Source organism: Schistocerca nitens, chromosome 2 (genome assembly GCF_023898315.1).
Source record: "Schistocerca nitens isolate TAMUIC-IGC-003100 chromosome 2, iqSchNite1.1, whole genome shotgun sequence".
NCBI classification, from domain to species: Eukaryota; Metazoa; Arthropoda; class Insecta; order Orthoptera; family Acrididae; genus Schistocerca; species Schistocerca nitens.
In genome coordinates, this window is record NC_064615.1 from 1067552216 (window position 1) to 1067771475 (window position 219260).

Genomic DNA, 219260 nt, shown 5'->3' on the forward strand with positions numbered 1-219260 from the left:
TGCACATATACATATGGTGGTAGTATCGTGTACACGAGGTATAAAAGGGCAGTGCATTGACAGAAATGTCATCTTTACTCGGGTGATACATGTGAAGAGCCGGCCGCGGTGACCGAGCGGTTCTAGGCGTTCAGTCCGGAACCACGCGACTGCTGCGGTCTCAGGTTCGAATCCTGCTTCGGGCATAGATGTGTGTGATGTCCTTAGGTTAGTTAGGTTTAAGTAGTTCTACGTTCTAGGGGACTGATGACAACAGATGTTAAGTCCCATAGTTATTAAGACTGGAGTTAACAGACTTTGAACGCGGAAAGGTAGTTGGAGCTTGACACATATTCCGAGATTCACAGCATCAAGAGTGTGCCGAGAATACCAAGTTTCGGGCATTACCTCTCAGCGCGAACAACGCATTGGTCGACGGCCTTCACTTAACGACCGACATCAACGGCGCTTGCGTAGAGTCTTCAGCTTAACAGACAAGCAACACTGCGTGAAATAGTCGCAGAAATCGGCGTGGGACGTACGACGAACGTATCCGCTAAGACACTGCTGCGAAATTTCGCGTTCGTTAGCAATGCCAGCAGACGACCTACGCGAGTGCCCTTGCTAACAGCACGACATCGCCTGCAGCGCCTCTACGTAGCTCATGGCCACATCAGTTGGCCCCTACTCTGCTGTAAAACGGTGGCCACGTCAGATGAGTTCCGATTTCAGTTGGTAGGAGGTTATGGTAGGGTTAGAGCGTGGCGCAGACCCCACGAAATCATGGACCCAAGTTGTCAACATGGCACTGTACAAGCTGGTGGTGGCTCCATAATGGTGTGAGCTGTGTTAACATAGAATGGACTCGGTCTTCTGGTCCAACTGAAACGATCATTGAATGAAAATGGTTATGATCGGCTATTTGAAGACCATTTTCAGCCATTCATGAACTTCGTGTTCCGAAATACAGATGGAATGGTTTGATGCGGCCCGCCACGAATTCCTTTCCTGTGCTAACCTCTTCATCTCAGAGTAGCACTTGCAACCTACGTCCTCAATTATTTGCTTGACGTATTCCAATCTCCGTCTTCCTCTACAGTTTTTGCCCTCTACAGCTCCCTCTAGTACCATGGAAGTCATTCCCTCATGTCTTAGCAGATGTCCTATCATCCTGTCCCTTCTCCTTATCAGTGTTTTCCACATATTCCTTTCCTCTCCGATTGTGCGTAGAACCTCCTCATTCCTTACCTTATCAGTCCACCTAATTTTCAACATTCGTCTATAGCACCACATCTCAACTGCTGTACTCCAGACGTACATCCTCAGAAATTTCTTCCTCAAATTAAGGCCGGTATTTGATATTAGTAGACTGCTCTTGGCCAGAAATGCCTTCTTTGCCATAGCGAGTCTGCTTTTGATGTCTTCCTTGCTCCGTCCGTCATTGGTTATTTTACTGCCTAGGTAGCAGAATTCCTTAACTTCATTGACTTCGTGACTATCAATCCTGATGTTAAGTTTCTCGCTGTTCTCATTTCTACTACTTCTCATTACCTTCGTCTTTCTCCGATTTACTCTCAAACCATACTGTGTACTCATTAGACTGTTCATTCCCTTCAGCAGATCATTTAATTCTTCTTCACTTTCACTCAGGATAGCAATGTCATCAGCGAATCGTATCATTGATATCCTTTCACCTTGTATTTTAATTCCACTCCTGAACCTTTCTTTTATTTCCATCATTGCTTCCTCGATGTACAGATTGAAGAGTAGGGGCGAAAGGCTACAGCCTTGTCTTACACCCTTCTTAATACGAGCACTTCGTTCTTGATCGTCCACTCTTATTATTCTCTCTTGGTTGTTGTACATATTGTATATGACCCGTCTCTCCCTTTAGCTTACCCCTACTTTTTTCAAAATCTCGAACAGCTTGCACCATTTTATACTCTCGAACGCTTTTTCCAGGTCGGCAAATCCTATGAAAGTGTCTTGATTTTTCTTTAGCCTTGCTTCCACTATTACCCGTAACGTCAGAATTGCCTCTCTCGTCCCTTTACTTTTCCTAAAGCCAAACTGATCTTCACCTAACGCATTCTCAATTTTCTTTTCCATTCTTCTGTATATTATTCTTGTAAGCAGCTTCGATGCATGAGCTGTTAAGCTGATTGTGCGATAATTCTCGCACTTGTCAGCTCTTGCCGTTTGCGGAATTGTGTGGATGATGCTTTTCCGAAAGTCAGATGGTATGTCGCCAGACTCATATATTCTACACGCCAACGTGAATAGTCGTTTTGTTGCCACTTCCCCCAATGATTTTAGAAATTCTGATGGAATGTTATCTATCCCTTCTGCCTTATTTGACCGTAAGTCCTCCAAATCTCTTTTAAATTCCGATTCTAATACTGGATCCCCTATCTCTTCTAAATCGACTCCTGTTTCTTCTTCAATCACATCAGACAAATCTTCACCCTCATAGAGGCTTTCAATGTATTCTTTCCACCTATCTGCTCTCTCCTCTGCATTTAACAGTGGAATTCCCGTTGCACTCTTAATGTTATCACCGTTGCTTTGAATGTCAGCAAAGGTTGTTCGCTATACTGTAATTAATACAACGCAGTGGTAATGGTGATGATACAACTGTGTGACTGGCTTCGGAAAGTTAGATGTACCTGTATGTTACAACATTCATTTCAACTGATTCCCGAGTTAATTTCTGAATCCGCGTATGCCATTAAAAGGGTGTAAAGTTTCTTGTATTTTCTTAGCAACCCCTTGTGGAGTGATTTTATTTAGTACATGAGGATAATTGTTCCGATGTCCTTTACAGCCACGATGTCGTATCTCTTCTTCCTTGAAATAATGAACTTTTCTTCTCAGCATTGCTCAGTGAGAAGGCCAAAAGTTAATTTTCTGTCTTTTGCAACTGTATTCTTGATATACGTGGAGCAGCGGTGCATTACGACTGATACACTTTTTCACATCCGCGATGAATTTCTAAGTATTATTCATAAAAAAGCTTTCTGATATAGCAACTTCCATAACGTTCATGACAAGTTGCTCAAATCGTATAAGATACAGTTCCCAATACTTCACGCGATACCACGTCTTTTATTTATGGTGCCACGTCTTTTAATGTGGAGTAAGCTACGGTGTAATCTAATTCTAATAATAATTATTCCATAACACAGAACGTTTATGATTAAAGCACTTGTAACATTTTTCAGATTCAGTAAAAGTAAAATTTAAAATATTATTAGTTGTTTTTGTTTTCTTGCATAATAGTTACTGATTGACCATTTAGTGTTTGTGAAATGGAATCATATAATTTTAGACGTTGTACGATTGAATGATACGCTATATCGCGACTGGCTTGAAGAACATTTTGGGCAATTCGAGCGAATGATTTGGCCACTCTGATTGCCCGAATGAGTCCTATCAAACATTTATGGGATATAATCGAGAGGTCAATTCTTGCACAGACCACAGCCGGCAACAGTTTCGCAATTATGGACGGTAGTAGAAGCAGCATGGCTCAATATTTCTGCAGGGGACTTCCAATGACTTCCTAAGTCCTTGCCACGTCGAATTGCTGCACTATGCCGAGCAAAATGAGGTCCTACGCGATATTAGGAAGCATCCCATTATTTTTGTCGCCTCGTTGTATTTTCTCGAGCAAAGAAATATTAATGTTCAGAAATGTTGAGATCATACTTTTCCTAATCTTTTTGTTCTGAATGTACTATAAGACCACTATGAATTTTATTGCATGTTTCTAATTTCCGGTGTTAATATACACTACTGACCATTAAAATTGCTACACCAAGACGAAATGAAGATGATAAACGGGTATTCATTGGACAAATACAGGGTGTCCCAGCTATGTTGTCCACCCAAAATATCTCTGGAACAATAACAGCTATTGGAAAAAGACTTTCACCGGTATCAATGTAGGGCTGGGGCCCATGAATGTACATATTTGGAAACATTCTAAAACGAAAGCATATGTGTTTTTTAACACAAACTTATGTTTTTTTAAATGGACCTCCTATATTTTTTCTTCAGCAATCCATAGCATGACAAAGCACATACACAATGGCGTTGATTGCATCGCAATATTCCCATTACACCCCGAGATATTGAGACGCGAAGTTGCCGCTTGAAACACCCGACATGCGCTGCTAGCGCACGTCCTGAGGCTCAGGCGTGAACCCTATGCTGCCCGTAATCGCGATGTGATTGACATGTGTAATCACACCTCCATACTTATCAAGAGGTCCGAAACGAATAATACGGTCTGCTGCCATCAACTCTCATAAGCACATAATGGTTTCCCTCTTGCACGTTTTACGTATCTACGTACACAATATGAACCAGTACCGATCGATGTACACCCGTCAGGTTGTCTTATTTATCCTGCACACCCAAAATAAGGTTTATCTAATGCGATATATGACCCATTGTGCCTGTCGCGCAGGGCCTGGCTCTACCTAGTCAAGTGTCCAACGTAGTTCCCACTACTGCCACAGTTACCACTTCGCCTTGTTTATGATTTGCGACCCGTGCAAACTCCTGTACTCCACCACCCTCCGAGCATCCCATTTGTTGTTGCTTTGGCGTGCAGTACACCGCTTGCCAGTGTAGTCGTGCATCAGAGTAATCTAGTGACGGCACGGAGGTAGTACGCATTGTGAATAAACGTTGTGTTGTGGAACTTATACTGTACAGTATAATGTACACACATGAAGATATGATAGAAATGCTGCTGATCTATGGAGAATGTACGTTGACGGGAAATACGTTATGAGATTGCTTGTTTGTTCATAGTACTGTTAGCGAACATTATGATTATTAAGTTAATATGTCTGTTCAGGCAGATTGTACAGAAGACGATTCCCTGACAAGCCATCGCCTTCGCGCCGAATGTTTGGTCGTCTCACATCTCGTCTACGTGAAACGGGAAGCTTAAATCCAAGACCTCGACATCGTCCTAGAACACGCACAGATGAACGTGCTGAAGTTGCTGTGCTCGCTACCATAGCTCTGAATCCTCAAATCAGCACACGACAAATTGAACGTGAAGTTGGTGTGTCGAAATCAAGTGCACAGCATATTCTTAAACGCCATAAATTTCATCCTTACCATGTTCATTTACACCAGGATCTTCATGGAAATGACTTCCGCAATAGGGTAACATTTTGTCGGTGGGCTCAGCAAAAACTTCTGACTAATCGAAATTTTTTTGCAGATGTTCTCTTTACCGACGAGGCATCATTCTCCAACAAAGGAATTGTCAATATGAGGAATATGCATTATTGGTCGGCAGACAATCCAAAATGGCTCCGTCAGGTAGAGCATCAACGTCCGTGGAAAGTTAATGTTTGGTGTGAGATTATTGGAGATACCATTATCGGACCTTTCTTTATAAATGGCATCCAGAATGGTAGACAATACTCCAGATTTATACGACACAATCTTCCTGTTCTCTTGGACACCGTACCTCTGAACCGGAGAATGGTCATGTGGTATCAGCATGACGGATGCCCTGCACATAACGCCTTACGAACACGACGACTTCTGAACCATAAGTTCCCTGGTAGGTGGATTGGACGAGGCGGCCCAGTCAGGTGGCCTGCCCGATCTCCGGACCTTACACCGGTGAATTATTTTCTTTGGGGAGCAGTGAGGGATGCTGTTTACCAACATGAACCAACAACACCAGAGGATATGAAGCAACGCATTATTGATGCTTGTACAGCCATCAAAGAGGAAACAGTAGCACGAAGTAGGGCATCCTTCATCCGCAGAGTGACCCTATGTATGCAAGCCAATGGGCATCACTTTGAGCATGAGATGTGAACGCTATGTTTAGTATGTAGTGCTGGTATCACAGTGGAAGTTTCTACAAAGGGCCATTTTACCCAGTGATGTTAAGAAACATTTGTTTGCAACAATTTGTCATTTAACGCATTAGATAAACATAACATTGATAATTATGTGATAATAAAACTAATTGCTTAAACATGTTTACATTCATCTTCTATGTCCTACCTGAACTTCCCAAATCAAAACATTTTTACCTAAACAACGGTAAAACTTTTAGTCTACTTACTGCCGGCCGCGGTGGCCGTCGGTTCTAGGCGCTGCAGTCCGGAACCGCGGGACTGCTACGGTCGCAGGTTCGAATCCCGCCTCGGGCATGGATGTGTGTGATGTCCTTAGGTTCGTTAGGTTTAAGTAGTTCTAAGTTCTAGGGGACTGATGACCTAAGATGTTAAGTCCCATAGTGCTCAGAGCCATTTGAACCATTTAGTCTACTTGCTCGTTTCACTAAAACCATCAACATGAATTTTACTATTACGCTAGATCTACAGTAAAGTAAAGTCTTAACGTTGAACGGCATTACCTTTTTAGAAACGGATTAACGATAAGCGAAGTTAACTTTGTGACTAACGTTGCGGTACACAGATATGTTACAGAACCGCATCACCCCTAGCCTATGGGTTAAACACCTGCTGGAATGTACGACGTTAATGCAGGACGGCAGCAGACCGTATTATTCGTTTCGGACCTCTTGATAAGTATGGAAGTGTGATTACGCATGTCAATCACACCGCGATTACGGGCAGCATGGGGTTCACGCCTGAGCCTATGGACGTGCGCTAGCAGCGCATGTCGGGTGTTTCAAGCGTCAACTTCGCGTCTCAATATTTCGGGATGTTATGGGAATATTGCGATGCAATCAACGCCATTGTGTATGTGCTTTGTCATGCTATGGATTGCTGAAGAAAAAATATAGGAGGTCCATTTAAAAATACATAAGTTTGTGTTAAAAAACACATATGCTTTCGTTTTAGAATGTTTCCAAATATGTACATTCATGGGCCCCAGCCCTACATTGATACCGGTGAAAGTCGTTTTCCAATAGCTGTTATTGTTCCAGAGATATTTTGGGTGGACAACATAGCTGGGACACCCTGTATATTATACTAGAACTGACATATGATTACATTGTCACGCAATTTGGGTGCATATATCCCGAGAAATCAGTACCCAGAACAACCACCTCTGGCCGTAATAACAGCCTTGATACGCTTGGGCATTGAGTCAAACAGAGGTTGGATGGCGTGTACAGGTACAGCTGCCCATGCAGCTTCAACACGATACCACAGTTCATCAAGAGTAGTGACTGGCGTATTGTGACGAGCCAGTTGCTAGGCCACCATTGACCAGACGTTTTCAATTGGTGAGAGATCTGGAGAATGTGCTGGCCAGGGCAGCAGTCGAACATTTTCTGTATCCAGAAAGGTCCGTACAGGACTTGCAACATGCGGTCATGCATTATCCTGCTGAAATGTAGGGTTTCACAGGGATCGAATGATGGATAGAGCCACGGGTCGTAACACATCTGAAATGTAACGTCCACTGTTCAATGTGCCGTCAATGCGAACAAAAGGTGACTGAGATGTGTAACCAATGCCGGCCAGAGTGGCCGAGCGGTTCTAGGCGCTACAGTCTGGAACCGCGCGACCGCTACGGTCGCAGGTTCGAATCCTGCCTCGGGCATGGATGTGTATGATGTCCTTAGGTTGGTTAGGTTTAAGTAGTTTTGAGTCCTAGGGGACTAATGACCACAGAAGTTAAGTCCCATAGTGCTCAGAGCCATGTAACCATTGGCACCCCATACCATCACGCCGGGTGATACGCCAGTATGGCGATGACGAATACACGCTTCCAATGTGCGTTCACAGCGATGTCGCCAAACACGGATGCGACCATCATGATGCTGTAAACAGAACGTGGATTCATCCGAAAAAATGACGTTTTGCCATTCGTGCACCCAGGTTCGTCGATGAGTACACCATCGAAGGCGCTCCTGTCTATGATGCAGGGTCAAGGGTAACCGCAGCCATGGTCTCCGAGCTGATAGTCCATGCTTCTGGAAACGTCGTCGAACTGTACGTGCAGATGGTTGTTGTCTTGCAAACGTCCCCATCTGTTGACTTAGGGATCGAGACGTGGCTGCACGATCCGTTACAGCCATGCGGATAAGATGCCAGTCATCTCGACTGCTAGTGATACGAGGCCGTTGGGATCCAGCACGGCGTTCCGTATTACCCTCCTGAACCCACCGATTCCATATTCTGCTAACGGTGATTGGATCTCGACCAACGCGAGCAGCAATGTCGCGATACAATAAACCGCAATCGCGATAGGCTAGAATCCGACATTTATCAAAGTCGGAAACGTGATGGTACGCATTTCTCCTCCTTACACGAGGCATCACAACAACGTTTCACCAGGCAACGCTGGTCAAGTGCTGTTTGTGTATGAGAAATCGGTTGGAAACTTTCCTCATGTCAGCACGTTGTAGGTGCCGCCACCGGCGCCAACCTTGTGTGAATGCTCTGAGAAGCTAATCATTTGCATAACACAGCATGTTCTTCCTGTCGGTTAAATTTCGCGTCTGTAGCAGGTCATCTTGGTGGTGTAGCAATTTTAATGGCCAGTAGTGTAGTTCGATGTTTTCGTTATAGAAAAAGGTCCCTCAAAAACTCACTTCGCCTTTCAGGTACCAAACTGCACAGCAGGCAGCTCTCACAACACACGCAGTTCCATAGCTGAAGGGTCAAATGGTTCAAATGGCTCTGAGCACTATGGGACTTAACTACTGAGGTCATCCGTCCCCTAGAACTTAGAACTAATTAAACCTAACTAACCTAAGGACATTACACACAGCCCGCATCTCGTGGTCGTGCGGTAGCGTTCTCGCTTCCCACGCCCGGGTTCCCGGGTTCGATTCCCGGCGGGGTCAGGGATTTTCTCTGCCTCGTGATGGCTGGGTGTTGTGTGCTGTCCTTAGGTTAGTTAGGTTTAAGTAGTTCTAAGTTCTAGGGGACTTATGACCACAGCAGTTGAGTCCCATAGTGCTCAGAGCCATTTGACATTACACACATCCATGCCCGAGGCAGGATTCAAGCCTGCGACCGTAGCGGTCGCGCGGTTCCAGACTGTAGCGCCTAGAACCGCTCGGCCAGCCCAGCCCCTTAGCTGACGTGCAAACGAAAACTGTCACTGGGGAGAGGCTCAGGACAGGAATAAAACGCTAGGGGCGCTGCAGTAGTCCACTTGCCACAACGAGTCGATTGAGACAAGAAACTCGCTCGCGTAAAAGGGCCTTAAGGGCTTGCGGAACTGCGTGATGACGCAGCCAGGTCGGAGGTAAGCGTGGATCCGCCGCTGGGGGCAACGCACGTCCCCGCAAGGCCAGCCGCGGAGTGGGCGTGCCGTGCCAGCGCCACGCGCCATATAAATGGCGAGCGAGCATGCCGGGCGCCAGTGCAGTCCCTCCACCACGCCGCCCGCCGCCGCTGCCCGCCATGTCGGCACTCCTCAAGCTGCTCGTCGTCGCCACCGCAGCCTCCGCCAGCGTCGCCTGCCTTTCCGCCACTCTGTACGCAGGTAAAGTCGGCCGGGCGCGGCCCCTGACGACAGTGGTGGATGCAGTCAGCGAAAGCTTGGGATTCCCAAATTGAAGCGGGAAGTTAATCGGCAACTTTGTATAGTATATACTGATAACGTCACCGAAGTAGTGCGAGGACTGCATCTCACCACTAGATGCACTTATCGTTAGCTCCGACCGCAACTTTGTGACATATTTTGGGGTGGGGCGGAGTGGGGTAGGAAGGAGCTCGTGAGAAATACTGAGCAAGGTTACTGTTTGTGACGTTACAGTGAGTACCAAAAGGATTTGGAGCAGGAGTTAAATGGAATGCACAGTATCTTGAAAAGAGCTTATATGATAAGCATCAGTAAAACAAGTTTCCGGGTGCGATTAGGACTCGCATACTGAAAGTTTCTTACAAACTTAATTATCTATATACGCAGTTCATACATTCCGGAATTAGAGAATGTCGACCATTTTTGTCTGTTATCGACATTGATACTGACAAGACATTGGTCCCAGGGATTCTAAGACTATCGATAGCGTATTAATTTCGAGTTTAATTTCGGCTACCAAATGAGAAAATATATTTTTTGTCGTGTGATATAAATACAAATTAACAGTTTCCAGCTTTTTCCTCGTATTTGTACTGTGAGACCCTGCTTTTCGCCAAATGTCATGATTTTAGGTCAACCGAAAGTGCCCTATAGGTTTTGATGAGTGAGTTTGCGAGTATCAAAATATGTGATACAAATGGCCGTATCTTTTGATTTCATTGCCTTAGAAGCTTACATTTATTCCACAACCAAGGGTTTATAGACCTTAGTGTGAAATGAATTTCAATTTGATATGTCTGTCCGTTCCTGAGAAAAACGGGTCTTTAACAGACGGATGGACCGTCTGATATCAAATGACAAATAATTCTTCTTCGTGTGATATAACTCCAGATTTACAGTTTTAGGATTTTTTCCTTTGGTGTTACTACGAAAGTTCGCTTCTTGTCAAATTTCATGATTTTACGCCAGTGGGAGATACCCTATAGGCTTTGACAGTGACTCTGTGACTATGAAAATATGTGTCATAAATAGCCATATCTTTTCACTGTATTTACTTAGAAGTTTCATTTTTTTCACTCTTCTAAGAGATCGCATGCCTTAGTATGTGACATAAATTTCAACTTGATACGTCAACCCGTTCCTGAGAAAAATGGATTTTAACAGTCGGACAAACCGACTGGTAGGTCGACAACAAAGTGATCCTAAAAGGGTTCCGTTTTTAACGATTGATGTACGGAACCCTAAGCCAGACGATTCTGAGATAATCAGATTAGGAAATGGGACACTAAGAGTAGTAAATTTAAGTCCCTTCCCTATTACTGTCTCGCAGGTACGATTTTCTTCCCCCTTCTGACGTGCGGGCTGCGGAAGAAACGACCTCACAAATTTTATTTGATTGTAGAATATTGTACAGCCAGGTTCAGGGGAGGTCTGTCACGGTCGCTCATTAACACAGAAATGATAACGAAACAGTGTATCACCGCGTATCTACGCAGAAGATACAGGAACATCAAGAGTGGGGCAGGGATGCTTGTAAACCTCTGGAAGAAGTAGGAATTTGCAGCATACCGTGTACTTGTGGAGACGTGTATGTTGGTGCTGCTAAAAGAGCGGTCGCAAAACGATTAGAAAACAGGGGCAACTGTAAAAAGAGAGAAAGTGGCGGATGATCTGTTGCAAAATGTGCTTTGCAGCCAGGAGACAAGTGGATTCAATTTGATAAGACTCAGGTACTGGCAACCACAAGCGGATTCCATGTAAAGCTATACTGAGAGACCGTAAAATTTACTAAACACTCCAACAATTTTAATCGGAAGTAGGAGGGTGTGAAACTAAATGGTATGTGCATTTCGGTGCTGAAAATGGAGTACCCCCACCATGGGGTGATAACAACAGCAGATGACAGCGATTGTCAGTGGCCAATTGCGCTCGAGTTCTCGAAACATTTGACTTCCTGCCTCTGCGCGGGAGCACGCAGAAATGGAATTTTACTTCAGTTAGCAGCTGACCTTCGAAAAGGCTACAACACCGCTTGAATGGGACGAAACTTTTGGTTTCGACAAGTTTTTCATCCGACTATGCCGTAATAGCCTAGACTATTCTAATAGGTGTGACGTTTAAGACTGTGAAAGCAACTGTGTGGCGCACTTTGGTACAGGTGGCATTGTTATGATGAAAAATGTGCGTCGTTTTAGATTGTTTCCTGATTTCAGCGATGACTTGAGGCAAATCTTCATAGTCAGCTCCAAGCATTCACCGCGGGACACAAAGATATTGAGCATCTTTGGTCGGAATTTAGAGGTATTGTCCACCATGTGCCTGAGAAGTATGCGCCTAGCAAAAGTATAGGGGAAGGGAAGGATCCACTTTGGTGCAACAAACATATTAGGAAGTTGCTGAGAAAGTAGGGAATTTTGCACAGTCATTTTAAGCGTAGTCACTGCCCCGCTGACAAACAAAAATTATGCGAAACGAAAGCAGCTGTCAGAAGGACAATGAGAGGCTCTTTTGACGAATTTGAAAGCAATATTTTATCTGCAGATTCTAAAAATAACCCCAAAAAATTTTGGTCGTACGTAAAATCTATGAACGCTACAAATAATTCGATACCTTCTGACAGTAGGGGTAATGTAACTGATGATGATAAACAGAAGGCCGAAATTCTAAACCTAACTTTTAAAAATTCGTTTACGATAGAGGACTGCAGCACCATTCCCCCTTTCAATTATCGAACAAACGAAAGGATGGCAGACATAGTGTTTAGTGTATCTGGGATTGTAAAACAGTTAAGATCCTTAGACGCCAGAAAGGCATCTGGCCCAGACGGTATCCCCGTAAGATGTTATGTTGACTATGCTACAAATATAGCACCATTCTTATCCGTCATCTATCAGAGAAGATTCGACCGGCGGAAAGTTCCACGGGACTGGAAGAAGGCCCAGGTCATAGCAACCTATAAAAAAGGTAGAAAATCGGATGCATTACCGGCCAATTTCACTGACATCGATTTGTTGTAGAATCATGGAACATATTTTGTGTTCAGACATAATGACCTTTCTAGACTCTGAGAAGCTCATCTGCAGAAACCAGAACGGTTTTAGGAAATAGCAGTCATGAGAGACACAGCTGGCCCTCTTTGTGCATGATATACAACAGGCTTTAGATACCGGCTCCCAGGTTGATGCCATATTTCTCGACTTTCGAAAGGCGTTCGACTCAGTTCCGCACTGTCGCTTGCTCCAAAACGTGCGCGCTTACGGTCTATCCGATGTCATATGCGGTTGGATAAGAAGTTTCCTAACAGACAAAGAGCAGTATGTCGTCCTGAATGGAGTGACTTCAACAGGAACAAGCGTAACTTCAAGTGTGCCCCAGGGCAGCGTAATACGTCCTCTGCTTTTTACGATTTACATAAACGATCTGGTTGATGGTATTGATAGCGGCCTGAGACTGTTTGCCGATGATGCTGTAGTCTACAGGAAAGTAGTATCACACGAAAGTTGTGAACAAATCAGTGAGGATTTGCAGAAAATAAATGCGTGGTGTATGACTGGCAGTTATCTCTGAATATTAGTAAGTGTAACCTACTGCGTATAACAAGGCGAAAATCCCCATTAATGTATGAGTACTAAATAAATGATCAGCCTTTGGAAGCGGTAACATCAGTCAAGTATCTGGGTGTGACTATTCGAAATGATCTCAAATGGAATGATCTGATTATACAAGTAACAGGCAAGGCGAACTCTAGATTGCGGTTTATTGGTAGAATCTTGAAGCGATGCAGTCCTTCAACAAAGGAAATAGCTTACAATACGTTAGTTCGTCCAGTCTTAGAGTATTGTTCGTCTGTATGGGACCCTTACCAGTTGGGTCTGATTCAAGAGATTGAGAAGGTCCAAAGAAAAGCGGCAAGATTCGTGACTGGTACATTTAGCCATCGCTAGAGCGTTACAAATCTCATAGTAAGTTTGAAGTGGGAGACACTTGAAGATAGACGGCGCGCTAAACGGAAGGGGCTGCTCACTAAATTCCGAAATCCGATCTTCACCCAGGATGTAGAGCATATATTATTACCACCAACTTTCAAATCGCGCAATGATCACCATTCAAAGATAAGGGAAATAAAAGCTCGTAGTGAGGCGTTCAGACAGTCGTTTCTCCCTCGCGCGATCCGCGAGTGGAACAGTGGTGGTGGGGGGGGGGGATATGACTTTGGCGCGAATTGTGCCCTCCGCCACACACCGCTTGGTGTGTATGTAGAGGTAGAAAGAAATTGTTGTATACCATTCAACATTATCTGTTCGTCGGTCCACCAAAGCAATGGTCGTCAAAACGCGACCCGCGGGCCGCATGTGTAATGTTTGTGAAATCGGACGTAGGCTGCTTACCTCAGGGGTGGAAGGTGGTACGTAGCACGGCCACTGCGGGGTTACAAGATGTGACGGCAGGGAATGTCGTGTTGTTTGTCTCCCCGTACTGACAAGTCACGGGCGTGCGCTACTAGTACCGATATGTTGACATGGTATACATTTTGACACGGAAGTAACACAGATTCATGAAAGTGCGTTTTAGAGACGGTTATCCTCACATGCGGTACATACACTAATCGTCCAAAACGTTATGACCACCTATCCAATAGCCGGTACGTCCACCTCTGGCACGGATAACAGCGGCGACGCGTGGTAGCATGGAAGCAATGAGGCCTTGGTAGGTCGCTAGAGGTAGTTGGCACCACATCTGCACACACGTCACCCAAGTCCCGTAAATTCCTACGAGGGGGGCGATGTGCTTTGAAGCCACGTTCAATCACATCCCATACGTGATCGATCGGGTTCTGATCTGGCGAGTTGAGGGGGTGGGGGGGCATCACATCAATTGGAGCTCACCACTATATTCCTCGAAACACTCCGTCAACTCCTGGCCTAGTGACATGGCTCGTTGTCTTGCTGAAAAATGTCACTGCCGTCGGGAAACATGATCGTAATGAAGCGCTGTATGTGGTCTGCAAACTGTGTGCGATACACCTTGGTCGTCATGGTGCATTGTATGAGGTCCACTGGACTTGTGGATACCCACGTGCATGTTCCCCAGAACATAACGGAGCCGCCGCTAGCTTACCCCCGTCCCGCAATGCAGGTGTCAAGGAGCTATTCCCCTGGAAGACGAGGATTCGCGCTCTTCCATCGGCATGATGAAGAAGGGTATCAGGATTCATTAGGCCATGCAACGCTCCGCCACTGTGCCAACGCCCACTACCGATGGTCACAAGTCCGTTTCAGCTGCAGCTGCCGATGTCGTGTTGAGAACATTGGCTAATACATGGGTGTTGCGGAGGCCCGTCGTTAGGTGTGTTCGGGTCACTGTGTGTTGCGACATACTTGGACTCTGGCCAGCGTTGAAGTCTGATGTTAGTTCCACCACAGTTCGCCGCCTGTTCTGTTTCACCAGTCTGCCCAGCTTACGACGTCCGACACCCGTAATGAGGCGCGGCCGCTCAACCCCACGACGCCTGGACTTGGTTTCGCTACGTGTTGAAGACACTCACCACAGCGCTCCTCGAACACCCGACAAGTCGTGCAGTTTCCAAAATGCTCGTGCCGATCCTCCGCGCCATCACTATCTACCCTCAGCGAAACCAAGATAGATCGCGCGCCTACTCCATTGACTGACTGATACTGCATGCGTCGAGCGTGTGTCTGAGTTGCAGTCATTCCTTGGCAGGTGACGCTGGTATCGCCTGAGCGGTTTTATACCTTTAGTGTTCGGTGGTGTGGCCAACGGCCTTGCCGCATTGGTAACACCGGTTTCCGTCAGATCACCGAAGTTAAGCGCTCTCGGGCTAGGCTAGCACTTGGATAGGTGACCATCCGGTCTGCCGAGCGCTGTTGGCGAGCGGGGTGCACTCAGACCTTGTGAGGCAAACTGAGGAGCTACTTGATTGAGGAGTGGCGGCTCCGGTCTCGGTAGAGCGGTGTGCTGACCACATGCCCCTCCATATCCGCATCCAGTACGCCTGTGGGCTGAGGATGACACGGCGGTCGGTCGGTATCTTTGGGCCTTCATGGCCTGTTGGCAGGAGTTTACGTCGGTGGTCATAATGTTTTGGCCGATCAGTGTATGGTTCAAATTGTTCAAATGGCTCTGAGCACTATGGGACTTAACTGCTGAGGTCATCAGTCCCCTAGAACTTAGAACTACTTAAACCTAACTAACCTTAGGACATACACATAGCCATGCCCGAGGCAGGATTCGAACCTGCGACCGGAGTAGTCGCGCGGTTCCTGACTGAAGCGCCTAGAACCGCTCGGTCACATCGGCCGGCGCTGATCAGTGTACTTGGGACGGTTTATGTCGATAGTAGGTTGGTGGTCATAAGGTTTTGGCTGATCAGTGTATCTGTAGGATGGAATACGTAATTAAATTAAGGTCGTTGTATTACAACACAATGAGTAGAAGAAAAATGACTTATAAAACTTGTACTAAGCATTTATGATCATGCCTCATGTTGCATAATTCTTTTAAATATAAGTGCAATTACTGTTATTAATCAGTGAATCGCCCGCTCACACGGACTACACAACAACACTTCGTCGGGCAGTTTCAGTGTCACAACTTCAGGATCGCTGTGGGTGGCAACAATCTGAAACTGAGAAAAGCCGCCACGAAGTATTCCAAATGGTGCCAGCTTACTGATTTATGTAGGTTACCGACTAATAATAATATGATTGGTACAAATGCCGCTCCAGAAAGTCAGTATTGTTTGCTGAGTAAAAAAAATTTGGTGAGTGCTACACTAAAGCGATGGTCATGACACGTCTACTGTAAACAAAGAAACAAGCGATCTTATTTCTTTTTTACTGCTTTACGAACGAACGACTCTTGTTTGTTTATTTGCGTCTTGGGACATCCAGACAGTTAGTGGCTGCCTGGTTTGCGGCTCTTAAGAATACACCCAATTTTTCTTGTTCCGTTTTCGATAGTGAGTGCGGATTTTGCATTTAATCGGTTGATTTTTTTCTTTGAGCGTTTCCTTACCCCAAATGAAAGGGACGTGTTTTTGAACCTCGGTCACACTGTTCCAAACTCAGAACAGAACATTTTCACAGCTAAATTTTTATGGTGCGAATGTACTGCACTCTTGATACGCCCGAAAATGGCACAAACCCTCTGTAAGTCACAATCGTGCCGATTCAGTCATGATGGCCATGGCATCGATGTGTTTGGGAACAGATTTTTGTTGCCCTCCACGAAATCATCAACAAGCTGAACTTCAGTTTTTCACCCCGTGAGCACACATTTAACAGCCACCTCTAGCGCTATATCCTGCTGTCGATTACGCGAGCTGACTTAGTTTTAATGCAACAGCGCTGTTGGTCAGGTATGAGACTCTCTATACAACGACTGCGTTCAGAGACGCGCCACTGACAGGCAGCCAAGGCCATGATCTCAACGAGAACGTGTCGCGAATACGCAGACGCCAGCGGCTGGGTCGCATTTGTATTGCCGAGCGCGGAAGTGAATAAGAAAGGCAGAGAAAGAATGGATACAGGGTATCGTACGGGGTGATTTTTTCCACCGTGTACAAACTCTAGGGATTGATCGGGAAGAGTATACGGAACAGAAAAGGTATAATGAACTTATGTCCGGAAATGCATGGTTTCCATGCTAGATGCCATTGATTCAATCACAGTTACAGCCATCTAATACGCGCTTTACCACGCAGCCACAGTTACAGTACGCATCGTTTCCTCCTAGAGCTTGGTACTGTTCCTAAACGACTACGTCATGCCCTAGTGCCCGCTCCTGCCGTAGTAATTGGTAATGTAGTGTTCGATTCACTTCCCTTGCTGACTCCCCTTGTAGTGGACGTGATACAGCGTTTTACACAATGGTTCCGTTTCGAATCGAGTGTTTGCCGACATGGTGTTTTCTTACGGAAAGGCAAATGACAACCGGCGGCGGGCAGCAAGATTGCATTAGGAGAGATATCACCTCCGACAGCAAGCAGAGCATCCAATGAAACTTCCTGGCAGATTAAAACTGTGTGCCGGACCGAGACGCGAACTCGGGACCTTTGCCTTTCGCGGGAGAGCTTCTGTAAAGTTTGGGAGGTAGTAGACGAGGTACTGGCAGAAGTAAAGCTGTGAGGACGGGGCGTTAGTCGTGCTTAGGTAGCTCAGTTGATAGAGCACTTGCTCGCGAAAGGCAAAGGTCCCGATTTCGAGTCTCGGTCCGGCACACAGTTTTAATCTGCCAGGAAGTTTCATATCAGCGCACACTCCGCTGCAGAGTGAAAACCTCATTATAGAGCATCCAATGTTTGCAACAGTGTTTCGCCGTATGAGGCAGGGTCGTTTCAGGAAGCAGGAAATGGTTCAAATGGCTCTGAGCACTATGGGACTCAACTTCTGAGGTCATTAGTCCCCTAGAACTTAGAACTAGTTAAACCTAACTAACCTACGGACATCACAAACATCCATGCCCGAGGCAGGATTCGAACCTGCGACCGTAGCGGTCTTGCGGTTCCAGACTGCAGCGCCTTTAACCGCACGGCCACTTCGGCCGGCGAAGCAGGAAATGATGAAGGACGTACGTGAAATATTCGGACACCAGACTTGGAGGAAAATGTGATTAACACCGTGGAAGGCTATTTGCCCACCAGTACAGAGTAAGCCAGACGACCGTGTGGAACATTCTCCATGACAGTTGTTACTACCCTTATCACTTACAGCGTGTGGAGGGCTTGCTAGCGACAGACTTTTCACATCGGGAGCAGTTTTGTCACTGGTTTCTTCACAAGGCAACCACGATTCCGGGATTTGTGTTATCCATCCAAATTACAAATGTGGCCACCTTTGCGCGGTTCTCTGCCTCGTGATGACTGGGTGTTGTGTGACGTCCTTAGGTTACTTAGGTTTAAGTAGTTCTAAGTTCTAGGGGACTGATGACCTAAGATGTTAAGTCCCATAGTGCTCCGAGCCATTTGAACCATTTTTTGCGCGGAGTGGTACCTTCAACTTCCATAACAGTCATCTGTGGGATACTAAGAACTCCCATGGTATGGGGACAGCGAGTCAACAGCATCGATGCAGCTGGGATACACGGATCGGGATAATTGGCGACCGTATTTTGGGACCAGTCTTCCTTCCACGTCGCCTAACAGGCCGGAACTGTCGGCGTTTCTTGCGGGTGACTTATCCTCCCGTGCTGGAAGAAGTACCATAGATGATTCGAAGGGTTATGTGGCTGCTGCATGATGGTGCTCCAGCCCACTTCGCCGTTAACGTCCGGACGCATCTCAATCGTGCCTTTCCTGGTCGATGGATCGGATGATAGGGTCCAGATGCATGGCCTGCTCGTTCACCGGCTGTCAACCCATGCGATTTCTGGCTACGGGGCCATCTCAAAAGTATTGTGTACGCTGCGCCCATTCCAGATGTGGAGACACTTGAGCAGCGTATTCATGCTGAAACTGTTCGGATGCAGCCTGGCCGATGTGAACGTGTGAGACAGAACTTACTACGGCGCTTACACGCATGCGTTGAGGCCCATGGGAACCATTTTCACCACATGCTATAGCTGAGACTGCATGGTACAGCGCTTAGTAGACAGCAGCCTCTGTAACAATATACGATTGAATAAATGATCTCTAGCATGGAAACCATACATTTCCTGACATAAGTTTATTAGAACTTTTTTGTTCCGTATCCTCTCGTCGATTAGTCCGTAGAGTTTATACACGGTAGACAAGCATCATTCTGCACTTTTGTCAACGGGAGGCAGCTATTAGAGCATTGTACATAGTTACATCCTATGTCCACCCTGCTTTACAATGCTTCTTTTTCCTTTCTTAATAGATACAAATATACAAAGCAGACACAATTACGTGAACAAAAGCCGATAATTTTTTGTGTATTAAGTGTTACCCCTTCTCATCGTCACCCCCACCTCCCAACGATAGTAGTGATATCTTAATCCCACAGAATTTTTACACGAATAATCTGTATGTACCAAATTTTGTTGAAATTCCTCCAGGCATTCCTAATTTTTGCTTTTATGTCACTCCTTTTCATACCAAGCTATCAGCGATAGGGGTGCAAGGGGCATTTTACTGTCATAGTATATAAACACGCACTATCAAAGCCCCACAGAAGAATATCAAAGCCGGCCGCGGTGGTCTAGCGGTTCTAGGCACTCAGTCCGGAACCGCGCGACTGCTACGGTCGCAGATTCGAATCCTGCCTCGGGCATGGATGTGTGTGATGTCCTTAGGTTAGTTAGGTTTAAGTAGTTCTAAGTTCTAGGGGACTGATGACCACAGCTGTTAAGTCCCATAGTGCTCAGAGCCATTTGAACCATTGTTTTTTTTTTGTTTTTTTTTTTAAGAATATCAACCATAATTTTCCAGCAAGATGGAGCACCTCAATTGGATTTTGATAGTGTGGTGGATTGGTACTGACTGCAAGAAGGAAGTCAGTACCAAGACTAAGTTATCTGTGCACCGTTCAATCTTTCGACCAACTTTGTTGTATGGGAGCGAAAGCTGGTGGATTCAGGTTACCTTATCAACAAGGTTGAGGTTACGGATATGAATGTAGCTAGGATGATTGCAGATACTAGTAGATGGGAACAATGGCAGGAGGGTGTCCACAATGAGGAAATCAAAGAAAAATGGCTCTGAGCACTATGGGACTCAACTGCTGAGGTCATAAGTCCCCTAGAACTTAGAACTACTTAAACTTAACTAACCTAACGACAACACACACATCCATGCCCGAGGCAGGATTCGAACCTGCGACCGTAGCGGTCGTACGGTTCCAGACTGTAGCGCCAGAACCGCTCGGCCACCAGCGGCCGGCAGGAAATCAAAGAAAAACTGGGAATGAACTCTATAGATGTAGCAGTCAGGGCGAACAGGCTTAGATGGTGGGGTCGTGTTACACGCATGGGAGAAGCAAGGTTACCCAAGAGATTCATGGGTGCAGCAGTAGAGGGTAGGAGGAGTCGGGGTAGACCAAGGAGAAGGTACCTGGATTCGGTTAAGAATGATTTTGAAGTAATAGGCTTAACATCAGAAGAGGCACCAATGTTAGCACTGAATAAGGGATCATGGAGGAATTTTATAAGAGGGGCTATGCTCCAGACTGAACGCTGAAAGGCACAATCAGTCTTAAATGATGATGATGATGGTGGTGGTGGTGGTGGAAGGAACGGTCCAATACCCTGGCCACCCGCTCTCCAGACATTACGCCCCTTTACTTTTTTTTCTGGGGCAATGTCAAGGACAGAGTCTGCGTCACAACAGTTGACGTCGACGAACTGAAGGCTAGGATACAAGCTAGTGTGGGTACTGTGACAGAATACAAGTTACGAAATACCTGGCGGGAACTGGAATACCGCCGCGACATTCTCCGTGCTACCAAGGGAGCACACGTTGAGGTTTACTAACGTATGTGGTCTTAAAAAAACTAGTAAAACTAACCTATGTAACGGCATCAAATGTAACTTATTATGTGAAACGGTTATTCTGTAATGAATTGTTACAATCAGGGTAAGACTTTGTGCTCAGCCTGCATATTCCTAGATTTATCGCGTAAAGTTTGTGCTTGAAACCTTGTGAGTAGGCTTTCTTAGGATAGGTCATGTCTAACTTTAAACGTCTGCCAGTTCAGTTTCTTCAGCATCTCTGTGACGACCTCCTATGGGTCAGATAAACCTGTGACCATTTGTGCTATCCTTTGTATATTTCGTAAACCCTCGTCGCCAGTCTTGTAAAGGCCTCTTCACTACTGGAGTACACCGCTAAGAGATTTTCTCCCTGCCCCTATTACACAGCTATGCCCCAGGGTGAGGTATCAGGATAGGGGAACGAAGGTTCTACTGCACTCCAACAAGTTACTAAGTCACACAAATGAGTTAAAAAGGTTTACTTATCTTTGTGACTTGTCCAATAATTAAGTCTGGAACACTGCTTGTAATATAACACAAAAAGGCCCTCAATGGCTAAGTGCAAATAATCGTAGGCAAACTTCACAGTATATAGCAAATACAATTTACAAGAACCGTCTGTTCACTTCTAAGAGTTCAGTAAACGACGTTCCCTGTCTATGTCTGTAACCAAGTGGGCGAGAGCTGCTCTTCTACCTTCCGAGCAGGCTTCTGTCCGTTGTCGTCCGGCCGTTCGCGGATTGTAGTCGGCCGGCAACTGGCCGAGGCGAAGTCGATATCTTCATCCTCAGTGCCGCTCGTGATCCTGGTGAAACTCCCACGAGTGGCAAGTCTCTATGACACTGTCACCAGCTCGCATCTTTGTGCCTGTGGTGCTTTTGCCCTGGCTGTGTCTTGTTCGGACAACACAGCACTACGTTTTCAGTATGCCCAGTTAATCATATCTGGTACAGGTCCAACACACATATGTCATATTCTGAGATGGGTCGCACAAGTGTTTTATATACATTCTACTTTGCAGTCTTACTGCATCGTCCTGACGTCCCACCAATGAACCAAAGCCTGCCATCTGCTTTACCTACGATTAAGCATATGTGATTGTTTTATTTCATATCTCTACGACTTGTTGTACCCAGGATGTGGTATCGATAGCTACGATGCCACAACGTAGGTGCGCTCTCGTAGGTTGGCGCTACGAGAGTGGACGAACAACGCCGACCACAGTGGTCTCTAGTCGACGCTGCGGAGCTCGAAGAGCGCCGCTCCACATTCAGCCCATTTGATCAAGAGCAGACGACCTAGCAACATTGTTTCTATTTCATAGTGGGCGACCGAATACAGATTTGCCAAATTGTAACTTCTACTAGCTGTTAGCTTTGATACCTGTACAGCTTCGCACCTACGCGCTCATCTCAGCCAAAGTTAAGTAACCATTTAAGTACGCATATTTTTTTTTAGTACATTTGTAAAATCTACAGGCAGCACCGAAGTACTTCATCTTTTCCTGCTCCTACTCGCGTCCTTCACTCTCGGGCTATTTTGCAGAAGCAGTTCACAGGAGCAGATCCACGCGCGCCTATCCAGGCGGGATACAAAACAAGCGGGATACAAAACAGTTGGTCGAATCTTAACTGTGATTCACTGACATTGCAGTTATAGCATACTACGTACGTGCACAATTTTGCATTTTTGAAAATTTAAAGCAAATTTCTAATCTCTGCAGCGCTTTGAAATCTTATCAAGAACCGACCGAACATTTGTGCAGTTTTTCTTCCGTACGCTTCTTCTTTATATAAAAAGTCTGGTGTTATTAAAATTGACCGCAAGGTATCTAATATACGACATGAGCAAGGGTCCCAACAGCTTTCCCTGAGGCGCACTTGAAGCTACTTGAACATCTATCGATGACTCTCTGTCCAAGAAATCGTCAGTCCAGTCACAAATTTCGCTTAATACGCCACACAGTTGTACTTTCGACAACAAGCGGTACCACCCTTTCCGACCGTCTAGGATACACGGTGCAGAACCACTCACAGACTTCCTGCTTTTTATATGTGCAGTCTGTTGTCACAAAACGACTTCCGTGTCTGTCAGACCACTTAAGCATTGTTCGGATGAGCAGCGGCACTTTCATCTTCATGCAGGCGGCCAGCCGCGGCTATCACATCCGCTTCCGTTTACTCTCCATCGCAAGCAGAAATACCTCTCTCTGCCTTTCACTTTCGTCGCGTCATGCGACCCAATAAACCCGCCACGACTCACTGCTCTTGTAGCTTTCTAAGGCCGGTAAACTACTGGTGGCACTGGAAGATTGAAGCAAAAAAAAAAAAAAAAAAAAAAAAAAAAAAAAAAAAAAAAAAAAAAAAAAAAAAAAAAAAAAAAAAAGGCGAGTTGCAAGAAGGACTCGCAAAATAAGGGCACTGTACGAACTTTATTATGTATATAGACAGTTCATCCATTCTGGGAATCGAGAATCACGACCTTTTTTAGCCTATATTGATACTGCCTAAATATCTGTCCCAGGGTTTCCAAGACATTCGAGAGAGCACTAATTGCAAGTTTGTAGTCGGATAATAAATGACAAAGGAATATTTTTCCGTGCGATTCAATTACAAGTTCACACTTTTCTGATTTGTTCCTTTACTCGTACTGTGAGACATTGCTTTCTTAACAAATTTCATAATTCTAGGCCAACGGGAAGTACCCACAGGTTTTGACTGAGTTTTCAGGCATCAAAATATGTGACGTAAATGGCCGTATCTTATGGCTGCATTGACTTAGAAGTTTATATTTATTACACCGATAAGGGCCCATAACTCTTGCCGGCCGGTGTGGCCGTGCGGTTAAAGGTGCTTCAGTCTGGAACCGCGTGACCACTACGGTCGCAGGTTCGAATCCTGCCTCGGGCATGGATGTGTGTGATGTCCTTAGGTTAGTTAGATTTAATTAGTTCTAAGTTCTAGGCGACTGATGACCTCAGAAATTAAGTCGCATAGTGCTCAGAGCCATTTGAACCATTTTTGAACCATAACTCTTAGTGTGTGACATAAATTTCAAAGCGGTGTGTGTACTCGTTCCTGATAAGAGTCGTCTTAACAGACGGACCAATAGGCAGAGTGTAAGATAACAGATGTACAAAGACTTTTTTCCGTTTGATATCATTACAAATTTACAGTTTTCGGATTTTTGCTTTTGGTTGATACTGCGATTCATTGCGTTTTGCGAAATTTCATGATTCTAGGCCTACGAGAAGTACCCTACAGGTTTTGATGAGTGAGTTTGCGAGTATCAAAATACGTGACATAACTGGTCGCATCTTTTGATTGCATTGCCTTAGAAGCTAACGTTAATTTACTGCCAAGGGATGACAGACCTTGCACGTAACTTTAATTTCAGCTTGATACGTCTACCTGTTCCCGAGAAAAAGGGGTCTTAAAAGTCTGAAAACAAATGGCAACTTTTTTTCATATGATATAATTACAAGTTAACCGTTTTCGGATTTTTTTCTTTGGTCGTAGTGTGAGACATTGCTTCTTGGCAAATTTCATGGTTCTAGGTCAAAGGGAAGTACCTTATAGGATTCGACGAGTGCGTTTGCGAGTATCAAATTATGTGACATATATTGCCGTGTGTTTTTATTACATTGACTTAGACACTTCATTTTTTTACATCGCCAGGAGACCGTAGGCTTTAATATGTGATATAAATTTCAACTTGATGTGTCTATTCTTTCCTGAGAAAACTGGTTTTGGAGAGTCGGACAGACAGACAGACAGACAGACAACAAAGGTTTTCATAGGTTCAGGTAGGCAACCCTAAAAAATAGAAGAAACTGAATTATTTTCATCTCAATCAGGCCGGACGGACAACTAAACCAAACGACAGCTAAGCGTTGAATACCAGTGAAGCTAACTAAACGACAGTTGCCATCCTTGACGTCCCCAGACAAGCGACAACTCGCCTCAGTTATCGCCAGCGTTTACTTTGCATTCCGCACAGTAATAACAGATGTTATCGCGCTGACAAGGTCATTCCAGTAGGCTTGGAGTTGCTCCTGTTTTGAGGCTGGTGCGGAATGCATCTTCGCAAGCGTATGCAATCGACATAATCATCAGCCATTTGAAATGCACCGTTCGATGAATACTTGGCTTAGAACTGAGTATCTTTCAGAAATGTGTCTTCAAATGTGTGTGAATTCCTAAGGGGTACTACTGCTGAGGTCATCGGTCCCTAGACTTACACACTACTTAAACTAACTTATGTTAAGAACAACACACACACACCCATGTCCGAGGGAGGACTCGAATCTCCGGCGGGAGGGGCCGCGCAATCAGTGACATGGCGCCTCAAACCGCGCGGCCACTCCGTGGGGCTGGGTACCTTTCTTTCTATTGCTGTATGTTCATGAATTTGTTAATATCTTTACGTCCTGATCTAACATGTTACCCTCTGTTTAAACAGTCGACAATAATTGTAATGCAAAACAAATAATCTGTAAAGATACAAGGGCGTGCAGAAGAGTAATGCCTCCGAACTTTTTTACGTGAAAACGCTTAAAGCTCTTTAAAAAAAAATTAATAAAATCCACGTCTTTAGTCTTCATGTTTACATATTTATTTCTCAACGCAGTCATTTTGCCGACGAGTACATTTCTCCCAACGAAAGACCAGTTTGTTGGTACCGGCACTACAGAACGCTTGACGGTGTTCACGGAGCCACAACCTCACCTCTGCTTCATCACTACCAAAGTGAAGTCCTCGAAGGTGTTCTTTAAGTTTTGGAAACAGATGAAAATCGGATGGTGCCAAATCGGGGCTGTATGGATGATGGTCGATGACTGTGAACCGAAGGCGTAGGATTTTTGCAGATGTCGCAGCGGCCGTGTGTGGTGTGTGGACGAATTCTTGAATTCGTGCTTTCAGTTTTCTGAGGGTCTCACGGTGCCTTGGAAACTTTATGGTGTGCCTTTAGGCATGAACCCCAAATTCACTATACCTTAAACATCCCAGGACACCGTGAGCGTAACTTTGCCTGTTAATGGAGCGATCTTGAATTTTTTTTGCCGTCGGTGAAGGACTGTGGCCGAACTCCATTGGTGCTCTCTTGTTTTCGGGGTCAAAATGGTCAATGCAGCTTTCATCACGTGTCATAGTAATGTTAAGGAACCCATCACCCTCACTGTTAAAAGGCATTTGAAATTGTCGACGCATGTCCAACTTCCTCAGGAGTGAATATTCGAAGCACCCATTGTGCACATAGTTTTCGTGCAACAGTTCTGCAATGATGGCCTGTACACGCTGTCGTTACATGCCTGACTTACCCGAGCGTTATATCTATCTTACCCGACAATTTTCTCTGATGAGTTCATCAACCCGATTCCGGTGAGTTTCGTCAGTTGTCGGACGCGGTCGTCCATTGCGAACTCTGTCAGACGCTTTTAGATTTGCACCACCGTTCCCTTCCAAACGAGCACGAACAACCCAATGTCGCACGTTACTGAAGTCGACACAACCATTACAATACCCAGCTTTCATTCTTCTATAGGTTTCAATTAGAGGCACGTTTTCTGCAGATAGAGGCTCGATTACAGCACGCTGCTTCTCACAATACCGTGATAGTTACGTTACACGCCACCATGTTACACGCTCTAATTGGGAACCCTCTAGCCGCTGAGTGTTGCAATTTGGCGTCAGCGGAGCGCGGAAGTCAACCGAATAATATGCACGACATATACCTCAGCCGATACTGAGGACAGAATAAAAAATTCGGAGGCTTTTCTTTTCAGAACGCCCTCGTACAATACGTTTCCGGGAGAGACTGGAGATGAACTACACTACTGGCCATTAAAATTGTTACACCACGAAGATGACGTGCTACAGACGCGAAATTTAACCGACAGGAAGAAGAAGATGTGATATGCAAATGATTAGCTTTTCAGAGCATTCACACAAAGTTGGCGCCGGTGGCGACACCTACAATGTGCTAGCATGAGGAAAGTTTCCAACCGATTTCTCATACACAAACAGCAGCTGACCGGTGTTGCCTGGTGAAACGTTGTTGTGATGCCTCGTGTAAGGAGGAGAAATGCGTACCATCACGTTTCCGACTTTGATAATGGTCGGATTGTAGCCTATCGCGATTGCGGTTTATCATATCGCGACATTGCTGCTCGCCTTGGTCGAGATCCAATGACTGTTAGCAGAATATGGAATCGGTGAGTTCAGGAGGGTAATGCGGAGCGCCGTGCTGGATCCCAATGGCCTCGTATCACTAGCAGCCGAGATGTCAGGCATCTTATGGGGCATGGCTGTAACGGTTCGTGCAGCCACGTCTCGACCCCTGAGTCAACAGATGGGGACGTTTGCAAGACAACAACCATCTGCACGAACAGTTCGACGACGTTTGCAGCAGCATGGACTATCGGCTCGGAGACCACGGATGAATCCAGGTTCTGTTTACAGCGTCATGATGGTCGCATCCGTGTTTGGCGACATCGCGGTGAACGCACATTGGAAGCGTGTATTCGTCATCGCCATACTGGCGTATCACCCGGCGTGATGGTATGGGGTGCCATTGGTTACACGTCTCGGTCACCTCTTGTTTACGCTGATGTCACTTTGACAGTAGACGTTACATTTCAGATGTGTTACGACCCGTGGCTCTACCCTTCATTCGATTCCTGCGAAACCCTACATTTCAGCAGGATAATGCACGACCGCATGTTGCAGGTCCTGTATGGGCCTTTCTGGATACAGAAAATGTTCGATTGCTGCCCTGGCCAGCACATTCTCCAGATCTCTCAGAAACTGAAAACGTCTGGTCAATGGTGGCCGAGCAACTGGCTCGTCACAATACGCCAGTCACTACTCTTGATGAACTGTGGTATCGTGTTGAAGCTGCATGGGCAGCTGTACCTGTACACGCCATCCAAGCTCTGTTTGACTCAATGCTCAGGCGTATCAAGGCCGTTATTACAGCCAGAAGTGGTTCTTCTGGGTACTGATTTCTGAGGATCTATGCACCCAAATTTCGTGAAAATGTAATCACATGTCAGTTCTAGTATAGTATATTTGTCCAATGAATACCCGTTTATCATCTGCATTTCTTTTTGGTGTAGCAATTTTATTGGCCAGTAGTGCATATACCGATATATGACAAAGTAGAAACAATTTCCTTCCTGAAGTAAAGGGAGATCAACATCCCGATATCTGTCATTACATTCGTATAGAATGCCATTTGGATAAACTAGAATAACTTTAATTTTTTATTTATATTATAAACTACCCATATTAATTGTTAGCGGAACAAAGCGATTTGCATAGCAAAGCATTAAAAAAAACGTTTGAATCTTTCATGATGTCTCTTCTCTTTTCCCCTTCCTGGGGTCTCTTTCGCGGTAAGCTCATGCTTTAATAACAGCCCGATTAAATACCGCTTTCATTCTGCGTGTTTAGTATAAACTAGCGAAGTGACAATAGGCAATGGACGCTCTTGAGGTTACTGCAGTCTAGCGATATGGCACAGCGCGGAGCTCGGTTCATAGTCGAGAGGAGCTTGTTTAGCCACTCACCAGGTGTTCCTTCTTTGACTATTCCTTTTACTGAGTCCCTTCATGTACATCTAGGAGTAACCTCTTATCGTAGCCTTCGTTGTGTTCGTTGGTTTATTCTTCTGGACCAAAGCTACGAGCATTGCTCCCTCTCTAGTAACATCACTTTGGACACTAGCAAACAGAGAAACTATTCTAGCAGCTTCTTCTGTCTTCTTGTTATTTAGTCGTTCACATTTTGATGACGGCCTCGCAAAGTCAATCCCCCCAGCTCTCTGTAGATGTGGGAGCAAGTTCGCATTTCAAAATGGAGCAACAGTCACGTCCGTTTCTGTGGGTCCAAGGGCGACCGCAGTGAGTGAGTCAGACTGGAGAGGCTGCTCGGAGTGGGAGGAAGGTGTATGGACACTGCAAGGCCCGCCATACCTGGCGCTCCTGGTCCTACCATTTTGTACCGGTTTCCCCGACGAAGCTAACGGCAACTCCTCACCCTTACAAGTCTAACGAACTGTCCACAACATGCATTCCTATTGTCTGTAATGTACGAACGCAAAATAATTCAATATCAAATGTCGCATAAGAAGTCACAGTTTTTCGCTCAATGGTGGATGAAAGTCTCTCTTAGATCACGTATTTATGATTTACAGTTGTGCACATGAAAATTAGTTCTGGGCATTTTCTGATGTTATCCATTCATCTCCCATTAGATCGCCGTCCAAGTAATTTCTATTTTTGAGCCATCTGAAAGATATCCTTTTGATCACGAGACCATTTCATCTCCATTTCGATCTGAAGCCAGTATGACGTTCTTAACCCCTTTCTCTACCCTTATCGATATATTTGTTTCCTTACCTCGCTTCATGATTCTCTGCAGGCTCATGCATCTCTACAGTTTTGAATGGTTTGCGTATTTGAATCAGTACACGCTGCCATCCTTTAGAAATAAGCGCTATGCATTGCTTTCATACTTCTACTCCCGGCGTACACAAATTTACCTTTGAAGACGGCATTTGGTACCCAAATCAACTATATCCTCACCAAATGAAGAGTGTCCTTTACGCTGAGAACAGTAACTATGTAGTACTGTGGCTAAGAGGAGAACATATAGGACTTTCTTCGCCTGAGGTAAAATAAATATAATTTCGTATCATCTTGAATCAGGAATACTAGAATAACGTACAAAAAAGCTCTTGACATTCTGCACCTTTAGCTGTTTTAAGATGTAATTCCAGACAAACGCTTTCCCCAGTCTGACTATATATTCATTTTCTGCTATTTATTTCTTCAAATGCACATCTGGTTCAAGTGGCTCAATGACGCCACTATCCTTCATTTTAGCATCATTTAAGTGTGATGACTTACATAATTTTTCTGTCACATAGTTAACTTTCAGCTGTACACTAATTCGCTAAATTAAGTTTTCTAATTCTCTGTTAAAATAACTGTAGTCATAAAAAGAAAAATATGCTATGTACTGTACAATCTGCTCCAGTTTCATGCCACAAACAGTAACCAGTATGAAGCAACTATGATCGTATGACTGAAAGCATAGCTAGTGAATTTAATTTCCTTTAAACATACACAGCTACATACAGTACATACATCCATACAGGCCAGAGAAGATAATATTTATCGAAAAGTCATTTATCCGTTAAATGAACATGGAAAACCTTATGGTCAGATATTTCGTTACATGTTCCGTGAGTCAATACAACAGTCTATATCGATGAGTAGGAACCACTCGGATTAAAGGCTGCTCATCATTCATAAGAGTACTTCAATACTGTCAGTTACAGGTAACTAATATGAACGTAAAAATGTTCAGTTTAACAACAGAAGTGAGCGTGTAATTATTTTGCACACACATTTTCGAAATTAAAATGTCTACTTGGGAATAGAACAAGTTGACCTGAAGACTTTTTTTTCAACTCCCTTTATAATGTTCCTTTTCTGATTGTAATGCATTTTTTCTTTAGCTAACTGGTAAAGCATTATGGTAACCGTGTTCTTAGCCCTTTCTGAATTTAACTGAATTTATGATACGAGTCATGGAGGTCAGTTTTTGTTCTAGTATAGAAACTGTGCAGGTCATTTTTTCTTATTAATTCTGATGAATTATTGATCACAAATATTGTGGTAGCATATATATGTTCCAGTTTCAAGGTGAAATGTCTAACTCCTTAAACCAGCTTTTCTCAAACTGTGTTTTGCAGAACTCTGAGGTCCGGTGGAGATCACTCAAGGATTGAAACATGATTGGTTAGATTACGTATGAAGGTAGTTTACCCGCATCCTACTCGCCTAAAATTTTCGAAATCAGGGGGTCCTTCTAATTACTGGTTGGATCGGAGCAATCCACGGCAGAACTGAAATCACTCTCGCTTTGTTCACGGCAGTTAAAGCTTACCTCTACCTGCAAACTCAAGACATAGAAATTTCAGTTTCAGCGCTAAAAACAAACTGCTGTTTCTCACTGTCATTCATTACCTGAAACTATCCTCACGCTGGCTATACGAACTGCCGCCGCTTTACCAACCGATGAACAGTCCTGGTTGACAGTTGCTTGTAAATTATAGATGCTACTAGCAGATTCCAAATGGGAAGAAGACTGTACTTTAAAAATGGACAAAAACAGTCTCGACCGCAAAAACATTTATTTTGTGGTAACCGGTTTCGGTCAGTTTTTGACAAGCCTCAGATCTTCGTACCATGATGGTAGACGGTGGTGGGGAATAGAGCAGGTTTTGTAACTCCACGAGCAGTTGACATCGTGGAGTTACAAAACCCGCTCCATTCCCCATCACCGTCTACCATCATGGTACGAAGGTCTGAGGGTTGTCAAAAACTGACCGAAACCGGTTACCACAAAATAAATGTTTTTGCGGTCGAGACTGTTTGTGTCCATTTTTAAAGTACTTTTTGCGAAACCGCTGTTCTTCGGGAGAAATGTTCTCAAAAATTACTGAAAAGAGAGTGACAGGCACAAAAACAATAATAAATAAAAAAATCAATACTATAATGAAAATGATGCGGTAACGTAATGTTCCGGCGTAAAGTCAAGCACTGGCGCGCCAGTCGGGAACGACAGAGCTTAGAGGGCTGTGACAAGACATCAGCCAATCGCACGCTGACCAACCCCTCTCTGGGAAGACAACGCGACAGCAGCGGTCCCTATGTGAAGAGGATATAAAGCGCCACGCCAGACTGGCAAGATTAGACAGGCGACTTAGGAATTGTATATACTAAAGAGATTTCTTATTTGCATGTTGCCCTTTGCTTGCGACACTTTTGTGTTATTGTCAATGTAGTGTTGGCAGAAGAGCCAACACCGTGTTGCTAGAGGAGGCCGAAATGCACGCGTTTAAGCTCACGCAGGCTGGCGTGAGGTCTGGAACAAGTCAAGTAATGAATACTAGCAAATAAAGTACGTAGCGTCTGGAATACTTAACTTTAATCCATAATTGGTGAACATCGCTCTTGATGATACATGAATTACAAGATCAATAGCAAATGATAATGGCGCCTTGCTAGGACGTAGCAAATGACGTAGCTGAAGGCTATGCTAACTATCGTCTCGGCTAATGAGAGCGTAATTTGTCAGTGAACCATCGCTAGCAAAGTCGGCTGTACAACTGGTGAGTGCTAGGACGTCTCTCTAGACCTGCCGTGTGGCGGCGCTCGGTCTGCAATCACTGATAGTGGCGACACGCAGGTCAGACGTATACTACCGGACCGCGGCCGATTTAAAGGCTACCACCTAGCAAGTGTGGTGTCTGGCGGTGACACCACAGTCAAAGTATTGTCTTTGTTCATTTCGTAATAAAACTCATTAATACGATTTGCTGGAATTGTTGTCTAGCGCTCCAAGAAAGCAGGTTTCCTAGACACCCCATGTTCGACAACTGGGCAGGATTCATTATAAAAGATTATAAAAATTTCATTTAAATCAGTTAAATGAATAAAAATGATAATGGAAGTCCTTTTATTAGATTTAGAAATAAAATAAATTTCGCCGTGCTACGAATTTTGAACATTTAACCTCCTAGACGAGAGACACAGTCAGTGTGCTCCCTGCCGCCGTTGGATAAGCAGCTGCAGCAGCAAGTCGTATACTCCTAGCTCACTCATTTCTTACATAGTTTAATTCTTAATTTCTTTGCGTGTTTTTGGTACTTGCATTGTTTGATACATAAATTTCGGGCGTATTATAGTACTTGCGAGTTGTAGCATCGCGTTTTAGTACCTGAATAGTGTAAAATCGCGTAGTCTCTTTCCGCTGCCGAGCAGTGTGTCAGCAGTGCGTTAGTAGCAGCATTACTGCGTTTACTAGGCAATCTTGTATTTTAATAACCGTTTAAATTTTGTCGATTTGTTTGCGCTCTCTGTAGATTAGTTCAGACGTTCTTTGCAAAACAGTTTTTAGCATGGATAGGGACTGCAACTGCTGTGTTCGGATGCAGGCTGAGTTGGCATCCCTTCGCTCCCAGCTTCAGGCAGTGTTGGCTTCGGTCACACAGCTTGAGGCTGTTGCCAATGGGCATCACTGTGGGGGTCCGGATGGGGGTTTGTCGGGGACGGCCAGCTCGTCCCACGCATCCCCCGATCGGACTAAGACTGTGGTTGCCCGGGATACTGCCCGCATTGAGGCTGATCCCTCACCTGTGGTAGAGTGGGAGGTAGTCTCAAGGTGTGGCAGGGGGCGAAAGACATTCCGGAGGGCTGAACGGAAGGCCTCTCCAGTTTGTCTGACGAACCGGTTTCAGGTTCTGTCTCAGGCTGATACTGATCTTCGGCCTGACATGGCTGCTTGTCCTGTTCCAGAGGTTGCCCCTCAGTCTGCAAGATCCGGGCGGTCGCAGAGGGTGGGCTTACTGGTAGTTGGGAGCTCCAACGTCAGGCGCGTAATGGGGCCCCTTAGAGAAATGGCAGCAAGAGAGGGGAAGAAAACCAATGTGCACTCCGTGTGCATACCGGGGGGAGTCATTCCAGATGTGGAAAGGGTCCTTCCGGATGCCATGAAGGGTACAGGGTGCACCCATCTGCAGGTGGTCGCTCATGTCGGCACCAATGATGTGTGTCGCTATGGATCGGAGGAAATCCTCTCTGGCTTCCGACGGCTATCTGATTTGGTGAAGACTGCCAGTCTCGCTAGCGGGATGAAAGCAGAGCTCACCATCTGCAGCATCGTCGACAGGACTGACTGCGGACCTTTGGTACAGAGCCGAGTGGAGGGTCTGAATCAGAGGCTGAGACGGTTCTGCGACCATGTGGGCTGCAGATTCCTCGACTTGCGCCATAGGGTGGTGGGGTTTCGGGTTCCGCTGGATAGGTCAGGAGTCCACTACACGCAGCAAGCGGCTACACGGGTAGCAGGGGTTGTGTGGCGTGGACTGGGCGGTTTTTTAGGTTAGATGGCCTCGGGCAAGTACAGAAAGGGCAACAGCCTCAAAGGGTGCGGAGCAAAGTCAGGACATGCGGGGACCAAGCAGCAATCGGTATTGTAATTGTAAACTGTCGAAGCTGCGTTGGTAAAGTACCGGAACTTCAAGCGCTGATAGAAAGCACCGAAGCTGAAATCGTTATAGGTACAGAGAGCTGGCTTAAGCCAGAGATAAATTCTGCCGAAATTTTTACAGAGGTACAGACGGTGTTTAGGAAGGATAGATTGCATGCAACCGGTGGTGGAGTGTTTGTCGCTGTTAGTAGTAGTTTATCCTGTAGTGAAGTAGAAGTGGATAGTTCCTGTGAATTATTATGGGTGGAGGTTACACTCAACAACCGAGCTGGGTTAATAATTGGCTCCTTTTACCGACCTCCCGACTCAGCAGCGTTAGTGGCAGAACAACTGAGAGAAAATTTGGAATACATTTCGCATAAATTTCCTCAGCATGTTATAGTCTTAGGTGGAGATTTCAGTTTACCAGATATAGACTGGGACACTCAGATGTTTAGGACGGGTGGTAGGGACAGAGCATCGAGTGACATTATACTGAGTGCACTATCCGAAAATTACCTCGAGCAATTAAACAGAGAACCGACTCGTGGAGATAACATCTTGGACCTACTGATAACAAACAGACCCGAACTTTTCGACTCTGTAAGTGCAGAACAGGGAATCAGTGATCATAAGGCCGTTGTAGCATCCCTGAATATGGAAGTTAATAGGAATATAAAAAAAGGGAGGAAGGTTTATCTGTTTAGCAAGAGTAATAGAAGGCAGATTTCAGACCACCTAACAGATCAAAACGAAAATTTCTGTTCCGACACTGACAATGTTGAGTGTTTATGGAAAAAGTTCAAGGCAATCGTAAAATGCGTTTTAGACAGGTACGTGCCGAGTAAAACTGTGAGGGACGGGAAAAACCCACCGTGGTACAACAACAAAGTTAGGAAACTACTGCGAAAGCAAAGAGAGCTTCACTCCAAGTTTAAACGCAGCCAAAACCTCTCAGACAAACAGAAGCTAAGCGATGTCAAAGTCAGCGTAAGGAGGGCTATGCGAGAAGCGTTCAGTGAATTCGAAAGTAAAATTCTATGTACAGACTTGACAGAAAATCCTAGGAAGTTCTGGTCTTACGTTAAATCAGTAAGTGGCTCGAAACAGCATATCCAGACACTCCGTGATGATGATGGCATTGAAACAGAGGATGACACGCGTAAAGCTGAGATACTAAACACCTTTTTCCAAAGCTGTTTCACAGAGGAAGACCGTACTGCAGTTCCTTCTCTAAATCCTCGCACAAACGAAAAAATGGCTGACATCGAAATAAGTGTCCAAGGAATAGAAAAGCAACTGGAATCACTCAACAGAGGAAAGTCCACTGGACCTGACGGGATACCAATTAGATTCTACACAGAGTACGCGAAAGAACTTGCCCCCCTTCTAACAGCCGTGTACCGCAAGTCTCTAGAGGAACGGAGGGTTCCAAATGATTGGAAAAGAGCACAGGTAGTCCCAGTCTTCAAGAAGGGTCGTCGAGCAGATGCGCAAAACTATAGACCTATATCTCTGACGTCGATCTGTTGTAGAATTTTAGAACATGTTTTTTGCTCGAGTATCATGTCGTTTTTGGAAACCCAGAATCTACTATGTAGGAATCAACATGGATTCCGGAAACAGCGATCGTGTGAGACCCAACTCGCGTTATTTGTTCATGAGACCCAGAAAATATTAGATACAGGCTCCCAGGTAGATGCTATTTTTCTTGACTTCCGGAAGGCGTTCGATACAGTTCCGCACTGTCGCCTGATAAACAAAGTAAGAGCCTACGGAATATCAGACCAGCTGTGTGGCTGGATTGAAGATTTTTTAGCAAACAGAACACAGCATGTTGTTATCAATGGAGAGACGTCTACAGACGTTAAGGTAACCTCTGGCGTGCCACAGGGGAGTGTTATGGGACCATTGCTTTTCACAATATATATAAATGACCTAGTAGATAGTGTCGGAAGTTCCATGCGGCTTTTCGCGGATGATGCTGTAGTATACAGAGAAGTTGCAGCATTAGAAAATTGTAGCGAAATGCAGGAAGATCTGCAGCGGATAGGCACTTGGTGCAGGGAGTGGCAACTGTCCCTTAACATAGACAAATGTAATGTATTGCGAGTACATAGAAAGAAGGATCCTTTATTGTATGATTATATGATAGCGGAACAAACACTGGTAGCAGTTACTTCTGTAAAATATCTGGGAGTATGCGTGCGGAACGATTTGAAGTGGAATGATCATATAAAATTAATTGTTGGTAAGGCGGGTACCAGGTTGAGATTCATTGGGAGAGTGCTTAGAAAATGTAGTCCAGCAACAAAGGAGGTGGCTTACAAAACACTCGTTCGACCTATACTTGAGTATTGCTCATCAGTGTGGGATCCGTACCAGATCGGGTTGACGGAGGAGATAGAGAAGATCCAAAGAAGAGCGGCGCGTTTCGTCACAGGGTTATTTGGTAACCGTGATAGCGTTACGGAGATGTTTAATAAACTCAAGTGGCAGACTCTACAAGAGAGGCGCTCTGCATCGCGGTGTAGCTTGCTCGCCAGGTTTCGAGAGGGTGCGTTTCTGGATGAGGTATCGAGTATATTGCTTCCCCCTACTTATACCTCCCGAGGAGATCACGAATGTAAAATTAGAGAGATTAGAGCGCGCACGGAGGCTTTCAGACAGTCGTTCTTCCCGCGAACCATACGCGACTGGAACAGGAAAGGGAGGTAATGACAGTGGCACGTAAAGTGCCCTCCGCCACACACCGTTGGGTGGCTTGCGGAGTATGAATGTAGATGTAGATGTAGATGTAGGTTAACGCGGTAACCACTGGGCTACGGCACTACAATGACCAAAGGGAACACTTTCAATTATTTATTGCACAAGAACTATACATTGTACAGATGTCATACATGTTGCATTTTGAAGAGAAACTCTCACATAGTATGAAGGCTTTCACGACCGGATGACATATCTTCTGGTAAACCTTCCGGGATGTAAGGTCGTGGTCCATGAAACTCTTCAGCTCCTAACGTTTCGTCCAGAGCTGCGCTGGACATCTTCAGAGGGGTGTTTCTCCTCCGGTGAGTCTCGCCGACTGACGGGTCGGACGTCTAAGAGGGACTTATATATCGTAGAAAGTGGGCGTGACCATAGTTACACGTGATATGCAGAGATAATCTTTGTCAAAGATAAAACTTAACTATTGATCGTAATCTCGTCACGGAAAAAACTGTCTAGCAATTCTGTAGTGCTACTGTCCAAATATCACTAAGTTTCATGGTGTCTTCTTTCCGATTAAAATTATCCCTATGTTTATATATTTCAATTGCTTCTCTACAAAGCCGTGGGTAATATAGTTCGTCGTCGTAGATAAAATTTTTGTTTCGGAAAACCTCACTTGATGATTTCCTGACTGAAAAGCGTGTTCTGCTACAGCCGATTTATCTGTTTTTTCTAATCAGCAAAGACCAACGAAGAAAATTTGTCATGTTCTCCGGTCTGTAAAAGATAAACGCGCTCCTCTATCAGCCAGTGGCGTATATAAAATTCCGTGCACATGTGGAAAAGTTTATACTGGAACTGTGGTGTCACCGCCAGACACCACACTTGCTAGATGGTAGCCTTTAAATCGGCCGCGGTCCGGTAGTATACGTCTGACCCGCGTGTCGCCACTATCAGTGATTTCAGACCGAGCGCCGCCACACGGCAGGTCTAGAGAGACTTCCTAGCACTCGCCCCAGTTGTACAGCCGACTATGCTAGCGATGGTTCACTGACAAATTACGCTCTCATTAGCCGAGACGATAGTTAGCACAGCCTTCAGCTACGTCATTTGCTACGACCTAGCAAGGCGCCATTATCATTTGCTATTGATCTTGTAATTCATGTATCATCAAGAGCGATGTTCACCAATTATGGATTAAAGTTAAGTATTACACCATCTGCGTCCGTTTTTCTAAGTTCTAATTTCCTTGTCATTTTCCAGACCTCACGCCAGCCTGCGTGAGTTAAAACGCGTGCATTTCGGCCTCCTCTAGCAACACGGTGTTGGCTCTTCTGCCAACACTACGGGAACAACAAAAAGAAGTGTAAATACACGGTTAAAAGATCACAGAAAGCTTTGCCGATTAGGAAAAACGGATAAATCGGCTGTAGCAGAACACGCTTTTCAGTCAGGAAATCATCAAGTGAGGTTTTCCGAAACAAAAATTTTATCTACGACGACGAACTATTACCCACGGCTTTGTAGAGAAGCAATTGAAATATATAAACATAGGGATAATTTTAATCTGAAAGAAGACACCATGAAACTTAGTGATATTTGGACAGTAGCACTACAGAATTGCTAGACAGTTTTTTCCGTGACGAGATTACGATCGATAGTTAAGTTTTATCTTTGACAAAGATTATCTCTGCATATCACGTGTAACTCCGGTCACGCCCACTTTCTACGATATATAAGTCGCTCTCAGACGTCCGACCCGTCAGTCGGCAAGACTCACCGGAGGAGAAACACCCCTCTGAAGATGTCCAGCGCAGCTCTGGACGAAACGTTAGGAGCTGAAGAGTTTCATGGACCACGACTTTACATCCCGGAAGGTTTACCAGAAGAAACTCTGACAGTTTTTTTTTTTTTTTACAAACATTCGATATGCGAACCATGAGTGACCCGGGAGACATACGGTAATCGAATTCTTGCCATACCCGTCCCAGCATGGCATCGTCGACTGTGGCAGCCGCTTCCCGTATTCTCTCACAGAGCTCTGCTGCATCACGTGGTAGAGACGGTACATACACCAGATCTTTAATCTGTCCCCACAGAAAAAAGTGAGATCTGGTGTTTTTGTCGAACCCCAACACACACAAATCTCGCTCCGCACCTGAACTCGGCATGTTTGCGACTAGCGCTGACTTTCAGCAAATTACCAAACTATGGTGTGGCGGTATACGGGGAAAGAAACTTTTAGGGTTTCTCTTCAAAATGACATATGTATGATATCTGTATAAGGTCTGGTTCTTGTGGAATAAATAATTGAAAGTTTTCCCGGACTTTATGACATTCCTGTATTAATGACGTGTGGTTCAAATGGCTCTGAGCACTATGGGACTTAACTGCTATGGTCATCAGTCCCGTAGAACTTAGAACTACTTAAACCTAACAAACCTAAGGATATCACACACATCCATGCCCGAGGCAGGATTCGAACCTGCGACCGTAGCGGTCGCGCGGTTCCAGACTGTAGCGCCTAGAACCGCTCGGCCACTTCGGCCGGCCTATGACGTATGTTCCGGTAGCAACGATGAATGGCAACATTCAAACATTGGGCTTCGCGTAATGTCGTGCGAAATTTTTGTAATATAAGCCGATATCTGAAATAACTGTATATGTGACGCTGATCTGTGTCAAGTGCGGAAGGATGAAGTAGTGTTTGGTTAGCACTGTGTATGAAACGCGCGTATGTCGTTAGCATCGTTGCTCGTGTGTTCAAATGGTTCAAGTGGCTCTGAGCACTATGTGACTTAACATCTGAGGTCATCAGTCCCCTAGAACTTGTTGTTGTGGTCTTCAATCCTGAGACTGGTTTGATGCAGCTCTCCATGCTACTCTATCCTGTGCAAGCTTCTTCATCTCCCACTACCTACTGCAGCCTACATCCTTCTGAATCTGCTTGGTGTATTCATCTCTTGGTCTCCCTCTACGATTTTTACCCTCCACGCTGCCCTCCAATAATAAATTGGTGATCCCTCGATGTCTCAGAACATGTCCTACCAACCGGTCCCTTCTTCTTGTGAAGTTGTGCCACAAACTCCTCTTGTCCCCAATTCTATTCAATATCTCCTCATTAGTTATGTGATCTAAACATCTAATCTTCAGCATTCTTATGTAGCACCACATTTTGAAAGCTTCTATTCACTTCTTGTCCAAACTATTTATCGTCCATGTTTCACTTCCATACATGGCTACACTCCATACAAATACTTTCAGAAACGACTTCCTGATATTTAAATATATACTCGATGTTAACAAATTTTTCTTCTTCAGAAACGCTTTCCTTGCCATTGCCAGTCTACATTTTATATCCTCTCTACTTAGACCATCATCAGTTATTTTGCTCCCCAAATAGCAAAACTCCTTTACTACTTTAAGTGTCTCATTTCCTAATCTAATTGCCTCAGATTCACCCGATTTAATTCGACTACATTCCATTATCCTCGTTTTGCTTTTGTTGATGTTCATCTTATACCCTCCTTTCAAGACACTGTCCATTCCGTTCAACTGCTCTTCCAAGGATTCGAACCTGCGACCGTAGCGGTCGTATGGTTCCAGACTGTAGCTCCTAGAACCGCTCGTCCACTCCGGTCGGCGCAGGAGACAGTATTCTGAAGCGTATTTCAGAAACAGTACATGTCGTAGAGGAGTAGTACGTGATTTTTTCGTTCACGGGATTGTTCATTCACGGCCCTTAGATGCCCGTTGGTGACGCAACGAGACCTTGCATTCCTCCGTCACACGTCCCTACTTTCCGAACGCGCCATGACTCGACTGTAATTGGCTGCAGTCCCGACTCCTGTGTCGCCTGAACGTGTATTGGCAACGCGTAATACGATGACGTCACGGCAGCGCCTAGACATAGCGTGCTTCCGCTCTGCGTGCTGCACGATGCCTCGTGATGTAAGCAGAGTGGCGAAAGGGAACCTTCGGTAGCTGTGGGTGGAGCACGCTGGCCGGTGTAGGCGTCGTGAATGGGCCACAAGGCCGTTCCGTGCCGTGCGCGGTCAGGAAGGCGGGACAGGGAGCTGGTGTGTTTGTGTTGCTGCCGGTGACTCAGGCCGGAACACCCGCTGTAGCGAGAGGAGTAGTAAATATTTAAGGACACGTTTGCACGGACAGTTGCCAGTGCCCATTAAGTGTCATTTTATTCTAATCGTATCTGTAAGACCAAATTCTATCTTACCTACGCGCCCGTAAGTACCTTTTACACAGTCGACACTCCTGTATCAACTAGCCTCCATAGTTTCAGAGGCAGAATTCTTCGTCATAGTTGGAACCCAAAATATCTTGGTGTCATCCTGGATCGTACACTATGCTTCAAACAACACCTTCTTAACTTAGCTCAAAAGCTGAGGACTCGAAACAACATCCTCCATAAGCTATGCGGAACTACCTGGGGATCTTCAGCAACCACCCTGCGATCTTCAGCTCTGAGCTTGGTGTACTCAAGTGCTGAGTATTGTGCACCTGTCTGTATGAACAGTCATCATACAAGGCTTGTTGACATCAAGCTGAATACGACAACGTGCATAATATCTGGTGCAATCAGATCTACTCCAGTTTATTGGCTTCCACTGTTAACCGGTATAATGACTCCTGATCTATGCAGATGTACTGCCCTTATGAGAGAAATCCACAAGATCTCCAGGAATTCTAGCCTACCCGTGCATAGCGACCTGCCACTTTTAAATCGCAAGAGACTGAAATCACGCCATCCAACTCTGTGCGATGCTGCTAAGAATTTCAAACCTCTTGAAGAATGGAAAGGTCGGTGGGGAGCAGTGACAGGTGTGCACCTGCATAACATCTTCTCAGGTGCTAAACTTCCAAGTGGATTTTACCTACCACGCAAGACCTGGACTACCCTCAGCAGAATCCGTACTGGCCATGGCCGATGCAGGGATGCTCTCTTTAAGTGGAAGAAGCTGCCTGATCCAGCCTGTGACTGCGGGGCTCCATACCAGACTGTTTACCACATTGTCAGTGAATGCAGGATTCGAGCCTATCACGGCGCCAAAGAGGACTTCCTGCTAACAACTCCAGATGCAGTGCGCTGGATTGAAGGACTGGATATTCAGTTGTAAAGACAAACTTAAGTTTCTTGTGTGTCAATATGTACATATGTATAGGTAATTTAATTTCATTATATGTCTGTATTAGCCATACGCTAAATAAATAATCCATAGAGTAAATATCTCTGGAGCGAGCATTGCGTGCTGCGCATGTTGTCAACATTAAACTAGGATTCTCACGTGTTTTCGGGACCTCGCTGTGCGTGTGTGTTTTCTGCAGCGTTTGAAGTTTATAATATAAAGAGCTTTTGTTGTGTTTCACCGTTTGTTGATAGTGTAATAACGATGGTGAATCACTGTTGTTGCTACGGATGCAAAGAAAAATATGTGAAAGGAGGGATAGTAACTTTTCATGGGTACATACCATGTAGCTCTAATTATATTTATCATATTAGTAAGAGACACTGTATATGTTTAAAAATTTCAAGACGCATTATAATTAAGGCTTGTTTCTGTAGACCCATTTTTCTACGATTTTATGACTATATAATAGATATTACGGCTCGTACAAAAGCTTACAAACAATCGCTTCCTCTCGTAAATTTGCTAGTGGAACAGGAAAGGGAATGGTTAGTTGTTTCAGCATTTAACAGTGACTTGTCGATTATGTATATAGATTACTCAGTCTACTATTTATTTAATAAACTGGGAGCAAGTACGTAAATTGCGTTAAATAAATACTTCAAAGTGTCACCAGTAAGAAAAATTGTGCTTTAGGTCGCAAAAACGAGAAAATAAATACGCAGAAATAGCAAAAAAAAGGACGAATTAGCAGGGATATAATCGCTAATGTGTTACAAATTCGGTGCTTTTCGGACACTTGCAAAGGTACTAGCGTACTGTCAAGTCGTTTTGCAAGACTATCACTGCAAAAATGTACTTCAGGCTCTGTAATACTAAAAAGTACCGTATCATACCGAAAACTTCCAAAAATCGAGTGCATCTGTACTGTGACACCTATCGCAAAGAAGTAGAATGCAATATCACTTGCCCTTAAAAGTTACGTCGCAGGTTTATTACCGGTATCCAATGGATACTGTTAAAATGTCTGCGCAACCTATATAAATAATCCACGACACGTACGAAAAGAATCCATCTGTATTAGGGATGTAGTTACATTCTAAATATACAGGGCGCTATACGGACAAACATACGACGTCCCGAGAACACGTGCCCAGGCCGGCAATGTATGTTGACAACACAAAATCTGTTCTGCGCATGTGAATGCTCACTCCAGAGGTATTTACTCTATGAGCTACTCGAGATAAGTGCGTCTACAGCAGCGCCTCTGGCGTTTTATTCCCGAACTGAGTCTCGTCTGTTTTGAGTGGTCATTTTCGTTTACACGTCAGCGCCAAAACTGCCGGTGTTGCGAGAGCTATCTGCTGGGCTGTTTGGCACCTGAATGGTGAAAGTGAGGTTAGGGGGACTTTCTACGGAAAAATCGAAATATAGTAATAAAGAATTACTAGTGAAAATTCTTGTCAAAGACCGTGTGGCAAATTGTTCACACTCCTGAGAACTGGAAGAATAGGAAAAATTTCATCCAAACATTTCAGAACATGTACTTTTATTTGCTCCATAAAATATATACTTGCAAACGCATCAGACAATATGTAGAACGCAGTAAACAGCATCTTTTTGTTTTATCCTTTCTATCTTGTTTTCCGGCGAAGTGCCAAATAATAACGAAAATTACCGACCGATGTGGCCGAGCGGTTCTAGGCGCTTCAGTCTGGAATCGGGCGACCGCTACGGTCGCAGGTTCGAATCTTGCCTCGGGCATGGATGTGTGTGTCCTTAGGTTAGTTAGGTTTAAGTAGTTCTAAGTTCTAGGGGATTGATGACCTCAGATGTTAAGCCCCATAGTGCTCAGAGCCATTTGAATAACGAAAATTATTTTTCTCGCCCAATAATTCTGACTTTTTCATTGTTACACTTTTATCTATTTACGTTTATATTTATGCACAGTGTAGGAGTTTTTCTGTAAAGCATAAATGTATTTGCTTTCCGGTATTTTGTCTCTCTTGTAGGAGGACACTAGTAGGAAAAAATAACAGGACCTTGTCTAACTTTCAATGTGCCATGAAAACGAAGTCAACTAGATAATCAATATTAAGAAGACACGAAAGCACAAAATCTATTTGTGTAATAGGAGTGAGCTCGACCAGAATAGGTTACAACTTCCGATGTTTGCTTACACCGCCATAGTCCCTTGTCTCTGCGCATGCGCAGCATGTTCGGAAATTTGTAACTCCGCACTCGGCATCATCTATAGTGCATTGACGTCATAGACACACTCGCCTTGTGGTTGGTTGCTGATTTACACACAGGCACGAAAGGCGCACGCACTTCAAGTACTCAGTTTTGGCCAGAAAGTCGCTCAAGTGCAACAGGCTTTAGGTCAAAACACTGCATGCTAGTGTATAGTGTGCCTGTGAAATAAATGAAAGAAGAATGTGAACAACATAATGGCAATTGAAACTTTCTAACAGATTGAAAGTGTCTGCCTGACCAAGACTCGAACTCGAGACCTTTGCCTTTCGCGGGGAAATGCTGTACCAACTTCTTTTTTTCTTTATCTACTGAGCTACCCAAGCACGACTCACGACCCATGCCCACATCTACCCTGCAGCTAAAGGTGTGAGGGCAGGTGTTGAGTCGTGCTTGAGTAGCTCAGTTGTAGCCGGCACGATAGCTCAGCGTATTCGGTCAGAGGGTAAGCTGTCCTCTGTAACAAAAACAGCTGAGTGAATGGGTCAACGATGAACTGAACTGGTGTCTTGGGACGTCCGACCCGAACAAATACAACGAACAATAACGAACAAAATGATAGTAGGAAAAAGAAGTTGGTAGAGCACTTGCCTACGAAAGTCTAAGGTCCAAAGTTCACGTCTCAGTCTGGCGCACAGTTCTAATCAGCCAGGAAATTTCACAATGATACGCATTCTTCTGCAGAGTGAAAACCTGATCCTGGTAAAAGGAAGAAAGAGAAAATATAAAAAAATGTAGTGAATGAAGCTGGTGGAAGGGACTATAGACGTCTAAAAAATGAGATTGACAGAAAGGGCAAATGCCTAAGCTTGAATGGCTGGATGACAGATATAAAGACATTAGCAGCATGCATAACGAGGGGCAAGATAGACGCTGTCTATAAATAGGAAAATAAAGAGATCTACAGAGAAAAGAGAAGCAGCTGTAGAAATATTGGGAGCTTAAATGGTAAGGTAGTTCTGAGGGGAAAAAGGAAAGCTGGAAGGTACTAAGAGTAAATAGAAAGGCTGTACAGCAATATCATAGAAAGAAAAGAGAAAATATATGTAGAAGAGATGGGAGTAATAATAGTGCAAAAAGAGTGCTGACAGATCTAAGTCATGGAGACCCCTAGAGTAGACGACTTCCCGCAGAATTATTAAGATCCTCGGAAGAGCTGGCAATGACAAAACTATTCCATCTAGTGTAAGACAGGCGAGATACCGTCCAGCTGGAAGAAGAATGTATTATGTCAATTCCAAAGAAGGCAGGCGCTGTCAGGTGCAAATGTTAACTGTCAGTTTAATAAGTCATGGTTGCAAAATAAAGACAAACTGTTAGAAGTCGACATCGGTAAGATCGGTTTGGGTTTCGGATAAATGTAGGAACATGCGAGGCAATATTGACCATATGACTTATCTAGGAAGATGGGTGAAAGAAAGGTAAGCCTATATTTATAACATTTGTCGATATACAAAGAAACTATGGACAATGTTGAGTGGAAAAAAACTTTTCGACAGGGAGCGAAAGGCTACTTACAACTTGCTAAGAAACCAGACAGCAGTCGTAAGAGTCGATAGTCATGAAAGGGCAGCAGTGCCTGATGTTATTTAACTTGTACACTGAGTAACCAATAAAAAAACCATGGAAAAATTTGGAAAGCGATTTACAGTTTAGAGAGAAGACATAAAAACTTTGAGATTTGCTGAGTGCATTATAACTCTTTTAGACACAGCAACTTGGAAGAACCGTTGAACGGAATGAATACTGTCTTGAAAAGAGATTATAATACGAGCATCAACAATAGTAAATATGGGTAATGGAAAGTGTTGTTGTGGCCTTCAGTCCGAAGACTGGTTTGATGCAGCTGTCCGTACTACGCTATCCTGTGGAAGCCTCTTCATCCCCGAATAACTACTGCAACCCACATCCTTCTGAATCTGCTTACTGTATTCATCTGTTTGTCTCACTTTACGATTTTTACACCTCATCCTCCCCCACGCACACTTCTCTCCAATACTAAATAGGCGATCCCTTGGTGTCTCAGAATGTGTCCCACCAACCGATCTTTTCTTTTCTCCCCAATTCTATTCAGTACCTCCTCACTATTTACGTGATCTACTAATCTAATCTTCAGCATTCTTCTGTAGCACCCTATTTCAAAAACTTTTATTCTTTTCTTGCTAAACTGTTTATCGTCCATGTTTAACTTCCATACATGATCACACGCCAGACAAATACTTGCAGGAAAGACTTATAAGCTGTTAAATCTATTTTCGATGTTAGTAAATTTCTCTTCTTAAGAAATACTTTTCTTGCCATTGCCGGTCTACATTTTATGTCCTCTCTACTTCGGCCATCGTCAATCATTTTTCTGCCCAAATAACAAAACTCATCTACTACTATTAGTATTTCGTTTTCTACTCTAATTCCCTCAGCATTACCTGATTTAATTCGACTAAATTCCATTATTCTCGTTTTGCTTTTGTTGATGTTCATCTTGTCTCCTATTTTCAAGACACCGTCCATTCTTTTCATCTGCTCTTCCAAATCCTTTGCTGTCTATGATAGAATTACAATGTCATCGGGCAACCTCAAAGTTTTTATGTTTCACCCTGAACTCTTAATTCCTACTCCAAATTTTTATTTGGTTTCCATTAGTGTACAAATTGAGTATCTTCGAGGATAGGCTACAACCCTGTCTCAGTCCGTTCTCAACAACTGCTTTCCTTTCATGCCCCTCGACTCTTATAACTACCGCCTGGTTTCTGTACAAGTTGTAAATAGTCTTGCGCGCTTTGTATTTTACTCCTGCTACTTCAGAATTTCAGAGTACTGCAGTCAATATTGCGAAAAGCTTTCCGTCAAATGCTATAACGTTGCCTTACCTTTCTTTCTCCTATCTTATAAGGTAAGTCTCAGGGTGAGTGTGGAACGTAGTAATATGAAATGAGTTGACGCTATGGGAAGCAGATTAGGGAATGAGACATTACAAGTTTTAGACGAGTATTGCTATTTGGACAGTGAAGTAACTGATGATGGCCAAAGTAGGGAAAATACGACATGCGGACTGCCTATAGCAATAAAATCATTTCTGTAAAAGACGAGTTTCTTAACATCTAACGTAAGTTTAAGTATTAGGAAGTCTTTCCTGAAGGTATATTTCTGGAGTGACACGGGGCCATACATAAGTAGTTCAGACGAGAAAAAAAGTTGTTTTTGAAATATGATGCTGCAGAAGAATGCTTAAGATTAGATGGATGGATCGAGTAAGTAATGAGTAGATACTCAATCGAAATGGTGAAGAAATAAATTTATGTCATAACGTGGGTAAAAGAAGGGGTCGTTTGACGTCCTGAGGCATCAAAGAATTATCAGTTTGTTAATGGGAGGAAATCTGGGATATAAAAATTACAGGGGGAGACAAAGGCACGAATACCCTAAGCAGTAGGCTGTAGTAGTTATTCAGTGATAAAGAGATTTGCTCAGGATAGACTAGCGTAGAGAGCTGCATGAAACAAGTCTTCAGACTGAGGGTCACAAAAATAATATATGTGGAAAAATGACTTGGAACAGCACAATGCTCAATACTACTACGAAGAGCTTCTGGCTGGAATGAAAGGCGGAAACAGATCCGTAGGTGGTAGGAGAGGAAGAAGGGGGGGGGGGTTGGAGAGATGCTGTAATTGTGCCCCTCCACCCACTGTCCCCAGAACCGAACTCTGGGTATGCACCAGTTGAAAGTAGTGAACCACAAGGAAATTTTTCAATTTATATATTAAAATTAGAAATGTTTCACAGTCCATGTTAAGTTGTGCTGGAGGCCTGTTGATATTGGGATGCAAAGAACAGTGTACACTGCAGTGGCTATGGAAGTATTCCGTTTCAAGAGCTCTGTGGATCTTGTTTTGGAACAGTTAATCATTTCTTGCCAAGTGTTCCCTGCGAGAATGTAACTATATATCAGTATTGAAAGTGTACCCATGTCGAATTTTTCTATGCCCACTTCTGAATACGACTCTTTCTTGGTTCATTTCATTCTTAATATTTATGCATCATTATCTGCACTTAGTGAGGTGGTAAGACATTGGCTTAGCATTGAGATGGACAATGTTTCAAATACCCATACGACCTTCTAGATTCAGGTTAATGGTGATTTCCTTAAATTGCTTAAGGTCAGTATTGGCACAGATAGTTTCAAATGGATTCAGGCGATTTCCTTCCGCAGCCTTCCTCCGTCTGAGCTTCTCCTCTATTTCTATTGACCTCATTGTTGAAGAAGCGTTGACCCCTAATCTTAGTGGTTTCGTGATTGGACAGACAACTACTAATTTTTTTCACACTGTGTCCTTTGCTAAAACAATCACACACACACACACACACACACACACATATATATATATATATATATATATATATATATATATATATATATATATATATATTGAAACGTCCCCTTTTTAACAATTATACAAGACTGTGCTTAAACTGACACACAATATTTTGTTAGCGCAACGCAATCTGACTTTCAATAATCCCTACAAAAGAATGGGCCCTGACTAACATTAAACTATACCTTTCACAAATCACTTACCTCACAAAAATCTTCGCTACTCAAGCTACTGCAATACAGCGAGCGCCACTACTGCCAGCTAAATAAAAGATTCAAAGTACGGAAGGCACTAACTACTGATAGGCATAGTTAGCAAATGAAAGATTTTAATAGAGAACAAACAATGTATTTACCTTAATAATGTTGAAAACTCACAATATACATATCCGTTCATGACATCCAGTTTTAAAAATTTCAAAACTCCGCCATCTCTCTCCCCACATCCACCACTGCTGGCGGCTCACCTCCAACTGCGCAACGCTACGCGCTGTTCACATCCAGCTGCCGCTGCCCAACACTACAATGGCAGACAACAATGCAAACTAGCCACCGACTGCACACAGCACAGCCAGTGATTTTTGTACAGAGCGCTACGTGGCGTTACCAATGAGAAAACCTAAACAGCCTACTTACATAGCCCCCATGCTCCCCACAAAAAATTTTACAAATTGTTTTGGGCAGTGGCCAATAATGATTTGATAAAATTTTTCATAATTACAATAACAAAGAAATCAAATGCACACACTTATTAATACAATGTTGGTCAAAAGCTAAAATTTTCCCACAGTCCATAACGACAGTCCTGATCATTCATCCCAGTAAAATAGCAGTGTTTTTCTCAAAGTCTGAGCACTAAAAGAAAATGCACATGGAAGTAGTGGATTTCCATGCAGTGTTGAAGAGGTAGTGTTGTCCTTCCAACGAAAAGACAGTGCTGACTCTTGACATGCAGACAGGTAATGGGCCACAACAGAGCAAACCCACCGCAGAGTCAGTCGAAGTTTTGAAGAATATTGGTAGGTAGGTCATCACAGAGTAGACCCACTGTAGTCCTGGTAGAGATTACAGTATTGGTGGGCCATCAGAGGTGCCGACCCACTGCAGTCCTGGTAGAGAGTGTGGTATTGGTGGGCCACCAGAGGTGCAGACCCACTGCAGTCCTTGTAGAAATAATGGTATTGGTGGGTCATCAAAGATGCAGACCCACTGTAGTCCTTGTAGAAATAATGGTATTGGTGGGCCATCAAAGATGCAGACCCACTGTAGTCCATGTAGGGACGGCCAGCAGCCATCTGTTGCAACTGTGCAGGTGCACAATCACCATCGAAGAGTCTTGCGGACAATATAGCAAGTCCATAAACCACCACTTGTGCACTCACAAAGTTTTTGGAATTGTCCTCAGAACCAGCAATGCTGTTATCCAGTCCCTTGCTGAATTATTAACACACGTGCAAACACTAACAGTCCCTACTTCTCACATATTGTCCATGTACTATGACCAACAGAAACGTGTGCAGTGAAATGCAACTTACAAGTTACTTAATTTGATGAACTAGTGTCAATTAGAATTTTATAACATAAGAATACAATAACAACGGTACAAAATACATAATTAGAAACATAATAATACAGATAACATTTGTAGTACAGGCTTTACAAAAGAATCGAAATAACATATACATCAGTGTTACAAAAATAATGACATAAGTACATACATAAAGATCAGAATAACTTTTGAAACATCAACATCACACATGAGCAACAAAACAGAATAAATAATGTCTAAACATCTTCACAAAGTAAATAACATATTATAAATGCAAATTATATTTGAGGATAACAGTATTCCTCATCATAGTGAATGTAGCTGAATATTATAAAAAGTCTACAACATAAATCTCATTAGCTAAACACATAAAGACAGGAAGAACACAAATACACAAGGGTACACAAACACATAGGGGGATAACACAAAAGGAAAGTACAGGGTTTGTTGTACTGCAGTATTTTGCAAACAAAACTTTCTTTACTTCTCGGAGATCTCCCTTCGTTCTTCATTATTTCCAAAAAGTCCTATCTATACCTGCTTTCTGTACTTTTCTCGTATAACCTCTCAGTGCATTTCTTCAAATTTATCGCAACTCATTCTCTTATAGGCTACCACCTCTTAAGCTAACTTAAATCTACTGAGCTCAGATGCTAAACTAAAGGACGAGGCAATGCAGCAGCACAAAACAATTAACACAAACAGCAATGATCAAAAATACAAATGGCGAAGCAAGCAGCATAAATTACAACTAATATAAGGCAATGAGCAGCAAACAAGAAAAATAAATCGGTAGTAAACTGGCTTAGCAGAGTAACACAAAGTCAAATTCAGTAACACTATGCCTGGCAAACAGCAGCTTATATCTAAACATGACAAAGCTCAAGCAGAAAAAATAGTATGCTAAAGACAACAATGCATATAAGGGAAACGTCTATTCACATCTTAATGTCTATGTAATTAAAGTGGTGCACCACAAAAACTAATTCTACAAAAATTACCAAGTACTTGAAAAGAAAATTATATATGCAGTTACTGTTATTAGTCCCTCTTTATTGTTCTTTCCTTTCCAAGTGCTCCTTTTTTTTTAAGAATGTGGATTACAAAATTATTTTTTAATAGATCTGTTGACAGAAAGTGTTCACATTAGCAAATGCATTTTATTTTATTTTATAAAACCAATGCTGCAACACAGCTGGAAACTAGATATCAAACGAAATAAGCAACTATGAAAAGCAAAGCATAAAAATATCATTCAATAGTCATGTGACATTTCATAAGTTAGTAGAAATTCTCTCAACTCTCGTAGAAAGACACTTGTCATAATCAGGTGTGCAGATATATCTTTCCAAGTAATGAGCGTGTCGTTTTTGCGATGCTTTCTCTAAAGGAATGTCAATGGCGAGGATAATGGCTTCTTTTTTTTCCTCCACATAATGGCTTTCTTTTGTCAGACGACTACCTCTCAGCTGGGCGCCAAAAACGCATTACGTCAAGGTCACTTACCTTTCTTAACGAAATATTTACGACAGCAGTTTCCGATACAGTGGCAGTCTCATATAAAAAATTTCACAGGTCAAGAATTAGCGTTACAAATCTGTAGAAACAAAATCTTATTGATATAACAGTGTCCAAAAAAATTTTCGTCGGCATTGTGATACATTCACCCATTTACACACATTTCATAACTCTTAAAGTATGATTCTTGGTTTCCAACATCCTTTTTCACAAATCAGAGTCCCTAACCACTACTCATTATTCATATACGTATTCGTCGACACTTCTTCAATATTTCATCTTAATAAATACGTAGCATAATCAAATTCCTCATATACGGTAGCATCATCTTATTGATCATAAACATACCTCAACAGCATAATACACATCGTCGTCGTAAAAATAACATCATAACACCTCAGTCAAATCTCAAAATCGTCGTAGCTTCCTCCAATAATTTCAAAACCTAAAAAAAAGTTCTCTGCTCATGTCCAAAGTGTCATCTGCCTCAAACGTACTTTAAAAATCGTGATCCCATACCAAATATATCATTCAAAGCTCTCATAATATCACAGTGGGTCCAAAAAAAAATGAACATTGCACAAAGTACAGACAAAATACAATTTCATAAGTGTGAAGTTATCCAACTGTGTAATTGCGTAAACATGTGTCACTGAAGTAGTAAAATTGATATTTGTCTCTCTCAGTTAAATGATCAGATAGCTGTGTAATTTGTGTGTTAGAGAAATATGGTACCGATGTGTAAAGTTGTATAAGCAAATACCATATTAGCTAGGGCTCCTTGTGTTTGCCACACACATGGTACACAAAGTAAGCGTGTACCCCCCTGAGGATTAATGTAATTATACCCTCAGGTGTTACAGATTACAGCAATGGAATGAAATGTATCACGGAAAACCTTTGTATCATTGCACTTCAAATATCTTTAAAAAATAAATGTTTTCAGTACAAAATCAATCACTCAAATACGTGTACTGTAGCGCTAAACTGTGCGTCATGTTGTAAGATAATCTCTGTGGAAGTCTCGTAGTTATCGTCCTCCGAAAGCTAAGTTCTGCAGAAGTCAATGTACTTACCTCATGATAAACAAAAGTGAAATGCTTTGCGTATAGATATCGTAGTTATTATGCTTATTGGCGTGATGAAGAAAGTACTGTACAGTAACGTATTGTTGTGCCACGAAAAAGGCTGTCTCATTGCTGCTATACCACAAAAGTTACTACTAAAACATGTTTTACTTTCCAGAATAAAACAGAAAACTGTGCAGATATAAAACAGAAACACTGCAAAAGCAACATTGTAAATTGTCACTCATTAGTAGCGTCGTGATAAAATCGTGTAGCTGTCACATAAACTAACCACTATGTCATCTGGTATCTCACTGAAAGTACTTTAAATCCAGAATGTATTTTCAAGTAAACCAAAATGTTGCATTAGAATCTCATTAGCAGTACCAATATGTGTCCTAAGTATGTAAGCCTGATAGTCGTTACGTAATCGTGCAACTAACAAGCAAGAATGTACAAATACAACACTGTGTAGTCTGTTCACTATAACAATGCATTCGTAATTTCTGTTTAAAAATGTTCCCTAGGTTCTAGGCTGGATATTTAACTTCAAACATTGTTGCATGTTAACAGTTTCTTAAGTCTGACAAAGCATACTAGAAATGTGAAGTGAAAAGTTTTATGGCAAAGACAAAGTTAAAAAGCAGTTTATCTTTCAATAAACGGTTTTACATGTGAAATGTGGTGTAAACCTTTACTCTTCCTAGTACGCAGAGTTTCAACTTCAACGCAATTATCATGTGGTATACGTCGGATTCTGTAAGGTCCATAGTTAGCAAATGAAAGATTTTAATGGAGAACAAACAATGTATTTACCTTAATAATGTTGAAAACTCACAATATACATATCCGTTCATGACATCCAGTTTTAAAAATTTCAAAACTCCGCCATCTCTCTCCCCACATCCACCACTGCTGGCGGCTCACCTCCAACTGCGCAACGCTACGCGCTGTTCACATCCAGCTGCCGCTACCCAACACTACAATGGCAGACAACAATGCAAACTAGCCACCGACTGCACACAGCACAGCCAGTGATTTTCGTACAGAGCGCTACGTGGCGTTACCAATGAGAAAACCTAAACAGCCTACTTACAATATATCTGGATGGATTTCAGCCCAATTTGGTGCAGAAACAGCAGGCCTTACGAGTAGCAGGACTGTGGGGTTTATTAGCTCCTAGCTCTAATAGGAGTGGGGATATGAGCAATAACGTGTTTTTTCAGCCCCTGGCCTGCCCTGCACAACAGGCATTTTATATGAGAACAGTTTTCCTTTTTTTTTGGTCATCAGTCTACTGACTGGTTTGATGCGGCCCACCACGAATTCCTTTCCTGTGCTAACCTCTTCATCTCAGAGTAGCACTTGCAACCTTCGTCCTCAATTATTTGCTTGATGTATTCCAATCTCTGTCTTCCTCTACAGTTTTTGCCCTCTACAGCTCCCTCTAGTACCATGGAAGTCATTCCCTCATGTCTTAGCAGATGTCCTATCATCCTGTCCCTTCTCCTTATCAGTGTTTTCCACATATTCCTTTTCTCTCCGATTCTGCGTAGAACCTCCTCATTCCTTACCTTATCAGTCCACCTAATTTTCAACATTCGTCTATAGCACCACATCTCAAATGCTTCGATTCTCTTCTGTTCCGGTTTTCCCACAGTCCATGTTTCACTACCATACAACGTTGTACTCCAGACGTACATCCTCAGAAATTTCTTCCTCAAATTAAGGCCGGTATTTGATATTAGTAGACTTCTCTTGGCCAGAAAGGCCTTTTTTGCCATAGCGAGTCTGCTTTTGATATCCTCCTTGCTCCGTCCGTCATTGGTTATTTTACTGCCTAGGTAGCAGAATTCCTTAACTTCATTGACTTCGTGACCATCAATCCTGATGTTAAGTTTCTCGCTGTTCTCATTTCTACTACTTCTCATTACCTTCGTCTTTCTCCGATTTACTCTCAAACCATACTGTGTACTCATTAGACTGTTCATTCCGTTCAGCAGATCATTTAATTCTTCTTCACTTTCACTCAGGATAGCAATGTCATCAGCGAATCGTATCATTGATATCCTTTCACCTTGTATTTTAATTCCACTCCTGAACCTTTCTTTTATTTCCACCATTGCTTCAAATGGCTCTGAGCACTATGGGACTTAACATCTATGGTCATCAGTCCCCTAGAACTTAGAACTACTTAAACCTAACTAACCTAAGGACATCACACAACACCCAGCCATCACGAGGCAGAGAAAATCCCTGACCCCGCCGGGAATCGAACCCGGGAACCCGGGCGTGGGAAGCGAGAACGCTACCGCACGACCACGAGATGCGGGCTCCATTGCTTCCTCGATGTACAGATTGAAGAGTAGGGGCGAAAGGCTACAGCCTTGTCTTACCCCCTTCTTAATACGAGCACTTCGTTCTTGATCGTCCACTCTTATTATTCCCTCTTGGTTGTTGTACATATTGTATATGACCCGTCTCTCCCTATAGCCTACTCCTACTTTTTTCAGAATCTCGAACAGCTTGCACCATTTTACATTGTCGAACGCTTTTTCCAGGTCGACAAATCCTATGAAAGTGTCTTGATTTTTCTTTAGCCTTGTTTCCATTATTAGCCGTAACGTCAGAATTGCCTCTCTCGTCCCTTTACTTTTCCTAAAGCCAAACTGATCGTCACCTAGCGCATTCTCAATTTTCTTTTCCATTCTTCTGTATATTATTCTTGTAAGCAGCTTCGAAGCATGAGCTGTTAAGTTGATTCTGCGATAATTCTCGCACTTGTCAGCTCTTGCCGTTTTCGGAATTGTGTGGATGATGCTTTTCCGAAAGTCAGATGGTATGTCGCCAGATTCATATATTCTACACACCAACGTGAATAGTCGTTTTGTTGCCACTTTCCCTAATGATTTTAGAAATTCTGATGGAATGTTATCCATCCCTTCTGCCTTATTTGACCGCAAGTCCTCCAAATCTCTTTTAAATTCCGATTCTAATACTGGATCCCCTATCTCTTCTAAATCGACTCCTGTTTCTTCTTCTATCACATCAGACAAATCTTCACCCTCATAGAGGCTTTCAATGTATTCTTTCCACCCATCTGCTCTCTCCTCTGCATTTAACAGTGGAATTCCCGTTGCACTCTTAATGTTACCACCGTTGCTTTTAATGTCACCAAAGGTTGTTTTGACTTTCCTGTATGCTGAGTCTGTCCTTCCGACAATCATATCTTTTTCGATGTCTTCACATTTTTCCTGCAGCCATTTCGTCTTAGCTTCCCTGCACTTCCTATTTATCTCATTCCTCAGCGACTTGTATTTCTGTATTCCTGATTTTCCCGGAACATGTTTGTACTTCCTCCTTTCATCAATCAACTGAAGTATTTCTTCTGTTACCCATGGTTTCTTCGCAGCTACCTTCTTTGTACCTATGTTTTCCTTCCCAACTTCTGTGATGGCCCTTTTTAGAGATGTCCATTCCTCTTCAACTGTACTGCCTACTGCGCTATTCCTTATTGCTGTATCTATAGCGTTAGAGAACTTCAAACGTATCTCGTCATTCCTTAGTACTTCCGTATCCCACTTCTTTGCATATTGATTCTTCCTGACTAATGTCTTGAACTTCAGCCTACTCTTCATCACTACTATATTGTGATCTGAGTCTATATCTGCTCCCGGGTACGCCTTACAATCCATTATCTGATTTCGGAATCTCTGTCTGACCATGATGTAATCTAATTGAAATCTTACCGTATCTCCCTGCCTTTTCCAAGTACACCTCTTCCTCTTGTGATTCTTGAACAGGGTATTCGCTATTACTAGCTGAAACTTGTTACAGAACTCAATTAGTCTTTCTCCTCTTTCATTCCTTGTCCCAAGCCCATATTCTCCTGTAACCTTTTATTCTACTCCTTCCCCTACAACTGCATTCCAGTCGCCCATGACTATTAGATTTTCGTCCCCCTTTACATACTGCATTACCCTTTCAATATAAAAAAAAATGGTTCAAATGGCTCTGAGCACTATGGGACTCAACTGCTGTGGTCATAAGTCCCCTAGAACTTAGAACTACTTAAACCTAACTAACCTAAGGACAGCACACAACACCCAGCCATCACGAGGCAGAGAAAATCCCTGACCCCGCCGGGAATCGAACCCGGGAACCCGGGCGTGGGAAGCGAGAATGCTACCGCACGACCACGAGATGCGGGCTTTTCAATATCCTCATACACTTTCTCTATCTATTCATCTTCAGCTTGCGGCGTCGGCATGTATACCTGAACTATCGTTGTCGGTGTTGGTCTGCTGTCGATTCTGATTAGAACAACCTGGTCACTGAACTGTTCACAGTAACACACCCTCTGCCCTACCTTCCTATTCATAACGAATCCTACACCTGTTATACCATTTTCTGCTGCTGTTGATATTACCTGATACTCATCTGACCAGAAATCCTTGTCTTCCTTCCATTTCACTTCACTGACCCCTACTATATCTAGATTGAGCGTTTGCATTTCCCTTTTCAGGTTTTCTAGTTTCCCTACCACGTTCAAGCTTCTGACATTCCACGCCCCGACTCGTAGAACGTTATCCTTTCGTTGATTATTCAATCTTTTTCTCATGGTAACCTCCCCCTTGGCAGTCCCCTCCTGGAGATCCGAATGCGGGACTATTCCGGAATCTTTTGCCAATGGAGAGATCATCATGACACTTCTTCAATTACAGGCCACATGTCCTGTGGATACACGTTACGTGTCTTTAATGCAGTGGTTTCCATTGCCTTCTGCATCCTCATGTCGTTGATCATTGCTGATTCTTCCGCCTTTAAGGGCAATTTCCCACCCCTAGGACAAGAGAGTGCCCTGAACCTCTATCCGCTCCTCCGCCCTCTCTGACAAGGCCGTTGGCAAAATGAGGCTGACTTCTTATGCCGTAAGTCTTCGGCCGCCAATGCTGATTGGGTATTCTTCATGAGAACTGTATCAGCCTGCCAAATCAAGGTGCTCTGTAGAGGCAGCAGCCTCTACTTCAGGGGCGAATAAATGATTTTCAATCCCCTAATGTGTAGGTTGCCCTGTATGACAGCTGTATTGTGGGAGTAGTATCAGCTTCCTTCATTGAACTGTATTGCAGGGGCAACACATGCCGATGGGCATGGCTGGGGACAGGTTGTGATCGGTAGAGGACAGGTTGGACAGAGTGAGGAGGATAAGGTAATGGACAGAGACAGGGGAGAAATGGGAGATGCATGATGCAAAGGAAGGTGTAGAGGGATAGTGGACAGGAGGAAAATGGAGTAGGCAGAGAAGGAAAGAAAGAGGGGAAGGAGGATATGTTCAGAGTTGAGGAAGATAAGATCAGAGACATAGGGGGAGGAAATGGACAAACGGAGGGGGAGTTGATGAGACAGATGGGGAGGTGGAGATACACAAAGAGGTGGGAGGATGAGGTGTACAGACAGAGGGAGAAAGAGGGGGAGGAGAAGTGTGTTAAATATACATATGTTGAATGTGTAGGTAGGTGGAGCCACTGAGAAAAGGTTCGTGGTGCGATAAGTGGAAGCTGTCTTTAAATGTGGAGGCAAGAACCCAATATCATTACAAGATTAGTGGTGAACATCTTGTGCCCATCATATACTGTAGGTATTTTGGGATAATACTAAGAAGCAGTATGAAATGGGGCAGTCACGAAATATCAGCATTAGGGAAAGCAAATAAAAGACTTAGATTTGTTGGAAGGGTTCAGGGTTAAGTGCAGTGGATCTGTAACAGAAATTGCATATAAGATGTTAGTGCCACCAATTCTGTTGTTCATGGAATCCTCGTCAAGTGGGCATGACATCCAACAGCCTATTGAGTTCTGCTTGGACTTCTGTTTAAGTGAGTTGTAAGTTCAGTCTTTGAATCCCAATTGACTGTCCAACGATCAGTCGCCAAATAGCGGCTAGCTAGTACGACGGCAACAATTGATTAGTGTAGGCTGGAAGTGTGGACTGGAACTGAAGCACAGAAGAACTGATGAACCGCAGATGGATCCACAACTGTGGAACTGCTGGAACTGTTTGAATGTTATCGCACGTCTCCAGTCATCCGCTAATGTTGGAATAATCTTGCTTTTACGACCTCGTTGACGAAAGCAGAAAGTAATTCCGGGTTTCAGCCGTCGCTGTGGCGGCTGACGAGCTAGCAGCAGAATGGACTTGCGCTTTGAAGGATTCGTTGCTAAAGAAGAAGTTGGTTCCAAATTATGAGCGCCATCTGGGAGGCAACAGATCGGAATTCCGAGGCGCTGTCTGCTTGGTGGCGACCTCTTGTGCTGTCTCTGTGATTTAATTCCACACATATAACAGACGTCAGCACAGAAAATAACAGTACCAGATTGAACTAACAACTGTAAACAACGGGTGTGCATTCGACCAGTGAGTTGTCTTGTGTTCAGCAGTGTACGTGCGGCCCTGGTTTGACGGCGTTGTTGTGTCGCAAATCGACGTGGAGCAACGAACTGAACATCTGTAAACAAATATTCAAGACTTTCTACAGAACGTTCGAAAGAAGAGAAAAATGTGTGCGAAGTTTGTCTTGCACACGTTGACTCCCGAACAAAAACAAAGACGCTTGGGCGCCTGCCGCGATTTGACTGAAATGCAAACTGCGGCCAATTATTCTTGTGGAAAACTCATCACGGCTGACAGCGCTTGGTATTATCAACACAAATCTGCCGCAAAACAACAAAGTGCAGAAACTCAATTGAAGGGTCAACGCTTTAACTACATATGCGACCATTCAAGTCAATGTGACGCGTGAGTTGATCAACATCCCAAAGAAGGACTTTTCTGACAGCTTCAAATGGTTGTGTGCGGAACATCTGAAACCTTAAAACCTCCAACTTGCCTCAGTTTCTGTTTGGACTGACATGTTACATCATAACCATAGACACAGCTGCGCCACTTTGTGAAACTGAATTGGGGGGGGGGGGGGGGTCCTGTAAACTGTATCCGGTCCGACTGACAGTGTTCGAATTGCAATGCGATTATTCTAACGGGTATAAAGGAGGGGAGTCATATTTCCTATAAGAAAAGGCTACTAGCTCAACTTTCTGTGGCAAAAGCATGAAAAATGTCGTCGCCATACGAAGAGAGGATGTCACGATGTTCCCATGATTACGCGCCTCTGTCCTTCACAACCCCTTATGCGCGTCCAAGGAGAACACGGCGGCTTGCGATGCTACCGGTATTGGATGGATCATTTGTTAAGGTGCTGCCTGCACTCGGAAGATTTCAATGCGGTCACAAGCACGTGTGACGCTTCTATAATAATTTCTACGTGATCAGAGCGCTAAGTTCGCAGTCCAGGGGCACACGGTGACAAATAAGGTAAGTAGTACATTAGACGTCTCCATTTTCTGCTGATGTTGCCACCCACTTGCAATGCACGTCGCTGCACCTACATTGGATCAGTAATGGGCGCTTATGCAATGCTCTGGCGTGCAGCGGGCAGTTAAGAGAGACATACGTGGGAATGAGGAAGACCGTAAGCGTAGGACGAGGATGTAATTTTTATTTCCTCCCACGTCTCGATTCTTGACGCATCAATAGACGTACATATTTCATTCTATGACCTGTGTTGTAAGGAGGGAAGCAGGGGAAGAGATGTAGCATAAATCGTGTGATCAAAAGTATACGAACACCCATACGTAATGCAGAATGTCCGCACTCCCTGGTCTAGTGGCTAGCGTTGCTGCCTCGTGATCACGGGGTCCCAGATTCGATTCCCGGCCGGGTTGGGGATTTTCTCTGCCCGGGGACTGGGTGTTTGTACTATTATCATCGTTTCATCATCATCATCATCATCATTCGTGACAGCGGCTAGATTGGACTGTGTAACGAATTGGACTGAGTAAAACTTGGGACTTCGTACGGGCGCTGATGACCGCGCAGTTGAGCGCCCCACAAGCCAATCGCCATAATGCAGAATAGACCACTAGATGTCTCGAGAGGCGGACCCGCCAGCATAAAAGGAAGCGAAGTGTATTGTGTTGTCAGTTCAGAAGCCGTAACAGCACAACGAATCAGTCAGGGTCCGCAGCACGTGGTCTAGGTGTTGCTGCCTCTCGATCACGGGGTCCTGGGTTCGATTCCCGGGCGGGTTGAGAATTTTCTCTGCCCGGGGACTGGATGTTTGTGTTGTCTTCATCATCATAATCATTATTTGCGACAGTGACTAGATTGGATTGTGAAAAAAATGGTGTAAAAATTGGGACTTTATATGGTCGCTGATGGCCGCACAGTTGAGCGCCCCACAAACCAAACATCATCATCATCGAATCAGTCAGGGGAGCTCAGTGGATTAGAGCGTGCATTAGCCATTGGATGTCAATTGAGTAACATAAGGGACATTTCAGACCGTCTAAAGCTGCACAAATCGACAGTTGGTGATGCGATTGTCACACGTGATCGTGAAGGAACAATCACAGCTGGACCAACATCAAGTAGATCTCATATACTAACGGACGGGGACCGTCAAGCTTTCGTGAGGGTGGTTTGTAAGAAATCTCATGAAGTCAGCGGAAGGAAAACTGGCGAGTTCCAAAGTGGTACCAGCAATCCAGCTAGCACAATGACTGTGGGTGGGGAGTTCACCAGAATGGGACACGCTGGCTGAGCAGTTCCTAACGGGGCACACATTTCTGTAGTCAGTGGTAAATAAGGCTTGATGTGTCTTTAGAGAGATACACCACTGAACCTGGGATGACTGGAAATGAGTGATTTGGAGCGACGAATTAGGTTATACCGTGTGGTAACCAAATGGAAGGATCTGGGTTTGGCGAATTCCTGGAGAACATTAGCTGGCATCATCTCTAGTCCCAACTGCCAACAGTGAAGTACTGAGGAGGTGGTGTTACGGTACGGGAGTGATTTTCGTGGTTAGGTTGTGGTCCCCTTATTGCGCTTAAGGAAAAGCTAAATTCGGGAGGACTGGAACATATTTTAGAGGGTCGTGTACTGCGTACAGTAGAGGATCAGTTTGGATGCGATAATTGTTTGTATCAGCCTGACAACGCACGTTGCCAGGAAACGCCATCAGTGGAAAATAAGATTCCTGAAATGGACTACCCTGGCTGGAGAGAGTCCCGATATAAACCCAGAGGAAGACCCTTGGGATGAGTTAGTACTTCGACTTCGCTCAAGACCCCGGCGCCCAACATTTCTTCCTCTTCGGGCTTCGGTTCTGGAGGAAGAGTGGCCTGCCATCCCTCCACAGACATTCGGACGCCTTACTGGAAGTGTCTTCAGCAGAATTCAAACCGTCATACGGGCAGAGTATAGGCACACCATATAGTAATATATATTAATAGATGTTTTGATCAGATAGTGTATTTTAGTGAATGTAAGACAAAATACAGCCCTACTTGAATCGCCAAGTCTTCTACAAAAGGGAACAATAAAAAATGTCAAACCAAAATTCTACAACAGTAACTTGTAAATAAGATTTCAGCTATCAGTCGTCCTTTTGAAATTTTATTGGCACATCTAGATTTCAGCTAGAAACTAGCCATTCTCAATGCACTATCATTTTTGATCAATGCATGTAATGCCTGTTGGTCGGGCTTCATCCACAGTTCGTTGAATACTGAATGGAGGGTAACCTGATCTACAACAGCCTAAATTTCTAGTTTCGTTTTATTTGTGCTGTCAGTTTCAGCGTTACATGACGCCATCTTCAGGCCTGCTAATCGTCTTGTAGGAAGACTCCCACCTTTTTTACAATCGAAATAGGGGCCAGTATACTGTCACTGATATCTGTCTAGACGGATGTCAGTGAATGTATGCTGGCCCCTATTTCGATTGAAAAAAAGGGGGGATTGTTCATTCAAGTCGATTAGCGGGACTGAAGCTGCCGCAATGTATCGCTGAAACTGGTAGTACAACTGAAATAAAATTGCAAATCTATCGGGTTACCGTGTTTTGATTTGGAATTTCATATAGAGCAGCCGAGGCCTCGTAACCATCTCGTATATGAACTTACAGAAAAGGGAATAATATCCAGTCCTCGCGCAGTTTTGTACCTCTACTCATCTTAATGAAGGCCCCCTGCGACAAACGTATATGTGGCTGCAAGAGGCAGACTGACACTATAGTCCTTTTTTTGTTTTTTTGTTTTTTTTTCTTTTTTGTAGAGTAGGCTTTTCGAGTTGATACCATTGTAGAGTCAGAGCGCCTGCAGCCAAATACCAGGCGAGCTGGTAGTGAGACCGAGGGTATCCCAGTTGGGAATATTTGGGAAGGGACTATTGGCATTGGCCTTACATCCGGGGGAAATTCCCCGGAAATGTTGATAAGAACCGGGGAGGGGGAGGAAACTATTTTTAATTCAATTCTGGGACAGCATGTCCCACGTAAAAAAATGATAGCTTTGTGTTTCTGTAGACGGATTTGTCGATGTGTAGACTGCGGAATCGCTGTGAGCCGCTCGAATTACTTGGTGTACCGATGCCGATTTTCTCTGGTGTTTCGGCAGATGTCTGAATTTCGTGTTTCTAGTGTATAGTTGGAGTCAGCCTAAGCAAACACCTCTAGTCACGTATTTCGCGCGAGTCTGTGTCGACGGAAGGCCCCGGTTTGTTACATGTTACCAACAAAAGCGATATTTTTTGGTTGTCATTTGATAGAGCGGTCTCAAAATTCGTCTAGTGCCATATTTATTTTTTCGGTATGTGTTAACAGTGACAGTAGAACACGAAAAATAACCGTTACTTCAGGTGTGACAGCAGCAGTCAACGCAGCCCAGGGCAATGCTGTCCCTGCTGAAGTACCGGTTATTTTTCTTTTTTTTTCTGCGCCCGTAAATACACATTGATAAAACAGCTACAGCACTAGACTAATTTCGGACCGCTCTATCCAATGTGCATAAAATTCCGCTCTACAAATCTTTTGTTTGTAACAGGGAACAAACTGATGCTTTCCGTCGACACTGGACGTCACACGAAAGACATAACGAGCACTACTTGTTTTTGCTGACTCCAGCTACTCGCTGCAACATCGAAATTGCAGATATCTGCCGAAACACCAGAGAAAATGCGTCTGCCGACTCTTAGGAGAGACATCCAGTAGATGAAGCGACTGGTGACGACTTGATTGAATGTGGCTGCAGCCTGGGACGGCCGTTTTTATAGGCTGTCAGCGGTTCAAGCCTTGGCTCTGCGAAATGTCTGGTTACGACGGATAGCAGCGCTGCTGTTCTGTTAAACACATTAACTTTCTTAGTTCTAATCACGTACATTATAACCATTCTCCCATTAATTTTTGGAAATAATTCGAAATTTAATCGCTGACTACGAATTCTTTGACGTCATCTTTATTGGGTGTAGTAGTACCTAGTAGTGACATACTAAAATTTTTGCTCCAACGGGACTCGAACCCGGATTTCCCGCTAATTTGGAGCGGCCACCTGTGACAAACCTTTTGCATTTCTTACTTTTATGTTTTCGCTTTCTTTAAAGGCAAAGAGAACAGATGAGGCGGTAGCCCAGCGTAGAACCTGTGCCTACCGTCATGTATTTTTGATTTTCAGATGTTAAAAAACATAAGATGTTTTTCCTGTTCCTCAGTAAGAGGAAGGATTCGCGCTCTCCCAGTTATCTTAACGCGTAGTCGTAGACCGCCATTTTGGGCGATGTGAATAAGTGAGGAGTATGTATTTTCGATGTGCATCGAACAGAAGAATAAAGTATTATTTTACTAAGTAAAAGGTTGTATGAGTTATTATTTCTAGTAGTACTGTAATAACAAGGGCTGAAGCCCACCTGTCACCTGTGTACTTCGGAAAATTACGAACATCCGATTAACGCAACATGGACACGGTCAAGATTTTGTAGGTGGATACGGTAATCGGACATAATATTATACGCTGGTAATCGAAAACTACAACAAGAGAAGGGCTATGTCATTTATGTGCAACTAATATAAAAAGATTCTTTACCCATTTACAGACATAGCCCAGTTTATTGTGCTTCTCCGAGTGCCGAAAAAATAATCTCGTTAATTACAAGGTGTACAACTTTGCTACCGCCGTTTTCCCCCAACATTTGAGGGTTTAATGAAACAAATTGGTTACACATTTATCACTGAAAGTATTTTCCATCGCTGGCCACTACTTTCTTCCATCTTTCGGGCAGTGTACGAATCCCGCATCGAAAAAATGGTTCATCTTTTGAAGCGATCCACGAATCGATCCAATTTGTAACTTCTTCATGAAATCGGAAGTGTTGGTCAGCCAGGCCATGCGCCATTGATCTAAACAGGTGATGGTCAAAGGGAGCAATGTCTGTCTCCAGACGGAGGGTGGGGTAGGGCTTCCTATTTTAACGTTTTCAAGTACGTTTTGACCTCTTTTGCAACTTGGGGTCGAGCGTTGTCATGCTGAAAAATCACTTCATCGTGTTGCCGTTTGTCTTTTAATGCTCTGCTCAAACGCATTAATCGCGTTCGATAACGAGCACCTGTGATTGTTTCACTTGGTTTTAACACCTCATAGTACACGACGCCGAGCTGGTCCCACCAAATGCAGAGCATGATCTTGGAACCGTGAATATTCGGTTTGGCCGTCGACATGGAAGCATGGCCGGGATATCCTCATGATTTTTTGCGTATAGGGTTATCGTAATGAACCCTTTTTTGTTCCCGATCACAATGCGATGCAGAAATCCCTTCCGTTTTTGCCTCTGAAGCAACTGTTCACAAACACACAAACGCCGTTCAACGTCTCTTGGTTTCAGCTCACACGAGACCCAAGTTCCTTCTTTCTGAATCATGCCCGTAGCCTTGAGACGTTTGAAATGTGTTGCTGTGTTAATCCCACTAATCGTGCCAATTCATCTTGAGTTTGACGCGAGTCTTCACTCAGCAATGTCTCCAATTCTGCATCTTCGAAAACGTTCTCTCTTCCACCCCTATGCTGAACTAGGACGTTAAAATCACCGTTCTTAAAGCGTTGAAACCACTCACGACACGTTCTTTCACTAATAGTGTCCTTACCATACGTACTTGAGAGCGTTCGATGAAACTCAGCCGCTGTTTTCTTCATATTGAAACAAAAGAGTAACACCTCCCGCAAATGACGAGAATTTGGCTCTTAAACTGACATTTTCAATGAAGAACAACTTTATCATGCAGACACAAATCGACTAATGTTTCAATGAGGTTACGTTGTCCGAGATCCAAGCTAACTGCCTGACGTCGACGATCTGTTTCCTTTGACAGCTACTTACCGTTGTCGCCACCTATCGGGAAACGGCGGAAGCAACGTTGTACACCTTGTACATATATCTAAAAGGCCACATTTTATTTTTATTATTCTATTTTTTTATTATATTATAAAGTGTCGGAAATAAGTCTCTTTATTTAGGAAGACAGTATACACCTTAACCACTTCCTTTTTCAGGGCATGCTCCTTGGATCGACCCAAATCTACATATGTCACATCGTTTATCCTTTTGCCGTAGTCCCCTATATTCATCATACAATACTCGCCAACGTTATTAAGTAGATTCCCACACAGAGAGAATGAGACTACGAGGATTCTGGAGCACTGTTATTACTGTCGTATATCCCGCTAGGCTTGTGACACTTTTATAACTAAAGGTAAACGTGTATTGCCTAATTTCAACACTTTACTTGCGTGTCTGAAGGAACAGGCAGTATTTTTTTCTTGCTCCATATTCTGAACTGATGAGCGTGGCTCATCACCCCATTACTCATGAGCGTGTCAAATGAGAGTCCTTCGTGGTAGACTCTTAGTCATGTGGCAGCAGCAGCAAGGCTGAATTCATTAGACCTGCCTGGTTTAAAAAAGGCAGCGTTTGGAAAGCGTCAGTGGTCTTACGACACACATTACTGGAACTGCTCTTTGACTCTGCAGCGGAGAGTACCGTTTTGAAACATCCCACCAGGCTAAAACTGTGTCCCGGGTCGGGACACAGACCCGTGACCTTGCCTTTAGCGGTCAATGGTCTTATTGATTTTGCACGACCAGCCGTGACCCACCATCCGCCTCCAACAGCTTCAATGCCGCCAGTATCTCCCTTCTACTGTTTGGCCACGATAACTTGACCCGTTTTTAGTGTGCTGCTAGTAGCGAAGAAATTCAGCGCTATTTAGAAGATAATCATTTGTCTCCGAGCGCTGCCAATAATTCCGCGTCTGCCAACACTGCTTCAGTATCAGCAAAATGGCTCTGAGCACTATGGGACTCAACTGCTGTGGTTATCAGTCCCCTAGAACTTAGAACTACTTAAACCTAACTAACCTAAGGACATCACACACATCCATGCCCGAGGCAGGATTCGAACCTGCGACCGTAGCAGTCCCACGGTTCCGGACTGCGCGCCTAGAACCGCGAGACCACCGCGGCCGGCCCAGTATCAGCACAAAACGGGAATAATGGTTTCAGCACAGCGGAAAGCAGTCGGCGCCGCTTTCCCCTCAACACTCTTCGCCCCTCGGCAGTCGTAATGTGTGTGTGTGTGTGTGTGTGTGTGTGTGTGTGTCATTACACTTTATGGGCGCTCAACGGCGAGGTTATCAGCGTCCAGTCGTAACGCGGTGGCACGACACGCCTGCCTAGTTTTGCCACGTAAACCGTAAATGTCGTGTGACTAAAGTCCCCTGTCGGGTAGACCGTTCGCCGGGTTGCCAGGTTGAAAATACCTAGGAAAGCCGGACTGGGCGTTATACAGGGTGTTACAAAAAGGTACGGCCAAACTTACAGGAAACATTCCTCACACACAAATAAAGAAAAGATGTTATGTGGACATGTGTCCGGAAACGCTTAATTTCCATGTTAGAGCTCATTTTAGTTTCGTCAGTATGTACTGTACTTCCTCGATTCTGATGATCAAATTGTAAATTTTCACAATCAACATGTGTGGTCTGACGAGAATCCGCACGCAGTTGTGCAATCACGTCATCAACACAGATTTTCTGTGAACGTTTGGGCAGGCATTGTTGGTGATGTCTTGATTGGGCCCCATGTTCTTCCACCTACGCTCAATGGAGCACGTTATCATGATTTCATACCAGATACTCTACCTGTGCTGCTAGAACATGTGCCTTTACAAGTACGACACAACATGTGGTTCATGCACGATGGAGCTCCTGCACATTTCAGTCGAAGTGTTCGTACGCTTCTCAACAACAGATTCGGTGACCGATGGATTGGTAGAGGCGGACCAATTCCATGGCCTCCACTCTCTCCTGACCTCAATCCTCTTGACTTTCATTTATGGGGGCATTTGAAAGCTCTTGTCTACGCAACCCCGGTACCAAATGTAGAGACTCTTCGTGCTCGTATTGTGGACGGCTGTGATACAATACGCCATTCTCCAGGGCTGCATCAGCGCATCAGGGATTCCATGCGACGGAGGGTGGATGCATGTATCCTCGCTAACGGAGGACATTTTGAACATTTCCTGTAACAAAGTGTTTGAAGTCACGCTGGTACGTTCTGTTGCTGTGTGTTTCCATTCCATGATTAAGGTGATTTGAAGAGAAGTAATAATATGAGCTCTAACATGGAAAGTAAGCGTTTCCGGACACATGTCCACATAACATATTTTCTTTCTTTGTGTGTGAGGAATGTTTCCTGAAAGTTTGGCCGTACCTTTTTGTAACACCCTGTATTTAACGTGACATTTTGCCCTAAAATCTGACTATTTTAAACTGAAATAGATTCGCCGGACAGAAAACGAAAATATATTCAATAAATTTGGTCATTTTAGTTCGACATACTTAAAAGGGTTCAAATGGTTCTGAGAACTATGGGACTTAACTTCTGAGGTCATCAGTCCCCTAGAACTTAGAACTACTTAAACCTAACTAACCTAAGGACATCACACACATCCATGCCCGAGGCAGGATTCGAGCCTGCGACCGTAGCGTTCGCGCGGTTCCGGACTGTAGAGCCTAGAACCGCTCGGCCACTCCGGTCGACCACAGACAGACACATTTAAACAAAGAAGTTTCAAATGCATACTTTAAGAGCTATGAGCACTTGTTCAATAGAGAAAATGTGTTTCAGACCAGTGTAGCTGAACCAGCATCTTAGAGCCCATGTTTACATTTTTTCTTATTTTGCTCCATATTACCACCTCTGAAAGTTGCCTGCCCTGCAGTTTTAGCAATACCGGCAGATGTATTCTACTGTCAGGGGTATCAGAACGGATCTGCTTATTACTTTCGACTCGCTCGTTTCTGGCACTGGTATCGTTACCTCAGATTGATACATTTACCCTTCTCTGTCATCCTTGAAAGTCTATAACGTCATCACTGAGTCACCACGTATATACATACTCTTACAGACGCCGGACCCTATATCTCTGTAGCGCCGTTTGATGACGGTTTCGGACATGTGTTCCTGTTCAAAGTATTATGTACTCAGTCCTCTCTACATATCCTAGAAGTCTGTAACGGTAATTTCCGGACATCCTGAACGTATCGTTACGGTATATCCTCTTTTCGTATTCCTCCTTACACTTATTCCTCGCACTTACGACATTAGCTTGGAACGGGCATTAGTTTGCGTTCCCTACTTCATGATGAAAGTCGGACAACCGAACACCTGGTAATCATACCATTGTCGTTTCTGACAGCCAAATTGCGAAGGGTTGACTTACCGTTGCCAAACAATTCTTTCAACACTTCTCAGAAGCCCTTCTGCATTCCTTGCTGGGCTAGCACTGCTGGAAGAAAGGTTTTGCCGAGAAAATAACTTAGCCACGGGCTGCGAATTGTTTCTGGATCTTTTATTCTGCTGCGGAGTGTGTGCAGTTGTGAAACTTCTGTAAATGGACGTTCAAGCCACCTTTTTGACCTTCGTTGACCTTCAAAGACCTTACTGTTACTCATCTTGGATTCGTCTCGATAGCCGCCATCAGAAAATAAGTACCAAACTATAGCATCCCATTTAAAAAAAACAAAGTTGCCCTTCATATCTCTGACGCAACCTCTCTAGCAACAAAAAATCAACGTCATATTAGGCCCCCGTTGTCCCGTGCAACTTTTTTCCCACACATTTTTCAGCTCCTATCATACTTTTGGAGTTATTCTTGATAGCAATACTTAGTGCCTCACCTTTTATATTGTAAACAATATAACAATAATTATTTATATTTTTCTAAAACACCCTATGTTAACAAGAAAACGTAAAATAGCACTAAGTGTCAGAACCAGTACATACCATTTCCTTGCAAAAATAACGTTGACAGGTTGTTCCTTACTCATACATTCACGAACAAAAGATGTTACGTATAATTTAAACTTGGACACCTTTTGGCTCGTGAGTGTATGAGTAAGGAATAAGCCGTAACATCTTTTGGTTCGTGAACGTATGAATAAGGTTCAAATGGTTCAAATGGCTCTGAGCACTATGCGACTCAACTTCTGAGGTCATCAGTCGCCTAGAACTTAGACCTAACTAAACCTAACTAACCTAAGGACATCACACACATCCATGTCCGAGGCAGGATTCGAACCTGCGACCGTAGCGGTCGCTCGGTTCCAGACTATAGCGCCCAGAACCGCACGGCCACTCCGGCTGACTATGAATAAGGAGCAACCTGTCAAGTTATTTTTGTCTATGAAATCGTATGTGTTGGTTCTGACACTTAGTTCCTTTTTGCACGTTCTTGTTAACATTGGGCGTTTTAAAAGAAATGTACAACAAATTATTGTTATATTCTTTATATCAGGAAATCTGATGTCATTTGGAATAAATGCACGAATAAACAACTGGTATCTGTTTGTTTGTGACTACTCAGCTTTTCTAAAACGCAGTCAGTTCTATTAATAATAATGGTCGCATACCTCTACTGGTAGTTTCAGGCCGACCTACGTGACAGGTATTTGTTGTACTGTACTTTGCAGTTAACCAGCCGAGACCGAGAGAGTGCTAGATAAAATGATGAATGTTACGTCAATGTAAACGCATAATTGTCTAACGCAGTGCAACAAAATAGCCGTGCGAGACGCAAGACTCAAACTCGGAGACCCTCACGCTAGAGTCGCTCGCTAGGCCCGGAGCCATACCAAAGTGAATACTTGACTTCGCCGCGCGGAGTGGCCGCGCGGTTTAAGGCGCCATGTAACGGATTGCGCGGCCACTCCCGCCGGAGGTTCGAGTCCTCCCTCGGGCGTGTGTGTGTGTGTATGTGTTTTGTTCTTAGCATAAGTTAGTTTAAGTAGTGTGTAAGTCTAGCGACAGATGACCTCAGCAGTTTGGTCCCTTAGGAATTCACACACACACTTGACTTCGGTTCGGATGATCAGATGCGACAGACCGATAGGCTTTTCCGCTGCACGTGCGGCGGAGTACCTCATCTGGCGACGTCACATGTTCAAAATTTGTCATCCATTTCTGAGGTATTTCCCAACATTTACATACCCATGTGTCTTACATTAATTTACTTGTTGCAGCGCCATAACTTTGATAGATTCTTGGCCTTTTATTTTGTTCTTCTTGCTACGTCTTCCCAGTATAAGTTCTCAGTCAACAAGTCACTCTACAGGTTGGTTATTTGTGTATCAAAAGTTGCCTAAAACGAGTGTTTATGCAGCACCTGTGGCCAGATTGAAGCACACTTGTTCAGAGCTGCTGACCGTGCCCTTCTCGGCTGCAGGAAGACAAACACTCGTGGCGACCACGCATGCCGCCGAAGTGTGCAGCGCGGCAGTGTAAACACACGCGACTGCTGCCGTTAGTCAAGCGAGACAGGAAGTGGCTACTGTTCTGACACGCAGTCGCGCCGTTTGGGGATGACGTGCCGGTTCTGCGGGTTGGTCGAGAGGCGGCCGTAGGAGGACTACCGTTGATTTACGGACCTGTGTGGGTGGGGGCTAGCAGTGACAGAGCATACGACGAGTGGAATTCGTACCTCTCTGCCTCTATGCCTTTAGAAGCCTGGATGTCAGGGACAGTGTCTGCGAGACGGAAAGAGGAGCTGAGAGAATCACGAAACTCTGTTGCGTTAAATATGATGTTGTTGCTCACTGAAATACACGTGCGGCCATTAATATTTGCACCACCAGGAAGGATAGCAAAAAACGATATATTACTTATCGTGCCTACAGCGCAGGCCCAATCACGATGTTCCACATTTCACACATGCGGCGTGTGAAGACCGCGTGCGAGCCACAGGGCCCGGCCTGCCTCAGCTTTCCTTGGTCCTTCTCGCAAGTACCCGGAACAGAGACACATTTCACTGAGTACTGCGGTGTGGCACTCTTCGGTCAGCACTCTCTTCAGTTCGGTAGAATCGCGCACGGAAGGAAGGCACGAGAATTCTCGGTATATATTATGCTGTATATACACTCCTGGAAATGGAAAAAAGAACACATTGACACCGGTGTGTCAGACCCACCATACTTGCTCCGGACACTGCGAGAGGGCTGTACAAGCAATGATCACACGCACGGCACAGCGGACACACCAGAACCCGCGGTGTTGGCCGTCGAATGGCGCTAGCTGCGCAGCATTTGTGCACCGCCGCCGTCAGTGTCAGCCAGTTTGCCGTGGCATACGGAGCTCCATCGCAGTCTTTAACACTGGTAGCATGCCGCGACAGCGTGGACGTGAACCGTATGTGCAGTTGACGGACTTTGAGCGAGGGCGTATAGTGGGCATGCGGGAGGCCGGGTGGACGTACCGCCGAATTGCTCAACACGTGGGGCGTGAGGTCTCCACAGTACATCGATGTTGTCGCCAGTGGTCGGCGGAAGGTGCACGTGCCCGTCGACCTGGGACCGGACCGCAGCGACGCACGGTTGCACGCCAAGACCGTAGGATCCTACGCAGTGCCGTAGGGGACCGCACCGCCACTTCCCAGCAAATTAGGGACACTGTTGCTCCTGGGGTATCGGCGAGGACCATTCGCAACCGTCTCCATGAAGCTGGGCTACGGTCCCGCACACCGTTAGGCCGTCTTCCGCTCACGCCCCAACATCGTGCAGCCCGCCTCCAGTGGTGTCGCGACAGGCGTGAATGGAGGGACGAATGGAGACGTGTCGTCTTCAGCGATGAGAGTCGCTTCTGCCTTGGTGCCAATGATGGTCTTATGCGTGTTTGGCGCCGTGCAGGTGAGCGCCACAATCAGGACTGCATACGACCGAGGCACACAGGGCCAACACCCGGCATCATGGTGTGGGGAGCGATCTCCTACACTGGCCGTACACCACTGGTGATCGTCGAGGGGACACTGAATAGTGCACGGTACATCCAAACCGTCATCGAACCCATCGTTCTACCATTCCTAGACCGGCAAGGGAACTTGCTGTTCCAACAGGACAATGCACGTCCGCATGTATCCCGTGCCACCCAACGTGCTCTAGAAGGTGTAAGTCAACTACCCTGGCCAGCAAGATCTCCGGATCTGACCCCCATTGAGCATGTTTGGGACTGGATGAAGCGTCGTCTCACGCGGTCTGCACGTCCAGCACGAACGCTGGTCCAACTGAGGCGCCAGGTGGAAATGGCATGGCAAGCCGTTCCACAGGACTACATCCAGCATCTCTACGATCGTCTCCATGGGAGAATAGCAGCCTGCATTGCTGCGAAAGGTGGATATACACTGTACTAGTGCCGACATTGTGCATGCTCTGTTGCCTGTGTCTATGTGCCTGTGGTTCTGTCAGTGTGATCATGTGATGTATCTGACCCCAGGAATGTGTCAATAAAGTTTCCCCTTCCTGGGACAATGAATTCACGGTGTTCTTATTTCAATTTCCAGGAGTGTATTAAGCGACGGCTACTGCAATATTGAGCAAAAAATTACATCGATCGGCAGACGGGTTTCATTGTTCTGTACATCAAGAAGCACTACATGCTAAATGTCTTGATGCAATAATTTATCAACAGCCGTATGTATTGTAGAAATTTATTTTATAAACGTTTTATGTGCTACCAGTTTCGGCATTACATTGATGCCATCTTCAGGCTCCACACGTCATAGTCGTAAAATACCTATACACGGAAGGAGCCATATAACTGGATCCGTGAATCAAATCGTTATGCAACAGCTCTTGGTGGCCAGGCGACACAGACTGAGGCGGTTTGCAAACATCCTGACTCACAGGAACGTGTTTAGCCTATCCTTTCGGAACACCGTTAGGTTCTTCGCCAAAATTTCGGCTGAGCTTGTCCCCGGCTTTAGCCAGCTTTCAGTGCCAATAATGAATTGAGCATCAGTGCTTTCTATTAGGTCTTGGAGCTCTGGTACTTTCCCAACACAGCTACGACAATTTGCAACTGTTATACCGATGGTTCCTGTATCTACGTTCATCCTGTGTTCGGCCTGCACCCTTTGTGACTGAAGCCCTTCTTGTGTTTTCCCGAGACCCTCTAACCTATAAAACCCCTCAGTCCACGCCACACAGCCCCTACTACCCGTGTAGCCGCCTCCTGCGTATAGTGGACGCCTGACCTACCCAGCGGAGCCCGAAACCCAACCACCCTTTGGCGCAAGTCGAGGAATCTGCAGCCTACACGGTCGCAGAACCGTCTCAGCCTCTGATTCAGACCCTCCACTCGGCTCTGTACCAGAGGTCCGCAATCGGTCCTGTCACTATGCTGCAAATGGTCAGCTGTGCTTTCATCTTGCAAGCAAGACTGGCAGCCTTTACCACTTCTGTTAGCCGCTCGAAACCAGAGAGAATCTCTTCTGATACAAAGTGACACACATCGTTGGTACCGACGTGAGTAACCCCCTGCAGTTGGCTGCACCCTGTGGTCTTCATGGCATCCTGGAGGACGTGTTCCACATGTGGAATGACCCCACCCGGTATGCACACGGAGTGCACATTGGTTTTCTTTCCCTTCTTGGCAGCCATGTCCCGAAGGGGCCCCATAACGCGCCTAACGTTGGAGCTCCCAACAACTTCCTAAGCATGTAAGATATGTCCTCTTAACCGTTTGCTGAAACGATCTGATCATCGATATAGAAAAGTGTATACATACACTGGTACCCCACTTCAAATCTCATGTCCACGAACTTTCTACACCACAGATCCAGTGTCTCCTGCACATACATGTTAAAGAGTGTGGGAGGCAGAGAGCATACTTGCTTCAGTCCTTTAGTTATTCTGAAGGCCTCTCTAGAAAATTTCTTTCCCTCCTTTAATGACATATTCTGCTGCCTTGTAGAGGTTCATATTAATTCTTCCTCTGACAATAGCCCCTCGAACAATAGCTTTAGTGGCACTGTGCTATATGCTTTCTCAAGATCCATGAAAAACAAGTGACTGCTTATATTCCTTTCTAGTCTCTTCTCCATGATCTGTCTTAGGATAAAGTTGTTATCTACACATGATCTGCCTCTTCTAAAGCCACTCTGTTCTTCCACTTCATTTACAAACTTCTCCATTCTTGATTTTAAAATTCTCCCATACAACCTGCTATTGTACTTGTGACAGTTATGTCACGAAAATTGCTACATACTCTCTTGTTTCCTCTTTTATATATGGGGTTTAAATACGCTAAGTTGCATTCTCCTTGAATTTCCTCCCCACCCCATGCACATTTATTAAATAACTTGCTTAGATATTGATACATAATGCTTAGGCCGTACATCAGTAATTCCGTTGGTACATTTCCAGGTCCTGGTTATTTCCCAATTTCCATTTGTGTAACCGCCTTTTGAAACTCTTTCGTAGTTATTTTCTCTACTCGTTCACCTTCCTGGTTCTCCCGTGTCTCCCACTTTATTTACTTGTACTCTGTCCTTTCTTCTGTTAACAGGTTTTTAAAATGCTTCTCCCACTCTACCAGGCTGACAATCGACAGGTTTGCTCTTTCTTTTCCTTCTTTTCTCAGACCTGCAATCATTTTCCATAATGGCACCACTTTTGTGCCCCTCATGCATCGGTCGACATCTTCACATTTATTCTACCATGTTTCATTTTTCTTTTGCAGATGTCCTTTTCTATTTCTCTATTCATTGTGACATGTAAGGCTCTGTCGTGTTTGTCCTGTGTGCTCAACCAATTATTACAGAACATCTTTTTTAGGTTCACTTTTTCTTCAGTGCTTGGAGTCCACCATTGTGGGCGCCGCTTTCTTTCTTCCTCTTGTCCCATTGCTTCAAATGCTGCTTCATGTATGTATTTTTTAATTCCTTGGTACATATACTCCGCCGTTTCTTCTTCTAAGTGCCTCATTTGTTTGACAACGTTAATTTCTAAAAAAAGAAAAATGTACAGAGTTAGTAATTTTCGTGAGTTAGAATCTCGTCGCTTTATGTGTGAGATCTTGAGACTGAATAGGTGTATGTGGGGGATGGAAATTGATTAATAATTGCTTGAATAATTGGAAAAATTGATTGGACAGAATAGTTGAAAGAAATTTGAAGGTAATTTATGAATCTGTACACAATCCTGGGTGAAGTTTAACTGATAACAATATCAACAGACCTTCAGTATCAATATATTCAAGGTCAATATTCATAATTTGCGTTACGTACGTCTTCAAATTAATTCCATTGTGTTTAATCCTTATTTTGACAATGTCGATGCAGAATCGTTCCCCCAGGATATCGCGTAAATTCTTCTTGTCTGTTCCGAACCTCTTGAAGCAGGATCTCGGCAGCAGCTGAAATGATGGAACAGATAGGAGTGGACGTCGTAAATGTACGAATAAATTTTGCTTTTCTAATAACTTTCTATAACACTTTTAATATACCGTTGAAATACATATTTTTAACAGTGCTGGTACGACGGATGCAAGCATACGTCCGTTCGCGACCACTTATCGAAACAAAAGGGTGAAGATACAGAAATTAATAAATTGAAGAGCGTATTTCTCTTTTTTTTAAACAGATATTTAACAACGTATCATAACGTTATCCTTCCCACAAAACAACTCGTTAATTTATTTTTGTCGGTGTCTATAACCCATTCAGTTTACATATAGCTTATATATAAGAAAGGAAAAGAACGAAAATAAAATATGATTCAATGCAAGACCACGTGGTGAGTGGTTGACTCTTTACGATAGTGGAATTAACCTATAAATATTCATGCTCGCAATAATACTACTTTTGTATTTAAACAATCCAAGAATAGTGTGATAAACTTTCTCGAAACTTACGTAAGATGCGGGTGGGAGGCGACTTTGTTCTTTTACCCACTCTTTATTGAGTTTTTCCTCAGTCTGTCTCCTATCAGTGTGGTATGTATGCTAATAATTCCCATCTCTTTGCAATTTTCATTCCATGACGGTCAAGCTCCCGAACTTTTATCCTTTGGATAAATTCCGAAACGCATCATATGAGCAATAAATTCATTCCTTGCCTGATGTTTGACTTTTACCATAGCGACACAGTCTGAATGGAGAACTACTGATTATTATAATAAAGGTCGCCTGCCTCCGCCATGACTATATGTCACATTTATACTGTAGAACTTAAAACGTTCTGGAAAACCTTGGAATCCAGAGAACGATATCTTGCCAGTATCAGTGTCGATAATGGGCGAAAATGGTCGAAATTCTCGATTCCCAGAATGGATGAACTGTCGATATAGTACACATAAATAAGTTTGTACAGAACTCTCAGTGCGTGAGTCCTATTCGAACTTGGCCAGTTTCTTTCCTGTTATGCCCAGGTTTTGAAGCGTGTTGGTCCACTTGACGGCGTGAGGATAGTGGTTGTAAAACGACCCTGATTTACAGGGCGGGAGACAAGGGTAACGTCTTGTCAATACAATCGGTGCCAAGCCCGACAGGAATTGCTGCTGTAACGGCTTCCGAGCGAACGTTACGAAGGGAACTACACGCAATGGACATTTGGTGTTGTGTATGTCGCAAAAGCTCATTGCTCAGAGTGGCGCATAAAGCTGCACGGTTTCAGTGGGCCAAACTGTGGTATCATATATCGATACCACCCCATGGGCGTCTTTAAGTCGACAACGGAATTGCAAGTTTCCGTCTGATACCGACGGCGGTCGTTCGGGATCTGGCGTACCCAATGGAGCATGCCCACTGAACCAGCCTCGCCTTCAGTGGCACTGAACCACGAGCGCCCTCTGCTGCCGTGATATAGGTTGGCTGGAGGCAGCTGCTCAACCCACTAGCACTTGGAGCTTCTTCGCTACAAGTCGTGGCCCCAGCTCCATTGTTCGTGCTTGGTGTAGAGACATTCTGATAGCTGGACTCCGTTTCTTGCTGCATTATTTGTAATGAGTCTTTGTACACTTGGAGAAATACAAGACAAGTAAATCTTCTGCGTACTGTGTACGATATCGTACACAACATAAACAACACAGAAACCGAACAGCAGCTGACTGGAGGCGTGTAACGTGATCTGAGAAGTCATGACTTCGCCACTGTGATGGCCCAGTGAAGTGTTCACCTGCATTGTGTGAAGGGTATAGTTCTCGCAGGAGACGGTTTTGTGATGTTTTTGGTGTGGTTTTCTTGCCATGACTTGAGCCCATTCATTCTGATTATAATTTTTTTATAACGCGGGGCCACAGTCATATTATGTTTCTCTAAAGTCATTACCGCCATTAGACTGTTGATTTATTTACAGTGTTACATTTACACTTACACAATCATGATTTCGGTTTCAAAGTGCCATTATAAAGTGATTTAAGTGTATGGCACCCCAGGCAATTTATAACACTTAAAACACTTGATAATGGCACTTTGAAGCCGAAATCATGATTGCGTAAGTGTAAATGTAACAAAGTAAATAAATCAACAGTCTAATGGCGGTACTGACTTTAAAGAAAGGCATTCTGACTATCTTGAACATGAACCAGGACGTTTATTCCAACATCCTTGGTGACCAAATGTTGTCCTTCCTTCTACATCTTCTTCGTGAGTACGTTGTAGGCACTTCCGTCTTCCAAACTGACAACAGCCACGTATACAGTTCTGCTCGCAAAAGTTCCTGCCTTGACGCACACTCAGGCACTCTGACGCACCTCTACCGTCCCGCTAAGTCTTAGTTCCGCAAGAAAATGTCTTGGGTTGTTTGGAATAGCGGATGATACATAGCAGCAACATCACCTCAATTAAGTAGCTTCAATGAGCGCCTTCAGCGGGATACCGCATATCTGGAGAAACTTGTGCCCTTTCTTCCTCGCCGCATTAAGGTCACTGTCAACGCCATGCGCGGTTTTTCGCGGTATTACCGTCTTGTCTCCTCAAGGTGACTATTTTTTGCCTGTGTGCTTGTTGGGAAATGACTTTTAAAGGATATCGACTGAGGCATTTCCGCATCCGTAACCAACGTTAACCAAATGTAAGGATTCAAGTTTACGGAACATAATGAGGGATCTGCAGCGCTGTGCAGGCACGAATTACTTTCAGACTAAATGTACTTACTGAATTTACCTACTTACTCCTCATCTGACTCATGATGTAGAGAATACGAATGAGCTCGATTTATTTCTGTCTGCAGTCGTTGTTACTGCCTCTCTCACACACACATCCTCTAAAAATATCTCAAATGGCTCAGAGCGCTATGGGACTTAACATCTGAGGTCATCAGTCCCCTAGAACTTAGAACTACTTAAACCTAACTAACCTAAGGATATCACACACATCCCTGCCCGAGGCAGGATTCGAACCTGCGACCGTATCAGTCGCGCGGTTCCAGCCTGAAGCGCCTAGAACCGCTCGGCTACTCCGACGTTTCGTTGAATGGTTCGCACGCTAACAGTTGTTGATGGCCCAGCACTGAAATCTGCAGCAATTTGCGGAAGGGTTCTGTCACGTTGAACGATTCTCTTCAGTCGTCGTTGGTCCCATTCTTGCAGGATCTTTTTGCAGCCGCAGCCATGTTGGAGATTTTGTGTTTTACCGGATTCCTGATATTAACGGTACTCTCGTGAAATGGTCGTACGGGAAAATCACCACTTCATCGCTGCTTCGGAGATGCTGTGACCCATCGCTCGTGCGCAGACTATAACACCACGTTCGAACTCAAATCTTGATAACCTGCAGCAGCAGTAACCGATCGAACAACTGCGCCAGACCCTTGTTGTCTTATATGGGCGTTACGGACCGCAGCACATCGTATTCTGTCTGTTTGTGGATCTCTGTATTTGAATTCGCATGCCTACACCAGTTTCTTTGGCGCTTCAGTGTACTTCGTGCAGCATGTCATCTGCAACATGGGCAAGATCTGTATCGGGAATTTCAGGGCTAGAATATAACCTGAATTAAGTGTATGTTCAAGTGAGAAAAGTGGCGTATGTCAATTTTGATGCTTAAAGTTTTCTTGTTAGTACTTACTGTTGTTTCTTTGCCAATAGACATATGTGGAATATGGTTTTCACTTTTCAGTGCTTTGTGTGTCTAGAAAGTCTTATACCAAAATTTATTTTTATCTTCCAGACGTGCTCACTGACTGACAAGTGATTCTTTTACTGAATGTATTTGAAGTTGTACAGCGTGTTTAAATTGTACTTTTCGATGCCACCACCTATCATCTCGAATGTGTAATTGAACTTTTCTCTCTCCACCTCACATATTTGTAAAAATTGTCTGGTTATGCCAATTAAGTGAGGAAAGAGTGTATGATAGTTGCCACGTTGTTTTAGAGACAGAGACATTCACACGCATTCCGAGTCGTTTTAATAACAAAATCCACGATGCATTTCTTTTCGCCCAGCCAAAAATTGGTGAGAGGGAGAAAGATCGCGCTGTGGCCAGGCTGTCGGTCGATGTCATCGGGCAACATCTGGCGACTGCTTCTGGCCGGTGGCACCTAGCCGTTGGATGGCCCCTTTGGGCGATTTGGGACATTACCCTGTCACCCTCTCCTTCGACTGTCTCATCACTATAAAAAACAAACATTAAACTGCAATCTGATCTCAAATAGTTTTTAAACCCCCGATGTTTTACCAATCGGCAGCACTACACGCCACTTACATTTTTACATGTACATCTAGGGGTTGTCCCAGCCCTATTGGTTCAAAATGATACGATTGAAAAAGGATTATAAACTGAATGTTGTGAGGTAAGAAAACAATTGTCTGAAATAAATCTTTCAGGCGTACGACCTCTTGAATGAGCAATGCGTGTGAAAAACGTATTGGAAAACTGCTAATACTTCGCGACAAACCAATTCATTCCCCATGGACGTTGGTGGCCTCACCCTGATTAACTATACGCAACCATCTGGGATGTGTCCGCAGTGCAGTTTACAACTGTTTACAGTTCTTGAATAGCTCACGAAAATGGGTTATTACTCATTACAGGAATTTGCAGACATTTTTTCTGTTTCACCTTTTTCATTTCAGAGTAGCACTTACAACCTACGTCCTCCAATCTCAGCCTTCCCCTGCAGTTTTCACTCTTTGCAGTTTCCCCTAGTAGTTATTCCCAGATGTCGTAACACATGTCCTACCGTCCGATCCCTTCATCTTGTCAGTGTTCTCGGCATGTTCCTTTCCTCGACGATTCCGCGGAGGACCTCCTAATATTTTTATCTTTCCAGTCCACCTAATTTTCAACATCGTTCTATAGCACAACATCTCAAACGCTTTGACTCTCTTCTGTACCAGTTTTCCCGCAGTCCATGATTTGGCACCATGCAGTACAGTCTCCAAACGTATATTCTCACAAGGGAAATATGTGACCTCCGATGCTCAGAACCGCAGTAAAATGTGCCTAGAATATAAATCGCTTATCCCGAAAGCAATGGTGTGAGCTATTCGCATTTAAAACTGCCCTTCCTACCACGAGCGGTATTTGAATGATCACTGATCATCCATTCAGTGTCTAAGATAGTATCTTTGGTGACCGGAAGAAAGAAAATATATCACTATAATATGACCAAAAACACACTTATTTCAATGTCGACAATTGCACTGTGTATACTTCAACAAGTAATACAAGTTCTGTATGAGAAGGATCGTTCATTTTGTAAGACTATAATATGAAAAACCACAAGTAAAATTACACGATCGTCATTCCAGCAAAAGACTTTTTACCGAAGTACAAGCCCGTGTCACAATATTCTTGGCAAAAGGCGGGTTATGACAGTTTCATATCATCGTTTGAAAACGTAATTAGTACGGCGTTTGATACTGATGTCGGGTGAGAAAAAGTGGCTTTAATCAGACGTGCATGCTGTAGTGCTCCACTTTGCTTTGAGTGCTTCACTGAAATCCCTTACCTGCCCTTTGAAGACTGAATAGCTGTACAATATTATAAGATCGATGGTAGAAGCCTGTTATTCAGATAGTGCAGTTATTTTAAGCGGAAGGAAGTATAAGAATAAGTCACTACACTGAAATGTATGTGTTTATGGGTGTATTACATCATTTTTTTGTTGTTACCAATGCTCCTCTCTTACACCTGGAAAGGGTTATTATTCAAATGCCTCTCGTCGTAAGACACGCAGTGTTGCGTGCGAATGTCTCGTACCACTATTTTCGGAATAAGCGATTTATATTCTAAGCACATTTTCGTGAGGTTGTAAGCGTTCGATGTCACTCATTTACTTGTCAGAAATTTACATTTGAAACCAGTAGACTCTGAAGCTATCTTTTCTATCCGTCGTTGCTTCTTCGGTGTGTAGACTGTCTTACATCCTTTTTAATCCGAACATTTCGTTCTTTTTTATTTGTTTTATTTATTTATTTATTGTTCCGTGGGACCAAATTAAGCAGAAGTATCCATGGTCATGGAACGCGTCAATACATGAAATTATAACACGATAGTAAAAACAGGTAAAATGAAATATAATAAACATATTCAGGCGACAAGACGTAAGTTTAAATAAAGAAAATCAACCATGAAACACTGGAATTTACTTAATTTTTCCGCTCTTCCAGGAGCTCCTCGACAGAATAGAAGGAGTGAGCCATGAGGAAACTCTTCAGTTTAGACTTAAAAGTGTTTGGGCTATTGTTAAGATTTTGGAGTTCTTGTGGTAGCTTATTGAAAATGGATGCAGCAGAATACTGCACTCCTTTCTGCGCAAGAGTCAAGGAAGTGCATTCCACATGCAGATTGGATTTCTGCCTAGTATTAACTGAGTGAAAGCTATACTGTGAGGGTGATGTCGGAATTCCCAGACTATTGAATAGGGTTCGATAAGAGGTTCTCGAACTTACACCACAAATAGCTCGAACAGCCCGTTTTCGAGCCAAAAATACCCTTTTTGAATCAGAAGAATTACCCCAAAAAATAATACCGTACGACATAAGCGTATGAAAATATGCGAAGTAGACTACTTTTCGTGTTGAACTGTCACTTATTTCAGATACTGTTCTAATGGTAAATAAAGCAGTATTTAGTTTCTGAACAAGATCCTGAACATGGGCTTCCCACAACAGCTTACTATCTATCCGAACGCCTAGGAACTTGAACTGTTCCGTCTCGCTTATAATATGCCCATTCTGTCTGATCAAAATATCCGTTCTTGTTGAATTGTGAGTTGGAAACTGTAAAAACTGAGTCTTACTGTGAATTAGTATCAAATTATTTTCCACAAGCCACGAACTTATTTCATGAACTACATTATTTGATACTGTTTCAATATTACACACAAGATCCTTAAGTACCAAGCTGGTGTCATCAGCAAACAGAAATATTTTTGAATCACCTGTAATACTAGAAGGCATGTCATTTATATAAATAAGAAACAGCAGTGGCCCCAGCACCGACCCTTGGGGAACGCCCCACGTAACAGTGCCCCATTGGGACTGAACAACACTACCACTCTCAATATTGCGGAGAATTACCTTCTGCTTGCTGTTCTTAAAGTAAGAGGCGAACCAATTCGTCCATTCTTACTGTCCTCTCTTGGTTTTTGTACGTAATGTCTATTACCCGTCTCTGGCTACAGCTTTTTCTGAGAATTTTTTCTTCACTGCTATATATTGTCGAACACCTTTACTAGATCGACAGATTCTTTGGACGTCTCCTGGGTTTTCTTAAGCCTTGCTTCTATTGTCAGATGCGTCAGAATTGCCCCTCTGATGCCTTTGCCTTGCCTAGAGTCAAATTGTTCGTCATCTGTTATTCCAGTTAGCTTTTTTGTGGTGTGTGGTGCCTGTTCTGCCCTGTAGAATAAAACCAGGCGGCCAGAGACGTTTTCCTGTTTACGCTTTTCCTGCTCCGTGATTGCCGAGATGAGTCACGAACCGGCCGCCCGCGTTCCCCTATATGAGGACGCTGGTACCACCGTGTAGCACCCACCACCCGACGGCGCTACCGCTTCCCAGAAAGGCGAGAAGCCGTCTTTACCGCCCCCATTGGATGCTCGAACGGCGCCGAACGGCGTGTGGGTGTTAGTAGATGACCACGCATCAGAGCGCTGAACGTCCGGTTCAACGCATGCCTTCGTGACTCAAACTCGTCCACTTGCCATCTATGTCGCTGTAACCGCCCTGCTAATAGTCGAGAAGTGCTTGACAGGTAGCACTTTTCAGGCAGCGTATTATTAAGTGTATCGTGGGCAGCTTAAACTGCTAATACACTTCTGTACGTAAAGCAGTTAACGTAGTCTCAATACAGGGTCTTTCAGATATTTCACAATTTTTAAAAATGCAATAATTAAGTGCAAAATGCATCGAAATAAAACATTCATTTTCATCTACATTCACTCCCATTTAACTGCAGAAAATTATGTTAGGCGTATGTCCACATCAACTGTCTCGGCAGGCAGTTACTCAGTCTGTGAAGTTCATGACGATCCTTTCACATACAGTGAGTCCAAAAATATTCGTCCAGCTGAATATCTGTTAGAAAACAAAGTCTGTGTAACATGAAAAGAAATGTATACAAAATCTAAAGAGCCAGTCATGTAAGAAGTACCTCGGTAAGTCATTTTTGTTGAAAATCATGGAAAGAAATACATCCAGATCGTCAGCAAGGTTAACAAAATAGAAAATGTAATACAAGAGCAAGTTCATAAAGTATTCGCCCACCATCTGAACACGCCGAAATAGAAAATGTAATACAAGAGCAAGTTCATAAAGTATTCGCCCACCATCTGAACATGCCGAAATTATGCGCGCAGTGGTTCAACTATAACGCTGACCCACGGCACACACTATAGTCAACCGTGCGCGGCCCCACTCTATCGCCTGTTGTGGTTATGAAAGGCGCCCATACAGTGCAATTAGCGCCATGGGCCGTAAAGGTAGTGAGACGATGCTAATCGAAAGGAAACTTATTCTACGCTTACATCATGAGTGCAAATCTTCTTACGAGATTGCTAAAGTAGTCGGTAGACCTATATCGACGGTTCAGTCGATAATAGGTCGATTTTGCGCAACAAAATCATTAAGAAACCAACCACGTACCGGACGCCCTCACACTTTGGCTGATGCAGACGTGAGATTTATCATGAGGGAAATGAAGAAGAAACCTAAAATCATCGCTCCTAAGTTGGCTGGGGAGTTAGAGTCCAGAGGAAAGAACGTATATGCCAATACGATCAGAAATACCTTCAAAACGTATGGGTGACATGGCCGGGTAGCGCGCAATAAATTTTGGGTTAGTGAACAGAATCGAAAGAAACGTCTTCATTTTGCGATGGAACATAGATTCAAAAAGGAATACTTCTGGAACAGAATAATATTTTCTGACGAGAGTAAATATAACGTATTCGGGTCGGATGGCACGCGAATAGCGTGGCGTAAGAAGAATGCGGAGATGTAGCCACGCAATCTTATGCCAACGGTTAAACACAGTGGTGGCTCCATGATGGTGTGGGGCTGTATGAATGCTGCACGTGTTGGAAAATTACATTTCATACAAGGTACAATGGATCACCATATGTATATCAACATTTTAAGGGACAATCTGAGTCCTAGCGCCGAAAAATGAAGTCTGAAGGAAATAACATTTTTCAACAAGATAACGACCCAAAGCATGCGACTCTAAATACAAGGCTGTGGCTCCTGTACAATACACCAAAATAAGTCTCCTGAAGTAAGGTCACAAGATGTGGGAGGCCATTCCAAGTCGCCGCGAACTGAAACCACAGGCCGAGGGAATTTTTTATGGTGTGGAGGTTAGGTTAGGTTAGTCTCGCAGGGTGTGTGACACGTAGCCTCGTCCTGCTGAAACCACATATTGGCTCTATCCACTTCGTCCAGAACAGACTACAAGTTGTTTCTGACGGTTTCACGATAACACTGTTACTGCACTACCGTCGAAATCTTCAAAAAAGAAGAGGCCCATTACAGAAAGGGCCCATAAGCCACACCAAACTGTGGTTCGCAGTCGATGCATGTGGCTAGTGTTTTCTTGACCTCAAATACGGCAGTTTTGTCCGTTAACGAACTACAAAGATGAAAATGTGCCACGTTACGGAAGATTATTCTCTTTGCGATATTGTTATCCTCTCCTTGTTTTGTAAGAACCCACTCGGCAAAATTTCTCCGTTTAAGATCGTCAGGGGGCTTAAGATACTGCGTCAGCTGAACCTTGTATGGGTGCATATGAAGATCCTTTTCCAAAATTCTTTGCAAAGAGTGTCGAAATTCCCAGTTGTTGAGAACGGCGTTGAAGCGACTTGTGTGGGGTCACATGCACACTATGCTGCACTAACGCAGTGTTTTGTTCCGTACGAACGGGCGATTTTATGGTTGCGACGGACCCGGTACCTTCGAATTTCTTTATCAACCGCAGAACTGTTGCTTCTGTAGGAGCATTGTTACGTTCTAATAGACCGCGAAGCCTACAAACAGTCTATGCATAACGCTAGCCGGTTCTGTGATGGTTTTTCACAATGGTAACACGTTTCTTCTTTGTGAACCATTCTATGGCAACTGAAATCCTGAAATAAATAAGCAACGATTGATCAAGTAATCGGAATGACAATCGATATTAAAAATAATAAACGTTGTTGTTGTGCTCTTCAGTCCAAAGACTGGTTTGATGTAGCTCTCCATACTGCTCTATACTGTGCAAGCCTCTTCATCTCCAAGTAACTACTGCAACCTATATCCCTCTGAATCTGCTTACTGTATTCATCTTTTGGTGTCCCTCGACGATTTTTACCCCCTACGCTTCCCTCCAGTACTGATTGGCGACCTCTTGATGCCTCAGAATGTGTCCTACCAACCGATCCCTTCTTTTAGTCAGGTTGTACCACAAAGTTCTCTTCTCCCGAATTCTATCCAGTACCTAATCTTCAGCATTCTTCTGCAGCAACACATTGCAAAAGTTTCTGTTCTCTTGTCTAAACTGTCTAAACTGTAGTGCTGTAAACTTGAAAACAAAATTTCACAATCCATTTAAAAATTGCGTAATATATGAAAGACTCTATAGAAGGAAGGATGTCAGATCGATACAAGGTCTTTCACCGAACGAGGTAACACAGTGGTTAAGAAACTGGACTCTTGTTCCCTAAATTGTAACTCTCCTTTGTCTGTGGTTTACCTGAATCACTTAGACAGGTGCCAAGATAATTCTTTCGACCAAATCACAGCAATTTTCCTCGTCCCCGAGTCAGAGTTGTATCACTAATGAGTTTGATGTTGACGGTAAATTACCAACTTTAATCTATAGGTCCCAGCCCCCTGAAAGTGACTGGTTCATAGATCGAAGGAAGGCAACAGCATACCACCTCCAGTAGGTCCATGTCTAGTAAAAGGTTGTGGTATTCAAATCGGTCTTCACATTGATGATAGCTTTCGGGTTTATCTGAGAAGCACAATAAACTCACTTAGACGAGGACAGAGACAAGAATATACTGCAGCTTTCCTAAAGTAATTGTCCTATGTGAAGTTGCGCTCTACCAAAACTTTGGTTCAAATGGCTCTGAGCACGCCGGCCGAAGTGGCCGTGCGGTTAAAGGCGTTGCAGTCTGGAACCGCAAGACCGCTACGGTCGCAAGTTCGAATCCTGCCTCGGGCATGGATGTTTGTGATGTCCTTAGGTTAGTTAGGTTTAACTAGTTCTAAGTTCTAGGGGACTAATGACCTCAGCAGTTGAGTCCCATAGTGCTCAGAGCCATTTGAACCATTTAGAGCTCTGAGCACTATGGGACTCAACTGCTGAGGTCATAAGTCCCCTAGAACTTAGAACTACTTAAACCTAACTAACCTAAGGACAACACACACATCCATGCCTGAGGCAGGATTCGAACCTGCGACCGTAGCGGTCGCGCGGTTCCAGACTGTAGCGCCAGAACCGCTCGGCCACCAGTGGCCGGCACCAAAACTTTGGTTCGGTTGTTTTGGTACAGTAAGTTGTGGCCTGGTAAATGGTAGTACACTGAAACGCCAGAGAAACTTGTATAGGAATGCGTATTCAAATACAGAGGTATGTAAACAGGCAGAATACGGCGCTGCGATCGGCAACGCCTATATACAACAAGTGTCTGGCGCAGTTGCTAGATCGCTTACTGCTGCTACAATGGCAGGTTATCAAGGTTTAAGTGGCTTTGGACGTGGTGTTACAGTCGGCGCACGAGCAATAGGGCACGGCATCTCCGAGGTAGCGAAGGAGTGGGGACTTTCCCCTACGACCATTTCACGAATGTACAGTGAATATCAGGAATCCAGTAAAACATCAAATCTCCGACATCCCTACGGCCAGAAAAAGATCCTGCAAGAACGGGACCAACGACGACTGAAGAGAATCGTTTAATGTGACAGAGGAGTAAACCACCCCACCCGAGAATTGCTGCAGACTTCAATGCTGGGCCATCAACAAGTGTCAGGGTGCGAATCTTTTCAAAGAAACATCATCGATACGGGCTCTCGGAGTCGAAGGACCACTCGTGTAGCCTTGATAACTTTGCGACACAAAGCTTTACGCCTCTCCTGGGCTCGTCAACACCAACATTGGACTGTTGATGACCGGAAACGTGTTGCCTGGTCGGACGACTCTCGTTTCAAATTATATCGAGCGGATGGACATGCGCGCGTATGGAGACAACCTCATGAATCCATGGACTCTGCATATCAGCAGGAGACTGTTGAAGTTGGTGGAGGCTCTGTAATGGTGTGGGGCGTGTGCAGTTGGAGTGATATGGGGCACCTGATACGTCTAGATAGGACTCTGACAGGCGACACGTACGTAAGCATCCTGTCTGATCACCTGCATCCATTCATGTCCATTGTGCATTCCGACGGACTTGGGCAATTCCAGCAGGGCAATGCGACACCCCACGCGTCCAGAATTGCTAAAGAGTGGCTCCAGGAACACTCCTCTGAGTCTAAACACTTCTGCTGGGCGCCAAACTCCCCAGACATGACCATTACTGAGCATATCTGGTATGCCTTACAACGTGCTGTTCCGAAAAGATCTTTACCCCCTCGTACTGTTATGGACTTATGGACAGCCCTGCAGGATTCATGGTGTCAATTCCCTCTGGCACGACTTCAGATATTAGTCGGGTCCATGGCACGTCCTGTTGCGGGACTTCTGCGTGCTCTTTGGGGCCCTACACGATATTTGGCAGGTGTACCAGTTTCTTTGGCTCTTCAGTGTATTACCGGTAGTACTGGTAGCATTGGTAGGAAAAGAAACATATGTGAATGAGTGAGAGAGGATCTGGGAACCGACGCATTATCTTTGTTTTTGTTTGTATGCTTTGAACATAATTAGAACCGTACATCGTTCAGTATTAGCCCACTGTATATTCATACGCCTGAAAATATAAACTTCATTGTATAAGTAATAAAAATTGGCTGCTCGCGTAACTTCTGCACTTTTTGTAACCTTTGATGCAAATAGAGTTTACATGCACAAACACAAAAGAATCTATATAACTATCGTTGTTATTTTGTACTCAATAGTACGTTCTTCATCATGATCAAAGGTAAGATTTTCCTTCCATCACTGGTAAGTGTAAAATTTGTTTATCAAGAACAGAAACATTTTTATAACCTCGACGAAATATTGAACCGATGTTGACATTTAGTGTTTTGCCTTTTTTTCTTATTTCACCTTTTTTTGAGGTGATTGCGTTTTCTAATGCACTGTCATAAATCTGTATTTTTTTACTGTTTTTACTGCAGCGTGTTTCACATTAAAACTCAACAATTCTCACATTGACAATTTCAATTTTGCTATAGATACTGTTTATTTTTAAGTAACAGGCAGGAGAAGGACTATGTAGAACAAATACATTCTATAGAGTTATGAGGCCCTTTGTACATTCTCACTCAGTTTCAGACGGTTTACCTCTTTTGCTTTCAAGCGAAATATAGTACGACGCTGATCGTATATGCAAACAAGACGATCAAAATGTGGTAACACCTAGTAGGTATGCCGGCCGCGGTGGTCTAGCGGTTCTGGCGCTGCAGTCCGGAACCGCGGGACTGCTACGGTCGCAGGTTCGAATCCTGCCTCGGGCATGGGTGTGTGTGATGTCCTTAGGTTAGTTAGGTTTAAGTAGTTCTAAGTTCTAGGGGACTTATGACCTAAGATGTTGAGTCCCATAGTGCTCAGAGCCATTTGAACCATTTGAACCTAGTAGGTATGCAACACACCTAATGTACACGTAACGCGGTTACATTAACTGACCAAAGCTACTAGCAGAACTACCGTAATCTGCGTCCACCTATGACAGTCTGCTGTAGGCTATGTTAGTTCCATAACTCTAGTCCTATCATTTGCTTAGAGGAATTAAGGTAGTTGTCATTTACATAAGTGTCCCGTCTGAAAATTCTTATGATTCCGCGGATTTTATTTTTAATGTTCTCAGTTTAACATCAGGAACCTATTTCCTGAGGTGGTCTTTGTTGTGTCTAATTCATACAGCATAGACACAATGAGGTAGCTAGGTGCACGCTAAACTAACGCAGACGGGCTTGAAGTTCTGGAACATGAGACTTATTAATGAATAAGAAGAAAAGTACGTAGATGCGTTTAATACTTATCTTTATTCTCTTGTTGGAATACATCTCTCTTGAATATTAGTACGCTATAAGCACTGATACAAATGGCGCCTTGCTAGGTAGTAGCTATGGACTAAGCTGAAGGCTATTCTATCTGTCTCTCGGCAAATGAGAGGAAAGCTTCGTACGTCTGGTCGCAAGCTATGTCGTCCGTACAACTGGGGCGAGGTCTAGTCCGTATCTTGTGACCTGCCATGTGGTGGCGCTAGGTTTGCGATTACACAGTGGCGACACGCGGGTCCGACATGTACTACAGGACCGCGGCCGATTTAAGTTACCACCTAGCAAGTGTGGTGTCTAGCGGTGACACCACAGTCTTTGATATGAAATTTATCTTCAAGCGACGGGCAAGATAAACTAGTTTCTTGATGCGTTTGCAGCGGATTTTCGGATATTTTCTCTGCACACTGCATACCTGAGAACTTCCGTTTTCAAACTCAGAACTTCATGCCGAATTTTCTCGCGCCGCAGACAGTAAAAGCTAGTCGCAGTACTGGTAAGTTAATCAGAGCAGTACCGACAGGTGGTGATGCACGGCAACCAGAACTGTCAAAGCTGCGCACCCCCACACTGCCACCCTAACCGGATCTTGTAATTTTGTAGTTGGTTTAATAAAAATGTAGCATTATTGAAAAATGTTACTTCAATGAACTATATTGATGAAAAATACTGCATACAACAAACTAAATATATCACTGCAGTAAGTAAATTGCAGATTCCAGAATGAAATTTTCATTCTGCAGCGGAGTGTGCGCTAATATGAAACTTCCTGGCAGGTTAAAACTGTGTGTCAGATTGAGACTGGAACTCAGGACCTTGGTCTTTCGCAGGCAGGTGCTCTAACGACTTCTTTTTGGCACATTAATGGTACCGAGCAAAATAAAACAAAAAAGCATTATTAACCGTAGGGGGCACCGCCACTTGTGACTCTGCCAAACAAAAATGAACTGATCCCTCTTCAGGCGTTGCCATCCTAACTAGATCTAAACCTCCTCTCCCCTCCCCCCCCCCCCCCCCCACCAAAGAAAATTAAACTAAGATAACTAACAGCGGCAGTCTCCGAGCGCCAGTCCTTAAGGGCGATAGGAATGAGGGACAGGAGATCCCAATAACCATGAAATAAGGATTTTTATGTATCCAATTATTTTTGTTTTTAGTTCTTTTATTTATTTATTCGAATAACGTATATTCGTTGACCTTAACATGTTGCTGTACCATACTGTCGAAGGTCGTCACGGATACGTCATGAAATGGGGAGACAAGGCACACCCCAACCGAGGGGGGACGGTAAAAAAAATGATGTGGAGATATCCTGCGAATGTTCGTCGGTAATGGGCCGATCGGGTGAGTGTACTGTGCGCGATCACAACCCAATTCCAGAATTCGACGACTGTATGTGGACCGTTGCGAAAGAGATATTCTAAAGCCTTTCTTAAAAACAAGATGAGTGCGTGGTTTTTCGCAAGAGGGTAGTGTGAAGTCTGGGGCAACAGCAGGAGCTCCGAGGTAATCGTCGTTGGTGGGACGCGGAGGTAAGAGCCCACGATGATAAGCCAAACGCCCTGCTTCAGGGGGCACGTAAGGTGATGCTTGGCGGTGTCGTCTAGATGGCACTAAGAGCAAAGCAGCGAAGTAGCTAGTCCTGTATGATGAAGTTGACGATTGTTCGGGAATTTTCCGTTGACAACGACATACCAGAGCGTAGACACATTCGATGGTAGAAAGGGTGCGTGAAAGCACCCCCAAACGTCCGGGTGCTGTACGTCAAAGGCAACGGTCAGCAACTAGCGGACCGCGGTCCAGGTTCAGACCGCGGAAGGTCAAAAACTGAAGCGCCAAAAACATTTTCAAAGGCTACTGAAGAATATTATTTAAGAAACATTATTCTGTACATAACAACGCGTTTGAGCGCTACCCTTATCATTTTTAATAGTAGTTCACAAGTAACTGCATGACTGATTCCACTCCTTAATTGTTAGTAGGTAGATATAAAAACATAGCTGCTGTGCTGCTTATTGCAGGAAAGTGTTCTGAAGAGCGAGAGCGGAGAGGAACAAGCTGGCCGGCCGGCGCAGCGTGCTGTGTTGATCCACACACAAGATCTCTACACCCGAAGACAACACGAGAATTATTTTATTTAATGGAAAAGGGAATTTTATGAATCGATCTTTGACTGTGGCAACCTATGAAGCCTCTTTTGGCCGGAACAGGTATGCCTCTTTAAAACCGGAGCAGGCATATTCATTTTAACACAGTTTTTATGTTCCTAACTCGAACGAAAGCTTAACGCCGCTTTATGAAACTTTAATGCGAAATGATAAGTTTATATTTCGAGTGGGAGTTTAACTCCTCTCCCCATGAAATTGAAGTTAAATTATTATGACTGAATAATATGTAGTTATTTGAATAGAAACTTTTGGGCGAGAGAGGTCGTTTCCCTATTATTTTTATACAATTATCTCCCACACTTTCAGGTATAAAATTAATTATTAGCTGAATTCTCAAATGTATCAAACAGAATGATTAGAAGTTCTTAATCATACTCTGTCTGACGGTCGTTGTCGAAGTTAGTACCTTACCTGGAGTAAAATCTCTGTGGCTCTGCAAAATTCCGGCGATCGTCGACTCTAAACTTTCTTAAAATAATCAGAAGCACAATCGTACTCCGTAGGGAAGCTTTCTTGGGTGCTATGATGTACTCACTCTGCAGCATGGGAATCAGTGTCCACGTTGTGTATCAATTTCGGTGAAGTCCAGAATTTAATCTCTTAAAATAGAGCTTGAACGACCGTCGTGCAAATTCTGCTGATTTCCCAGGATACAGAGTTTCCTACGAGTTACGACACATCAAATAATGTTCCGAGCCACAAACAAGGGAGAAGTTAAAATAACCAAAGAATTGAACGTACCTTTTCCTTTCATGAAATTATAATTTTCCATAAACGATTTTCCTAGCTATAGTCTAGTATACATCATCCTCTTGTATGAGATGAAATGTTATCACATTTAAACAAGTTTCATTCCGTATTCAAGATGGCAACTTACAACAATGCCGCTAATAATAGTTCCATTGCGATCCGACTCTCCGCAGTAGTCAGTCGATTATACGCGTAATGTTCCACATTATATCCACAGAGTCTTTAAATCACGAGTCAGAGATAATAAGTTTCTAGCAGCCGTAAGGAGTCTTTGACCCATACAAAAATTTGTGCAACATGACAGAAAATGGGATACTCCAGGTGTACACGGTGGCGGCCACCTGTGACATTGAAGCGGCTCCTCTATGGGGCGCCGGCATGCGCTTTTTGCCGGGCGGAGGTATCTTTATAATGAACGAATCTAAATATCAAATAGACCAATTTTGTCGTCACTTCATCAAGGGTTGTTGCTATCTCGTACGGAGCTGTTATTAATTTGTCTTGTAATAACAAGTTTTTGAGCAAGTGGACTGAACAACAAAAATCTCTAGGTATATGTACCCGATTTTGCTTGCCCTAGAAAGCCAAATCGGTCGAAAAAGTGTTGCTCGTGTGTTAGTCGCTTAACAAAAGCCAGAAGCCATTTTCAGGCTCTGAGGTAGCAAAAAAATTTATGTTGCAAGTGGCTGCGGCACTTTTTGATCAGAAAAAGGATGTTGTTGCCGCAGTTCAAGGTATTCACTGATGTCAAAAAGAAATACAAGTAGAGCAGAAATTTTGGCCGCTGACAGTAAAAATAATTTGCTCAAACTTCTGCAAAAGACCCCTTGCCAAGCCAGAGCACTTGATGAATGGCGTGATATTTTTAACGAAGAACAAATGTCTTCCTTCGTACTGTTTTTCGATAGTGAAAGTAACTTGTTTAGGGAAAACTGCTAGCAATACTGCCGTTTAAAGACTAGACTCGCGGAGAAGATTCATTCGAGACTTTTGATGACTTCATGACAAAATCAACCATTAGCTATGATACAGTAATGTCTCTTTCAACCGACGGGGCAAAGAAAAGGGACTAGCAAAGAGAATCGAGGTTAAGAGTGCTTGGCTATTATCTTATCCAATGTATAATTCACCCGGCAGCCATTTGTGGAAAACTTAGTGCCACTATGAAAGAAGTAATGGGCTGCCTGATCAAGCTGATTAACTTTATGAGGTCTCGTTCTGCTCTTCAGCACATACAGTTAGTTCTGAGTGTGATTCGTCGCATTCTGACTCAACGCAGTACAACCATGATCGTTGACTAAGTAAAGGTTTGAATGCATTTGGCAAACAAAATACGAAGTAATCCACTTTGTAGACAACTTGGATGCACAAGAAGCGAGGAAGTATCTGGAGTTCCAAGCTAACGAATACAATATTCTGCCTCTGGCTTTCCTGAAAGATATTTAAATGTGCTCAATACCGAGCCGCAACGAAATAGGAAATTAATATGTGATCTGATACAAAGTGTGTTTTCTTTCCGTCGCAAACTAGATATCTTCGAAAAAGACATTTCAAGTCAAGAATGTATGCACTTTCCAATAATTCTTGAATATAAAAACAACTATGACATAAACATTGAACTATTTTCAAATTTTACGTCAGGTCTTAGGAAAAAATTAGCATCAAGGTTCCAATACTTCACAAGGGTAGAGATGCTGTCGCGATTCTTAAAATCGCCTTTTGAAGTTTCTCCAGCAGCAAAGGCTGTCATTTTCTCCAAATGGACATGGACTTGAAGGAAGACGTTTCCTTGCAGACGTATAGAACTGCATCACCGAAGAATTTTGGAGAAAACATGTCCCAGAAAAAATACAGAAACTGCAAAAAACAGCCATTTACTATGTTTAGCTCCACATATGTTCGTGAAACTTCATTTTCAGAAATGAATTTTTTGATGAACTAATATCACACAAGATTAACAGCCGCCTGCCTTGAAGACACTTTTGACATAAACTGCGTGAACTTAACTTTAAAAACACTGCCTCAAGACCGCAAATTAAATTCTCCAATTGATGTTTAAATTCAGTTATGCCCTTTTTTCATATTACTTTGTCAGTGAAAATTAAAATTAAAATTAGTAAGGAATATGAGTTGCTTTTTTTTGGATCTCGATGAAAATTTCCAAAGGTCTCCAGACCCCACGTAAAAGTACTTGCCGACCCCTGCTGTATAGAGTTTCGAGGGATGGGCGATGTGGCCGAGCGGTTCTCGGCACTACAGTCTGGACCCGCGCGACCGCTACGGTAGCAAGTTCGAATCCTGCTTCGGGCATGGATGTGTGTGATGTCCTTAGGTTAGTTAGGTTTAAGTAGTTCTAAGTTCTAGGGGACTGATGACCCAGAAGTTAAGTCCCATAGTGCTCAGAGCCACAAAGGGCGATGTAAACAAAAGATGAAAGTCCTTCGCACGGTGAGGGTAGCTGATACGGAGATCGTTTCGAACGTAGCTCCGTTCGACGAAGTAAGCTACGGTATGGTACAATAACAGTGAGGTATGTGCTACGTCGATCGGTGGTTGGGCCTGAGCTACCTAAGCACGACCCACCCTCACAGCTTTACTTCAGCCAGTACCTCGTCTCCTACCTTCCAAACTTCACAGCTCTCTTTCGTATTCCTGGCGGAAGTAAAGCTGTGAGGATGGGTCGTGAGTCGTGCTTGCTAGCTCGATCAGTAGAGCGCTTGCCGGCGAAAGGCAAAGGTCCCGAGTTCGAGTCTCCGTCTCGTACACAGTTTTAATCTGCCATATATTTTCTACATCTAGTTCTTATGGCACCTGCTTTCGTCGCTTTAGTGAGTATCAGAATAGTCGCACTAGAATAACAACAAAATACCTAACATATAATTAAGGCCGTCTTCAAGCGATCTTGTGGCATCAGGTGCTTGAGCAGTGCAGCTGATGACCAATGGCAGAGCATACATTTGCTTATACGAATGTTCACCTTAAATGAACAGAGTATATAAGCAGGACGACTAACGACTCCGGTCATAGTACTAATCAGCCACAGAAGGATTTTTCTTGAATTCTTTCTTATTCATGCAGCAATACTTATTTTTGCTTGCTTCCTACACAGTCAGTTCTCGCTCCATTTCTCAGTCGGCAAAAATTGGAAGCCTTCGATCAAATAGCGTATCTGCTTCAGTAGCCGCTCGGCGACCTTTGAAACACCAAAGCAGCAACGAGAATTTTACTTTGCGTTTGAGATAGGACGTCAAAAATTTAAAAAAATCGATTTTTGACAAATATATTCATTTGATAGCACACATCTTTCTGAAGAGTATGACATATAGTACATATACGTTCGAGGAAATGTAAGACATGTTATTCGGTCTTACGTGTGCCAAAGTGCAGTGCCACGCCTCTTCACACAGCGTTATTCTATCGCACGTCACTGTATTTTGCTATGTGGAATTCAGACGTGTATATTTTGTAATGGAGGCCATCAAACCTACATTCAGCGCAGTGGAATGTCCTGTGGTGCCTCTCCTGCTCCCAGTCGGCTGGTTTGACATCCTACCACCCAAGGTTGGTGTGCTTTCTCGATTTGATTACGTCTATGTTGTCGCTGTCTGCTAGATAAAAAGAAATAGGCCTTTCTAATGTTGCAGGAATTATAGCACACGCCAAATAAGTAAGACTGTTTTGGCACAAATGGTCATTTTTTTACCTCATTTATATAAGGAACACGATAGAACATAATTTACGAAGTACCAATATCAAATGCCTATTAAGCCTACTATATGCAGAAAGTTTCATGTTAGGAAATACACTCCTGGAAATGGAAAAAAGAACACATTGACACCGGTGTGTCAGACCCACCATACTTGCTCCGGACACTGCGAGAGGGCTGTACAAGCAATGATCACACGCACGGCACAGCGGACACACCAGGAACCGCGGTGTTGGCCGTCGAATGGCGCTAGCTGCGCAGCATTTGTGCACCGCCGCCGTCAGTGTCAGCCAGTTTGCCGTGGCATACGGAGCTCCATCGCAGTCTTTAACACTGGTAGCATGCCGCGACAGCGTGGACGTGAACCGTATGTGCAGTTGACGGACTTTGAGCGAGGGCGTATAGTGGGCATGTGGGAGGCCGGGTGGACGTACCACCGAATTGCTCAACACATGGGGCGTGAGGTCTCCACAGTACATCGATGTTGTCGCCAGTGGTCGGCGGAAAGGTGCACGTGCCCGTCGACCTGGGACCGGACCGCAGCGACGCACGGATGCACGCCAAGACCGTAGGATCCTACGCAGTGCTGTAGGGGATCGCACCGCCACTTCCCAGCAAATTAGGGACACTGTTGCTCCTGGGGTATCGGCGAGGACCATTCGCAACCGTCTCCATGAAGCTGGGCTACGGTCCCGCACACCGTTAGGCCGTCTTCCACTCACGCCCCAACATCGTGCAGCCCGCCTCCAGTGGTGTCGCGACAGGCGTGAATGGAGGGACGAATGGAGACGTGTCGTCTTCAGCGATGAGAGTCTCTTCTGCCTTGGTGCCAATGATGGTCGTATGCGTGTTTGGCGCCGTGCAGGTGAGCGCCACAATCAGGACTGCATACGACCGAGGCACACAGGGCCAACACCCGGCATCATGGTGTGGGGAGCGATCTCCTATACTGGCCGTACACCACTGGTGATCGTCGAGGGGACACTGAATAGTGCACGGTACATCCAAACCGTCATCGAACCCATCGTTCTACCATTCCTAGACTGGCAAGGGAACTTGCTGTTCCAACAGGACAATGCACGTCCGCATGTATCCCGTGCCACCCAACGTGCTCTAGAAGGTGTAAGACAACTACCCTGGCCAGCAAGATCTTCGGATCTGTCCCCCATTGAGCATGTTTGGGACTGGATGAAGCGTCGTCTCACGCGGTCTGCACGTCCAGCACGAACGCTGGTCCAACTGAGGCGCCAGGTGGAAATGGCATGGCAAGCCGTTCCACAGGACTACATCCAGCATCTCTACGATCGTCTCCATGGGAGAATAGCAGCCTGCATTGCTGCGAAAGGTGGATATACACTGTACTAGTGCCGACATTGTGCATGCTCTGTTGCCTGTGTCTATGTGCCTGTGGTTCTGTCAGTGTGATGATGTGATGTATCTGACCCCAGGAATGTGTCAATAAAGTTTCCCCTTCCTGGGACAATGAATTCGCGGTGTTCTTATTTCAATTTCGAGGAGTGTAGTTTCACATTCCATTCATACGCTCCAGTTTTTCAAGTATGAGATAGAAAAGTAGTAGTACGAAATTTTTATTTAAATTTGGTATCGTGATATTCTTTCATATACCGGGTGATCAAAAAGTCAGTATAAATTTGAAAACTGAATAAATCACGGAATAATGTAGATAGAGAGGTACAAATTGACACACATCCTTGAAATGACATAGGGGTTTTATTAGAACAAAAAAAAAAAAAAACAAAGTTCACAAAATGTCCGACAGATGGCGCTGGACAGCAAAACGTCAGTGACTGCGCATGACAATCATGTATAAAAGGAGCTGTAATGAGAGAGAGAATTCCTCAAACCCAACAAACCCCCTTCTGCCACCTCTTCCTATCGTCCCATCTGCCTCACCTCCGTCTTCAGTAAGGTCCTTGAATCCATCCTCTCCCACCGTATCCATCAGCACCTTGCTCAACACCACCTCCTCCCCCTTACCCAGTGTGGCTTCCGACCCACCTTCCCTGTTGAAGACCAACTCCTCAACCTTGTTCACCTTCTGTCCCTCCAGCTCAACTCGTGTTGCTCCGCCATTTTTGTTTCCCTTGACCTCCAAAATGCCTATGACCGTGTATTGCATCCTGGTCTCCTCTTTAAACTCCAAACCTACGCCCTGCCTATCAATTTTGTCCGTCTGGTCGCTTCCTTCCTCTCGCACCGTCCTTCCTATGTGACCCTCCACAACACCAACTCCCGTATCTTTTATCCCACGGCTGGCATCCCCCAGGGTTCTGTCCTCTCCCCTCTCCTTTATCTCTTGTATACAGCTGATATGCCCAAGCCACCCCCACCAGTCCACCTTCTCCAGTATGCTGATGACACCGCCTTCCTGGCTCTCTATCCTACCCTTCAACGGTCTCAACGTACCCTCCAAACCCACCTTAACCAGTTCACCACTTGGTGTAACCAGTGGTTCCTCCATCTCAACCCCTCCAAAACCCAGGCAATCATCATAGGCCGCACCACTCGCTCCTTTCGCCTCCATGATTTCTACCTCACCTTTTATGGTCGTTCCATCCAGCTCACCCCCACCCTGAAATACCTTGGCCTCACCCTCGACCGACACCTCACCTGGACCCCTCATCTCCAGACCGTCCAGCAGAAAGCCCATTCCCGCCTCCGCCTTCTGAAACCCCTGTCTGGCCGGACATGGGGATTGCATCCTTCTACCATCCTCCACACCTACAAATCCCTCATCCATCCTATCCTCTGTTATGCCAGCGTTGCCTGGATCTCAGCCCCCACCCGCTTTTACAAGGCCCTCCAAATCCTTGAACGCCATGCGCTCCGCCTTGCCTTCTGTATCTGCCTTCCTTCCCCCACACGGCTCCTGTATGAACTGATCCCCTTCCCCCACCTCCTCCTGTTCCTCCAACATCTCCGCATCCTTTACATTGTCCGCAGGCTTGATCCCCCCCACCCTCTGGTTTCCTCCTTCCTCTCCACCCCCCACCCGTTGCCGTGCCTCTATCGCTGTATCCCTCCTCTCTCCACCTCCACACCCTCCATCTCCTTCATCAGGGCAATTTCCAACGCCTCCCCCTCCCAGACGACGAATTTCGCCGTGACATCTACCCTCTGGCCTTGTTCGCCCCCCCCCCTCCCCAGGGCCCCCTTTTTCCTCTTCCCTCCTTCTCCCAGAGCGGATTTTCCTCCTTCCCCACCCCCTCCCCTGAGACCCTGCACCCCATACTTGCCTCTTTCCTTCCCACATCCCTCCCTACCTGGCCCTCTTCAGCGCGACCCCCGCTCATCTCCCCCATCTCTTCCCCTCCCTCCCTTCTTCAGGTCTCCCTCATCTCCTTGCTCCTGGCAGATCCTCTGTTTTGATCATCGTCAGTGTGCCACATCAGTGTTGTGTTTAGTGCCGTTTCTCCTGTGCGTCAAGAGGTGTGATTTTAATTGTGTACTGCCTTGAGGTTCGCCGTCAGTGTTTGTTATGTGCTATGCCATCCGTCGATACCTTTTATGCTCCAGTCATACTGTGCCTTGTGTTCTTTTTTGTGTGTGCTACTTTTAAACAGTTTTAACAGTTTTTTATATCCATTTTACGGTCACCCCGTTTTTTGTCTATTGCCTTCCATGATGTTCCCCCTTTTTTATATCTATGTTCACCATATTCTCTCCTTTGTTATTTTTAAATATCTTCTATTGTATGTTCTATGTCTTTCGGCTGAAGAGCAGCGCATATGCTGCTGCCAGCCCGCCCCGATGGGGAACTGAAATACAATAAAGAAAAAAAAAAAAAAAAGGAGAGAGAGAGAGAGAGAGAGAGAATCAGATGCTCCAGGAGTCGCAGCATGTTGACGTTACCTGAAAAGGCGCTTTTAGTGAAGCTGTATTATCAGAATGGGGAATGTGCTAGTTCAGCGTTACGATCCTATCGCCATAGAAAGGCGATTCGAACGAGTAAAGGTCCGTTGACAAATCCAGCTGTGGCGAGAATGATTTCTAAGTTCGAAGCCACGGGTTGTTTAGACGATAGACCCCGTAGTGGCCGGCCGAGCACAAGGCGTAATGCTGCTGAGACAGTTCAGGAAGAAATGGAGACTGTAGCGGGATCGTCTATACACGGGGAAGTCAGCGCTCGTGCAGTCGCACGTCGCACCGGGCATTCCATACACTATCGTTTTGTTGGCACTTCGGCGTACCCTCCGACGCTATCCGTATAAAATCCGTTGGCATCATGAACTGTTACCTGGCGATTTAGTGAAGCGGAGGGCATTTGCGGTGTGGGCGTTTCTAAAGATGGCGGAAGATGACGATTGGTTGAGTAACGTGTTGTGGACCGACGAAGCTCATTTCACGCTCCGAGGGTCTGTCAACGCCCACAACTGCAGAATTTGGGCTACCGAGAATCCTAGAACTGTCGTGGAAACTCCATTGCACGGCGAGAAAGTCACGGTATGGGTTGGATTTACCACATCTACCGTTATCGGGTCTTTTTCTTCAAGGAATTGCGTGATTCTGGTTTTGTAACTGCTACCGTGACGGGTGAGAGGTACGCCGATATGTTACAGAATCACATCATCCCCAGCCTGGCTGATAAACACCTGCTGGAACGTACGATGTTTATGCAGGATGGCGCTCCACCCCATATTGCTAGACGCGTGAAAGATCTCTTGCGCGCGTCGTTTGGCGATGATCGTGTGCTCAGCCGCCACTTTCGTCATGCTTGGCCTCCCAGGTCCCCAGACCTCAGTCCGTGCGATTATTGGCTTTGGGGTCACCTGAAGTCGCAAGTGTATCGTGATCGACCGACATCTCTGGGGATGCTGAAAGACAACATCTAACGCCAATGCCTTACAATAACTCCGGACATGCTTTGCAGTGCTGTTCACATTATTCCTCGACTATAGCTCTTGTTGAGGAATGATGGTGGACATATTGAGCATTTCCTTAAAGAATATCTTCTTTGCTTTGTCTTACTTTGTTATGCTAATTATTGCTATTGTGATCAGATGAAGCGCTATCTGTCGGACATTTTTTGAACTTTTCAATTTTTTTGGTTCTAATAAAACCCCATGTCATTCTAAGCATGTGTGTCAATTTGTACCTCTCTATCTACATTATTCCGTGATTTATTCAGTTTTCAAATTTATACTGACTTTTTGATCACCCGGTAGTTTGCGCGATGTTTCTGTTCCTTCTCCTTCAGCGTCCTAACAAACAATCTTGTCATCACTAATTCTGTAACTATTCCTGCCACTGTCAAAACTTATCCTCCCGTTAACTTCACTAACCGTGATAAGATCACAGGTACAGTTATCCCGCGTTTATTCTCCGCTTAGGCATTATTACGTTTTCCGCACAATACCGTTCCGAGAATAGAACGTGAAGCGGCTGCTAACCGGGGACTGCACTACTCGCAGTGTAGCGATATGGCAAAAAATTTTCTGTCTTCTTGGATGCATCGAGAAGATAAACTGTAATCTTTCATACATGTTATTCCTATTAGTCTTTTATTTCCACTCTGATAATCTGAATCTATGGGTTTCGTTAGTAATTATAACAACGCTGATCATTCGCCCACACATTCAAACACATAAACAAAGAGCGATTGGTATTCAACCGTTTGGGTTTATTCAGCTCAGCCCGTATGACCCCGTCCCCTTTTGTCTGCGGTATTTTTTTTTTTTATAGATGCGACGGGTATTCCCCTGGCAGAGACATCACGTACACTATGCAAAAATCTACTAATTATTCGTTCCGAAATCAACTTAGAATGTGATAAAAAATGTTGACAAACCAACTGGGACGCGTTTTAAAAGCATATGAATACTCGACAGACCAATGTGCGCTGGATACTAGACGCTTTGTAAAACGAGGTTTTTTTTTTTCTTCGAGGATATGAATTTGGCGCCCTCTGAAATTGCCGCCCGCGACGATACGATACCACAGCCCTCCTCCCCCCCCCCCTCCCCATCCTAGATCTGGCTTCCCTTCCTAGACCCGGGCTTGCTGTTAAGACCCAAGTAAACAATCAAACATTTTGTCACATTTTACTATGTTTGCCAAATATTTGACCGTGTAAAGCGCTGTTTGACGTGTCTGTAAACTTAGAGAGTTTTTGATGAGTGTTGCCCGAAATTTTGACTGGCAGAAAATTTGACATGGCGGACGTTGTTCGTGTCAGTGTTTTACCAGATACGTTTGGTGAAAAATAGTTTTATTACAATTTATCTCACTCTATCGCGAGTTTCCACAACTATGAAAACTATGATTAAGGATAAAAACAAAACTGCGCTGGCAGTTATCAAAATATGAACACTGAATATAATTTTAATACAATTTGAAGTGGTAATTTTACGATGGTTTCGTAGTAACGTAACTTCCCCCTCCCCCTTTCCTGAAGCTCTAGGGTTAAACGATATATTAAAAAAATTTGGAAAAAGTAAGTACAGTATCCTGAATAAATTCATTACTTTTGGAAACAGTTATCTCACTTAAAAAACAGCACTTCCACGAAATGTAATTTCACGTTTTCTTGCCAACTTTTTCCTTGTGGAATGCAAATGGCCCACTCACTTTCATCACTCGCTTTCATCCATTTCACAGCCATAGTGTGGCCCATATAAACACTTCTGGCCATAAAATGAATTATCGCGAGGATTACGAGACAACAGTGGCTAAAAATGTTGATGTACGTGTAGTTGTATGTCGTGTGGCCGGCACTGTCACCGGTTAACATTTCCTGCGTCTGTGGTGGGCAAAATGCCACTTGTATGTGCTTTGTTAACGTACCTGATTTTGTGTAAGGGTGGGGCCGAACAGGCAAAAGCTGAGCGCTAGTGTCAAACACGGTTGCGGGCATCGGCGAGACTGTTCAAATAAGCTTCGGAATATTAACTGCCACAGAGGCAGGTGGGTTAGTGAGTTTAAGTTTAAAATCTGTGTAGACTGCAGTGTTTTCTTCGACACAAATGTTTCATTGGAGATTCGTTGCTCAGTTACGCCACAGTATTAACCAACACTGGAGTAAACCACACCATTACACACAACGGCTCTCCTTCAGTGTCCGCCACTGGAGCTGACAGAGCATCTCCGTGCTTACTAAACGAACCTGTGACGAAACGTACTGGTCTTCTTTGGTACTCGGCTATTTCCATCAATCCTACCTGCTAAAAGTCCCATACGGAGAAATAACGCTTAATAATAGATCGAACGACGGTTTTGACGGCACATCCTTTACAAGTGGACAACATAATATTCGCGCAAACGGGAAATGTCTTTAAGGTCAGTCCCATCACTCACACTGCTGAGTGTCAACTTAGTTTTGCGCGTAAGGAATTCTTCTAATCTCCCTATCCTAGGATCCGTTTCGCCGGCCTAGGTGGCCGAGCGGTTATAGGCGCTACAGTCTGGAACCGCGCAACCGCTACGGGCGCAGATTCGAATCCTGCCTCGGGCATGGATGTGTGTGATGTCCTTAGGTTAGTTAGGTTTAAGTAGTTCTAAGTTCTAGGGACTGATGACCTCAGAAGTTAAGTTCCATAGTGCTCAGAGCCATTTGAACCATTTAGGATTCGTTTCATGCTTTCGTTCTACTTAAAAGGGCTTCCCACACATATTCTCAGATATTTAGTGGGTCTGACTCCTTCCACAGTTTGTCCGGCAATCCTCTAATGAAACAATGCTAGTAAAGCTTTTGTTTATTTATTACCGGTACATTTGTTTACGTCTAGGGTCAACAGCCAGTCCCCACGAATCAAATGGGAATAGCCTCAGGGAACTTCCGACGTTTTTCAGTACGTCATTTCCGGTATATTGTGCAAAGTAGTTCTATAATCCCCCCTTGCTGTATGTAATAAACATCTTTTATGTCTGCTGTTTCTTCTCCATTAAGAATGACAAACTATATTCTACAAGTATTTGCTAGGAGCTGTTCATTACAATCACAAAGCTGGTCTGATGTTCTGTGCGATCGTATTTTGTTCGTTAGACATCAGTGTGGAATCTTATCGAATGCTTTCCAGAAAAGGCATACGTCAGCCTAAGCCTTTTAGATAGACAGTGTTGCATTAATCCAGACACCAGAGAGTCTACACTGTGGAGTGGCTTAGTGAACAAATACTATGTGTAATAGTGTAGGGCACCATTAGATATGACATGTAATACTTACTCCCAAGTATCGGGGACAGTCTGAACAGCAGCTCTACACCAGAAACGTATTTGAGCACAATGAACTCTCTCTACTTTTAACTTCAAAAATAAAGTTTCAGCACAACAACAATAGGCCACATGCGGTGAAAACGTGAAAACCTCTTCGAAGATAGACTATTCTACTGTTTTCCAGGTCCACACATACATCTGACATATCACCCACTGCCAGTGTCCGTGACATGATTGGTGCACAACTTGTTCATCATGATCCTCCACAGCATTGTGGACTCGCTTAAAAGCTGCCTGTAGGTAAATTCTACAGGGACACATGGAAGTTTTCTTTGATTTCATGCCACAATGTGGAGAGGCTGTGATTACAGCTTAGATGAGCTTTACACCATACTAAATCTGCATATTCTGAAGCCATGTACCTAATCAGTGATGTCACATTCATATGACACACAGCTCTCCCACTAGGTATTGCAATTTATACAGACATTAGTGTAGATTCTAAGCAATAGTGTCATTTTACTGGAGCCAAAGTCTAAAATTCAGTTCTGCATCTGCTTCCCACCAAATAATCCACATGATCATACTTCCATCAGTATGTTCTGTTGATCTGAAGATCAAAGGTTATGAAAAAACAAATAATACAAAGATCTGCTTGGTTAATTTCATCTACGAAACACAGAAAGAGTGAGCCGAATTTCTCATTAGCTCTGCCTTCAGAACCTGTAGCTGTGATCATGACTTTCAAGAATGTTCTCTTATTCAGATTAGAGCAAAACATGTGTCATGGACAGGTATGGGTCCAGGGTTCAATTCTCAGGGGGAGAGGTGGGGGTTACTGTTTGTTACATTCTCTCACCCATCCATCCCCAAAATTAACTTTCTATTACCTCTGTTTTTTGAGGTACCACAGGTAATTTTAATAAAAATAACAATAAAATATATAAAATTTTAATTATATAATATAATAACAACAATAATAATAATTTGTTTATTTTGGTATTTAGTACATTGCTTTACCATAACTTCCAAGAAAATTACAATATTTGAAAAGCATTTGTCTGAAAATTTGAGAAGTACATATGTCATTCAGTGGATTTAAAAATTCTAATACAAACAGATTCTCAGAACTTTGGTAACATCAAAATGTACACAGTATAAAATAATAGTCTGAATTCACCATTATCACTACTTTTACAGCACTACATATGTGAACAAGGTTCTGCAGATTACAGCTCTGTGAACATTTAAGTGAGAGAATTTCTGTTTCTTTCAGTTGTTTCCATCTACCTTCATAAAAGTCAACATTTCTGTAATTTTTTGTTAGGGAGTGTCTGTCTTCACTCAACTTCCTGTGATTTGTCGGCCCTTCCTATATGGCCACTCAAATCATGTCGTACTAGTTGCCGGCAGCAGGTATGCTCTCTCTATGAATGAGCACTTTGACTTCGCTGAAATGTTCTCCACAGGTCCTTCCACGTGAGCAAGGAACTGTAAAGCATCCTGTGTTAAAATGACTTGTAATTTTCTATAATTTTGGTTTTCAGGATGTTCAGTTTTCATGCTAAATACCTTATTCTCCAAAAGCTAGTGAAGAAAATGGAAACTGATACTCCATGAAAAAAAAAAAAAAAAATGAATACATTTACTAAAACAATTTATGGATGGGGGTCATCATGACATCCATGATGCCTCTCCTCTCCCTCCCCCCCTCCCCCATGTCTTTTGATCCACACCCGGTACTAGGACTCTGAATCCAGCAGTACTCATGATTTACTTTGTACTACTGTAAAAAAGAAAAAAAAGTATTATAGTTAAGTTACAAATAATTAAATAATATACTGAATAAAATGGAACTGAAGTTATATTTACTGATGAAAATTGGTTCCCTCTTTACAGTGGATTATGTAAAACATAACAGGCAAAAGGAAACTTAGGTCCTCTGAGAGGAGCAAGATGAAGAAGTTAACCAGAAACACTATGAACATCCTACAGATTAAAGCTGTGTCATATCTAGACTCAAGCAAGATAATATGTTTATTGTGGGTAATTCTCTTAATGTCTGAATTGTCCAGGCTGATGTCATGACCTGCCCTCACATTTTCATACCTATACTCTGTACAGAGCCTGTTGAAAACCAACAAAGGTGCTTAGCTGACTCGCTATGGTGGGTCAGTGTTGTGTACTGCATCTGATGTTGTAATACTCTGTTACATATACGATTTACTCCATTGGCACAGAATGTGATATATGCTCCATTTTTGAAACCTGGAACACCTTTTACACTTTAAAACAAACCCTTTATCACTGTGTATAGGAGTGAAATTTACTGCATGCCACTGTAATAGTATAATAATATTCCTAGCGACTGAGCCAGCATAAGCTATGAAATCCTTAATTATTATTTATCATTTTTTATACTTTCCACAGGTATAGCTGACTTTTTGCCAAAATGTCTGTTCAGTATGTCATTTCCTTTGGAAAATATGATTAGTCAGAAATACCACAGGACTTGCAGTGCGTGAAATGTTAATGCAGCTGCCAGAAAATGAGCTCCAGTGGTAGAAACATTAGGCAGATTATACTGAATTTGACCTTTAACTCTAATCTTCACAGCACTGTCTGTGGCTCCTAATGCTAATTAAGTCATTCCTCAATATTTTGTCACTAAATGACATAAAATCATTATACGACTCAGCGAGCTTAACTGCATGAATTAATATAATTTTATGTCTTACCCAAAGAGATAGCTGTGTGTGTTACAGTGCCACTTCTGGGAAAGGGAGATGTGCTGGTCTCGCATCGAATCCACCTGGTAGATTATTGACGAGGGCCGAGGGCCTACATGTGGTTTTTTGGTAGTTTTTCACATCCTACTACGTGAACTCTGGGCTGGTGCCCATGTCTACCTCAGTTACATGATTCCCAAACATTTAGTAAATCCTCGCTCAATTGCACATGAATAACACCACATGGAAACTGTTGGGGTACACATATTCTGTCCCTGGGAGTAAGGTGGTGGTGACAGGAGGGGCATCTGACCACCTCTTAAATTAACCATGCCAAATCTTTCAGTAACCATGCCAACTGTGCACTAAGGCATGGCGAAGACACAAGAAAAGGAAGAATAAGAAGAATATAATTTTTTGTCTTGAACAGTTTTGTTTTATTCACTATACAAGTTTCTGTTTACGACATCACCAGAATAAAATGAAAGGAAAAGATACTGAAATCCTTTTAATGTGATACTGATGATAATTGAAGCTGAAATGAATGAATCTGTTTAGTTTTTACCATTAAAAGATGATAAAGAGTGAAGAGTATATTACTTCCTCAAAATGTTGTGCAGTAACATTAAATAATCAGCTTAATTAATTTGTTCATTTACAATTAACTTGTTTATTGGTTCATTAGCTTGCTCACTCATTCACTCTCTCCCAAATTGTATTTCATAAATCTCATCATGAAAAAGAACATTTGAGGATATGAAAGAAGGCAAGTTACGCATTAACTGACAGGAGTAGTCACTGCAGGCCATTTCTACCTAGCATACTAACAACAAATTATGGCTAGAACTAATCTATTCATATTGATAATTATAGAAATTACTTCATATTTATATGTATGAGAAATGAGGCTACTCTGGAAAAATGAAGCCACTGCTCTTTCTCTTCCACTGTTGAAATGCTGTTTTTTCTGCTACAGCAACCTCCCCATTATCAGAATTAATACAGACCTGAGACAGCACAGATAATAAAAAAAACACATATAATCAAAAGTACATGTTTTTTTTTACCAGAAATTACTGTTTACTGTATTTACAATTCTTGTTATATGTCACATTTGGAAGCCCATTGCATTACTCACTGGAAAAAATGACTTAGAAATTTTCAACTTGTCTCCATGAGAAAGGGCTAGGCAAATATATCGACAGGAAATCAGCCCACGAACGTGTAACAAGTGCAGAGGCACTCGCTTTTACCAAGATATGAAATGGGATAAAACAAACTTGTTTCAGGGAGGATGTCCAAAGGTGAGATTGGGTCCCATCATTTTCCACCTGTGAAATGTGAGTCACATGTATGATAGTGCATGCTAAATGAAAACATTCATTCTTATTATAATGGAGTACTTCAGACTTTTTCAGTTTTCAAAAATCATTTTACTGTCTGCAGATAATCTACAAACTGGATAAACTGCACCCAGATAATTGGGAGCTTGCTGGACTTCATACTAAACATTAACATTATTTTACTGATTTCAATCTACACAGCTGAAAAGTTAATAACTGTGAATATTAGAGTTATCTGTAAGCATAATTTACATGTATGAGTCCCAGTATTTGAACAAATTATGGAAGTATTCACCAAGCAAGTACTCTTTTACTTTGTCATTGAGTCTGGAGATTTTTAATTTCCTGCCTGATATTTAGACACACTCTGTTATAGACTTTAGCACCACACTATAAAACTTCATTGAGAACCCTTTACAGTGATGCATGGTCTTTTGGAAATAAATATGGAATAAGAAATTGTCACAATGTTAATAAAATTCTAATGCACTCTTGTTATTACCCACAAATGCCGTTAAGAGGTCAGTGTATTAGCATGTAACATAAGAGTTGTTAGGTTACTGTAGAGGCTTCTGCTGGATGTTTTACAACCAACTTTACACGGCACTTTGTAGATATATTTAACATTGTCACTGTGTGTGTTGGGCAGGTGGTGTGTTCCTACCAGAGGCAGATGACGCATGCCTGGGCTGCCTATGTGAGGCGACTTCAGGCTGCAACATGAGCGCCATGTGCCTGCCACAGAGAACGCTGTGTGGTCCATTCCTGGTGGCACCACAGTACTGGAGAGATGCAGGATCCCCACTGCTGCATGGGGACTGGCCTACCAATCCTGGTGGTAAGCCATGCCGGAAGTGTTGACAGCCTAACAACCACAGCACTATCATGGCACATATTCAATAAAATTCTTCTGGATTTGAGGCCACATTGTCAACTATAAAATTCCGACATTTTAGCGACTGTTGCAAGATGCCTTCCTCAGGGTGTACTGCTAACAGAAGAATTTTATTAACAATGAAATGGCCATGGAAGCCTACGTTTACATGGAACATATTGTATATCAAAAGAGATAGGTGGAGGGGTGGGGGACGGAGCATGTAATCTAGATAAAATGCTTAATGATACAGATGATAAGTCAATGCAAGAACGTTTTTTGTTCCATTTTACTACTGACATTCAAGACAATGGGAAGACACATAAGCTTAGCAGAGAACATTCTGTAAGGTGAAAGCTTCTGCTGGAATCATTTTTTAGATAGGAAGACAAGGGTTTGAATAAATTATTTCATAAATCTATTCAGGGAATCGGAGATCTGAATTGTTCAGTGCCACTTGTTTAGAATGTTCACTATCCGATCTGTCTCTAGTTTCCTCACATATTTACAGATATCGTGTGTACACCTGCTTATGATTGTTGTGGATGTGCTGTACTGGCGCTCTCACATAGGCTCATGATGTCTACAGATTACGACTAATTTCTTCTGTTCCACTCTATTCTAAATTGAAACAATTTCAAACCATTTGCCAACTAGACATGTAATACTATTTGGTTGGTTAGTGAACTTTTATGTTAATGTTGGGATGTAATGATGTCCCTTTGTAAACATTTTAAAGAAAAGTTGGTCAGTTATATCTTTAGTTCACTCAAATTATTTATTCATGTACCTATACGGCTAAATGTTACTCTTGTATATCTAAAAACAAAGATGATGTGACTTACCAAACGAAAGCGCTGGCACGTCGATAGACACACAAACAAACACAAACATACACACAAAATTCAAGCTTTCGCAACAAACTGTTGCCTCATCAGGAAAGAGGGAAGGAGAGGGAAAGACGAAAGGATGTGGGTTTTAAGGGAGAGGGTAAGGAATCATTCCAATCCCGAGAGCGGAAAGACTTACCTTAGGGGGAAAAAAGGACGGGTATACACTCGCACACACACACATATCCATCCACACATATACAGACACAAGCAGACATATTTAAAGACAAAGACTTTGGGCAGAGATGTCAGTTGAGGCAGAAGTGCAGAGGCAAAGATGTTGTTGAAAGACAGGTGAGGTATGAGCGGCGGCAACTTGAAATTAGCGGAGATTGAGGCCTGGTGGATAACGGGAAGAGAGGATATATTGAAGAGCAAGTTCCCATCTCCGGAGTTCGGATAGGTTGATGTTAGTGGGAAGTATCCAGATAACCCGGACGGTGTAACACTGCGCCAAGATGTGCTGGCTGTGCACCAAGGCATGTTTAGCCACAGGGTGATCCTCATTACCAACAAACACTGTCTGCCTGTGTCCATTCATGCGAATGGGCAGTTTGTTGCTGGTCATTCCCACATAGAATGCATCACAGTGTAGGCAGGTCAGTTGGTAGATCACGTGGGTGCTTTCACACGTGGCTCTGCCTTTGATCGTGTACACCTTCCGGGTTACAGGACTGGAGTAGGTGGTGGTGGGAGGGTGCATGGGACAGGTTTTACACTGGGGGCGGTTACAAGGGTAGGAGCCAGAGGGTAGGGAAGGTGGTTTGGGGATTTCATAGGGATGAACTAACCCCAAACCACCTTCCCTATCCTCTGGCTCCTACCCTTGTAACCGCCCCCGGTGTAAAACCTGTCCCATGCACCCTCCCACCACCACCTACTCCAGTCCTGTAACCCGGAAGGTGTACACGATCAAAGGCAGAGCCACGTGTGAAAGCACCCACGTGATCTACCAACTGACCTGCCTACACTGTGATGCATTCTATGTGGGAATGACCAGCAACAAACTGTCCATTCACATGAATGGACACAGGCAGACAGTGTTTGTTGGTAATGAGGATCACCCTGTGGCTAAACATGCCTTGGTGCACGGCCAGCACATCTTGGCGCAGAGTTACACCGTCCGGGTTATCTGGATACTTCCCACCAACACCAACCTATCCGAACTCCGGAGATGGGAACTTGCTCTTCAATATATCCTCTCTTCCCGTTATCCACCAGGCCTCAATCTCCGCTAATTTCAAGTTGCCGCCGCTCATACCTCACCTGTCTTTCAACAACATCTTTGCCTCTGCACTTCTGCCTCGACTGACATCTCTGCCCAAACTCTTTGTCTTTAAATATGTCTGCTTGTGTCTGTATATGTGTGGATGGATATGTGTGTGTGTGCGAGTGTATACCCGTCCTTTTTTCCCCCTAAGGTAAGTCTTTCCGCTCCCGGGATTGGAACGACTCCTTACCCTCTCCCTTAAAACCCACATCCTTTCATCTTTCCCTCTCCTTCCCTCTTTCCTGATGAGGCAACAGTTTGTTGCGAAAGCTTGAATTTTGTGTGTATGTTTGTGTTTGTTTGTGTGTCTATCGACGTGCCAGCGCTTTCGTTTGTAAGTCACATCATCTTTGTTTTTAGATATATTTTTCCCACGTGGAATGTTTCCCTCTATTAATAATTGTTACTCTTGCCTACATATGTAGCTAAAACCATGTGCCCCTTATATCAACAAGCAAATTTATAAAATCTGTGTAAGCAGTGAAAAGAGAACATACAAAGGTTAAAGAAATGTGGAGGCTTTCAGGGACAGTGGCTCTTTCTTCCTGCAGAAGGGCTGAAGGGGAAGGAAGACAGATAAAGGAAAAAGACTTGTAAGGAGTAGCAAATGGGAAAAGTTTGGAAAGGCACCCAGAACTTTGGGTCAAGGAAACTTACTGGATGAAAAGACTGATTGTTGAGGACTGCATTGGATGAGATTTGAAAACCTGATAGCTTAAAGCTGGAATATAGGGTAATAAGCAAAACAGAGATTACCGACAAAACATTGTGCAAGTGTTAATACGAAGCAGAAAGCTAAGTGCATTATATGAGGTAGTGGAGGTGGGGGGGGGGGGGGGTGGGGGGGGTGGGGAGGAGAGGGGTGTTTAGGGCAATTGACAGGTAGAAAATAAGAGATAGAAAACTAAAAGAGGATGAAGAAAGGAATGGTTACCGAGAAGAAATGCCGTGGACAAATCTCACAGTGGGAGGGGCCATACGGTAGAGAAATGGAGAAATGGGTGCAGAAGGAGCATAGGGTCTGACCAGGATATTGCAGATATATGTGGGGGGGGGGGGAGGGGGGGGTCAACAAAAAGCTTTTCTAGGCATGGTGGGCAGAATGTTGGACTGAATGTACCTGCTTTCAGGGCATGATTATTTTAGGAAGTCATAACCTTGCTGAAGTAACTGATTCAAGACCACGATAATAATGAGTGACAAACCTCCAGCCTTCACCACTGCCTCCCAGAGCAATGATATTTCATGATCACGAGAACCATTCACAACAGTACAGTGTTCTCAACTTCTTATCTAAGGGACTCTCCCCTCCTGAATTATCTGTATTACGCAAAGGTCTCACATTTAATAATGCTGCTTTGGTGAAGGTCTTACTTTCCTTCACATGTAATAGCAGCTGGAAATATCACTTTGGAACCCAGACCCAAAACCTTTCCAACAGAAAGCTTGACATTAACCCTGCCTTGAACAGTTCTAACCCTGATCCCATATTGATCCACCATCACTACCTCAAAATCACCCCTCACAAGCCTTCCAAGAATTCCTAACATCCAGCATTGCTTCACAACCCTTTCTCTGATTCCTAGAACATGACCCTTACCTGTCCTCAGCAGAACTCCAGGCTCCTTGTTTCCTAAAATCTGATGACCCCATCACTATCCTCCTGGCAGACAATGGATCGATCACTGTGGTACTTGAGCAACAGGAGTAGGTAAGCTAGAGTCCATACCAGCTGTCTGACACCTCTACATACAGCATCTACTCTCAAGATACCATCCCTATGATACAAAATGATCTACAATACATTGTTAAAACCCCAGACCCTCCCAAGGACTAACACCACAATCCATAGAATTTGTTATCTCACTCAGACCACACACTCCCACCTCTTACCTTCTTCCTAAGATCTACAAAACCAGTCACTCTAGTCATCCCATAGTGCTGACACTTCAAAGTACCCACCAAAAGACTGTCTGCCTTACTTGATCAACACCTGCAATCTATATTATAAAGATTCCCCTCCTATATTAAAAACACCAACCATTTTCTAGATCATCTGAAACCTGTGCCTGACCTGTTTCCATCACACACTTTGCTTGTCACCATTGATGGCATCTCCGTCTATACCAGCATCCCCCATGGACATGGTCTGTGTGCTGCTGAACACTAACTCAACCAGCACCCACCTGATTCCAAAACTGTAACATCCTTCCTGTTCACTTTAATCAACTTTATACTACTTTACCTTTGAGGGGCAGACATACAAACAGATCAGGGACATGGCCATGCGATCTCAAGCCTTCAGCTCCTGTTTTGGTTTATATATACATAGTGACATCTTTGCCATTTGGACTCACAATGAGGCTGGACTGTTAAAATGTTTAGTATCTCTTAATACGTTCTCTCAGTCAAATTTCACATGGTCCTATTCTGAATCCCATACCACTTTAATTGATGTTGACCTCATCCTCACCGAGGGTGGGCTACACAGTTCCATTCCATTAAACCTACTAACAAGCAACAGTACTTACATTTTGACAGTTTCCATCTGTATCAAACAATTTCTCCTGTACAGCCTTGGTATTTGCGGCAAAACAGAGATGCGGACTCTTCACAGCAATACATCACCATTCTCACCTCAGCCTTCACTGGATGTAAATACTCCATCAGCCTAGTTCAAAAGCAAATTTACTGGGCCATTGTATCCAATCTTGGGACTGATGATACCTCCAGAAAAACAGCTTAGGAGTACACCTCTTGTCACTTAGTATTATCAGGTCTTGAATGTATTAATCAGCTACTTCAACAGAGCTATATGACTTTCTAACACCAAGTCCTGAAATTAGGTCCATTATGTCTGAGACTTTACCCACCAATCCATGCAATATCCTGGTCAGACCTTATGCCCCTTCTACACTGATTCCCCTAATCTATAGTTACTACCCCCGGGACTGTCCCTACTGTACGATTTGCCCTGTGCACCTTCCTATCACCGCCTATACCAGCCCTGTAAGTGGCGAAACATATACTATCAAAGGGAGAGCCACCTGTGAAATGAGATGTAAACACTGTTCGGCCTTCTACACTGGTAAGACTGTCACCAAGTTATCAGTTAGGATGAATGGTCATAGACAGATGGTGTGCATTGCAATACAAAACATCCTGTTGCAGAGCATGTTCTGCAACATGACAGTCATGACATTGGTGCATCTTTCATCACATGTGCTATCAGGATTCCTCCTGTAGAAACCAGTTGCTCGGAACTCAACAGTTGGGAGCTGGCCACCCAGCTGGTCTTATTCTGCAGCATTTTTTCTCAGTAACTATTCCTTTCTTTGCTCCTTTTTAATTTTCTATGTCTTTTATTTTCTGACCTGTCTATTTTTCCCTGTCCCTCATCTCACATTTCTATCACATATAATGCACTTAGCTTTCTGCTCTTGATCTTATTAACTCTTGAAAGATGTTTTATCAGTAACCGCTGCCTTGCCTATTATCCTATGTTCCTCCTTTAAGCTCCCAGGTTTTCAAATCTCAACGTGTGCAGTCCCCAACAGTCAGCCTTCCCTTCTCTTCCCATCTGGTGAGTCTCCCCTGACCCATGGGTCTGGGCGACTTTTCCACTCCCCCTCCCCCCCCCCCCCCATTTCCTAAACCTCACCAGTCCTTTTCCTTCATCCCTCTTCCTTCCCCTACATCTTTCTGCCAGAAGGAGTAAGATCAGCCTACTTTGCTTTTTTTCAAAGCATTATATCTTATGGGCTTTTAATATGGCGCAATAGCTCACACCTTCAGGACATTTTGGTACTTCAGAAGAAATTAATTAGAATTATCACAAACAGTGATAAACTGGCCCACTGCAAACCACTGTTTATCAACTTAAAAATATTAACTGTTATAAACATGTATGTTTATACTGCCCTACTGCATATAAAGAGCAACTTATCAGAATACCAGTGTAGAAGGGATGTACACTCTCATGGAACCAGAAATAGTAGCCATCTTGACATACCTTACTACAGATTATCCAAGTCACTGAACAGCTATGAAGTGGTGGGTATGAAGATGTTTAACAAAATGCCACAAGACTGGATAGAAACTCCATTTGATTTATTTAAAGACGAATTATTCAGTTGGTTAGCTGCAAATCCTTGCTACTCACCTCAGGAATTTTATGACTGTAAAACATCATAGTGGTACCGGTTTGGAGAGTTCAGCATAATTTCTTTAACTGAGTAGTTTATGATGCAATGTTTTTCATATTATTTGATTTTAAATATAGTATTATATGGAAAACCAATAATGACATATTGATCTTCAACCTATGTATATATGCTGTATAACTTGTATTTATGTAACTTGACTTTGTCAATTGCTGTAATAGCTAAACAACAATAAAATTTCATTCAATTCAATTCAAGTGGAGTCACTGGCTCCAAAAGCTTGCACATTTCCTTAACTTTTATATGTGCTTTCTCCTGCCATTGCTTGAGGAGTTAATTTTTTTTATATATCTAGTTATATTTTCAATAATACATCATTTTCTTGATATAAAATCTTTGTAAACATGGTACCAGGACTGTCAAGTAAAAACTGGTTTAAAAGCATGGCACTCAAAACTAGGTACCAATACTTAAAACTTTGGCATCTGTTCTATGTCAGTATATGGTGAGTCTGCCCTTAACACACTAGTTTCTCAGAACTTGGTATATCTGAGTTATCCCTTTTTAGTAACAATGTAGTTTAAAATGAGACTAGTGTTGATATCTCTTCCTCTTATCTGCATATACACACTGATGTCTCCATCTATAACAGTTCTACATGCTGGCCGCAGTGGCTGAGCGGTTCTAGACGGTTCAGTCTGGAACCGCGCGACCGCTACGGTTGCAGGTTCAAATCCTGCCTTGGGCATGGATGTGTGTGATGTCCTCAGGTTAGTTAGGTTTAAGTAGTTCTAAGTTCTAGGGCACTAATGACCTCAGATGTTAAGTCCCATAGTGCTCAGAGCCATTTGAACCAAGTTCTACATGCCTATGTAATAGATTCTGTTTCCTTCAGCTATCATATCCCATATACGAGTTTTCTTTTGTAAACCATGCCCTCCACACTTTGTTTTCACCTTTGCTATCTATATTCTCATTTGAAAGAAATTCACCTTTGATCATTGCAATACTCTCAAATGTTCATTTTCACATTTTACAAATATTATTTCCATCGGCAATCTTCCTCACTCGGACACAAATTTTACTGACCTGGTCAGTTTCTCCAGTCTCATAATTTGACAGTCTTGTATATCTATCATTTAAGGTAATAACAGTTTCCAGAAGAATGAGACAGTTTATTTCTCATGCTCTAATCAGTGCCTAATATTTTCAGTGAGGGTCTTCTATTTCCTTTAACTTTCATAACTGAGTCTCATGCTATACCTTCACTTAATGTTTCTTTTGTGTATGTGTGCAGTTACCCAACTCCGTGTTACCCCACCAATCCGTGCAATATCCTGGTCAGCCCTTATGCTCCTTCTGCACTGACTTCCCTAACCTATGGCTGCTATCCCCTTGACTGTCCACACTGTAATGTTGTAAGTAGCAAATATACACTATCAAAGGGAGAGCCACCTGTGAACCTTGTATTTACTGGCCTGTTTGAACACTACAATGTTTTTTGATGTATGGTATTACTGGTTGTAATATGATTTAGCCTTTTTTTTTCTTTTCAGCATACTACCGTTGCGTTACAGATATTTTCTGTGCTGCTGCTACTGTTAGAGGGTATCTCAGTAGATATGCACAGGTAAGATGTAGTTTATGTTTTTACATTTCTGACTTTCTTTGGAGCAATTCAGTTTTGACTTTATGGCCATATTAAAATAAGACATCTTAAAGTTGTTTTTAGTCAGATAAATAAAAATATGAATATTTTATGTACAGAATTAATTTATATTGAAAAAAGAATGTCAAGTTACACATTTCCAACAGTTAATAGTTGTGAAGCTATACTGTGAGACTTGTGTACATGACATACAAATGTTGTTTTAACTTGTTGATTTTGCAACAGAATGAACATTATTCAGACTACAGATTACCAACATGAAGTACAAAATTAGCTTCTTAGTCACATGTAAAAGACAGACACCCAGCTCTGAAGTTTTAATAACTATAATCTTCATTGCCTGGAGAAGAGCGGGAATTGTAGGGACTAGATGTTAAACTCACTTATAATTACAGCACAAGAGACAGACAGTAAATGAGGATGAGATGGAAATTAACAGTGCGTATTTGCTCCATGTCATATACCATTTAGTTTCTGTTGACCTAGAATCCAAATTACTTTTTGTCTAGTTACTTAACATGTTTACTGCTGCCGGTGGCCACAGCACACACTGATGCCTAACGCCTGCTCTGGTGGTAAAACATCCATCACTAAGTGTGCAGCAGTCGATGTGTTAAGAAATGTACACACCCTCTTTACCACCATAAGCTAACAACAGAAATTCTGTTCAAATTGGAACGTTACGTCTTTTTACTTACTTCCTAAATAAATGATATTGTAAGAACTAATATATTTTTGTTTCATTATACTATGTTCAAAGGAACATAACATGTACAGTAAAGATGATGACAGTGATATGGTATCACTTATTTATAATTTAAATAAACTGAAAGGTTAAACATAAACTTGTAAATCTATACCCTGCTTGTGTGTCTAGAGTAAGCTGTTTTTACACCATTGTTTTTCTTTTTTTTTCTTTACATGAGCCATCAACTTGTTATTTAAGAAAAATAATAATATTGCAGGACTGCAACTGGGATGGAAGAGTGGACTGCGATGATTATGCTCGCATACATTACATGGGTGGACATCAGTGTACTCTGCCAGTGGAACATCTAGGGTACTATAAGGTGTTCAGGGAGTGCATGGACAGTCTTCAGCAGCTCAACGGTTGAAAAGAAACTGTTGATCTCACTTATTCTTGATCACTCTTACCCACCGACATTTGTATGATATTCTTTGTAAGGACTGTACTCTTCAGCTACTTTCTGAACAACTAGTGTAAGACATTAATTAGAATGTATGAGAGAGTGGCAATTTCTGGATGTCATAAGAAATGTATATGAGAACAAATTAGAGGAAAAAAGTTCGATTTTTTTGTGCAAATAGGACAGTTTTGGAGTAGATACTTAGCGCTTAACCTGTGTGAGTCTGTAAGGAAATTGTATTTACTTGAATTTTAAAAAAATCAGCATGGAGCTGTTATTCTGGCTCTATAGTAATAAACTAGGAGCATAATAATCATGATTTGTTCACACTGATTTATACTTAAGAAACCATTATGCATACTTTTTCCCTGCAAAAGTTACACTAACTAGCTGGTTTCATGGAAGGAATGCACTTTTATTTGAAAAATGAATTTTCACTGAGTATGTCCTGATTTGAAACTTCCTGGCACGTTTAAACTTTGTGCCAGACAGCGATTTGACCTGGAGACCTTTGCGTTGCATGGGCTAGTGATCTACTGACTAAGCTACACAAGTATGGTTCATAACTCATCCTCCCAGTGGACCTGATAGCTCAGACAGAAGAGCACTTGCCTTCAAAAGGCAAAGGCCCCATGTCTGAGTTCTAGTTGAGCACACAGTTTTAATCAGCCAAGAAGTTTTACATTTTTATTTTCACATACCAGTAGCCTAAAATTCTGTTCATTGTCCTGGAATGCAGTAGTGGAAGTGGAATGAGTAAGACAATGGCTCACTGTACAGGGAAGTCTTTGGAAAGTAGATACGCACACAATCAAAACATTGAACACTGTAGCCTACTTCAGTTTTCAACTTGTATATTCTGAAAAGGACCGTGTGTTTGAAAGTTAAATTGCTGCTTTCATCTTCTTTTCCTGTTCCTACCTATTGCCAAACACCTTCCCTATACAGTGAGTGTTACCCTTGCAGATAAAAATTCCTGTATTCCAAATTGAAATATATATTTTCTATTTTAGGTAAATAAGGATACAGAAATTTATAGGCAACAAAGTACCAAGTTGATGATCTCAATGATGTGAATAAATCACCAAATGCTTACAGACGAAAGTGAAACAAGACAGCCAGTCACTTGCAATTGATGAGTTGGTGGTGCACAGATACACACAATAGCCCAAAAATTGTACTAGCTTTCCAGAAAGTCGTTACTCTTTTTAATGAAAGCACACACTTGTACACACAAACACAGACACGCAAATGCACATTCCTGTGGCGGAATAGTGTCTTTGTTGTTTCCGACTTGGAATTACCTGTAAATTTTGCATTTTCTCTCCAATCAGACTAAATATTACAAGTTACATTATTACTCAAGGTATTATTTCCTTTGTATGGTCCTGAAAACTGTGGTGAAGATCAATAATCCTGTTTCATTTCTGTAGTTTTTTATTTCAGATGTATGTGTAAGTTAATGGTCTTTCTTTTTAATATATCCAGTTTTACAAACTATTGACACCATTTTATTTTTTTACAAGATATACCTTGCGCACCCATACTTTATTGACAATGTAATTTGGAAATGTCACTTTTAACTGACATCAAATATTTTTAGTTTGTTGTGTCACTTGATTATATAAACATACTTAAATATACTATATAATACATTATAGAAATATACTTAGTAATAAATTAATCTGTAATGTAACACAACAGTAGGTTACATGAAATAGCATTGTTAAAACAAATTTATATAGTTACTTATGTAGAGCTGGTCTGTAGAATGCCCAACATCACAGTCCAGTTCACATAGGTTTTTCATAACTATGTATAGCAATAGTTTCTGAGCTTACACCCTGTAAGATCAAAAACTGAGACTGGGCTTCACTTTAGTTTTATATGCAGATTTCACAAGACCAGGGCTTAAATTGTAGGTGCCAACACCAAAAATGGAACTCAGAACTGGCAACATAACTGTTCATTAATGAAGGTGCTGGCTGAAGTTTCTGGTAGGCAAAGATAAATATTTGACTAAATGTTTGAAAACTTCAAAAATATTTGATTAATAGAAAGTCAATACCCAAATTGAAGGATTTTGTACTTATGGTCTATTTTTGCTTTGTTATGCAGAAGTTACAGGGTCGTGTTTGTTACAATAGTTGCACATAACGTGCTGAAAAAAACACAATGTCTGTTCACACAGTTGGAAACAATCAGCACAGAACGACAGTTAACACCAATGCTATGATTTGCAGTTATTGTAATGATGTTGACATGATATGTTACTGAGGTGCAAATGTTGAGCTGGCCAGCTTGTTTGTTTGCTGCTTCAATTCCACTTCTGCCGTGGCTGACTACAAAGGAATTGACACTATTGTATTTCAGACAGGTCCGGCATGGAAATAATTGTGGAATACTAAGAGACCAGCTGCATTTCAGAAAGTCTCAAGGCAAGCAAAATCTAGATACTGTAAACACCAAATTGGAATCTCATCAAATATGGATGTTTATGAATGGAATAAAATGAAGTAACATGAATTTTTTACTGACAAATGGAAAAACTGGTAGAACTCAACCTTGGGGAAGATAATTTTGGGTTCTGTAGAAATACTGAAACATGTGAGGCAATACTGACCCTACGACTTATCTTAGAGGATAGATTAAGGAAAGGCAAACCTACGTTTCTAGTGTTTGTAGACATAGAGAAAGCTTTTGACAATGTTGACTGGAATACTCTCTATCAAATTCTGAAGGTGGCAGGGGTCTAATACAGTGAGCGAAAGGCTATTTACAATTTGTACAGAAACCAGATGGCAGTTATGAGTCGAGGAGCATGAAAGGAAAGCAGTGGTTGGGAAGGGAGCCAGACAATGTTGTAACTTATCCCCAATGTTATTCAATCTGTATATTGAGCAAGCAGTAATGGGAACAAAAGAAAAATTTGGAGTAGGAATTAAAATCCATGGAGAAGAAATAAAAATTGTGAAGTTTGCCGATGGCATTGTAATTCTGTCAGAGACAGCAAAGGACCTGAAAGAGCAGTTGAATGGGATGAACAGTGTCTTGAAAGGAGGATATAAGATGAACATCGACAAATGTAATACGAGGATAATGGAATGTAGTCGAATAAAATCAGGTGATGCTGAGTGAATTAGATTAGGAAATGAGACTGTTAAAGTAGTAGATGAATTTTGCTATTTGAGGAGCAGAATAACTGATGATGGTCAAAGTAGAGAGGATATAAAATGTAGACTGGTGACGACAAGGAAAGTGTTTCTGAAGAAGAGAAATTTGTTGATTTCAAGATTTAAGTGTCAGGAAGTCTTTTCTGAAAGTACAGGGGGTCCTTCTCAAACTTCCCTGATTTCAAAGACCCAGGAAAAAATACACAGTAGATATGACAATGAAAAATGCACCACATTGTAGAGCATCTCAAAGAATTTATTTATTTATCATCAATACACCTCTACATGTGAACCATTTGTAGCATGAAGAATATAGAGTCTATATTCAATTTCTTGCCAAGTTCTTTGTAACATTTCTTCTGTTATTTTTGCAATCACATTAGTGATACGATGTCACAAAGCAGGAATATCATCCATTTTGGTCGCATACATGTGTTCCTTCAAGAATCCCCACATGAAGAAATCAAGTGGCATAATGTCAGGTGAATGTGGTGGCCAGGCAATGGGTCCTCTGTGCCTGATCCAACGATTGGGAAATTTCTTATCCACGAACTTGCAAACAGCTGTTGACCAATGCGGCGGAGCTCCATCTTGTTGAAAAATGATGTTGGGTTGCAAGTCTTGTATCTGAGGGTACACAAACTGCTCCAACATGTCCAGATACACTGACCCATTCACTGCTTGTTCCGCAAAGAAGAACAGTCCAACAATCCAGTCATGCATTAGCCTGCACCAGATGTTATTTTAGGGCTATCACAAACATTTTCAATGACAACGTGCAGATTTTGTGAACCCCAAATCCGAACATTATGCCTATTAACCCTTCCTGATAGATGAAAGGTTGCCTCATCTGAGAATAAACATCTTTCCAGGAAGCTGGCATCCATATCAATACGCTGCAGCATATCTGTAGCAAATTGTTGTCACTGTGGCTTGTTGTTCGGTGTCAGATGTTGCAGAATTTGCACTTTGTAAGCACATATAAGAAGACTCTGGTTAACTACATGATGCAATGTTGATCGAGGTACATCAAGTTGCCTAGATGCTTGACGAATTGACTTATGTGGGATTCTGAGAAACATTTGTCTGATGTCCTCTGCTGTCTCTCCTGAAACTCACTAACGTGCACTGCCAAAATGTTTCAGAACAATGCCTGTTGCCAGAAACTTCCTATCCCATTCCTTAATTGTTTTCACATCAGATGAATCACATTCATACATACAACGGTAATTTCTTTGCACAGTAATCAGCGATTTTGTTTCTGCAAACCACGACGACGATAATTTCTTTGCACAGTAATCAGCGATTTTCTTTCAGGAAACCACTGCTTGCGCTTGCTGCTGTGGAGTTGCCATTTTCACTTCATGCAACCATGCTGTACTCTGGTGATGATACTTGGCACTTCTGACATGGGAATATAAATTCTTTGATATGCTCTACAATGTGGTATAGTTTTCACTGTTGTGTCTGCTGCAGTTTTTCTCTCCTGAGTCCTTGAAATCAGGGAGTTTTGAGTGGGACACCCTGTATTTGTATGGAGTGTAGCCATGTATGGAAGTGAAACATGGATGATAAATAGTCTAGACAAGAAGAGACTAGAAGCCTTCAAAATGAGATGCTACAGAAGAGTACTGAAGATCAGATGGGTAGATCACGCAACTAATGAGGAGGTACTGAATCGAACTGGGAAGAAGAGGAATTTGTGGCACAACTTGACTATAAAAAGGAATTGATGGTAGGACATATTCTGAGGCATCAAGATAAAACCAATTTAGTATTGGAGGGCAGTGTGGAGGGTAAAAATCGCAGAGGGAGACCAAGAGATGAATACACTAAGCAGATTCAGAAGGATGTTGGTTGCAGTAGTTACTTGGAGATGAAGAAGCTTGCACAGGATAGAGAAGCATGGAGAGCTGCATCAAACCAGTCTCTGGACTGAAGACTACAACATCAACTGGAACGTTCTTACTTAACACCTGCTTTGTTTAACCTGTAAATCTGAAGGGAGTGGAAGGACTGACCCAATCAAGTGAACATTTCAATTCCAAAGTGTTATGAACCACCAAAACAATCCCTCACAAAAATTGACAGACGCCACTCAGGCAAGATTATTTACAAAACACTCATTGCATAAAATCATAAGCAAGTTATTAAATCATTAACCAACAATCTCCCATAAACATTGAGAAATGCCACTAAGACTGAATTTAAACATAACTTTAACAAAACAACTCTAGTTAAGACACGTTATTTAATACCCTTTCAATTCCAATACTTTAACATTACATGTAAAATAACAGTGGACACATAGCTTCAATTTTAACATGAACAATTAGAACATATTTATTACAATGTAACTTGGGAAAGCTTGCAAATTACTCGACTAGAGAACCTTGCAGAGCAAACCACAAAATAATTCAAATGCCCATCTTCTTCTAAGATGGACTTTTAGGGCATAGAAAGTTACAATTTTGTACAAACATAAATGTGTAACAACAGAAGTAAGGAAGGCCCAAGTTTGTAAGGCTGAAGTTTAACTATGAATGGTGGAGCCGACTGAGGGAAGTAATACTTAACTTCGAACCAAGACGTGGCTCCATTTGAAACCCCACATCGAGTAGGCCACCAAAATGTGAACCCAGCAAATGCTACTGAAGAGGAACACATGAGCTCAGGCGAAGTCCAAAGCCCGTAAGCCAAACTTGTAATCTAAAGGGAAGCTCTGTGCTTCGGTTGTCCGCTGCCTCATCTCACTGAAACACAGACCACACCTGACAATAGGGGGCCAAAAATACTTTCCTTAAATTTAACATTCAAGATTGACCAGTAAATTAACACTATAAAATCAAGGCTAAACAACAACTAATTTCACTTGCAAGTCCTTTCTTTAAGTGAAACAATAGCCAATAAACAAACGCTAAGAGTGGGACATGAACTGGCTCATGAGGACCAACACTCACTAGGACTTAATGACACACATATTGGCCACCTTAAGTGGGTCAGCAAAGCTCAACACGGTAACATTTAGAAATAAAAACTCAGATTACTCGCAGAGGACATATTGATATGGATTAACCAATATTGTAAGCAAATTAAACACTTGCTAATAATAGATAATGAACTAACATTCTGCATTTACATCAATATTATGCAGAAGCAGAGCACACGCGTAGTAAGAGACATCAAATTGAATACACATAACATCACGCGTCCGGCAACGTCTTACTGTACCAAGAGCGATCACAACCGCAGTTAACTAAGTGCTCTCAGTAATTAGAGTACTTAACTGGGTGTCTTGATGCTGGGGCGATTTTGCAAAGATGTCAGACCATCAATTTGCAAGACCTTCACAGCGTGTCCCTCCAACAAAGTGGGTACATCCACAGCTCATGAGGTTGTCGGAGAATGCACAGCACCGGCCAACTCCTGCTGCCTCCAGTATAACCAAGTGATAACCACCGCCCAGCCTCAGGCACACCGTCTTCGCATCTGCCCGCCAGCCAATTGCCAACTCATGCACCGCCACCTTCCATTTTCAAAACATTGTTCCCCTTACTCGCGGTCGGCACTTGCTTATATTCCGAGCTGGCCCGAGCCCCAAGACAAACCTCTGTACTAGTAAATCAATCATATTCATGTCAGAGTCCGCCACGGCTCAATCTCCCCAGCCGCCATAACGCGAACATACCCCCCTCCCTCCGCCCAAACTGTCTTCTAGCAGGACAGACAAGGAAGGAACCATGAATCGAGGGAGAGATCAGGCAGCCTTTATTTGACTTAGGTGAACCCAGAAACACTTGCCTGAGGATATCTCTTTAACCTCTAAATTTACCGGGCTCAAAATCTTGATTATCCGGCAAGGATCCTGGAAATGTGGTGTCAGCTTGTGGCTAGCTACCTTGTCAAGGCCAACCACTAGAACTTTAACGTATACACAGTACCCCACCTTGCCAATAAAGTGTCTCCTCCCTCTGTTATAACGCGCTGCCTGTCGGTTATGCGCGATCTGGATATTATTCCTTGTGCACCTCCAATTCTCGCATATGGTCTCGGGTGTTATGGAGCTTGGCAATAGGTGATTAATCTTCCATAATTTAGATAATGGGGTATTCACTTCATAAGCATACATTAGCTCCACAGGAGATGCATGAGTGGCTTCATGCTTGGCCGAATTGAAGGCCTGATTTAACCAAGGCAATGTCGAGTCCCACTTGCCAGGTGCGTTCAAGTGATAGATTATAAGGGCTGATCTCAAATTACGACTCACCTGCTCCGCAAACGAGGCTTTGGGGTAATAATGGTTGTAATATGTCTGATGCCCGAAGCAAAATCCCCTAAATCTTTTCAAAGTAAAGGCAGTGGTATTGTTGCTGACTAAGACCTTGGGTGGACCAAACCATGACATCATACAGGACGGTTGCTGAATGGTAATGTCCACTGTGAGCCCCTGTGTCAGGAATAACCAACAAAATCTAGTGAAAGCATTGACTGTTACCAGGATATATCTATGGCCCTGTTTAGTACGAGGCAAAGGACCAAATAATCAATTAATACCTTGCCTAAGAAGATGAAGATGAAATGAGAGAGACGATACTGCGTGAAGAGTTTGACAGAGCACTGAAAGACCTGAGTCGAAACAAGGCCCCGGGAGTAGACAACATTCCATTAGAACTACTGATGGCCTTGGGAGAGCCAGTCCTGACAAAACTCTACCATCTGGTGAGCAAGATGTATGAGACAGGCGAAATACCCTCAGACTTCAAGAAGAATATAATAATTCCAATACCAAAGAAAGCAGGTGTTGACAGATGTGAAAATTACCGAACTATTAGTTTAATAAGTCACAGCTGCAAAATACTAACGCGAATTCTTTACAGACGAATGGAAAAACTGGTAGAAGCCGACCTCGGGGAAGATCAGTTTGGATTCCGTAGAAATATTGGAACACGTGAGGCAGTACTGACCTTACGCCTTATCGTAGAAGAAAGATTAACGAAAGGCAAACCTACGTTTCTAGCATTTGTAGACTTAGAGAAAGCTTTTGACAATGTTGACTGGAATACCCTGTTTCAAATTCTAAAGGTGGCAGGGGTAAAATACAGGGAGCGAAAGGCTATTTACAATTTGTACAGAAACCAGATGGCAGTTATAAGAGTCGAGGGGCATGAAAGGGAAGCAGTGGTTGGGAAGGGAGTGAGACAGGGTTGTAGCCTCTCCCCAATGTTATTCAATCTGTATATTGAGCAAGCAGTAAAGGAAACAAAAGAAAAATTCGGAGTAGGTATTAAAATCCATGGAGAAGAAGTAAAAACTTTGAGGTTCGCCGATGACATTGTAATTCTATCAGAGACAGCAAAGGACTTGGAAGAGCAGTTGAACGGAATGGACAGTGTCTTGAAAGGAGGATATAAGATGAACATCAACAAAAACAAAACGAGGATAATGGAATGTAGTCGAATTAAGTCGGGTGATGCTGAGGGAATTAGATTAGGAAATGAGACACTTAAAGTAGTAAAGGAGTTTTGCTATTTGGGGAGCAAAATAACTGATGATGGTCGAAGTAGAGAAGATATAAAATGTAGACTGGCAATGGCAAGGAAAGCGTTTCTGAAGAAGAGAAATTTGTTAACATCAAGTATAGATTTAAGTGTCAGGAAGTCGTTTCTGAAAGTATTTGTATGGAGTGTAGCCATGTATGGAAGTGAAACATGGACGATAAATAGTTTGGACAAGTAGAGAATAGAAGCTTTCGAAATGTGGTGCTACAGAAGAATGTTGAAGATTAGATGGGTAGATCACATAACTAATGATGAAGTATTGAATAGAATTGGGGAGAAGAGGAGTATGTGGCACAACTTGACAAGAAGAAGGGCCCGGTTGGTAGGACATGTTCTGAGGCATCAAGGGATCACAAATTTAGCATTGGAGGGCAGCGTGGAGGGTAAAAATCGTAGAGGGAGACCAAGAGATGAATACATTAAGCAGATTCAGAAGGATGTGGGTTGCAGTAAGTACTGGGAGATGAAGAAGCTTGCACAGGATAGGGTAGCATGGAGAGCTGCATCAAACCAGTCTCAGGACTGAAGACCACAACAACCTTGCCTAAAGGGTATGCTTCCCTACATGACTGGAGGAGTCCTTTCTGGGCCCCATAATTAGGCTTAGCCTTCATACATAAGTGACATTGTGCTACAAGACATCGGATGTCCTTATATAATGAAGGCCAGTAGAATTTCTCGTGGACCTTGGCCAAGGTCTTAAAGAGACCAAGGTGTCTGCCAACCACTGAATCATGGAAATATCTGAATGTGAGTGGGACAAATTCAGCAGGCAAACAAATTTTGCAGTCGGGACCCGTGCCCGACTGTTTGCACAGGACACCTTCCGTAAGGCAATAATCTTTCATGGTTTGTCCAGCAATCAATTTTTCTCTAATAATGCCCCACAAGGTGTCCTGAGCCTGTTTCTCCCTTAAATCAGCAAACAGGCCCGGCAGCTCTGCCAACACAACATTACTGGACAATATGCACTCCCTGGGGTCACTCGGATCTTCACTTCCTTCCGAAAACATGCGGCTGAGAGCATCAGCCCTGGAGTTCTCTGAACCCAGAATGTGCTTGACTTCAAACTGATAGGTGGAAATGTGGACTTCCCAATGGGCAATGCATCTGGCCTTTCTAGGCCTGGCCAACACCCAACTCAGGGCCTGATTGTCTGTCTCTAGCAGGAATTTTTTTATGTTCCAGGTAGAAGTGAAACTTCTTAAGGACAAATAAAACAGCCAATGCTTCACACTCGTACAATGAATAATTAAGCTCAGCTCCCGATACACGACAAGATGCGAACGCCAAAGGGCGTCTCTCTTGCTCAGATTCCTGCAGAAGACTGCCGCTATCCCGCCATGACAGGCATCAGTTTGAAGGACAAAGGTGGCATTAAAATCCAGGATAGCCAAGACCAGCGGATTAGCAATGGCAAATTTTATGGCCTCAAACACCGCCTGTTGGCTATCACCCCAAGAAAACTCGCAGCTCTTCTTGCATAAGTCATTCAAAGAAGCAGCCATCTGCGCAAAGTTAGATATAAACTTGTGAAAAAAATTTGCCATTCCTACAAAATTCTTTCTTACTGCGTGGGCATGGGAAATCCTTCAAAGCCTTAGTCCACTCCTGATCTATCTGGATCCCCTACCCACAAACTAAATGCCCTAAAAAGGAGATTTGTGCCCTATGTAGGGTTACCTTTGAAGGCTTCATGGTGAGTCCCACCAAATGCAACCTAGCAAACACTTGGTCAAGGTATTGTAAATGTTCTTCAAAGGACTTACTGTAAACCACAACATCGTCCAGATAGTTGTAAACACATACAAATTTCAGGTCTCCTAACACTGCATCCAATAACATGGACAATACCGTGACACCCATAGACAACCTGAAGGGCACATGACTGAACTCAAACAAGTTTCAGTCAGCACAGAATGCAGTCACCGAGTTGGAAGATTCCACAAGGGGAATTTGATAATACGCTTTTTTAAGTCGAGTACTGTAAAGCAAGTTGCACTGGAAAACCATGTAAAGCAATTATGCAGATCTGGCAATGGTGCCAACTTCAAAATGACTCTCATATTCAATATCCAGTAGTCCATTACTGTGTGGTAACCTTGACCAGTGACTTTTGGAACAAGGAAGACAGCAGAAGAGTACGGAGATGTCAAAGGTCTTATGACCCCGTCCTGTCGTATTCACTCAATCTTTTGCCTTAGGATGCACATCTTGGGAGGAGACAATCGATACAGTGCCCAGTGCACAGGAATTTGATCAGATAGCTGTATACTATACTCAATTAAATGTGTCACCCCCAATTTGTACGACAGAACTTCCGGATAACGCCGAAGCATCCGGAGAAGATGATCACCCTGCTCGGGTGGCAGATGATCCACTTTATAATCACTCGACTCCTCACAAATTACATTAACACTGGTCCATCTCCTACAATCACAGAGAGGGAGTTTTACCTGTGGTGCAAATTGAAAATAGCACATGCCACTTGCGTAATCCAAAGTCAATACAGTTCTTTTGATGAAATCACACCCTAAAATGACTGGAATGTGTAAATCCTGCATGATCATAAAATTTTGAGGCCACAAAAATTTTCCAATTTGTACACAAACAATTTGATTGTCTGTGGGCTGGACCAACTCAAGGAATAAAACGATACTTTGAACTTCCTTGACTGAAGTAGTCAAACGAGCAAAAATTTCACCCACCTCTTGAGATGTAGTCGACAGCGAAACTGTGGTGCCAATAGCTGTACAAAGATAGGTAGCCAATTCGACGACACTACCGTCCATTGGTGCATTCCAGACGTTTAATTCGTAGAGAAGGTGTTCGCGCCGAAGGTGTGAGATTCCCTGACAACCTTGTGAGAGCATGATGTACTTGCTTCCTGAAATTTCAAGCCAATATTAGAATTACCAAAACAACATGCTGTCTATCAGGGCACATGAAAATTAACACAATTCAGAAATGAAATGTTTACTCTGCCCCCCTCACCTCCCCCCCCCCCCCCCGCCTCCCCCCCCAATTATACGTCAAAGGTCTGCCACTATTGGAACATTCTTACTTAACACCTGCTTTGTTTAACCTCTAAATCTAAAGGGAGTGGAAGGGCTGACTAAATAAAGTGAACATTTCAATTCCAATGTATTTATTAAGTACTAAAAACAATCTCACATAAGAATTAACAGACGCCACTCAGGCAAGATTATTTATGAAACACTCATTACATAAAATCATAAGCAAGTTATTAAATCATTAGCCAATAATCTCCCATAAACATTGAGAAATGCCATTAAGACTGAATTTAAACATAACTTTAACAAAACAACTCTAGTTCAGACACGTTATTTAATACCCTTTCAAATCCAATACTTTAACATTACATGTAAAATAACAGTGGACACACAGCCTCAATTTTAACATGAATAATTAGAAAATATTGATTAAAACGTAACTTGGGCAGTCTTGCAAATTACTAGACTAGACAACCTTGCAGAGCGAACTACAAATTTATTCAAATGCCCATTGGCTTGTAAAATGGATTTTTAGGGCATAGAAAGTTACAACTTTGTACAATCATAAGTGTGTAACAACAGAAGTAAGGCCCAAGCTTGTAAGGCCGAAGTTTAACCACGAATGGTGAAGCCAACTGAGGGAAGTAATACTTAACTTCGAACCAAGATGTGGCTCCATTTGCAACCCCACATCAAGTAGGCCACCAAAATGTGAACCCAGCAAATGCTACTGAAGAGGAACACATGAGCTCAGGCGAAGTCCAAAGCCCATAAGCCAAACTTGTAATCTAAAGGGAAGCTCTATGCTTCGGTTGCCTGCTGCCTCATCTCACTGAAATACAGACCACACCTGACAACAGGAGGCCAAAAATACTTTTCCTAACTTTAACATTCAAATTGACCAGTAAATTAACACTATAAAATCAAGGTTAAACAACAACTAATTTCACTTGCAAGTCCTTTCTTTAAGTGAAACAGTAGCCGATAAACAAACGCTAAGAGTGGGACAGGAACTGGCTCATGAGGACCAACACTCACTAGGACTTAATGACACACATATTGGCCACCTTAAGTGGGTCAGAAAAGCTCAACACGGTAACATTTAGAAATAAAAACTCAGATTACTCGCAGAGGACATATTGATATGGATTAACCAATATCGTAAGCAAATTAAACACTTGCTAATAATAGCTAATGAACTAACATTCTGCATATACATTAATATTATGCAGAAGCAGAGCATACGCTTAGTAAGAGACATCAAATTGAACACACATAAAATGACACATCTGGCAATGTCTTACTATATCAAGAGTGGTCACAGTCACAGTTAACTAAGTGCTCTCAGTAATTAGAGTACTTAACTGGTTGTCTTGATGCTGGGGCAATTTTGCGAAGATGTCAGACTATCACTTCACAAGATGTTAACAGCATGACCCTCCAAGGAAGCGGGCACATCCACAGCTCATGCGGTTGCCGGAGAATGCACAGTGCTGGCCAACTCCCGCCGCCTTCAGTATAACCATGTGATAACCGCTGCACGGCCTCAGGCACGCCATTTTCACTTCTGCCCGCTAGGCAATCACCGACTCGTGCACCGCTGCCTTCAGTTCTCAATCCATTGTTCCCCTTACTCGCGGTCGGCACTCACTTACATATTCTGGCCCAAGCCCCAAGACAAACCTCTGTACTAGGAAATCAAACGTACTCATGTCAGAGATACTACTAGCCGGCCCACCATGGCTCAACAACAACATGAATGAAATGGTGTGGTTTTAAAAATTACTTATAAAACCTTATGGCATAAGCAACAGCAGCTGTCCAAGTTTAAGATGCACTATCCACTGTTCTCTTGTCATGCTTACTGTGCAGGCATAACATCTGTTTCTAAGATGGCGTCTGACAGGGAAAGGCTTTCTGTGTACTTCATTCTGAGGTGTCCAGATCTTTGGTTAAAGTGCAGTGTGAGTTTTGTGCACAGATTAGGTAGGTCTCACCACATAAGAATAACACAGGTAGGTGGTACCAACAATTCATGGAAATCAGATGCCTTTCTACAGGGAAGACTTCTGCTCATCTCTGTGTGCCTGGTGCAAGAGTCGAAAGAGTGGATGAGGTGTTACACCGAAGTCCTTGAAAGTCACTTAGTAAATCAACCAGGAATTTGTTCATGCCAAAGATTATGGTGTGGAAGATGCTGCCTATTATAAACTGTATGAAGTGGAATTAGTGTAGGGCCTTAACCAGCAGAAAAAATGTAAAGGCTTGGTTTTTGCAAAGAGCTGCAGTTAAAAATGGAGAATGCTGGTTTTGTAGAAAGACTCATCTTCTGTGGTGAAGCCACTTGCCATGTAAGTGGCAAGGTGAACATACATAACATTTTACAACTGGAAAGTGCTCTGCCACATTTTCACAAGAATGAACAAGAGCTTCTTAATTGTATGTATTTTTCACCAATGCTGGATTAGATTTGCTGCAATAGCTCACAACCTCCTCCTCCCCCAGCCACTCCATTTGCTGGATTTAACACTCCTTGATTTCTTTCTGTGGGTGTTTGAGAAAGATCGAGTTTATGTACCATAAATGTCTGTGTCCCTTGAGGAAGTATCTGATCTGATAAAGTATGTACTTCAGACCATAACAGAGGACATGCTATTTTGAGTATGTGAATAATTTTATTACCATGTAGATGTGTGTGATCAAGGCAGTGGCATAGCAAACATAACTTGCACCTGGGGCATGACACTTTGTTGGTGACTCACCCCCCTCCTTTGTGCCTGTGGTATGATAATACACTTCATTGGCATCCCACTCACTCCAGAAACACATGTAGTAGTATAATATATAGAACTTATTCTAATAGTAATATACTTTCCAGAAAATCTTGTTTGCCTTGGAGACCATTTGGCGACCCTCTGGCTGGGCATGGTTGGGGCATGATAAACCCCTCTCCTCCTCCCTATGCCTGTGAACAGCCTTCCATTGCATTGTATCCCTTAATGTATTTCTGGAGAACTGCATATTGTTTCACAGCCTTCCAAAATATGCACATGAAGATTCAGTGCATCTTGTACAAGGTGCTGTACACAACAGCTTTTAAATGTCTCCACAAATAAAAGCCTTATGAGTTCAGGTGCAGACAGCCTGGAAGTGGAGGAATTGGTCCACCTCTACCTATCCATCTGTCATGAAATCTGGTATTTAAAGACCTACAAACATTAACACAAAATGAGGATATCCACTGTGCATGTTTTGTTGTACTCATAAAGGCACATGTTGCAGCAGAGCAGGTAGAGTATTCTCTAAGAAAGCACGGTAAGTTTCTCTGTTGAGCCTGGGTGGAAGTACACAAGATCCTAACAAAAAGTCATCAAAACAATGCCGTCCAAAACATTGACAGAAAATTTTTGATGATGTGATTGCACAGTTTTTCAAGGATTCTGGGCAGGCCATTCTTGCTGATTGTGAAAAGTTACAATCTGATCATGTTCAAGCAAAGTCTCATACATGAACAGCACATTGCACTGAAGTGAGGGTTGACACAATGTTGAATGAACCAATTGCAAAATTGTAATCTTGCAGGAAAATCAGCTCCTGATATTGCCTGCACACACTGTACATGGTACAGATGCAGCAGGTTCTCATATAGCACACTCCCGACAGTCATGTGATCAACATTACTTGTTGCAGTTAATTGTCTTTTGCTTACACTAGGGTTGTCATTAAATGAAGAAAGTAGTTCCTCCTCCAGATGAAGTATCCTTGTCCTTCTAGGCTTCTCCCAGTCATGATTAATAAACTCAAATGTCCCATGCTCCCATACAGGAACTGTCATTCTGAAAATCCCTCTCAATACAATGTGGAGTGCCATGGGCATTACCATCTGCTAATTCAAACAGCAAATGAGCATCTGTCAATTCCACATTTGAGTACACTTCCATTGCACTGCATTGGAAGTCAAGTCTGTGATGCACACTAAACAGTTGATGCAATGTGCTTCCACAGTCCATGATGATCACTAAACATTTAATGGTATGTGCTTGATGTTAGTAGAGCAACACACGTCAACATAAGTAGTGAAGCGAGTCACATGTCAACATTATCTTTGTTCCATTGGAACAACAAACACTGGCAGTGGACCTAAGAATTACAACTTGCTGTACATTCTAACCAAATGTAACCAAGTGGGTATTATGAGCATTTCATGTAAGAAAACATTTCACGTAATGCTGTACCTATATGTTTCCTATGATCAATGTGATAATGAAGAGAAGTAGAAAATAAAGCATTTCCAGATCCATATTCATATACTACTTTTTATTCTTCTAGCTGTGGGAAATGTTTCCTGAAAGTCTGGCCATGCCTTTCTATAACACCCTGTATAGTTACATATATTACATGCATATGGTATCACAGGCAATGGAGCCAGCCTAATAAAATCATTTGTAGGAAACAGAGAACAATGAATATAATTAAAACATAGGGTAAACAATGTGGTGGAAGCTGATTATTATGATTTTCAAGTGGAACAGCAAAAGGCTTGTTATTTGGTCTACAAATATTTATACTTTATGTGAATAATAATGCAGCATCAGTAAAAGAAAATACAGTCATGTATGCAGATGATATAAACTCAATACATAATTTAGAAATTAGAAACTATCATGGACATAGAAAGGGAAAATTAATATTTAAGTGGAAACAATCTATTTATAAATCAGAAGAAACAACATACATGGAAATACTGTGAAGAGAATAACAAATAATACTGGAAGTTGATAGAAACAAGTGTCCGCCACCGTAGCTGAGTGGACAGCATGCTAACTTGTCATGCCGGGGGGCCTGGGTTCAATTCCCAGCTGGGTTGGAGATTTTCTGCACTCAGGGACTGGCTGTTTGTGTTGTCTTCATCCTCATCGATACACAAGTTGCCGAAGTGGCAGCACCTCAAAAGAATTGCACCAGGTGATCGGGTCTACCTGCCAGGAGGCCCTCGCCACACATTTCATTTCATTTTGTAGCAAAAAGTTTCTGGGATTGACAATAGACATCTGTATGACCTGGGGAAAATCATATAGATAAGATCTGCTCCAAAATAAGCAGCAGTGTACTGTATTTTTAATGAAGAAAAGGCTTCACACAGTTGATGTAGATACACCATTGAAGATGTCCTATGGACTAATTCATCCACATTTATTGTACTGTATAATAATAATATGGGGAGGGCACAAATGAGGGTATAAACAAGCTACATTTATACTCTGAAAACCATTGTGAACTGCATGGAAGAGAGTACATCCCATTGCACCAGTTATCAGGGTTTTTTCCTGTCCAATTCACATACGGAGCACAGGAAGAATGATTGTTTAAAAGCCTTTATGTACATTGCAATTAATCTAATCTTGTCCCAAGATCCATATGTGAACAATGCATAGGGGATTATAGTATATCCCTAACAGAAGCTTGGATGCCGGTTCTTGAGACTTTGTAAGTAGGTTTTCTCAGGATAGTTTACATCTATCTCCAAGAGACTGCCAGTTCAGTTCTTTGTACACCTTTGTGACACCCTCCCATAGACCCAAATCAACCTGTGACCATTCATCCTGCCGTTCTCTGTAGAAGTTCAATATGCCCCGTTAGTTCTATTTGGTATTGGTCTCACACACTTGAGCAATGTTATAGGATGAGTGTATGAGTGATTTGTAAGTAGTCTCCTTTGCAAATTGATTGCATTTCTCCAGTATCCTACCAATAAACTACCTGCTTTATCCTTGACTAAGCCTATGTAATCATTCCATTTCATATTGACTGATTCCACCCATGATTCACTGGTACCATAGTCATAGGATACCATAATTTTTTTGTCTTGTGGAGTGCACAATTTTGCCTGAACATTTAAAGCAAGCTGCCAATTTTTGCACCACTTTGAAAGCTTATCAAGATCTGACAGAATATTTACACAGCTTCTTTCAGACAGTACTTCATTACAAATAACTGCATCATCTGCAAAAAGTCTGAGGTTACTATTAATATTGTCCGCAAGGTCATAGACAGATAACATGAACAGCAAGGGTCCCAACACACTTCTCTGGGGCCTACATAAAGCTGCTTTCATATCTATCAATAATTCTCCGTCTGACATAACTTGCTGTGTCCACCCTGCTGATAAGTCCTCAATACAGTCATAAATTTTGCTTGTTACCCCCTATGATCAAACTTTTGACTATAAGCATAGATGTGATACTGACTCAAATGCTTTTCGAAAGTCAAGAAATACTACATCTCTGTCTGCCTTGATCCAAAGCTATCAGTATGTCATATGAGAAATGTGTGAATTGATTTTCAAATGCTCAATGTTTTTGGAATCCAGGTTGGCATGGAGGAGGTCATTCTGTTTGAGATATCTCATTACGTTTGAGATCAGAACTTGTTCTAAGATTTTACAACAAATAGACATCAAGGATACTGGATAACAGTTGTATGAATCATTTCTACAAGTCTTGTTACAAATGGTTATGACCTGTGTTTTCTTCCGACTACTGGGTTTGGTTTTTCGTTTGAGGGAAGAATCAGATAGGAATTCCATCAGGCCCTAGAGCTTCATCCTCTTTTAATGACTTCAGTTGTTTCCACTGACATTAACACTTACTTCACTCATCTTTTCACTGGTATGAGTACTAAATTTGGGCAATAATCCTCAGTTTTCCTTTGTAAAGGAACATTTTAAAGTGGAGTTAAGCAGTTCTGCTTTTGCTCTGCTACTCTCAATAACAGTTCTGTCTCCTCTGTGAGTCACTGAACACTAACTTTAGTCCCACTAATAGCCTTTACATACAACCAGAATTTCTTTGGGTTTTGTGGAAGATAATTTGACAAAATTCTAGTATGTTAGTCACTGAAGGCTTCATCCATTGCTCTCTTGACAGCCAAATGCATTTCATTCAGCATCTTTCTGTCTATAGCCCTATGCTTTGTTTTACACTTATTATTCAGTAGTCATTGTTTCTTTAGAAGTTTGTTCACAGTGACTGTATACCATGTAGAATCACTTCTGAAGCTGAAAAAAAAAGAGGATGAGGGGAGAGTGCAATCAGATGTATTAGATGGCTATCAACAAGAGCATGCTGTAAAATTGCAAAAATTGAATACAAAACCTTTAAAATTTTGACCATTTTCTCTATGTATGTTATGTATCTCTAATTAAATTATGCACAAATGCTAATCAGGGAACTGCAAAATTACAGCATAAGAGTCAAAGATTGTTATCACAGCAGCAGTGTCTGAATATAACTGGCTGATGAAGACCCAGCCGAACCCACAAACTACCATGCAATTTAAAAAATATAAAAGCACTACCAGTCTTCAAAATAAAACTAAGAGTACTTGAAAACAGCATGTCTGTACAGTGGTAAGGAATATTTTCACAGTAGTCCAAAAGAACTAGAATTGTCATACTAAGGCAAACAGAAACATGTTACATATACTGTGACAGTGAAAAGAACACATTAAATTGTTCATGTGTCTGATTGACAGTTAAGCATCGCAGCAGAAAGTGAAACTGGGTATCTATACCAAGTAAATTAGTATTATAGTTTTTGTTTTGACTATGTTTTCATTTGTTATTTATACATATATGTACACTGTCCAAAAGAATTGGGGGAACATGACTTTGGGTGTCTGCCATGGTATGTTACTTAATTATACCCTTATCCTTCACAAGTGAAGTGCACAACAAAACATCATTGCATCATATACATAACAAGAACAGACATGTCTGACAGGTGTCGAAATTGATGTGGAAACAATCTTTCATCCCACCATCCTGAGTGCTTTTCATTAGACTCTGAGAGCTTCAATAATGTGTATGCTCTTCATTAGTATTTACCACCATCTGACAACTGTGTGCCATGCTCTGTCTGAATCTACTGAGGTCATCCTGTGGTGTCCATTCCCATTCTTCAATGAGAACCACTGAGAGTTCTTCAAGAGTCTATGGTGGAACATGAGGACCTCAAACATGTCTGTAAAGCATGTCCCACACATGCTTATGGGGTTTAGGTCAGGACTCACTGCTGGCAATTACATTACTTCAATGTCCACGTTTCGCAAGACATTGCTGGTGATGCCTGCCACACGGGACCTGGCATTATCATGCATGAAAAGGAATTTAAGAACACCACAGTATGCAACAGTCACCGTGTTGCCCTACAGGATCTGTCTGATGTACTGCCAAGAGGTAAGGTGATCATGGACAATGACGAGATCCACAAGGCTTTCAACACTGATGCCTCCCCACTCCATCACAGAACCTTGGCTGAATCTGTTGACTTCTTGGACAACATTTGTCAGGTACCACTCAGCACATCATCTCCACACATTAACAGGGCTATCATCTTGTTTAAAAGAAATCTGAACTTTTCTGTGAATAACACGTTCACCAAAGTTGACAGTTGACATGGGAACAGCTGACCTCAAGATGAGTTGTGAGGCGGTGTTGTGTCAGGAGGGATACTTGAATAGGATTTCTGGGTTATAAAGTCATGCTTTCTTGTAACCTGTTCTTTATAGTCTGATCAGACACAGCAGCTCCAGTTACCCTCCTGAAATCATCTTGCAGTGCTCTGACGGAAGCCATACAACACTGCAATGCAGATATTTGCCAGATATTGGTCTTCACATGGGGTTATAATGCATCAGTGACCTTGTCCAATTTGCTTTGCGCACTGACCTGTCTCCCTGTGGTGTATTCACAGCCTAATAGATGACAGATGGGGAGAGACTGGCATCTGCAGTAACACAACTGAAACCCCATCCTCCATCGATCAAACAGACTGCACTTGAAACCTGCACTGCATTAAGATGTCTTATTGCATGTGCTCAGTCGAATACAATGTCCCCAAATGACAAATTCTGTCTGTATAACTCACCAGAAAACACTGGGAAACCAATACTCCCTTCCTCCTTAGGGGTCACCTGATAGTGCAATGCATAACACACCTGACAGAAGGTGAATGACTTTAGTTGCCACATACATTGAAAGTGAAGATCTCAGGCTATGCAATAATATCACAGACTGTATCAAAATAGATTTAACATACCAGATGTTGATACAGGTTTCCCTCGAAATTTTGAGCAGTGTTTATCTAAGTCTACTGTAAAATATTTGAAGTTCTCAAACTGTGATTTACCCTATAACTGTAAATATACACGGAAGTATCCAATATCATTCTAAGCAAGAATTAAAGGATGAATAAATAAATAAAAGCTTATACTAAAAGCTAATCTTCTTCCTATATAAGACTGATGTAAATGTAACTTAAAGCAACAGCATACAGAAAGAGAAACAAATGGCCGCTAGTTGGCTATTTCAGCTATTACGTCTGCACTATTCACTTGAGATGACAATAAACTTGGTACCCTCCAGAAATCTAACCCTCAGAAAACAAAGTGTCCTGTCATTTGCACAAAATAGCTAGACTGTAGTGTGTGGAGAAATGTGAAGAAACTGTTGCCTTCCACTGAAACTTTTGCTGGGCTGTATCTCCTCGTGCTCTACTGGTAAAAGAAATATAGTGTACATGCAAAGTTGAGCATTCAAAGTGACTCTCTCTGTATTCTTTTTAAAATGCATTTAGTCTGTATGCAAAAAGAATATGTGTGAGGGAAATGCAATGATTATTTATTTCAGATTTTCCTAGTATTAGTAAAATTAACATATAACATTTTTGTGACACTTAGAGGCAAGTTGACCATTGTCTGTACACCTTCGTGCATGAAAGTTTCCCCCTGATATGGTGGACCCTGGTTGTAAGCTAATGGTGTACAGCAACAGCCAATGTGTTAACACTGCATCACAATTTCCATCTAAGATCTACAGCAGATACAGCTTATTTCATTTTGGCAACTGTAAATTATTTATACTTGCAGTGTGAGATATGCATAAAACATCTGAGTAAAATTGACAACATTCAGCAATAACAGTAACATGGAAATTACCCACAAAAATATAATATAATTGGATAGATAAAAAGATCTACTAACCACGTGGTGGCAGGAGAAAATGTGTGCCATAAGCTGTCACCAACACACCGGTCAGCAAAGATTAAGTGTGAAGATCGATTAGTAGGTGCTAGATCAAGTGCGCCTATCATGAGAGAGGCCAGAAACACACCCACAAGCAACATGCCATCAATGCCCTCTTGACAGCATGTATTTAGGCCACCACCACTGACCAGTGGACCTCACTCAATCATCCAGTTTGGTGTCTGTCAGTTCACTCGCAGGGCAGGTTTAGTTTGTCACAGGCTATGACAGTGAATAGCAACCAGATTAGTGACCATAGTAGGACTAGTTTATCTCAACTAGAACTGAACTTTACTAGCAGTGAGAAACTAAAGTTTGTAATAGCAAGATTAATGATATTGGAATTACGTCAGTCTGCAAGAGGACTATTACTGATGAGCTTGTGCCACAAAACATGGACTCTATTCAAGTTTAATAAATGTTTCCAGTTCACATAAATAAAGAACTGTATTAATCCATGTGTGCATTTTTGTTGTAGAAAGAGTGTACCACACACCCATAACAACATCCTCTTCCTTGCTACCTCTCGGTACACAACTCTGCAGTGGTGAACGAGGATAATTCAGTGGCAATCGAAGATAATCAACTTGGTCGAAGATTTTGTTTGCTTCTCCTGTGTTTTAGCTTGCAGGGGTGATCATATTCAAGTGTTTCTATTTGCTAATTTGTTGTTGTGTTCTTGTATGTATTCCAGGAGGAGCACTGCAGAACTAATCAAATTTCTCTTTCCAGAGGCTTTGCTTGCTTTTTGATATAGCGTATTTGTGTAAACCAAGAAGTCCCCACCCCCTCCACCCCCTGCCCCTGCACCTCAGCCACAGTGATCCATGTGATGGATCTAACACAAGTTTTTCAGTTTCAAAACCAACAAATTGCTACCTTACTGACAACAATACAGCAACTACTGGCTGCACGAGCTGCGTCGGCCGCACAGCCACAACTGACCAACCAACCAGCTCAAGAAGTGCCGCTGACCAGTATACCAATGTTCTAGCAATTTAAGGAAACAGAGGAGAAATGAATTGAATACCCAAGTCAGTTCCAAGCACATTGTCAAGTTCATTGTGTTCAAGGTACTTTAAAATTAACAATACTTTCTTTCTATTGCAGGGTCCCCAGTGTTCAGCTTAATACAAAAACTATTTCCAACTGTGTCTCTTGACAAACTCATCTATGACCAAGTAATCGCTGCATTAACTCAATACTAAGACCAGCAAGTCCGAGTAGTTGCAGCTAGACATTAGAAAAAGCCAGAACAAACGTACCACCAGTGGTATTATTATTAATTATTAATGGGCATGACTAGGAAGTGTAAATTTAAGTGTAGTTGTGGCAACTTTTACAGTGATTTAATGGTACTTGATGCAAAACATTCAATTCCCAGATAGTAGAATGCAGGAACAGATCATAAAGTACTCTGATGCATCGCTTCCCCAAGTATTGCAACTCTTAGAGCAATATGATACAGGTGCCATAGCAGCCAATAAGTGTGTCCAGGACCCAATTTGTTGGGTCAAGTAGCCCCTTGTTCACAGCCACAACAACGAGTGTGTACCTGCACGGACAGCCATGTCGACATGTAAACAGGCCTGTGAATTTACTGAAATCTTGCCTAGATGTTTTGCTCACCATAAAAGACAGGATTGCCACTCACGTGATGCAATGTGTTATACATGTGGAAAAAAGGCCATGTCCAAGCAGTTTGTTTGCAATGGCACAAAAACGTCAACTTAGTCTGCTCCCAGAAAAAAACAGAGTCACGCACATGCAGTGAACACTGTGTTTTCAAAACCGACAACAGGTTCTGACAAAAGTAAGATTAAGGTTCTGCCTCCTTCTCACTCTAGTGCTGTATGACAACATTGTAGCAAACAACTTGTCTCATTATGAATTGCTGGCCATTATGTGAACTTTCAGTTAGATACAGGTGCCTCAGTAATTTTGCTTAATTGTGCCACATACGAACAGTTAGGCTCACCATGCCTTTCTAAATCTAGCAAGCACCCCACTGCTTACAGTGGACAAGAAATTCCAGTGCTTGGACATTGTAGTTTCCCCACCACTTACAAATCTCACATTAGGACAGTGACTTTTACAGTGTTGAAATCAAGAGACAGTGAGAACATATTTGGATTTGTTTGGACTTAGCATCGAAGACAATGTACTTTTAGTGTCTGCTTTTGAACCCAAAGACAGTGTAGCTAACTTCCTTCAAGAATTTCCTTAGCTATTTACAGAAGGAATGGGAAAAGCTAATAATTTTGTAATGCCTGTTACATTGAAAGAAAATGCACAGCCTAAGTTTTTCTGGGCCCGTCCCATTCCAATTGCTTTAAGAGACAAAGTAGCCAGTGAATTGAAAGATAATAGTGTAATTGCTCCCACTCAAGCTAGTCCATGGGCAAGTCCTCTTGTTTTGTTGCCTAAGCCTTCTGGTCGCATTTGTATTTTTGTTGACATCAAGTCTACAGTCAACCCACAGACAGTAGTTGACACTTACCCGTTACCTCGTCTTGAGGACAGGCATGGTGCAGGACATTACTTTTCTAAGATAGATTTGTGTGGTGCCTGCTTGCAAATTCCATTGGATGAAGAACCACAGAAAGTGTTTGTTGTAAATACCCACTTAGGACTGTTCAAGTATTTGCATTTGTCCTTTGGCTGTGCTTCCACACCCACCATTTTTCAACAATACTTGGAACAGCTGACTGCAAAAGTACCATTTTGTTTAAACTACCTTGACAATATTGTTGTCTTGGGTCGTATGCCAGAGGAACACATTGCCAATTTGTGTACTCTTTTTCAAGTGTTGTCAGAAGCAGGACTCAAATGTTGTCTCGAAAAGTGTGACTTCTTTCAGACAGAACTCCAGTACTTAGGTCAGTGTGCAGCCCCTCCAGTCCCATTTGCTTGCAATCCGTGACTGCCTGTTGCTTCCAATGTGTCTGAACTGCAATTTGCACTACTAGGCAGGATGACATACCGCATTTGGTTCATAGTGAACGCTGCTCAGATTGTGGCTTCATAGGATTGCATGCATCGGAAAAATGTGCCTTTCATGTGGACCAAAGGGTGTCAAGACGCATTTCAGAAACTCAAAAATGCCTTGTTCAGCGACAGATGTTTAGCGCATTTTGATCCTGCCAAGTTTTGCAAGTTGATCCTTCTTTCTGCAGAATTGGTGCTGTGCTTTTGCACAGAATTGGTGCACAAGACAGACCTATTGCTTTTGCCTCAAAGTTGTTAACTCATACTCAGTGCAATTATTCACAAATTGAAAAATAAAGCTCTCACTATTGTGTATGTTGTGACAAAATTTAATCACTATTTGTTTGGTCACAAGTTCTCTTTAGTAACAGCACAAGCCATTGCAGCCATTGTTTCATACATCAAAGCCAGTTCCCACACGCACTGCTAAAAAGTTGCAACATTGGGCTTTGTTGCTTTTGCAGTATTATTATGAAATTGTGTACAGACCTATGGCAAAGTATGCCAGCCCAGACCCCTTATCTCGCCCTCTGACTGGCCCAGGCACTAATTTTGATGCATCTGTTGCATTTTGTTGCCAAATTGATGCACAGGAGTCTCAATTGCTGGAATCTTTTTCCTTGCACTACAGAAAAATAGAACAGGCAATGGAAGCAGACCCAGATCTCAAGATTATGTTGCATTACATTCACACATCTTGGCTTTGTTCATTGAATAGTATACAGAACTCAGCTGTGCGCTGATATTTTGCACATTGGCATAACCTTTCACTTCAACAGAGTGTAATTCTAGTTCAAAATAACAGTGGACAGTCGCATGTGCTTATTCCCAAAGTGTTGTGAAAGGATGTGTTGCGATTGCTCCACCAAGGACATTGGGGAATTGTTCACACTAAACAGTTAGCATGATGGCAATGTTCTTGGCAGGGCATGGATGCCCCTATTGAATAGATGACATCACAGTGTCGCTCATGCAAAGAAAACCTATCCACTCAACCACAGACATTCTCAGCTTGGCCTAAGATTCAATCCCCATGGCAACGAGTGCACATAGACTTTGCAGGACCAGTTTGAAACACTCATTGGCTCATAGTGGTAGAATCTTTTAGCAAGTTACCATTTGCAGTGCCTATGGCTTCTACCTCATTCAAGCATTGTCCTCCATATCTTGCCTAGAAGGTTTGCCAGAAGTACTTGTGTGGACGACGGACCACAGTTCACTTCATGTTATTTTGAACAGTTTTATGAATGAAATGGCATTCATCATCTAACAAGTGTTCCGCTTCATCCCCAGTCCAACAGAGAAGCAGAATGCTTCATATGCACTTAACAGATGGCCAAGCTTCACACCACTCATACATGGTAAAAGGAGCTGCAACCCTTTCTTGCCTCCTATCGCTCCCACCAACAAGACAGACCATCATCGGCAGAACTTCTGCTTCACTTGCTCCACCCACTGCAACATCCGGTGCTGCCAACGGTTCACAAATATGGATTTAAACTGCATGATCTTGATCTTTACTGGGTTTTTGGCTGAAGTCAGTGCTGGGTGCAAGGCGAGATCCAGAAACGATTTGGCACATACATGCACTTGATTGCATGTCCTGATGGTTTGTAGTGCTGGCACCAGAACCGAATTTGTGCGTATCATTTGTCCCATGATTCTGCTGCTTTTCTTCCCCAAGATTTGTGGCCTCACTGGACTGCATGGCCTTTTGCAGCCACCCACTGGTGCCAACAGAGCACTCCAGGAGGAGCGGATGGACAATGCACCCTCGCCCCTGCCATCCCCGCTCACCAACCCAATGGACGTGGATCTGCCATCACCATCATCAGCCCAGGACACACCCTCAGGCCTGGACGTGTGTCCAGGCAGCAGTTTCCCAGTGTCCAGGCAGTTGTTTCCCAGAGGATGTTCCTGTTGCCTCGCAAGCCAGATGGAGGGGCACAGTTGGGAGTATGCCATCCTCCACAGTCACAGTTCCCAGCTCATCTCAAAGTCCAGCATCCTGCCTCCCCCCCCCCCCCCCCCCCCATTGTTTAGATCTGAAAGTGAGACCTTGGATAATACTGATAATACGGGAGGGAAGAAGTTCTTAGCTGAGAGGTTGAGAACACTGTACTGTTGCGGCTGATTCTTGCGATCATGAGTTACCATTGCTCTGGGAAGCAGGGATGAAGGCTAGGGATGTTAAGAAGGTTGGTCAAACTTGGTTTGTAAGAGAGAAGTTGTGGTTGATGGTGTGGCTGTTTAGGAAGCTGGAGAAGGACAAGCATGGAAACATCACTGTTGAGGTAATTTAGGAGAAGGTAGGATAGCTTTTTGAGATGAAGTCTAACCAAAAACTAGCCACAACAGCACATGTTCTGAACTTCTCACCCAAGGACGTTTCTTCTCCTGAATAATCTGTATTACCCAAGGGTCTCATTTTCAGACCTAAACCTCACTTTAATCTTGCTGGTATGGTTAAGACCTACTTTCCTTCATACATATTGTCATTGGAAACAGCATTCTGCAACCCAGTTTCAAAACCTTTCCAACAGCAAACATGACATTGAACACTGCCTTTAACAGTTCCAATCACGATTCCAACTTGCTCCACCCTCACAACTTCAAAAACCTTCCAAGAATTCCTAACGTCCAGCATTGCTTCACAACATTTTATCAGGTCCGTACAACATGACTCTAACCTGTCCTCTGCATAATTTCAGGCTCTTCATTCACTAAAAACTGATGCCTCAAACATTATCCTCTTGGTGGACAATTGATTTACCACTGTGGTACTTGATCAATGAGTATATGTAAGCAAGGGTCTATGCCAGCTTTCTGCCACTTCTACATACAGCATTCTGCCATCGACATCCCATCCCTGTGATACAACATGACCTGCAGTTCCTTCTTAACACCTCAGGCCCCTCACAAGGCCTAAGATCCACATACCCAATCACCCTGTCTATTTCATAGTTTCTGGCTTCAAAGCACCAACTGAATGTAAATCTGCTTACTTGATCAACACCTGCAACCTATAACACAAAAATTCTCCTCTTACATTAAAGGCTCCAACCTTTTCGTCAATCAATATGGTACAATACACTATTGATGATATAGCAGTGCCTGTGTCATTCAGAAGTACAATACAAAGTTCCTTCAAACATGCATGCATGCATGTACAAAGAAATTTTGCATTGTACTTCTGAACAACACAGGCACTGCAATATTTTATTTATCTGTTGACAGTGGACAAATGATCTCCAATTAAAATGCCACCACTGTACAGGAATAAACATAATGGGTGTACTACTGCAGGTTGTAAACGCATAGTTGACAAAATATGAAAGTTTGGGTCTGACTGTGAGTCATGGTCAGATAGCCTAATGAAAAGGCAACCACCCGCAATAAGTGGGAAATCCCGGTTTGAGTCACTGTTCATTATACAGCTGATGGTTGTCATTATTTGCAGAAGCAAATATATTTAATGTATTTCCTCAATCATCTGAAATCTTTGCCCATCCTGTTCTCACCATATACCTTGCTTGACACCAGTGATGTCACCTCCTCTACACCATTATTCCCCTTGTACATGTGTGCTGCCTGCTGGACATTACCTCAACCAGCACCAACCTGATTCCAAACCTATGACATCCTTCCTGCTCACCTTAATCAACTTTATAGTTATGGACAACTACTTTACATTTTAGGGATGGACATACAAACAGATCAGGGAAATGGCCACTAGAACTAGGCCCACCTTTTCATGGATTGCTTGAAAGGGGCTTTCCTGGAATCCATTAGCCTTAAGCCCCTGGTCTGCTTTAGACACACTGATGACAGATTTGTCCTATTGACTTAGGGTCCAGCTGACTTGTTAAAATTTTTGGAATCACTAAATACATCCTCCCAATCGAATTTCATTGCTCCTACACCACTTTCCTTGATGTTAACCTCATCCTCACTGATGGTCAGCTACATACTTCTGTTCACATTAAACCCACTAACAAGCAACATTACTTACATTTTGACAGTTTCTATATCAAATGTTCCCTCCTATACAGCCCTGGCATTCAAAGCAAACACATTTGTTCGAATGCTGACTCTTTACAGCAACACACCACCATTCTCACCTAAGACTTCACTGGATGTAATTACCCCCATCAGCCTAGTTCAAAAGCATATTCCTCAAGGCATCACATACCATGCTAGTACAGCTGATCCCTCCAAAAAACAACTTAGAAGTACACCACTCGTCACTCAGTATTATCCTGGTCTTGAATGTTTTAATCAGCTACTCTGACAAGCCCATGACTTCCTAAAATCAGGTCATGAAATGAGGTCCATTCCATCTGACATTTTGCCCACCACAACCTAGAATAACTTTTTGTCAATCCCCTCTCCCAATCTCTGCAATATCCTGGTCAGACTCTTTGTTCCTTCTGCACTCATTTCCCTACCCTGTAGCTCCTACAACAATAATGTCCTTGCTGTATGACTTGCCCCATACACCCTCCTACCACTGCCTGTATGAGTTCTGTAACTGACAATTCATATACTACCAAAAGAAAGACACCTGTGAAATGACACATCATGTACCAGCTGTTATGTAAACACTGTTCAGGCTTCTACATTGGAATGACTACCACCAAGTTACCAGTTAGAGTGAATGGACACAGGCAGATGGTTTTACACTGGCAATATACTACATCCTGTAGCAGATCATGCTCTACAAGATGACAGTTATGACCCCAGTGCCTGGCAACTGGCACTACATGCCATTAGTTTTTTATGTCTTTTATTTTCTGACCTGTCTATTTTTCCGTCCCCCATCTCACGTTTATCACATATAAAGCACTTAGCTTTCTGGTCTTATTATTAACTCTTGCACAAAGTTTTAATAATCTCTGTCTTGATTATTGCCCTATCTTCCAACTTTAAGCTCTCAGGTTTTCAAATCTCATCCACTGCAATCCCCAACAATCAATCCTCCTCATTCCATACAGTAAGTCTCCCCTGACCCATGATTCTGGACAACTTTTCCACAGCTCTCTCCATTTCCTAAATCTTGCTAGTCCTTTTCTTTCATCCCTCTTCCTTCCCCTTCATCACTTCTGTCAGAAGAAGGACCAACTGACTGCAAAAGCTTACAAATTTCCATAGCTTCTGTTTGTATTTTCTCTTGCTGCCACATAATGAGAAGATCTTTTTATCTGCCCAGTTCTATTATATGTTCAAAAATGTATTATTTTCATTGATATATTAGTTCATGAAACACATAGTATGATGAACATTTAAGTATGTAATCTACTAGTACAAAATGTGTTTTGATATTAGGTTGGTGCGTTGGCACACAGATAACTACAAGTGTATTTACCAATTGTAATTTTCTTATTTGAAGTACAATATTGTTCTTGAGTTTACTGAAGTTCTGAATTTTGATTATTCAAAGGCAATAAGTGCCACTGGGGGCATTTGAAAAATAAAGTATCAAGTGGGGAAATTCTGACATTTGTGACCTATTGTTTGCTTTCTGTTTAATAGAGAGGTGAAGCTAGTGGAGGCAGCTCAAATACGTGCTGTGTAGAAAGAAAGTGCCATCAGAGTGATCAGAGCAAAATACTGCCATCTCAGTTCAAGGATGTTCATTTTGCCATTAATGATCCTCCACATTCAGGATTCTCACAGTGTGTTAACTTTTATGTGGCAGACCGCTCCGTAGTTCTGAATTGGTAGAAGTCAGACAGCTTTGGCCAATAGTCATTCATTTCTGGCTGTGGCCAGCATTAGATAGCTGACAGTACTATGTGAGGTACCATTATTGTCCACCATGAACTTTGTTGCACTTTTCTGTATTTAGTACTGCTTCCTTTCCTTACAATAAGTGCCTATAATTGCTGCAGTTAGAGCTTTATTAAATAGTCAATATGTATGAAGGTTTCATAACCCGCCAGGGTAGCTGAGAGCACTAATGTGCTGCTTCCTGGACTCAGGTAGGCACGCCGGCCCCGGATCGAATCTGCCTGGCGGATTAATGATGAGGGCCGGTATGCTGGCCAGCCTGGATGTGGTTTTTAGGTAGTTTTCCACATCCCGCTAGGTGAATACTGGGCTGGTCCCCACATTCCACCTCAGTTACACGACTCACAGACATTTGACAATGCTCACACTATTTCATGGCTTACACTAGATGCAGACAGCTGGGGTACACTACTTACGTCATGGGGGATTCGGGGTGGCAGCAGGAAGGGCATCTGGGCACCCTCTGCAACTAATAATGCCAAATCCATAATAACAAGGCCAAAGTGGGACAAAGGCCCAAAGAAAGAAAGAAAGAAAGTATGAAGGTTTCAGTTTTTTTTTATGAACAACATTTAAGTGATTTATTTTTTACTTCCATATGTGACTTCTGCTTTTGCGGAAGTATGAAGCACAGTTTATAGTGTCAGTACTGCAAGTGCCAGGTGTGGCTTGTTCTCCTCATAACACACCTCCTCACTCAGTGTCTGTTGGGGAGGGGAAGATGGGATGGATTGCTTCCTCTGCTCCTCACTCCCCCCTTCTGAAAACAGTTAACATACTGTATAGCCTATGCTGACAACCATTCAAACAGTTTAATCACAGATGGTACTTATCAGTGGAACCAATAGTTGGCAAATGTGTAAAATTGTGGTCATTTAACCTTTGCACTTAATGGGCACGCACCAGTAGTCAGGTCTGTGGGTAAACTGCATGCTCTAATTCAAAAAAATAAAAATCAGTGCATATTTGCCTGGACGTACCGGCTGGGTCTTGAACATTTTTCAGTATTATTATTATTGAAAAAAAAGAAGCTATGATGCCTTTATGTTGAATTAAGAAAAAGAAAAAAATAGACTGCCATCTAACAGAAATCATCATATCATGTGTGGGCCAGCACACAGCCACAAAAGTTAACTTAATGCATCTCGTACAACAAACAGGATGTTGCGTGCTACGAATTGCTTCCCAGAGGTGTGACTAGCATAAATGATATTTTCTGCCAATGGTAGAACCCTGTCAGCCACAGTTCTCGAAAAATGAGTAAGAAGACTGGATCAAGTTTTGCTACTACTTAACAATGCCCATCCATGCTATGCTGATTAGACAAAAGAAGCTATCCAGGAGCCTGCCTGGGAAGCTTCCTCACTGCACCTGTTCTCCAAATCTTGTACCCTAAATTATTATTATTATTATTTGTACCATATCAGACAATCCCCTGGAAAATTCCTGTGCAGATAAAAATGTGTTTCAAACTTAACTGATCTTCAGCTTCAAACCATTTGATTTCTAGAGGCAAGGAACTGAAAAGTGTCTGTCTGTTGTAGATGATGTGAACGAATATACTGTTGCTAATTAATCTCACTTACAAGTTCATCTCTTATGTTCAATAACCATGTGACAAAATGACATGAACTTATTCACCATTCTACTACATATAATTACACACATTCAATGATTACTTTCAATAGAAAATAATTCAAAAAGTAATTGCAATAAGAGCTTGTCCACACTACATGAATCAATAGGATAACACACCCCAAAATATACTATTTTTACAAGCAGTCTTGGGTCATGTACAAATAGCATTTTAAGAGTGGCGTTTCAGTACAGACATCCAGCAATGAGAAAAGGTGCATAAAGAAATCCAAGTAACAAATTTTCAGTGACACATATTAATCAATCTAACTGCATATCATGATGAGTGAAACAAAAAATGAGGACTTATTAAAATATTCTAGGCCATTACGCCATGATCAGATGAATTTCTTGTCGAAACCCGACATACTGTCCCTGTCTGTGGAGGACTCTTCTGTGGTGGTTGTAGCAGCTTTCAAAGGTCTGATGCATATACTGGCTTGCTACTGACTAAAATAAAATTCTGTTTCCATTACATTTTGAAAACTTGAGCATAGCTGGCCGTTGTTGGCCGCTGTCTCCCAAAGACTTACAAAAAATTAATCAGAAGGATGAGCACATGAAACTACATGGCGTCTGGATGCTGGAGATGAAGAAGAGTGTACCAGTCTTCCACCATGGGGTGATAGCAATAACGGATGAAAGCAGCCGACAATGGACAATTATGGTTGAGTAGGAACACGCAGAAACAGAATTTTATTTCAGTCAGTAGCAAGTCAAGGTTTGCATTGGACCTTCAAAAAAGCTACAACAAACCCTGCAGATGTCCTCTAGGGATGGTGATGAAACTTTGGGTTTCAACAAGAAATTCCTCTGAACCGGAATATTTTAATAAGTGTGACATTTCCGGCAGTGAAAGTTTATATTTTACAAGAAAAATACAGGTATTAAGAATTACGTAATTCCATTTTTTTTTCACTTTTATGTCTATGAAATTCAGAAGCAAAGCCATGAGTAGACATGTGATACAGAGGTTTTTATAAACCCTGCTTGCCTATTTTTTAATTTGGGTTTTTCCAACTTACTCTCCAGCTAGACTGGAACTGACAACTAAATGAAACCTTTGTTTCACAAAGCAACTACATTAGCATGGAGCTAAGAAGCCATTACTGTAGTTACCACCATCTCATTCCCACAATGATGCCTATGATAGATAACACACTACATAAAATGTTTGATTAGTTGTAACTTTTATGTAGAAAAACCATCATAGACACAATAATTAAATTTAATAAGTCTGTTATAACTTGGTGGTGAATCATTGAGAAAATTTCATCAAAATGGCATGAAGATATCAAGTGATTTTCCTTTGATTGATAAACTGACTTATCCAGCCAGTTATAGTGAAACTTACATTTTATTGTGGACTCAAACCATTCTACAGGAAACTAGATTGAAAATATATAATTGACTATTTTGAAAACTGAGTTCCATATATGGAGAGTCCACAGATTTTTTTTTTTATGGTAATGGTTAGCCTTAAAATGCATGTATGTGCTATACAAAGTCTTGGAGGTAGGGTACCCCATTTAGCAAGACAAATGTAACAATTCAGTGTTGTAACACCTTATTCTGATCACTGATGTGACAACTAAAAGCAGGATGGCCAAGAAGTGTGGTATCACTGCAACTAATTGTGTGCAGATCAGCGTACTCAACCCCACTTGTCAAGTCCTGCAAGCAATTGTCTTCTCGTATGTCACCATCCCAAGTGTGTGCTTGAATTCTTGATTCAAGGAGGGGGGGTCACTGCTGTGGGTGGTTACATGTGACACTGTCAACATATGGGAAGACAATGACAGATGGGTGGTAATCCAGTAAATTACTAACCAGTACCATGCTAGACAATAAAAACCAGTGAGCAGCCATTACCATCCCAAACTACCACCTCTCTGTGAGATACTGAAGCCATTGCCTAACAAGTGAACTCATTTTAAAGGAAAGTCACAGGGAACGGAAATGGAGATGGATGCAGGAAAACCACCAACGGAATTTTTGACACATAGGAAAGGATCACCTGGAAACGCTTTACCCATTAGTACATGCAGGATGGCGGGCTATGAGTGCATCATAAACAATGTATCCCACTTGCCAACAGCATATTGTTGAAGCTGGGATGGTAATATTTGTACTGTTATGAGATGGTTTTTAGTAGCAGCTGATATACAGTGTTGTCTTGTTTCTTATTTTTCCCAAACTTGTGTCAGATAGAAAAGTAATTAAATCTGTCAACAGAAAAAAACAAACCTTCATTTATTTATGTAGCACAAGTACAATATACAAATTATAAACCAAAATTGTTTAGATTTACTGTAATATTAAGTTAAATGAAATTTTGACCATATGCCATATTTCTTGCTTCCTCCAGGTACAAGAATAAATACACCAGCAGAAAAATGCTCCAATCACAGCACAAAAAGGGGGAACATGCTCCCGTTTAAAACCTTTGACTGAAAAGTGAGGTATCAGTTCCCCATTCTACCTACCTCAGCACGTTTAAAAATTTTGGCATGCAAACATATTCTCACTCTTCTTTTACGTGCAACTCACCTCTCGCACCCACAAGCTCCCTTAACTGTAACTTATTCATACTTATCCACTCCCGCTTTCCCATTCTCTCTCTCTCACACACACATTCAGCTCAACTCTTTGTCATTACCTCCTTGTGTCTCTCTCTGTCACTGTCTCTCAGTCCTCAGTCACAGTCTCCTTCATTCTGTCCTACTACTTGGCTCCTCTTGCTGTCACTGACTCCCTCTTACTGCGACTGTCTCATTCAATCCTTCTCACTATTGCTGCTGTCTCTTCTCACTGTCATTATCTCTCTCCTCCTCAGCACTGTCTACATCTACATCTACATTTATACTCCGCAAGCCATCCAACGGTGTGTGGTGGAGGGCACTTTACATGCCACTGTCATTACCTCCCTTTTCTGTTCCAGTTGCGTATGAACGACTGTCTGAAAGCCTCCATGCGCGCTCCAATCTCTCTAATTTTACATTCATGATCTCCTCGGGAGGTATAAGTAGGGGGAAGCAATATACTCAATACCTCATCCAGAAATGCACCCTCTCGAAACCTGGACAGCTAGCTACACCGCGATGCAGAGCACCTCTCTTGCAGAGTCTGCCACTTGAGTTTGCTAAACTACTCCGTAACACTATCACGGTTACCAAATAACCCTGCGACGAAACACGCCGATCTTCTTTGGATCTTCTACATCTCCTCCATCAACCCGATCTGGTATGGATCCCACACTGATGAGCAATACTCAAGTATAGGTCGAAAGAGTTTTTTGTAAGCCACCTCCTTTGTTGATGGACTACATTTTCTAAGGACTCTCCCAATGAATCTCAACCTGGTACCCGCCTTACCAACAATTAATTTTATATGATCATTCCACATCAAATCGTTCCGCACGCATACTCCCAGATATTTTACAGAAGTAACTGCTACCAGTGTTTGTTCCGCTATCATATAATCATACAATAAAGGATCCTTCTTTCTATGTATTCGCAATACATTACATTTGTCTATGTTAAAGGTGAGAGCTGCATCAAGCCAGTCTCAGGACTGAAGACCACAACAACAACATGTTAAAGGTCAGTTGCCACTCCCTGCACCAAGTGCCTATCTGCTGCAGATCTTCCTGCATTTCGCTACAATTTTCTAATGCTGCAACTTCTCTGTATACTACAGCGTCATCCTCGAAAAGCCGCACGGAACTTCCGACACTACCTACTAGGTCATTTATATATATTGTGAAAAGCAATGGTCCCATAACACTCCCCTGTGGCACGCCAGAGGTTACTTTAACGTCTGTAGACGTCTCTCCATTGATAACAACATGCTGTGTTCTGTTTGCTAAAAACTCTTCAATCCAGCCACACAGCTGGTCTGATATTCCGTAGGCTCTTACTTTGTTTATCAGACGACAGTGCAGAACTGTATCGAACGCCTTCCGGAAGTCAAGGAAAATAGCATCTACCTGGGAGCCTGTATCTAATATTTTCTGTGTCTCATGAACAAATAAAGCGAGTTGGGTCTCACACGATCGCTGTTTCCGGAATCCATGTTGATTCCTACAGAGTAGATTCTGGGTTTCCAAAAACGACATGATACGTGAGCAAAAAACATGTTCTAAAATTCTACAACAGATCGACGTCAGAGATATAGGTCTATAGTTTTGCGCATCTGCTTGACGACCCTTCTTGAAGACTGGGACTACCTGTGCTCTTTTCCAATCATTTGGAATCTTCCGTTCCTCTAGAGACTTGCGGTACATGGCTGTTAGAAGGGGAGCAAGTTCTTTCGCGTACTCTGTGTAGAATCGAATTGGTATCCTGTCAGGTCCAGTGGACTTTCCTCTGTTGAGTGATTCCAGTTGCTTTTCTATTCCTTGGACACTTATTTCGATGTCAGCCATTTTTTTGTTGTGAAACAGCTTTGGAAAAAGGTGTTTAGTATTTCAGCTTTACGCGTGTCATCCTCTGTTTCAATGTCATCATCATCCCGGAGGGTCTGGATATGCTGTTTCGAGCCACTTACTGATTTAACGTAAGACCAGAACTTCCTAGGAATTTCTGTCAAGCCGGTACATAGAATTTTACTTTCGAATTCAATGAACGCTTCACGCATAGCCCTCCTTACGGTAACTTTGACATCGTTTAGCTTCTGTTTGTCTGAGAGGTTTTGGCTGCATTTATACTTGGAGTGAAGCTCTCTTTGCTGTCATAGTCTATGTCTCCCATTATCACTTGTTCCTCTCTCTCTCTCTCTCTCTCTCTCTCTCTGCCATTGTCTCCTTCGCTCTTTCTATACCACAATCACTGTCCACTATCTTCCCATTATTTATTACTTTTTCGTCTCTTTCCCACTACCACTGTCTCCTCCTCTTTTAGCATAAAAAAGGATGACTATGTACGCATGCCAAAATTTTTGGGAAAATTTTCAGAGGAGCTGAGGAAAGTAGAATGAGGCAGCTGGTACCCCACTTTTCGGTCAAAGTCTTTTAAACAGGAGCATATTCACCTTCTATCTGCTCGTTCCCTTCTTTTCCCTGACATAGCAGGGCATGTCACATGAACTTTATGGGTCAAATTTTGATAGTTTATTTATTTGATATTGAAATAAGGCTAAACCATTTTCACTCCTTAGACCACAGTTTACATCCACAAAAATTTTGCATGTGCTTCAATCTACAACACAGGGCTTCAAGAACACTTTTGATGATAGTATTATTTTTCCATGCTACATCACTTTATAAATTACATTTTACCTCACACCATATTTTGTGTGTGTATTTTACACATAAAAGTTGGGCAACTTTGCACCTCTGTATCACAGAAATGTATATAGATATCACGAAAATTTTCAACACTGTTCAAGTCGGGATCTTAGGAATATGCCGTAAAAATTTGAGCCATTTGCTGCGTACAACCATCTTGAAACCCAAGGATCGGTTTCTGTGTGAGAAAATGGTAAAAAAAACCTCTTTGGGGTTTTCTAAGGAATGCCCATGAACCAATAGTGCCTTCTTAAGTCCCTCAAGGTGCACCAAAGACGACATCAAATGCAAAAAGAATCCAATGATTTGATGTTGCAGATATGGAACACACAAGGATAGACAATCTAATAATGCTGTGATAAATGCCATCAGATTACAGAAATTGGATGGCTATTTTATCTTGCCAGATTTAACTGCAAATCTATCTTCTCCATTAGTTTGCCTGAGAAAGTTTTAGCTCTCTCATCACCTGGACCTCATATTTCACTTTCAAGTTACCTTTCCAAACACAAATGAATGTTTTAAAAATGTGTACATACCACTGGTCCGTGATGAATGACAAGAGTTTAAAGAACCTCTATATAGAATGTATAAGAGCAACTCCCATTGGTTTGCTGCTTGCTTTCAGAATCTCATCAGTCTGTAAGAGCTTTGTTGTGAACCTTGATGAATTCATCTTACATGATTAATTTACGTCTTGAGCACCTATCTTGTTTATTATGCAGGTAAGAGTTTCCTGTCTGGCAGTGTGAAAGTGCCCTCTCTTCTGTCATTAACACTGCTGCAGTTCCTGAAGACATTATGGCAAAAGCATGGTCAATTTTAGCCAGATATAGATTAATGAAAATATCTTCCTTGCTCCCTCAGAAGTGTCAGGGAAAATGATACCCATTTGCTTGTTGGCTACCTGATCAACGATAATTCAATACCCTTTTTCCTGTTCTTGACTTGTCTGCGTGAAGTATGTCTTCTCAGTGTCAAACTGGTGCAGACAGGTCAAGTTGCTGTACAGTTTTACTGATCATGGCTACAAATATATGATATGAATAATCAAAACCTTGTTGAAAATGTATGGACCAAGTGTAAATTCTAAAATTGGGGTTCTACAGTTATATTAACCTCTAAAAATTTCCAGGAATTTGACCGAACTTCAACATAAGAGAGATTGTGGCTGATATAAATTAGTCTAACAAGCCCTAAAATGATGGATTCAACATAAATTTTGGTTGTTTTCAGTTGATTTTGCCTAGAGCATTGATAGGCAAACAACAGCTCATGAGCCACACATGCGATCTTTGGCTCAGAGAGTGGCTCTTCCACAAACTACCACATGCCAGAGCACACAGCTCTTAATCATTGCCAATTCAAAGAATTTTTAGTTGAAACAGAGTGTGAATAAGCAGATCTTGTGCTGCATCACTAGCTACCTTGGTTATCAAGAGGAAACACTTTCAAAGGTTTTGCTTCCTTATTAACAAAAACCAAAGCACATCTCCTTCAGAAGGGTATTCATTATCCAGAACTAATGAATGATCGGTAGATTCAAAAACTTTATTTCATGGTAGCTGTTAGATCTCATCTAAATGATCTTAATATCGTGAACTACAGCTCAAAGGACACTTTTTTTTTAATGTTTTCAATCAAAAACAAACTACCCTTTTTTCACTCACAATTTTGGAAGAGAAACTTTGACTCACTTTCCTAGTCTGCTGAAACGTCACAAAGAGAATAATTCTAATCTGACATTTGCAATTTTGAAACAACACTTTTAAATGACAGAAGCTCTTTTCAACAGGTTTCAGGGATTCAGAAACAAAGTGACAAAAAGCACTTAATATTAGTGTAATGGAATTAAAATTTCTTTGTGCTGATACAGGAATGGTGGAGAAAAACTATTTATAACACCTGGAAGAGTATTCGTGACTCTTATAAGTAGCTGAAGAAACTAGCATTTGCTGTTCTTCCTTTATTGAGGTCTACATATTCATGTGAAGAATCATATGCAAACTTTCCAAGGAGATCCAAGGCCATTGTTCACATTAGTGTTTGCCAGTCATTGTCACAATCTAATTTTATTGGTACCTTACAATTTAATTTCATCAATAAATAGTATTGTTATTAAGTATGATATCTAGTTTTATTCAATGGGCCTATAGTTTTAACTAAGACTTAAGTTAAAATAAGAGTGTGCTGTGGACAGAAACAAGGTGTAGTGTTGATCATTGAGAAAGTTATGTTGAGATGGTTTGGCTATACACAGAGGATGAACTAAAGGATACAGATGATACAAGTATACAGGACAAGTGTAGATGGGAGAGTTGGAAGGGGTCGAACTTGGCAAAACTGCCTCAGTTATACTGAGGAAGTCATTAGCAGCTGCCAGCGACCTTAAGTTAATAACAACATACCTACTTAAGTTTAAAAAATTTGGTGCTCATAAGAAATTCCAGTCTTTGTATTGTTAATATTTGGCTCTTTTCACTAATGAGTTTGTCGGCCACTTGCCTAGAGCAACCTGAACCAAGGCCAGGTGAAAAACAAAGCACACTATTACTGGAATAATGAACTAATAGCACTAGCTGGCAGATGTATGTACACAGCAAGAGAAATGGCAAGACTTTGACAAAATGAAATGGCAAACTTGTTTGGCACTTGTGTTTACAACAGCAAAGCCAATAACAAATTTAGTAAAATTGAAGACTTAATAAAGGTCAGTCATCACACAATACACTATAACAAAGAGCGAGGCATGCAAAGCAACAAAGATGGTTTTTGATTTCTGTAAGCCTTTCATCACTTTTACTTTATCATAAAGTAGTGTGACAAAGGATTGCTACAGTTGGAGGGTAGTGTTGGCAACTGCATAGAAGTGGCAAGATCCTTTAATGAGCTGTCACGGTCAGATCTTCCACTATACTGGTGACATATTACTTACAAAGCCACACTGTTCTAATGTGAAGGACATTTATAGATGATGAAATGGATTCTCTAATAAGTCTGCCATTGTCTCTGACCATTGACTGATACAGAACTACTATCCAGTCATGCTTGTTCATACGCAGAAAAACACTATTACTTTGCAGAATTGTCGTCAGGAACAATGTTGCTTATGTAGCTTCCTGATCACCCGGCTTAAAAATCATCTTGAGCAAGGTGTGTGTACACTTTTCATCCAGATAACACCAATCTTCGCAAAGAGTATTGGGTGGCTTTTGAGCTGTCGTGGATCTGTCATTCTTTGTGTAGTTCAAGATAAAATGCATTGGTGCCACAATCAGGCACACTACTAGGTAGGTGTGTGCAATTCATTTGCCGTGAATGTAAAATGTCTGAAGAGTAGGAATGTTAATTAAAACCCTCAACTTAATAACAGTGGTCCATATTTGTGCTGCCATGATCATTACAGAATGAACTGAGCCTTTTCATTTGGAGGACTGATTAATTCAGGTACAACAGTAAAAAAAAAAAAAAAAATCATCAAATCCGTTTAGAGTTTATAAGAGGGTCCAACAACCTTCAGCACATCCAACACGTAGAAGAATTTAGAATGGTATCATGTCACTGGCGAAAACAAGTCTCAGCTTTCAGTTTATTGGACTCTAATTTTAACAAAAGCCAACAGTGCTTCTTCCACAACTCACATGACATCCTATGAAAGCCATTCTCAAAGCATATTTGATTTCTTCCTCAGTCAATGATGATGTCCTACGAGTACCCATACCACAATTTAACTATAAGCTGCTATTTACAAAAGACAACAGAAAACAATGACTCGTATGCTACGTTTTGATTTAGTGCAGGACAATTTTCAGTGTGACCTACAGAGGTTCCATGGGTCTCCTGATACAAAAAAGTCAAACAACTGATAATACTCTTTAGTCCATTAAATTCATTTTAATGATTTTGATCAACAGTACATAACCTAAGGGATTAAATGTGATTTCTACATTCATTATTTGCATTTCTGACAGATTCTCTGCATGAAACTACCAATTTCCAAAATCATCAAAGAATGATGCAATGACAGATATTCATGTCATTAACTCAGCACAAAAAGATATATATACACATTGCCACACAATAGAAACCATCCCAGTACTTTCCCAGAAGTGATTTAGAGAGAGAGAGAGAGAGAGAGAGAGAGAAGAGAGAGAGAGAACACTAAAAATCCAATCCAAGTGGCTGGAAGAGGCATCCTGGAATTGTGCAACTGGTCCAATCTCATCCAAATAAATCCCAGACATTTGGCACGTTCCTGTATGCCACCTTCCCTCCTCATCTGGGCTCAAATACATTGAAAAGGAATCTTAGTGCAAAGAAGAAATCTCCAGGCACGTCTTGAGCAATTTGTCAAGTCACATTGTGAAGAAAACTAAACGTAAATGCCATCTCTACTGAAGACTGTCTCTCTATATCTGCATCTCACAACCTTGGTTTCACATGTTTAACCGGATACTGACTACACAAAATCATTATGAAGTGTATTATCTTGTCATACATTTAAACCTTGGAAAGGTTAGAGCAGATATGTGCTGAATGAGAATGCAAGGGTTCGTATTGACGAAAGACTATCAATAATAGCATTTGGAATTTTTTTTTGTAATTATGTGGTAATATTCAATGCTCTGCCTAAGAAATATACATCAAACTAGACAAGACTAACTATGCTGTAAGACTATAATTTATGGCTAAATACAGCGCATTAATTAATGCCTAGTAATACTTGATAAGGGTATGTTTGACAACATACTTGGGCAGGCTGGAGATTCCTGTCACTTAACTTGTCATACTTACGGGAACAATTTGGCATTAAGTCCTTGAGTGTTCAATTCACAACACCTCCAAAATGATGTTTTTGGACACATGTAATGCATGTGAAACCTCTGAAGGAATGCCTAAAAATAAGGATGACATAGCTGCTCCACCAATACCTGAATACTTTTGGCCATACTGAATACATTAATGAGCGGGAAAATTAATCGACACTAAACCACCTACAACACAATGGTATGACATGATACTTGACAAACTGCAGATGTAACAAGAGAATATTTCTTCCAGAAACTAAGGAAATTAACAAGTCTAACAGTTATGTCAACCAACCTGGCTGAAAAAAATTATAAATAAATGGGTTGTAACACTGTCTTAAGAACACTTCCACACCACAATGAGGAAGCATATTGCATAATTGATTAAGATATGCGTTACAAATTAAATTTTGTGAAGTAAATAAGCGGTAGGTGACTGACAGCTGTGCACTAGTGTCTTCAATGAAAAATATGGAATTCAACTTCTTCACATAAATTAAAAAATTACATACATATTTATATAAATTAAAGGCACTACTATGAGGACAGAATTTTTTATAAATTTCTCAACAGTTACCTGAAAAGAAGATAACATACGAGCATTATTAAAAAGGAAAAGAAAACCCTGGTATTTACATACACCACACTTAAAAACAAGTCTTTTGGCTCCAAATTGCTAGATAGTAGATGCATTAACTTATTAGATTCATTTTTCACCACAGGGGAGTTTCAGTAGCATTAGTGAACTATTGTACACCCCATACACATTACAGAAATCTAACTTATGTTCTTTCAATGCTATCTTAATTTCATTCAAGATAGATAGATGCTTGCTTATCCGTTCCTGAAAAAGGTATGGTTGGAACAGAGCTAACAAATAGATCACTTCTGAAAATTAAATACTTCTAAAAGTTCCAAAGGTATAAATCAAACAAGTGCTCTTTACTTGTGCAACTGAATTTCTGTGCCACAGGGCTAATTTCTTCTCTCTCTCTCTCTCTCTTTTTTTTTTTCAGAATCCACAGGTGAATCATCAAACACTTATGTGCTAATTCCAGTTGAATTTGGCATGACATCAGCTGCTGCTATTGTCTATGAACAGACTTCTCGTCAAGTACTGTTGTGGTAACACAAGGCAGCCCAATACTTTCATCAAGACTGAATCGTGAAGATTTTACTTTTATTAAGTTATTTATAAGAATTACCATACTTAAAAAAAAAACGTCAAACTCCTTTATAAAATCACCATTCATCTTGCTACACTGTTTTGTTTCCCATAGGTATTCAGAGAATGGAGGACTGTCTATATTTTCCTGAGTCTATACAAGAATGAATCCTAAATGGCCATTTTGGAAGTTAAAGCATGAGGACTTCACATAAGATCACCAGAAGCTCACTTTATGGGCAGTAAGAAGAAAGTATTGTATTGCAAAAATTGAGCCAGTAGCTGAACTCTCAACACAAATCAATGAGCATGATAAGGTCTTTTTTTGTTTGAAAATAATAAACCCACTATTCATGTTATTTGACTCACAGAATCAATGGACAACATAAATCAGCATGGCTGCACTGTTGTGCACACTGATTCTCTCTACTATAATCCCAACACTTAACCACAGCAGATCTTGCATCAAACAGCAAATATCGATCAATTTTTTTTCTATATCTACACTCCACACACAACTTTTCTCACAGAAGGGAAAAGAAAGAAAATTTAAAAAACAAGAGACACGAATGTACAATGTACAATTGACCTAAAACTGAAATGGCAGTCTAGCACACTTAAGAGTATAATTTAAGAATAAATTTCATAAAATGGAGTAAGGTTAGAGTGAATGACTAGCTGGATAAATCAAGGCAAATAAAGAAATAAGACACAGAACAGCAACAAGAATTCGTTTTCAAATTTTATTTTTTTTTTACACAAAAATAATCTTATTAATACCAAAATTAAATTTTATTAAATGCTGCAATATCTACAGATTGCACATGGTCTTCAAAATTCTGTATCTCTTCCACAAGCAAATCCACAGAAACTTTTTCATCTTCGACAACACACATGATCTGCAGCTTGTTAATTCCATAACCAACAGGAACCAGTTTGGCTGTGAAACAAATCAAATATTTACCATAAAAAAATTGATGAACCATATTTTACTATTTATACATGTATAAATACCATACATGTTACTGTTAAATGTAATTATATGGCCAATGCATAGAAAATTGACCAAACATTCAACCTACATTTTTTATTACTTGTCCCATGTGATTTGATATTACAGTGCGCTACAGGTGTCAGAGAAAACAATATCTACTTATACAATGGGTATTCAAGACCTCTATTCTCTTAATTTGACTCTCAAAGAACAAGTGAGAATATTTATAAATTTGTTTTACCCTAGCATGCTCTTCAGGTTTAAGCATTTTACCAACTCAATAAATTTTTACAAACTGTTATATGCCAATCCTAATTACATTAAAATAGTTGCTCTTTGTGCTTGGACAAAAATTTCAACCAAACATAAAAATTCAATCAAGAAGTACCTCAAATTCTAATTTACCAATGAGATGTAATCCAATTTTGATTTCTGTTGTACTTACATGCACCCCATACAAGACCATCCATTGTAATACTTCTAACTTTGTTTTCCATTTCTTTCATATCAGTTTCATCATCCCATGGTTTCACATCAAGAACAATACTTGATTTTGCAATAAGTGCTGGCTTCTTTGCTTTCTTTTCTGCATAGGCCTTTAACCTTTCTTCCCTAATCTTTTCTGCCTCAGCATCCTATAAAAGAGCATTCAATTAGCAAGGAATGTATGAAGATAAATTTAAACACAAACAAACACACCAACCAACCAACCACCACCGTGGGTGTTGGGGGGACAGTCTCTGAAGTCTTTCTTAAGTCTTATGAAAGAGTTTTGGCACACCTTTTATTTCCTTTAAAATTCACTTTTTGCATATTACATTCGAAGTAAGGATTTATTCACCCACTCCACCTGAAAAGGGACAGTACATATACAAATAACCATGGAGGGATCCCACTTTCAAATCACCTACAAGATATTTTCAGCACGAGATTGACTTCTTATCTATCAAAGTTTTTCTTTTCTTTCTTCTTCTCTCTTTTCTTCAAACAACTATTGTTCCCTTCAAAGCACTGTTTCCAGCCTTGGTAGCAGTGCTGAAACACTTCAACTGGTAGAGCCTTTAACATGTCAGTCACATTCTTTTGAATATTGTACTGAGTCCTAATATGATGTCCTTTTAAGACATTTTTTAATATTTGGGTAAAGAAGGGTCACAAGGACAAATCAGATGAATGAGGGTGGGGGACAACAGGATTGCTTTCTGAAATAAATGCCATGATGGAAGTGGACGTGTGACATGGGCCATCTTCATGATGCAGCATCCTCTTGTCTACAACATCCAGTCTCACTTGGCTCACCCTTTCCCTAGAGTGTTTTGAGGACATCTTTGTAAAACGCTTGGTTGACAGTTTTTCCTGGAGGAACGAATTTTTTTATGCGTGACACCCCCTAGAGTCAAAAAAGCAAATTATCTGCAGTTACATGGATAATCCGCAAGCCAGCATATGGTGTGTGGCAGAGGGTACCCTGTATGACAAATAGTCATTTCCTTTCTGTTCCACTCCAAACAGAATGAGAGAACAACAACCGTCCATATGCCTCCAAATTAGCCCTGGCTTATTTTATGTTATCTTTGTGGCCCTTACATGTGATGTATGTTGGCGGCAGTAGAATCTTTCGGCAATCCGCTTCAAATGCCGGTTCTCTGCAATCAGCATTGCGATGATCTTTGATTTGGTCATTCAAGCTTTTTTCACTCAAGGAGACGTCTCAGTCAGCTGCTCCTCACTTTGTCCCAGGATCATACTAAAAAATCCAAGATTATCATCTGTGATCACACAACTGAACCACTTGTAGTCAGTGGCAACCCTCTCAAGAATATCTATGCACATGTTTCTTTAATTATTGTTCGGCTCATTTGTGAGGTTTTTCGGCACCATTTTGACACAAACCTGCATATGTAAACTTTGATCAAAATTTGATGTATGGTGAAAGTGTACAGTTTAACAGGTCACCATCACTGTTAAATGTCAGTCTGATCTCACAAGAACACACACACATTCAATGATTTCATTGTTTTTTTAAGTTGAAGGTCTCCCAGACAAAGGTTCATCTTCAATGTGTTCTTAGACTCCCAAAAATGATTGTGATACTGAGAAACTGTGCTCTTTTTAAGGAAAGTTTCCCATAAGCCTACTTCAACTTTTCAAAGGGCAGACTCATTGCCTCCCCCAAGTTTAACACACAACTTGATGGTGTAACATTGCTGTAAATTCCATTGTCCCATTTTCGTAATAACAAAAAGACAACTTCACTGTTTTAAATCACATGGCGCATGGAGCACTAGTTCTGAGTGTCTGGATGGGAAGACCGGTCTTTAAGAATCATACTGAAATAATAGGCAACTTGAAACAACCCTATCACCACCACCTCTGTCAACTTCAAGAACACAATGACAGCCTTTTTAACACCCTGGAAGTTTAGGGCTTGGACCTATTTGACAGTAAGCCTTATCATGCAAACACATACAGACAGTCAGCAAAAGAAATATACTCATGAAAAGGTGGCGGGGAAGGGGGGATTCTCTAACAGGGATTTAAGGAAAATTACAAGCGTTTTGTGAAGCTGGTTATCATGTTATGAGTTGAATGAAACCACTCGAGTCTAATGGATCAAGAATAGCTTTGTGAGCTGACGTGTATGGTAGAATAGTTAGTTTTCAGTGTGACCCTAGATGGACTTCTACCACCTGATCACAAAATGGAATACAGATTCAGTATGTTAGCTTGCTGTGTAAACAGATACACCCTAATAAGTGAACATCTCTTCACAGCTGACTAGGAAGGAAACTAAATAACCCAGCAACAGTGTCAACAGTCCAACACACACAGAGATAGCATATTTTTACTTTTACGTGCATAGAAACAGAAAAACCACTTTGAACTGAGCAATGAACTCTTCTTTGGTCTTTGTTACATAACATCAATAGCTGTTGAAAACAGTGACAACAGATCCTCAAGAAAGGTCCCTTTTTAGGATCTGTGTAGCTATTCCTCACAAAATATCTGATAATGAAAGACAGAATATACCTGAAGGTATCATTTGGGCAGCCGCTTGAAAATTTTATGCATCTAAGTAGCTATCAAAGGTCTTCTTCAAAGTTAAAAATATAAGAAGTGTTTTCTATATATGAAAGCCATTTGCATTGTCAGTTCTTGGCTGTGCACCAATATCTCCACATGCACTAAAGACCATTATTTTCCTAAATATTAGAACTTAGCTTCAACACTGCCCCACTATCTATTCCAAGGCCATTTCATTGTAATCAGGATGAATGATCCTAAAATCCTTCCCAGTTTCACAAACGAGAACTAAGATCAACTCCTTCCAGGAATCACTGAAGTCTTCCATGGGCAACAGGTGATTTTGAAGAGGTTAGGGGATTCCCTATGCCGCTCACTAGGCACTCTTACATGGTATAATGTCATACCTGACAGTTTCATTTAAACTTAAATTATTACACAAACAACATCAATCCACATGTTACCATTAATAATGCCTTGTGTGAAAATATTTCTGGATGTTATTTGGATACCCTTCTGCTTCAGTACAGAAGTCATTGATGACCTGTCATTCAGCAGATAGCAACAGATTGAGTCTAGATATACTTTACCCGACCACACTTTGTCCGCTGTACTATTGCCCTAACAAGAAATCTGAATACCTATGGATATCTCAGATGTGGACTGAAACACTGCTCCTAGCAGTCACTTTAGTGTATGTCAGCTATCATTTCTCACTGAGAATCATCTGAAGGCCAGTGAGCAGAACAAGAGACTACGAGGGAGAGGGGCAGCAATAATGGCCCAAGGGCACATAAACATAACAAGAAGAGAAACCTCAATCAATCTGAGGTTACCAAAACAAACATGTGGTGTGGTGTATTGAAGTTTATGAGACTGCATTGCAATTAACAGACCATGATGATGGAAGGGTGCGAGAATTCTAAACAGACTGACATTCAGGTTTAATGAAACATAAATTCCAACAATTTTAGGTATCATACTGGCAACAATGGTGAACTACTCTGAGGAAGCTAGTAGATACTCCATGCTCAAAAAGTAAGATACACTGCTTATCTAACTTTCCACTACACTTTAACATTTAATCAACTGATTTGCTTAAAATTTGCTTATATAGCAATTATCTGGACTCCAGCTTACTGCAGCTGCCTCCTCAACACATTGACTATATCATACCACGTTTTCTCTGTCCAAAAGCTACCTTACATCAAATTCTGTACAGTTTCAGAACCTTATAAATTCCGTTAAGAGGAGATATGACTAGAGCTGCAATATATATTTCTTTAATCCAGTGTTACTGATATGAACCATTTGCCATAAAATGACAAGCCTACAACAATAAAGTAAGAGGGAACAAAATAAACGGGGTAGTTAAATGGAAAAAAGTACCTAAACTATTTATTCTTTCTAAAGGAACTCCAATAACTTATTACATTTATCCTGCTGTGAGACAAGACAATCACTGCCTTTATGGAAAAATGCTTGCAGTTGCCTAATGATTCAGTGCACCTCTTCATCCAAAGCAAATTGATGGCCACGAATATCCGTTTCAAGGCTCCAAAGTTACAGAAATTGTATGAGGAGAGATCGGAACTGTACGGAGGATGCGTAAGGCTTCGCAGTGAAACTTCTACAATGTACTCTAAACAACACTGATCTCTCCCCATGTGATTTCCATATTTTTGGAGCCCTGAAGAAAGACAACTGTGGCTGTCTGTCTGCTTTGGCTGAAGATACAATCATGATGCCATAGGCAATTACAAACACCTTTGCATGACAGCACTGACCACCTGGTCTCACAATGGAGTAAACGTGTTCACAGTTATGCCGATCAGTTTTGAAATAATAAAACAGATTACTTCATTTCTTTCCTTCTGTACCTCTTTCATTTGACAGCTCCTTGTACATCTGACAGCTGTCAAACAACATCAACAGTGTCCCTCCTCTTCATATCAGACTGGAGATCATTGAGGGGACTTGACAGGTTAAAAAGGGACAGCTGACTAAGAGACCTGGATGAGATGGACCTACCCTTAGTGAGGATGATGGTAGACGTGGATGATGGGGGAAGTGTCAGAGATGGTATAAGGTAAGCACTTTGCCTGCTTCAGTCCAGAATTAAGGGCAAATTGAGAAGTAAAGATAGATTATGTGAAGGGAAATGAATAACGCAGTTGAGTGAGAGAGAGAGAGAGAGAGAGAGAGAGAGAGAGAGAGAGAGACTTTGTCGAGGAGGGCGTCAGAGGGCAAGTTTCGATCTTCCACGTTTTACTGAACTCTGGTGGGGGAAGGAGGGACCGACAGCAATTTGCCCTCCACCATATTCTTGCATCCTGTTGACACCTTCCTGTACTTAGTATCTATTAACACACCCATATCCCCAGCTCTTTTCACCGCTCTTTTCACCACACATTTATGTCCAAACAGCCAGCAATAGGCTTGGCGTAGCGTATCTTCCTACTTGATCCTTTAGCCAAGAATAAAGTTTCTGGGGGCAGATGAGACAATGAAGTAGTTCAGCATTCGGAGCTACCAGTCCAGAGCAACAAAATAAGGAACATAAAATTAGTTCAGATGGCAAAGATTTCAGTCAATGAAAAACGATATCTTGTTTCTCAACTTAAATAGCAGGGCAATCCTATGAAAGATCTCATCAAGCATAAAGAATCTAGAAAAAAACCATCCAGTGGACAAGCCTAAGTGTTATGTGTAATACACAGTTTTCTAGGGATACCAAAGGAGAGAGATGGATTAAATGTATTGGCAATGAAGTTGGAAGTTGAAATAATCACTTTCACTATATTATCAAGGAAACTTTAGGATATAATGTGGGACACCGTCAAAATTACATGTGTACCTCAGTTTATTTCATTCACTGCCATCTCTTTGCTTCCATTATTAACTATAAACCTATAATTAATTAATATTATTGGATATTCCAAATTCATGTCTTCTATCTATATTTCCTGCTACTGTTTCCTTAAAAGCAAGAAAACCTTCAGGCAGTTTCAATATGAACCTTTTACTTACACCTTCTGCATTGTTAACAGAACGTCAATCAAGCTGGAGATCTAGTTCAGTTGAAACTGGAGGAGGGAAGCATATAGTCTTCTGTATCATAATGAATTTATCTCACCCATCATACATTCAACATCCTCCCACTTCCCTTTTAATATTCCAACTATGATTATGTCACCTGTTCTTGACACATTGATGAAGCCACTACAAGAGTAATAATCAAAATGTTAAAAACTTCAAATTAATACTTAGCAAGTGTAATCATAAAGGAAAAGTCACCTTCAATTAAGCTTGTAATGAAAATCACAGCCAACCGGAGTGGCCGTGCGGCTCTAGGCGCTACAGTCTGGAACCAAGCAACCGCTACGGTCGCAGGTTCGAATCCTGCCTCGGGCACGGACGCATATGATGATCTTAGGTTAGCGAGGTTTAATTAGTTCTAAGTTCTAGGCGACTGATGACCTCAGAAGTTAAGTCGCATAGTGTTCAGAGCCATTTTTTAAAAATCACAAACAAGGGTGACTGCCAAATACATCTGCCAATGAACATTGACCAGACAAAGAGTGAAGTACACTATCAGTTGTGTGTGGGCTATCATCATAGGAGAATTAACCAGATGAGTCTTACTGAAAGGTAGGTGTCAAAGAGCAGAATGCTGGCAGCACTTCCTCTCATGTTATAACTACAATCTTGGTATACCTTATATGGCAGAGATCAAGGGGGAAAAATAGAATAAAAAAATATCCTGTATAATATCTGAATGTTTAAATTGAAATATCAACTATTTTTACATTTTAAAAATCAGCAATTCTAAATACTGTAACCAAGACCTAATCAAGAAGGTATTCAATTATTAACTTCACTGTTAAACTTCACACAATTCCACAAGTTTATCATAACTGTAAACAAGACAATATTGTCCCAATCACTTTGGTGCACTTACTACAGGGGCTAATTTCACATCAATTGCAGACTGTCCTCTTGCTTCCGTTATGTGGAAGTATATGCAGACTGATTTTAACAAATCATTTTTCAAGCTTAGCAGATACATTACTATCTTAACTGTTTGGTTACAATTAAAAATTATGAACCACGAGGAAAAGTATCAACCGCAAGGAACAAAGGACAACAACCAAACCTCTGTCAAGTATATGAAAATCACAAAATGATGAAAACAAGAAGGGGAGAAAAGCTACTGCTTGCTGTCAAGATGTTAAGAAACATCTCATTCTGGTTCTATATGACAGCATCTGAAGATAATTACGTTAAGATTCCCAACTACTGAAAAGGAATAGGGTGAAGTGGGGTAAGTGTAACCACGTTTTGGCATAGTTCAACTTTGACACCTAATTGCCAACTTGTTATTGAAGATATGATTTTGAAATTTCTCATGCTTAAAGTTTGACTTATTGACTTTTAAACAATATACATTTTGTTTTTGAAAGAAAAAATTATATGGTCAAATAATTGTTTTCAAAATTTTGTGTTGTGAGGTTACACTTGCCCCATGGTTCGGGGCAAGTGTAACCCCGCATTGTTGCACCAATACAGAGCATTGTAAAAGGGACTTGGGGTAAGTGACCTGATTACCCAATTTTTACTGAATTTGAGGATTTTTAAATTATTAAAATATCTTAAATTTTACTCACGATATGAACTTTTTTGCACACGCCTCTTTGTATATTATAAAATACACAGAAAATGTTAGCTAAACTAAATAAGTGTTAGCCTAAACCATAAAACACTGAAACAGAACGCATCATAGATGATTTACTTTTGTTTTAGGCCAGTAATTTATTAGTTTAAATTCTACAAAATTAATATTTTTTCTTTATTAGGCAATTTAACAAAAATAATAAAATATCTAGTCACAAGAGAAAAGAAAAAATCACTTTATAAGTTCACTTTCTATTATTTTTCATGGTAATTGAACTAAAGTTGTTGGCAATTTGTGTTTAATGCTAAACTGCCATAATTCAACTTATTATATTCACACTTAGGCCCTAACTATTATTTAGTCACTGAATGTTGTATGAATCAAATGTAACACCAAATGTCAGGTCTCCCTTGTGACCCAAAGTAGGCTCAGGCAGCACTGAAATGACATCAGAGGAGGGAACTTGCGTCTCATCTCTTCTATCAGGCCAATAGAATGTGGTGCCATGCTTTGTCTTATTTTTGCATCTGAGGAAAATCACTTCTGGATCTCCTAAATCAATAATTTTGGTAACTTGGCCAATAAAATGAACTTTCTTAGATTTTGTTGCAAAAGCTACTAGAACATAGTTTCCAACTGCACTTTTATCTTTGGCTTCAAAAAAGTTTTCTTCTTCTACTTCTTCTTCACAGCTTATCATTTCTTTCCTGAGATCATCTAGTGTTATCATCTAGTGTTATCATCTTCATCACTACTTCTTAAAGATAGGCCTCCTTCAGTTTCACTTTCTTCACATGTTGATTCAACTTCTAGTCTTTTTTTCTTGTTACCCACATGAGCAATCAGGGATTTTTTTTTTTTCCACAACATTCTGATATGCCATTTCGCATAAAGTAACAGCACTTTGTTTGGAAGATTTATTTTTCATTACCAAGCCCTTTTTTATGCCGATAATGCTTTTTTGTCTTGCTTTCTCATTATTCTTGTTTCCTTTAAAATCTTTTTCTTTATAGATAGCATCTTGAAAAGTGATAACTTCAGCTCCTGGTGTAATCCTTTTCTTTGTTTTACCAGTGGGACTACACTGTTGGACTGTTTCCAATAATAACCTTTCAAATGACAAATCAGAAGTTCCAGAACATAATGAAACATTGGTTAGCTTGGGAATGGTTGAGAAAGAACTCTGATACTGGGAGAACTACAGGGCTCAGTAGATGTAGGCCTATAAAATTCTGGAGGTTGAAAGCTGGAAGCTTCCCAAAAATCTGAGTACTTTCTGTTAGAGACGTAGCTTCCACACAGTCTATGGCTGCATTATCGTGAGTTGGCAATGGATTTGTTTCTGCCAAAGATTTAGTATGAGCTACATATCTTTTACATGCCTCTGGATCATATTTAGTTTTATCAATTACTTCTCTACTGTAAGGGAATATTCCTGCTTTTTGAAAACCACTTTTCAACAATTCAGGTGGTGTTTCATTCCATACAGCAGTGAGGAGATTGGAAAAGTCACGTTTGCTAATTTTTACCCCTTGATGATGTCTCTGGTGATGAGTTAACTTTTGGTCCCAAGTAGATTTCACACACAGGAAGGCCAGTTTAGTTGATCTAGTGTGACGGCTTAAATAAATAAGTATGTTCCGGTAAGTTTGTTTGGGGCAAGTGTAACCCCCCCTGGTTACACTTGCCCCACATGAGAAAAAGTTGGGGTAAGTGTAACCATGCCTGGCATATCAAGAGCTTTATCAGTAGAGTAAAACTGAATCTCATATTTGAAATTATCATGCAAAAGTTAGTTTGTAACCAAAAAATTGTGCAGTTATCTTTAAAACTACAAAAATGACAGACCACCAAATTCTGAGCATGTCACTCTCTCGCAGAGTGAAAATGTAGACGTCAATTCAAGTCCAAAAATTAATTACCAATTTATGTCAGATTTGACAACTTATGGTTAAATATAACAAAGAAAGGAGTAAATTAACATGTGTGATAGGTCTGAGGTAAAAATACAGCTTCTTTAAGGCACCATAAGCCGTGGTTACACTAACCCCATGGTTACACTTACCCCACTTCACCCTACAAAATAATACTAAAGACTGTAGGCCATATGCACATCCCTCTTTAGTTCTGAAACACTAAACATCTCAATGACATGGCACAAGAATAGAAATTAGAGAAGAATGAGATGACAAACTGACAGTTTTGTGGGGATAACTACGTCAAGTTTTCACTCTGATTTAAAGGTAGAAACACTAGAGTCCTCAAGTGAACACAAATTCGCCAGAGTTGTTACCTGCAAATTATCCTAGAATATAATTTACTTCATTGTCTTATTTGGCAAGTACTATGTAAAGATTTTGAGTATTTATTGTGTCAGGCAATGCGAAGTCGGGAAACATTTTTACTAAACCACATATGCACAATTACATTTTACAAGTGTTGTTATACAATGTTATGCTACGACTGTGTTACAGTGACACACGACATGGTAAGAAAGCATAAAATTATAGTAAATTTCACTGTTATTTGATTTACGTAATGGAAATAATCAACGTATCCTAGTCATTGAATACACAACCCTAAAAATAACAAAATTACCCTCACCACATACTTAAGTTTATCATAATTTAGTTTTCTTTTAAACTGTTTGAAAGATGGTGGCTTTCTATAACAGATGAGTTATCTAGCACAATCTACGCGACAATACTGTTGCAAAAATAATTTTAACCACTTACCTCCTCATCGTCTGAGCCGAACAGATCCACGTCGTCGTCATCGTCTTTTTTGTCTCCGGATGGCGCACTGCCATTCGTTACTGCTCCAGCAAAAGCCGCCGGTGGTTTCTTTTCACCTGGAAATTTCTTGCTGTCAGCTCCATATGATTTAATATGATTGTACCAACGCAATGCATGAGGTGTATCAGCTGATGGAGGCTTTCCTAACGTTTCGAATACGCACACATCTGCCTGTGTTGGTTGAAACCTGCAAATAATACATTCTTATTCAACTTTAAGATTCAATACAATCGTTTCTGACTTTACCCTCTGTCCAGAAATGACACAGTCTCACAACACGTGTTCCACTGTAGCTTGTCCATATCTCAATTACAGCTCACCCGTCGACATAGCTTCTGTCTGCAAGGTATGCGTCCAGGGATTTCACACCGTCTGTCGTTTTCAGATCTCCTACAACCATTGTGCTTTATTAATTGAAAAGTAATATGTTGGGTCTCCCGCTGGCACCCTACTTAATTGACCACAGACGTGGGTAGAAGGAAGGGGGAGGGGATGTGCTTCACACATGCGACTCTTTGGACTATTTATTCCCGTATCGTCATTCATATGTCTCTTATCTTGAGCGTGCAATAGAAAGCGTCGCACTCGTAATGAGTTCTTTTAAGGTCTTTATAGCTGCGCCTGATCTGGGATTTTTAAGTTACTGTTTCACGTACAGTGAAATATAACTATCATTATTTGCCACCCGCTTCTATGAGCTTGTAACTAGCACTATTATTCGAAGCTCATGACCAATATCAATAAAGCGAGTTTCGTGTAGTAGGAAATATGGGATTTTGACACTGGTTTTTTCATTCACGCTGAAGCGACAATCGATTGGAATTTGTCGATTGTTCCACAAACAACTCCATGTTACGCCACCTGTCCAACAGTGACATTGTTGATCTAAAGCAGCCTTTAACAAACGCAAATCTCTTCACGATCGTCGCAGTTGGTACTACATTCCATGAACTTTAAGTATGTCGATGATTGATGACGACTTGTGACATCGCCTACGTTTGAAACGAAAATTGTTTCCATGTAAGACTGCCAAAGATAGTCCACTGTATGTTTTAGTTATGCTGCCCAATGCTGTATCATTCCTTGAGCTTTATTGTTGATGTGAAAATTTGTAACAACTGTTGCAGTCTGTTAGTATCAATTTAGCAATATCTTTCATTATTAAAGTGCGTTCAGGGGCCCACCCACTACAGCAGCGCATTACCACACCGCTTCTGGGATTCACAGATGTGCACCAGCCTGAATCGGATATGCATGGTTGATTAACAAGGGCTGGTTTCCCACATCTGACTATGTGAGTACTGGGCTGGTGCTCACGTCCCCTCAGTTACACAATTCACAAACATCTAGAAAAAATTCGCACACTGTTACATGGGGTAACGCTAGACACAGACAGATGAGGTACCCAGTGTCATGGAAGGTGATGAGGTTGGGGGGGGGGGGCGACAGTAAGGGCATCCTACCACCCTCTACCGCTAAAGCTGGATTTCTATTTCCACAGGTTTGAATAACGGGGTTAACGTGCAATAATCACTCATAGACGCCAGGTGGCAAAACTAACAGTGAGAGTATGTAAAGTATGCCAGTGAGATGCGGAAAGCAGTTCAATCATTGTCGTAATGTGGAGACTGAGCAATTTATCTGACGTGCAAAGGGGTATGATCATTGATTTCCAGGCCAAGGGTGGAAGAGTTTCCGAAATGGCTCAGTTTGTAAAGGATTCGCATGCTGCTGAGGTTAATATATACCTTGGATGGCAAAATGATGCTATCCAAAATTGGCACCAAGGCAATTGTGGTGCACCACAGGTCCTAGATGATGGGGCTGAACAGCAAATGAAGAGAGGTGTGAGGGCCAACTGACGTGCAAATGTGCAGTTGTTGAGCAGCTGACCACTCAAATGAACCAAGGGGCTACCAGCAGTGTCTCCTCAACTACCATTCAGCAAACATTGCTCATACGGGCTTCTGCAGCAGGTAGCTGCTTCACGCATCCATGCTGACTGCTGTTCACTTGTTACGAAGCCTGTAACTTGCACACCAACACCCCAACAGAATTCCACTGGCTGGCGAGAAGTGAACAGCGTTTTAAGCTGCAACAGACAGGTATCCATTGGCGCGTATGGGACGAAACTTCTGAAAGCAAACACCCTGCAATAATTGTCGGAGTGTTGTGGTCTGGAGAATGTTTTCGTGGCATTTCCTTATTGATATCCTCGTTGTGGAAGGCACAATGAATCAACAGAAGCATGCATCTGTCCCTGGGGATCATGTTCAGCGCTACATGCAACTTGTTTTTTCTTGCCACAATGGCATCTACCAGTAGAACTACACTTCATGTCACACAGCTCACAGTGGGTATATGTAGTTTGAAGAGCACGAGAATGAGCTTATTGTACTCCCCTGGCCATCAAACTTCTTGGATTTGAAACCAAACAAGAATCTGTGGGACCGCCTCAATTAGGCTGTTTGCGCCATGGATACTCAACTGAGAAACCAAGCAGAGCTGGCCATGGCACTGAGTTGGGTTTTGGCAGGTGGTCAAACATACATGCCCCAACCACCACTTGTGTAACTCAACTTACATGTAGAAACACCCTACTTGTATGCTATCATGCCACGTTTTATGTAAGTTACGAAAGTTAAATGATATTTAACTTCCTTGTATGATTTCGTTTCCCTCACCATTGGTTATGAGGTTCAGCAACTGCCACTAGGTGGATCTGATCTCATTCTGCTTTCATTCACTGGATAATACACATCTTGAATCGTTAGCATTATGATAAAATAGTGGGCTTTGTCTTCAACTAAATAAATAAATACCTAATAAAGCAGCAAAATTTGGTTAATTCATATGATAGGAATCTTATTCCAGCATTCAGGAATTCTTTATAATCGCTTGTTTGTAATAAAGTGACATAGCATCATTTGAAGTGATGTATGGATTCGAAAAAATATCACTGAGACTATGGGCTTGCTGAGGTTCACATTACTGCAGGTAGTCAATATTGAGCTGGGTTTGGTTGTTTGAGGGAAGAGACCAAACAGTGAGGTGATTGGTCTCATCGGATTAGGGAAGGATTGGGAAGGATTTCGGCCATGCCCTTTCAAAGGAACCATGCTGGCATTTGCCTGGAGCGATTTAGGGAAATCACAGAAAACCTAAATCAGGATGGCCAGACGCGGGATTGAACCGTCGTCCTCCCAAATGCGAGTCCAGTGGTCAATATTCTAAAGGTATTTTTTATTTCAGTATAATGATAATAATTTTTACTGTAGTAATTGAGTGAAACATTACGGTTAAGTGGATATACAAAATTTATTTGAGCCTTTGGAAATTTAATATTGCTCTTGAGCGTAATTGAAACACTATGTAGGTGCAATAGTCTTTGTATTGGGACATTCACTGAAAAATGACTGTTCTGCACTGTAGTACAAAGTTTGACTACAAAATTAAGTGTGGTACCGATAAAGGAAGCATCGCATTTACATCATTTGTGGCTTATTACAATCTTGACTAATGCTAAAAATAAAAACAAAGCAGGATTCTTGAGACAAAAACCTTACTTTCAATGTACCTTCAATGTATTGTAGATAGCACCCAAGTACTTAACATAAAAATTTAGAAATAGTGTTCTTCAGAATGCAATACAGATAATGTAGTGACGATAGTGTCTTCAGGTGTCAGATATCACGTCACTTGTAATTTAATGTGAGCTGGCATGGCATCTCACAATGTGTCTTAGATTTTTGTATTGATGCAGAGTGTGGCTCAAAAAGCATTAAAACTCAGTTTTGCACATTCAGGAATGATTTTCGTGTGAAGCCGATAGCTCCCCTATTAGTTTATTGGATGTCTGCAAACGATTTATACAAGATGCCGATTTCCTTACCCAACATTTGTGGGTCCGATTTTTATTTGTCAGCGTCATTATAAACTCTTCAGCTAAAAGCCGCGCAACCGCAGTAAGGGAGACGCGAGTTTCACAAAAAGCTTCGAATGACATTAGTTTCCTTCTATGAATAACGTCACTTGATGCCTTCTTGATGGTCGCATAAGTAGTGTTTCTGCTTTCAGTGTACTATATCTTAACAGCAATGGAAGGAACAACTTTAAAAGGGAAACCCCAACTTTAAAAGTCCATATTTTGTAAGGACAGAAATGAGAAGTAAGAATTATGTATTCTTGTGTTTAACTTCAGGACTGAGATGTCACAGTCGCTTCATAAAAATGCCCAAAAACTTTTTGTCCCCATTTGTGGGGGCATCTTCAGAATATGAACAACTGGCAACTGCGTAGAAGGCTAAGGAGTCCTGAATTAATAGACGTGTTATGCACTGCATAAATACATCAGCTTTCATTATGTGATTCTGAACATGTATGACTGTCTGTGATATGCGACATCATTCTTGATTAAAAGTAATTCCTCCCTCTGTGCCAAGTTAGCATCCATACTTTATGATAACTTCCTCTTTCTTCCTGTTAAAATCGGGATGGCAAATTTCTGTATGAGTGTATATGATAATGCATTGTCTTAGGTAGAAGCGTAGGTTCACAAAATTTTATTTTGCAGTCTTCAAACTGTAAAGCATGTTTACGATGTTCACCTTAACAATGTATTCCAAGTGAAAGATCCTCTTGTGTTTGGCGCAGTGGTTCTTAATACTACTTTCTGAGATTTCAATACCTGCATAGCAACAAGTGAACGTAATTTTAGCCAGATCAGCTGTAGACCATAAATGGTATACTTCTTTTGCAGATCTGAGAAATTCATCGTTTTCTTGGTAGGCTTAAATGTTAGTGTCATTTATACTTTATCAAAACTTTTCCAGTGTGATCAGTAATCTTGTTTCTAAATGGGTAGCATATTTTCCTTGTTGGCAGCTGTTGTTCTTCATCATCCTGAAAATCTTTCTTCTTGGTCAAAGCGTTCATTTCAAGTCCTTATCAGAGTGACAGTTTTCATAGGACTATAAGACAACTGAACTCTTCTTATAAGTAATATCGTAATATGGATTATGTATTTTATTGTCTTTATCTAACAAATTTTAATTATGCCTCCCTTCTGTTTTGGATGATTTCTTATGTTGGTATCGAACTGAGGAGCTTTTTCGATTAGCTATCAGAGTATAACCGACAATGGTTGCACACTGGCTTTACTGTGCATGTGCACGCTTGAGAAGCTTCAACTCAACGAGTTTAAATTAAAACTCATTGTTCCAATTGCTAGTAGATTCGTTTGAGCACAAGTGTCCTGACGATCAGCACCATTTGCGAACTGTCTCTATTGCGTATGTGCAGCGTTTCTCATTGTTCGAACCACTTGCACTTGCGGAATTAGTGTACTAAGGCGTACTAGAACACTAAGAATGATGTACAACACGGTTATACATATATCGTTTTATCGCACAGAGTTTCCACGCCATTAGAACGTCAAGAACGCACTGCTAGTCTCTGCTTTTTCTCCGCCAAAAAGCCTCTCACTGGGCTGTCAAAGAGTTTTTGACTTTTTGGAGCTCTCGATGTTCTCATAGAGCCCCCTGTGGGGACTATGGGGCACTGTGGGTTGTGTCGACAGCGAGTGATGAGTGAGATCGCTGACTGATTGTGCCGTGGTTGGTATGTGAGCAAGACATGATCAGATGGCTGCCATACAATGGTGGTGAGCTTTTTTGAGGCCTCTGGCATGTGTAGGTACTCGTTGTCTACCGCAGAAAGGGGAGGGGTGTATTGGGGAATGACATACATGTGACATTACGCCGGGTGATGCAGCCATCTGGCGCCGCCATAACGCGATTTGGAGGTGACATCCAGTGCAGGTACGGCGATGGTACTGCTGGTACCACAGGTGAGGTTGAGAATGTCAGAGTAGTCTGTTCGCCTATGTTTGAATCAGGTGGTCCAATGTCTGTGAGGGTAGTAGTGTGGCTGCCCTGCAGAGCCTGGGCAAGTTTTAGGCTCATGAGCGACACTGTTGCTGGTGTGCCAGACACTAGTACATTGAACGTTTGTTCGTCATGGGACAGCACACGTGGATGGGTACCATCTTGATCCATATTGATGTTCTATCAATGGCTGAAAGCAGGTACTAGAAATCTTCTCACTGAGGAAGAGATCCTATAACGTCGGTATCTACATGTTTGAAACATGCTTTGGGTATTGGAAAGTGTCCGGGCTATGGCTGGGCAGGTCAGCCACTTTTGTTTCATTGACATACTAGACAGCCTAGTCACGAGCATCTTCAGTCTTTCTTAACCCCTTGCCACATGAGCCCCTCTGTGACAAACCATGTTGTTCTGATTCCTGGGTGGGGTGCCTCAAGTTGTGTAGTCTGTTGAACATTTTCCATTGCATCCTGAATGGCACAAGAGTGTGTACTCTGTCTTGGGACAGTTGCACCGCAGTGTTAGCTTAGTAATGGGTAAGGTCCAGCTTATGATTCGAAAATTGGTCGTCTAACCTGTCATCAGATCGTCTATCGAGGGGTCACTGGCATGCTCTGTCGCTATAAGTTCATAGCCATATTGTAAAACACTTGCACCAATCCATGAGAGGTAGACTGTGATTACAGTGTCTGCCCCTTGAAGATGGCGTACTGTGTAATGAGGTCTAAGTGGCGGAAATGGTGCAGGGAGATGTCCTGAGGCAGCTTTTTGATTGTGCCAGCAAGTCGATCAAGGTCAATGTAAACCATTACATTGGGCATCTTCTACGTTCTCTGCAAAAGGTTTGACCACAGCACACATCACGAGCAGCTCACGAAGGAACGCAGACCACTTAGACTGTGGAGACATGAGCTTCTTGACGAAGAATCAAAGCAGCTGTAGGATGTCATTGATGATTTGTTGTGGGACAGCCTCCGCCACAGTGTTGCTAACATCTGTTGTAAGAATGAGTTTTGCATTCAGGTGGGGTTGGGCTAGAGTGACAGCATTAACTAGCGATTGTTTCAAGATCTGGAATACTTCTTTCATGTTTGTCGTCAATTAGACCTTTTTACTGCCATGCTTGTCCTTCCTGGGCAGCAGAACCTTAGTGTACTGAGGAAATGACGTAATTCGTGATACATCACCAGTAGAGGCAGGCTCTGGACCATGCGTTTGAGCTCTGCTGTATGGTGGAAATCATCCGCATTCAGACTGGGTCACAAGAAAATGATCTCACGTCGTTCCAGTTGAGATTTAGCCTCGAAATGATAAACCCCTCTCTTCTCAGACCGAGACTAAATGAACCGAGTGGCTTGTGGCTTTTGAGGTTTTAGGAATAGATCAAAGTATCGTCTAAATATGTGTAGAAGAAGAGGAGCTTGTCAATGAATCATTGCCACGTTTTGCCACATTATTCAAACCATATGGCCTTTATAGGCACTGAAAGAGCCCAACAAGTTAATTATGGTGGTTTTGGCAATGTCGCCTGGATGGGTTGGAATCTGCAGATACATTCGTTTACAGTTTATGACACTGAACACTGTGGTGCCCGTGAGTGTGTGAGTAAAATCTTCATGGTTAGGAATCGGAAAACTGTCCTGGAATTAAGAACACTTTAATCATCGTAGAGCTTCACAGTACCATCCTTTTTGGGGACAAGTTTGATTGTCGAGGACTATGGACTGTCTGACAGCCGCACAATCCCCCCTAGGCGTGCAGGCTGTCAGTAGCATTCTTCACAATCTCCAGATCTGTTGGACGTAGGCAGCACGGTTCATGACAGCTGGGAAGACCTTCTGTCATAACGATGTGGCACATTGTACCATCTTTAACCATGTATGTAAGTGCTAGGCAGCAGGAGTTGAGGGTAGAAGAAGCACTGTTTGTTAATACCGCGCACTGCCTTGTACTAACTGGGCACGTTTGTTGTCCTGTAATGGCAGAGTTGACAGTGGTGGGATGCCTCCTTGGTCACGAGTGCAACTGGCCGGCAGCCCATTTGATGTAAACAGATGCTGTGAGGATAACGACCACAGATGGCTGTGTGCCAATGCGAGTGATGTAGTGCTGGTTTCGATGCAGCATGGAAGAGAAGAATCCTTGCACGGGTTTTACGATTGTGATTGGCATCTTATAATTTGTTGATGCATCATATGTTTACTGTGTGAGCACACTCACAGAGGGTCTCTGCATAGGCTTCATTGAAGATGAAATATTCTGATGGGCAGCTCACATCACGTCAGATTGTAGGTGGAGAGGGTGTGTTGAAACCGTCCATACCATATCCTGTCATACGCTGTGTGAGTGTGGCTCACACAATGTCTGGCAAAAGTTTCTTGGCACATAGGAAGTTAATTCCCAGGAGCAGCTCCTTTATGTGCAAGTACCGCTGAAATGAAACATTTGTTTCCAGGCAGATAGTTATTGACATCATGCCATATACCTGGATCTAGGTCTCATTAGCTGAGAGGAGACATAAGGCCGCATTGGTTGAACAATTGGCATACTACCAACTGGGAGTGAGCTAATGTGTGACCCTGTCACATCTTCCACCATGTCAGCTGCTCGCTGTGTAGGCACTGGTGGTGTAGAAGGGCATGGTGCTGGCAACAGGTGCCATATGGTGTCTTCATGAGCCATCATGGAGCTTCGATGTGGGTTGTGTGGCATAGAGTGTATCAATGCTATGCTGAACATGGGGTGTCAGCATGCTGTGTATTAATGGCGTGGTGATGACTAGTTACCAAGAAACAGGACTCACTGCCTGAATGGTTCAGCAACATATGTTATCATGGTGAGTTGCAGGTCCATCAGCAGACTGTTGAACCAGAGTCCATAGAGCTGTGTAAGACAGTAAGGAAGTATCACTGCTCATTCATAGCTGGTTAGCTGGTACTGATTTGTGGATTTGTGGATGCTGTGGAAGCTGGCTGTAGCATGCCTCATGGAGTTGTTGTTCAAGAGTACAGGAAAGTGCAGGAAAGTAGCAAGGCTGTTTTAGCAGTGTTGTATTTGTTCATCTTTGTTGATGTCATGATGATATCATCGATTAGCACTGCCTGTTCACCGAGACGACAGAGGAAGAGAATTTTCACATATTCTGCAGCGTTATCGAAGATTATGGATGACTCAAAAACACTTTCAGCCATGGCAAACCACAGTGTTGGGTGGTCTTTGCCAAATGGTGGTAATTTTGGGTAATTAACACTTCAAAAGTGAAGCTTGTGGAACCCACAAATGGGTGTTAAGTGTGGGTGATGATGTCGACATCGTTTGTTTGTAACATGTCCCCTGCTGTGGCATTGCAATATGCAGCAATCCAAGGTCATGGCACAAAGGTGCGAGCCTGATAGGAATGTTATGCAGAGAGCTTTGAGCTTGTGTAGCACTGATTGTCACACAACTGGTTTGTTCCCCCTGATTATCATTCGCTGAGTGGGGTAGTGTGGTTGCTGGTGGGTAAAACTGAATGCTCGTATCCATAATTTGTCATTGTAGGCACATGTGGCATGAAACCAGCAGCTGCACCGTGTTGTGGTAGGTACCGACATGTTAAATTGTTTGTGGGGCATGGTCTGGTTTGAGCTGTGGTAGAATTGTTGCATAGTGTAGTTTGGCTGATGGTGGTCCATAATACACAACTAGATGGGTGATAATTGGATGTAATTGTTCATAAACCAAGTGCAGCACTGTAGATGTGGGTGGTAAGACATTGGCACAATAATTGCATTGGATGGCATGCTGATTCATAACACTGTGCAATTGAATGTTATCCAAGGTGCTGTGTCATAATCACACAGCATGTGGTAAGATGGCTACCGATCGTTCGACTCATCGGACACCTTGGTATGGAGTACAGGTGCTCATATCCAATGTGCGGCTTATAGGACATGGAAGGCGCGAATTCACACATGATGTATGCTGTGGATTAAACTGATTCAACACACTGTCTGCCAGCGAATTCACTTTGAAGCCTAATTTTTTTTTTGGCGTCAGTCTACTGACTGGTTTGATGTGGCCCCCACGAATTCCTTTCCTGTGCTAACCTCTTTCATCTCAGAGTAGCACTTGCAACCTACGTCCTCAATTATTTGCTTGACGTATTCCAATCTCTGTCTTCCTCTACAGTTTTTGCCCTCTAAAGCTCCCTCTAGTACCATAGAAGTCATTCCCTCATGTCTTAGCAGATGTCCTATCATCCTGTCCCTTCTCCTTATCAGTGTTTTCCACATATTTCTTTCCTCTCCGATTCTGCATAGAACCTCCTCATTCCTTACCTTATCAGTCCACCTAATTTTCAGCATTCGTCTATAGCACCACATCTCAAATGCTTCAATTCTCTTCTGTTCCGGTTTTCCCACAGTCTATGTACTCCAGACGTACATCCTCAGAAATTTCTTCCTCAAATTAAGGCCGGTATTTGATATTAGTAGACTTCTCTTGGCCAGAAATGCCTTTTTTGCCATAGCGAGTCTGCTTTTGATGTCCTCCTTCCTCCGTCCGTCATTGGTTATTTTACTGCCTAGGTAGCAGAATTCCTTAACTTCAATTGCCTTCGTGACCATCAATCCTGATGTTAAGTTTCTCGCCGTTCTCATTTCTACTACTTCTCATTACCTTTGTCTTTCTTCGATTTACTCTCAAACCATACTGTGTACTCATTAGACTGTTCATTCCGTTCAGCAGATCATTTAATTCTTCTTCACTTTCACTCAGGATAGCAATGTCATCAGCGAATCGTATCATTGATATCCTTTCACCTTGTATTTTAATTCCACTCCTGAACCTTTCTTTTATTTCCATCATTGCTTCCTCGATGTACAGATTGAAGAGTAGGGGCGAAAGGCTACAGCCTTGTCTTACACCCTTCTTAATACGAGCACTTCGTTCTTGATCGTCCACTCTTATTATTCCCTCTTGGTTGTTGTACATATTGTATATGACCCGTCTCCCTATAGCTTACCCCTACTTTTTTCAGAATCTCGAACAGCTTGCACCATTTTATATTGTCGAACGCTTTACAGGTCGACAAATCCTATGAAAGTGTCTTGATTTTTCTTTAGCCTTGCTTCCATTATTAGCCGTAACGCCAGAATTGCCTTTCTTGTCCCTTTACTTTTCCTAAAGCCAAACTGATCGTTACCTAGCGCATTCTCAATTTTCTTTTCCATTCTTCTGTATGTTATTCCTGTAAGCAGCTTCGATGCATGAGCTGTTAAGCTGATTGTGCGATAATTCTCGCACTTGTCAGCTCTTGCCGTCTTCGGAATTGTGTGGATGATGCTTTGCCGAAAGTCAGATGGTATGTTGCCAGATTCATATATTCTACACACCAACATGAATAGTCGTTTTGTTGCCACTTCCCCCAATGATTTTAGAAATTCTGGTGGAATGTTATCTATCCCTTCTGCCTTATTTGACCGTAAGTCCTCCAAAGCTCTTTTAAATTCCGATTCTAATACTGGATCCCCTATCTCTTCTAAATCGACTCCTATTTTTTCTTCTGTCACATCAGATAAATCTTCACCCTCATAGAGGCTTTCAATGTATTCTTTCCACCTATCTGCTCTCTCCTCTGCATTTAACAGTGGAATTCCCGTTGCACTCTTAATGTTACCACCGTTGCTTTTAATGTCACCAAAGGTTGTTTTGACTTTCCTGTATGCTGAGTCTGTCCTTCCGACAATCATATCTTTTTAGATGTCTTCACATTTTTCCTGCAGCCATTTCGTCTTAGCTTCCCTGCACTTCCTATTTATTTCATTCCTCAGCGACTTGTATTTCTGTATTCCTGATTTTCCCGGAAAATGTTTGTACTTCCTCCTTTCCTCAATCAACTGAAGTATTTCTTCTGTTATCCATGGTTTCTTCGCAGCTACCTTCTTTGTACCTATGGTTTCCTTCCCAACTTCTGTGATGGCCCTTTTTAGAGATGTCCATTCCTCTTCAACTGTACTGCCGACTGCGCTATTCCTTATTGCGGTATCTATAGCGTTAGAGAACTTCAAACGTATCTCGTCATTCCTTAGTACTTCCGTATCCCACTTCTTTGCGTATTGATTCTTCTTGACTAATGTCTTGAACTTCAGCCTACTCTTCATCACTACTATATTGTGATCTGAGTCTATATCTGTTCCTGGGTACGCCTTACAGTCCAGTATCTGATTTCGGAATCTCTGTCTGACCATGATGTAATCTAATTGAAATCTTCCCGTATCTCCCGGCCTTTCCCAAGTATACCTCCTCCTCTTGTGATTCTTGAACAGGGTATTCGCTATTACTAGCTGAAACTTGTTACAGAACTCAATTAGTCTTTCTCCTCTTTCATTCCTTGTCCCAAGCCCATATTCTCCTGTAACCTTTTCTTCTACTCCTTCCCCTACAACTGCATTCCAGTCGCCCATGACTATTAGATTTTCGTCCCCCTTTACATACTGCATCACCGTTTCAACATCCTCATACACTTTCTCTATCTGTTCATCTTCAGCTTGCGACGTCGGCATGTATACCTGAAGTATCGTTGTCGGTATTGGTCTACTGTCGATTCTGATTAGAATAACCTGGTCACTGAACTGTTCACAGTAACACACCCTCTGCCCTACCTTCCTATTCATAACGAATCCTACACCTGTTATACCATTTTCGGCTGCTGTTGATATTACCCGATACTCATCTGACCAGAAATCCTTGTCTTCCTTCCACTTCACTTCACTGACCCCTACTATATCTAGATTGAGCCTTTGCATTTCCCTTTTCAGATTTTCTAGTTTCCCTACCACGTTCAAGCTTCTGACATTCCACGCCCCGATTCGTAGAACGTTATCCTTTCGTTGATTATTCAATCTTTTTCTCATGGTAACCTCCTCCTTGGCAGTTCCCTCCCGGAGATCCGAATGGGGGACTATTCTGGAATCTTTTGCCAATGGAGAGATCATCATGACACTTCTTCAATTGCAGGCCACATGTCCTGTGGATACACGTTACGTGTCTTTAATGCAGTGGTTTCCATTGCCTTCTGCATCCTCATGTCGTTGATCATTGCTGATTCTTTTGCATTTAGGGGCAAGAAGTCTTCGGCCGCCAATGTTGATTATTTATCAAAATTTAGGCAGTGGCGGGGAACGAACCTGGGACCGAAGACGTTTTGATTATGAATCAAAGACGCTACCCCTAGACCACGGGTTATAAACTAATTAAAGGTCCATTATTGGGAGTCATTCTTGACATTGTTTGCTGTTCACATGATCATTGTGGAGATTAAGAACACTCTCAGTTTTCACTATGCGATTAGCACAAAAACGACATTGTTCTTAATGCACTATAAGCACATTGCTAATGTAATCCAGCACTATTGCGGTAGTTGCTGTAGAATATGTCTGCCACACTGTCATGGTGCAACCTACCTAAATATCCTATCGAATTATGTACGTCACAATTACAAATGAATCGTTTTATTGCATAATGTCGCATAGTCAGAGGGGAAAGGTTGTGTCACCAAAGCATACTAGAATACTATCGAATTATGTACGTCACAATTACAAATGAATCGTTTTATTGCATATAGTGAACTTACAGATTTTCCTCATCATTAAAACACCAAGAACGCACTGCTAGTCTCTGCTTTTCCTCCCCCAAAGATCCTCTCCCTGGGAATTCAGACAAGTTTCGACCTCTCGAAGCTCTCGATGTTCCCACCTACCAACACAAAAATTCCATCTACCATAGATATAGGGTCTATGTGAAGTAGTTGAGTCTCACCGTTGTTACCAAGGAGGTATTAGCTTCTTCATTTTTCTCTTGTGGCTGCCAGAGGATTGGCTGCTGGTCGACTAATATTCATGACCTCATAAGAAAGGGACAAAGAGTGTAGCAGCACTGCCTGGTGACTTGGCCTGTAATGCGTTCTAATGACATTTAAGCATTCCTGTTTGGTTCCTGCCAGACTACACCATCAGAAATCTCAACATATTGGGAATAGACACCCAAATATTTGTGACAAGCGAGAATACAACTGCCATTTCATCTTCCGTTTTTTAATAAGACGGGATTTACAAAATCGAAGAAACTCATTCCTGAGAGAGAGCGCTCATATAAAATGTAAATAACATCAAGTGTTGCAGAATATACTTGTATAAGAATGTCACAGAATCTGTTACAAAGGCGAAGATGAAAATAAATTTAGCACTGAGCAGGATGCAAAACTACATCCATCATATACCATAATCCCATGCCTCTGTTCACTATGCTGTAGTTAATGCATACTAAGTCAGACCTTATCGTTCATTTTGTGATGTCCTGAAAGCTTTTACCAGTGATGTATAATTAACTGACATTTAATTATAACAAATCGTACCTAGAGTGACGTGTTTGTGATAAATCTTCAAAGCACCGTTGCCCTGAAATGGCACACTGTGATAACACACAACTTATAACACAAACACAATGATATAAGAGTTTTATGGTCCCATCGATTTGCGCTACAATGTCATGAACGTTAACCAAACAGCAAAACCAATTCCTTGGCATCCCTGAGATTTACTACTATACTCTATGGGTATTAGGCTGTGCATCAGTATCTGTGCTCATTGGGTAGCGTTCATGAAGTATTAAGTTAAGCACCTGAGCGTAGACTATAAGTCTATAACTAATGCCATAATGTAACATTGATCTGCACCTTGTCTTTCGAGGAAGTGGTATTGCTCACTTGTTGACCAACATTTTCTAAATAATTAGAAGGCCACTCAGTAGAGTTGCAGCCAGCTTTACATAAGTCCAAGTCTTCTTATTTTCAGAATGTACATCTTATTGCACGTTAAAAAAAACCATTATTCTTTGTAATAAGTGCACTTATACACTGAAGCACCAAAGAAACAGGTACAGGCATGCGTTTTCAAATACAAATGCGAAAAGTCAGAATACGGCGCTGCGATCGGCAACGCCTATATTAGACAATAAGTGTATGGCGCAGTTGTTAGATCGGTTACTGCTGCTATAATGGCAGATTATCAAGAAGTAAGTGAGTTTGAACGTGGCGTTATAGTCGGCACACGGGCGATGGGACACAGCATCTCCGAGGTAGTCATGGAGTGGGGATTTTCCCATATGACTGTAGCGACGCTGCCGCGCGCTACTTCAAGCTCGCCAGTGTGTGTGTGTGTGCTGTGCGCGTGTGTCAGTACAGTGATGTAGCGACGCTGTGTAGTTCCGCGCCCAGCCTCTAGAGGCGCTGTGTTTTATAACTTTTATATACGTTCTGTTTCTTATGATTATTATTCCTTGTCTTTTAGAGTTAGATAGTAGTTCCTTGTCTCCTGACTTGTGTGGACGGATACTATTTTCTCTCCTAACTACAGAAGTTCCTGAGGATTGAGGATCCTCTGTATAGATCGGAAGCAAAATTTTATAGCCCCGAACTGTCCACACATGCCGGGCGTCGTCAGATACGCGCCGCAATAAAGTTATTATTACTCAACTGAAGGTCTTCATTCTTCCGAATCACGTCAAGCAAAAGTCGGACAGCCACCAGTTTAGCTGTACCCGACAAGTGGTGACCCCGACGTGATTCAAGCAGAGCCCGACGTGATCCAAGCAGAGACCGACGTGATTAAGAAGAAGCAGTCGTGAGCTACGCAAGTAATGAGCACATAATGACCGAACAGCAGGCCGTCTCCAGGATTGCAGTCCGTTTGCCGCCGTTCTGGCCCGACAACCCAGTACTCTGGTTCGCGCAGGCAGAGGCAAGTTTTAGCTGCGCTGGAATAACGGTCGAAGCAACTAAATTTGCGCTGATTGTGAGCCAACTCGAGCAACGTTATGCAGCCGAGGTGCAGGACATAATCACAGCACCGCCCGAGGCTGGAGCTTATGCCAGGCTAAAATCAGAGTTGATTCGACGGGTTGCCGCGTCACAAGAGGACCGGATACGTCAGGTTCTGACACAGGAAGAAATTGGCGACAGGAAGCCTTCCCAATATCTGCGACATCTACGCAGCAAAGTTGACACCGTTACTGTGCCAGACAGTCTGCTCAGAACGCTGTGGAGCAGTAGGTTGCCGCCGCAAATAAAAGCCATAATCGCCTCACAAACGGACATGCCGCTGGATGACGTGGCGCAGCTAGCAGACCGGATTCAGGACGCGATCACACCGGCTCCGGTCAGCGCAGTCGCGGCGTTGGACAACAGTGCAAACAGTACCGCGTCTGTGGCACGAGCCGACCATGATTCTCTCGCTGCCAATGTTGAGCTTTTGTGCGCCCAGGTCAGTGCGCTGCTGGCACGTGACGACGACAATAATAGAAGAAGTCGATACAGACGGCGGCGTTCGAGAAGCAGATCTTCCGGCAGTACTACCACTCCGCAAGGCGAGGTACCGTTGTGCTGATACCACCGACGATTCGGCGATCAGGCAAGGAAGTGCACATCGCCATGCTCGCACCTAAACGCCACCGGCGGTCGACAATAGGCGCAACCGACTGCCAGTTATCCTCCAAGCGCCTGTTCGTTACCGATAGGAGTTCCGGCGTTAAGTTTTTAATTGACACTGGATCGGACCTGAGTATCATACCACGAACAGCCATACATCGTTGCCGGCCGCCAACTGCCTTCCGCCTGACGGCTGCCAACAATTCTTCCATCGCAACATATGGCACACAGAGGATGGAGCTTAATCTCGGCCTACGTCGCGCGTACGAGTGGAATTTTACAGTTGCTGACGTCACGGAGGCGATCGTCGGGGCTGATCTCCTCGCGCACTACCACCTGCTGCCGGACGTCGCGAACGCACGCTTGGTAGACAGCGTCACTGGCTTAGCTGTCACGGGTTTCCGTCGCAACACCGCAACGCACAGTGCCAAGTTGGTCCATGCTACGGAGGGTGAGTACACTGAATTACTGCTTAACTATCCGAACTTGACCAGGCCGCCCGGCGCTCCCAGGTTCACACCACATGACACGGTGCATCACATTCAAACGACTGATGGTCCCCCAGTAGCATGCCGACCTAGGCGTCTCGCTCCGGACAGATTGAAGATAGCGAAGGCAGAATTCGACGCCATGATTCGCGAGGGCATAATGCGGCCATCTAAGAGCCCGTGGTCCTCCGCATTACATCTTGTTCCGAAGAAGGGTGGAGCTTGGCGCCCATGCGGTGACTACCGTGCGCTTAACGCGCGAACGGTGCCAGACAGATATCCCGTTCCGTTACTGAGGGATTATAATCACGCTTTACATGGTGCCACGGTGTTCACAGTCCTGGACTGCGCTAAAGCGTATACACAGATTCCGGTGGCCAATGACGACATTCCAAAGACTGCAATAATAACGCCTTTCGGTTTATTTGAAAGTAAATTTATGACTTTCGGTTTACGCAATGCCGCTCAGACCTGGCAAAGGTTTATAGACTCGGTTCTCCAGGGGCTGCCGTTCTGTTTCGCCTACCTGGACGATGTGTTAGTGTTCTCTGCTGACCACGATCAACACCGACAACATCTGCGAGAGATTTTCGAGCGATTGGAGCGTTACGGTGTCGTCTTGAACGTGGACAAGTGTGTTTTTGGGCAGTCAGAGGTGACATTTCTTGGCCATAAGATTTCTGCTGAAGGCTCTCTTCCTCTGTCCGAGAAGGTGGACGCTATCTTGCAGCTACCCCGACCAACTACAATCAAAGAATTACGTCGTTTTTTGGGGATGCTCAATTTTTATCGACGACACCTTCCTCACGCTGCGGAGCTGCAGGAACCTTTGACGGCGGCATTATCAGGCCCTAAAGTAAATAGCAAGTCTCTGATACAGTGGACAGAGGACATGTGTTCTGCGTTCGAGGCAACAAAGAGGAGTATGGCCGACGCGGCGCTTCTCGCACACCCACGACTCGACGCGCCATTAGCAATTGTCGTAGATGCGAGCCAGACGGCGATCGGTGCCGCGTTACAACAATGGTCCGACAACGCATGGCAGCCACTGGCGTATTATTCCCACAAGCTTTCGCCTGCACAGAGAAAATGGAGCACATACGACCGTGAACTCCTGGCAGTATACCAAGCAGTGAAATATTTTCGCCCGCAAGTGGAAGCACGAACTTTCACGGTATATACAGACCACAAACCACTCACTTTCGCCTTCCGTCGGAATAGTGTCAACTGCTCTCCCCGTCAATTTCATCACCTTGAGTTCGTGGCCCAGTTTACTACCGACATTAGACATATTTCTGGGAGCGACAACATTGTTGCGGATTGCCTTTCACGGATCAGCAGTGTTTCCAGTAACATAGACTTTCCTGCACTGGCACAGGCACAGAGAGACGACGAAGAACTCCTTGCCTATGTTAAAGACACGGCTTCAGCATTGCAACTGAAACTTGTTGATGTTCCGGGGGAGGACACACAGCTATACTGCGACGTTTCTCGCGGCCGACCTCGTCCCTTTCTGACGCCGGCTTTTAGAAGACAAGCCTTTGATACGGTACATGGATTGTCCCATCCAGGGGTACGCCCGACATTCCGCCTAGTATCGCAACGTTTCGTGTGGCCAGGCATGCAAAAAGACTGCCGCGAGTGGGTCCAATCTTGTCTTCAGTGCCAACGCTGCAAGATTAACCGCCATGTACACGCACCGATCGGCGATTTTCCGGATACCACCGCCCGCTTTGCCCACGTTCATTTGGATGTAGTCGGACCACTTCCACCTTCGAACGGGCAAAGATATCTGTTTACAATGATCGACCGTTTTACGCGTTGGCCGGAGGCAGTGCCGGTGGATAATATCACAGCAGACACATTAGCTTCCGCTTTTGCAATGACTTGGTTGGCAAGATTTGGATGCCCACTACATATTACCACTGACCGCGGACGGCAATTTGAATCAGACCTGTTCTCACAGCTGGCCAAGTTTTGTGGTTACACCCACCATAAGACCACAAGTTATCACCCAGCAAGCAACGGCATGATCGAACGCTGGCACCGTTGTTTGAAGGCCGCGCTGATGTGCCACGAAGAAACCTGGACAACCGCACTACCAGTGGTCTTGTTAGGCTTACGGACGACTTTCAAACCAGACCTGGGGTCGTCAGCGGCAGAACTGGTTTACGGAGAAACACTGCGCCTTTCTGGTGACTTTGTAGACGCTGATGCCACGGAGACAGTTGCTACTGGCCAGCCGGATTTCTTGCGACGATTGAGGGACCATGTATCAAAGATTCGCCCTCCGAAAGCCACACGTCATGGCAAGCCGCCCACTTTCGTGCACCAGGACCTGGAACAATGTCGTCACGTCATGCTCCGCACTGAGGGCGTTAAACCGCCTCTACAAGCTCCTTATTCTGGTCCATATGAAGTGCTACGGCGCAGTGCCCACACCATGGATATCCTAGTGAACGGCAAAACGACGACTGTCGCGTTGAATCGGGTTAAACCTGCATATGTTTTTCCTGACACCCCACTAGCGGCACCTCGTCGTAGGCGTCCACCTACCGCTGTTCCAGACACTGACGCCACATCTCCGGCGCCGGCTCTTCAACATTCGCCGCCCAACGCAGCACAACATCCGCCTCCTGACGTTGTTCCTCCTCCTCCGGCGAGGACGACCCGTTCTGGACGTCGGGTGCACTTTCCGGCGCGGTATCTCGACGCCGACGCTCCGCTTCCGCCCGGGGGGCTGATGTAGCGACGCTGCCGCGCGCTACTTCAAGCTCGCCAGTGTGTGTGTGTGTGCTGTGCGCGTGTGTCAGTACAGTGATGTAGCGACGCTGTGTAGTTCCGCGCCCAGCCTCTAGAGGCGCTGTGTTTTATAACTTTTATATACGTTCTGTTTCTTATGATTATTATTCCTTGTCTTTTAGAGTTAGATAGTAGTTCCTTGTCTCCTGACTTGTGTGGACGGATACTATTTTCTCTCCTAACTACAGAAGTTCCTGAGGATTGAGGATCCTCTGTATAGATCGGAATCAAAATTTTATAGCCCCGAACTGTCCACACATGCCGGGCGTCGTCAGATACGCGCCGCAATAAAGTTATTATTACTCAACTGAAGGTCTTCATTCTTCCGAATCACGTCAAGCAAAAGTCGGACAGCCACCAGTTTAGCTGTACCCGACATGACCGTTTCACGAGTGTACCTTGAATATCAGGAATCCGGCAAAACCTCAAACATCCGACGTCGCTGCGGCCAGAGAAACATCCTGCAAGAATGGGACCAAAGACGACTGGAGAGAATCGCAGATAGCTATAGATTTCAATGCTTGCCCATCAGCAAGTGTCAGTGTGGGAACCATTCAACGAGACATCGTCGATATGGGCTTTTGGAGCCGAAGATCCATTCGTGTACCCTTGATGACTGCTCGACACAAAGTTTTATGCCTCGTCTGGGCCCATCAACACCGAAATTGGACTGTTGATGACTGGAAACATGTTGCCTGGTCAGACGAGTTTGGTTTCAAATTGTATTGAGTGGATGGGCATGGAGACAAACTCATGAATCCATGGCCGCAGCATGTCAGCAGGAGACTGTTCAAGCTGGTGGAGGCTCTGTAATGATGTGTGACATGTGCAGTTTGAGTGATATGAGACCCCTGATACGTCTAGAGACGACTCTGACAGGTGAAACATTCGTGATCATTCTGTCAGATCACCTGCATCCATTCATGTCCATTGTGCATTCCGACGGACTTGAGCAACTCCAGCAGGACAATGTGACACCTCACACGTCCGCAATTGCTACAGAGTGGCTTCTATGTTTAAACACTTCCGCTGGCCGCCAAACACCGCAGACATGGGATTCCTTGCAACGTCCTGTTCAGAAGATACCTCCACCCCCTCGTACTCTTACGGATTTATGGACAACTTTGCAGGATTCAAGGTGTCAGTTCCCTCAAGTGCAGCATTTCTGTGTGCTCATGGGGGCTGTACATGATATTAGGCAGGTGTACCAGTTTCTGTAGCTCTTCAGTGTATGATAATAGCATGCACCCCAAGAACGAATCAGTAACATTCTTCCGATTTACTGAGACATGAATGGCATTTTAAAAAATGCCAAAGACTGTAATACATGAAAACAGAACGCAGTGCAGAATTCAGCTACATGGTATGGTGTGTGGTATACACATTAATTAGAGTGGTACTATGATTAATAAATATCAACAAGAACAAATCACTATTGCCTTTTCCATATAAATAAAAAAGAATTGATCTTTAACAGATAAAAATTATTGCATACGAAAACAAAATATAGTGCTACAGTAAAGTATAGGAGAGTGTGACCAGTATGCACTTACATCACTGGTTATAAAAAAAGTTTTCCATTCCAGTAAATGTAAAATTTGGAAGAAGCTTACTATTATGTATTAAATGAAATAAGTGGTTTGTAAGATTATTACACAGGTTCTTAATTTAGAGGATCTTCAGTGGACGTTTCCTCAGTTGTTACTGCAGGAAGCTGTAACATGCCTGACGAAATAGGTCTCGGGTGAACAGCCTGGTATGAGTGTGCATATGTATCCTATGCACACTCATACCAGGCTGTTCACCCGAGATTTATTTCGTCATAAAATACGCCTGGAGAAATTGAAGAATCACAGTAACATGCCTATTTTGAAGAAGAAAGAAAAGCAACATATTTTTGGTGAGCTAGATTGAAACATTTCTTGTTGTCTGTAACTCCATTTGCAATTACTCTAAACAAAGGCTTAAAAATTAGGGGATGCAAGGAAAAGGTCCCACGTGAATACAACTCTCCTCTAAATAACTGCATTGAACATTTTATGCTTTTCTTATCACAACAATACCACACTTTCTACAGCAACAGACAAAATATAGAATCAGATATATAAGAGCAACATATGAAATTACTTGGATACAGGTTTGCAGCGCAAATAAAACCACACCACTATGTTATTAAATTTTTATTTTCCTTGAAACACATTAAGCTTACTCTTACTTTTATTTGCTACTTTTTTAGACTGTATGCCATCATTGCTTGTTTCATATAGTAATTCAGCAGAATATTTGAAACTGTAGTGGATATGTCTTCATACATTTCACTTAGAACATCACCACATGAACATTTATTATGAAGGAAGAAGTTTAAACTGGTGTCTGAAGAAATTATTCTTTTCAAAACTAATTTTAAAATCTGTTTTTGGTTACACATTTTCAAACTGTGTGATTATAGAATTCTGATATTGTATGCAAAGAATACGCCAAGCTAGTTGACATAATTTTATAATAGCTGAGATGGCAAAAGTAAACTACCCATATTAAGAATATCAAAATAAAGACCACAGCCTTTGCATGACTTTAGAACTGCAACACAAGTTCCAAAGGAACTCTTTTGTACAACCCACTCTACTACATACCCACAAACATAAACAAAAGCATCATTATTACTAGTTACAGTCCCTGACCAATTTATTAGATACACTACAGTTTTTAAGGAAATTTTGATTTATGCCAAACAAAATTTATTTTTTAATGCATAAATTGTGGTGAAATGATTATGTGTAGTCTACTTCATAACTAAGGTGATACAATAAATAAATAAAATGTAGTATTTGTTCAAAATATTTTATTTCAATAATTACAACAAAAATGAAATTATTGTGAAAGTGAAAACATTAGATTTAAGATTTAGTTGAGCCACGTTTTGCAGCTATGAGAATCGTAATTCAACATGGCATGCTGTCGATGCAGGACTGTACTGTGTCCTGCATTTGTGGATGATCTTCTCTAAGAGCTTTGTTTTTGTTCGGAAGACATCTTTTGCTACCTCCCTATACATTTTCTGTGGGGTTTGTGTCAGGACTATTACCTGGTCAGTCTAACAGAGGGATATTTTGTTCATTCAGAAAGGAATTAACTGACCTAACTGTGTGACAGGTAGCTCCATCCTGCATGAAAATAAATGGTTTACCAATCAGGAACCATTCTCTGAGCTGCGGTATTAACCGTTTCTGCAGGACTTCCTTGTACTGGTCTTGCCTTCATATGCCTTTAACCACGTAAAGACGTCCTGTACCCTTGCCATAGATGACAGACCAAATCATCACCTTAGTTGCATGTTTTATGGTCTGACTAATGCAGTCGGGATGAAATTTTTCTCCTGTTCGATGGCGCACATACTGAGATTTGTTAGTTAAAATTTCAAATGTGCTTTTGTCACTAAAGCATACTTGCAAAAATCAAGAAACATAATTAATATACTACAAATAAATGTACATATGTTGTATCATATCGTAAATAATAATTTTAAAGTTAAATTTCGCGATCTACAGAAGTCCACATCCTTATCACACCTCTGTTTGGACCACTTCAGGCGGTTTGTTTTCATTGTGGCTGTTAATTTTGGTTTTCAAGCGATTCGACATGCCTTGAAATCAATATCCTTCAACTTTCTGCAAACAGTGCATTCAGATGCATTCACATTAGTCTCTTCCAGTTGAGATTTTATCTGTTTCGTTGTTGCTAATCTGTTTTCTAGGCAAATTCTGTTGAGAAATCTTTCTGTCCTTGGGGTGAAAATTGGTTTCCTTCCACATTTATTCTTCCTTCTGGGGCTCAGTTCTTCACCTGAATCAGTTTTCTTCTTCAGCGCCTCACGCTATCTTCTGATGTTTCCAACCTTCGTGGAATTTCACAATTGGAATACATTTTTGTATTAACAAGTGCTTTGACCTCAGCTTTTTTACGTGATGAAATATTCCCCCCTGTACCCATTTTTAAAGGTCGCAATTAGTAATATCTAGCTGTTAAAGAATCAATTGTGATGTCGATATTACGAAACTGATAATCAAAGTGAACAAAGTATTACACCAGTTACATGCGAGAACATCACTGAATGGTTCCTTTCCTGTACGCTGCACTGTGCACATTGATACCTACAATAAGTCAATACTCCAATGACACATCGCAACAATAGATACAAAATTCAATAATGTAATAAGTGTTCTGAATAACTGTCACAATTTTTTCGATTAATCGCTTTAAATATAATATTCAACATGTAATTATTACAAATAACATTAAGAATGTGCAGTGCATCTAATAATTTTGCCAGAGACTCTATATCATTTGCATTCATGACTTTGGGATATGAATCTTCAAATTCTGTGTTGGCTAGAAAAATGGAGACATCCACATCAACAATTCAGACTGGACCATTCCAAAATCATCATACCAGACTTGATGGTAAAAAGAAATTCTTCCATAACATGAAGAATACAAACCAAGTTAACTCTTGGCACATGTTTTTCAGATTTTAAAATCTGAGTGTTGAGATATTATAATTTTCTCCAGTTGTCTGTACAATCCGAACTTTTCTTCTGAGTTATCAGTGTGAAACTTCACATTTATAACATACGGCATTTGGAAATTACTGAAACATAACTGTACAATGCGAAGAAGAACTCCATTAGTATAGTACAAAGTAATAAGCCCTTCGCATTTAATGACTGCCACCTGCTCAACCAACATTTTACAACTTTCCAAAAAATGTAACTTAGTGTCATTACAAACGAACTATGAATCTGCACATCTGCACTATGATCTGCACATCAAAGCACCAACAGTTGAATCACGAAAAACATTGTTTCACAAGTTTACATTTTGACATTCAGTGCCATTGAGATACACACTTTTGTAATTGAGATTTGGAGCTACTTTTACAATGGGGGTGTTTCTACATTCTTCTCTGTATAAGCTGACCAATTCAGTTTAAATCTGTTCACAATTCTGATCGAAGGATGAGAATGTGAAAGTCTGCAAGACATTCAAGCTGTAAATCTGCTAGAGCTTTTTCGTATAACTCCTCCCCAGACATATTGTAGTTTTCACTGGATGCAACTTTTCTTCATCCTACCAAATGCAGATACAACTGGAAAAGCCAGAATTGTTGTAGATTCAGTTTTTAATAAGTTATCAGCAACACCATTTGTAGCACCTCCCTTAAATGGAAATTTTTTTATTAATATAAATCTAATCCAACTGTAAAATGCATATTATTTCCTCTTCATGCAGTCTGGCTACTACAGTCTTAAGAAAATAACAGTTTCTCGACTTTTTTGCAGAAAGGTTTAAGGAAGCTATAAGTTTTTGTATTTTTTTATGTGTTAGATATAGATGACAGTTTGAATGAAGAGCACTATATGCTGCTCTGGACTGTTCAAATAATAAGAAAGAGAACAGCATCATGTTACGTGGATACCTTTTCTTTTTTCATGTCATTGTTTGTTCCTACAAGAAGTTTGTATAAGTGCTGTTTCCATTGTCTTCAACAAAATTTTGCTCCAAATATGAAACACAGTTTTTTAAAATTTTGTTATACAATCATCTCACATCCTTCGCTAGATGTTCCAATGGTTCATATCTTTTAGAACGTTCACTAGCTGTGATGAATGATTTATTTTGAAGTTCAGAAGCACAATCCACTGCAGATCATGATCTCTTACGATATGTACTTGAGCACACGTAAAACTATCAACCTTTACACTAACTTGAATTTGTCCAATGCTTTCCACTGATAACCTAAAGAAAAATATAAAATCGTCAATTAGAGTATGGTGCTACTTGTCACTTCACATAATTCTACCTACATTTTCACACAAGCCTGTGAAACTTTTAATCATGTCTTCTGCAAGCCACTCTTCATTTCTCTTATGAAGCTCTTCCGCTCACCTCAGTCTGCATTCATTTGCATCTCTCCTAGAGTCTGATTTTGGTAGTTAGCTTAAATAGTGAGGTAGATTAGCGCAAATTCATGATACTGCACCAGCTCTTAAATTTGGTCGAGCTCTTTGGTATTTCCACACATTTCCTAGCATATCTTTAAACGTATCAAAGCTTACTATATATCCTCTTCATCATAATGCTTGGCACAGAGCACAGATATCTTGGAAGGTAACCACTCTTTTCTTAGAATTGCTTTGAACTATTCACAGTGTGTGCCCATAGCCGCTGAGAATTGGGACACAGTCAGAAAATTGTCAAGTATGCTGGCATTAGCTCCATTTCCTTGAAGCTCACAGTTATAATGGATATTTTATTTTCGGAAAACGCATAATTATGACACTAATGTAGTTATGTAGGTGCACATACTTTAGAATCAGAGTCACTAAAATATGACCAATACATACTTCTATAACCATAAAAATTAGCTCTATGATATTATGCTTTGATTCTACGCTGTGTCTCTACATTTTTGAACATATTTATTATTTTCTGTGATTTAAAATACAAATACATTTAACTGAAATCTTCAACATCATTTCACCAATTCACAAAAAACCATCACCTTTAAGCCTAACCTGTGCTTTGGGGTAGGCTACACTATGCCACCACAGTTAAGGTTGTATTCACCTTCACTATATTCACTAATATACAGCCAAATTGTACTCAAAGATATTTCATACTTCACTTTTTATTCAGGCAAAAGGCACAAAATTGAAGAAATTCTTTCCTGCGAGACTAGGCTCTTATATGTAAACAACATAAAATATTCCCAGAATTAAAATTTCACTGTGCAACACAATGCATGCTGATATGAAACTTCCTTCAGAGTAAAACTGTGTTTTGGATCGAGTGTCAAACTCAGAACCCTATTCTTTTGTGAGCAAGTGCTCTAGCAGCTGAGTTATTGATGCACAATGACCCAGCCTCATAGTTTTACTTCTGCCAGTACCCCATCCTCTACTTTCGAAGCTTCACAGACGTCCTATTGCAGAACATATCTGTATTCAACTCATAATAAAGTTCCAGAATATGTTACAAACAGGAAGATGAAGAAATAGCATGTATGCGAAAAAACTTCCTTGACTCTGTAACTCAATGTTCCTTACCTCAGTACCACATTGAACAACTGCAACAAAATTACCATTCATGTTGAGATCTCCTGAAGACTTTTACTACTGACACGTCATTAACTGGTATTTAATTATAAGTAATCACACCAGGAGTTACGTATTTGTGATAAATTTTCAATTTACTGTTGCGTTGAAATGTCATGCTGCCATACCACATGAGTTATAACACAAAAACAAGAAATATGACATAGTGAATATGGAATTTCCAAAGTTGTCAGCTGACATCACGTCTGAGTAAGTTGAGCGATTCATGAAAGCAATGCTTCAAGAGATACCTATGTTCCAAAAACAAGCTGTGATCTGGATTGACTAAAATGGCTAGCCAATGAGCATCACTATTTAAGTGCAGCCTAACATCAGCCCATTATTTTGATGCTAAAGTGCTGTATTCTGTAGTTAACATATTACAATTTGCAATCTAAATAAATGTCACTGTTGGATACACTGACACATAAAAGGACTATCAAAATCAGTTGCCTCAGTTGCAACATGATGCAGTAAAAGTTAGGAAATGTGATGTCAGTGTATAACTATGTTACCTTCAGTTTCCAAATTAAGCTACTTTTAAAGATTTAAGGATGACTTCCATATAAAAGTCTTAAAATAGCTACAGAAAGCACATAGGTCGAGAATAGTTTTGGATTGCTAGAACATTCTTAAAAACGGATTTTACTTGCATTGTTATTTCTCATTTGGTTCTCTCAAACATTTCTCATAAAGTTATGCACATCTTAATGAGCTGCATTCTGATTTATAGATGTCACGATGGATGACAATGACTTGGTGTGATAAAATTTCATATACACATAAGGCAAACAATGTTCGATGCAATAATGTAAAAGGGAATAACTTTTTCTGCAATTTCACGTTCTCCCTCTCGCTCCCACCCCCCACACACAGTCATACAGACATACAACCATAAACAAAAGAGTAGCAAATAAAACATCGACATAGTAAGATATGGTGCACAAAAAAAATTAAAAACAATCATCACACATTAAGCCTTTAAGAGTTTCTCTCAACAAGGAAAAAACAAAGTATTTTACGAGTATTTATGTTGACAAGTATTCAACATGAATTTCTTGTTGAAAAAGGCTATTTTTTTAAGATAAAGGTTTCTGTTGTATGAACAAGTCTTTTACTTTAATATGGACATTCTTTTACTTTAATATGGACATTCAATTTATTGCTGTTACTTTCACCAGACTTAGATTTTCTCAAAATGTAGACACTACCAAGATGTAAAATGTATGAATATTGGAATATATGTTCTGATGCAGCACTGTCCTAGGATGATTAATTATTATCACCATGTCAGAATTACATTAGTAAAGATTAACAAGCCTCTGGGGTTAGCAATGATGCTAATTCATTATGACTATAATTTCATTAGTGACTTCATGTGCACTGCAAGGCCGAATGACAGATAGCAAAAAGACATAATGATGGCCTGGTATAGAGGGATTGTCTATTTTTTTGTTGTACTTATAACCTATTTAGAGGTTGGCAGTTTTTGCTAGATAGCGATGACCATTGTGAGGGTGACCTTTGTGACAAATCTGAACAGTCCTTCGTGCATGAATGCACGATAGAGGCACCAGAGGAGCAGTTTTGGCCGTTAGAAGAAGTCAGTGCTGGCAAACTAACATAACCAAGCAGCCTACATAATACTGTGCCTATGAGCACAGGTTGGCTATGGAAAGTCGAGCACCTGTTGCCATTTCCTTCAAAACTTGGCGTTTTCAAAAACCCCACAAGGGCCCTGTCTCACTAGCAATCGATTTGTTTGGCTGTCAGGATAAGTTTTCGGTGACTGGTACAGTCAGAATAGTCTTATCGTTCAGGTGCCTTGTTGAGGCGTTTTGACCAAGTGTTACAGATACCAGAAGGAGTCGATATACAAAGAAACAGTTAAAGATTTTGTTGCTCGCCGATTGTAACAATCAGATCATCTGGAACTAAAATGACAGCTCAAAATTGTGGTCACATCCGATCCTCTGAAGGTCTATTGTCACTTGCCGTCATTAGTATCTCTCTTGCTTGCCCGCAATTAGCGAAGAGTTGCTCATTTTGTGTCGTCTGATTACTAATTTGTGTGGGTTTTCTTGATTGTCTACGGATTGACCTCGAGTCCAGTAATAACTCTTCAGTATCCAAGGGCTTTTGCTGCCTATTTCACTGTCTTTTTATCCTGTTAGATCTGTGAGCTTCCTTGTCAATATATTTGTAGGTGTTTATATGAAATATTTGAGCCTATGGTCGACTTTTATGTAAGTAGAGTTCTTCTATCCACTTCCGTCTTTAATTTGTATCCTGGCGTTTTTGCCACCTATTTCAGTGTCTTTTCATCCTGTTAGATCTGTGAGCTTCCTTGTTAATGTATTTGTAGATGCTAATGAAGTATTTGAGTCTGTGGTCGACTCTTATGTAAGTAGAATTCTGTTATCCACTTCCATCTTTAATTTATACATGGTGATTGTAACGACAAGACGAAACACACCTGTGAGATGCTTTCGTTGCTTTAGGCAAAGCCTGGACAGGAATTAGGGTACGAAGTGCTTGTTTCCAAGCCACACAAATGGGAACGCATTATTACCATTTTGCAGCCTTGGGTATACTATGGCTTGCGAAATCATAGATAGGATACTGACCTGTGTACATAACATCATGACTCTGACTAAGCGTATTGCTTGTTGGAACAAGTCTTGACTTGCTGGCGTGCTATAAGTCTCAACTTGTTGACTAATCACTCTTGCTTCTTGTAAAAAATCATAACTTGCCAGAAGAAGTCTCAACTTGCTTATTCGGTAAAGTATGCAGCAATTTCTTACGATTTTGTGTTGTACAATGGGCCTTCTACCTGGAGGAACTAAGAATGCTCTATTGCAAATATTTTACTAAATCTACCCCCCCCCCCCCTCCCTCTGATTGTTATGAACCTAACAGCGTTAAACTGATGCTAGTTGGGGGACTTCCTCCCACTGCAGAAGCACGTGCAGCTAATACATCACAGCTCGCACAGACTGATACTGCTTACGAGGGGATGCTATCTGATGAGACGTCAGTGATTTCAATCAGTCAGTAACAGGACAAGGAGGAATCAAATGAATGAACGTGGGTACAGACAGGAAGGAGCCACGGCCCTTGGTCTCTGTCTCGTTGGCTGCCAGCTGTCATCCCAGTAGAAAGGCTCCTCTACTGTTCCCTTAATTAGCACTTAAACTTCCACTTTGACCCACACAACCCTCCAGGTCTGGTGGTGTCATTCTTATGCAAACGTCCTGTCTCTTGCTGCGTGAATAAAAGCTCTTGATTTTCCCAATTTGTCCGCGTGTCTTCAATCATAGACTTAGATGCCTACTTCTCGTCAAAGCCTGATCCTCGTATCTTGTACAACTGACGTCATAAGTGTGGATAAAATCCAACTTCTGGCCTAGCAGGCATGTTTGGCAGCTAGAGTTTGATACCAGCTGCTGTGGATGAGAGACCAAATCTTCTGCACCTTTTTCTGCCTTGCTCACACCTGGTGTTATCCGATGCTGCAGCGAGCACTTCTATCGTGTTCAGCCTTAGATGTGGCATGTGTGCCACGCAATGGCCTTCTTGTCGTTTGCTGCAGTCTCTTAATACATAGCAGCCAGTTGAAGCCTACATCTACATCCATACTCCGCAAGCCACCTGACGGTGGGTGGTGGAGTCGTAAGGAGCTGGTGCCGTCACTGACCCCAATGCCACCGGTTGTGTGACGAGCGCGTTTCAACAGCTGGCCATCGTCTTTGGCGTCTTCATAGATATCGCCGCTTCAGCCTTGCTGCAGTGGTCCACTGGACCGACATACCACCCAACCAAAACATCACACAGCCATTGTTACGCTTTCTCCATGCTGGACGACTTACGTGTCACCAGTCAATACTCTATTGTTTCCAATGTTTTGCAGTGGCTAGGGCATGAATTTTGTTCTGTTTCTAGGTAATTTAAGTGAGTTAAGGATATTTGTTATTGAGTAGGCTGTGAGATCCTTTATTTATAAATCATACCTTTGACCAACTCTCAGCAAGAAAATTCTGCTGAAGGTAGCAGTGAAGACACTATTGGTGCCTGACAAGATCAAATATGTAAACTTATCTTTAGAAATACCGGCTTAGAGGTGCAGTTTACCACGTTGGAGTCACACAGAGGTCTGCAACAAGCTTTTTAGTGTTCATACTACTTTAGAAAGTTCCCTGAACGGTGACATTAACATGCCCCCCCTCCCCCACTGCTACTATTGTAAATTGTTTTCCTGCCATTACCTTTATCCCTTCTTTCACGGGAAAGCCACATGAAAATGTGAATACCATCTTGCAGATGCAGAATATTTGTGACGTAGGCCACGTATGTACGTGGGCAGACGGTTTCCTGCTGAATGTACACCCCCACCCCCCCCCCCCCAAGTTGTCTGGTGACGTCAGCATTTATGTAAAGTCTTTCAACACACTGAAAAATGTCAACAAATCTTACCTCCTGGACAAGGGGCTAGCAGAGCGCTACTCCAATAAGCGGGGTGTTAGTGATTATCGTGACCAACTATGATGCCTATGACAGAAACAGGAAGAAAGTTTTGAGGCTTTTGCTGGTAGATTAAGAATAATGTCGTGCCACATGTATTTGTTGGGTGGGAACACAACTTAAAACGAAATGGTAATGGAAGAAACAAAGCTGAGTGCCATAGTGCCATAGAAATTCTTTATCCATGAATAAATCCAAAAATTGGCAGCGAAGTTAAAGTACCCTTACAATCTTCCATGCATGAGGCAGTAAGATTAGCATTGTTGCGTGAAGAAGCGGAACACTTTGTCTCTGCCATGGCGTGCAATAACGAATCGTGCCATGTGTTTACTAACGATGTGCATTGTAGACGATTTGAGAGATTGGGACACATGGCTCTTAGATTCCTGGCATCATGCTATCAGAATTGTAGGGTACCTGGTCAGTTGCCCCAGGATGGATGGTGGACCAAATAGGTGAAGAAATGTCTCCCAGAGCTTTAGTAGAAATGGTAGGCTGAATTCAGGGAACAACAGGGGCAGGTACAGCCATCCCACTCAGCCGCCATTAAGAATAGTGAACCCAATAAAGTTTCGTGGGATCCCAAAGTTGGCCAGCCTCATTTTAAATCGTGAAAGACAAGGGGAAAAGTGCGCATTCTGATCGATGTGGGCGTGATAGAGAGGATCTAAAGCCTTCACGTCGTCACGTCGTCACATAATGAAATTTTAAAGACTGTACAAAGTTGTCGAGTTAGATCCATAACTCATGCCGAACAATACAAGTTTGATTTGGAGGTCACACGATGAAGTAACCCTGATTTTGATGTCGTGCTAGGGAACGATTTTCTGCATCAGTTTCAGGGAGTGACTGACCGACGATAGGTAACGTACTGTTTGATTGGGCGACACTGTTCAGCGTTTTGATAGCGACTGCACAACGTAGATGCAAGAAATTAGGGAAACAGGACCTGTCTCTTGAGTTTCTAATTCTCTGTGTACCATGGTGTTAAAAGCCAGCAGCCCTGTAAATGCAAAAAGCAGTTCTGGAAGACTTCTCTGTGTGACACTCAAAATCCAAGGCCTGGTGGAGTCGACTTTCTGGTTGACCCAGTTCACCAGAATGGGGTTTTCGACCAGCTGCACGTGAATCAAGGATTTTGCAAAGCAGAGCAAATTCAGTAGAAAAGATGTTTGCAATTTTTTGTAGATAATTTTGGCGTGGGAGGCATTATAACTCATAGTACAGCACTGATCAGTGTATAGGAAGTACCCAACGAGGAACTGCCTCCATCAAAGCATAATATCCATAGAAGAAACCGAAAGTCGTTGCCAATCAAAGAAGTTTATATAATCGCGCCCCCACTCAAAAACAGATTCCAGAATTAGACGAGTGGAAATTATTAGACGGACCTGAATCTGCTTAGTGTATTCACCTCTTTGTCTCCCTCTACTATTTTTACCCTCCACTCTGCCCTCCAATACTAAATTGGTGATCCCTTGATGCCTCAACACATGACCTACCAACCGATCCCTTCTTCTAGTCAAGTTGTGCCACAAACTTCTCTTCTCCCCAATCTTATTCAATACTTCCTCACTAGTTATGTCACTATAAGCTATCTTTCCATATACTGAAACATGAGAATTTTCACTCATTAAACTGGCAACATGAAACACCAATGCAACATTCAACTTTGGGACAACATGGGACATATGCACTGAAATCACTGCCTTAATTAACTTCATTTGCGAACAACAATTTCACATTTATATCACAGTGAAGTGATCAAACAACATTGGCTCAAAAGTAGTGGACATCGTATGTGTGAGAACTCACATCTTCTGATTAACTTTTTCAATGGCAATGACTACCTTAATGAGTTCAAAATATTAAGTTCAATATGCTGTACAATTAACCCGCCATACTGAGAGTATCTGCATACAGGTGCGTTTGACAATCACTTGTACAAGCTGTGAATACGAATACTACCGTTTACATACCTTCTCTGTTCTCTGGGATGCTCTACAGCAATACATTGCTTGGCATCCTTGCGACTTTGTGATTGTTAGTCGAAAGAGACAGATGCACAATGGTGTTATCTTTGCTGACCTTTTGTTCGGACTTTTCAAACTCTAACAACTGATTCTGAGATCGAACAGTTTGTGATGGAAGCGTTAATGTATGACCATGCATGATAGTGTGTGAGTCCTCTATTTCAGCTCATGGGCAATAGCCTTCTTTATGCAGTACTGGTACCTATAGCAACCACTCTTCTTTGTTATAGTTATATCTGTGTCTCTTGTACTTCTGAGTTACCTTTCAAGTTGCACCACCACAATGATTGTGGAGGACTGCCTAACTATACAGATAACCATCTATTACTATCAATTGTTTGCCTTATTACTCACGAGTAAGGACAGATTACTATAGATCCTACTATTACACACATTGCCACCTGACGCCATAAAGAGACAATGATCACTGTTACTTTGCCCAGTGCCATTTCTCCTCCTACAACTCTGTTGGTTATCATGTTAATGTATGGATTACATGCAAAAAAAGCGGCTTTCGCCAAAAAGAGAAGTGATACCTGAATCCCAGTCTCTGGGTGACTACCACCAGTGAGATAGCACCAAGGAATAAATCCTAAATACAGGTATGGCCTCTCTTTAGACTTAGTGTACAATTAAAGGAAATCATTGTGTGAGAGCTCATTTATTGATGTCATGACGTGGACGGATTACAATAGTGACTGCGACGGTAGTGCCACCTGTGAAGTGTTTCATCTTTATACATGTATGAGTTTTAGGAACAACTGATTCAGAAGAAAAGGTCTAGATGTCTCCTCACAAACCAAGCAGCCCTGTAATTGCAGTCGCTCTTGGATTTCTGCTTAATGGCTGAGCTGGGACTGAATTAGCACTACTTGTGTAATTGTTGCCACTTTGCTGTCATGTTGTAATTATCACTGTTTATGTCCTTTTTGTAGGTGAGATTAACTGCTACCGATTGATCATAGTGGTATGATATCCAGCATACGCAGCTGCTAAATAATAGCCTGTAGTTTCGTTACAGATATGTAAGCAACATTTAATTGCATGGGAAACTACTGAATAATTAAATCAATTAAAATTTGACTGAACCTCTGGAAAGTTTTCTCCCACATGGGCATTTGATTAAATTCAAAATAAAACCTCTCATATTAACACTTCAAATAAGATATTAAAAAACCAAATGGTCATTGAAAACCAGATGCCTTTCAAGAAGCCAGACTGAAAGGTTGGGAGAGTTGCACTAAGTATCGTTATGATCACAACTGAGAAACCATATCATTTATTTACAGTTACATAACATCAATTAAAATTCATAATCGCAAGGGAATATTTGATACTCGTTTTAATACTGTAACCACTTCATAAGCTATATCTTGACACTTGGGAAGAATATAAGACAAGTACAAGGAAACGATTCGTGAAATTACACATGCATGCAAATTAGTACCAACAATCCACACACAGAAAGAAGAAACCAAAAGAATAAAGCCATACAGCAAACTTAACCACTACTGTCCAGTGAGTAAGCAACTTTATCGATCAATCGCGTGGTCAGATACTGTAATATTAGTAATTTTCGCATAACAAACATTAATATACGCTCACTAGTACACGCCTGCTGGCCTAAAGTTATCGAACAATTGTAAAGTAGAAGAAATGAACCATCGCATAGCAGTGACAGAATCTATCATTCTTTATCTTTGCGTTCTTGCGCGGTGCCTGTAAATCTCTATGTACATGTATCGATCAATGATATAAAAAAGAAATTTTTTGTTTCAAGACAAATGAATCATTTGGCGCCTCACCTTTTACTGTTTGTATTCCATGAAAGGCAGACGCGGAATTGCTGTGTTCTGCAACGGTATTTTATATTTCATGTGAAAATGTTGAGTGAGTATGCTAATTGTTATATTTCCAATCAGAAAACATGTAATTTATTGTAACTAATTACGAACAGACAGCATCAAGAGGACATTTTGACTGTTATGTATAAAGTATTTAACCACAATGGTCATCTATTGTAATTTAATATGAAAAGGTACGTAGCATTAAAAAAAGTGTGTTAAAGATAAGTGTGCTTATTTTTTTAGTAAATTAACCTTGATGATTTCCATCTCCTCATTTACTTAATTGATAATTATTTTGTGTTAGTTCATCACCAGAAATTACAATCACGCTGATGGGCCAAACACAGCAAGAGGCAGAAGGAACATTATCGTTTTCATATTATTTCTGAACCAACTTTTTTTTTTAATTGTGTAGTGTTGCATTTCTTTTAAAGTCTATAAATCTTCTGGTCCCTTAGTGTTGTTCCGGGTATGACTACACCGCGAATATAAAAACGCACAGAAATGATAATATTTCTCTTATACAGGTCTTTAATGCTCAACATATGTTATTATAATAGTGTAATCAATCCCTGATTCTGTTGCCAAGTGGCCCACCAAAATATTCAGTTTTTCGACATTTTTTCAAAAAAAAAAAAATAAAAAATAAGTCTTTTTCTTTTTTTGCCCCAAGTGCAACGCTACACTTGGCGCCCGAATGGGGACTCGAATAGAAATCATTTCATGTATGTTTTAAAAAATTTTCAGTGCTTGTTCTAATAATTGTTTGATTTTCTTCATGTGGATGCAATTCAACCGAGAAAGAGAAGTGGAAAAACCTTTTAAATCATTCAGAAGAACGATTGATGAAATTACCAAAAAACGTATGTATCCAGCTGTGTCACCAACAAGACAGCCATAGTAAGTGAAATTTTCATACGCAGTAGCCAAGCTTTCGTAGTGATGTTGCATCTTTCGAGTTGGTCAGAATGTAAACCTGTGTTTCCTTGCCTTGAAACAGCTTTATTTCAATTTGTCCATAGTCCATTCTTATGTAGTTAAACTCAGTGAAAGTGTACCATTGTTGTCAGAGCGTCAAACAATTTTTACAATATGGCTGATAATTACGCTCAAAACTGGTAAAATCGTGTGATATTTCATTTGTCTGTAGTTAGTTGGAACCATCTTGTCTTCTTGGCGTAGGTGAACGTCAGTTGTTACCCAGAGTTAAGATTTCATCTTAGGTCCCAGTAAGCCATAGCACTACGTCACAGACATACGACTGACGGCAGTGACAAACAATATCTGTAGCATTTTGACGTTTGACAAACAATTCATGAACATGTCTGACGGTAAACAGCGGATGCAGACAAAAGCAGACTACAGCGGTGATGCGAATGGACCTCACTATCCATTACAATCACGCGCGATAGGTACACGAGTGGAGGCAGAAGCAGCCTCAACCGAAGTTTTAAAAGCCGGTCCTAGTGTGCAAACTATTCCCTCTTTTGAAGAGAAGCGCAAACAAAGGAAAGTGAACAGCAGGGAAAATTAGATGAAAAGGCCAGCGAAGAAAAAGAGAAGGCCGAAAGACGGCATAATAAAGATCAGGTCCTTACAAATATGTGCAATTCAGTAAAAGCAGACATAAATTCAGTAAAAAGAGACATAAATTCATTAAAAACAGACATAAATTCAGTAAAAACAGATCTGCAAATGGAGATAAATGACCTAAATACACGGTTAAATTCGGTAAAGGCCGAACTAAAGGCAGACATAACAGCTGATTTAAATATCCTGTTGGGTAATGTTCAAAACCAAATCAGTAGTCAGATCACGACCATGAAGTTAGAAATTGACACACAAGTAGAGGCAAAAATAGAGGATATCTCAAAACGGTTAGTTGAAAAAATCGAAGCAGCCAAGGGAGAGATAAATTCATAAGTGATGGAATATCATCAACAAGCTGCGACCTTAAAAGAAGATTGTAATGCAATCGCTGATGAGGTCAAAGGACTTAAAACCGCAGTATACACGATCGAGAATGTTGTTGATGATATTTCCAAACAGATTGAGACTCTTAATGTAGAGGATCAAATAAAGAATACTGTTAAGGCACACGCTGAAGCATTGTCCGACCACTACCAAGAGTGGATTAAAAACAAAGACGGATTCGTAGAAAAGAAGGTCAAGAACGAACTCAGGGAAACTGTCAAAAATGTAACCTTTGAAATATTGGCAGCCCCTGGAAAAACAGGAGACACGGTCATGTCAGAATTTGGCCAGATAAGACGAACGTTAGCTCAAGATTTACCTGAGTGGCGTCAACAGATAGTTAATGAAGTTCGTACACTAAAATGTCAAGTTGAAAATTCCCCACATCCCGTGTCAGGAGAGTGGAATAATTCCAGCTCGTGGTCGTGCGGTAGCGTTCTCGCTTCCCGCGTGCGGGTTCCCGGCTTCGATTCCCGGCGGGGTCAGGGATTTTCTCTGCCTCATGATGACAGGGTGTTGTGTGATGTCCTTAGGTTAGTTAGATTTAAGTAGTTCTAAGTTCTGGGGGACTGATGACCATTGATGTTAAGTCCCATAGTGCTCAGAGCCATTTGAACCAGTTTGGAATAATTCACCACGATGTAATGAGCAACAGCAGGTACATTACCGTTCACCACTAGATAACGCTCAAACTCGTAGTTCTATAGAAGCACAATTTAACCAGAGTACCAGCCTACCCACTTTTGTCAGTTTGACGCAGGAGGAAAGCGTGGTCAAACATCGTGTTTTTCCGACCTTTCACCCACAGAAATGAGAAATTCATCCTATAGTGTTCCTCCGAAATTTTTCAGGAATTTTTCCGAATAGCTGGAGTGACCGCCAGCGAATTAAATTCGTTACTGGATTTATCGTAGGCGATCCAGCCCTATGGGGAACCGAAATGGTCGACTCTTGTAAAAGTTACAAACAGTTTGAACAGATGTTTTTAGCTAAATTCTGGAGTTCTGGTGTGCAGCAGCGCCTGAGAAAAGAGGTTTATAACGCCGAAGTGTTTAACAGTAAGCGCGGTAGTCTGAGGAGATATTTTGAAAAGTATTTAGCGAAAATCGAGTTCTGGGATTCGCCGATCACCGCCAAAGACGTTATTATGATTCTAAAAACTAAGCTACCGATTGCGATGAGAGAAAAGTTAGTAAACGTGTCTGAGGACGTTACGGACACCTTCCTATCTGTGTTAGACTCATTAGATCTGCTTTACAAGGACGCTAGAGTTGATGTTGGAAACGCCCACTTCAGTGGAGGCGGCCAGCACAATACAGAATACGCAGGCAACAATGGTGGCCGAGCGAAAGCGCGTCACAGCGACGGCCAGTATCAACCCCATAGGCGTACCCAGCGAGGGGAAGGGGGGGGGGGCAGCTGCCCCCCCCCCCCTAGAAGATATTCGCAGTTTTTCACTAGTTTACTGTTTTGTTTAATAAGAAATGGTGCATGTTTTCTCGGATTGTACAAGTGCATTCTTGTATTTAAAACGTTTATTAAAAGCAGTTTTTCACTGGTTTACTGTTTTATTTAATAAGAAGTGCTGGATGTTGTTCGAGTCCTTGTTTCCTGAGACTAGTATGACCTGCCCCCCCCCCCTCCCTCTAGTTCAGATCCTGGGTACGCCCTTGATCAACCCCACACGGTTTCAAAAATAAACACACTACGTACTCCAACAGTAAATACAAAAATAAGTACAATCCCAGCCAGAGATACAATCCAATATATAATTCGTCACCACAACAGTACGGAAATGCACATTATAATGGAATATGGAAACACGCAACCGATCAATGGTAATTATCAAAACGATCAGTCTTACGATTCAATCGTCAGTGGAAAGGAAATAAATGGCATAATCAAGGTGGAGACCAACGTACACCTTTCAATAACTGTTACAATCAACACAAGCCACAGCAAAATACTTTTCAGCCACAAAATATACACTTCACGCAACAAGCGAACGGACCTTCGGGAAGTCTGAAGCCTAAACGCCCGCATAATACGCAAATTTATTATGCGCAAGCGAATACGCCAGGATAACAAGATCCATTTCCACCCGAGTTCGTACCACAAAACCAACACCAGTTCGAGACAGAATAAACTTTAAGAAATATAAATCAACAGGAAAGTAAGCGTCGAGCAGAAAATTAAAAGCAGCACCTTTAAGCCTCCTAGAGGATACTGCATGTTGCAGGTTTGAATGGGGGCACCCTGTCCATTAGTCCACACGAAATTAAAGTAATTAGGTATGAGAAAGATACAAACTTACGGGATGACCAAGTAGCAGACACTGAGACGAAAGACAATGATGGCGCATGGGACGAACAAGTTCAAGCTTCCATAAGAGTATAAATTGCCAACATACCAGTAACAAATATCCTCTGTATGCAAAGTTTTATCACTTCCAATTCAAGGTTGCACCGTATCGGGAGCAATTGGTCCTCTAACACAATGTGAAAATCTTCAGACTCGGCTTCAAATCCAGATAGAGTCTATTTCAGTAACAAGCAATTTTCTTATTGTTAAAAATCTATCAGTGCCATGTTTCCTGAGTATGGAATTCTTGAGACAGACGAAAGCTAAAATTGACATCAAGTGTGGAATCTGTACTCTAGTAGCGGGTCAGCAAGAAGTAACAGTAAATTTGTTAAGAAGTAAGGTGAAGACAAACTTTGGTGTGCTTCAAATAGCAGCACGGCCATGGACTAAAAGACAACAGTACAGTCAGACAGGAGACATGACAGATCTAGAAAGTGTTAATGAAGATGAGTATAAAGACCTAATTCCCGGTCAGAATGAATTATACGGTAAAGCTAGTGAGTCCACTGAAGTATCCAAACAACAGAAGAATGAGCTTTACGATTTGTTAACAGATTACATTCAAGTATTTTCGAAGAAACCTGGACTAATAAACGGCTTTGAATGTCGAATGGATGTCCTGCCCCATTCAACCTACTGAAGAACAAGCTATTCCATTCCATATGCGAGACGCGAAGCTATCAAGTGCGAGATCAGGAAAATGTTACGCTGGAATGTGATAGAAGTATCTCATTCACCTTATTCGAGTCCTTTATTGTCTGTACTAAAATCAGATGGTAGCATAAGGCTAGTCCTAGATGCAAGATTAATCAATAAAATTATAGTACCCATAAGAAAGAGACCTGAGGCTCTTGAAGAGCATCTGCAGAAGTTTCATGGAGTTAAGTATTTGAGCACCCTCGACTTGAAAAGCAGTTACTGACAAGTAAAACTTGCGCAGGAGTCTAGAAAGTACACTGTGTTTATATTTGCAGGTAGATCTTACCATTTCAAAGTTGTACCGTTTGGACTAAATCTGAGTTCCGGAATTTTTATTTCAGCCCTTGACTATGTACTAGGTCCTGAACTTTTAGATGAGGTAACGGTCTATGTGGCTGACGTTCTTGTAGCATCGCAAAATTGGGAAGATCATGTAGCCCTTCTGCAAAAGGTATTTCAACGATTCAGAGAGTATGGTGTTCAGCAAATCTTAAGAGATCCAAGTTTGGAAAGAGTGAAATTAAATTTTGAGGACACATCAGCACCTCTGAAGGAATTAGACCCGACCGCGAAAAACTGTCTGCTATAAAAAACTTTCCAACTCCTGTTACAAAAAGGCAACTGAAAGGATTTATCAGTCTTACGTCATTTCTTCAGACGTTTTGTTCCCAATCAGGTACTGAACAATCCCGCTCTTCGCAAACTTTTAGAAAAGAATTCACATTGGAATTAGACGCCGGAATGCCAAGACGGATTTCAGAAAATTAAAGACAGTTTGCTTAACAGTAACGTTCTCCATCATCCTCAGATGGATAAGGAATTTTGCATTACTGCAGACACTTCCTTTGTGGGTATCGGCGCCTGACTTTTCCAGATTCAATTAGTAGATGCACAAGAGCAAATCCAAATGATTAGCTTTGCGAGTCGAGTGTTATCTGAGTGTGAAAAGTCTTATTCGGTTACGGAGTTGGAGGCACTCGCCATTGTATGGACTTTTAGGCGATTTAACTATTATATTTATGGAAGAAAAATTAAAGTCTAGTCAGACCATCAAGCCTTATCATTTCTCCTTACATGCAAGTTGCAACATCCTCGTCTTACTCGATGGTGCTTATTCCTGCAGGAATATGACTTTGACATTGTATATATAAAAGGTAAAGATAATGTTATAGCAGACGCACTTTCTCGCTCACCTGAGGGCTTAGCACAAACCAGTGAACTGGTGGAACAAATGTCTAATTATAAAATTTAGTTAATGAAAGATCCAATTCACAGAAAGTATTTTTTTTCAGTTATGTAGGCAGATTCAGATTCTTCAAAATACAGATCCAAAATGGAAAAAGGTTAGACAAATTCTTCACGAAAATCCAGCTCACAAGTTGTCAAAGTTTTATAAAGTTCATAACCAAGTGCTATTTCATAAGACGTCAGAGTCATCTGAGAGGTGGTGTGTTTGCATTCCTCGAAATTTCATTGAACATCTTCTGTGTTACACTCACATATCATGGGGTCACTATGGACCATAGAAATGTAAAAGGAAAATCTCGAATAATTGTTATATTCCGAACCTACATCAGAGAATCCATAAATTATTGAGAAACTGTGTCTCCTGTCAAAAGGCAAAATCCTTAAACATTTCCACTTCAATCCCAGTAAATCCAATAATTGCTGATAAGCCAAACCAGCTTCTTACATTGATTTGGCAGGTCCACTACCCACTGGTAGGGAGGCGCTAAATACTTGTTAGCAATCCTGGACAGTTTTTCTAAGCACATAAGATTGTATGCAGTGAAATCTTCTTGTGCAAATCCGATAATTTGTCGCATTGAAAATGATTATGTCCCACGATTCGGGGTTCCTGAATCAATCTTGTCCGATAAAGCTTCAAATTTCACATCAAACAAATTTTGATATCCCGGTTTCGAAGGCAATCGAATCCGACAGGAAGAATCTTCAAAGAATTGAACAGATTTATAAGGACGTACATTCCGAATAAGCAATCTAAGTGGGTAGACTTCGTAACACCTTTCGAACAGATTGTAATCCACCTTCCTCATCTGTCGACCGGACTCACGCCACATGAGTTAATGTTAATATCAAAAGAAAGGAATGAGTGGATAGACCCCCTTCAAAAGCTGCAAGACAATGAATTGAACCTAGACGCAAAAATCAGGCAAGCTCTCATGTCATTGACAATGTATGCTAACCTCCGAAAAAAGGCATTTGATAAGAAGGTAAACAGAGTTATCGATTTCAAAGAAGGAGAAGAGGTATTACTCAGGACTCACTTTAAATCATCCCTGTTGTTAAAGAAGAATCGTAAGTGGCAACACATTTATAAAGGTTCCTTTGTGATAATGAGGAAACTTCACATCGGTAGCTATTTGTTATCTGACCCTGCCACGAATAAAATCAAAGGATTGTTCCACCATCATGATTTAAGAAAATTTTATAACGCCAGGAACTAAGTTAATTTAAGCTGTAAGAAAATTCTAAGGTATTGGAGATCAGGATTAACCAATGAGTGACAAGGACTGAACTGAACTGACTACGGGCGTTAACCAGTACTAAAAGGAAACCTTATGTACTAAAACAACGTGTCTGGAAAATAAAATACAGAATAAGCTGTAGACAAGTATTCATATGAATAATCTTTATGTAAACAGGAGGACATGTCCTAGAGGCGATTTCCAATTTTAGTTATATGTTAGTATGTAAGAAAAATGATGTACTCCAGAGGTATTAATTAGCCCCAAGGTACTAAAGTGAGGAAAGAGGAAGGAGCGAATAATGCGCTTCTCTCGCTAAATAGTAATATGAAAATGAGGAGGAAGGAGCGAATAATGCACTTCTCCCACTAAACAGTAAATATAAAAATGATGATTCTGTACTCTTAGTAAGTGAAATTTAATCGAGGACAAATTAATGACCTGTTTTGAAAGAAAATACTTAACGTCCAGACAAAGGAGGAAAGTAGTGTGAAAACATTCTGTTCCATGAGGTTATTCCCTAATTTCAATTGTGAGGTAAATAAGGCCCCACCTGTTAGCGCAAAACAGTCGGTAGATTTAACTTAAGTTCCAGCACAGTGCTGTACCAACGATAAAATAACATCTGTTTGAAGTAAACAGATACCTAGGATTAAGAATGAACAGATTCATAACGCAGTGCAATTGTCCTAAAAAGACCTGACGTTACCCTTAAGTAAAAGCGTGATGGAATAAAAAGGAAGTTTATTATATAACGCAAAGTAAGATGAGTCCAAACTATAAACAAGCTGAGTAAAAGGACATATGAGTAACATGGTTCATTATGGCAAATTCACGGTACTATAGAGCATTAACAATACTGCAATATTTATTGTTTTCTCTGTGATTATATGCTTATTGAATCCCTTTCCTAAATGCAAATCTTTTAAAATCCTTGATCCTATCCACTCCCCAGGATCAACTTGTAAAGATGCATGTGTGCTTGGGAAGTGAGGCACTACATATAAAAATGAGTAGGTTAGCGACGCGCAAATTGCGCAATGTAAATTAAATTTTCGACCTGGTTGACGAATAATTTAAATTCTGTCGTCGATCCGCGAGTAGGCCCGCTTTGCCGACTTTTTTTCCGACTGTTTGTACACTCCTGGAAATTGAAATAAGAACACCGTGAATTCATTGTCCCAGGAAGGGGAAACTTTATTGACACATTCCTGGGGTCAGATACATCACATGATCACACTGACAGAACCACAGGCACATAGACACAGGCAACAGAGCATGCACAATGTCGGCACTAGTACAGTGTATATCCACCTTTCGCAGCAATGCAGGCTGCTATTCTCCCATGGAGACGATCATAGAGATGCACAGGCAACAGAGCATGCACAATGTCGGCACTAGTACAGTGTATATCCACCTTTCGCAGCAATGCAGGCTGCTATTCTCCCATTGACACGATCGTAGAGATGCTGGATGTAGTCCTGTGGAACGGCTTGCCATGCCATTTCCACCTGGCGCCTCAGTTGGACCAGCGTTCGTGCTGGACGTGCAGACCGCGTGTGACGACGCTTCATCCAGTCCCAAACATGCTCAATGGGGGACAGATCCGGAGATCTTGCTGGCCAGGGTAGTTGACTTACACCTTCTAGAGCACGTTGGGTGGCACGGGATACATGCGGACGTGCATTGTCCTGTTGGAAGAGCAAGTTCCCTTGCCGGTCTAGGAATGGTAGAACGATGGGTTCGATGACGGTTTGGATGTACCGTGCACTATTCAGTGTCCCCTCGACGATCACCAGTGGTGTACGGCCAGTGTAGGAGATCGCTTCCCACACCATGATGCCGGGTGTTGGCCCTGTGTGCCTCGGTCGTATGCAGTCCTGATTGTGGCGCTCACCTGCACGGCGCCAAACACGCATACGACCATCATTGGCACCAAGGCAGAAGCGACTCTCATCGCTGAAGACGACACGTCTCCATTCGTCCCTCCATTCACGCCTGTCGCGACACCACTGGAGGCGGGCTGCACGATGTTGGGGCGTGAGCGGAAGACGGCCTAACGGTGTGCGGGACCGTAGCCCAGCTTCATGGAGACGGTTGCGAATGGTCCTCGCCGATACCCCAGGAGCAACAGTGTCCCTAATTTGCTGGGAAGTGGCGGTGCGGTCCCCTACGGCACTGCGTAGGATCCTACGGTCTTGGCGTGCATCCGTGCGTCGCTGCGG

General features: G+C 42.1%; 2 protein-coding genes across 2 annotated transcripts; one reads left to right on the top strand and one right to left on the bottom strand.

The window, feature by feature from the left end:
* Positions 1–9322: 9322 nt before the first annotated feature.
* LOC126237451 (lysozyme 2-like) lies at positions 9323–120782 on the top strand. The gene is made up of 4 exons (XM_049947584.1): positions 9323–9435; positions 109958–110146; positions 118062–118135; positions 119140–120782. Exons 1-4 carry the CDS (start codon positions 9354–9356, stop codon positions 119287–119289), a joined length of 495 nt encoding a protein of 164 aa, XP_049803541.1. The 5' UTR covers positions 9323–9353; the 3' UTR covers positions 119290–120782.
* A 42770-nt stretch (positions 120783–163552) lies between these two features.
* LOC126237450 (elongation factor 1-beta'-like) lies at positions 163553–174798 on the bottom strand. The gene is made up of 4 exons (XM_049947582.1): positions 174632–174798; positions 174252–174498; positions 164263–164452; positions 163553–163763 (listed from the first exon to the last, which is right to left on the bottom strand). Exons 1-4 carry the CDS (start codon positions 174709–174711, stop codon positions 163609–163611), a joined length of 672 nt encoding a protein of 223 aa, XP_049803539.1. The 5' UTR covers positions 174712–174798; the 3' UTR covers positions 163553–163608.
* Between the last annotated feature and the right edge of the window lie 44462 nt (positions 174799–219260).

Coding starts and splice junctions, on each gene's coding strand:
- LOC126237451 (XM_049947584.1), top strand. CDS start 9,354: ATGTCGGCACTCCTCAAGCTGCTCGTCGTCGCCACCGCAGCCTCCGCC. Junction 110,147..118,061: donor CTGGCCTACCAATCCTGGTG/GTAAGCCATGCC, acceptor TTTTCTTTTCAG/CATACTACCGTTGCGTTACA. Junction 118,136..119,139: donor ATCTCAGTAGATATGCACAG/GTAAGATGTAGT, acceptor ATAATATTGCAG/GACTGCAACTGGGATGGAAG.
- LOC126237450 (XM_049947582.1), bottom strand. CDS start 174,711: ATGGTTGTAGGAGATCTGAAAACGACAGACGGTGTGAAATCCCTGGAC. Junction 174,499..174,631: donor GACAGAAGCTATGTCGACGG/GTGAGCTGTAAT, acceptor TATTATTTGCAG/GTTTCAACCAACACAGGCAG. Junction 164,453..174,251: donor TCGGCTCAGACGATGAGGAG/GTAAGTGGTTAA, acceptor GCTCTTTTATAG/GATGCTGAGGCAGAAAAGAT.